This window comes from Perognathus longimembris, chromosome 4, assembly GCF_023159225.1.
Source record: "Perognathus longimembris pacificus isolate PPM17 chromosome 4, ASM2315922v1, whole genome shotgun sequence".
Classification (NCBI taxonomy): domain Eukaryota; kingdom Metazoa; phylum Chordata; class Mammalia; order Rodentia; family Heteromyidae; genus Perognathus; species Perognathus longimembris.
In genome coordinates, this window is record NC_063164.1 from 8,159,478 (window position 1) to 8,446,928 (window position 287,451).

At 40.7% G+C, this 287,451-nt stretch overlaps 3 protein-coding genes across 8 annotated transcripts; 1 reads left to right on the forward strand and 2 right to left on the reverse strand.

Annotated features, from left to right (window-relative positions):
* Positions 1 to 21,220: 21,220 nt before the first annotated feature.
* LOC125350228 (SPHK1 interactor, AKAP domain containing) lies at positions 21,221 to 140,205 on the forward strand. Of its 3 annotated transcripts, none has more exons than XM_048344601.1 (12): positions 21,221 to 21,364; positions 54,463 to 54,550; positions 73,738 to 73,845; positions 105,768 to 105,827; positions 107,181 to 107,315; positions 110,586 to 110,841; positions 112,302 to 116,067; positions 116,149 to 116,208; positions 128,318 to 128,503; positions 132,498 to 132,550; positions 132,640 to 132,824; positions 139,300 to 140,205. In XM_048344601.1, the coding sequence occupies exons 1-12, from the start codon at positions 21,330 to 21,332 to the stop codon at positions 139,441 to 139,443; spliced, it is 5,076 nt and encodes a 1,691-aa protein (XP_048200558.1). In that variant the 5' UTR covers positions 21,221 to 21,329; the 3' UTR covers positions 139,444 to 140,205. The 3 variants fall into 3 exon arrangements, with proteins under 3 accessions (XP_048200558.1, XP_048200556.1, XP_048200559.1); XM_048344599.1 differs by lacking the exon at positions 116,149 to 116,208 and adding an exon at positions 130,291 to 130,377; XM_048344602.1 differs by lacking the exon at positions 116,149 to 116,208.
* Positions 140,206 to 177,008: 36,803 nt separating this feature from the next.
* On the reverse strand, positions 177,009 to 204,315 carry Daw1 (dynein assembly factor with WD repeats 1). Of its 4 annotated transcripts, none has more exons than XM_048344149.1 (13): positions 204,276 to 204,315; positions 197,774 to 197,846; positions 196,889 to 197,033; positions 195,403 to 195,461; positions 193,756 to 193,878; positions 188,978 to 189,077; positions 186,830 to 186,937; positions 185,964 to 186,070; positions 183,397 to 183,499; positions 181,979 to 182,093; positions 180,370 to 180,446; positions 177,561 to 177,723; positions 177,009 to 177,043 (listed from the first exon to the last, which is right to left on the reverse strand). In XM_048344149.1, the coding sequence occupies exons 1-13, from the start codon at positions 204,313 to 204,315 to the stop codon at positions 177,009 to 177,011; spliced, it is 1,248 nt and encodes a 415-aa protein (XP_048200106.1). The 4 variants fall into 4 exon arrangements, with proteins under 4 accessions (XP_048200106.1, XP_048200105.1, XP_048200108.1 ...); XM_048344148.1 differs by having other exon boundaries at positions 196,889 to 197,074; positions 197,773 to 197,846; XM_048344151.1 differs by lacking the exons at positions 185,964 to 186,070; positions 186,830 to 186,937; positions 188,978 to 189,077.
* Positions 204,316 to 230,480: 26,165 nt separating this feature from the next.
* Ccl20 (C-C motif chemokine ligand 20) lies at positions 230,481 to 233,905 on the reverse strand. Its single transcript, XM_048345726.1, has 4 exons — positions 233,812 to 233,905; positions 232,251 to 232,365; positions 231,023 to 231,100; positions 230,481 to 230,502 (listed from the first exon to the last, which is right to left on the reverse strand). Exons 1-4 carry the CDS (start codon positions 233,903 to 233,905, stop codon positions 230,481 to 230,483), a joined length of 309 nt encoding a protein of 102 aa, XP_048201683.1.
* Between the last annotated feature and the right edge of the window lie 53,546 nt (positions 233,906 to 287,451).

Genomic DNA, 287,451 nt, shown 5'->3' on the forward strand with positions numbered 1-287,451 from the left:
TTTTTTTTTTTTTTTTTTTACAAGTACAAAAGTTCAATTTTCAAATTGCCTCTCCCTTCTGCTGTCTCTGGGGTATTTTCAGTACATGCCATGGTCAGTCCTTTGCTGCAGCACAATGCTTCTGCTATTTTTGGTCTTGTGATTCTCTTCCCAGTTGCTCAGTCCACAGTTTGACATATCTTTGGAAATGATCCCTTGGTGGGCTTTAATTCTCATGCTTCATGTTTGAATTTCTCACGCTGAGTGCCACTATTTCATGTGTTGGCTAGTGAATGCTCACGATGGTCAGAGTTTTCCTCATTTGCTTTTCATTAACAACCAACACTGCCAATTTCCAAGAGCACAAAAGCATAGGATTTTGGTGGTGTTTCTGGGAAATGACAAATACTACTGTTATAGAAATGCTATTTGTTCCTGGTTGACTTCCTTTGACTTTGCGGGGAGAATTTTCCTCGATGAGTCATCAGATTCAGCACACACACACTACTTTTGTTTGACAGCGCTTGCAGAGGGCTGCGATTCACATTTTTTGCAGAGGAATAATGCACAGAACAGCTCCGTAATGAGAAGTCAGCAGTTCTGCGCCCAAGCTCCTGCCTACAGGTAGACTTTCTGTGAGATCTGACAGAAATATCACCCCAATTACCTGTGCTTTCCTTTGGTAAAATGGCCTGTTATCTGTGCCTACCAACAACAACAACAACAAAAAAGATAAGAACAGGAGAACACATTCTTTTAAGAAACAAGTGTGTAAAGGTTATTCGGGTGAAAGGGATATTCTGCATCCCTAGTAATATGTTGAAAAATGAAGGTATGGAGATTCCTCAAAAAAAATTAAACATAGAATTACCCTAATGACCCAGAAACTCCACTCCTAGTCATTTATCCAAAAGATTATAAACCAGGATACAGTAAATCCATCAGCACAACCATATTCATGGTGGCTCTACTTACCATAGCCAAGGTGTGGAATCTGCCCAGATGCATAGAATGCTGTATGAGTTCAGAGGTGAATGTCGTTTACACATGTGAGAGCTAACTTTGGCCTTTGTAGTCCCAGGCAGGAACCCTGGTCTTTGTGCTCTGCTATGGGTGTGTGTGTTCATCTTCCAAACTTAACCACCTTAACAGGCTCCCCAGTCAATGTTTAGATTGACGAGATGCTATTTCAGAGAACAGGAACAACTCCAGATCTCTATGCTCGTTTCTTTTTACAGTTTCCCTGGTGGAGATTCCCTCTTGCACATTAGAAGAAATCCTGGCAGGATCGATCACAGGATGTTTTAAGGTGTCAACAATAATTTATAAGATCCATTCCTTAAGGATCCCAAGCTCCGACATCGCCTCCGCTCCTCAGAAAACAAGAAATATGATAGCCAAAATCACTGGGCCAAAGGTAATTTCCTGGGTGTTAATTTTGCTTAGGTTAAACATCCGTGAAGCTGAAATGTTTTTGCACACCAGGCTGGAGATCTTTTAAGGAAAGGGGTTTGGAAAAGGATATTCATATGTGAAAGAATGGAGTAGGTTTAGGTAGCTTCTAAGTTGAAACATCTCATGCTTTGAATAGCTTTGTAAATGCTTTGCTCCCTTTCAGGAATACAAGTAGGTTTATAGCTGACTTGCGTATTCTTTCCCATAGCTGGCTAAGAACAGTACTTTTACACAAAGTTCAAGTTTTGAAGTGTTGAAAATTTAAATTAGTAATATCTGATTAATTTTTATTTTAAGGGAAATGATGGAATTCAAGCACTCTATCTTGCTACCTTTTTTAGGGAGAGAGGGCAGCTGAAGAATCTGTTCAGATTATCCCTGATATTTGTCTCCTGGCTTTTGCTAGTCTGCTCTTCACTGTCTAAGGTAATCTTGACCCAGTTCTTTGTCTTACAGGAATAACTAAAACTCCTTCAAATCACACTTTTAGCATCAGCACTTTTCTGTACAACACGTTGTCATGGAAATAGCACTAAGCTGAGGGTAAAAGATTTATTTTCTCATCGCCACAATTTACCAGATGCCTGACACAGAGCCATCCGCCCAACTGTTCTAGTTAGTTTTCTTCTGCTTTCATTTGGTCTTTCTTCAGTACATATTTAATAAGTATCAGGCCAGGTATGATGCTCGCTTCTTTTTCTTTTCTTTTTTTTTTTTTTTTGGCCAGTCCTGGGCCTTGGACTCAGGGCCTGAGTACTGTCCCTGGCTTCCTTTTGCTCAAGGCTAGCACTCTGCCACTTGAGCCACAGCGCCACTTCTGGCCGTTTTTCTGTATATGTGGTGCTGGGGAATTGAACCCAGGGCCTCATGTATACGAGGCAAGCGCTCTTGCCACTAGGCCATATCCCCAGCTCCTGATGCTCACTTCTTAATAAGGAAATGGCAATCGGAAGCAGATTGGGACAGCCAGCCACCAGCAATGTCCTTCCCTTGCACAAGCTCAATTCTTTCCTCTGTTGCCTTTGCAGCAATTCTCCAGAACTTCATTCTTCCCCCTGGAGTCTGGGCTGGCAGTAGTATTCTGTTCACCAGTAGAATAGTCTGAACATGATGTCAGATTCCATGCCAGCCTTAGGCATGGAAATACTGTCAGCTCTCACCTTTCATTTTTAAAGAACGTTTTGTGGAATTCTGAATCTACCAAGTACAAAGTTCACACACTCTGAGGTTGCCCAAAGCTAGCCATGAGTAAAAATCCTCAAAAAGTAAGAATGAGCAAAAACAGAACAAAACAAACTAGCAAAAGAGAAAAGAAAAAGACAGGGTGAGAAGAAGAGATGGAAAGGGGAGTTTGGTCATTCCTGGAGAGTCTCAGCCCCAGTTCCAGACTGTAGGAAATCTTTAAATATTTTCAAACCTGCTTGCCTCTTAACAACGCATGAAGGACTCAAAGGAGGATTTGAGTGAAGTTCATCAGTTTCTAGATGTCAAGATTTATGAATAAGTTATTCTCTACAATCAACATTTATGCAGGAGCAGATGAAGGTAGTGCATACTCCCTAGTAACTAAAAAAAGCAACTAAGAAATTGATATCAAAATCCAATGTAAACTTACATTGTAGGGAGTTTCATCAGGAGAAGACAGGGGAAAGGACAGAACCTAGTTCAGGCCTGGAGAAAGCTGCTACGAACATGAAATGGGGGGAGCTGTTCCAAGGACAGATACTACTTCATTAAGGGAGGAGGAGAGCCTTGCTCACATTTAGATAGAATTCCAAGCAAAAAGGGCTAGATTGCACACATACAAAAGTCCTGTGGTAGGGAAGGACATGAGGCAGTGAGTGGAGAGTGAGAAGGTCCGGTGAGATTGGAGGGCTGGCTGTGTGTGGCAGGCAGGACCTATCAAGTCAGCAGGGACGATGGGCTGATCTTCCCAGGCCTTGTACAAACCTAGAAAACATTTTCATTGCAAGCCCAAGCATCTAAATCTTTTGAAGTGAGACGGTTACAAAATCCATTTGGCCATCCATCAAAAGATCTATCTCTCCAACAAGTCTGCTGCTTACTCAAGTCTCCTCACATATGTGAAAGCATTTCCTAAAGCTAAAAACACGATGGGAATGCACAACTGTATATTTAGTGATTATAAAAGCTTCTTAGTGAATTCACAGGGAAAAAGCCAAACAATAAAAACTAGGAGGAAAACTATATTCTCAAGAAGTATTCAGAATTGTCTATTTGGTAGGATACAGACAGAAGCACAGAGGAACACTGGCTAGAGATTGAAATTTGTCATGCTAATTGTGTCAATAAGAACTCATGTGGTCTTGAGTCAATCTTTTGAACTCCATGGGCCACCCCCCCCCCACCCCGCCAGATTAAGAAGATTACAGGAATTAGTTTCTTTAAAGCTTTACAATTCAATGTAATGTATTTATTGTCAATAAGATTGTTACATGTTTAAAGACATATGAACTTATAAAGAGAAAAATCACTCTCATGTTTTAGAAATTCCTACTAATCACAAGCTTAAAGCATATATTCATGACATTCTTTGTGTATGACTTACAATTTGTGTATTTTTCAAACACTAACAGACTGTTCTTGCCAAATTCACCAAGTCCTTTATTCTTTAATTTTCTATGAAATTTCTTACTAGAATAAAATGTTGATGCATTCTATAAAAGGCTGATTAGTTGTACTGAAATAAAATCACTATTGGTCCACTATTGAGTGAAATACATATGAATGACAATTGACCTGCTCTGAAAGCAGTTACTGTGCAATTCAAAGACTAAGCAATCATGTAAATGAGGACATATTAAGTATGAGAGCATTATGTCATGAGAAGAATTTTGTTGACTTCCCAGTAAGAAAGTGTGGTGACTGTCAACCTTCAAATTCTTTTCCTCATGAAGAAAATCTCCCAGAAACATGTTAAGGTTAACAAAGCCAAATTAAAGAAGCCACAGGGGCACGAAAGTATCCATCATGGAGGTGAAACACATAAGCTTTGGATTCATCTCAATCCAAACTGCCGTTGTGTGGGGGGGTATGTATGGAGGAGTGTATATGTATGTGTATATACATATATATATACAAATTATATACATTTGTATATGTTTATCTATTTTCAAATGTTAACTATTGATATATAGATAAATATGTATGGGTATATACACATGCATACATACTTATATACATTTAACTGCGTATATACATACATTGTGGATACCTTAATGCCTGTAACACAATAAGTGCTATTTAAATATGATCTGTGAAAGATAAAGATGTCTCCAAGTGTCAGTATCTCATCCCTGTAATCCTAGCTACTAAAAGACTGAGTTCTAATGAACTCAGTTCAAAGACAGTCTACGCAGGAAAGTCTGTGAGACTCATCTCCAATTAACCACCTAAAAGCTGAAAGTAGAACTGTGGCTCAAGTGGGAGTGCCAGCTATAGGAGAACAAGCTAAGAAACAGAGTCTAGGCCCTGATTTCAAGCCCCAAGGTCATCTTGGTTGAGTGCAAAACATCTTTTGATGTAGAATTCACCAATAAATAATGAAACCGATAAGACTGTATTCTAACATCACAACTATTGGTTTGGTTCTGGTTCTGTTTCAGAACTAATCCACTCTTTTCTGATGTTTGGCTTTTCCACACATTATCTTCCCTCATCTCCAAACTAAAGCCTACTCTCAGCTCCTAGATTCAGAGTATATGTAAAGAATTGGAACATATTATATAGAACAGCTTTTCCACAGATGTTCCTACTTCAGTAGCTTCAACACTCAACAAATGATGAAGAAATTTCTCAGAGGCACCAGTGTGAATAGATTTTCCAATGCAAGAGGTAGACAAGCAGGTGTGGCATCACCGTAGAGATTTCCAGGACAGCATGAGCTATATAGAATCACTCTGTCTCAAACAAACAAACAAATGATAAAGAGGCAGACATATTCTGCTCCACACATCTTAAAATAATTTCTATTCATTTATGTCTAATTAAGCCATACATGGAGACAGCTGTGTACAGCAACTAACAAAATACTGTCAAGATGATATGAAAAATGAAAAGCGCTGATGTTACTTGATTCACAATTAAGGTGTATTTAGTTAATTAATATTCATTGATAATGCATCTGTCTTCACAAGCTAAATTCTTAAAGGGAAATAATTTTGCAAGTTGTGCAGGTTTCTAGGTGCTAAAACAAATCCAAAGATAGAAATTCAGTACATCTGGGGATTTGGGCTAATTGCTCATAGTTAATATCTATTGTATAGGTGAAGGACACAAAGCCATACAATATTACACTGCATTTCACAAATTTTCTGAGTATCATAACTGTTTTCAAAAAGCCTCGCTTTGTACAAATGAAGAGCATAATCATCAAATGTTAGATAGAAGGGGGGATGTGGCTGTGTGTTGAGCTGATCTCATGGAGAATGACTCCTGAGTGCGCCTTTGCACAAATGCATGTAGAATCTTAACCTGATGGTTACAACAAAAAGAAAAATAATATCTACAACTTATTAGTTCCTCAATGACTAACATGCACATATGCTCTTCTTTCTAAATCTCCCTGACAGGCAGACATTACCTAAAAGGAAACCATGGGTCAGAGAAATGAATGGCCATCTATCCCCATAGCCACATAGATGAAAGCTTGCAGGTCTGGGTATTCCCAGGGAGGTTGTGTTATTGCACTACTATACCAGCTCTGATAATTCCCTTCTATAAACCACTTTGATTATAACTAGAATACTTATACATTGTTACTTAGAAGCATATATATTTCTCAAAGACTGCAGTATTGCATGACATTTTAATGGTAATGTTATACCTTGCTGTATTTTTCAAACGTGAAGTGTGACTTATCTTTTACTAGAGAAGCTCTTCTTATGCTATCAGTAAGGAACATCCTACACCCCCTGTTAACCGTTGTTTGTATTTTTGTCATCCGTGTTCGGCTTCAAACCCATTTCACTGAAGAAAGATGCAGAAATGCATTTCGAACTGCGTGCAGCAGTGAGGCAGGCATCCAAGGACACCCTGGGTATCATGCGAAGGGGAGGGGAAAATGTTCTTTGTTAGGATGGTGCTCCCACGGGAAGACTCAGAAGCAGAGCTGAGAGCTGCAGGATTAGTTGCTGCTTCTGAGGCCCAATGAGAAGTAAAAATTAGTTTCATTCATTTGGGCTGTTCTAAAAAAAAAAAAAAAAGCATGTCATCGACTTAGTAGCTTTTCTCATGGTTCTGCAGGCTGGAATGTCCAGCATCAACGTTTTGGCAAATTTTGAATCTGTTGAGGATAGATTTTGCCTCCTCCTCACAACCTATTCACTATCTAAAGGCCCACCTTCTAATCCCATGATATTGGAGGTTAGAAGGTGGGGAAAGCCATTTAAACTGCAGCCGCACAGGAGTTAGAAGCCAGCATGGGCGTAGTACAGCAATGGTGTTTTAGTGAGGATGAGACAGCCTCACTGGAAGCATCATTGACAGGAAGTAGTCACTGAAAAAGACCCAGAGTCTTTTTCTGTGGTCCTCGCCTATAATTCTAGCTAATCAGGAGGCCCAGATCCAGAGGATTGGTGTTCAAGGTCAATCTGGGTAGCCAAGTGGGTGAGATTCCATTTACTAAACAATCAGCACAAAGCAGGGCTGGAGATGTGACTCAAAAATGATTGAGTACCAGCTGAGCAAGCAAATGATTGAACGTGAGACCCCTAAGTTCATACTCCAGGATCACACGAAAACAAACACTCCAAGGAATCATTACAGCATTTTACATTCACAATTCCTGCATAAGAAATCAAGCTTTCTCTCTGTTGCTGCTGGCTTTACTCATGTCTGTGGTGGGGCCTGGCTCTGCTTTCTTAGTCCAAGCTGATCACACTTTACTTTAAGGACCAGCATTTACACTTTCATGACTATTCTGGTGTTTGAATAGGCTATCTCAATACTCTATACATTTTTAAAGCAATGTTTTATAATTTATAATACAAGTGCTTTTAGAATTAAAAAAAAATACAGACATTCTTTTGGACGGCAGCATTAATGAGCAGTCAGGAGTGTAAAATCAATTATCAATCAGGCATCCAGAAAAAAAAATCATATTTCTCTGTTAACAGTTATGCAAGTCTCCTGTTTAGAGCAATAAGTTTTCATTTTACACAACATGTATGGGTATGGAATGACTCATTACTTCAATCAAAACAGATGTCTAGATTGTCTTATTAGAAGAATCCAAATATTTCAAATGCCTGATATGTAATAGGAAAAGAATAGAACACATATAAGGATGAATTCTTTATTTTTTAGCTCAGAAATAATCAAATTCAAGAGTCACCATGATGCAATTTATCAATAACCCCAAAATGAAGGCCTCTACACAACACCGTAGACTATCTAAATTCATCTCCCATACTTCATATATACAACAGAACTTCCCAAATTCCAGTAGTATTTGTGGAAATTCCAAGAAGACCTGTAGTGTTCAAAGGAAATCTTTCTGCATCTGTGATGCTCAGTAGGCAACAATTGACTGTATGTTATGTTGATTGAATCATTAATTGACACTAGACTAGAGTGCCCTAAAGATTAGATGTGTCTTTGTTCTTGGAACTGAGGTTCCTGTGGGCTTTTTCTCTTCGATTGGGCTTGGTGTTTGTGGGGAATTGAATGCCATCAACTGCTCGATGCCATGAGCACCACTGCTGATTTATTGTCACAACAACTAGACAGAAGACAGAAGCCCATGTATTTTATGTGAAAGACGAAGGCAAAAATTACCCTCTTTGAGGTGTGGTACGCCATCATTTGCTTTTCTTTCCATCTCTTTTTTCATGAAACCTTTGATATGTGAGGTAAATTCTGATTGAGAGGTTTGAGGGAGTTAAATAAATTATAGGAATTTTATTTCAAAGATACCCATCTAATCTAGTTGTTGGCAGGCAGGGTCAGTTCTTCAATTCTGAGACTTAGCATGAGGAAATGAAAACATTTTACTACGTTTCTTATAAATTTCAGAGATAAGATTCAGGCTTTAAAAATAGTATGCTATATTGCTCTTTATATTTGTATGGAGACCAACATTAAAGATTTATTTAATGTGAATGCATTGGACTTTTGTAATTCACCTCAGGAGTCTTGTTTATCATTTGGATTCCAATTTCAAAACTCTTTGCCATCTCTGCTTCTATAAGTACCTGCTGTATAACCAAGCACTTCGAGGGTCTACACTGAGCTGACAATTGCTCATGCCTAGATTTCTAGCTACTGAGATCTGAGGATCAAGGTTCAAAACCAGCCTGGCAAAGAAAGTCCTGGAGATTCTTATCTCCAATTAACCATCCAAAATCACTTTTAAGTGTGCATATGAGCTGACTTCATTTGAAACACTTTGTTGAAATGCACATTTTTTTTCCTTAATAACGTGGCTGCTGTGTGCTCAAGAGTAATGTGACTGTCAATTCTTCCAAAACTTCAGTTTTCTCTCCATTCACTCCAGAATTAATTTCCTTTTCTTCAGCATCAGCGGGATGCCTGGGTACATCTTGCTGCTTCCCTAAACTCATTGCTGCTCAGCCATGCCTGCCTACTCTGCATACAGCTATGGCTGATGCTCTCCATCCCGCCAGGTTCCTCCAGGGGCCTTGCACTGCGCGGGCCGCTCCTGTGCCAAGGGTCCCCACCAGTTCCTCATGTCCCTCTGCTGAATCCCCTAGCAAATGCCTGCCTCTTACCTGAGGCCCAAATCCGATGCGACATCATCAAGGATGCCTTCTTGTCTCTTCAGATTTTTAATTGCAAAGCTCCTTGTTCATTTCCTGTTCTCTCGCCTTCTTTACAATGTTTCGGGACCAAAGGCATGGAAGGCATTGCATTGCATTATGACTATAGCCGTGGCATTTTCTACTTTGGGCCGCTATAGAAGATTGTCTGTCCATAATTACATGTAAGAGCCCTCGTTTTACACCCTTTCTTGTCTCCATATGTGATCATCAGGGTTATCAAGAGCAGAAGAGCTCTGTGTGTGTGCACATGAGAGAGAGAAACAAAGTGACAGAGAGCTAGAGAGAGAGGGAGGAGGAGGGGGAGGAGGAACAGACAGACAGAAAGAGACACACACAGAGATTCCTATTCATATTAGACCACACACACACACACACACACACACACACACACAGAGAGAGAGAGAAAGAGAGAGAGAGAGAGAGAGAGAGAGAGAGAGAGAGAGATTCATATTCATATAAGGTAACTAGCCCTAACAGATCCCAAATCTCCTGAATGTGAATACAGGATGCAGGACCACATACTGCCATTTAAGTTCACAGCAGTCTGCTGGCAGAATTTCCTTTTAATCTTTATGTGAATCAGTTTGTTTTCTCTTCGGGACTTCAACTGGTTGAGTGAGATGCATCCACATTATGGAAGGAAAACTACCTTAGTCAAAGAAATCCCATTTAAACAGAACTCATGCATAAAGTCCTCCCCAAAGCATCCAGAAGGTTGGAGCAAAACATTGAGCCATTTGTTCCAAGTAATATGATTGGAAAACACTAGCCATCTCATACCCTCTCCCCAGGTGCTTTGTAACATCTCCCCCTTCTGACCTTGAGCTTTCCCACATGCCTTAACTTAGTCAGTGGAACACTAGGAAATGTCCGGGAGTATCTGTGCCCTGCATTGTGTCCACAAGTGTCCTTGCACTATTGTCACATCTCTGGAACACACGTGAACTAGCCTGATGGAAGATGGGGACGTGAGGTCCAGTCCTCACAGGCATCAATCAGCCATCAGTGAGTCTGGCTGAGGCAGAATTTCCAAATAAGACTAGTCCAAATCACTAAATTGAACTACCATGATAAGTGGAGGATCTTGTTTAAAGGCATGAGTCTGTCACTGTCTGTTACGCAACACTTGGGGACAATAGACAACGAACACTAACAGGGTCTTATTTATCATTGTGTGTCCACTTCCTACTAAGATATACACAGGGGCTGACCCATAAAGCACAGCTATTATTAATGCACATGGTGTTAATAATAAGTGTTGATAAAATCCATTAATAAATGCATTGACAGAAAGAATGTGTTAGGAAGAGGACGATCAGAAAGGCATGAGAACCCACTGAATAGAGGCTTCAACAGTAGAATTGTCTTCTCTTCCAGCTCTGGAGCTGCAGGTCTAAAATCAAGGTGCCAGCCAGGCCAGTTTCTTCTGAAAGCTTGAAGCTGAAGTTGTTTCAAACCTGGATCAAATTGTCAAGGCTGACATCACAAAATACTTCAGACTGAGGGCCTTAAATAATACAAATTTGTTTTTTCTGGGTTCTGGAGAATGGAATCATGGGGTCAAGGTATAAGCTTGGTTGGTACTTCTGGAATCTCTCACCCTGAATTATAGACAACATCTTCTTCACCTCTTCACGAGGTCATCTTGTTATATTCCTGGTCTTTCTATGTATACAAAGTCCTGTTTGTATGAGGACAACTCTCAGATTGCATTAGGGGACATGTAATGTGCTCATTTTAATTTAATGACTTACTAAGAGGCTCTATATCCAAATTGAATCACATTCTCAACTGTGAGGATATTAAGACTTCAACATGTGGACATAGTTCAATCAGCCACATTGCCTATCACAGCCTCTGGGGATGTCCAGCGGTCCTTGGCACTTCTAGGCACAGGGCTTTGTGAGCCTTTCTGTTCTTATTTTGTCTTAAGAGGAGATCAGTTATCCCTGATCAAGAGCACATCCTATTCCATTATGGCATCAACATGGTGTAACTGGTTTACAAATATCCATGAGATCAATTATAAATGAGATGATTAATGACTATAATGCTGTAGAAATAAAGATAGAAAGTAGCTATAAAGAGAATAGCTAGAATTATGGAGGATGCAGCCAGAATGAAAAGAAAGACACAGGATGCACAAATCTGGTTTACTTTGCAGTTTCCCCTGGGTTGGTAGGAAAGTGTTTCCAACAATAATTATGATTTATGCTACACATTTCTATGGCATTATTCAACCACCACAATGTATTCCTTGAAGCTGAAAAATGGACATAGTACATTCCCCTTGTACAATCTTGATCTTCTACTTTCATTTATTGTTATGTAACACACCTTGGCCCTCAGTCAACTCATGGTTTCCCACATCAGGTACCTAAGGTGGCAAACAGAAAACAGGTAACATTGTGGAGCACTAAAAAACATCAGTGAAGCTCTAGGGAAAACTGGGGTCCTTGGTAATCAGAGGACTTAGGAAAGTGACAGCAACATGAATTTACATGTGGGCCCATGAAATAGAGGCAGATGGGGCTTCTACCTAGTGAAGGCCACTTCTAAAAACAATGGCAGCTATGGTAAGCAGAGATTAAGCTCCCAGTGTCTATTTGACATTATTATCTTGAGTTATCTTCAGAGCACTCTGATGAAGAAGCCACCAGAACATTTAATCTCACACCAAGGAGCTGGCAATAGCAAACTGAGAAGGAAGAAAGAATGAATTTGTTTCATAAAAGTTTACTGATGGGGGGGGGGTGAAGTGACAGGTGCATTAGAAGAGGCAAAAAGACTGGTTCTCTATGGAACAAGTTACAATGGTGGTTATAAAGGATCCTGTTAGCAGGCCATGGATTTATTACATAGGGTTTTGACCAAATGTGGTCAACAATAAAATAAATCAGATGAAATTTCCAAAACAAAGAAAATTGAGTGCATTCTGAGATCTATGCTGTGGAAGAGTGTCAACCAGTCCCTAGTTATCTTTGGTTGTGCTGATTTCATTGTGTGATTTGCTAAAAGTTCCCCTGCCCTACATTTTGCAACAATCCATCTCCCCCAAAATCAAATGGTGCCCAAACTGTAAAGAAAACATTCATTAAGGTATTTCTTCCAAGCCAAAAAGGCCACATTATGTTCTGAATTTAGGTGATAAAATAAATACTTCAGATTTGTTGAAAGGAAACTGGACAGGATTATGGGGAAAATGAAGCAAGCCTCTGCAGTGCAGCACTGAACTCTATGCATCCTGACCAGACCTTTCAGTTTTTCCTCCATGATGGTCTCCTTGGAACCACAAATCTGCACATATCAAGGGTCCACTATAAATTATAAACAGAGACACACTTTGTATTAACTTATTGTACTATTAATATCGATTACATTATTATCCCATGTCACATTTTATTATGTTAGGGTATGACATGTTTTATTAATGTGGTCACATGATCACAGAGGTTAAGTCCTACTACCTGCTATGTGCAAACTGAGAAATAAGGAAGCCAGTCGACACTTCAGCTCAAGTCTAAGCCTCATGTTACTAGGACTTAGGATAAGAGACAATGAATATTGATGCACAAAAAGAAAGAAAATTGCTTTTCCTTAGCCATCTTGTTCTCTTTGGGCCCTCAGCAGACTGAAGGATTCCTGATTGCACAGAGGACACTAGATATTCCTAATTGGTTCAGATACTAGTTCAAATCTCACCCAGAAACACTGTCACTGGCACACCCAGAAAACTTTAATCTTAGTCCAAAGGAAGTAAATCATATCACTCTCTGTGCGGATACAGGCAGCCATGCTTAGACTTGTCCTGAGAGATTAGCCTGTTATGACAGTCACAACACAATTACTCAAAATTCATTGGATGTTATACTAGTGTCCTTTTCATCCTCCCCCATGGTGGATTTCCTGAGTTCCCACCTGCTCAGTTATAAAAGAATCTCTTCTTTCTACTCTAGTACCTGAAGTTTAGTTCTTTGGGATTTTCTTATGATCTTACTTGTTTGGGGAGCTGGAAAGGCATATGACTGTGTGGTTCATCCTACTATTTTTGTTGTTAGAAAACAGTTCTTACCGAGAAAGATTTTAGAGTATAGAGTTATTTTTTGTTGTGCCAATTTACTAGATAAGCTCTTTCAATAATACTTTTGTCCATATTTTCAGGTTTAAAAATTGGTTGCATTACAATGGTCCATTTTCATTTTGAAACACCTGCTCTGCTTCTCCTTGGACTCCACTTTCATGTATGTTGGAATTCTGAACGTTCCTCTGGTTACCGGTTTTGCTCACCAACAGAGGAAGATACATTAAACTAACAACAGAGTAAGATTAAAATGTCCCTAGTCCTCAGGTTTGTGCTTCCATACTTGTTCTTCTTGTGCTTGCTTCTCTTGCTTCGGTAGAGTGTATTTTCCCGTCACAGTCAAATTAATCTATTCAGCTCAAGTCCCACTGGAGAAACTTGATTTCATGCAGAATACACTCAGAGATCTTCAAGTGTCACCAAGAGCCTATCATGAGGTGCTCCTTCCCACTTCCTGTCCTAGGGCTGTGACCCCTGTGTGAGCCATTTCCTTCTATTTCCTCTGCTTACAATACTCTTCCTCGTTCACTGCCATCCACTCCTCCCTCCATGTCCACCATTGCCTTGGAAGCATAGCTCATCTCTCCATGTAAGGCATGGATCATCATTCTTTAAACCAACTCATTTCCTTAGGTGTGTGTTGCTGACTGCCTTCATCCTCTTAGGAAGGAAGAAACCACACGGCTAGGATCTTCGTATGCCTTGTTCACTGATACAGCTCCAGTACCTGGAAAAGGAATCTAACATAAAGTAGGAGCCTCATAAATATATGTGAGATTCATAAATGGTTAGATCTGTGAAAACTTGCATGTCTTGCTAGGAACTCTTAAGAATGTATAAAACAATCTTTTAAAGACTGGGTAAAAGCAAATTTACTGTGTTTATTTGTTTGTTTGTTTCTCCCAATGCTGGAGATTGGACCAAAGCATTGGATGAATAAATCATGCATGGCTTATTATGCTTCTTACCTCTGTACCACTGAGCTCCATCTTCAGCCCCATTGTGGAGGCATACTTGCTGTGTATGACCTGATTTTCCTGCTTCTGTCCTATGTGACTTGTAGGACCCAGGACATTCACCGGGACAGCCATGGGCTCTTCTACATGGTGAGACTGGAGCCCTTCTATTCTGGCCTGAGTCTGCATTGTGAGATCTTGTCTTTCCCCTAGCTCTGTTTTGTGTTCCTATAGTGTTTGAAAATAAAGCTTTTTGAGATCTGCTGTAGTCTTAGAAGAGATCCATATAGACTTAGATATTAAAATCATTCCAGACACATTTTTATAACATACAGATGCCTGGATATCATTTCTAAATGCTCTAAATCAATTAGTATTTATAGTGGCTAATTGTTGCAAAGAAAAAGGGTTTGTAACCCATTAAGACAAAGAGCATGGGCCAACTGTATTCAAAATAATCTCTGGATGTATATAAGTGCTCAGGTGCAGGCTTGCTCCTGTTACATGAGCACCACATTAAGTTGATGGGATGGAGGAGTATCTAATTGACTGGTCAAGGTCATCAACACTGGTGATTGTAGGAAGCAATATTAAGAGTGTCCATAGCCTGTCTCTACAGGGAATCCTTCCCACTCTATATCTGTCTCTGATGACAGTGACTCTACTGGCATTAAGCTACTGAATAAACACCACATCGCATTACTCCCTTTCTTTGCCAGTCCTCTTAAAGCTAAGTAGGGGATTTATCCTCACACAAGTAGATCATGACCATTTTCAGGAGCTCTTAGGTAATCTATAGAGCCAGTATAATTAATCTATTCAAATTCTATATGTACATTGAGTCTTGAGACAGAAATGTCAGATTTGTCACAATCTCACTCCTCAGACTTATTCCAAACTCTACTAATTTCTGACAATGTTTTACGATCACTTGAGCCCCGGGGAGCTCACATTTTGAAGACTGGCATCCAGAACCATCTGTCTAATTGCGCTTCCCTCTCCCTGCTCTCATAATTGGCACAGCCTTTTATGGAGAGTAATGCCACAGGAACCACGGACACACACTCTCACAGAGATAGGAATGGGGACAGGAAATTTTGAGGTAAAGAGATGCTTAGATTACTTCATTATGCCATTTTCTTCACTTGTATTTCTGAAAAAAATATAAGCTTTCCAATAGTTTATTTTGGCATGTTGCAGAAAAGTTACAAATACCCCCCAATTAAATTTTTTCCAACCTCATTGCTTAGTTGCTTTGGCAGGTGTAGTGAAGACTGAAATTATATAACACAAGAATGTTCTACTTTGTTCCATAAATTAAGGTGCTGAGTTTCAGAAATCAAAAACTTCTTAGGATCTTGAATCTACATAAACATTCTCTGTGTTGCTTAGCAAGTACTAGATCCTGAAGTGTGGCATGTAAATTACAGACCAATCCATTTCACTGAACCAATCATTTCTTTCCCAATAGCTTAACCTTTTCCTCACTTTTATTTTGAAGTGACTGTTACTTCACCAGACACAGTCATAGACTCACCAGGTGTAAGGGGGAGGAGGAAGGCAAAGCAAAGGCATTATTATGAAAGTCTCAGAATTTTTATTCAAACTCGAAATGAACTAGGAACTGGAAGTTTTAACTAACCAAATCCTACAAAAGAAGAAAAAACACCACTATACAGAAACTGTGAGCCATGCTTCTCCACAGAGTATTCTTTCTCCAAGCCACCAAGTTCATTGTTCTATTAGTGGCTGGTTCAGGAACTCCTTAGTAACTGTTGCCTCTGCTTGTGGTCCATTCTTTGCCCTCAATTTTGCACATCTAGTATGAGTTTAAATGGTACATTTTGAGACATGTGCTCCCCAATCTTCCAATGTACAGTTACATAAATTTTACATAAATATAGTGAGACAAGAATGGATTCACTTCGTATAATCCTCTGGAGATTCATCCACCTTGTTGAGCCCATGGGGATTTGGGATCTTTTAAAATCATTTCTTTTTATTATTTCGAAGAGGCATTTCAAAGTATGAGTATAGCAGATTGTGGAACTCTTCCTTCATGACAGATTCTGTGCTGTTTCTAGTTCTTGTTTGCTTTGAATTTAACTCCTTACAAAGATCTGAGGCGAGGAGATTGAACAAATGAACGGCTTGTTTCCTCTGAGGTATGCATACAGAGTCCAGTGGGGTTACGTGATTCTATAATGCATGATGCTTTCAGAATCAGCCAAACTACTTCAGAGTGACTTTTAAATGTTCCATCCTCATCAGCAAAGGATGAGTGATAAGAGACTCCATTTTTACATCAACCTATTAATACATGGTTGTGTTATTATTTTTTATCTCGTCATTCTGCTAGGCAAATAGTGATATAGCAGGTGGTGTAAATTTGGACTTCTCTGATGAATAATAATGTTGCACTTCTTGCGATGGGTTTTTTTTTTTTTTTTTTGTCTATAAACTCTTTTCAGTGAAAGAGGTCCTTAGGTCTTTCACTCATTTTATAGTTGAATTGCTTGTGTGTTTGTTGTACAGTTGAGTCTTGAGAACTTTTAAGAATAGTTACTCTATCTTAGTATTTTGTGAGATGTCTGCTTGCAAACATTTTCTCCTAGTGTGTACCTTGTCTTGACAGTTTCTGTTTTTAAAATTTTATTATCTTTAAGTACTTGTGCAAAGGATGTGCCTTTTAACAAAGCAGCTTAGAAAAACAATGCATTTTCATCAGAATCAGCCTTTTCATTATTCCTCACTCCTCTTTGAACCATTCCTTCCCATGCTTTTCTTAAATTTTAATGAGGCATTTACAAGAGCTAAAGTTTTCAAATACAATTCATTTACTAAATTGAATATATTTAGTGGAAAATTTAAGAACATTTGTCTAGCTGTCTCAAAGATGTATTCTTCATTTTATACTAAAAGTGCTATTTTAATGTTTCATGTATTTAGTATCAAGTTTAAGAACATTCACCTAGCAGTAGATCACAAAGATTTTTTTCCCTTTCTTTCATGCAAAAAGTGTTAGTTTTGCATTTGATGTCTAAGTGTGAGATCATAGTGAGTTAATTTTTATATGTCAAGACTTGAGCAAAGTTTTTATTATAAAAAATCCAGTTACCTCTGCATTTTTATCTTCTCTTGAACTGTTTTGCATCTTTGTTTTAAGACAAAGTGATAAAAGTGATTGGTGTGGTTAATTTTGGTTTGATTTTCTCTTTTCTGTTTAACGCTCTTTATTCGGATCCATTATTCTGTGTACCAATCCTGTCATTAACTCTTAATTACACAAAATCTTAATTACTCCTGCTTTATTTAAAATGGCTTATTGACTATTCTTGTTCCTTTCCTTTTCCATATACATTTTACAATGGCCTTGTCAATATTTGCAAAATGAACTTTCTGGGATTTAATAAGTCTTTTGTTAAACTTCTACATGAATTGGGGGAGGTGGATTAATATAATTGACACATTGTTATCTAATTCATAAGCACAGAAGATTCTCCATTTTTAAAAGTTTGTTTGACCTCATTCTTTAGTGTTTTGTAGTTTTCTGCTACAAAGTCTGTGTATTTTATGTTAGGTTTATGCTGTATGTTCTGTATTGTGAGCATAATTGGGTCAGGGCTTAATTTCATACCTTTGAATCCTGTCTTGTTTTTCTCTCTAGATGACTTTTATTGAATGAAACCATTTCTGCAAAAGCATCTTTCCCTTTTTATCTGATTTTGTTCCCTTTATTTTGCAACTAAAATTTATTTTTAATTTTAGCTTGATTTGTCGGTACTTGTCTTGACATATCTGCACACAACTTTTTAAAGTGACTTCTCTGCATATAGCCTATATAAAAACATTATGTGAAAAAATTCAATATATAACCTAAAAATGAAGAAAAGGGAGGGAAACGGAGGGGGGAGTGTTGGGTGAGGGTGTTGAAAGGGGTCACATTGATCAAGATGCACTGTATTCATAAACCACTTAGTTGAATGGCAACTCCATTGTACAACTACTTGAAGACAATAAAAACATTCCAAAACACCCCACAATTGTATGCTCTACTGGTGTTGTCCACTTCGCAGCTTGAGCAAAGTGTCTGCAGCCCTGTCCTCTCTTCCATTTCTATGACCTCCCCACCTTTATGACATAATTGCCTTAAAGATCACCTTACACTTAGAAGCACATCAGAAAACATGATGGCTTTCTTTGGCTGCCAAATATAGTTTAGAAAATTTAAGAGAAGAAAGAAACCCTACTATGGTTTTCATATTATTTCTTATCATATTGCTCCTTGTGGATGGTCCAGTTTCTTCCTTTCTCATTTTATTCTGAGAACCTGCTTTGATTTTTCTTTTAAGAAAATGCGATCTTATATCATTTCCATCTTCAGTTCTGAGGAATACTTTCATGGAAATAGGATTCTTTCCTCAGCTCTTCATAAATGCTCTCTCTTACTAGTGGGCTTCATAGGTTCTGAAAAGAAATGGTGGCTATTTGAATTGACTTGTCTCGCCTGGGTAATATGATATTTTTCTTCCACTAATAAAACCACCCATATTTCATTTGTTTTCTGTATTCTCCACTATCAAAGACAGTCTCTGTTTGACTTTTTAATACACTTACCAATTTTTTTTAATTTTTGCTGTTTTTCTATTCTTTCATTTGTCTCAAGCGTGTTTGTAATGCTCAGTGAATTACCTTTCTCCTGGGGTACCACAAGAGATTAGTTCACACTTCCTCAAAACACAAAAATGTGAGGATGCTCAAACCCTACACATCAAACGATGTTACATTTGCATGTGACCTCCATAATCCTCTCCTACATTTTGAATCATCTCTAGATTATATATGCAAATGTTATGTAAATAGTTGGTAGACGGTATTGCTTGGGGAATAACAAGGGAAAAAGCAAACACTTCCAGTACAAACAAAATCCTTGTCAAATATTTTTTTCTCTGAGATCAATGAAATCTACAGATGTGGAAACCACAGATAGTGGAGCCCAGCTATACTTTTATCACGATTGCTTTACAAACGTGGCCAGATCATTTTAACATTCTAAACATCTCACTGTTTACATCTACTGACTGTCCTGACATTTTCCATTCCCTTTGACATCCTCCTGGCTCTCAGAGTGAAAAATGATTTTCTATGAGAGCCTGTCCATTAGGGGTGTTGGGTGTGAAGATGCAAATCTTCCCTTGCTTCTTCTGTAATAGCAGGACATCTGGGGGAGGCCTCCTTGCTGCTGGGTGGGTGTGAAAGGTAGCCACCAGAGTGAGGAGAATGAGATGCCTTTGTCTGTGATGGCTAGAAGGCCTGGTCCCTTCTTGGCATGAGCACCACGTGGTGTGAAAGTGGGAAGGGGAACCACCATGTTGTCTCTTGTCCTTTGGATATGGAAATGCATGTTCCAATGGGAGACAGAGGCACTCTAGAGTGGACAAGGAACTGTCAGTGCTCTCACTTCCTGGAGGGGATAAAGGTGCGGCTCCCAGCTCACCATCTGGCATACTAAGGAGGTGGCTTGGATCCTTGCAGCCCAGGCACGGGGAAATCATGGTGTCTTCGCAAAAGGTGATGATCTCTCGTGATCTCTTGCAGTGTTCAGCCAGGGAGACACTTAGGCTGCCCCCCTTTTCCCAGTCATGTGACTCGAGAGGGGAGGCTTGTAGAGCATTGTGAGCCATAATCCTCTTCAACCTAGGTCTCAGATAAAGGAGGCAAAAGCGGAGCCCTCGGGACTCTCCAGCACCCGCATTCTTTGAGTCTCTAGGGACCCGGCTTGTCTGCATTCTTCTGTTCCCCTTCCGCTATTTGTTATGTCTGCTGCACCATCTCTGGGAATTCAGTTACACTTTCAAGAAGCATTTTACTCCATCTTGCCATTACTAGAAGTGTCAGAGTTTTCTTTTAGTTTGCTTTCAAATAAAAAATTTTACAAATTGCAAACTCTCTCTCTCCCTTTCTCCCTCTTTCCCTCTCTCCCTCCCTCCCTCCCTCCCTATCTCTCTATTTCTCTCCCTCCCTCCCTTCCTCCCTCTCTCTCTGGCATTTGAACTCAAGGCCTCCCTCTCCCTTGGGTACTCTTACCCCAAGGCCTTGACTCCAGCCTCATTTTTTGTTGTTGTTTACTTGTGAGATAGGGTCTCCCAGTCTTGCGTCCTGCCCTGGCGCCTAGGCAGGCCTGTGTTACACTTCTCTACATAATTACTGCTTGTCCACCGAGAGTAGGTCTCAGGAACCTTTCTGCCTGGGCCGTCCTCCAACCTCAATCCTCACTTTCTCAGCCTCCCAAGAAGCTGGGATTCCGGGTGGGTATCAGCCACTACACCCAGCTTGTGCTCTCATCCTAATAGATATTTCTTGCTGCCAGCCTATTTCTCCTTAGAGAAAGGAGATGCAGAAGTTTTTGTTGTTGTTGTTTGTTTTAAGAAGACCTGGGTCATGGGTCCGTCCCTAAGTGCTCCTAAGTAACAAGTGGAAGATGGAGAGGAGGGCGAGAGAGTAGAGAGAAGAGTTGTGTGCCTTGTGCTGAGTGCCCCACCAGTCCTCACAGGTAGAAGACAAGCCACAGTACAAGCCAGAAAGCTAGGCACAGGCCCTGTGCGCGCCCTTGGGAAGGCCGGGGTTGCAGGGAGGTGCACGCTGCAAGCTAGGGAATGGAGAGCGCGAGCTGGGAGCTCACACTCGGGGAGGCGAGGCGGGGAGAGGGCGTGGTCGCTGGCAGGGGGAAGAGGAACCCAGGCCGAGTCACCTGGTCACCCCGGCGGCGGGAGGAGGAGCCGGGCTTGGGCTGGGTCCCAGCTCCGTGGAGGCGCTGAGTCCCGCTCGGAGCTGAGCGGAGCGGAGCGCGCGCGCCCAGGGCGCCACCGCGAGGTCGCCGCGCGCCGAGTCCCGCCGCCGGCCGGGGAGGAGCGGCTCTCGCAGCCTCCGCCGCCGCGCCCGGCGCGCACCGGGCCCCGCGCGCATCGCATCCCTCGCGGCTTCCTGGGACCCGGGACCCAGACCCGCTCGCTCCGCTTGCGCTCTCCGCCGCCTTTCCCCGCGCTCGCGAAAGCCATGGGTGACGACGACTCCCGCCTCTCCGCACCCAGGTACGACTCCCTTCCCCATGCAAAGTCCCTTCTGCGTTCCGGGGTCACTGGGGAACTCGCCCTGGGGTGCTGGGGTTTGCACGAGTTCCCACCGCCCCGAGACTGAAGTCCGATCCGAGCAGAGCGAGCTGCAATCCGGCAGCCGGGGTCCCCCGTCTCCCGCCCGCCCGCCTCGCGGGGCGCGAAGCTGGGTGGGGCCTGCGCGCTGGAGCCGCGCGGGGTGGGGGAGCGGCGAGGGGCGCCGCCTCTGCCGGAGCTGGGTGGGGGTTGAGGTCTCCCGGGCCCAGCGCGGGGACGCGAACCCCCGGACCCTCGCTGCACAGCCTGGAGCCGATCCTGCGCCTTCTGGTGAAAGGCTTCAAAGGTAGGGGTGCAAATGGGAGGGAAGCTGGACCTAAGGTGCGGGAAGGTGATGGTGAGGGGCGAGGGGAGGTCGCCCCAGTCCCCGCCCCCCCCCCCCCCACTGACAGAGAGCACGGGGAGGTCTCGTCCTTAGTCCCCTCTCCAGCTGCCCTACGCCCCTGCCTGGATGTTATTAAGAAGTAATTGATCATCTCCCAGCCGACTCCACCCTGGCCCAGGGGTCCCCCCAACCCAGTCAGGTTAGGGGGCCCCCCCGAGGGGCTGGGAAGCTAGGGGTCTGCTTTCCGTCCATCATGTATGACAGGGATGAACTGGGGCTGCTGCGGGGCTGGCGGGTCGGGGTTGGGGGTCCCTTCGCCCTCTTTGTGCCCAGAGGGTGGGAGCGCACACAGGAGAGCAGGGGACACTGGCATGGAGAGTGGGGGTGTTCTGATGCCTCCTGCACCCCCCCTGACCCCCCCCGCCACTTCTTGTGGCTTTGATGCTGGCCCTCTTGTCATCTCTTCCCGCCACCCCCCACACCCCCAACATTTAGGTAGCCACCAGCTGAGAATACCCAGCCTGGGAATCCATAAGGGCTGGAAGCTCAGATTCCTGGAGAGTGGGAAGGCTCAGCACCCACAGGCCTAGGGCACTCAGGGATCTGCCCCGTGTCTTGCCAAGTGGGGGGGTGGGGGGTGGTCCAGGAAACTAAGGATTGTCTTCCACCAGGTTGGAATCTGCCATTCACGGGCAGGAAGTACTTAGACCCTGTGGTGGAAAAGGCCTAGGCCAGCTCCCCAGCCCTGTCCCCCTTAGGCGCCCCTCCTGCACCGGATAAGCAGGGGCTCCTAAAGGCGCTTGGTGCTTGCAATGCATTGCCAGGAAGCAACACTTCAAGTGGAGTCTCAGGAGCTCCAGGCCCAGTATGGGTAAATGACCACCAAGTCGTTTTCCTTTGTCAGCTCATACATGACCAGGAAAGTTGGTAATATAGGAAGATTTGGAAGAGACAGAGTGAAAAAAAAAGAACTTTCTCAATGCTACTGATTTTTAAGTGAAATTTAAAAGTCAAGTAAATTTTTACTTCTACACCCATGCAGGGAAACTGGTCATTAGCAATAAAAGAGACTTGTGTGCTCTCAACATTCCCACAGAGGCATTTTTGATAACAGATTGCTTACTTTCTATTCAGTTTTGTAAAGCATTACTGCTGTGATTGAATTGTGATTTATTCTTACCCAAGTACTGGGGTATATTTTTTTTTAAACATCTGAAATACAAGGTGACAATCATTTCTTCAAATTATGTATATGCCAGTGCTTTCAAAGACCAAGTGAACGGCAATGAGTTTAGTCTGTTTTCCGTTACAGTCTTAAATTTAGACTTAATGTCAGCTGTAGATTTTTAAACCTTTAGAATATACTTACCAATGGATATCACATTCCAAAATTCAGTGTTGGGATTTCAATTATTCAGTTGATATCCTAATCCCTATAGATTGTTAATGGAGTAGTTCATACAATCATTATTTCATGGAATCCAACAATGTCCTTTCTAAGAGTTCAATTGAATGCATTACTCTTTCCTTGTGACAGATGCACAAGGGAAATTAGAATTTGAACTTGTATGTGTTAACCATGTAGATTGCATACAATACGTTGAATTTCAAAAGCTGATGACTGTATATTTTATGCAAATGTTTTCAATAAAATGGTACAGACACAGAAATATCGTAGTATTATGGGTCAGGGTTTATATTGTCCAAATCTCAAAACATATAATGAGTTAGTGATAATAAGTCATTATTTCTCTCAAATATTATTAAATAATTTGAATAGTCAGCTCAATAGTTGAACAGAGATAACAAAACTTGATGATGAGTTAGTAATAGATTACATTTTTCTGTTGATTGTTTTTCACTGTATTGACACTTTCAGTTATAAAGATAAAAATAAGACTCATCAGTGATACTCTGTGGAGATTGATTTCAAGATGACTCTTACACTTTAGACATTGGGTATTTTAAAAGAAAACGTTACGAATCCTTTGAATTATGCAATTGCCTTGCTTAGGTGAGAGTTCCAGTTTGTACTACAAATAGTTTCATTGTTAAATGTATTATATGACTTGGTCACAAATTTTTTAAAAAATCACTGGCTATCAAAAGTGGAAGCTGTGTCCAGAGAGGAAACAACTGCAGAGAGATGAAATATTTCCATATTAGTCTTATTTTAGACCCAGAATCCAAGTGTTTTCTGTGCCATAGTTCAGCTCAAAGAATACAAATAAAGGTGAAGTTTTATTTTTTTTTAATATCTAAAACATCTGATAGTCTTCAGTCGGTTTCCACAGATTACCTACTAGTTTATGAAAAGTTTACTTAATTTGCAATGTGCACAAGCTAGATATTAGGAAAATAAAAGAACTAAAGAGCTCTTCACCAGTGCATTCTGCAGCACATTTATTCCAGCACAGGAATTTCCTCATACAGAAGGAAAGTCACTATCACTTATGTGGGAAACTAGTGAGTGTAGAGTAAGATTTATAGTCTATACACTGTTATCCAATGTATTAAGTTATTTGATCCTCACATTCTTGTGGGTTAATTATATATGATATCCAGTTCCTATTAAAAACTCTGAAGCAAAAGGAAATTAAATAAAGCAAATAATTGGATTTAAAAATCCACAAGAAAAATATCTAGCAGAGCTAAGACTCTCAAAGTGCCTCTGGCTTAGAGGCCAATGTTCTTCTTTGTATTGATTGAAAAACCATGCTTTATTTCAAATGAGTGAAAAGGAGGCTCTGCTACACAGTTTGGACAAAGGCTGATATCTTCTCAACACACGGGGGCAGCCTAAATGCAAGATGGTCTGTAAGTCAGCATGTGCCAAAAATACCTTTTCTGCAAACAGAAACAATTTTTCACTTAAGGATTATCTAGGCTTGAACTAGAAGTTCCGGAGAGACAGAACTCTTTTCTTTTTTCTTAAATGTTTGCATTTTTATCCTGCATAGGTTTGTTCATCTTGTTTTCTTTGGCATACTGGATTGTATTTTAATAGTATTATTTTTATGTGGTACATCATATTGTGGTGTGTGTGTGTGTGTGTGTGTGTGTGTGTGTGTGTGTGTGTGTTAGGGCTTAAACTCAGGGCCTATGCACTGCCCCTGAGCTTTTTGCTCATGGCTAAGACTCTACCGCTTGAATCACAGAACGACTTTCAGCGTTCTAGTGATTAATTTGACATATGTCTCACTGACTTAGCTGCCCAGGCTCGCTTCAAACTTTACATCCTCAGATCTCAACCTCCCAAGTAGGTAGGATTGCGAGCCACTAAGGCCTGTCAAAAGTTCACTTTGGGAAAAAAAAGATAAGTTGATTCCATTTTTTTTTGTTTTTTTCTGTGTTAAAGTTCATACTGCAGGAGAAATGCAAGTGTACACCTACATTTCTTTGTGCTATTCATAAATAATTCTGGGAAAAGGTTACTCTTTTAAGTTATAAAGCAAAGGTAGTAGTAGGTGTGCTTGGAATATAAACTTAAGATGATTCTTTATCTTGAAAATCATTCTTTCCTCGAGGCCAGTTTATCCTTTTACCTGGCAGAGCATGGCAGAGCATCAACACCCAGAAGTTACACTTTACTATAGAGAGAGAAACTGGTAAGTGCACATGTCCAAGACTCTGGAAACCCACGAGACTACTGGGTGATAGGTGTTCTGTGAGGAAATGGGAATTCTGAAAGCAGTTTCCAGGTTGTGAAAAGTCTTCAAGTTCACTCCTAACATTGAGGGGCTTTGGTAACTTCTATGATGAGCTCTTGACCTCCATCCCCATGTAGTTCCTGTATAGAAATATGTGTCTATGAACTAGAAACAGTGAGCCTAGAAGTGAACTACTGGGACATATTCTGTTCATTAGGAGTCTCCTTGCTGGAGCATAACTTTTTATTTGAATGAGAGGGGAAGAAGAAAGCACGTATTTGGTGTCTGGAGCCTTGATGGTCTCTCCTGTGTGGCAACTAATGACAGTGTCTGGTCAGTTACTGGACTGTTGCTCTTTGGCCTCCTCCTGAACATGTGCATATGTGTTCTGCATATCCTGATCTTCTAGGAGCCTCTGCTTCTAATCTGAGACAATGTGAAGATGTTGATTATGGCAGGGACTCTCAGCATGGTGCTGTAGAGATGAATCTCTCATTCTGCTGAATGAGGTAAAGTCAAAGCATTAGGAATATCTAAGACAAGCCTCATTGCTGCAAAATAATGCTAGGCTTCAAAAATGGGTTAGTGTGTTTTGAAAATTCTCACATAGGAGGATCTCACATGATCACAGAAAGTGTCGTAAGGGTTGGGATGGAGTTCAGTGGCAAAGCGGCTGTCTAGTAAGTGTGATGTCCCGGTACGAAAAAAAAAGAGAAAAGACAAAGAAAGTGCAAGAGTAAATTAAAACAAACCAAAACAAGAAGATTGAACAGAAGGGAAGCTCATGGTTCTACCTGTGAGGTGGAGGTTTACTCCTCTGGAGCAAGATGCTTGTTCATTCTGTTTGCATCATCTGTGTCATGATAACCATCACACTACTTCAGACACTGAAAAGCATGAGAGAAGGGAGTAAGAGAGCATGCGTGAAGTGCCAGGCACTGAAACCTTTCAGCTATTTCTGCTCATCATGCTTGATCGATTGTGGTAAATGTGATTGACCTGTGATACGGTTTACAGAATTAATACTGATAAAGAGGTCACATGGCTCAGACACCAAGTCCCTTCTAGGTTTACCTTTATCTGTCATTTTGCTTTTAATCTGTTTCTGCATATTTAAAGCTACAGGGTATTTATGTAATCTTTCTCTAGTTAATAGTGCTTTCATTTGACAATATCATTATTAATGTGGTGAGATCATTCATAGTAATTATAATTTCACATAGGGCTGGGTTAAAATCTACCAGCCAGGCAGCTATTTTCTAATTTTGCCATTTCCTTCTCTCTGTCTCCATCTCTGCCCACTGCCTTCCTTGCTTTAGGTGAATTGGAGGTGTTTTGTTGTTTTTTTATAATTCTATTTTATCTCCTCCATTGGTTTATGAGTAATGTTTTATTTCAAATGTTTCAGTCACCAAGGACTTAGAATTTGTATCTTTTATTCATCTGAATCTAACTTCACACAGTACATAACCTTATATCTAGTGTAAGGCTTTATCTGGTATTCATTTCAAATTCTTTCCTCTGGCCTTTTATGTTATGTTTGTCATATATTTACATAACTATTATAAAAATACTCTACATTAGTATGTTTGCTTTAAGCCACCTGTTTTTTTTTTAAAGAATAATTAGAAAGAACAAGAGTAAACCTTATTTTGCTTATTCTATTTCTGACACCTTGTTTCTGTGGCTCTGAGCTTCTGTCTGGTGTAATGTTTCTTCTGCCAATGATGTTTCTACTTTATTTCTAAGAGAAACTCTTTCTCCTTAACTTTCTGAAACATTCTTTTCCTGCCTGCATGATTTCTTGCTTTTTTTAATTTTTGTTTGCTTTCTTTCTATAGCTCAAAGTGGTCATAGCTCCATCAACCTACATCAACCTACAGCTCTTGAATACTTTTACCTGGCTCTACCTTGGTTCCTTTTCTTTCCTTTCAGGTAGATAATTGGGATTGACTTATTATCAAGTCGATTCATCTTTCCTTCAGCTGAAATAATTTTATTCACTTGTCAGAGGGTTCCTCATCTAGTCGCAGTGCTTTGAATTTCCTGCATTTATCATGATTCTGTCTTCCAGCTTTTATACTTACATGTTAACAAGTCAAAATAATATTCATTAATCAGGCACTGCTGGCTCACACTTGTAATCCTAGCTATTCTGGAGGCTGAGATCTGAGGATTGCAGTTCAAAGCAAGCCTAGGCATGAAAGTTATGAGACTCTTATCTCTAATTAACCACCAAAGCCACAGTGAAGCTGTGACTCAAGTGGTAGAGTGCTAACCTTGAGCAAAAAAAGCTCAGGGACAGGACCCAGGCCCTGAGTGCCAGACCCAGCACCAGCACACACACACACACACACACACACACACACTATTGATATTCATGACTTATAATTTCATGCCTGATAGTTTCAGTATTTCCATTATATCTGAATCTGATTCTGTTGGTTGTTTTATTCCTTGGAAATATTGTATTTTTTGCTTTTTCATGATCTGGTAATTTCTGTTGAAATCTAGACATTTTGCATAGGATAACAGAGTTTGCCTAAGTGAAAATTGGATGTTGATGCTATTATTTTTATTTCTCTTTTGAAGATGAGGAACCATAGCTCAGTGAGGCTACACAAGACATTCAAGGTTACTTTGTGAGTGGCAGAGCCAGAATTTGAACACTGAAATTTCAAACTTGTACATCATTTGACCATATCACCCTTCCTTTGCTATTCTACTCTGAAGGTCCCCAAGACCTTCTTGTGCCATGTGAGACATTTTTGATCCCTTGTTCAGAGACAGGGCATCAAAGGACATTTAATAATGAACCAGAAATAATTCTTATCCTTGATTAGCAAAGTATGTAATGTCAACCTGACATTCTTTTTTTCTTAATGTCTTTTGAGCCAGTCTTTCTCGAAGTAAGGTCTCTGAATCACAAATAACAAGGAAGACAAATGGATACCATCAGAGATTTTTTTTTTTAATGGTCCCAGTAAAGTAGTGGAAACAGATAGTGACAGTCAGCAGAGTTCAATATACAAACTAAAAGGCAAGTGTTTGTTACCAGTTGAATGGACCTTGACCCTAAAACCTGTGCTTTTATGCCAAGCCACATTTCTGCTTGAGACAGGAGAACGGACACATTCAACCATATGACATGAGGGTTTAAAAACAACAACACATGAATCAATGTGCCTCCTAAGCCTTTCCTTTTAATATACATGAAATACTTATGTGGACTTCTCAGAGTAGCCATGCTTCCAGACATTCAAGTAAGTTCTAGAACACGAATTGTGTATTACTTTACTACTTCTGTGCTACAAAACAGCCAGTAAAAGCATTGACTTAAAACAACACACCAATTTGTTATTTTACCGTTCTATATGTCAGACATCCAACATGAATCTCTCATAAAATAAGGCTTCTGGGAATGATGCATTGCCTTCTCGAGGCTTTCCTGGGGAAACGATTTCTTGTTTTGTTTTTTTTTTTTACATCTTCCAGAGCTTGCCACATTCTTTTATTTTTAAATATTAAAAAAACTAACCTTAAGTGTCTATACAAAGGGATTTCAATTCGTAAGTACAATGCATCTTAATCAATATTACTCTTTCCATCATTCCTCCCCCAATTTGTCCCAACTCCAACCTCCCCTTAGTTACTAGATTCCATTTTTAAATATGTACAGTGAATAGTATGAATGTATGTACCCACCCTTCCTCAGTCCTCCCCCTTCTTGTTGGCCTCCTTGTGTCTAATAAAATGTATTTCAGCTTCCTAGTATTCATGTTGTTAAAGTGTAAGTTAGTTAAAGTTTAAAAACTTAAGATGTTATACATTAGTCAGTTTGTTTGTGTGTATATGCATATAGCCCTCTGTATGTTTTCACATAAAGCAACCATAGTACAGGGAAGACAGTTTGGAGACTCTTCAAAATCTAAACAAAAAATAATCACCCTATGCTTCAGTGACACCACACCAGCGTTTATCAATAAGATAAATAAGTCAGCATTCAGCAAAACACTCACGTTCATTGAAGTGACACACTATTTATCACAGCCAGGGTATAGAAACAGCTCAGATGCCCTCCAGTGGATGAGTGGGTCAAGAAAATGTGATTAGACAGACAGACAAACAGAGGGATGGATGGATGGATGGATGGATGGATACAACAGGTACCTGCAACTGAATCGGACTCATCCGTCAGGAAGAATAATATGTCATTTACAGGGAAATGAATAAATCTGGAAAAAATATTTTAAGTAAAGTAAGTCAGTTTCAGAGAGACAAAGGGTGTATGTTTTCTCTCACACGTGGATGTTAGATCTAAATTATAAACATATATGAGAACAGATAGGGTCATTGGCTTGCCCCACTCTTTGTCCCATGACCAGCTCCCTCTGTCAGCAAAGTTAGCAATGGAGAGTTAAGGCTTCTCACAGCTCATCTTTCTGCCTCCTTCTTTCACTCTTAATAATCCTTGTGGTTACGTCAGTGCCCTAGATAATTCCACATAATCTTCCTATATTAAGCTCAGTTGACTAATGCCCTTAATTCCATCTTGAACCTTGATCCTGCTTTTCTATATAATGTAACATAATCACCATGCTTAGCATGTGGCCATCTTGAATAAGAGAAAGTATTATTCTGCCTGCTACAAATATCACTTGCACTTCAAACCAATTGCGCTGGTACTCAAATGATACTTGAAATTCTGTCTGAAATTCCTTCCTTCTTTCTCACTTTTCTTATATTCTTTCCTTATTAAATAAAAAGGAAGCACAACATGACTATTGGCTCCTCCTCTGTCATACATGAATTATTCAGTGTAGCCGATAGGAAAACAACCACTCAATTCCCAAAGATTATTCAAGTCTACAAAGCCAGACCCTAGAGAACTCGCTCTTAGGCACCTGCTCTTTGTGAATGGCACCATGTTCCTAAATGTCAGGCAGGATTTTACTTGCTCTGCTCTTTGATACCATATATATCCATCTATTATCATCTAGCTGACACAAAGCAGTCTTTTTAAAAGATAAATAATAGCCTTAAACATCAAATTCCCCCTTAGATGGATCTGTTGCTCAGTGGTTGACAGAAAGCTGGGTTCAGTCACATCTCAACACAAGCAAGAGGAAGATTGCTGGGGAATCACTTTCCAGGTGACAGGTGTCTCATGCCGCCTTCAAGACTGGATGGAGAAAGACCAAATCTCTGCCCCACTTAATTGGTAAGGACCTGGGTGCCAGGGCACATGGAAGGGGTGCAGATTATAGATAGAAGAATGAAAGGGTTCCTCGAGAGTAGATAGTTTGCACTCAATTCATACTTGCTTTTCATTCCATTTCCTGAATGATCCCCTCAAAACCAATCAATCTAGTCAGTCCTGTTTGATTCTCCATAACATCTGACATGATAGACAGGTAATCCCTAAGTTTGTAAGCATGTTCCCCTAAGGGGAAGGTCAACTAAAAATAGATTTAAAAAATACCAACAGTTGCCATGCACTGGCAACTCATGCCTGTAATTCTAGCTACTCAGGAGGATGAGATCTGAGGGTTGTGGTGCAGTCAGTCCAGGCAGGAAAGTCTGTGGGACTTATCTCCAATTAATCATAGGAAAAAACTGGAAATGACGCCCTGACTCAAGAGGTAGAGCCCTAGCCTTGAGCAAAAGAGCTAAGGGACAGTACCCAGGCCCAGAGTTCAAGCCCCAGGATGAAAGAGAGAGAGAGAGAGAGAGAGAGAGAGAGAGAGAGAGAGAGAGAGAGAGAAACAGACAGACTGACAGACAGAGACAGAGAGATAGGCAGAGACACAGAGAGAGAGAGAGAGAGAGAGAGAGAGAGAGAGACCTAGACAGAGAGGGAGGGAGGGAGAAAGGAAGGAAAGAAGGAAGGAAGGAAGGAAGGAAGGAAGGAAGGAAGGAAGGAAGGAAGGAAGGAAGGAAGGAAGGAAGGAAGGAAGGAAGGGGAAGGGAAGGAAGGGGGAAGAGGGAAGGGGGAAGGAGAAGGGAGAACAGAATGGGGGAAGGGAGGGAGGGAAGGGGGAGGAAGGAAGGAAGGGAGGAAGAAAATACCAACATCTGATCTTTCTGTGCCCAAATGACAGTGATTTGTCTCACCTAATTTCCTTCCTTCATACGAAGAGAAGCTAAGGTCAAGAAAAATTACTAAAATATTCTTAGGTTAAGCCATAATTAATCTTTGATTTCCCGATTATACTTCCTACTATATTGGGCTTATTTAAAATAAAGGTAGCAACAGCAAAAAGTAATCTTCACAATGTAGCTGGAAGCTTTTAGAAAAAGCTATCTAAAACCCATGTTCAAATAACTTTTTCATTTTACTTCTGTAAGAAAACTAATGTCCACATACTTTCTCAGCTCATCATTTTACTTTAACTAATGGAATTTCTAGAAACAAATTCAGTGCTGAAGTGTGAGCACAGGGCAGAAGTTGCTTGTGACTTGAGTACGTGTGTTAATTTTAGCAAATGATAGTGACTTCTTGCAATTTTGAAGCCCTGGGTTCTAACATATACTTTATCATTTATTGTATGTATCTTAAAAATTCTTAGTGAAGCAAGGTAGAGTATCTATCTGTAACTCATTAAACAGGTAGTTTTCTCTATAAACAATAGAAAAATAGCTTTTCTGTCTCTTTGAGAGATTAAATTGGTCTGTAGAAAGTTGAATCTCATATAGTATGAATCCCCATTCATATTTAAGTATGATTTCTTTGATAATTAAAAATTTGTAAGTTAAAGTGGTTTGTACTATTAAAGTAAAAACTGTTTTAGAATGAATGCTATACTTATATGTGGTTGATTTGTGCTATTAAAGTAAAAACTGTTTTAGAATGAATGCTATACTTATATGTGGTTGATTTGTGCTATTAAAGTAAAAACTGTTTTAGAATGAATGCTATACTTATATGTGGTTGATGAATAAAGCAAAAATATGTGAATATCAATCAATTTCATTCCTACCTAAAAATACTTTTCTTTCACTTCATTCACTACATTTTTTGTGTGTGTCTATGACCAGTTCTGTGGTTTGAACTCAGAGCTTTGAATTCCCTTTTAACTTTTTCTGCTCAAGACTGGAGCTTTATCATTTGACCTACACTTCCACTTCCAAGTTTTTGCTGGTTAATTGAACATGAGAGTCTTCTGGATTTGTCATCCGGGGCTTGCTTTGAACTGCAACCCTCAGATGTCAGACATCTGAGTAGCTAGTAGGATTCTTGTGAGCCACTAGTGCTCAGCTTACACACTTTCATTTTAGTGCACTCTTTTCAAATATTAAAATCAATTAAGAACCTTCAAACGTTTACTAATTTATTCCAAAGTTATAAGGAGAGCCACTGTACTTCAGAAGTAACATATTAAACAAGACATTTGCTACTTTATTCTTTCCTAAAAATCTATAACTTGCAAATACAAATCAAAAAAAGAATTTAAGAAAATGCCTTTATATCTATGATTATATATATATGCTGTGCTATTCATTTTCAGTGTGAGTAGTCATCTTTTCTACTTAGACAATTAAAGTAAATTATCCCACTAATTTGACCCAAACTTAAAATCAGGTAAAAGTAAGAAGGAGCCAATTTTCTTCCAAGTAAAATCTTGACCCTGGTGAATTATCTTTGACTCATGCACTTAATATAGCCTGAACATTTTTAATCTTTCATATTCTCTAAATGAATCAAGAGTGTTCCAAAATGATTATCAAAGGGGTAACTAACATTCATTCCATTTGCATAGTTATCAGCAGGTCACTGATCTGGCGTAGCATCCAGTTAGAAACACTTTAGCTTTTCTTTCTCAAATAGATAGGAAGATGGGTGACTTTACCGGACTCCAGTAATGAAGAAAATGAGCTGCATCTGAACTTCATGAATCTCTATAAAAGATGCAGGCAAGGAAGAGATTCAACACTCACAGGACATTATCCAGGAAAGCTGTTATCACAAGCTTAATCACTCAACTCTTCCAGGTCATACTAATTAATCATGTTGGGGAAGGAATGGACACACAGTGCTAATGACAGCATTTTCTTCCATGTTTCTCCTGAGTCCATTTTCCATCGACACACTAAGAACATTGATGCAGAAAGAGATAGAAAAGTTGGAAATCTAACCCAAGTTTTAACTTAGAAGAGTGTCTGAGACATGTACAGATGACTAGAACTAGATAAACAAATTAGAGGTGACAGGCTCCTTGCTTATGTGAAGGAGTGAAGTCTAGGGATTCAAATGTGGGCTGCCCCATGTGAGAATAAATGAAATCTGGAAAAGGCCATTATTGAATGGCCTTCATTATTGAATGGCCTATGGTGAATTCACCATAAACAAGTCTGACATATTAACAATGAAGAGAATTCCTGTTTGATCAGAAATTTTCTTTTCATATTAATAAAATGGAAAAAGTTAATGTTATCTATATTATGAGCAAATAACAAATTAGGTACAATTGGATTGACAGACAGCAATATTACCTGCAAAATGGTACATTAATATGGCGTTTTATGTTATGAAATCAGAAACAGAATCAATTCTGTAACGATATTCTACAGCCTCATCATTTTCTTCTAACATTTCCTCTATTCCTTTGATACCCAAATGTGTCTCTTATGTGAAACATCTGTCATACTAGTCATGATTAATTTTGTCTGCTTTTGATATTGTCTGTCTCACCCTGCCAGACACCCATTTGTGATAGTTTGATGTGTGATTAAGGAGGTTTCCAACATCAGATAGTTCTCCTTGCTGAGTTCGTTCATCTTCTACACAATTTTTCATTTCAATTGACTAGCATTTCATTTAAATAAAAGTCACAAACTCTTAAACTATCCTTGTGCAACAGCCACTGAAGGTATTGATTTGATAGACAGACAGAGAAAGAGACACTCAAGGGAAACAGACAGGATCCCTAGTGGAAATGAATTGTTAAGTGCTCCATTAGTTAATAAAATGTTTGCTTTGTTATGAAAACTTGTAACTGAAGTGACTGATTTATGAATAGGAAGTACATTTGATCTTTTGGGGGACAATTTTCAGTGATTGAGTTTACCCAGTTTTCTTCAGGGAATGATACTTGAGAAAATCATTTTCATTTTGACAAACATTAACTACAGAAGAGTGAGTTATCTAATGGGGCCATGTAGATGTGATTGAATATCTTGAATAGAATGTTCCCATCCTCTGAGATGTGTTTGTACTTCTCAAATACTTCATAGTCATTTCTCTATTTTTTAATGCATGGATGAATGGATGAATGTAACAGTGGTCAGGAGGGTAGGACCCTTGATAAATGTCAATCCTGTTCTCTCTTTCAAGAGGACCAGAATGTTGCTTTGAGATAAGTAGATAAATTGGACAAAGTTCATGTGATGGGTCCCTGAGAATGTCTGTCGTGACTAGGACCTTGAGGAGAGAGAAGGCTCATGGATCCTCAAGATGAACTCTGCATGTCCTGAGGCAAGCAAGAAAAACAAGCATCTTAATGCAAAGTTGAGGTCAAATGCAAGCTAGAGACAAGCCTTATAGAAAAAGAGTTCATCTGTTCATTTACTAATTCATTACTGATGTTGACCCCTAAAGGTCTGCCAGATGATGTCAGCTGAAAAAAGTGTAATTTTGAGTCATCTCCATTGTCATGGAACTTCAGTTTCAGTGGGGGAGCTAGATATTAGTCAGACACTGACATTGGCAAATATGTAGCGAATTGCCATCTGTGTCCCAAAGGAAAAGGAACATGGTTTGGGGGAATATCGAACATTAAGCAAAACTTGAATGGAGGAGGTACCAAAGGCATTTTGTGGAAGAATGCTTTGGCAGCTAGAACAGCAGTTGGAAAATTCTTAAGACAGGACGGCAATGAGGTGCTCACAGAACTCCAAGCTAGTGCCTGGAATACAGGAAATGACAGGGAGAGGACTGAAAAAACAAAACCCGAAAGTAAGAGCTAGAACATATCAAGCCCTGAGAGCCAGAAACTGCACCCTATCAACAGTGTGATATTGCTGGAATTTCTTCAACTTAGAGAAACCTGGAAACCCTAATTGAAACAATCCATTCAAAAGACAAAACTGAGAACTGAGCATGGTGTAAATGCTCCATCAACAGGAGACATTACTGAAGCTGAAATGATTAATTATAATTACAGTTGCGCATGAGAGAGAAAATGTAGATTTTTTTTCAGGTTTCAAGATGTATGAGAACATCGAAAATAGACTGCCAATGTGTTGGTCATATGTCATGGCAGTCAGAGAAGGCAACCAGAGGCATATGTTCTGGTGGTATTCTTGAGATAATATTAAGTTCCATTGCACACAGCAAGGAAGGGGGAAATACTGCCCATACCTGTGAACACCAATTTGACCAGTTGTGCACTTTACTGATAGATATGGTGGTATGTGCAATGCCTTCTTTTCAGTATGAGGAAAGAATAAGTAGTGGATAGGTAGAAAGAGAAGGGGGGTAAGGGAGAGGGAAGGGAGAGGGAGGGAGAGAGAGATTAAGAATATATAAAGATGAACTGTGGATAGAAGGAGAGTGAGTCATTAGCTAACTCTTTGTAGCCATCATCTGATACATGATGGCCACTAAAAGCTGACATAATTCAATAAATCAAGAACATTCCCCTACCATTTGGCCAATGTTTAATAAAATTTCCTTGGTATTCTTAAAATCTCCATCTCTATCTGCATCTCTGACTCCAGCTCTCTTGGTCTCTGGGCTCTTGATCTTTTACTAAATTGGTTAATAATCTGGTGATTAATAAGAGTTGGTTTTACTCCCTAGAATTATGCATAAAGCAAAATCTCCTATGAAACATTCAGTATTGTGTGTGTGCTACCACCAGCTCATCACTGTTGCTACTGATCCCCAGTTACTCTGAGGCAGGCAACTGTTCCCTGCTCTTGTTACAGGTGGGGCAGTCAGATCCGCTTCCCCAGAGAGCCCCAGTGCCTAGAGACTCAGCTTCTCTAGATACAAAATGCCTCTCATTCCACAGTTTTGCTACCTCTCAAGGCCTTGGCTTTCAGAAAGGCTGCTTGATCTCTCCCTACGATCCTACCAACCTCAGTGCTCTTCCACTCTCCCCTTTCATTTCACCATCAAGTTATTCAAGCCACACATGATATATGGATGCCACACAATCCTTGATTAGATATTTAGATTAAGGGGAAAGGGCCCAAGGGTGACACATTTGGTTTAGATAATTTGTGTTGGTTTTAAAAATTATATTATTATTATCTTTAAGTAGTGGTACAAAGGAATTCTCATTCAACAAATCAGTTTATGAACACAGTGCCCTTGATTGATGTTATCTCCTTCATCACTCTCCTCCATCCCTCCCAACCGAACCATTCTCCTCAGTTTTCTTAATTTCCTAGGCTATGTGCATTGACTCTTAGGACTGCATTCTTTTCCCCTTTCTCTCTTTATTTATCCACCATCCCCTTGATATGCCCCCCATTCCTTTTAAGTACTATTTTCTTGGTATTCATTTTTATAGACTGTGAGTTGGTTTTTCTAAGTAATCACACCATGTGAATTCTATTTTGCAAATACTGTACTCCAGTTACTACATCTGTGTATGCTTGTATAAGACCCTGTATGTGTTCACTTGTATATTTATAAATTAGTTCTTGCTTCCACATATGAGAGAGAACATGCATCCTTAGGCCTGACTGACTTCACTTTTTTAAAAAAATTTTTTCTAGGGGCTGGGGATATAGCCTAGCGGCAAGAGTGCCTGCCTCGGATACACGAGGCCCTAGGTTCGATTCCCCAGCACCACATATACAGAAAACGGCCAGAAGCGGCGCTGTGGCTCAAGTGGCAGAGTGCTAGCCTTGAGCGGGAAGAAGCCAGGGACAGTGCTCAGGCCCTGAGTCCAAGGCCCAGGACTGGCAAAAAAAAAAAAAAAATTTCCAGGTCAATCCATTTCTTTGCAAATGATGCAATATCATTCCATCTCCAGTTAGATTGCTCGTTATCGTAAATACAAACAACAGATGCTGGCATGAATGTGAGGGGGAAGTGAACCTTAATGCACTGTTGGTGGGAATGTAAACGTGTTCAACCACTCTGCAAAGCAGTAAGGTGGTTCCTCAGAAAATTAAACGTAGAACCATCCTATGATCCAGCAATACCACTCTCAGTCATTTATCCCAAAGATTATAAACCAGGACACAGTACAGCCACTTGTACAACCATGGTCATTGCTGCACTGTTCACTATGACCAAGGCATAGAAACAGCCCAGATGCTTTTCAATAGACAAGTGGATCAAGAAAATGTGATTTCAGACATAATGCACTGACTAATAATACCAAATCTGAGCTGAAAACTACTAGAACAAAGCAGACCATAAGGAAGTAAGTTGAATTCAAGATGGGAGCAGAGTATATACATTTAGGTATCCTTCTGCCTCATTGACTCTGAAACTCAAGGGAGACATCTAGCATGAAATTTTGAACCTAGACCAATAAGACCAATTGGTATAAGACCAATTAAAAATAGCTTGGCATAAATTGACAAAACAAGTTGGGAAAGAAATGTAATCACTGCCTTACGTATAAAACTGTAACCCCTCTGTACTCTACTTTGACCATAAAGAATTTTTTTTAATTGACAAAATGAGTGTACTGATTTTCTTACTTTCAAGTCTATTCTTACTGATTTTTGAATCTTGTGGTACTTTTCTTGTTTTCCTTTGGTGCTCCTGTTCAACAGAATGGAATTGGACATAAAGTGAAGTATTCTCCTTTTTGTCAGCTATTCTGTAGCAAGCTATGATTAAGTTACAAAAGACAAAGACTAGTATTTAAAAGACTATGTCTTGGTTGTTTTTTTTTCCTGCTGCGGTGTTTAAGGGGAAACCTTCAATCTTTGACAAAATAACTATTGTCCTTTTGTGGCTGTCTACATAGCCAATGAAAAAATTTCAGTGTTGACTTCTTCACCATTATTTCTAAAGCTCTCTTTACTAGCAATAGTAGGAAAACCCAGCTTGTGAGCTGCTCCCTCGATTTCTCAAACTTCTCCCTCAACAATGATGCCTCTTTTACTCTCATACTAATCAGAGTACCAAAGAAATCTACATTGGGACAAAGAGAGTCAGGATTCCTCTTAAAGCAATTCCTGTAATTTTTTTTTAATCTAGAAAAATTTAGGGGAACGATCTAAGAAAAATCTAGAAAATAGCAGGTATTTTTTTTGGCTAATTAATTGTCCACTGATTTATTCCATTCTCACCAAGCCACTACTTTCTTTTCTTCTTTGTCCATATTTTTTTTTGTTTGTAGCTGTGATTGTAGAATTCTGAAATACTTGTAAACACATTCAATCTTAGCCAATTTACATGTTTTTCTTTCCCATGAAACTCAATGCATAGCTCTTTTAGACTGATGAATGCTCTTTTCAGCTGTATAGACAGTGCTTGGAACAGCAAAACAGGCAAGCCATAGGATTAGAAAACTTGAGGCTATGATTACATCCTATGGTTTATTGCATGATTGAACTATCTTGAATATATATCTGAATATCTTCAGACCTGATTCTCTGTGACCAATGAAAAGCAACCAACACATAGGAAAATACTTTCAAAGAAAAACATTAAATGATATTTTACTACCTCTTCCATATTTACTTTTATATATTGCTTTCTCTCCGCTTATCTAAAACTATATAAAGTCATGCAGGACAAGATTACTGTCTTCTATGTACACTATAGTATCTTGAAATCCTTGCATGATGAGTGATTCTCAGTAGCCATTTGTTGAAAGAAGAACAAATGTGCCTTCGAAAATAAGAAGCTCAGAAGTAAATCTGGACCATAATAAGAAGGTCTAGGACATTTAACCATGAATAATGACTGTCATCATTCTTTAAATTTGCAGTTGTGGTTGAGTCTCAGTTCTACAGCTCAGTTCTACCTACAATAGAGAACTGATCTATATATGCAATCAGAGTGGCCCTCAGAAACTTTATTTAAATATAGCTTCCTCCTGGTTCCAGTTAGTCATCCTTCTGTTACTATAACAGACAGACTTGAAATAATCAACTTATAAAAGGAAAAAGTTTTTTTCTGGTCATAGATTTTTTTTTTCCCCTGATTGCTTGGCCCAATTGCTTTGAGGCTGCAACAGTCCATCATGGTAGGTCATTTGTAGTGGGTCAAAACTGCTCATCTAATAGCTAGGAAATGAAGGAGATTGAAAGGAAGAGGCTAGGTTCCCACAATTCTTTTCTAGGAGACATTCCAGTGACCAAAAGACCTCCCATAAGTCCCCAATCTTAAAGGCCTTCACTATTCACAACTGCTCCACTCTGGAGCTCAAGTCTTTAAACCCACAGGTGTCGAGGGAAAATGAAAGACCCAAACTGTAACAATCCCCAAGTCTAGTGCTCACAGTTGGAGTGTAACTTCACTGGAGGTCGTTTGTCAGGTTCTTTGAAAGACCATTTTGAATACACAACAGAAGTAAACATTTTCAAATTAGGTCATGAAAGAAATAGTTTTGTTCTCTTGGCTGGTACATCTTAGCTTAAATAAGGGAAGGCTTTCTTACCACAGTGCTCTTCTGTAGAGAGCACATTCAATATGATTCTTAACTAGAGACTTGCTAATAAACTAATGACCTGCCGAGTTTGCTCCTGAGCCAACGACAACCCATAAATTCCAAAGCTGTACTTTACCCATTTTTGCCTTTGCCATGCGGAAGCTCTATTTCCTGTCTGCAATGAAAATTTCAATAAATATTAAATTCATAGTACTTCTCTGAGAGTAATGGTAACTGTACTCGAACCTCTTCTTGGCAAGAGAACAACTGGTTTTGGGGGGGGGGAATTCTTGGCACCTCATAAGTCCCTTTACATAATTGCTGTAGCAGGAGTTGCTTACTTTCAGTTCTGCTTTCATTTGTCCCAGTGGTATCTAATGAGGCAGCAGCAGAAACCTGCTGTGCCAATGGCTATCTTGTCCCAATAACGAGGAAGCATGCTCATCTGTTCAGCCTCAGTAAAATTCCATGCCCCGATTCACCTGAAAAAAAAAAAAAAGATGAAATGCAATTTCCAGGAATATGCAAGGTCTCCAATTCCTTCACTCTATGAAGTTATAAAATCGTGTGTGTGTGTGTGTGTGTGTGTGTGTGTGTGTGTGTGTGTGTTATGCATTTTAGGGTCCTTGAAGTGAGCTACTTTCTTCTCTTGTGATTCATACAGAGCATAATATTTGAGGCTCCTATTAATAGTACTTGCATGTAGGTTAAAGCCATGTAAAATTCTATGTTCCAATTATGTTATTTTCATTAGCTACATTTAGAAAGCAACAGATCAGGCTAGGTATGATGGTGTGGGCCTGTAATCCCAATTCCTTAGGAGGGGGAGGTGGAAGAATCACAGTCTGCAGCCTGTCTGGGCAAAAGTAGGAGACACTACCTGAGAAAGAAACTAAAAGCAAAGAGCTTGAGGGAAAGACAAGAAATAAAGCAATTGCCCAGCAATCCAGGAGGAGGAGAAGGAGGAGCAGGAGAAAGGGGAAGGGGAGGAGGAGGGGGAGGAGGAAGAAGAAAGGAAGGAAGAAGAATGGAAGGAAGGAGGAGGGGAGGGAAAGGAAGGGAAGGGAAAGGAAAGAAGAGGAGAACACAAAAGAAGAGGAGAGGGGGAGAGAGAAGAGAAGAGAGATGAAAAGAGAAGAGGAAAAGGAATTAAAAATTGTATCTCCACCAACTTCTAGTCCCCGAAATCGCTGCTTGTTCCTTAGAAAAAGGCGTCTGCTTTGCTAACCAACAGAAGGAGATACTAGTCCCATTCTTGGCTGAGATTTCATTTTAGCTTCTGAAAGAAAATTAATTTGTTTACAAACATAGAAAAACATGCCAATGAGCCGGCAATAATTGAGAGTTAGATATAAGGAAAAATACAATTAAATACCTGATAATATCTAGGAGTAACTGGAAAATACATTTGTAATTAGGAATGAATTTGTATAACAATGAAGATTGTTTCTATACATATTTTTTAAGTTAAGCTAAACAATAATCATAGTAAATAGGCAGTTGGCTTTAAAATAGTGTGTCCTTAACTTGTGTAAACACATAATTTAGTCATTTATATTATACAATCTCTGAATTGTGCCCCAATGATTTCTATATTTGAATTGCCTCAAATGTAGAAACTTCACCAAGAATACTATAAAATATACCCAGTATTTTTATAAGTTGTGAACATTTTTACTGCTGATATGATTCATCCTTTTTTTGGTCAGGAAACAGCAAACACATATATTTTGTTCCCTTTGGAATCTCTACATACTAAAGATTAGTATTTAAAAGGCAATTTACATTGTCGATGTTGTTTTATTGATAAATTGATACACTTATTCATTTTTAGTTGAGTGAGTTCGTGTGATGAAACAAAGAGGAGACTGGTTGTTTTCCTGCCCTCATTATAAAACTTGATCATTTGTATGGGTGTATTAACTGAACATTGTCACTTTCAAGTTGCTTTTATGAACCAAACTTGAGTCACAGAGTAATTATCCTTCTGCTCCCCTTTCTAATATATTGGTATATCCTTCTCAGCTTCCACCAGGGTGAAAAGGCTTTCTGGAAAGAGTGATTATGTTTGACACCAAGTAGTACACAGCCCATCTGAGTTCTCCATGAGGCAGGGTGCTTGTCTGAGCTTTCAGTGTGAAATAACATCCACAAGGCCAGGGACAAGGGATTATTATAGTAAATTTTAATGCAAAAATGACGATTTCATATATTATCAATATATATACATATTTTGTTTTCTCTGCCTGGGCATTTAGATGTATTGGACAGTAATAAACTGGGTTTATGTTTCTGGAATTCTACCACCAGAGTTCTTCTCTGGTATTTTTAGTCAGAGAGCAAAGGTTTATTGTATTGTGATGTTTTATGTATGACTCCTGGTCAATGAAATTCAAAGGTTATTTTACCAACTTCCTTATTTTCACTTTTTGAAATAGATAACATAGAAAGACAGAGAGAGGGAGAGAAAGAGAGAGAGATTAGAAATATATGTAGATAGATAGGTAGATAGATATCTAGAAGGATGGATGGATGCAAAATGAGCAGATTATTTTCCAGCTGTAGTAACTTTATAAAATGTGAGGTTTGAAGTAATATACTACTCTTTTGTGTTGAAAACTAGACTACAGTATGTGTTATACATATACATTACATAGTATTCTTAGCTTCAAAGCTTTGTAAAGAGCCAGACAGAACAAATGTTTGCAGAAATCTATTGGCTTCCCCCATTCTTTCTTAAGACAGAAGTTTGAGAAACACACGCTTTTCTTGCCTGTAGATGGGCATAAAACGGATTGAAAGATCCTGCAATTTCTCACCTATAAAATGCAAATTACCTTTCAATGCATACAATGTGTGAAGCTCAATTTTAAACACCCAGCCTCACAAACACAGACTCCATCTAAACCATGATGTGTGATCTTTAAACTCTTTTTTGAATTTAAAACAATTGTTTCCTCTCACTAGCTAGCTATTTTTGTTCTTTTTTTTAACAGCTTGCTCTAAATGTCTCTTTCCACTTAAATGATACTAAAGCTATTGTTTCTTTTTTTTTTTTCCTTCCCACCTTCTGTCTTGCTTCCTCTCCACATCTGCTGATGCTTGTAACTCCTTTACGGTGGGTGTGTGTCCTCTCCACCAGCTATGTGGGGAGTTGAACCAAACCCACCTCCCAGCCTCTCTGCTGCCCTGCCTGCCAGGAGCCACTCCCAGGAATCCAGGTTGGTTGTGGGGCTGGGGTCTAGGGATTCCAATGCCAGATCATGGTCAGGGTCTTCTTTTTCATTTCACTCTCCCAGGAGACCTGGGGTCACCCAACATAAGCTTTTCATTCGGACTCGTCAGGCTTCCTAGGTTAAATGTTTTAGCCCAATGACAAACCATCTCATACAACCTTAACTTTTCTTTGTCATATTTAACTCCTTCTTTGTCTCCTCTCTTCCCATCACTACAAGACATTCGCATAGATTTCAGCATCAGTATCAGCCAGGTGGCAGAAAAATTTATTTAGGCTTTGCTTTCTGTGGTCCTTAAAACTTATAAAGAATTTCTTTTGCATTCTTTTTTTATGGAAGCAGTGTGTTTGGTACTTGCCCATGACTACTCAAGTAGCCCTTTGCTCTAAACAAGATGCTATTCAACCTGGCAGTGTCATGGCGGACTGCCCTCCCTCCTGGTTTGCATTGCTTTTCTCCAGACCCCACAGTTCAAATCATGTGGGAGGATCCCCAAAAGAAGGAAGCCATAGACAGCAAGTGACAAAGCAGGTTCTGCCAGGGGACACAGCAGAGCATCCAGAACAGAGAAGTGACCAGGGGCAGCATCAGCTAGGCTTAGACCCCGAGGTGATTGTACCTGAGCCAATGCTGAGCCTTGGAGTCCCCATCTCCTGGTGAACTGGCGAATGGAACCGTTTCTGCCGAGGTGAGAAGATGTGAGATGGCCTGTGGGATGGTCCTGGCGCAAGGACTAGGGCAAAACAGGTGCTCAATAAAGCGTGTTTGTAACTGAGATTGTCTCAGTCAGTCTTGTAGAGTGATGAATATCAGCTGCGTTTGACAAACGAGGAGCTCAGAGAGACTACGTAACTTTGCCACTGTCAGATGAATGGAAATGACCTTGTTGAAAACCCAATTTACATCTTCCATGTAATCCCGTGGTTGCAGCCAGTGGCAGTGGAAATGTTTACATGTTGACGTGTTCATACTAAATGCCAATTTTCTCAAGGGGCATATTTCTACATATGTGGATATTGTTACATATTGGTCTGTTTACTCTATTAGTTTTTAATTTTTATTTTTTGCCAGTTCTGGGGCTTGGACTCAGGGCCTGAGCACTGTCCCTGGCTTCTTTATGCTCAAGGCTAGCACTCTACCTCTTGAGCCACAGCGCCACTTCTGGCTTTTTCTGTTTATATTGTGCTGAGGAATCAAACCCAGGGCTTCGTGCATGTAAGGCGAGCGCTCTACCGCTAAGACACATTCTCAGCCCCTCAATTAGTTTCTCATATTGCAATGATATTTTATTACTATAAGTGGACTAGTTCTATCTGTCCCACAGATTCACTAACACATGTACTTTAGCAATAAATACTTTCACAGATAAAAGTAGAAACTTAGAATTGAAGGCCATCTTTATTATTCTGATAAATCATAAGATTTTTAAAAATGATGTCATAATGAACACTTCCACAACTTCTGGAGCAGTGACTAATAGCAGATCTGCTGGGAAATCTTGTGTGAAGTTCCGTAGTGAATCAGAGATTCTCTTCATCTCAGAAACCAAGTAACACACTGGCAACTAAAATGGAGCAATGTCATATCCCATTTAAGTCACGAACATCTCTTTTGTCCAAGTGTGCCTTAAAATGAAGGCTGTCAAGCATTAACATTCATAGATAAAGTGATGTTTATTAAATTTTAAGCTTTATAGATAGCTTCTCCAAGAGGAAAAAAAGCTTTCAACTATTTGCTAAGTGTTTCCTAATTATTATGCTAGAAAGGTTATGAAACCCCCCATCTAAAGATCTCTCCAAGCCCCAATAAAGTTATGTTTCTATGTGTTTTATTTCAAAATTTAGAGTCAGTTAAAAATGTGACCTGAGAATGAATTTAATTCATAGTGTAGTCACATGATTCTAAAAGTTGGGCAGAGAAGAGGGTTGGCTGATTAGAACTTTTAGTCTTCTAGTATAATGAAGTATAATATAGTTTATAGTATAATGCTGTCAGTGTACATTTTTCCAAACCCATTGTATGTACAACATACATAGGAACCCATCTGTAGTCTGTGCTTTGGGGGTGATTTGGGCATGTCTGTGTAGATTTACCAGTTGTAACAATTTGCCATTCTGACAAGGGATGTTGATGGTGGGGAAGGCTGGGAAAAGAGGACAGGGGCATGGAAGAATTTTCTGCACCTTCCTCTTAAATTGGCTACAAACTTAAAACTGCTGTAAACAAACGAAAATCTTCCAAATAGAAGGTAAAACCCCCTTTTTTGTTCTAATGCAAGAAGCAGAAAGAAAATGAGAGAAAAAAACCTATGGAATAAAATCTGAGATTAAAAAAAAGAATGCCTGAGTATTGATGATATACTATGGAATGGAACATTTTCCAGGTCAGTACTTGAAGTGAAAATGAATCAACAGGCTCATAAAAATGTCTTAAAGGGACCCCCAATTCATCAGTTACTACTTGATGCAAAGCGATGTACAATGTCTTCTAGACAAGACAAAAACTCAGTCTTCTTTGAGATGCAGTCTTCTAGTTTTCAAATGTTGGCAGCTAAGTTAAAATATTTTAATACTTTTCAAGCCAGTATTAATCCTTGTTTGTAGGATTTCTTTCCACTCTCATTGCTGTTTTGGATATAATAAATATACTTTACTTGTTAATATTATATTCTTACTTACACTTTTTGGGACACTTCACAAACTGTTGTTTTTAATGTCATAAAATGAAAATGCATTCCTAAGGAATTAAGTTACTCCAGCTACATGGAAATAGTAGCAATACCAGGTACATTTTGCAAGGGAAAAAATTAAATCATAATCAGCATACCAAAACATTTGAGAGCAGAAATCAGCAATCCAAGATCATCCTCTAACCTAGTTTTCTTTCTGCTCTAGCAGTACTGGGGTTTGAACTTACGGTTTCATGCTGGCTACACAGGTGTTGTACCACTTGAACCACACTTTCAGTCATTTCTTTTCTCTGTTGTTTGTTTTTGAGACAAGGGCTATCCTGGGGCATGATGCTCTTATGTGTGCTTCCTACCAGAGCTGGGAAAATAGGCACACCACCTTACTTAGCCTTTTTTTGAATTATTTTGAGCAGGCTAGCCTGGATTCTTTAATCCTTCCAACTGGCTAGACTGAAAGGTGGACAGCACTCTGTATCCAAATATTGATTGAGATGGAATCTCTCAACTTTTATGCCTTAGCTCACCCGGTACCAAAATCCTCCCCATTTCAGCTTCCTATGTAGTTGGGATGACAGGCAGACACAAGCGCTGGCTGGGACAGTCTTATTTTCCTGAGCTGGTTTCGAACCTCTCGTCTCCCCTTTCCAGCTCCTGATTGTCTAGGATTACTGGTGCAAAACACCAGCATCCGCTCTTCCCACCAACCTTTCAATAGGACTGTTCTTCAGTTTGGCACCAATGTTCCGAATTCAGTGTTCAATGATTCCTGAAAATCTTATTACTATTGGCTTTATAAATATAGATATAGATAGCACTAATGTATTTAATAATGAGCTCCATAAAATTCTTGAGTCCATTAAAGTATATGAGAGAAAATGAAGCCATTACTACTGGCCATTCTCTTCATTAGGAACATGCCTTTATGATAGGATGCTGTTTTATGCTGTGCCCGGGATTCCATTCAGCAGCCTCAGAGAGCTTCCGTTCTTGAGCTAAGTAGAGTCTCATTATCCAGAATCAGTGACGCACTTAGTTCATTTCATTCATTAGCTACATAGACAACTACAGAATGGTTTGGAGGCCGCAGCCCTCTGAGAAAAGACGGAGGCAAGATGAAGGCTTCCACAATTACCTGGCACAATGAATTCCTCTCCTCTTGGGCAGCGCCGAGACCTTCACCATGAGAAATTGTCCTTGTTCAAGGCATCTGGCCCTGGCGTCCTCATTAGTTACTGTGTCTAGCAACCTCGTCTGTACACCTTCACTGTGGAAATTGAGTTGTCTCTTAGCTTAGGCAGAACCCCAAGATCTCATCCCTGTTAAGTGCAGATGAGTTTGGGCATTTCTAAATGGATGTCTTAAGTACTAGATTTCCAAAGATTTTCTTACCACGTATTATGAAGTATAAAATGTTCTCCCATTGCAAAATAATACATAGTACATGTGCAGAAAACATATAGAAAGGAAATACCACAAATAATCCCATTATTCAAACACGATTTCTGTTATTTTCACATTTCTGTGTTTATGACACTGTATTTTCTTATCCTTTAGTTAACTAATTGATCTAATAAATATTGACTGAGCACATACTATGTACTAGGTATTATTTTTGGATTGGGAATATTTTATGAAAAACCCAACAAATATAACAGTGTTCATGGAATTTGTAAAGAGAAGAGGTACATGAGAAACAATAAACCTAGGAAATAGGCACTCATGATAAAATGTTATAGGTATACTGAGAAAACAGACAGGGAGGCAGAATAGAGAGGCAGAAATAAAGAGGCCTGGGTAATGACTATAGACATCATGGTTAAGGAAGAAACCCCAATTAAAAGGTGGAAAAGCAGAGAAAAACTCAAGCGTGGAAATTTCCAGCAAGTGCATTCAGGCAGAGGCAACATCGAGGGAAGGTTCTAGACAGTCAGAAGTTGTTCTTTGCCTCTGGTAGGGAGAACAAAAAGAAGAGTGTGTCCAAAGTGAAGAGAGAGACAGAGGCAGGAGGTGAAGAAGCTAGAGTCACAGGGTGATAGTCTAAGCAGGCCGGGCTTTGTAGTCCTCACGGCAAAGATGTGCAATTTTGCTGTAAGTGAAACTCAGAGTGTCTTCAAGTCTTGGAGCACAGAAATGAACTGATTAGTTTTCTGTTTGACAGGATGTCATCTTTCTCCATAGTGGAGAGTGTCATATTTTGCCTTCAACTGTGTTGATTTCACCTTGGCAAGTTTTTGCATGATATTTGAAGGGAACAAAGGGTGAATCATCTTAATATATTCATACTAACTCCATCACTGTATGGATTGAGTTCTATAAGGTTAAACCTTTCCATTTTCTAATTAATAGAAATTAGAGTATCTTAGTCTGCAAGTCTTAGTTTCATTATGCACTTCTTCCTGATGAAAGGCATTGATAGGTAACTGACATGAGTGGATAAGAGTTGTGAAAAGCCAGATCAGATGGCTTCTCAGAAACAACATAGAACTGTACCCCTAGAAACAGCATGTAAAATGTAGAGTATTTCTGTCAACAAAATAACAGCACAGTTCTGCTAATGTGAGAAATCAATCATTTCTTACTGTATTTTCTCATCAGTGTGATTTCAAATCTACCATAAAATCACTAGATCCCTCCCAAAAGCACATGTCTACATTCTGCCCAAATACATTAACTTTTCCACTTTTACTCCCTGTGTGGACCAGGCCAACCCTCCCCACCACCCCCCGCTTCTCTCTAAGTGCCTTCCTCAGTTTAGCTGTGTAATGTGTGGTTGCTTGTGATAAGTATAGCAGCCTGGTAAGATGCCTAATTTCTAGAATCTCCTGAGACAAAACTAGGAATTTGTTAAGCAAATTAAGAGGGGAAAACAGCAATATGTAAAATACCTTAGAAAAATGAATCTTACATATTTGTTGAAATAATGTTATTAATGTCTTGCAAAGTACAGTATCCTCTTAGCAATACAAATCTACTTTTGTCTAGATAGACGGCCATTTCAAATTTTCACCAGTATGAAATTGGTCCTTTAAGAAAACATTAGAGCTATGTTTTATTTGTGTTCTTGGATAATATAAGACTGCTTGAACAAGCCACATATGTGCATAGTCTTAGGCTCATTGAATACATTTTCTTACCTTCTCTTGGTTTTTAATCAAAAAACTTAAGCTGGGTTCTGGGGTGGCTCTCGCCTGCAACCCTAACTACTCAGGAAGCTGAGATCTGAGGATCCAGGTTCAAAGCCACCCCAGACAGGAAAGTCTGTGAGACTCTTATCTCCAAAGAACCACCAGAAAGCCAGAAGTGGAGCTGTGGCTCAAAGTAATAGAGTGCTAGCCTTGAGCACAAAAGTTTAGGGACAGTGCCCGGACCCTGAATTCAAGCCCCACACCTGGGGGAGAGGGGGGCAGTAGTGGAAGCCTTCATGTTTCTTCTTTTTGTACTTCATGATTGTAATCAAGAGTAGAAGATTATGGAAATCTTTATTGTCTATCTTTTAGAAATCCGGATATGAGAAAGAAAAGAGAAAATTTGCCAGAGTAAGGGTTCAAGCATTTATTCAAGAAAGTCTCCGTAAATTACATTTTCTTGTCAAAAATGTGTTGGCTATTATGAAGAAGGAGAGTCTGAAGAGTAATAAGTGCACAGGACTTCCTGTGGTATTGTTTCTCAATAATAACAGGACAATGCTTCTGTTGTCATCTCATTGTGCAGATTAGTTCCTAAAGGAAGTAACAATACCATAATCACGTCTTCCCTATGTATCCTTTTGTTATAATCAAGACTGAATTGCAGCATATCTAATTTTGTTTTGGTGGTACTGGAGTAGAGGTACATGAACTAGGCAGGCACTGTACCACTGGAGTCCTACCAATGACCCTTTTTTCTTTAGTTATTTTTCATAGAAGGTCTCCTGGATTGGCTCCGTTTTGTTTTGTTCCATTTCTGGGCTGGCCTGGATGGGTTTCAGTCCTCCCATTTATACCTTCCCCATAGCTGGGATGGCAGGTGTGAATCTGTCACCTAGCTCACCATTGATTGAGATGAGGTTCCCTAACATCATCGTTATTATTCCACTGATGGAGAATCCATTCTGTAATCACTCAGACTTCTTTAAGTACTGAACCAAGATACAATGAGGAATAATTCTGGCTTTTCAGGAAGCTGAGATCTGAGGATCACCATCAGGAAAGTCCACAGGACTCTGATCTCAATTGTGACTCAAGTAATAGAAGAGTGTAATAGTATTAGTATTAGTATTAATAGAAGAGAGTTATAGTATTGAGTGGAAACATTAAGGGACTGTGCCCAGACCCTTCGTTCAAGCTCTAGTACTAGCACACACACACACACACGTGCACGCATGCATGTGTGTGTGTATATACAAGATACACAATGATTTATAAATATTTTCCAAGTTTGATTAATTCTTCCTATGACACATTTACTAAAATCCTACAGAATGAATGGGGACTTTTACAAGTCTTTCAGCCGTCAATGAATTAGAGACATCCAATTTACACAGATGACATGACACCTCCAATCTAGAAAAGAAAAGCTTGAGCATGGATATGAAAATTATGAAAAATAAATTAAAAGGTCTTTTCATACATAGACTTCTTTCTTAGGATGTGAAACCAGAAAATTACACAGTGTAGCATAAAAACATTTCTCCGGATACTAATTAAACGAGATCAGATAGGTTTTATGTGAACTATAGTAGTTGGGAAGTGATTCATCAGTAAAGCCTAGAATTTAGTTCCCAATATGACAGAGGCAGGTTGGGATGTATGGACATAAAAACATGACGTGGAGGGCCGGGGTATAAGAAATTATTAACAGAAAATTTCAAGGATTGGAGTATTATTGTTAAACTAGACCAACAATATTTTTGGTAAGGACGAGATAAGGAATAAAATATCAAGGGTAGAGGATGAAGAAATTGACCAGATACCAAGAATTGTGGGATTGTTGCTGAGAACTGTATCAGTTCATGATAAAAACTGGGGTTACAACCCAGCTGTAATGAAGAAGAGATCTGAAAGGACAACACTAAAGATTGACCAAAGATGGAGTTGTCATGAGATTTTTAACACAAATTATTTTTGGTAAGATTGACCTCAATCTCCCTGAGCTCCACATGGCAAATAATTTCCTCTGGATGAAATAACATAAGACCCTTCATTTTGAATGGTGTAAATGCATTTTTCAATCCACTAAATTCTTGTTTGTTGCATGTGGTTAAATTGGTTTAATGACAGCTTTTTATTCCTTGCTCAAGATCTCTCTCATAGATCTGAGATTTTATTTTCATCTAGCATTGATATGAGAAGATTTAATAGAAAGCTCAAGAGTACGATTCCTTGACAGGATTGAGAGAATTAAGATAACGATGATAGCTCTATTTTACCAACAACCTTAAGTGGTGGGAAGATGAGAGCAAATCTGATCCTTCAGAATCTATTAAAAATTCTGCTTCACTTTGCATGGTGTTTTCTTGACATTATAGCAACGGTCACAGAGAATCTTTTTTCATTAGGACTATCCTGGGAAATAATTTAAATTATCTTCCTAGACATGGCTTACACTACCATCTGTGGCCACTGCAGAAAATTAAACATTGAATTCCAACACATGTTTGAGCCTAATCTTCCGAGATTCAACAGAGTGCTCAGAAAGACAGGAGCAAACAACCTCAATAAATGCTTGTTTACCACAGCTTACAACCACTGTTAGGTTCTACCTGACCCTCACATTTTTTGAATGTGTAGACCAAAGGGAAGACAGAGAGAAAGCATAAGGCTATGTGCCTTTTGACATTTACTATAACAGATTATATGGCCCAGAGTGCCATTGGAACGCACAAGAAAGTATATATCTCACTGCATAGTTTGGAGTGTGGGTGTGTTTGGGTGTGAAAGGGGGATTTGAACAGATGTTGGAGGAGTGGGATAGCAGTTCCTTGTCAGGGAAAAGCAACGTTAGAGGCACCAGAAGTAATACACAAGTGGAGACCCTGGGAATAGATTAGGAATTATCCAGAAGGATTAGAACGCATGTTCCTGAAAGAAGTGACATCAGATGCCAAGACCTACGAGCCAAAGAGAATATGTACTTGCTTTAATGTCAGATAAATGATTCTCAAACCTGAAAGGGGTGTATAAAATCACCTGACTTTAATATCAAAATGCAGTTCAGACTCATTAATTCTGAAAAAGGGACCTGAAAAAGATCCTGCTCTCTAAGAGGCTCCCAAGCAAGAACTGTGGTGCTGTTTGGGCCAAAATACGCACATATCTATTTCCAGCGACTGAACTTTATCTCTCTGGGGAACTCATTGGCTGGACACCTTCACTATGATAGTGACCTCCTTCCTCCCCGTGGGAGAATTCTTGATAATGGCAGTTCAGTGACAGCTTCACACCCTAGTTACTGATATGTGACATTAGTCTTTATAGATAGCTGCTGGTAGGCTAATTTAAAGTCATTTATTTCTGGCTATGATTTTGTATCTTCGTTCTCACTTTTTCTGTCTTCTCATTGAAATGAGAGGCAGAAACAGTTTAAACATGAATCCCATCTGAAAAGATATATTTAAAGTCCTTAAAAAGGATGAACTTAATCAACATATCAAAATGAAAAAGAAATGCCACAAGGAAGAATCAACAGCCCTGCTCATTAGGAGCAAGTTAGAAGGCCATACTGAATCTTGAGACAGTTCTTGTCAATGTCCATTTGAGCTCATTTTAATAAATGAATGACTTTCATGTCTCCTCCATCTCTTCTTCAATGCCTAACCTCAAATGGTGGGCATTGGTGTTTAGAGACCAAGGACAGAATCTTAAAAATACCATGAATCTTTGCAGCTTTATCCTAAAGGTCATGGAACAAATTGAGCTAAATTGTAAAGTCAGCTATGAAAAATTCATATCCATGTCATATGATACATTTTTAAATATTAGACATAGTTAAAAAGATATCCAATGTGTTTCTGGAGATGAGCATATATATTTTGTGCTCAGTACTGATGTGGTGGAGTGGGTCGTGCCTTTTGTTAAATTAATATTCTAATTTTAGTTCCACCATGTAAACCTATTTCCTTATTCTTAGAATAAGTAAATAGATGTGAGCGCATATACATAATTATATCGATCTACGAAAGCCATACAAACTTAACATTAGAATGGTGTGAGTCCTGAAGCAAAGCAACAAAACTCAAATTCCTTTCCGCATGCTCACTTCCAGCTAGAATCTCAGAGCCACGAAACCAGAACATTCTTTAGGTAGATGGTCATGTCTCTCCCGTGCAGGAGTTCCGTGGCTCTTTAACTTTGGCACATCTAAACATACTGTATACCATAGTATGCTTATCCGGCTGTCTAAGTCCATACAAAATGTGCTTGAAGGGCAATGAAGTAATTTTCAAGTCTGTGCATTTGCTCTTCTCCACATTATCTTCTGATTTGGACCTGGCATTCTTTGTACAAGTAAGATGGGATTCTCCTCCAGAGGAGCTAGAGGCTGTGGAAATGCTGTTTTTGCTATTTTCTATCTATTTTGCTATTTTTCTATCAGGAAGTTTGCTTCTTGGTCTCCCTGCCCCCTGTCCCCAGGATTACCATCCTGTAAGACATGGGAAAGGCCCTAGCTCTGAAAAGAAGTGCAGGAAAGGCCTGGATTGGAGTAATCCACTAGCTTACCAGAAAACAGTGGCAGCAGGGCAAGGAGCTATTTTCCTGTGGTCAAAATCAATACAATTAAAATATACAATTTGGAATATCAGTATGTTTTTAATGTTTAGATTAGCATAATTTCCGAAGAAGAAAGCATTTCAGAAATGCTAACATGACTAAGCAGACATTTTGTATTTAAAAGAGGTGTAATTTATATTATGTGCCCCATAATGAGTAGCAGGCTTGGTGCTGCTTTCCATTTTTATCACTCCCCAGAGATGTAGGAATAATGATAAATCTATGGAAACATGTTTGCTTTCGTATATAGACATGGCCAAGCCCATCAACATTTGCCAGGGATATGGTTAAGAGTTGAAGTCTCCAAAGTTTGGAAACAGAAGAGCTGAGGGACTTCCTGTCTCCAGCCAGCGTTGATGAAGTGATAGCCTGCCTTTGTTGAACTTCAACCCTCTTTCCTGGAACCATAGTGGATCCCAGGCTAAAATCATACTTTTTAATCCTCACTTTTAAATATACAGTGGCTATTTGATGTGTTGCTATCAACAGAGCTGAATAAATGTGACAAGCGAAAAGTTTCACGGTTGAGTTTGCACACTGCTTGCTGAAGAAAAGTTGCAAACACGGCGAGAAGTCAGAATGGCTGCAACTGTGTCCACGTGAGCCCGGTGGGGCGCCCTGGGCGGCAGCTTTGGAGTCCCATTAGTGTAGCCAGATCGGGTCCCACCCCACCTGTTACAAAAGCAGCCAGCAAAAGCCACCCATGGGAAAAGATGATTTGTAATACATCTTCATTCTGCATTTCCAAGTGGAGAGATGACTCACTGCCCTTGTGTTCTCTTTTCTGTTTGGGGGACTGCAGCAACTTGGAGTCACCACTGATGCAGGAAGGTTTGGAGCCTCAGCAGAGCGGTGGCAGCCCTGGGACCGCCATCACAGCCTGCAAGAAGGTAACCTTGCTTCCCACACCACTTTCTTGCTACCAGTTAACCCGCGCGCTTCTTGAGGTGACCTTTCCAAAGGATAAGCAAAAAGACCGACCAAATGAGGAACATTTGGCTTTCTCACATGAGCCTTAATCGTGTGTGTGAATCATGGAAATTATTTTTTAAAAGCTCAAACAATCCACAAAGGTACAACTTGAAAATTATTGGCCTCCGTGGCTATACCATTTCAAGGTACCACCTACCTAGAACCTCCTCCAAATTGGCTCAGGATAAGTCTCTTGATCCATGGGTTTTGAATGACATGGCATATAATATAATATAATATGATATAATATACTTGACCTATTACATTAAATAATTTAAGACTATTTCATAACTATTATCTCCTTTAAGTATTTTTTAATTTAGTAAGTTAACATTTTACTGCTGGCAATGAAATGAATGCTAAGAAATGCTTTCTTAAAATATTTTGAAGTGGCTGGGAATATGGCCTAGTGGCAAGAGTGTTTGCCTGGTATACATGAAGCCCTGGGTTCGATTCCCCAGCACCACATATACAGAAAATGGTCAGAAGTGGCACTGTGGCACAAGTGGTAGAGTGCTAGCCTTGAGCAAAAGGAAGCCAGGGACAGTACTCAAGCCCTGAGTTCAAGGCCCAGGACTGGCAAAAAAAAAAAAATATATATATATATATATACACACACATATATATACACATATATATGTATGTATACATACATACATAGAAGTAAAGTACTTGTCTTGCCTTGTTAGAGAGGCAGAACTGCTTTTATAAGAATACAGGCTTTAGAGCTGATAATCTTGCCTTAAGATGCTTGTAGAAAGTAGTCAGTTTCATGACTTCAAACCATCTACTTTCCTTCATTTCTCCTGCCAATCCAACTAAAGCCCCCCCCCCTAATTAAAACAAAACACCCAAGATCCTAGTTCCCCTATCTGGGGCTGGGAATATGGCCTAGTAGTAAAGTGCTCGCCTAGTTCCCCCATCTAAAGCTTTTTATCATTATTTATGAGTTCCAGATGAGAATATGTTTCTTGGATGATTTCATTTATTACCAAAAAACATTCAATGAGAAAAATATCTCATATATGTAACAAAAAAATTCTGTGGTTAAACATATAAAACTCATATCTGTACATTATGCACACGTGTATGTATATTTATATCATGTATACAAAATGTATAAAAAACATTGTGTTCCATAATCCCGCTTACTTATTTTCTGCCTTATTTGACTTTTTGTATAACTTCCAAGATTTTAAGCTTTAAAGAAAGTAACAATTATCTGCACTTGGAAATTTTGGCTATAGAAAAGTTACATTTAATAATGATTTTACAAAATTATTTGTATAGTGTAGCACCCACCTTTCCATGGTTGCGGTAAAAATGCCTTAAGCAAACAACCTTAAAGAAAAAGAATATTCATTTTAGTTCATGGTTTCAAAGGACTGGGACAATTGTCACAAGGAGCTCTCGCTTCAGGGCCCGTGATGAGGAACAACAGGTGTAGTGCAGGATGTTAGAAGAAAAAGCTCTACTTACTCCACGGTTAGCAGGAAGTGAAGAGAGAGAAAATGAGGCCCAGGTCTCAATATCTCCTTCCAGGACATGCCCCCAACAGCCTAACTCCCTTCTATTAAGCCCCACCTCCTAAAACACCATCAGCTCCAATAAGCACCACAAGCTGATAACCAAGCTTTCAATAGTCTTTGGGGAACACTTCATATCGGTACTATGACACATGAATTCATTCATAATAAAATATACAAACAAAAGTAATTAAGGTCTTCTCATGCCTTCATTACATGACCTTTTAGATTTATCTCTCTGTAGATATACATATAGAGAAGGATAAATCTATAAGGATCTATAAAGATCTAGGTATCAATGATATACATACCTACATATAGATCTCTGTAGATCTATTTATAGAGATATAGATGCATACAGAGATATCTATATCTATCTATCTATCTCTCTCTCTCTCTCTCTCTCTCTCTCTATATATATATATATATATATATATATATATATATATATATACACAGAGAGAGAAATGGAAATGGGTAGATGTGTTTGAAAATAGGAGCTAAAATTCTATTTGTTCCAGGAAGGAGAATTGTCTCCAACTCTGATTTAGTAGATAATGTTACTCTGTCAAGTAAAAAGTCAATTGAAGTACTCTATAGCAATACCTCAACATAGCTTGCATTACCTGAAAAACAAGCACGTTGAGAATTGAAAGCTAAGATCGACTTCGGCAACCAACCTGGCAGGGGCTCCGAAGAATGATCTTGATTGTAATGGATGGGCAGAACGTACACCAAATGTAGGAATGACGGTTATGAGCTGATAAAGTTAACACTTTTTTCATGTAGTTTGTTTTCAAAATTCACAATGCATTCTTTTCGCTTCAAAAATTCTCAACTTACTTAATTATTGCACTTAAAAGTCTACTTAGTAGTGCTCAGTCACAGATCTCATACCATGAGGACTGTAATTGCTTTTCCTCCTTTGCAAAAAAGTAATTTGCCAATGTTTGATCATTCTTTGTATCTAGAAAAATAGTCCTCGATAATAAGAGATTGAGTGTTGTTATTTTATAACTTTATTCATTATTCTATTACTATATAGTATCGCAGACTAATGTCAATGATCGTTGATTAACTTTTAAAAATCTTATTAATGAGAGATGATAGCACTGAAGAAATGATCATCAGTTGGTCCACAAATGCATGTGTAGTGTATATTCTCAGATGTAGCCTGGCCATCCAACTGAATCACCACCCTTCATAAACTTCAATAAAAGGAACATGGATAATTGAAATCTACTAGTAATTCCCCAACCTTATCTAATGTAATAGCTTTATCTTCTCCATCAAGCCTTTTTATAAGAACTGACAGATTGCTAACTTAACTGGCAGATGAAATAAAACAAGGGAATAGAAGAAAATGCATTGTCTGCACAGCAACCCTCTGAAAAAAATGCAAATTGACTGAATTTCTGTCATGAGTTTCATGATGAATCTCCAAGGGCTTGTGATCCCTACCCAAGCTCAATTGTGTCAGCTTTGATTTGCTGTTGGAGAAATGTAGTCAAAAGCAGCCATAACTGTGAAAAGGCGTAGTACCATGCACAAAGTTTGTGAGGGATTTATTTGAAAGAGGAACTCCTCAACGTATAGTTTCAATATTGAGTACTCATTCACAGAAATAAGATAATTACATCACATAATAGTTTGCGTGTATTGTCATGATATTCTGCCGACAGACCCCTCTTTGCCTTCAAAAGTCGCCTTTTGCTCTCAAAAGTCACATGGTCCTCCACTCCAGATTGAAAATTATCCCCTCCCTCCCCACACCTGTCTTCTTTTAGGAGCTCAGCAGTGATCAGATAAATTCACAGTGAAGTGTTAGGATTCCATGGCTTAATGTAGCAACCTATATTTTCTTTTTTTTTTTTTGGCCAGTCCTGGGGCTTGGACTCAGGGCCTGAGCACTGCCCCTGGCTTCTTTTTGCTCAAGGCTAGCACTCTGCCACTTGAGCCACAGCACCACTTCTGGCTGTTTTCTGTATATATGTGGTGCTGAGGAATTGAACCCAGGGCCTCATGTATAAGAGGCAAACACTCTTGCCACTAGGCCATATACCCAGCCCCACAACCTATATTTTCTGTTACTGCTATGACTCCCTTCTTTGTATCCCTTGAGTCATATTGCATATAGACATTTTCTGATGTCTTTTTTATCCTGACCTTTTTTTTCTCTCATAAAACAGAGAAAACCACAATGGCCAAATTGATGCATAAAGGATTTTCCAGTAAACAAACTGAATTATTATACACTGTTGTTATGTATTTTTAAACAGCACTTGAACAATCTTCATAGTTTGTTTATTTAAAGAAATCAAGATTTGTTACTTCTAAAGAAGCAATGGGTATTTTGTAACAAATATGAACTTGGAATCTAAATACTTGAATTAGCTCTCAGACATTTTTCCCCCTGGCTGTACTGTCTCGGGCTAAGAATGTAATATCTCTAAATCAGATCCATTAGGGTTGGTATATAAGCATGACTGCTTATATACAAAAGGCTCAGAGTTGATGCTCAATAATTCCATGTAAATAGTCTTTACATAGGGTCAAATTTTATTTAAACAGAGTTAAAGAACGGTATGGACATGGCATATGATGTGCCAGCAAGATGGAGAGGATCTCTTAGGCTTTCCTTCTACTTTGAACACATTATATCCCATGCCATATTGATCCCATGGCTGGACCTTTCCAGTGCAAACTTTCCTTCCCATATTAAAGACTGGCTATTTGAGACAGAGTGGAAACAAATCTTTCAAGAGGATTGGTGTGAGGAAAGAGTTGTTGGAGAAAAATCAACATGCCAAATAGCCTTCTCTTTTCATGTCCATGACAATTAAATCTACCTTAAACTTGGGCTTATCAAAACCAGCAGACTGAAAGCACTTCAAGTTCCCAGACACTTCAAGTTCCCAGAGGCACAGTGGTATCTTAACATGACATCTCATCAGCAAATTGAAGTTTCACTGTCGTTATTTACCATGACTGACTGCTTTAAAACTGAAGTCCTTTGTTTCAGATAAGTCTGCAGATAGACAGGGTAGACAGACGCCTTGATCTGGGCTGTTACATCTCAGTCTGCAAAATATACTTCCATTTAAGTCCCTACCTTTTGGATGACATATAATTATTAAAAGTTAATTCAATTAACACATGCATGCCTGGGCATCCAAATGATGAGGCTATTTTCAGAATCCAATCCACATCTCTGAAGACATTCTTATCCTAATAGACCAAATTGTTTTGGACAAAAGTTTCTCTACTGCTACCAAGAAGCTAAGGAGGACTTTGGCTCCTTTTGATAGCCAGATAATCACATGATGTGAAATAGTTACAATATTCTGTATTTATAGAAGCTTTTTTTTTCTTTAAGAAAAGAAAGACTTAAAGAACAAATACTTGAACAGATAAGCGAGTGAATGGACATATTTTAAAATAAGTGTGACTGAACTTTATTCTGTATAAGGCTGTAGATTCTTTTTTTTCCTGTTTATGTGTTTTTTTCTGTTATGTGTTTTTTCTGTTTATCCCTCAACTCTGTTGTTGGTCTTGCAGCCTTTGGTCATTTTTAGGAGGGAATGACCTACCCGGTGTATCAAATGGTTAGATGCCCTCTTTTAGCTTCTTCTGTAGCAGTGTTGAAGAAGCTGGGGCTTTTGAAAGAAAAGAAATAGAGATTTGTCTTGCAAAAGTGATATTTAAAGAGAGCAAATCTGATCATTCTAAAGAGGATTCCTTGGGGCAAAAGGACTCCTCAACTCTGTGATGCAGGATGGATACCTTTCATTGGAGGAGAAAACAGGGAGGAGAAGTTGAACCTGTAGAGGAGCAGTGGGAAGAGAAGAAAATGGCACCCGAGTGCCATTCAGACATATTTGAAAACCTAGATCAGGACAGAACAGATGCTAGTGGATCACATCTGTAATCCTATCACCGCTGCTCAAGTAGCTGAGATCTGGAGGACCACGGTTTTAGGCCTGCTGAAGCAGAAAGTTCACTGGACTCCATCTCCAGTGATAAGTGGGACTGGAAGTATGATTCAAATGATAATGCACCAGTGGAACATGCTTGAGGCTCTGAGTTCAAACCTCAGTCCCCACCAAACAATCTTAAAAATAAAGCAATAAGACCCTCTTTCTTTGAAAGGTAGTGTTAGTTAAACAGAAGAATGAGGTGGGATTTTTTTTGAAAAAAAAATTTATTGTCAAACTGATGTACAGAGAGGTTACAGTTTCATACATTAGGTGTTGGATACATTTCTTGTACTGTTCGTTACCTCCTCCCTTATTCCCTCCCTTCCCCCTCCCCCTTTCCCTTTCCCCCCATGAGTTGTTCGGTTCATTTACACCAAATAGTTTTGCAAGTATTGCTTTTGTAGTCATTTGTCTTTTTTACCCTGTGTCTCTCGATTTTGGTATTAAGATGATGCTAAGTGAAATGAACTCCATGTTATGGAAACAATTGTTATATCACTGGAACTACTTTCAACATGCTATGTGTAACCGTAGTTTCTATTATTGATGATCTTCTTGTATCCCCTTCCTGTGGTTGTACCTGCACTATCTCTGTATCTTACCTGAGTACGTTGGAAACCGTGTATACTGATATTAGAACCAGGAAACTGAGGTGGGATTCTTTAGGCCCGGGCAACAAGGATAGGTGGTATATGGAGATCACTGGGAAGGGTGATGTGAGACAGGACTAGGAGACCGAGTCCATAATCATCTCAGTATCAGCCCAGTCCCTTGTGTCTCCAAATGCTCTCTGAGGACAATTTCACTGTCCAAAGCCTGAAGGAAACTTCCGTTGGCTCTGAGCCACGTTCTTATCTGAGAGATTCCAGTGTTTCACTGAGGCAGAATGTAAATACTGGATGCTTCCAGCAAGAATTCATTTCCTCCACAAAACAACAACAAAAGCAAATCATGACACCTTTTACTGCAGCCAAGTTCATAGGGAACCAAAATGAAGGTTCTTTACAGGAAACTTTGCTTAGCACTATTAAGTATGGCTCATTTTACATTTTGAATATGATTCAGCTTTGTATTCCAGAAGTTGGTAGATTCCAAAGCTTCTATTCTTGGCTCTGTCCCACTTCCTTTTGCTTCTTACAACTTGGGATTTGAGATTTTATACACTACATGTGAAGAAGTACTGGAACGATTTGGAAGTATCATTTTCTTTTCTGTCTTATTTTCCTTCCTTTAAATCAAAAAATAGCTCTCTGAAAACCCAAACTAGCTTAGGACAATTTGTGGTAATTATTGGCAATGATGCACCCGTGAAATTAAGTAGGTGATTGTTTTTTGTTACTATTTGTTGTAATTACACCAAGTTTTCTTTACTCGATACCTTTTACAGAGAATAGAAGAAGTCTTGAATTTTAAAATACAGTCTAGAATGTCCATTTCCTCTTTGGATATTTACAGAAAGGCCAGCCAGTGGGCCTCTTCTCTTTCCTTCCCATCAGATTCCCCCACCAATTCTGATCATTCGGATATCATCCCTCTCCCTTACTTCTTGAGAGGCTCATCATTCTGAAAAGAATAACATGCATGGGTTTCAGTTCTGTCAGCATCCACATAGGAGAAAGGACACAGCTCAGATATAGCTGAGTACCACTCAGACTTCCCTATGGCTGAGCCTGCTCCTGTGTGTCCACCATTACTAAGCTTGGTTCTGCCTTGTGTAAAGGTGATATGCTGGGAAAGACTCCTATTAGGGCATGTACTCTCCAAGATGAAAAGTGTCTCAAAGGCAGATGTCGTTGTTAAACTATACGTCTACCTCTACCAGGCATCTTAATGGACAGTTCACAATAGTTGCTTCTGTAGATGAGTCTGAGAAAAGAGAACCACCACTTTCATTTCATTTCCAAAGGCATGTGGCAGTCACATGTGGTCGTTAAAAACCCCATCCCTTCATCCAGGGGGCAAATTCTTTAAGACATATACTTTGCACAATCATGAGCATATCATGGGTCTTTTTCTTATGTTTGCTTCTCCTAGTATCTGATATAAATGAAAGCATTACTTTGACTTCAAACTGCCAAAATTGCAAGTAAATAGTGATTAATTAGCTATTTCTATTACTAACTTGATTGTGTTTAAACCCTAACTGACCGTTCATAAGTTATTCCATATTTGCACTTCCCAAGGATATCTGATTTTTGTCACTCTCTTATCTTATATGCCACACCTAAATTTGGTTACTACTTTGGTGTGGCAAAAGCTTTCATGAACTTTTGGAGCATTCTTTGTCCAGCTGACATAGGTGGTGTAAGGTACAAGCAGACAGTGGCCTGATACTCCTTTGCTTGTCTCAGTTAATTCTCAGGGTCTGAATTGTCCATATGATTGTTACATTTTTGTGACTACAGTGATACCGATACAGTGTAGCTTCCAGGATATAAGTAATCTAGTGATGCAAAAGGAGCAGAAATGTGGGGGAAAGTGGGAACCATTAGGTGTGTAAAGAGAGTAAACAGCAAACATAACCTGCAACAGGCAATATGTGGCCCATCATGAAACTTCTTGTTCCCATCATGTCTTGCTCTCCTATTCAAAATGGTACCTTCTTCCCAGAATGCTGTTGGTTGGTGTCCAATTCTTCCCATAATCCCCTGCATTTCCACCCCAAAGTCCTATGTCAGTGGTGAGGTAATGCCTCATGCACCACCAGACATGACCAATCAAACTTATTTCTGTGCTCATGCATAATGGCAGAGACCAATGAGGAATTCAAGTCAGTGCATGGCCCCTTACTGACCAATAGTGTTCTGAGGTCAGAAGAGAATTGATAAGGTTATAAAGGCCACTTTCCTGAGAGGCTTCATTGGAATTCCAGCCCCAGGGCGCCTCTTTGTGGAGACCTTGTACTCTAGTTTCCCTTTTAATAAACTAGGTGCTTTACTCTGCTTGACTACTCTTCTGCCTCTTAATTTCTACCTGGTGGAAGAATGGTCCTGTGCCCTTAGAATACAGCATTAGAAAAACCACCCAGAACCATGCTGAAGGTGCTGGTCATTCCTTACTACATGGGTATGCACTCTGTCCCCGGGTTTGCATCCAAAGGCCAAATTACAGACATAAGACCATTGGTTTCAAGAAAAGAAGCCTCTTGTATAACGAAACCTCTCTACTCAGATACTGACATGACATTTCTCAGAGTGCTTTGTAAATCAGTACCTCTCAGATATAATTCTCAGATGCAAGCTTAATAAGAACAAGAACATACTTCTAAAAGTTCCATAGATAAGTATTCTTCCACTGGAATAATATAATAACTTATCCGGAGGCCAGTCATTAGCATGTGAAGCATGTGACACCTGCAGGCATTCTTTCCCATCCCTCCACAGTGAGGGAAGTGCATTTAAAACTCACTGCTGACCTTCTCCTTCCCAGACTCCTCTGAGTCTCTCAGCTGCTATTTTTCTTTTTTTTTTGGCCAGTCCTGGGCCTTGGACTCAGGGCCTGAGCACTGTCCCTGGCTTCTTTTTGCTCAAGGCTAGCACTCTGCCACTTGAGCCACAGCGCCACTTCTGGCCGTTTTCTGTATATGTGGTGCTGGGGAATCGAACCTAGGGCCTCGTGTATCCGAGGCAGGCACTCTTGCCACTAGGCTATATCCCCAGCCCCTCAGCTGCTATTTTTCTAGGCTCTGTTTCATCCTTGATAATGAAGAATTATTTTATTCTAAATACTAAAAGAATTCATTTTCCATGACTCTTCTGATAATTAGACAATTTCAAATCTTAGTGTTAGCATGATTTTGTGATGCTAGATGTTTTACTATAAGTAAAATTCACATACAGCAAAAGAGAATTACTGGATCTATCCTATGAGAAATCATTATTGGTACTCTGAAATACATTTCTTTCTTTTTTCTTTTTGTCAAAGGAAATGAACACACAAGAACGCATACAGCCATCCAGTAAAATTACCAAGGAAAAGGTTTTCTCAGCATTTAATTAAACCTTCTGAGAAATGGAGACTAAAAACCACTGAGCTTTGAATGCCTTTTTTTCCTTCTACACAATAACTATGTCTAGTTTGTGGCATTGTTTCTTCTGAATAATACAGAGGGCTATAAATAGACATTACACAGTTTCTCTTAGAAATAATGGAAAGTGATTTATCCTAGAGAGGAAAACAAAAGACTACAAAAGGACACTTCGCCATGGCCTAGGTTAAATTAGCCTGAACTTAAATGTGTAAAATTGTACAAAATCTTCTAAATTCCAGAACTATTTAGTTGGACTGACACTAGGTTTTTAGGCTATTATAACAGCTTAATTCAACAATTAAACACTAGGTAAGCCAATGACAAATGATAATAAAACAGTCTTACATCCTCTCCTGTAGCCCAGCTTTGCTATCTTTGCTATCTTTTAAATGCACAAAGCACACTGCTGCCTCGAATGTTTCCTTCTGGTGATGACCTCTGCCCAGATCACAATGCGTTATCCACAGACAGAGGTGGGACTGACGACTCACTTCACGCAGATCTCTGCTCGGTGTTACTTTTAGAGAGGCCTGCACAGATATACTTTTCAAAATTGCATTCTTTACTTCTTTATCCATTATCCAGATTTATTTATTCTCCATGGTGGTTTCATTATCAGACTCTCTCTCTCTCTCTCTCTCACACACACACACGCACACACATTATCAATTTGATTTGTCGTCCTGCGCCAATAGAATAAAAAACGATTGATATGCTATATTGTTATTGTTGCTTCATCCACCATTCTCCAGTTAAATAAACGGTGAGTGCCTGATGAGACCACCGGGTGTTCAAAAGTACATAAATGAGAGTGAATGACAACTTAGCATGAATAGCATGATCCTGCTCTTGTAATAATTCCAAAATCAATCTCAAATAGAGTCTAATTAATACTTTCATGGACAATCCGAGTAACATGGAATCCAAGATAAAAATTCAATATTGGGCTGGGGATATGGCCTAGTGGCAAGAGTGCCTGCCTCATATACATGAGGCCCTGGGTTCGATTCCCCAGCACCACATATACAGAAAATGGCCAGAAGGGGCACTGTGGCTCAAATGGCAGAGTGCTAGCCTTGAGCAAAAAGAGGCCGGGGACAGTGCTCAGGCCCTGAGACCAAGCCCCAGGACTGGCAAAAATAAAAAATAAAAAAATTCAATATTAAACATGTCCTTAGTGCATAGAAAAGGAGAATAAAAGGGAGATAGACAGATGAGAGAGAGAGAGAGAGAGAGAGAGAGAGAGAGAGAGAGAGAGAGAGAGAGAGGAGAGAATATGTATTGTGGATAGATTGTGTGTGTGTGTGTGTGTGTGTGACCTTCCAGGCAAAACAGAGACTTAGGGGCTGGGGATATGGCCTAGTGGCAAGAGAGCTTGCCTCATATACATGAGGCCCTGGGTTCGATTCCCCAGCACCACATATACAGAAAACGGCCAGAAGTGGCGCTGAGGCGCAAGTGGCAGAGTGCTAGCCTTGAGCAAAAAGAAGCCAGGGACAGTGCTCAGGCCCTGAGTTCAAAGCCCAGAACTGGCCAAAAAAAAAAAAAAAACAGACTTAAATTCGGACATAAACCTATGGTATTTATAGCAGCTTTATTTGACAAAAACTAGAAAGAAAACAAAATGTCCATCTACTTGTGAGTAGATTAAAAACAACTAGAACTCTACAACCTATTATATGGGATACTACTTGGCAATTAAAGAAAATAAACTACTAATGCAAACAATTACATGGGGGGAATTTTACTTTTCTGTTTTTGGGTTTTGGTTGTTTTTTTTTTTTTTTTTTTTTTTTTTTTTGTCAGTCCTGGGGCTTGAACTCAGGGCCTGAGCAGGGTCTCTTTTTGCTCAAGGCTAGCACTCTACCCCTTGAGCCATAGTACCCTTCTGGCTTTTTCTGTATATGTGGTGCTGAGGAATCGAACTCAGGGTTTCATGTATATGAGGCTAACACTCTACCATTAGGCCATATTCCCAGCCCCCCATGGGGGGAATTTTAAACTCCACACCCCAAGTGATAGAAAAAAAAATCTGCTTATGACAGGCATACATACACAGATGTACTCCACACACGTTTCTGGAAAATGCAAAATTTTAGAAATAAAACAAATGTAACAGATTCCTATGAGCTCTGATTGGGGGAATGTGAGAGTTCAAAACTGGAGGACCAGCAGGTTTCAGGAAGGGGAGAAGGAAGCTGGTCTACATCTTGATGGCGCAAGTGGTTACACAGCCACGTACACTTTTGAAAATGCATAGAACTGTATGATAACCAAAAATAAGAGAGCTTTCCAGGAATGTAAAGTTCTCTCTCCAGAAAATGCTAGCTCCGGAAGTGATGCTGTGGCTCAAAGTGGGAAAGTGCTAGCTTTGAGCAATAAAGCTCAGGGACAGTTCCCAGACCCTGAATTCAAGCCCCAAAATGAACAACAACAACAACAACAACAACAACAAACAACAAAGAGAGAGAAAGAGGAAGGAAGGAAAGAAGGAAGGGAGGGAGGGAGGGAGGGGGGGAAGGAGGAACGTTAGCTGCAATACAGGTGCTGCTCTATTGCCTAGGAAGTAGGTGAACCCCCAAATCATTGCCTTCATTTCTTGGGTTCTATCCCTGCTTTCCTGATGACTCACATCAATGAACCCCTCCCATGTGTCTCCTGGTGTAATGAGATTGAATGGAGATTCCTAGAAAGAGTCTAGGAAAGCACTAGAAGCCTGTAGGTTTTCTCTGAGTGATGTCTCAATGTTCTCCTCCTTCCTTAGGTTTAGAGCTCCTCTTCCCTTTTGTCCCTTCTTCATCAATCCGTGTCCGTATCAATTTTGTGTCATATTTGAAAGGATGATTCCTCCCCAGTGGTTTCAGACTCGCCACAGATATTTTAAAGTTTGCCATCCATAAATAAGCAGAGGGCCAGCCGTACTTACTTGAAGATGGCCACCTCGAGCTCTGTCTGCTCTGCTCTGCCTCCACAGACAGCATTAATTTCTCAAAATTCTCTGCTGTTCGCACAATCTTATGGCCTACCTGCTGCCAGAAAGGGGAAGAAAGAATAAGTATCTGTTTTTTTTTTTTAAATAAAATAGTGTTCCGATGCCATGCCGAAGTTAATTCTCAGCAGCACTCCATCGTTGATCACAACCCATACGTTAAGGAAATATGGCATATTGTGTGTGAAATGTCTCTCTCTTAACAACTCTGAGACTGCTTCACGTCTTTATGCCTGTGATGGTTAGGAAATGAAATATTTTGATAGTTTAAGACTTGACAGTAGTTATCTTACTAAACTTTAAAAATCTTCATTACCTGTAGAGAAAAAAAAAAGTCCCCGCAGAAAGATAAAACATCAATATGTACACAGATACACAGATTTGAGTTTCAAACTTTCTTTCTGTTGAATAAATCACAATGATTATAATTTCCTTTCAGAAAACACAATCATTACAAAGTATATAATATATGAGAGGCTCTGATATCAAACCACAACTAGGCCTATACTAGGAGATGTGTGTTAGAAATCCAATGGGATGCTCGTGGACTCGTACAATACTCATATCTGACAGGAAGGAGACATGCATACTCCAAAACAGATAGAAATGTCTTATCTTATATATATTGATGCTGGGCTCAGTTGATGTTTGGGGAAGAAAATTGATAAGATGTTTAAGGTACAGGAGGAAAACAAATGTATGTATCAAATAAGCTACAGGTGGAAGTCTGTCATTCTTCCAGTAGGTTATAGCTCGGGGTGTATCCAGAGGAATTCTCAGAGATGAAGCTTGGGGTAAACCAATAGAGAAGAATAACAATTCAATAAATGGTCAGAAAATGAGAACTGAATTGGGATATCCTCAGTGCTAGGCCATAGTTTGGTAATAGGCTGATCAAACTTCAGGCTCACCAACAGTACTATTTCCCTTTTAGGACCTAGCTTGTTCTGCCAGAACTACAAAGTCCTCACTGATTCTTATTGGATCAATTAATCAGTTGAGGTTAATGTCCCAGAAGGGAATTACAGGACATTAAGACAATATGAATAATAGCAGATTCTTCTGTGAACATGTAAAATAATTAGACCTTATGTACAGTCATGTGTACATCTGTTATTCAAACAACCTCAAAATACCCCTCACTGTAAATAGGAATCACCCATATTTACAATGTTAGAAAACTGAGTCTCAGAGAAGTTAAATGATTTACCATCTGCTGCAGAGTTAATTAAAGAAATTGGAGTTGGGAGCTAGGTGTTTCTTTGAAGCTCACCTTCTTATCCTTTGTTCTAGTTGCAGTAACTAGATAGGGTTGGGAGGTAGAAGTGGGAGAAAACTGAGAGATAATTAACAACATGAGTGGTTAGGACCTATATGATACTCATAATTTCCTGTCCAAATACCATTCCTGTTTAGCCTATTAAAGCTTTTCTAATAAAATATCCTGGAGTTATTAGTTTATAATCAACAAAGATTAATTTTTAATCATCCTAGAGGATGAGATGTCCAAGATCAAGGTTGAGATGAGATGATTGTCTGAGGAGGCTCATTCTTCATAGATGGTACCAAGGCTTTCCTCAACCTCTCCTGTAAAGACATCAATCCTAGTGATAAGGGCGAAGTCCTCACAACCCCTATCATCTCCAAAAGGCCCTATCACTGAATGCCAACATCCTGGGAATTAAAGGTTGACCAACCAATTTCAGAAAGACAAAAATGTTCAGATCGTAGCAGTCTCTTTTATTATCTATCACAGCATTGTGTGGATTTCTTCTTAATATCTTGCATGATTTGCAGTTAAACATATGTTTAATTTATTTGTTGTCTCCCATGACTGTTTCTGTTGCAGTTCTATATTATTCAGCGTAATGTAATCCAAAGAAGTAGGCCACAGTGTGGATTTCATTGGTTGAGCAGGAGCCCAAGGCATTATGGGAAGAAGCATCATTTGGGCAGTTGATTTTTTAAAACATTTTCTATTAAGCAAATGAATGAAAAGAATTGTATTTTGCAGAGCCAACTGTAAAAATAGAAATAGACAAAGAACTGTTCCAGCTGGCAGAGAAGGTTCTAGCGAAGGTAGTTGTGAGAATGGTTCTGCTGTCAAGTCTGTAAACGTATGACTAGTTTTTCTTTTCTATTATTATTTTTAAGCAGTTGTACAAAGGAGATGACAGTCAACAAATGAATACAATGAATCTTGATCGATATTACCCCTTCCAACATTCTTATCCATCCCTCCCAACCCATTCTTTCCTCTCTCTTCTCTTAATTTTGTAGGATGTATGTTGAATCCCTTACTCTGTTCTTTCTTCCTTCTCTTCATGTACCTCTCTCACCTTGACTCTACCCTATTCCTTTTAAATACTCATTTCCTGCTGTAATTTTGTTGGGAAAAAATATGGTAAGTGATAAGGTCCAGAGAGACAAAGGTTGTGTGTTTTGTCTTGTATTTAGAAGCAGGATTTAGTTTATAAACTTGTAAGTAAATATGCTGGATGTTATCTAAGCTGAAATATGTTAGATTTGAGGAGTAGTGTAATTCCTTAGAAAAGCAAAGACAAAGCTCAACAAAACCAACACTGGGCTTTCTTTGTAGATTCAGGTGGGGAAGGAGAAAGTCTGTATTGATCCACAAAGAAGCCATGATGACAGGGGAGTTCCAAGGATTCATAGCTAATAGTTTAAAATGTAAAGCACCAAGCGCCTGAGAAAGGTCAACACGTTGAGTAGAGTGGATGGTGCTAACTAATATCCTGTGAGTCCTGGGATTTTCCAGGGAAAATGATTGAATGAAGTGGGAAGATCCATATGTTAAAAACATCACTGGAGGGGAAACTTACACACTGAGCAACACAGGATTAAAAATTAGCCAAAAGAAGACATATAGCCAGGTGCTCACTGTGTGCTGACGCCCGTAATCCTTGCTACTCAGGAGGCTGAGGTCTGAAGATGGTGGTTCGAATCTATCCCAGGTAAGAAAGTTCCATGAGACTTTTTTTTTTTTTTTTTTGCCAGTCCTGGGCCTTGGACTCAGGGCCTGAGCACTGTCCCTGGCTTCTTCCCGCTCAAGGCTAGCACTCTGCCACTTGCGCCACAGCGCCGCTTCTGGCCGTTTTCTGTATATGTGGTGCTGGGGAATCGAACCTAGGGCCTCGTGTATCCGAGGCAGGCACTCTTGCCACTAGGCTATATCCCCAGCCCCTCCATGAGACTTTTATCTCCAATAAACTACTCAGAAAAAGCCAGAAATGGCACTCTGGCTCAAGTGGTAGAGCACTAGCCTTGAGCACAAAGAAGCTCAAGGATAATGATCAGGCTCTGCGTTCAAGCCCCAGGACCAGAAAAAAAAAAAAAAAAGACCTGTGTTCTCCTCCACTTCCCAATTTTTCCTGACGATCCAAGTTTACCTTCCAAAATTTGTCAAGGGCAAAACTTTTTCCTACCTTCAGCGTCCTGGAATCCATTGTCCAAAACAGTCACTTCTTCCTAACAGTCCCCAGTTTGTTGGTATGTGTAATTTCCTTCCATTAAAATTGAATTTCCAAAAGGCAACTGTCATTTTTGCTCATCTTCATCTTTCCCAGTTCTAACCTCAGAAGAGCTCACTGAGACCTTACTGACTGAATGTTGACTTAAGAAAGAGTAGAGATGGAAGAGAAAAGTAAAAATGGCATATTGCCAGTAATAAAGAAATTGTCAATCATTATGGAAAGGTAAAGAAACCATTACAATAGAATAGGTGTTATATGAAATTAACAGTCTTCTGATATTAATAAATCATTATCATAGTTAATAAATTACATTCTCTCTTAAGAAGTTAGGCTTTTACAAATATTTTCCAATTTGACCCTTCAAGCAACCTTCTGCAGTATCTTTAGATGACATCATTTAACAGTTACTATAACTGCAATAAAAGATAAGTGACTTGACCATGTGCATTCAGTAGGTGATGATAGGGGCAAAATTGAGCTCTGACCCCAAATATCTGTGGTTCATCACAAATTACTGTCTATTCTATCTAAATTGCTTGAAAAATGTTAGACATTGTTTAGGACTGTGTTCAGTTTCCTAAATTTTCATTCTAGTTCCCCTCCCCCATCTCATAAACACATTAAATCCTTTTTTTTCCTTTCATGCATTTTTTATTGTTATTATAAAGGTGATTTACAGAGGATTACAGTTACACAAGTCAAATAAAGAGTATATTTCTTTTTGAACAATGTCACCCCTTCCTTCACTTTCTCCCAGGTTTTCTCTCTCATCTCTACCCACATGTTGTATCATTCATTTTCAAGATAGTGCCTAGTGAGTAGTAGAACTGCTGTATTTGTTCACCCTTGGTCCTACCATTTCTGTGCCTGCCCAACACAGTCCCCAAGATGGACAACTGAATGAACAAGACAAAAGGTTTCCATTCTCTGGAGTTCATTTTAATAAATATTATTGTATATGATCAGATACATACAGATAGTGAGCCTTTGTGTTCCTCTCCTAAGAATATCCTTCTTTGGTCTCACTGTGAAACACACTAAATTCTTACCTCTTGGTTCTCTTTATCAGAGTAAAGTCATGGAAGCAGAAGCTTTTTTTCCCCCTTATTCTGGCCAAAATTTAAAAGTAATTGTGCCAATATTATTTCACACTTATGACTACACAGCACTTTCATTTTTAGCTCTTCATCAGAAATAAGCAATCGTGGGAACTAAAAATAGCAGATAAATTAATGAGCCGTAGAGAACCTAGTGAGCTCCTCTCTTTTTCTCTCTTAGAAATGACTTTCCCAGCAGGGAAATTAGATTCATAAAGTTTCCAAATTCATTACATTCTCAAGCACATTTTTCTTTCCTTCAAATTCCTCTCTTCTAACCCTTTGTGCAGACCATTAAACCAAAAGCTTTCAACAGGTTATAATTGCTCAACTTGTGAGGCTAAGTGGTTTATTGAAGCCGGGTTTTTATTCTCCTTTCTTACCTGACTTTTAAATACACATGGGAAAAGGAGAGGCAGGAAACATGAAAGAGGAAGAGGAGGAGAAATACATGGTGTTTGATGTACAAGCACCCTTCAGCTCAGATAGCTTGGTTTGCTGGGTTAGAAAAAGCAAATTGTGGCCAACAGCAGGGAGGTAACTTAATTACACAGAGAGTTAACAGTGAATTGAGATGAGACTGCAAACTTCCTTATTACACAAACCAGGATGGGCTGCAGGACGGAACTGATGGGAACTGGGCAGAACCCAGAAATGAGAACCTAAAATCCCAAGGCTGGCAGCGGACCAGTGATGGTTTGGAAGCACTGAGGTCTGAAAGCTGTCCTCAGCTGCTGATTCTGCACTCACCTGACGAATTACTGAACCTAGCCAGAGGTGGTAATAATTTCTATGACAACCTTTGGGTAGTGAATTGGAAATAAAGATCTTACAAACTTTCCTACTCAGGCTGGTTTTGAAGTGCGATCCTCAGATCTCAGCCACCTGAATAGTTAGGATTACAAGCATGCACCACGAGTACCTGGCGTTTCTGTTTCTTTAAAGCCAAGATATTCGGTATCTAAGGATATAAAGATGAGAAAAATGTCATATGCAAATATGGATGGTGTTTAGACACATTAAAATTTGAAGCATTTGGTTAGTGGTGAGATTATGTCTTTGAAATACTTTGGCTTTAAGAAATGTGCTTTTTATCCTGATTTCAAATTCAAGACCCAAAACAAGACATGGTAAAATCGTGTTTGGCTTTGTTAATTCATGTATCCGACATTTTTGTTTTGTTTTGTTTTTACCACATTGATAGACAGTGGTTATTTTAATGAAACTAAATTAATCCTAATATTTTAATAATGTAATATCTTAGGGGTTTTAAAAGAATTGTATCTTGTTTCCTACCTATTCTAGCAGAGTTGAAAACCCAAATGCCTATATAGTACCAAAAGGAAGTTCATGACACTTAAAAAATACAAAACAGCCAGGTGCCCGTGACTCACACTTGCAATCCTAGCTATTCAGGAGGCTGAGATATGAGGATCACAGTTCAAAGCCAGCCCAGGAGGGAAAGTCTGTGAGACTCTTGCCTTCAATTAACCACTAGAAAACAACTGGTCCTATAGCTCACAGTAGTAAAGCACTAGCCTTGAGCTGAAGAGCTTAGGGGTAGTGCCTAGGCCCAGAGTTCAAGTCCCAAGACTGACAAAAAAGGAAAGTACAAAACATTTGTAAATTATGAAATAACAGTAACACAAATCTAACTCACCCCCTTTCTAGCCATGCCACCAAAAAAAAAAAAAATCACTTGACTGTAAATCATTTAAGCCATCCATCCAATGAACTTTCCAGATGTTGCAATTTGCAAAGGAAAGAATTAGCAGTGCTAACATCTATGTTTTCCTCCCAAGCCTCTTTCTGGAGCAGTTCACACTTTATCTGGTACTATTTATCCTGCAAGTCTTTCTCTTAATGTCCTGATACTTGGAGGAAATTTTTGAAAAAAATCCATGTAGGATTTTTTTTTTTTAGAAGAGGTCTTCTTTGTTTAAATAGAAAGACTTGCCAACTAAACACTGTTTGCGTGTGTGTTTCCCCCAGGTTCTGCGCAGCGCCAGCCTGCTGGAGTCCACCGACTACTGGCTGCAAAATCAGAGAACCCCATGCCAGATTGGATTTGTGGAAGAGAAGTCTGAGGACTGTGCGTCTGTAAGTACACAGCATTGCTGGAGACACTGTCCAACAAGCAAAGGGGAAAGGGCCACTATGTATCCACACGAACACCACAATGTCAAAGCGGACTAAAGACTAGGCTGGCAAAGGAAATGATTTGAAAATACATAACTGGTTTACACAAAATAGCAAAGATCCAGGTTTCCTGTTTTTATTTTGCTCATTTCACCTGTGTTTTTGTTTTTGTTTTTGGCCAGTCCTGGGGCTTGGACTCAGGGCCTGAGCACTGTCCCTGGCTTCCTTTTTGCTCAAGGCTAGCACTCTGCCACTTGAGCCACAGTGCCACTTCTGGCCGTTTTCTAGATATGTGGTGCTGGAGAATCGAACCCAGGGCTTTATGTACAGGAGGCGAGCTCTCTTGCCACTAGACCATATTCCCAGCCCCCTCAACTGTTTTTTTTTTTACTTTGCTCATTCTCATCTGATTCGAATCAGATGAATTGATCTGATCAGTTTTCTGACAAGCAAAAAAAAAAAAAACTTTGTACTTTTCAAATGACTGAGAAAGATTCAGAAATAGAAGTCAACAGCTGTGTTGTCAGTATAGTTTAAAACCCCAACTAGTAGATATTTTTTTCCAATGCAAAAGTCATGTGAAATTTTGCTACCATTCTTAGGAATTATAGCTACTATTTAATAACCTTTTGAACCTAAGAAATAAATGAGTATTTGGTTTAACATGCCAGAGCTATGTTTCACATATAAAGCCTTTCTTTGTGCAGAAAGGTCTATTATTATAGATAAACAATGCAATTTTATAGCTTCAGATACATATAGGGATGGCTGAATTTTTTTTAAAAATCCTTTCTATATGTTAAACAATACCGTATGCCATATGCTTCATTTGGATTGAAATCATATTATCCTAACTGGGTTGTGAGTACAGAGATTGGATAGAGTGTTTCCAAAGAGGAGAGAAATATAATGTATTCCTCTTGACTAAATTGGGAGCATGAGCTCTGAGCAATTCCTCGTGGTAAGTTTTATGCCAGAATTTCTGTGTAAAGAAAAGAAAAGGAAACTGAGCAAGGTAAAGGGAGGCTTTTGTGTATATTCTGAGCAGAACAGAATTGGCAGACAGAGAATAGACAGCACTTTACATAGAGTATCGAAGCACAGGGCATTCAGCTTTCATAAATGAATCTCTTTTTTTTTTAGAGAAATGATTGGGTTGTTGAGCATTTAGATCCTTTGTCCAAAAAACTAGTTGTTGAATATAAATTTTCTGCAGAGAAAACAAGCGGAATTAAGTAATTGGATAGTAATACCTTCTTTGCAAATTCACTTCTGAAGTGTGTTGGAAAAATGCAAGCATCTGCAATCCAGATACCTAATTACCATGATTTTTAAAAGGACAGAAACAGATAGGAAAAGTTGTCAGTGGCCACACTAGTCAGAACTGTCATCCAGAATCTTCTTTTGTTTGAATGGCTTTCTCTTGGGGGACACATGAAATTTGGGATATTAAAAAATGACATGGGGACTATTGAATATGAACTATACAACTTATGGGTAAGGACATGAGAGAAAAACTGGGAGTGAGGGAAGGGGTGACACTGTTCAAAAAGAAATGTACTCATTACCTGATGCATGTAACTGTAACCCCTCTGTTCATCACCTTTATAATTACTATATAGACATTGATATAGATATGTTAAATTATATGGTGATGGGTAAAGAGGTCTTGTCTAAATTTTCTCTGTGGAGGGATTGGATTTCAAGTAGATAATTGGAAATGCCAATCTTTATGGCAAATTTAAGAATCACCACTGTTTTTTTCCTGTGTGCAAAACATCTCTTCTCAAGATCTTTCCTCAACACCAATAGGCTCAAATTCGGGCATAAAACTGAATGACTCTCTTAATTCTCTATTGCTTTCTTGATTGAAGTGACATCAGTATGACTCATGCTACTCTTACAGTTCTTCCTACTCTCTCTGGGAGATGGGGAAGAGAAACATCAGATTATTCTCTTATTTATTCCCAATAACTTATAATCATTGAAGTTGACACAAACTTAAACACTTGTCCATGACTCAACCTAACAGAAATTCTAAAATGTATATGTAAAAATTGCCCAGTCTCTCTCAAAGTACCACGTACTGTCATCCTTCACTACATCGCAGTTCCCTTATTGTGGCTTCGCTATAGCAGGGGTTTAAAAAAAAAAAAAAATCCAGTTCTGCACTGCAGAGCTTTTGCTATATCGTGGGATTTTGCAGTATATAGGTATTTGTAAAATATTTATGATTTTAGTTATTTGTGCCTAAAATTTTAAAACAATATATAAATATGTTCATTTAAACATACTGAATGAATATTAAGTTGAAATAAATACGGTATGTATTTCATCAGTGGATGGATGGATACGGTAGTGTACACGATGGACATGCAGTACGCACTACCACGTGGGCAAGTTTGGCAATGTGAAATAGTGCGTGCGGCACACTAGTGGCTGATGGAAGGGAAGATGACCAACCACAGCTCTGTGTTCTGTATCCTGATCGCTGATTGGCTCGTTCGTCTGTCTGCTCTCCTGCACTGCACCCGTAGGTTCAGCGTCTTTCCTTGTCCCCTTCACGTCATCTGATTGCTGCGCATAGCATTGCTCTGTGGTGGTGTATTTTTGTGAAATTTTTATAAAAGTTTGGATTTATTTCAAGCCCTACAATGTCACCCAAATGTTCTAAAGATTCTGTCAGTGAATCCGAGTGCCAGAGGAAGACTCTTACTATCAAAGAAAAGCTGGAACTTCTCAACATGTTAAAAAAAAACATTTTTTTTGTTGGTCGTGGGGCCTGAACTCTGTGCCTGGGCACTGTCCCTGAGCTCTTCTGCTCAAAGCTAGTGTGCTACCCCTTGAGCCACAGGGCCACTTCCAGTTTTCTGGTGGATAACTGGAGATAAGAGTCTCATGGACTTTCCTGCCCGGGCTGGCATTGAACCACGATCCTCAGATGTCAGCTTCCTAAGTAGTGAAGATTACAGGTGTGAGCCCCCACTGCCCAGCTTCTTCTCAACATGTTAAAGGCAAGCAAAAGCTACAGCTGTTGGCTGCCATTTCAGGATCAATGAATCTACTGTTCACTACATAAAGAAAGATATGAGGAATATTACATCTGCAGCAAGGATGACTTTTAGCAAGACTGCAAAGGGTGGTCACTTCCCACGATAAGGGAGAGGATGGAGTCTTCATTGGCCTGGTGGATAAATGACTGCAAGAAGAAGAATATCTCACTGGATACCAACCCAGTCCAGATGAAGGCCAAGAAACGTGATGATAGTTTTGCAGAAAGCACAGACATTCTCGATGCTGCTGAAGATGAAGACAAGGATGACGTGCAGAAACAAGGGGTCGAGTGCGTCTCTCACAAGACCAACCCCATTCCCTGCCAGCAAGGGCTGGGTTGACAAGTTTCAAAGATGGTTTGAACTCAAAAGAGTTTCTCCATATGGAGAAGCTGCCTTTGCCGGTAAAGATGGAGCCAAGGGGTATGTGAACAACACGTTCAAATCCACCATCAAGGAGGGGGACTGTAAGCCTGAACAAGTTTTTAATATGGACTAGATGAAGTCAGCAAGTGAAGAAGAGGATAAGGAACAAGATGCGCTACAGGTTGAAGAGGAGGAGGAGGCCGTCCTAACACTATCATCTTGCAACCATGGTCAGAATGGCCAAGAAACTTCAGCGAGTGGCAGAAAAATGGGACCCCAAGATACTTTGTTCCTAGCCATAGTAACTACAATCAAGAGTGCCATGTCACTTTATAAAAACCTCCTCACTCAGAAGCAAAAGAAGCACAAGCAACTCCCAGAACTATGTTCATCACTCCATTGAAAAAAATCAGTTACGCCTATGCCTTTAACAAACAGAAGCCCAAGGCTATGACACCGCATCTGATGAAATGCCTGATGAAGTGGTACCTTCAGAAGCTTCTTGGTTGTGAATTACGTTCATCTCATCGTCATCACCATCAGCCCTGCATAGCTATGTGATTCATGATCTCCATCATTCAAGTTGTAGCTGTAGTATGCTTCACTGGTGAGGACCCATACAGAATTTTAACGTTAAAATTACGTAGGTTTAAGAGTGTAGAAGTGTTAAAGAGCATATGAAGTGTTTATAAGAGTGTGGGAAAGGCTGGGAATATGGCCTAGTGGCAAGAGTGCTTGCCTCGTATACATGAAGCCCTGGGTTCAATTCCCCAGCACCACATATGTAGAAAACGGCCAGAAGTGGCGCTGTGGCTCAAGTGGCAGAGTGCTAGCCTTGAGCAGAAAGAAGCCAGGGACAGTGCTCAGGCCCTGAGTTCAAGCTCCAGAACTGGCCAAAAAAAGAGTGTGGGAAAGGTTAATAAGAGATTGTGACAGGCTTATAGGCTTATAGGAGAGTGGGACGGGTTTATAAAGCATATTTATATATGTATATACATTAAAATAAATTGAACACTGCTGTTCATAGATTCTCACCTGTTGCTGGGGTCTTGAACATAACTTTCAAGATAGGCGAAGAATCACTTTTTAAATCCTTTCTCTTATTGCTCGGGGAAAATTTTCAACTTGGGAAGAAGAGTCTTAGGGATCTAGAGTTATAAATTCCTGAAGAGAACCTGTTATCTACAGGAGAAATGAGGGTGAACTATCAAGATGATAAACCAAGACAGGAAGCTCTTGAACAAAATAACCACACACAAGCAGCCTGACCACTGGGGAAAAATATTAAATTCCTTTTTAAACCCTTTCTGTTTTCATCATAAAAAAGAAAATGCATGCCATTTAAAGGACAATTGAAAGAAAACACTTCAACATTATAGTTTCGTTGAAGATTAATTTTAAAAATCATTTTATGAAATCACCCCAAACCTAAATCTATTTACAAGTAATTACAGTTGAAACCAAGGAACCCAGAGTAATGCTATCTTGTATTTTTATTATTTTGTCATCTGTTCATGATTCAGGGGGTTCCTGCTCTATGTTAAGCATTCCTAGTAGAAAACTCTTATGGAAGTATGCAATTTTATTCTTTCTCCATTTTAGCATTGTGAAAACACACATAGTACCCTTCAAGGTAATTATTTTTTTTTATTTGCCCCATTTTTTGCTTTGCTTTTTTTTTTGTTTTTATAACCTGATTATTTAAAAGGAAGGAAAGAAAGAGAAAGAGAATGGAATTGGAAGCCAGTCTACAAAACCTAACAGCAAGGCATTATCTTAATAGAGGTCCTTAACATTAGTAGCAGGAATGGGACTCTTCATTATTATGGACCCTTTTAAAATTAAAACTCAATTAGTCATTTTAAACCCTCTATCAGCTTTTACTAATTGCTAGAATTCAGGTTTTGATTTTTCTCCAGGAATCATCTTTTGGTTGAATGCTTCATTAACTTTACCTTGACCATTCTCATTATGCCAATTCAGAGTTACTGTTCATCTTTTTTCCCACTGATCATTAAAAGACTCACAATTATCATTCCCTAAATTTTATTCTCTTTGTAGCATGCCCTTTATTGAAGAATCTCAGTGTCTATAAATGGCATATTTGCCTTAAATAGATGAATAAGTCGACCAAGCATTAGAGCCAAACGCCAGCATTCTGCACATGATGCTGCTAAGCTGAATCAGCTCACAGATCTCCTCCAGGCCCCACAGTATAATGCCACCCACTGGGAAAGTGGGTCAGATAACCAATTTTTTATTTTGAATTTTTTCCATCGATGTTTTTATTTTTGTTTACTATTTATTTCTTACTAAGAGGACAATTGCTTTACTTGATGAGCTTTTCTATGAAAGCTTTCGACTCAGTGGCTCAAGGAAATACATAACTATAGGAGGATGTGGTGGTACACCCTGTAATTTTAGCACTAAGATTGGGAGTTTGAAAGGGGTCTGAACTAACGAGGCCTTGCTCTTCCCCAAATAAAGAAAAATTTATTTAAAAAAAGAAAATATATAACTACACAACTGTAAAGGGACATTTAAATGATTTTTATCTAGATGTGCTTACCACATTTTAAAATACATTTCATTTTTTTAAAAAGTCAGAAACTTGCTTTTCTATTTTATTAATTTTAGGCTGACAGGCAAAAAAGTTAGAAAGGTCACAAAAAATCCTTATTTCCCCACTTATTAACATATTACCATATTTCCTCTTTTCTCCTGTATGTGCTAGTGTGTGAATATATATATAAAAGACATTTTTCCTAAAATGTTGGTGAATGAGATGTAAATACGATGTCCCTTTATTTCTACCTACTTCATCATAGAGCTGAAATACCTAAAAACAGCACCAGACTCAGATCTTCTCTGTGTGTATGTGTGTGTAATCATGTGTGCATTTATATATGTATGTGTCTGTATTCATATATAGACACATACATGTGCACATGTACATATATGTTTCTGCGGTTGCAGGGAGCAATTTAAGCAGCCACCGAGGGTCAAATGAACAAGAAGTCTCCTGAGAAGGGGAGGCCATGAGAGGGCCCTCAGATGCCCTCACCCCTATTCTTCCAACTTCATACACGACTGCTCTCTAACTGCAAAGCTCTGGTAGGGTCGATGTCTTTCATTTGGACATGTTTCCAGTGGTTTTAGTACGTAATACCCTTCGATGGGTCCAGAAGGGATCTACTGGGAAGGCTTGCTTCATAATCCAGCTTGAAAACAGATAAAGCCAGACAGCTGTCACTGAGCTAGAGCAGGGCACCTCTGCGGTGTGGGTGTAGCCTCCTGCACATCCTCAGAGGGTCTGGGAGTCCCAGAGGAAACAGCCTTATGGGCAAAAGTAATTTCCACTACACGTTACTGAACCATTGAGTTAGAACAATTACTTTACTTATACAACCAGGAAGACTGATGCTTTCTACATGTGCTTTTCTCACATTTTAACCAGCTAGGCTTTTGTTATTTGCAGGACCTCCAACTTAAGTCTCTTTTTTAAAATTTAATTTAATTTTATTGCCAAGAAGACATACAGAGGGGTTACAGTTACATACATAAAGTCGTGAGTACATTTCTTATCAAACTAGTCACCTCCTCCCTCATTTTTCTCCCCAATTCCATCCCCTACAAAGTTGTACAGTTTGTTTACAACATATTGGCTTGTAAGTATTGTTGTTGCATTGGTTCTTCTTTTATCCGTTGTCTCTCCATTTTGATGTTCCCCTCCCCTTCCCTAATTCAGATAAACATATATACAATACCCAGGGTATCAAAATCAAATACAGTGACAACAGGTGCTAAACCATAGGGAAGATAAACAAAAGAAAAAAGAAGCAATTTCTTTCATAGTATATTAAAAATAACAACAATGATAAACCACTCCTTTCCATATCTTAGAGTTCGTTTCACTAAGCATCATCTTATGTGATCATTTGTACATACTCATTGAGCTCTTGTGGGTCCCTGCTCGCAAACTATCCAGAAGTGGAGCTCAAGTAGTGAAGATCAAGCCTTGCACACAAAAGCTTAGCAGCAGTAACCCAAGCCCCATGACCAGCTCTCTCTCTCTCTCTCTCTCTCTCTCTCTCTCTCTCTCTCTTTCTCTCTTTCTCTCTCTCACACACACACACACAATGTAATGTACACTATGAAGAATACGGTTACTAATTGTGCATCGTCTTCAGAACTTTTGTTAAATGAGTAGACTAAGAGCTGTTCTTATGGCAAGAGAATGTATAACTGTGAGGTGATAAGTATGCTAATTTGTCACATTATACTTGCCATTCACACACATATATCTTATAGCATGTTATATGTCATAAACATACGTAATTAAATTTACTGTTCAAAAATTACTTAAGAACTAATTGAGCAAAGTCCATATATATTAAACAGGACCAGATGCAACAAAGAGAGAAATTAGGAATAACTCCACTGATCGTTGCTTGAGCTTTTGGGTGCATGGCAGGGTCCTTACCGGGATGGGTGAGGTAGGAAGTAAAAAACAGGGTGGAGCTAGGAAAGGTGGACTGAAGTTGCTGATTCTCCAACCAAGAAGAGGTTGCTGTCAAGATCAGGGCTAGGCACAGAGATTTGAGTGACTTCAAGGTGACTCCGAAGAACAGGAATATTTCTGAGTGGTCACAGACACCCTGGCAGAAGGGCATGTAGATAGGAAAGGGTGCTTTGCACTGTGCTCAGTACACTCTTAGTGCCTGCGAGGCACAATATTCTAGAGGGAGCCAGAATGATTATTTTGGCATGTTAGCTTGAGTTTCAGGTACATAGTACAGTGTCTTACAAAACCTTGACATTTTTCTCGCTAAAAAATACGGTTAAATGAATCACTCTGAGTGTGCTTTTAAAACCTGAATGTGTATGCCAGTTCTTAACTATTTTTTAATTTATTTTGACAGGAGAATGCATTATTAAAATAGTCCAGAATAGCTTCAAGTTTCCAATGTTCAACACTTCCTCCTATTATAGCAATTTTCCTCAGATGAAAAAGCCTATCCATCAAAAAAAGCAAGAAAACCCAACAACAACAAATAATTATCCTCATTAAAATACCTTTAAACTTGAAGGGTAGGGACTACATAATTTTCTGTTTCTCTGAAGAAAAATTATTGGTTTGGTTTAGCCTGTCTTTCCCACACAGTTTTAGCTAGAAGAAATAGTTGTGTTTTAAAATTTTGTTTTGGTTTGATTTTTTTACCTTATTTTCTCAAGGTTAAAAAAATAAAAGGAGAACTAAATGTGTGAGCCAGGCTGCTAACCACCAATGGAGATCTAGGTGTTTTTTGTATTTTCTCAGTTTATACTCCCTGGAGTATTTGTTCGGTGTTTTGTAACAATGATACAATTTTTTTCTGTAGAGGTTTATTATGAAATGAGAAAATGCTAAAAGCAGAATTTCTGTCATTTCATACTGTCTTTTGTGGTTATGACAGCCTAGTTTTATATCATGGGCAATTCTTGTTACATTGCCTTCTCTGCAGTGTCTGAGTGTCTACTGTGTCTGCAGTGTCTACAGTGTCTGCAGTGTCTACTGGTGGAATGTAACTGGATTATGGGGAGACATTTAATATATTTTCTAGAATCATCTGAAGTGGTTGGGTGGGCTAAGGGAATGTTTGCCCCTTGTTAAGTTATATCTGAAGTGGTTGGGTGGACTAAGGGAATGTTTGCTCCTTGTTAAGTTATGCTTCCGGCTTAGTTTAATATAATCATCAAGAAAACAGTGTAAGTTAGAAGTAACTGGGGCAATTTTAGTAGGTAGCCACAAGTAAGGTCATATAAAACCAAATCTTTCACTTTGGGCATTATTGAATTATTGGGCTGGATGATTCCTTGCTGGTCTGTGTATTATGGGATGGATGCTGAATTGCATCTCTGGACTTTTTAGGTCAATAATAAACCCACTCTGAAATTAGATGAACAAAAATGTTCCCAGATATTGCCAGTCTCTCCTGGATGTATGTCACTCTCAGTTTGGAACTCCCAGGCTAAACTTTCTCACACTTTAACCTCTGGTCAGTCATAAGTTCACCTAACCCAAGTCATGTGTTTCAGCTCAAGCTGTACCTTAACCCTCACTGTAGCATAATCATGGAATCCAAACACAGGCTGTCCACTCCTGTCAAACAATTCCACACCACATGCTGTTCTCATCAAAGGCCATCTTATCCTGAAGAAGGACAGAAAGGAAATGTCCCATGAGAGAGTCAAGAACAGTTCAGAGTACAGACAAATCAAGGTCAATTGATTTATTATTGTTGCCTAGCTTGCCAAAACGAATCCAGCATCACTGGTACATCTCAAATGGGATATGTGCTCTGGGTTTAAAGTCTTCATTTTTACAAGAAAAGTCAAACATCCAATTTAGTAAGTTTTATTTTTTTTCTGTATTCTATCTACTGGTTTCAGAATGTTGCCCTGACCAATAATTCTCACTCAGCATTGTGCAGGCAAAACAGAGCACATTTAGTGAGTAGAAGCAACTAATGGGACTCCAGTTTCTGACATCTCTTATGCTGTGGTGTGTCTATCGAGCTTCACTTTTCTGATTTACAAACTCCACTTAGGATCTATCACAAAATTGTCCCAAGAGTGTTTTCCAACTCAAAAAATGTCTATCTAAGGCTGGGAATATGGCCTAGTGGCAAGAGAGCTTGCCTCATATACATGAAGCCCTGGGTTCAATTCCCCAGTACCACATATATGGAAAACGGCCAGAAGTGGCGCTGTGGCTCAAGTGGCAGAGTGCTAGCCTTGAGCAAAAGGAAGCCAGGGACAGTGCTCAGGCCCTGAGTCCAAGGCCCAGGACTGGCAAAAAAAAAAAGTCTATCTAAGATGAAATACATTACCAGAGCATGTCTTCTTAATGCCCAAATTGGCTTGTTCCAAATTTTGCCACTCTTCATTCAAATACCAGCCTCCCTGTACAAGCAAGCCCAGAGGATTGCTTGGAAAACAATTCTTCCTAACCTAGAAAATAAAGACCAATTAATGTTAGTTATTCCGGTCTATTTCCTTTATTTATATATAAAAGATGACAATATATATGTACACACATATTTATGTGCTTACATATATTGGGTGGTTATGTATGTTGGTGTACATGTCTGTATGTGTGTGTATGTATATGTGTGTATATATATATATATATTTGAAACTGTTATTCCCAGTAAACAGTTCTTTTTATTCAAGTTACACTCTCCAAAAAAGACTGAAGAAAAGGAACACTTAGCTACCTTTAGCCAAAAGAATGAAATTACTAACTAATGATTTATAAATCTTGCCCAAATCACAAAGTCAGACACCCCTAATGACCAGGCTGGGGTGTAATGAGCTGAAGCTACACAGATAAAAGGAAAGGATGAATTCCAGGTGTGGTACGATTTCATGATGAACTCCACAGAAACTTTTGAGTAAAACAGCTAAAAAGTAGCAAAAAAAAAAAAACATTAAAAAATTAATTTTAGTTCTCTAGAAGGAGAAGATTTGATCCAGGAGGTACATTTCTACCCAAATATCCAATTCAAGGCACTCCACATCTGGCCTGAGCAGGCCACTCCTGGTTCTCTCCCCCCCCCTCCCCATTGTCTTCTGATCATTTCATTAGAACACTTGCCGAGCCTCAAACACTGAGGTTGGTCCATAAAGTTGCCATGGCATAGACTATTCTGGTACTGTTCCAAATCCGTATTAACTATTTTAGTCCACGTATGTTCAAGGAATCACTTCCATTTCTAACCACTACTCATTTAGGCAGGGAGAAAAACATCACATTCTTTTTTGTTGTTTCAGATGAATTCCTGAAACACTTCCTGTCGTTTCCTTACTTGAAACTGACAGTTGGTTTCTCAGTTGTGTCATTCTCAACTACCTTGAAAATTGCTTTGTCTGAAATGACCACAAATGGTCGCCCTTCTTAAGGAAATTATGATTCACTGCTGCCTTCTTATAGCGTTGAATATATTTCTTTTCTATCCATATAATGTTTATGTTTCCCCAACTTCCCTTCAAAAAAAAATGGCACAATATAGCTGGGAGAAAAATGAAGTAGGAGGTAATAAGTTTGGTAAGGAATGTACTCACTGCCTTCCATATGAAACTGTAACCCCTCTGTATATCACTTTGACAATAAATAAATTTAAAAAATGGCAAAACAAATTCCTCTTTTCTATGACATTATCTCTGTGTCAAACCATCTGTCCTCTGCCTCTCTTCCTTTTGAGCATCAAACTTAAAAGTCAATAAAAAGCACACGGTCTTTATAATCTGACTCACCTTTAAAATTTGCTGCAATTCTTATTTCACCAAGTGTGCTAAACTGATTTCTCTTCTTACCCTATTTAACTGTTGCTGGGACTAGCTGAAAATACCCCTGCTTCCAACTTCTGAAAACTGACTATTTTCTCTATGGCTTCCAGAATATGGTTCTTGTTTCTAATTCTCCTTTCTCTGAACCCATTGCTTTTTATATCTTTATCCTGGACTTCTATCCCCTCCCACAAACCTGACATTTTGATGTGGCATTTCCTAAATTTCTGTCTGAAAGCCAGGACCATTGCTTCCTGATGAAGCATGAGGCCACTCCATCCCTGTCTGCTGCCTGTCACTTGGTCTCTATGAGATGACCTCCATTTACACAGTGTAGAATTACTTCCACATGCCAGTGAAGCACACTCCACAAACACTTTAAGAATATTCAAACCGAACAAAACTCAAAGGTAAATATTCAAAAATAGACTCTGCCTCCTAAATTTTCTTTCTTTAAATGACTGACAGTTATGGAATCTACTCAGTTTCCCAAGCTAGAGTTCTTAAAGTTATGTTCCTTTTGTTTTTTTCTTCTACATTTTATGTTGGTTAACAACATCATTTGGGGTTTTTTGTTGTTAATTCTATGTCCTTTCAGCCCTGGTGCCACTATTTTAGTAACTAACAACCACATATTTATCCTACAGATTTAATATGCAAAAATCAAGAGCAAACAAGAACAAAAAAGCAAAAGCAAACCAGACATCATCAACCTTGAGAAGCTAGTGATAACCATTTTCCCTGAGCTGTTCTATAGCACCTGTTCTGGTTCCTAGGCTTGTTGTATGTATCCATTTATGAATAGTTGCATCCCTACCACCACCACCCCTAATGCAGTTCCTCTAGCAGATGCAGTGTCAGCTCAGTAGCTACCTCAAGACCAAGGCTCGTTTTTAATTAAACTGGCAATTAATTCCAAACAAGCTGATTCTCCATCTTTGTCTCTATTTGGAACATTCCATGCAAAGTGCCAGGTTAACAAAAAAGACTCTCTGACAGTCACTTTGACCTTGGAAACACATTTTACTCATTCTCCCAAAGCCTCATTTAATACCAAAATAAAATGTCCATTGGTTGAGTGTATTTGCATCATATGCTAAACAGACAGAATGCGCAAGTGTTCTCTTACCCTGCCACATTAAATGACAAGTACGTTTCTCTGTGTGAAATGGCAGGACCCAGGAACTGGGAGAAACCTGGCAAGGTACAGGGTTTGTGTCATTCTTTGAGGAACTAAACAGCAAGGAGATTTCTCAAGGCTATTAAGGAAATCAATACCAAGGCCGAGTCGTTTTTGTTTTGAGTATAGCACTTTTTTTAGTATTCCTATTGGTGCCTTTCTCCTAATCTATTAAATATTTTAGTGTTATGAAAAAGTCTCAAAAATTGTATCAGTTCTCTAGGTAAGATGATTGTGGTGAGTTGAGGCTTACTAGATCTGACTTTCCAATCCATACACAAGATGCGGAAGTCATGTTTTGGAAAAGTTCCTAGATACTTAGCTTTGTGGTGATTTTCCATCAGTTTAAGATCGTGACATATTTGTAAATAAGGAAGTCCCAGATCATATCTATTTACACTCTTCCAACTTGTACATAGCATTAAGCTCTGATACATGTGTATTGACAGCCAATATAATATCCTCCCTCATCTGTAAGGACAGTGGCACACTTAGCCATCCATCTGGCAGTAAGTGACTTAGGGACATGTGAACTGTTAGGCTGGAATCTCGACAGGATCTAAAACATATGGGCAAAGTAGATATGTGCACCATAAGAAACTGACAATACATTAAGATTCTTTTAGCAGAGCATAGAATAGTCTGGTCTAGTGTGGGATGAAAAATAAGGTTAGGAGTGGAAAGGTAAAGAGAAATTGAGTATGGTTTGGTTCAAGTAAGAAAATCAGAAAAAAAGAAAAACATCATGGACACGGAATGCCCTGTGTTTGAGATGGGCTTTCCACACAGTGCAGGATTTGGAAATACGGTATAGGGAGCAGGTGAAAGCAGGCAGCAACAACACGCGGAGTAAGGAACCAAGTATAAAGAGCTCACAAAATGTGCAAGCTTCCTGGGAGTCAGGATTTACAGAGATGAGCCAACAGCATCTAGCTTCTCTCTCTCTCTCTCTCTCTCTCTCTCTCTCTCTCTCTCTCTCTCTCTCTCTCTCTCCTCTCTCTCTCTTTCCCTCTCTCACTCTCTTGCTCTCTGTCTTTTCCTTTCTCTCCTTTCTCCCCTCTATTCTCTCCTCTCTCCTTACTTTAAAGTAATTGTAGTAGAATTTCCGGGTTAAGTGTTGTTTTATTCTCTGTGTGCACTTAAGACATTGCCTAGAGAATTTAAATATTCATTTTTATATTCTTTGTTAGCTTTTCTTGTTTCATTCAGAAGTTTGCTTGGACTTATTCTTCTTTTATTCCACATCAGAACTTCCCTCCATTTTTTTAAATGGGTTTTTCTTGTTGCTGTTGGTATTGTTGTTATTGCTTGTTTGTTTGTAGCTCCAGTTCATTTCACACCAGCCTGGCCCTTGAGGCTGTCTGAGTCCAACAAGGTTTATAAGGCTAGAGTCAGCGTTTTTATTCTTTCAGCTTCAGGAGGTTTAATATACTTTCCTTCCTGACTCCCTGAGAGTGGAACTTAAAGTCTCTCTGGAAAGTTAAGGCATCTAATATCCCTGAGAGAGAACATCTCATTTTTGTATACACTCAGCTAATGTCAAAAGAGCTGTCATTTTTCTCAGAAAAAAAAAGGCTGAGGTTTCCTACAATCTATGGAGTTCAATTGAAAGGCCTCTTTTATTATATTATTCTGAAGACAGTCAATGTCCTAACTGTTACTCAATGTCTAAAGTTGCCACTATAAGTTTATTAGTATACGGCACTGCTTGCTTATTTCAAAATAAGCCCATTAAATATATTGCTAGTAAAACATCCCCTTTGATACTAAGCATATCAGTTTGCAATATAGTTTTTGGATTGAAGTCATTTAGATAATAAAAGATTGGTAAAAGGTAATGGATATTGAGTGCTTAGAACTGAGTCATTCTTTGTGCTAATAACTGCTGAGCAGACCACTTTGTCTGTTTATGCAAGTAAGGTATGTGTTTTTGAAAGAACCGGAATTTTTATATATTTTCAACCAGAAAAGGATAGATAAATACATCTTTACTACATAAATGCCAAAGTAATTTTTGTACAATAACATTGGCAAATAATGGAAGGTAGGTGCAGGTAAAAGACTGCTATTACAATTAAGAATCACATTCATTTATCACCACACATTCCCAATTGGTTTGTACTCTCTGAGCTCAAAAAGCTATTTCCAATTTTAAGACTCTTTTCCAAAGCTTATTCATTGTTCCTGATGGTGCAGTATAGGAGGGAAGGAATATTTTGCTTAATTAGTGAGGGCAGCATAATCTTGCTTCGTATCTGTGTATATATTTATACTTTCAAACTGACCTTCGGCATGGTATTCTGCTAACTCAGCACATTGCTGCTGTTCTAAAACTTTGTAAAAAAAATTCTGCTGAATTACCTAGGAGGCAAAAGACATAGATGTGTGTGTATTTTTGGTTTACCTTAGCAATGTCAAAGAGAATTCGTCAATCAATGTCACTGTCTCTGAGCTATTCTTGTGACAATTCATCTCTATTGATTGCTTTTCTGCCTGTAGTCAAGGTTTGTCTGCAAAAATACCTTTGTGTCCTCTCTCTTTGTCCATCTTGAGCCTCTCTGACTCTTATTATGGACAGAGATTCATTGATTTAAATAAAAGAACAAATACAGCAGTGGTACTCATTAGATACTATGTAGAAAACGAACCATTCAACTTGTGGTTGGGGATGGGAGGGTTAAACTGAGAGAGAGCAAGGAAAAGGGTGGCATTGTCCAAAAAGACTGACTGATGTAACTGTAGCCACCTCTATAATAACAACTAAAAATTAAATTTACAAAAGAAAGATAAAGAATTGAATTCACCCCTGTTCATGCTCCTAGAAACTGGTATGGAAACTCATTTTCTTAGAAAAAGGCCCGTTTGTTTTTTATTTTTATTAACTTTTTAATTTTTTTAGTTATCTATAAGTAGTTTCACAAGAGTGTTCAATTCAGCGTGTCATTTTGTGAGTACAGTGCATTTTGACTACTGTCACCTCTTTCATGATTCTTCCATACCTCTCCTAACCCCACCAGGCAATGTGACAAAATTAATGGTGAACATGGTAGACACTTCTAAAACAAACTTTACAGGATATTCAAGATGAGACCAATAGTAGATTCCTGGAATTTTACATCATGTTTATTTTAAATTAAAAACAAACCCATAAGACAAATTTATAATAAGAAATTAATGTACAAACATATGAAACATAATGTAATCGATGTGGCATTTTCTTTAGGGCACTAATAATGAAAGGAAAGAATTCCTAAAGCAGTTAAGCATCCTTGAAATCAGTTGGCCAATGATATAAGTTTGGTGATTTGTGTGGTTTTCGTTTTGTTTCTTTAAGTTATTATCTCTCTATACATGCCAACTGGCCTCAAACTCATGATGCTCATGCCTCAGTCTCTCAAGATTATACTGAGATTATACTAGATTACAAGATTATACTAAGATTAGAGGCCATAATACCTGGTCCTAGGAGGCAATTTCATTACCTTTCTGTTTGTAAGCATTGTCAGTTATCAGCAGCATAATGATTGTTAACTATATAAAGATCCGTAATTAATTGCCAAATGCCAGGAAATTTGTATATGACGATGAGATGGACATGGAGTGGCCAGTCCTTCCTTTGAGAAGCAGTGGCTTCCTAGCCATTGCTCCAATCTATAAGCTCTATCCAGTGGCCACCATTTATTGAGGTTACCAAGCAGTGCCCATTATGTTACTTAGACTGAAATGTGTGAGGCAATTAAAAGGAGACAGTGCAGTTCAGCTCCAGCTGTATTTGCAAAGAAAAATGGTTTGCCCATATTAGTGATGGAAACCTTGGGTGGGTTACCTATACTGAAAACGTCTTTGCAAAGTAGTGTTATTCCTATGTCACCTGTAATTGAAGAATTAATGGGAAATTAAAGTGTTGTGATTTCATAGTCATTACTTACTAGAGCAGCCGTTTGCTTAATATAGTTCTCTTATCAGATCTAGCCCATGGCCTATTTTCATGGATAAAATTTTATTGGGATACAATGACACTCGTTTAATTATATGTTGTCTATGACTACTGTATGACTATTGTATGAGAAAGAGAGAAAGAGCGAGAGGAGAGAAAGGAGAAAAAAGGAGGAGGAAGAGGAGGAGAAAAAGGAGGAGGAAGGAGAAGGGAAGAAGGAGGAAGAAAGGGAGATGAAAAGGGGATTGAATAAATGCAGGAGACCCTGCTCTAGCCTGCAGCCCAGAATATTTACAAGATGGCACTTTACAGAAAATAATTGTCATCATCTCTTCTATCTTTGAGAGATAAGTATGACACTGGATTGACAGTTTTGCATGAGTAAATCATGATATTCTTTCTGGAAGCTCCATCGGGCCTCTCATATGTCGAGTGTTTGACTTGCGTCTACACAAGACCTCCATTGGTTGATCTCTGTTTTGTATGATCAATTCACTGCCCAATGGTGCATTTACTGACATTCATAATTTGTTCTGGAATTTTTGTCAAAGTGACCTTTTTGAATAATTTCTTACATATACTCCAGTTGTAGCTTCACCTTCAAAAAGACATTCTTTGCTTTAGCTATTAGCTCTCTCAGAGTAACCAAAGTATCTCAAAAATTACACCCTTCAGAGCATTTTCCCCTGATGTAGGCCTGAGAATGAGATATATTGCCTTTCCTTGCCCTTCTGCAGAGCAATCTGGCATCTTTTGCAAGAAAGATATTGATTTCTGGGTGAAACTAGCTCTCGGTTTTTTTTCCCCAAAAGCTGTAATTACTAACAGTATTTTTAGTCCTGTAAACTCTAATTTGCCATGCAGCTTTACTGCAGCTAGTTAGTCACAACCTGCTAGAAATTACAAAACCCACAATGACAGAGAAAGATGTGAAATTCAGTTTGCAACCTTGAGACAGAATCAAGAATTTGTCACATTTTAGAAAAAAAAAAAAAAAGCAAATCTTTACTAATTCAAAGAGAGTAGACGGGAGGGTACATGTCTCTGTTGATGGGATTTAGATTAGGGGAAGTAAATTAGCGGGGCAATATCACCTATACAAATACAACATTGTTACTAAATTTAGAAAAGATACACACGTGCATACCAAAAACAATGTGCTTAAACATTACTACCTAGTCTCTACTCTCTTGGGAATCAAAGATTTTCTTGGCCTTGATATAGAGTAATCTCGTTTTCTTTTTTTTTTTTTTTTTTTTTTTTTTTTTTGGCCAGTCCTGGGGCTTGGACTCAAGGCCTGAGCACTGTCCCTGGCTTCTCTTTGCTCAAGGCTAGCACTCTGCCACTTGAGCCACAGCGCCCCTTCCGGCCATTTTCTGTATATGTGGTGCTGGGGAATCGAACCCAGGGCCTCATGTATAGGAGGCAAGTACTCTTGCCACTAGGCCATATCCCCAGCCCCCTCGTTTTCTTTGATAGCATAGATTATCTCTTGCTCAAAGGAAACTTGACTGATGTTGATGACTAATGAAAGAGATGGGGATGGAAGAAGAAGAGGAGTCACACTAAATAAAGTAAAGGCAGTCCTTACATGCCATCAGGGAAGTACTCCTGAAGGCTTCAAATAAGTCAAGATTAATTCTCCTAGGCATTAATGTAGAATTCAAATCAAAGAAATATAACGACGCCAGTTTATACCCATTGTGTCTTTTTGTGCATTAATGCACAGCTTTTAGTTTTGGTATGTACTTACAGTGTTTTTTCCATTGGTACTGTGATCAAATACATTATCAAAGACTGCACCTTGCCTTAGCCGCAGTTAAGGCTAGTATCTCCAGCTCAGTTGCTTGCTAACTTTTTAGCTTGTTGTCTTTCCCAGTTGACAAATGCCATTGGAAACCTTGCATTTGGGACACTGATTCCATCTGCACACAGTCCTTCCCAGGAACTTCGCTTTCCAGCACCCTGCAGTTAGGTGACAAAGAAATGATCAGTTTTACCATTACACTCATTTCATTAAGTTTTTATTCTGATATTAGTAGTATGTAATCTGAAAAAATAAAGACATACATTTCAAAAATAAATTAAAGCTGTTTAAGTTGGAGCTGTCTACAAGGCCCTTGGCAGAACTAAGAGAAGCTTCCCAACTGTCAAATCTGAGTATGACACCTCAGCATCAAAGTCATGAGTGAAAGGAGTGGCAGGAGAAGGAAAAGTTATTTCTAGTTGGAGAAGGCAATGAAAGAAGCTACATGCCCCAAATCTTATCTCCCCCTAAATAGATAAGTTATACAGATAGATATCTCCCCACAGATAAGACTTTTAAAAATTGTAGCTTGAAAAATAGGAATTGAACGAAAAGTAAGATTAGAGAATTCTAAGCAGATGCAGAAACATGACCTAAAATAAATGTCATACAATTTCATAATATTTACATTAAAAAGAAACCAGATTTGTCTGGACCATGAAAGCTACCTGAGTTTAGGATGGGAATTCAGCTAAGTCTGAGTCAACTAATTTGAAAGTCAAATAAAAACGTGAATGAAGCTGACATGGCTGTGATCCTAGCACTTATAAAAGTGAGGCAGGAGAATCATAAATTAGAAGTAAGCCGAGGCTACAAAGAGAGTTTAAAGCCAGCATGGGGTATAGAGCAAAACCCTATCTCCAAAAAAAAAAAAATGTAAATATAAAAATCCAAAGAAACAAAACAAAATAAGAGAACCCAAAAAACTTGCAAAGATCTTCTAAAGGTAAATGGAAAAATAGTTAAACTTCAAAAAATTTTAATCTAGTTATCATGTTGCGTTTTGTGTGTGTGTGTGTGTGTGTGTGTGTGTGTGTGTGTGTGTGTGTGTGGTAGTCCTGGACTTGAACTCATGGCCTAGGTGCAGTCCCTGAGCTTTGTGCTCAGGGCTAGTGCAATACCACTTATACCATAGCTTTACTTTTGGCTCTTTACTTTTGGCTAATTGGAGATAAGAATGTCACAGACTTTACTGCTGGGGCTAGCTTTGAACTGGGATCTTCCCATCTCAGCCTACTGAATAGCTATGATTATAGGAGGCACTGCTTTGGCACCTGAGTTAGATCCTTCCCACATGGAAATTCATATTTTCATCTCGTTATGCTGGAATTCTAGTGACTCTGGGCATATTTTTAAATAATCCACATATAGTATTAAATATTCCCTGGATCTGTGTTGGGTTTTTTTAAACAGCAGAAACCATTTTTCAAAAGAAATCTTACCTGCCTTCCAACATGAAAAGCAGAAACACACATAAAGCTCGCTTGGAGACCTTGGCCCTTGGATGGCATCATTTGCTCTCAGTTCTATCCACAACTCTTAGTTATATAACTGATGGCTGACCGAGGCCGTCTGGCTGACTGTCTGCTGGCGGGCTGACTTAGCCCCCAGGAGAGTCTACCAATTTCCAGTCCAAGATGATTTTTATTAGAGCATATACCACAAAGCACCTTGCCCTGCAGATTTCTATACAATTTTATGTTTGGTAAATGTTCACTTGCAGTTGAGATTTTATCACATTTCTTTTTCTCACAGCTCCAAAAAAAAAAAAAGTTCTATTTTTTGTTGAAAACTGAGACCACCTATCAGTTTTTCTGGTATCATTGAGCCAGTGGGACTGAAATAACAGTGACTTCCCAAGGTAGACAAAGATGCAAATATTCCTGCCTTCTAGCCTTCCTTCTTTTTACCCCTCTGCTGAAACAGGACAAGTAAAATGCCCTTAACAGGGGAAAGTTGCTGAATCTTTCAACGTAGAGTCTATAGAAAGAACGCACAATAAAACAGGAAGAGTGAGTAAAGACGAAGCTCAAAGGACAGAGTACATCAGAAACATAATTGCAATCTTTCCAAGATTATTCCTTCTGTTTACTGGCTTAGTTTAAACAAGCGGATAACAAAACAAAACAAAAAAAAAAACCTGTGGGTGATTTTATGAGATTATCTGCTCTGATAAATTTAGGCTGTAATGAGAACTCTTTGTAGAGGAACAAGCTCCTCCTTTGTTCCAAACCACTTCCTCCATGGGAGATTCACTCCTTCTATGGAAACTGGAAGGCTGTGATTTGTCACTGTCAAAGCAACCTGAGTCTGAGTGATGGGCTTATTATAGCCCCAGGCTCCAGCCCCACAGCTTCACCTACCGCTCAGGGGGTCTCAAACTGCTCTGCTCTCAATGCTCGCTGGAGAATGAAGAGGATGTAGCAGCAGCCGATTCAAACAGCCTGTCTGTGAAAAGAAAGAAACTAAGGAGAGGGTAATTGGATCACCTTCCTAAAAGAAGATAACCTTCAAAGAGCCACAAATTACCATATTATAGAAAATGAATGAGCTTGTTTCAAAGTGAGACTCAAGAGAGAAAGAAAGATAAGGAAGTGCAGGGGAGAGATAAAGGGACTTGACCTGTGACTGGAGATGGGTCAGGTGTTCATGGCACTGAGAGGGCAATCCTTTGACATTTTGGAATTAAGGCTTGTTCCAACAGTGGGGTGAGCCACATTCTGTTGGAAACCCATTGGAAGCAAAATGCAAAAGGCAAGAGAAAAATGGAAAAGGAAATCGTGCTGGTCTTCTTTTTCTCCAGTAGCAGACACATGTATACACCATACCTTAAAAACAGAACATTCAGTTGGTACCCGTGGCTCACATCTGTAATCCTAGCTGCTCCGAAGTCTGAGATCTACAGATCATGGTTCAAAGCCAGCCCAGGCAGAAAGTTTTTGAGACTCTTCACTCTGAATAGCCAGAAAAAATCTGAAAATGGAGGTGTGATTCAAATGGTAGAGCATGAGCCTGGAGCCAGAGTATGACTTTCTAAGTTCAAGACCCAATATAACAATGTTCATATTACATCATTTGATACTTCTCTCATTTGAGTTTCATTGTGTGTCTCTACTCTCTTCTTGCCTCCTCTGGCAGGAACTGACTTCCACTTGTAAGAACATGGCTTCCTGTCCATGAGAAACCTACTGAAAACTTTTATTCTAAACAATAATTCACTTTTTAATACAGATAGCCAGATAGCATTGACTCGTGAATTCTTTTTTAGCATCAAAATAGGTTCTGTCTTATGCCTGTAATCCTAATACGCAAGGGGCTGAGTTCGGAGAACCACAGTTCAAAGCCAACCTGGGTTAGCCAAATCTGACAGATAATTATCTTAAATTAATGAACAAAAGCTGAAAATGGAGGTGGGGCTCAAGCAGTAGATCACCGACCTGAAGCAAAAAAAAAAGCCAAGTGAGAGCACAAGGCCTTGAGTTCAAGCCTCAATACTGACACTGCCAAGTTGAATAAGAATAAATGCTACCACATTTTTACAGTTCACCAAATAGTGGCCATGAACCAGCAGATGGTTTTTATCTGGTTCATTTTTCACAAACAAGGGATTGTTTAGCTATTCAGAAGCATTTGGACTTTAAGGAAGTTTATACTTGTACCCTTGGTTCTGTTCACACTGCTCCTGCACTTTCCACACCCTTTTCATGGACCAGTTAGGGTGATATACTGGTTAATGGAGAACAACAGAGAGTTGTCTTTGAAACTCTAATACAGAGGGGTGAGAGGAAGAAATTCTATAGAATCTGAATGTAGAGACTAGAGCTTCACTAACTCTGAGACTGTGGGATATTAGTTAATCCCTTTGCTCCTTGACATTCTTATCTATTAATAATTACAGTGCTCTGTCAAGCTTATATGGTTGTTAGGAGGATTAAGTGAACTTGGGCACTTGGTTCATAGAAACACTTAGAACCAATCTCAGTGAATCATAAAGCTTATTCCTGCTATTGCTTTTATCGTAAACACAATGGTCAATCAAATTCACTGAAGGAAAAAAATTCCTGCTGTTTGTTCTGTATTTTTGTGTCCTTTACAACACTTAATGCAGTGCTTTCCCTGCATGTTGTGCTAAGTATTAGTCAGGATCAATAGGATAATATGTATCATGGATTCCATATAGAAGTTCCTGAATGAGTAAATTGTTTCAGAATGTTTTAAATTTTATTTCACCTTAAGACAAGTATTTGAAGATAATGTAGGAAATAAGCTTATCTCCAGTCCCTACATTAGATTCTACATAATTTTGTTTTATTCTGTCTTTCTCTTCTCACCTCTCCTTTTCTCCCATTCTCTCTCTGTGTCCCTCTCCCTCTTTCCCTCTCCATACATACATGGAAAATATAAAAGTAAATAAATAGGAACTCAAAACTCTTATGGCCACACTGATAAACAGTTTGGCAGCATTTTAAAATTTATATCACCCCCACCAGCAAGTCCATTCTAAGTTTATCCCAATGGCATGAAAGTTTATGTTCATACAATCCTGAAAACAGTGCCTAGGTGAGTAAGTAAGTGGATCAACACCCCATCACTCATCCACACAGCGAAATACTACACAGCAATAAAAGGGAAGACACTGTAGACAAATACAGTATGAATAAACTTCAAATGCATTTGGCTGAGTGGAAAAAAACCACGAGTGTTAAACAGTTACAGAACATTTGACTCCGTGCATACAACAAACTGGAAAAGAGAAACACTGGGAGCTGAGAATATCAGGGATTCTGGAACTAAGGGTGATGGGAGGGTCAGAGTGTGAGGAAAAGGAGATCAGACTTGGAGCGGAAGTGGAATTGGTTAGTATGCTGGGGCGGATAAGAAATTGTGCGTGCATACATCTGTGAGGGTAAGAGCTACTGCATGTAGATTTAAGGTTTTCTTTTTATTTCAATGCATAAGCAGTCATTTCTACTTGCAGGCTTGTAGTCTACTCAAAAGTAGGCTCCTCTGTTTGTTGCCCTGTAAATGTTACAAGGCTGACTAGCAGCTCTTAAGGAACAAATACTAAGAGGAGCACAGAGCACCAGAAACTCTGCCAGCGGAGCCATTGAAGAAGGTAGTACATTGGTTCTCATGTGCAGGGATGCTCTGAAGGAGGGAAGAGCTGTGTGCCTGGGAACAGGGCCCGCCAGCAGCGGGAAGGGTATGAGCAGAGGTGCGCGGGAAAGGAATGCTGGCCACGCTTAACCTTCATCACCATGTCATTGTTCCTCTATCCAAATCCACTCACAACCGGGATATGGGGCCACCACATGCCAACTAGAGAAGAATGCAAGTATTCAATCCATAGCAGGCAAGGAGCTACTCACTGCAACCAATTTCTCTAGAAGGAATTCTTTCATGTATTGCTTGGGAGATGGATGTAAAAAAAATTCTAGCTTCAGGAAGTGGAACTGTGTGCCAGCTTTGAGTAAAAAAGTTAAGGGATAGTGCCTAGGCTCTGCGCTCAAGCTCTAGTTCCTGAGTTCCCACCCAGTGCTGGTACGCATGTGCAGGTCTGCACTCATGTGTGGACACACACACACACACACACACACACACACGTGCAGAGCCTGGGGATCTGGCTTCAAAAATTATTTCAGTTGTCAGAGAGCTGGGTGAATATCATGCATTGTACGCACTTTTGCTTAAACTCATTTGTCAATACTATAAATGCCCCCTCCTACTCTGTAGGCTGGCTTAGTGCTACTCCACTTCCTGAGTAGCTGAATTATAGATACATGCCCCACACTTGGCCTTCTACTTCTTTTAAGGGTTCTATATAATACAGATGTTTTAAAAAAAATGTCCTGATAGGGGCTGTGAATGTGACTCAGGGACAAAACAGTTGTTTAACATACACAAACGTTTTATCCTATGTTCTATCCTGTACCGCTCAATTGAATGTCCTAATATTCCCTATAGGTATTCTATAATATCACAAGTGAGCATATTTAAACAATATACTCTAAACTATGCTTAAGATAATACTAAATACTCATTGTGAGCTGTAACTCCTATTATGAAACCAAAGCATTTTGACATATCATTGAACTTACATTTTTACCAAGAATGGTAATATCCTTAGCTGCTAAGTAAAACTCAGGTATGACTACTTCTTCTAAATTCTGTCCTTCTTTATGATTCTTCTTCATGTCTGCACACTTACAAGTTGCTTTGCTATTTCCTTGAGAAATATTTGAATGCCTATGATAGCAATAAGTGTGAAAGCCCAGCGACAAGGAGAGTTGCAGCCTCCAGGGAATGTGTGCCAGAAGAAGGCACTAGACTGGGAGGAAGGAAAGAAAAGCGAAGTTTGAGCAATGACTCAAGGATTTACAGGGGAAGCAGTGGGTGCGTGGAAGAGGGGAATAACTAGAGAAAGGAAAGCAGCATTTCTCGCAGCTTTGTGACAAGAGTGAGCCTGGTGTATTTAAGAAAAACAAAGAGTGGTCAGAGTGTTGGTGCAGAGCAGAGGAATGGTAGACACTGATGCCTGGAGATGGGAAAGTTTCACAGTTCCCCAGGCTGTAGAAGAAACTGTGAAGACTTTGTCTTCATCTGGATAGAGTGCAATGGAAAGCCAGTAGGGGTGGGGGGGGGGGGAATCTCATTTAGTTTTGGTGTTTTGTACATCTATGAGCTGCTAAAACGGGATGGTTTTTTTTCTTGTTCCTGCTCTCATTGTCTGATTCGGGATCTCATTTCTGAGCAAGTAGCTTCTCTCTGACATCTTTAACTTCTGTAGTACCTATGTATTTTGAACATTTGACTCTGCATCCAAGATGTAAGGGCTGAGATTTATTTGCCATGGCTGCTAGCATGACTAGCTAACTGAGCTGACTTAAAATGCTCTGTGCCTCAGGTAGGTCATTTTCCCAGAAGCAATTCTTTTAAATAAACAAAGGTTAAGGCAGGAAACTGAGCAAAGGTGGCAGAAAGCAGGATATTGATCACTTTCTACCAATAAAGACCAAAACTAATTAATAATACCTAGCCTTCACGTCTTTTAAGGAATTTAAAATTTTAAATAAAAGTGTAAATTTAAATTTTTAAAGTATTTAATGGACAAGAAAGAGGTCATATGCTCCAGGTGTATGCATTGATGTGTTCTGTATTTATGCTTTGTATCTGATTACTACAGTCCAATGAGCACATTCATCCCCTCCCATAATTTCTATTTATGTATGCACATGGTTTTGTGTGTTACATTGGGGCCTTTCAAACCCACTCTTCTCAAAGCTCAAGCATATTGCCATTTCCCAGTGTAGAATCACCCCAAATGTGCATTTCATAACTGCTCTTTTCTATTCGCCATACCCTTTAGCTCTGTTAGGGGGATTGCTTCAGTCCCCCACATGTACCTGAGGAAGGTAAACATTTAGAAAGGAGATATTTAGCATTATTTAGCAGTTTGGTTATTTAAAAAAAATAGAGGAGTGGCAAGTTAGACATCTAGAGAAATTTATACTTAAAAATTAGTCACTGGAGACAGGATCCAGAGAGTTAGGGTGGGGGCGGGGGGAACAGTGCTCAACTCATTACCCTGTTCCTGTAGCATTAGCAGTCACCAGCTGTACACCACTATTAAGCTACTATTTATCTCTATAACTGCAGTAGCTTCTACCATTCCAGGAGCAAGCTATATTACGTTTTTGTGATTATTTTCTTTACATTAAATTCTTTTGTGTTCAGAAGGCTTCAGCCCCTCTTTGGTTTTCCTCTCTCATCTTCCAGGAAATCAGAGTGGTTTCCATGATGCCGATTTGTCTTAACACTCTCACCTAGTCAATGGTGAGAGGCTACTCAGGTTCTAGGGAATCTGAGAAGGACGGGCCACTAGGTGTGGCTGCGGTCTCCTTTCCCCAACACAGCCCAGGGGCAGAGCACGGAGCCTACGCTATCCCAGTCCCTTGCCCAGACTCTGTCCTGGTCACCTCACTGCCATTACCACCCAGAGGTGCTTAGCGGATGACGAACTACCCAATTCGCTATGCCAAGATTATGTTTCTCTTGGGAGGCCTTCAGACTTCAACCATGTAGACCTGGCTTCTCAAATATTTGTCCAAATAAGCACAGAGTCCTTATTAAACTTTCCTGAAAGCCCTCAGGTCTAAGAAACTGATAGGTCTTTCCTAAACTCAATGAACAGACACCACCCTATCAGTCTAGTGTTGGCATACAGCAGACTCCAACCAACAACTGCTATGTGACAGAAAACAGAGAATAGTCAGCCTTTGTCAGTAGCAAGGGAAAGGCAATTCCTAAAACAACTACAGGATAAAAATTGCTAGGTATAATGTAGACCAACATTGGTAATTATTTTCTATTACCACTTCCTTTTATACAATCCCTCAGATAGTTATCAGAGCTGATAATGTGCAGAAACGTATTGATGTACTGTTTCTCTGATATTCACTGGCTCTACATAATCACTTAGAGCCATCCAAGAAAAACTGAAAAGATTTTTAAGCTAGCAATAAAGTTGGCTTAGTATATTATTAGTTAAAATGTCCCTCATATTCTAGAAATGTCTGTCCCTTTCCCTCTTCTTGCAAACTGAATAGCTACCCCCAAAGCAACATTTTCAAAATAATTATTAAACATTGGCAATGAAAAGAAGCAAAAAAGATGAGTCTCGAGTGTAAATTAGGCTTTCATGTTGTCTGACTGCTGCAGTTATTTCAAGGAAATCACTGGATACAAGCACAGCATTTTCCCCAAATGACCAAGTATGTTCCAGAATGTTGGACAGAATGACAGCATGCCAAAAGTGATGTAAAAATTGTCATCTTTAGTGTCATCCACCCAAAGCACTAATCATAGGAAATGTGACATAATCTTTGTCCACTCTGGAATCTAGGAAAAGTCTTTTGCTTGAGAGAAAAAAAGAGACTTTTTTTTCTTCAGAAGCATTGTGCACCAGCATTTTGATACCATCAATTTAAGAGATCTCATCCCACCTCCCAAGGCCAGATGTCTGTATTGTGAGAGGAACCCACTTTCTCCTAAGATAAACCATAAGTATGTAACTGATCATATTCAGCATTCAGATGCCTACATTTTGAAGGTAATTGGCATCTTGTTCTGACGAACACTTTTCCTAGAGTGATTTTCTTCATTGGTTTTGGCTAACATCAAGAGAAATTAAAAAAAAAAATTCCCAGCAGAAGTCAAAGGGTCCATTCTAGGGTAGCAGTCTTGCCACTGTTGACTTCTTGAACAGTGATTGACCCTCATAAAACATAAGACAGATAAAAGTCAAAGTGCACATAGAAAAGAGTACCATTGAAATAAAAAGGTTAAAAGCTACCGCAAAGTAGCCTTGCTAAGAAGCCAAGAAAAGCAGAGCCAAGTACATCTGCAAAAGATCGAAACCAGGCCCTGTGCAGATAAAAACTCAAACGTATTTCATGAGAAGAGAAAGGAACTTCCAATCCATGAGAAGCATTAATGCATTTTACAGCTCTCTATTACCAATTATGATTCTAAACATTTTGCCTTTTCTCTTTCATTAGTGAATCTTCATTTATGGGGCGAAGAATCTAATCTAAGCACTTTAAATCATAGCTAATAGCTGGATTCATATTAGCTTAATTAACTTTTATATAACTTATCTAAATAGCCCCTAAACACTTGCTGAGAAAAAGTTCTTTATTGGTGACAACACAACTCATTACATAAGCAAGCGACATAATTATTATATAACTAATAAGTATTCCCCTGCTGTATGCCTGTCACCTCAGGCAAGGCTTCTACCCCATTCATTTATATTCATTTACCAACAAAAATACACTGAACATCTATCAAATACTAGTCAGTGCTCTAAGCACTGAAAATACAGTGTCAAAGGGGACCTACCCTCCTGCAGTAACAACTTGTGAAGGATGAAAGAAGATAGGCTACATTTAAGAGAAAATTAAATAATTAAATTGTGCATTTTTTCAAAGTTCTTTTTTTAAAAATATTTTTGTGTTGGTTCTGGGGCTTGAACTCAGTGTCTCTTGTTCTTGCTTAGCTTGATCACACAAATCTGGGTCTATACTACTTTGAGTCAAAGCTCCACTGCCAGTTTTGTTTGTTTATTTACTGATTAATTGGAGATAAAAGTTTGAACTAGGATCCTCAGATCTCAGCCCCCTGAGTAGCTAGGATTACAGAGCTGAGCTACTGGTGCCCAGCTATCCCACATGTGACATTGAAATGCAAGACTAGCTTCTCATCGATGCCTCCTCAACCCGACATGTCTCCTGAATCGTTTATTTGGCATTGCAGCAGCAGCGTATAAATGCATCATGGGATAGAGTCACAACCAAAGAGAGTCAACACAAATTCTTAAGTTGATAGCACGTGCGTGTGCACACACGCAAGAATTATAATAATAATAATAATACAAACAGTGACTAGGTCTGTAAGAACTCTTATAAGAAAGAACTTACATAGATTCACCACTAAATTTGACATCAGGCTGAAAAATATATGATATTGCAAAAGGTGGACCTGCTTAAAAAATTTAATCAACCATATGAAATGAAAACTGAAATATCATGCTATTCTTCCTTGAAGAAAAGTTATTATAAAACTAAAGTCATACGAAGAGATGATTAAAAAAAAAAAAACAGAGGTTCGAAAGCATTGTAGCTGTAGATTGAGCTATATCAATTAGATAAAAATACCTTTTTGAAAATGTTTCTGGATGGCTTTGATATTTGTGGTGTTTGTGAATCTTGTAGAATCTTAGTTTCTGGATGCCTTCTTTTTTTCTTCTAAAACAAAATGAATATGCACTCTCATATCTAATAATAACTTCTATTATTTTTCTTAAAGAATTTCTCTCAAGGAGAGTGAGAAAATGCAGTCATTATAGCCAATGTAAATTATGTAAAAGCTAAACTAAGTAACTTGAGGGTAGGGATGGGAGGGGGGAAGTGGGTGAAAATGGTAGGAGGGGTGACATTGAGCAAGAGGCATTGTACTTAATGACCTGATTTATGGAATTGGAATCTCTTTGTACAACTACTTAATAGCAATTATAATAATAAAAAGGAATGGCCCTCAAAATTTTATGAGCATTAGGATCTTCAAATACTGTCAATCTGCTACCAAGACATAGGAAGGGACACCTGCAAGGTATCCACATGATATTGCTTTGTGTCTTAATTTTCGACTTCTGATAATTTTCCTCCACACATAGACAGAATTTCATGTTACAGTCCAGAATAAATGCAAAGAAAATTCATATTCAGACACCTACAGGTAGAATTGGAAGGCATATACACCTATTTACTGGACACCTTTCTTTGATCTCTTGTTTCCTTGTGTCCTTGGTAAATGTCATGAGCTACAGGGGCAAGGCAGTGGACTTTTTTTTTTTAACAGAGGAATGGAAATTTGTCTCATCAATTCAGTAACTGCAGTCCTGGTATATGTGAACAAAAGTCTCTGAGTATTTGTAGATGCTGGAAAGTTCTCCAGAGGTAAAGTTGCAATCGCTATGTGAATATCCTCAAAACACTCTCATTCCTGAGCTGCTTCTGAGCTCCATCTTCTCTTGGGTTTCCATTTGCACCATGTGGAAAGGGATTTGTGCCCACTCCCCATTGTCCCAGAGGAAATAGACCCAGACCTCTAAATGAGTGTATGTAGCACCCCACCTTTCCCTGGTGCCCATCAAATATCCTAACGAGTAGACCCCTGTGTGTACATGTGCTGAAAAACCTTGGCACCCAGGAAACCTGAGTTGTCTCGTTATCTGAGAGTCCACCAGCAGTAAATCTTTATACTTTAGCAACATACCAACTATTTTAGTTTCTAAGGACTTCCCCAAAGCTTTCAGTTACGCGAATTTTTTAAATTTCACAAATAAAAGGGAGAGACTGTGAAACCCTGACCCCAAGTAACTAATTAAAATCAAAAGAGGTCCATAGTTCAGCAAGAACCTAATTAAGTCCAAACGCCTAACTAAATTTTTCTGATGATTTTCCCCCTCTGCTTCACATAGTTAAATCAACTAGTTAAGAATTTAAAAAAAAAAAACTTTTCAATAATTTTTAGCAGGATATAAAACTTCATTCATCTAATCTCATTTAATGGGATCCTTTTTGTTGTTGTTGGTTGTGGGGCTTGAACTCACGGCCCGGGAACTATCCCTTAGCCTCTTTGTGCGCAAGGCTAGGTCTCTACCAATTGAGCTACAGCTCCACTTCTGGTTTTTGAGTGGTTAACTGGAGATATGACTTTCATGAGGACTATTCTGCCCTGGTCAGCCAGCCTCCTGAGTAGCTAGGATTACAGCTGTGGGCCACCAGCACTCAGCCTTTAGGATGATCCTTAAGAATTTCTGTCTAGCACTTCCTTTTCTCCAGGCCTGGCAGCCGTAAGAACTGTCCTCTGTTTCTTGACAATGTATTGGCGTCTCTCCCTTCTAAGCATTGTATCTGCAGGCATCTGGCCTATTCCTGACCTTTATCTTTCAAGGATATTTTTCACTTCCTTGGAGGCTTTCCTTCGGTTTTTGTCTTTCCAATTTCAACGTGTCATAATTTACTCTATGTGGTGTGTTTAAAATTTCAATCATGAATTATTTCCCTGTTGCCTGAAATTATTACCTAATACTGTAGCTTCTGTTCTTAAGCTAACTTATTCAAGCACTTATCTAAGATGATCAACCAAAAGAAGCAAACCTATACAATACTGAAATAAATTACACAGATTTTTTTAAGCTCCTAAGCAAACCAAAATGTATTCATCAAGCCCCATGTTAAAAGTCGCTGTAGGAAGAGGGACAGGAAGTGAGAAAGAGGACAAGGAAGTGGAGAGAGATGCTCATCATAATTGTAAACTTATAAGCTTTGAGCACTTAAGTCCTTTCTCCTGTTTCATGGGATTACAATAACACCTTTTGATCTTAAAGTCTTTATTGTGTCTGCAGGCATTTTTCTTTTTACTGTGTTGGTTCATGAAAATAAAGACGATATTTCCTGGGATCCTGGGAAAAATCCGAGTAGGAGGTTGAAGATCTGCTTAGGAGCCCAACAGTGGACTGATGATTTCTATGCTAAGCTACTAAAATATGTAGGACTTTAAAAACATTTCCCCCAACTTATTTTCTTCTAAAAGGGTTGGCAGATATTTTTTAATTTAATTGGCTACTTTTGCTCTCTTTTTCAGGTCTGCTTCGTAAACTTGGATGTAAAGAAAGATGCATGCAACACAGAGCACCTCCAGGAGGTAAACGTGGACCCCTGAGCTTTCCTGGAGCCCATTACCAGGGCCACGCACATTTCCCTGGAGCAGAGCTGTTCAAGCCCACACTTTCTCTTTAGCAGCAAGGCCCTGAAGTCGATACTCTGTTCTTCCTTCCATTTAAATTCCCAATCAGAGATGATCCTCCCCCCACCCCCTGAGTTTTTTCTAAAGCCTGATTAATGGCAGCCATCCTTCCCTCTGGCTCTGAGTTTTGCCTCTTTCTGCTTTCACTAGTTTATATCTAACTTGGCTTCCTGGTTTGGGACTCATCTGGGACTTGAACTTTTGCACCTTGTAATGGTAAATTTCTCAAGTTCATACATAGTTATAAGGACTGATATAAATTCTTGATAACATATAAGCTCTTATGAGTCTACTCAATTCTTTGACACAGCTCCTGTTGTGTTATGGGAATGAAATGATATAAGACCGTCTGTCATTTCATGCCCAAAATTGAGGGGCTTGATCAACTTATCACTTGGTAAATGCTGTTTGAGGTATAACAGTATACACTCTGTGGCTTGATTATCACACAACAGAACACAAATTGTTCCATCACTTAGCTCCAAGTACTGTTATGCAATACTCAATTGTTTAGTACTTGCAGTTAGTTATATACTCTCATGCTTTCTTCCTTGGCAATGCTGTACCAAATCTCCTTAAGCCGGTTGCCTGCTGAGGTTACTCATTATGCGATTTTACCAAGCTCTGAATACCATCACCCACATCATAGTACAGGAAGGATTTTCAAAGGGAAAATATACATACAATTTTCCTTGATGGAATCCTTGTGCAGTGTCCATCAAAGAGAAAGCAGAGGGGATGAAAGCAAGTTGGCATCCCGAGAACTCTGTCTTTGATGGATTTCTATGAGTGCTTCGAGACTGTCTTTGGCTGTGGCTTACAGCAGACACACCAGATTAAATTTAATAGGATTTAATGTGCACAGTCTTCTAGGCCTGTGCTAAAGGCATAGTCAAAATCAATGTTATCCATATTTTATTATTGTCAATTTGTTTAGAACAGAATATTATTAGTACATAATTCTCTCATGAAAAATCTTGAGGAGATTATTTCCAAAGTATTGTTTATTTCACTGGTATGGTATGAATCACCAGAAGTTTGCTTTGGGAAATTGAGAACTAGAGTTTCTAAAGCTTAAGGATTTTATTTTAATCTTAACTCTTATGCTTTAATGTTATATAACTTCTTTCAGGAATAGCCATCAGTAGTGATTTACAAGAATAAATCACCCTTTCCTATAAATCATTCTAGAGGTGATATTTTAGAAATAAATAGATATCATCTAAACTAAGGAAGATTTTTGCTTTACAGAAATTGGTCAATGTTTCTCCAGATCTTCCAAAACTTATCAGCTCTATGAATGTCCAACAGCCAAAGGAAAATGAAATTGTCCTCTTAAGTGGGTTAGCATCTGGAAATCTCCAGGCAGATTTTCAAGTTTCACAGGTAAGAAACACAAGTCTTGATAAAACATTTACATTTTCTGTAGTCTGTTGAGTACAACTTGATATAAGTTCAAATGAGACACAACAACATACAAACTCTTATAATAGCATAAGAATCATGGGGGCTGGGGATATGGCCTAGTGGCAAGAGTGCCTGCCTCATATACATGAGGCCCTGGGTTCGATTCCCCAGCACCACATATACAGAAAATAGCCAGAAGTGGCGCTGTGGCTCAAGTGGCAGAGTGCTGGCCTTGAGCAAAAAGAAGCCAGGGACAGTGCTCAGGCCCAGAGCCAAGCCCCAGGACTGGCCAAAAAAAAGAATCAACCATGTCTTTTTATCTGATAAGAGTCACTATCTGTGTTTCTGCCAGGAATCTCCAGAGTTTGACAGACCTTCCTTTGTACCAATTGAAATTTGTGTTGTCTTCTCTTGATCAAGAGCAGACAAACTGGACACTGGATGTTTAGCTTCATTTTCTACAAATCTAACAGTCAATCAAACACAGGCCTGTCTTCCCCCAGAGGAACAGTATCAGAATTCTAATTTATATCCTAGGATTTGAGAATCCCATAGCATGGTCTTTCTGGTGTCATTTACTCCTTGGAAAACACCAAAGTCAACAGCTATTAAATAAAGCTGGATATGGTGGTGTGTGCCTCTCATTCTGCCTACACCGAGAATAAATAGGAAGATCATGGTCCAGGCTAGTTCTAGGGGAAAAGAATTGAGAACCTGTCTCAAAAATAGGCAGAGGAGCAAAAAAGGCTGGAATTGTGTCTCAAGTACTATGCAACACCTGCCTAGAAAGTGCAAAATTGCTTTCAATCCCAGGACACACACACACACACACACACACACACACACACACACACACACACACACACACACCAGCCCCAAGGATGAGAAACGACTTTGCTGACTCTCAAAAGGGAATGTTATTTAAAATAAATTCCAACTAAAATTGCTATTCTTATCATTGATCACGCTGGTATTCATTTTTGTTATAAAATTGTCATAAACTACTTATTAAAGAATGTAGATAAAGTGGTTCTAAATATAAAAGAGAATGTAGACTTCATTCCTTTATGACACTAACATGTATTTTAATTAACATGCTCTGCTTTTCCTATTTTTGGCAACTGCAGGTATTACTGGAAAATTCCCACTTCTTTCCAATATCCCAATTCAGGTTCACATAATGGTCCTGACCTTGACTTGAACTTGCTAGACTCTATTTAATCTAATTTACATTCTTAATTCAAATAGAAAAGTGGATTAAGCATGAAGAGAATATATTGTCTCATACAAATAAACATCTCCAGTGTGCATGGGTGGCATACGAGGATTTGACCAGTGTTACCAGGTCTGGGTTTTCCTCCTGTAACCTCTGTCTTGCTTTTTCCCGCTGAACCCATGTCAGGCATGCTTTTCTCACAAGGAGCCAATATCACTTTGGGCTCCATCTCTGTAAAGAACCTCTTCCAGGAGCCACACAGAGTATTCTTGTGGCCCATGGGTTCTCACGTACATTTCTGAACTGATCAGTACAGTCTGGGGAATTCGTTGTTCAGATTAGGTACACTTGGGTCACATGGTCACCCTTGGTGTTGGAGATGAATTTATTCCATGTGAATTGCTCAGGCAATAGGTGGGGTAGAAACGAGTGCTGTGAATTTGTCACTGGAGAGCTATCTCTCCTAGAATGAGTCTGCTGAGGAAGTTTGAACAAAGGTTGGCGAATGATATGTATGCAAAGAAAAGGTAAAGTACTTTAGGAACTAACAAAATGAATGTGAATAGGTACATATCCCCTTGTATGGTCACATGCTTATTACTCATAGATGCATATATTGAGACTCAAAAAGTATTTAAAAATGGGAAGTTCACCAACTTTAGACCCAGTTAGCTCCAACCATGGATAAGCATAGGATTCAGGAATCAGTTTTAGAAGGTGAGCATTCAAGCATAGAATACTTTCCTCCGACATTCCAAATATATTTACTCCTTCTACCAATAAGAATGATAGGTCAGAGTCCTAACGAGAATTGAGGCTGAGGGGAAGAGGTATGCATAGTTGAGCTGTTCCAGGCAAAATGTGTCCTAATTAATCATAAAAACCTGACTAAAGCTGACAGAATACTTACTATGGACCCAAAACACTGGCAGATGTGTTACTACAGGAAATAGTGGTGTACATGAATGCCTGCAATTGCAGCTACTAAAGAAGCAGAGGTACTAGGACCAAATTCTGAGGTTGGTGGTGGCAAAAGTAGGAGACCCTACTGGGAAAACAAACTGAGGCACTGAGGTGGGTCACAAGAAAGAGATTAGTTGCCTAGCAACTGTGAGGCTCTGAATATAATCCCTACTACCACCAAAAAGAAAATAAAAAGAATACCAGCTTGAAGCTAAAGCTCAATTTTAAAAAGAGAAGTAATCAAGGCAGCCAGTACATGCCCCACCTTAACAAACTTTAGTTTCTTCCTCTTCCTGACTCTAAATCCGGGCTGACCTTTTCTCAGAGCATTTAATTTAGAAAAGGTATCAGGGTAATACTTTCTCTGTCTATTTCAGATTGAAAGCTTTCTTTTTAAAAGCCTCTTTTCAGTTTTACAACCCAAGAATGCTTTTTTCCAAGACCTGGGGCCAACTCTTTGAAAAGGATCATTAAGGAAGTAGATGTGCTATCACCTAGTCTCTGGGGAAGAATTCAAACTTAACTTTTGTAGTCTACCCACTCCAATGTGAAAGTTACTCTTGTCACAAAGATAAAAATAACATTTACTTCCCTTGGATAAAGCCAATTACAAACATAGATGGCCTAGAATCTTCTCCTTAGCCTTGCTCATAAAAACCCTATTATCTTTTATCTCATAGAGCTATGAGTCTGCATTCTGCCATTTTAGCACTGTTTCAATAAATTCTTCATTGAATTTTACCCAGTTCACTTTCTGTTTTGATGAGGGAATACTAGTACTCATACATATAAAAATATAATAAAATCTAAAGATCATGTGATACAGCTAGTCTGCTTTCTTCTGATGTCTCCTTTCTTCTAAACTCTCTCCTAGATATCACATAGGTCAGTAATACTTGACTTTTTTTTTTCAGTGCATCAACAGAAGCCTACAAGGTATTTCAAGTATTTTAAGGACCACACTCCTTTTAATAGAACCTGTTGATGGAAATGGACAGGTTAGAGGTAATAGCCTTTTCCTTTCTCTCTTGAACAACTGAACAAGTACCTTCTTTTCTCTCTGCTGTTAGTGCCCTTGGCTGCCAGATATCTGCTTGGTCCAGTGTGCCAGAGGAAGCAGAGCCAACAGTACCAACTGTATCATCTTTGAAATCAACAAATTCTTGATTGGTCTGGAACTAGTGCAGGAACGGCAGCTCCACGTGGAGACCAACATCCCAAAGCTGGAGGAGGACACAAACTGCTCCCTGTCCTCCATTGAAGAAGACTTTCTCACTGCCTCCGAGCACCTGGAGGAGGAAAACGAGGTGGAAGAAAGTAGGATCGGTAAGGGAATTTCCCAATCAAATAAACATGCATTCTGAAATTAGTTGCCCTCTAAAAAAATGTCTGTGTGAGAGTGGAAAGCAGTTCCAGGACAGGTCAGTTTGGCTGATGCATCACAATGCTCGCTTGCTATGGTTTAAAAAAGGATAGGACACCGGCATGATGGGTAGAGTGCGGTGGACTCTAGAAAGATGCCTCAGGGATGCAGAAGGAAATCTAGGTGTGTTTACAGGGAAATCTTCCTACCTGCCCAGAGAATGGGGGATATCCCTGGGAGGAACACCAGCCTCACAACAACTTCTACAAAAGCCATATATCAGTTGCACCCAAGTTTGACTGGCCTGGATTTGAATCTTTGAGATATCACTTGGAGGTTAGGACATCGTATATGCGGTCATTTCAATCCTGGCTTTCTTATCAGTAATTTAAGAGTGCCATCAGCCTATAGCTAATGATGATTGGGAGGACAGAAGTAAATAGCCCACAACAGTGCTTAGGAATTACTGATGCAGGTCTTTTTCTTGACTTCTGATGGAGCCTAATGAGTGGGCTCCTCTTCCTCACCCATGACCACAAAGGAAAAAGATATTCAGTTTTATTGCCATTGCTCCTGGATCTGACCTAAGCAAAGTCCAGAGCAAATCTTGACACAAAGGCCAAACCCTTGAAGTTGGTGTAAGTACCCTCCCTGCTCCCTTTCTATCCATCTGAAAGGTTTAAGATACAAGTACTTGTGCTGCTTCCCCTGACAGAGAGGTGAGCCCCTTTCAGCTACCACACATCTGCTCCATCAATCACTCTTACTCATTCCCCCTTCCTGTCCCAAACTACTTTCAATAAATTTCCTTGGTCTTTTTTTCCTATGTGTATGTAAAATATTTTGACCATGTTCACCTTCCTTTACCTCTCATTTGCCCTTCTCTCTCCCACTAAGATATATACCAAAACAGGTCTTGTTTTGCATTCCTCTTATCTGTTGTGTTTGCCAGTCTTGGGGTGTGAACTCAGGGCCTGAGCACTGTCCCTGGCTTCTTTATGCTCAAGGCTCTTTCTCTACCTCTTGAGCCACAGCGCCACTTCTGGCTTTTCCTGTGTGTGTGGTGCTGAGGAATCGAACCCAGTGCTTCATGCATGCAAGGCAAGCACTCTACCACGAAGCCACATCCCCAGCCCCTATCTGTTTTTAATTGTTCAAAGGGCATTTCACTGTGTGTGTAACACAGTACCCCATGCACACCAAACCCCCTCCTTTATTCTCACTTTCCTCATCCTCCCTGACCCAGGTCATTTAACAGCTTCAGTTCGATTTGCTTTTCTTAAGGAAACATTCACAATGATCTGTTTAAAGGGGAAAAATATATTTAGCATTTTATGTCAGTTTTAGAGAATAATTATTATTTTAGGCCCCCAGAAACCTACTATCCAAAAAGTAACTCTGGCTCTCATTTGTTCTTCATTAGGTTATGAAAACATAAAGGTATCAACCAATGTTTTGGAAGTCAGAAAGCCATGGGAAGCCTCCTCACGGGAATGGGGTCACAGCGAGGAAAAATGTCTTTATGACCTGGAAGACAAATACTTTAGCAAACACAATATGACGTTGATTAAATCAGAACGATCTCTGGAAAGCATAGCAGAGAACAAAGTCTTGCAGAACCTAGAACCTCCTGGCACACCATCACAGCGGAAAGATGTGCCAATGGGGAATGGGCAGCCAGCCACAAACTATTATTATCCAGAACAATGTAACGATCGAAGAGAAAAATCTCAAGCACTGTCTAGTCCAACGGATGCTTATTTCTCCATGATGGGTAAGAAAGATGTACCTTCTCCTTGTGGCTCTGCCACTGAGAAGAGCACTAACTTAGCTCCAGGGGGCCATGAACATCGAAGAAAATCACTTCCTTCTCTTCAAGATGGAGAAGCCACAACCGGCGAGTATGCGACAAATTTAGCTGAATCTGTCCTGCAAGATGCATTTATTAGACTGTCTCAGTCACAGCCTGTACCACCCCAGGAACCCTCGGTCCATAGTCCTGGAGGAAGTCCTGCACTTTCCAGTGGCTATCCTATGAAAGATAGAGCGGCCCCTCGCTCATGGAATGAGCTTCCCACAATTGTCATTGTGCAGAGCCCAGACGGAGGTGAGGCTGCTTCAGAGCCGGGTAGCACCTCCTGGCTGGAGATGGAAGACTCTGTAGACAGCGCAGGCCTCCCATCTGGAGACAAGGCCAGCAGACACCCTCAGAGTGCTCTAGAAGTCGCATTAGCATGTGCAGCCACTGTGATTGGAACCATCTCCAGTCCACAGGCCACAGAAAGACTCACGATGGAGCAAGACTCCTTGGGGTCAGTCTGTTCACTGAAAGGCAGAGAGGCACTGCAAGCTCACTCATCTCCAGGACTCCAGGAACCTTCTAGCTGTGAATACTCCTTCCCATCTGCTCTCTGTGGCATGACGCAGGTGGCCAGTGCCATTGCTGTCTGTGGCCTGGGTGAAAGAGAAGAGGTGGCATGCCCCGTGAGCCCCAGGGGCCTCTTGCCTACAGCTGCAGCTTCTGAAGCAACGGGGCAGAGTATGGAGCTGGGAAAGGAAGCCATTGCCGAGGGTCTTCTCAGGGAGGCTGCTCTGGTGTTAGCAAGGCCGGATGCCTATGGCAGCATTGCAGACGTCATGGAATCCATGAACAGGAGAATCCGAACAACTGCTTCCAAACCTCAGACTCTGTGCTCAGAAAACCTCCTCCGAAACGAACTGGCACAGACCCTGTCCAATATTATCCTGAAGTATTCCTTCGATGAAGCTCACCAGAAAAATAAAATGAGCCACCTCAGCGACGGCAGCCATCCCTCTGAAACTCTGGATGCATTAATGGAAAGTACAACTCAGCTGCTGCACCATGTAATGTGCTTCACGGTCCAGAAGATGAGCCATCTTGTACAACATGGTCCATGTCCCACTTTCCTCTCCAAGGAAAACATCAGATGTAGGGAGACAGACCCCCCAGGCTGCCAGACGCTTGAGGAAGGCACTGGTCAAGGCTGGACAAAAGCCACAGAAGGCAGCAGCGGCTACCCACTTAGCAATCCACTCAGCACGAATCTCCTCTCCCACGATCCTGCGGATGACATGAATTCAAAGCAGGACAAGAGTGGAGCAAGGCCAGGGCTGTACCCGAGCCCCACGCAGCACTCGGGATTGTTGTGCAGCCACAGAGTCCTGGATGCTTCTGGTTCCACTGCTAAAGCATCCCCCAAGGAAATGGATCCGAAAAGGCTGGTGGGAGGGGATGTTCAGAGCCTTTGTCGGAGACCCAGCCTCAGTGAAAATGAATGCAGAGCCCCTTCTGAAGCAGAATGTACCCCCGCGGAGGGCAGGAGGAGAGGCAGCTCACAGGAGACCGAAGGCAGCCTGGACCCCAACGCCATCCCTCCAGGCCACGAGGTTCAGGCTAACTTGTCCATGTTAGGAGGTGACCTGGTGTTCCCGGGTTCCCCGGCTCCGTCCACACCCCCGGCCAAGCATGGCGACATCTACTGCCTTGCAGACTTTGCGGAGGAATTAGCGGAGACCGTGGTCTCCATGGCCACGGAGATCGCAGCCATCTGCCTCGACAACTCCAGCGGGAAGCAGCCCTGGTTCTGTGCCTGGAAAAGGGGGAACGAGTTTCTGGTGACGCCCAATGTCCCCTGCCGATCCTTGAAGAGGAAGAAGGACAGCCCTGGCGGCGGGAACGCGGGGGTGAGGAAGCACAAGCCACCTCGGCTGAGCGAGATCAAGAGGAAGACGGACGAGCATCCCGAGCTGAAAGAGAAGCTGATGAACAGGGTCATGGACGAGTCCCTGAACCTCGACGACGTGCCGGACTCGGTGAGCAGCTTTGCCAACGAAGTGGCGGCCAAGATCATGAACCTCACCGAGTTCTCCGTGGTGGATGGCGTGTGGCAAGGCCAGAGCTGCTCCAGGAGCCGGCTGCTGGGCGGTGACAGGTGGAACCGGCTGAAGGCCTCCAGCTGCGAGAGCATCCCCGAAGAAGACTCGGAGGCCAGGGCCTACGTGAACAGCCTGGGGTTCACCAACACCTTAAGCCAGCCCGTGAGCCGAGCCAGCTCCGTCTCCAAACAGTCCAGCTGCGAGAGCATCACCGACGAGTTCTCCAGGTTCATGGTGAGCCAGATGGAGCACGAAGGGCGAGGGTTTGAGTTGCTGCTGGATTACTACGCGGGCAAGAACGCCAGCAGCATCCTGAGCGCGGCCCTGCACCAGGCCTGCAGGAGAAACGACCACCTGAGCGTGAGGCCCAGCTGCCCCTCCAAGCAGTCCAGCACCGAGAGCATCACCGAGGAGTTCTACCGGTACATGCTCCGGGACATCGAGAGAGAAGGCCGGGACGCGCCCTCCTCCCGACGGGGCAGCCAGGACTGGAGCTCGGGTTTGCTGTCCCCCTCCGTCCGATCCCCTCTCTGCTACAGGCAGTCGTCCGTGCCCGATAGCCGCTCCCCGGGCACCAGGTTGACGGTGAACGCGCCCATCAAAGCCAACTCCTTAGATGGCTTTAGCGCCCAGAACAGCTCGCCCGACATGCTGAGCCTCCAGCCCGTGGGCAGCGCGCCCTCATCGGGTCTCTGCAAATCGGACTCGTGCTTGTATCGCCGAGGGGGCAGCGACCAGATCACCAACATGCTCATCCACGAGACGTGGGCCAGCTCCATCGAGGCGCTCATGCGGAAGAACAAAATCATCGTGGATCCTCCCGTGGCCGCTGAGGCCGGGGGTCCCCTTTCTGGCGGCGGCGGCGGTGCGCTCTTGCGAGTGGAGAAGGGGGCTCGCAGATCAGACCCAAGCCGAGGGTGCAGCGGGCCGGCCCTACACGGTCAGGACTCTGTGGATCACCCGAGCAAGGACCCTGTGGCTGAAAGCCCACATACCCCAGGGTCCTGTCCCAGCAGAATGGCTCCTCTTCCCAAGAGGGAGGGTTTCCAGCCCCCAAGAGAAAGGCCCTCGTGCCACAATGGCAGCCCTCGTAAGCACAGCCAGCAGACACTCTGCTCCAGGGACGTGCCTTTGATTCAGATCCAAACAGACCAGAGAGAAGAGTCTGCCGGGGAACCTTTCCTATCCAAATGTGCACCACTGGAGGAAAGCAAAGGGCTTCTGGAAGAAGAAAAGGCCCCAGATGTGAACAGAGGCGAAGACACAACCACAGACACCTGCCGAGCTCATAGGTAAGGGAATCACCTCTTAAAGTGGATGGGTTGCAGGTCGCTGTAGTTTGCATCTGAATTAGCATTTGTTCTAATTCGCAGGCAGATAAGGATGCAAGAACCACATTCTACAATAAAAGACACCTCTGAGTTCACACACTGGTAAGACAAGGTTGGGAGTAAATGATGTGTTTGTGTATTTTTTTTTAAGTTCAGAACAAATTGAGCTCATTCATATAGCAGAGAAAATAAAGTAACATTCTCCTCAGTAAAACTTCACACCCCATCACTTGCTAACTTTTGAAATGCATTCATGGTGGTTTTCAAGCAAAAAACAATTATTCACTTGGAAATGCTTAGATGTACATAAATGATGGTATTGGAATTTGCAGCTAAATACTTGGGCACTCATTTGGGCATTTCTACAAATGCATATGTGTACCTTCATGAGACTCATCCCCCTCCGTCATTCTCCTTCACCCCCTAGTTCCCCTTCCCAAGCCAATTTCAACACACTTTGTTCATTTTGACTGTGTTCATCCTCTCTACCCTCTGTCTACCCTCACAGTAGCACCCTTAGTCTGTACAGAACGTGTTTTTCATATCTCTCATTCTTTTTCTGTGTGTATGCATATGCTAATAATTCAAATGGGTCTCACTTCTGTGTTTCATACAACCATATACAGAATTTTATCCATTGACAGTATCACTTACTTTTACTTTCCCCATTCTCCAGATTTTCTCTAGTCAAGAGTTTCCTTTTGGGGGTTTTTGTTTCTGATGTTGTTGTTTTTGTTTTATTCCAAAGATCTTTGAGGCAAGGTACTTATTTGCCTAAAGAAAAAAAATTTTTATTCCTACTTGGTATATTCACATGAAGTCATTATATCATTCTTAGTCTATTGGGGTTTTTTTTTGTTTTTTCTATCATAAAGGTAACATATAGAAGGGTTACAGTTATGTAAGTCAGGTAATGAGTGTATTTTTTGAACAATATTGTTTTTAATTTGTAGTTAATGTTGACCAAAACAGGAGAATGTAAACAAAAATGTAAGCTCCAGGCTTTAGACAGATAAATTTCAGAGACATGTGCCGATTGCTCATTCTTTGCAAAGAGTCTGGGACTTTTAAATACTGAACTGAAATTAACAAATTAAATTCAGCCATCCTCCAATTTCACTGACTCTCCTAAGTCCTGTATGCATTTCCACTCCCAGCAGGGAAGTAGAGGGACCAACAATCACAAGTGCTAAGGGTTGCCATTGATGGAATCTCCATAGGGATAGTCAGTGCACTGTGCAGGTAGACTTGAGAAATTCCTGCTTAGACACACACTGCTGAGAATTTTACCAGTCAGATGAAAACCATAAGAATGCACAGAGAAGAAAGCATGCAAACATAAAGGAAAAAACCAAACAAACCACAAAGCCAAACCCAATGAGATAAACTCAACTAACCCACATTGTCAGTCATTGTTGGGGTATAAACAATAGTCACCAAAGGCAAGCTAAGTGAGCATGTTTTTAAAGTGATCAAAGACTGGAAGAAATAGGAAGATGTGCAATGTGAAATTACTTATTATCCTAATAATATATAATTTAATATCTTCAGGCAGTTGCCTTAACTTGAATACAAGAATGGAAAATACTTATCACAAACTCCAGTGCCATACTTGGAATCTGCTTAAACACAGAGATCATTATCCAGATAATGTTCTTAGTCTAAAGTAGTCACTAAGCTAGGAATTATTTGTGACTCAGTAGTTTAACAAGATTCATCATTGCAGACAAAAATCAAATAGTGATTTTTTAAAGTTGAATGAAATAACTTATAGAGTTTTGAACTAAATGTCACTGATATTCTGCTTAGACTATGTGTAATGTAGATGAGCTTCAGTAATATATATATATATATATATATATATATATATATATATACACATATATATGTATCTTCTAATTGACTTAGGTTTGGTCCTGATCTTGTGCAACCCTCTAAACACATGATCTCTCAACTCAAAGACTGTAAACATTCATTTTTCCATCAATGAAATAAAATATGTGTAGAATTATTCCCCTTAGAAATCAAAGTGCTGGCTCTGTTTGCAAAATTTAAGGATTACATATAGAATGTGTTTTTCATTGTAGAGCAATAGAAAGAATCGTCACTGGTATGAACTGCATTTATGGAAGCTGACCTTGGTCACATTGAGCCAGCCTCTACCTCACCTCTATGTGGAAGTAATGATGATATCTGAGGAGAATTTTTAACTGAGTGACTCAGTCATGTTAAGAATCAACAAATGTTTATGGTTGTCTTTATGGTCTGTTGTTGTTGTTGGAGGTTGAGATATGTGGTAGCCTCAATTACAGAAGAATTTCTTTTTCCTGAGTAAAACCTGCCATGAACAATGTGAGGATTTTCATAAAGACAGGAGAATTTCCAGTATTTACAGGGAGGAGGTTAATCATACTTAGATTACATTTTCTCAGCCAGGAGTGGGATTTGTCAAAATAACTAAACACAGAACTCAATTCTCCATAGGATAGTTCCACCCACTCACACGTAATAGCAAGGGAGGTGACTTAGACATTCAGTTCTGTTGGCAGTGGGGAAGTGTTGTGCTCTGAAGGTATTTTTAAGCTACCCCTAAGGGATTCTTTCCATGATTATTTAATTTTATTAGAACCTAATACATTGAAATATAAATCACTTTCACCCTTTTATTTGATAAGAGAATAACCTTCAGGTTTATCATGGAAGTCATTCCCAAACAAACATATGTTGTCCATTTGATCATTTGGGCCATGATATTTTTCAAGAGACAAGAATTATCCACCAATTATAGAGATTTTCTGTGATTTAGGATAGCCTTCTTCTTTATTTCTGAGAAAATGGTGCTCTAAACAGCATGTCCTTAACATATGTCCCTCTCTTTGATTACTAAAGAGCACGCATTTATCTTTTCATGAGTTGAGTCTTCAAGGAGTAAACAACAAACTGGGAATCCTAAACTTTCACACATCATACTTGCTGACATATCTGATGTTTTAAGAATCACATTTCATATTGTGTATTTATAGTTTCTTCATAAAACATTTATCCAAGAAACATTTGAATGTTCCCTCTGTAATAACCACTGTTAACGAGGTTGCAAGTACAGAAAAAAGTAGAGGGACTTGGTGCCTTGTTCAAAGATGGGCTGAACAGAAAAGGCATATGGAAAGCTATTGAAAAATATTTATTAGCTTTAATATAAGTATTTATTATAAATTCATTGCTGTGAAAGAAAAAATGTTGGAATGACATTATAGAGAAATAGCTTGCAAGGCAAGTGAGTTTTTGAGATGGATGTTGGTATTTTAAAGTATAGAGAAAGAAAGAGACACCCCTCCACCTTGGGAAGAACTGTAGTTGACTTTCATTTCATCATTACAATGTCCTAACCTGAAAATTCCTCCTGTCATAAATCTTAGAAATCTAGAATCTGAAATTGAGAAGTCCCTAGCATTTTGCTGAGCTGAACTTAACAGGAATGATTATAATGATAAAAATATTCAAGGCAGAAAAACAGGGGAAAACAAAATGGTAAATTAAGTCCAACTCTATGTCTAACCTTGAGGCATTTACTGTTTCAGTGGCTAAAAGTATACCTCCTAAAGGCCAGTAGAAATCAGGAAATGAGACTGTGGGTTTACAAATGATGACGACAGGAAACTTCATTCATCCATGAGCTGAGGAACACAGTTACTAACCAGATGAGAAAGCTGCAGAAATTCTCTCTCCTTGACTTAAAGTGAATCACAGACCTACATGCAAAACTGTAAGACTCCTGCAAGACAGTACAAAATTCAGATGAATTTAGAAATGATGACAGCTTCTTAGCTACATGGCCAAAGGCATAATTTATGGAAGATGTATTGACAAGTTACATATTTGAAGCAAATATCTTCTGCTCTACAAAAGTCACCTTAAGAAAGAGGAGAAGCAGGCCAAAAACTGAAGCAGAACATGTTTCTTTAAAAAATACACAATAAGGGACAGTTATACAAAATGAGAAAAGAACTGTTAAATCCCAACACAAAGAAAATGAATAGCTTGTCCTTAAATATCAACAAAAGAACTAAACAGGCCCTTTATGAAAGACACTTAAATGAACAAATAATCAGTATAAAAAGAAGCTTACATTGTGTCACTAGTAAATTGCAGATTTAAGGAGATGCTACCAAATTTCTGTTGGAGAAACCAAAACTCAAGACAAAGACAACACCAAATGTTAGTTTCATTCTTTTTCTTTGAATTTTTGTCAGTCATGGGACTTAAACTCAAGGCCTGGGTTCTGTCTTTGAGCTCTTTTGCTCAAGTTTAGTACTCTACCACTTTGAGTTATGCCTCCACTTCTGGTTTTTGAGGAGTTAATTGTAGATAAGAGTCTCACGGGAACTTTTCTGCCCAGGCTGGCTTTGAACTGCGACCTCGGATCTCAGCCTCCTGAGTAGCTAAGATTACAGCCATGAGCCACCAGCGCCCAGCTTACTTTCATTCATTATTGGTGGGAATGGGAAATGGTGCAGCCATTTTGGAAGGCAGTTTGGCAATTTCAAGTAAAATTAAGCATACTCATCATGTTACTCAACAATCACGATCCTTAATATTTGCCCAAATGAAAAAAAAAAACACATTATGTCCACATACAAAATTGTACTTAAATATTTACACAGTTTTATTTACAAAAACATGGAGCAAGCAAGCTGTTTTTCAGGAAGAGAGAAGAAAACATATTGTGGTACATCCAAACAATGGAATATTGCTCAGTACTGAAAAGAAAAAGAGATATCAAACCATGAAAAGAACTGGAGGAAGTTTGAACTGTTTGTATTGAGAATAGCCCATCATAAAAGGCAATAAACTGAATTATCTCGACTCTATGACATTCAGGACAAAGGTAAAACAATACAGACTACAAAAAGATGAATTGTACCCAAGGGTTATAAAGACGGGATGAAGAGGCAGCGCTCAGAGGATTTGAAGGACAATGAAACTATATAATCCTTGGCAATGATAATGAGTATGTGTCATTGCTGAGGTTTAAATGTGTCCCCTAAAAACCAGATTGAAAGTTTACTCCCCAGTGTAACAGCATTAGGAAGCAAGGAGTTCTACTGAGAAATTTCAGGTCCTGAGATCTCCACTCTCATATACAGATTAATACATTAATACCAATTATTAAAGAGCTCAAGATACAAGTTTGATCTCATCCTCTCTTGCCCTTCACTTTCCACCACTTAATGATATTGCAAGAAGATCCTCCAAGATGCAAGCCCTTGACCTAGAATTCTTGACTCAGAACTACGTGCCAAACTTCTATTATATACAAATTACTTAGCTATTTGTCAAAACACATGTACACCTAGCTCCAAAGCTATTTGCAATGTGTTCTGCTGGCAATGGATGACAAAGCTGTGTCAATATAGGTTCATTGAAAGTAGCACTATATCAGTCTACTGTAAGATGCTAACTAAGCTAAAGGGGAGAGAAAGATGGATAAAAGGTAACTATATGTTTTTCGATCTACTTTCCTATAAACCTAAAGCTAAAGCTTAACATTTAAAAAAAAAAGGCTAAAAACTTTAAATACAAGAGAATTCACAGAAAAATCCTGATGCATCTTCCATAAAGATAAAACAAAACTAAGTGTTCATATAAGGCTACACATTAAGAGAAAAGAATAGTGATGGAAACTTTAACCTACAGAGAAAAGAAATGCCACAAGTTGCAAGTAGTATAAGCTAATATAAAACACCTGCTTCATTTGTTCATTTGTTTCTTCATTGCTAGGTCACATTTTTTACATTTCCACACACCCCAGTCGTTTAAAAGACATTGCCTATTTAAAATAGAAAAAAAGGTGTTTTATGACATATGGGGGAGTGTATATATACACATATATATACACACATATGCACAAAAAGAAGGATATTTTTATAAAGGTTTCACATTATAGTTGAATCTGCAAAATAGGTAGGCTTATTAAGTTAAGAGACAGTGGGTTTTTAAAGTTAAAGATGAATTTCATAGATCCTGATTAAACTTTTCAAAGATAAAACAAAAAGTTGTGAAGTAAACTTTTGACATAAAATGCTAAAAATTGCTTAATTGATTAGGAGAAATGCAGAAGTAGAAAAAGGAACGAAGAACAGATTAGACATATAGAAAGCAATTATCAAAATAATATGTTTAAGTAAAACTTCATTAACAATTATTTATTTCAGTTAAAAGACAGAAATTGTCAGATTGGAGAAATATGGAAAATCTTAATATAACAACTTATAAGAAATGTACTTCAGATATAAAAATGCAAGTAGGTCAAAAGCAAAAGCATGGAAAATAACCCTGAAAAACAGCTGTGCTAGTGTCAGTCTAAGTAGTCTTCAGGACAAAAAAGTGCTATCAAGATAAATAAGGATATTTATTATAAAACGTTGTTATTTAGGTCAATTCATCAAGAGAACATAGCAATTTTAAATGTGAAGCCATCCGATTAATATAGCCCCAAACAATGTAAAAAGAAAAGTAGAAAGGAAAACATACAAACACAAAATTACACCTGGATAGTTAAGCTTCTCTCAGTAACTGATAGAGTCACAGGAAGTGAATAAGCCATTCAAGACATAAGCAACCTTCAAAATGAACCTGACCTAATTAACACTTGTAGCTACTTCATCCACAAGAGCAAAATATTGTTTTTCAAGTGGACTTGAAACATTTACCAAGATGCCCTTATGGTCACAAACAAATCCAAATGCATCAAGCATAATTGTAATCATATAGAATATGTTCTTCGGGAATAATGAAATTAAAGTAAATAATAAAAGCTAAATAATAAAATGAGGTCTGGAAAATTTTCCAAATCATTTAGAAACCATCTCTAAATTATCTACTACTGGTCAAGAATTGTCACAAGGGAAATTAAAACAAATATTGAATGAAAATGTAAACATTTGTGAGCTAAAATTTTGCAGTAAGGCAATGCACAGAAACACATACATATTTTTAAATGTTTAAATGTTTTTCTGTAAACAACATATTCCACCTACAGAAGCTCTAAAAGAATAATTGAACTCAACCCAAAGTAATATAAAGAAGGAAATAATAGCAGTGAGAGCACAGGTCAATAATTATAAAAGACAGAATACAGAAGCCAAGTATTTTAGTCCAAAATGAATGGGTATGTACATACTTATGCATCACAAATTGAAGCAAAATGTGTAAGATAGGAAATTCCATTTATTGTTCTTTCTCATTTCAAAGAACTGAGAAAGAAACTAAGTACCCGTGTGAGTCATTAGAAAGTGGACTTTGACTTTAGCTGTATATTTACTTTTATTCTTACCTACCCCTGCCAAGTGAATTTGGTCTCCCACAGAGTAATGATTTAAAATTACTTCTTAAAGTAAATGTAGTTAGGCTTAGGCTATATAAAGTAAATCACCTTACGGAGATATTGGTGCTATTATGGTTCAGGTGGAGTGTGGGCATGTAAGAGTTAGGAAAGGAGTTTAGTCCTGTATGGAATTAGGGCTTAGTAATCTCCTAGATTCCTGCCAGCTCAGGTTCTTTAAGTGGATTTCCATGACATGAAGCTCTCTAAAGCCCAGAACAGGAATCATGTGATCAGAAACCATCTGCATGCCTCTGTAGCACACATCTGGGTATTATTCCCAAATATATGGGCAGAGCTAAACATTTCTCTCAAAAGAAAATGAACATTAGTATTTTGGAATTTCCAATTATATGCCATGGGACATGAGCTTTACTGTAAGCAGAGCATGAAATTGAAATAAAATAAAGTTTACTAGCAGACTCATTTTTTTTAATCCTGGACCTTGTTACATGTCAATCACTGGGATGTACCTCCTTTCATAGCAAGAAATGCTCGGAAATGGATTTTGCGGATAAGAGGAAGCTGGAGATAAGCTGGAAAAGGAATTAACCCAGGAAATTATTCTTAACTAGGCAAACGAGTTGTGTCAAAGCCTTCTCCTTTACCCCTGCACTTGGTTCATTTACGTGTTTTGTGCAGTATGTCATTTGTCATTGGTGAAGCACAACTTCATTTGAATTTAAGTAAATACAGTCTCCTGGGCTGCACCTAGTCTTCCTCTTACTCCCTTCTCCATTTGTCAAATTCTCATCATTTTAGGAAGGGGAATCTAGTTGATTATCGCTCTGAAGCCAGCCACATATCTACCTCAAGGCTATCCTTTTCTGAAGGAATGTTGGAGGCAAGAATCCCATTTTTAAAAAATCCTTAAGAATCAAAATTTGCCTTCCAATAAGGGGGCTTAATTTTTAATCAAATCCCAAAGAGCACATAGTTGGAACTCTACTTTCCATGCTGTAACTCTTTTAATCTTTAAAGTATAACAGAACTAATTGTAATGTTAAGAAAAATCTCATCAACCTTTCCACGAGCCAATATGCTATTTTAAATGAAAGAAGCTAAGCATCTCCAGTTATGTTTACTGGCAACTCTCTGAGATGGAGAATTATGGGAACATAAGTTGTAAGGGACTGCTCTCCTGAAATAACTATATTATATACACTGGAGTAAGGAGGTGGGAGGGGCCAAATTGGGTGGAGCATGAAGATTGGGCTCATGTATTTGCAGCTAAGATCACAGCATGTCCTTCCGGAACCCCTCCAGCTGGGATAGACTGTCAAGTTGGTACAAATGGAGGCAAGTAGGCTTTATAGGTCTTCATTAGTCAGTCATTAGAACACTCACTAGGAATGGGTACATCCTTGGCGGGGCAGTTCCTTGCCCAAGGGTTATTCCCATTGCGCCTGGCTGGCAGTCAGGCTTTTCCACAGTGGGTGTAAAATGGCCTGGAGAAAAAGCTTTGCAGTATCCACTGCCCTTAAGTGACTCCATTGCCAGTTAAGGAATTCCCTTTTGCTTCTTGCTTTTGATCTTTGATGTCATTGTCCTCAGCACTGCTGGTATGTGATGATCCCCTAGGTGGTTTCAAGAGAGGAAGTCCACATTATTTATGTGCATTCAGGGATACTGAGCCCTGAGCACTGGTAATTGGATTAAAGAGAGATTGAACATTAGCCCTGCAAGTAAAGACTTCTAGAAAGAGGGAGAGACTGGGGCCACTGGCTTTACAGTCAAGGAAGGTGAAGTGGAGACCATCCAGTTCTCGCTGTGGATTTGGATTTGCTTATAATCTAGTGCAAACTTTCTTTCCTCACTTTCTCTCTCTCTCCCTCTCCCTTTCTGTCTCCCTCTTCCCTAACCTACATCTCTCTTCCTGCCTCTTATACCTTTCTTTTCTTCTTTCTGTCTGCTCTTCCTTCCCCTCCTCTTTTCTATATCTCCTTGTTGAACTATTTGAACTCTGGCTTTGTAATTTTGAGGCCCATCTCTAATGTTTACAAACTTCACAGCCAATAAAGTAGCATACTTTCCAGGGACTAGAACATGGGCCCTAGAATGCCCGTGTGTGTGTGTGTGTGTGTGTGTGTGTGTGTGTGTGTGTGTGTGTACTGAAATAGGCAAGCAAATTAGAAATCAAGTTAATGAAGGACTGGCTTCAGCAAGTGGTGGCAGTAGAGAATGCTAGAAACTGCCACACATTTGTACCACAGATATTTAATACACTTGTACACAAGAAACCACCACACTTCCAATACCACAGATATTTAAACTTGCCTATAGTGCAAGATCTCAGAGCTCTCACAGTTTCTTACCGAACAAGCAGAGTTATTTAAGTTGAAAATACAGGTCCAACTCTAAAATTAACCACTTTTAGCAGCCACTTGTTCTTCTAAATAATATTTGACATTCCTGTAACTCTACCCCTAATATATAAATAGGGTGAACAGTTTAATACTATATGTTATGAACACATAGCTATGTACACTTATTCTCAAGTCAGGAAGCATAAATAAAGAAAATCAGATAAAGTTCTTTGACATTGAGAGAGAGAGACAGACAGACAGACAGATAGACAGAGAGTGTGTGTGTGCACCTCTCCTGGTGGGATTAAAGAAGGATTCAGTGAGGTGGGAGTCTGCTAGCTGAGCCTTGAATGGTGATAAGAACCAAGAAGTGCTATTTTATTTAGGGTTCTTAATGAGCTATTTAATCCACATAAGTAATGGCAATTGACAGGTACTGGATACTTACATTCCTGGCACTAAGCTAAATATATTAAAAAAAAATTGTATTTTCTTGTTTACTTCTTCCACACATCCATGTGAGGTAAGACTTTTTCTTTTCCTTGCTGGATAATAAACCCAGGACTTCACATATGGTCAGCACATATGTGTTCTATTGCTGACCTTCATTCCCACCTAAAAGGTATTAGTTTTTAGAGAAGGGCCTTAATTTCTACAAGTTCAACAGGGGATAGATGATAGAACTGCAATCTTGAGCAATTGTATGGCAACTTTAAAAACTCATTTTCTTTCCACATTTGGTTAGAAAAACCACCAGCTAGACAACATCCAGGAGACACAGGTGTGTTGGAGAACAAATAGATTTTGTGGGGGGAGAGGGTTGTTAAGGAGTGAACAGGAAGAGACAGAGGAAGCTGGCTAGGCAGGAGAAGTTCGTGAAGGATTTAGCTTTAGGAAGTTCCTGGAGGGTCTTGGCCAGATTGGCCAACAATATATTTTGGAACACTAATAAATCAGCAATGTAATGAAGGTTTTGAAAGAAGAGGAGATGTCCCTGATTCAAGCAAGAACGACTGTGTAATGCCTCAAGTGTCAAAACTCAGAGTCTAAAGTTTGATACCAACTCTCATTGAAGCTGTAACTAAATCCTTTTACCTCACATCTATAGAAAGTCTATGAAGTTCCTTCCAAATCTAAACTTCTAACAATTTAGAAGGACTGAATCTAAGAAAATTTTAATCATCTTAATTTTCTTAAGATAAGATATGCTTGCGTAAATAATAAAACTAAAAAAAAATTCATAGCAATTGAATGGAAGAGACAAGGAGAAATCAAAAGACTGATTTTAAAGATACTTAGGTCAACGTAATTAAGAAACACAAGAAGAACATAGGAAGGCAATCAGAATTAATTCCACATGTATTGATTCAAAAGTGTGGCCCGGATAGGTTGTAGAAATTAAGAAGACTCGCTGAAAAAGGAATTCCAGGATCCAAAGCAAGGATCTTGACAAAGATCCAGATCCAGATGCTATTTATGTAGATAAGATGTGCTGCCGTGGGGATAGACGGTAAAAATGAGAACAGCGCGTCTTTGGGTACTGGCCTGGTGTATGTGGCTCAAGCCTGTAGTCTCAGCTACTCAGGAGGCTGAGATCTGAGGAACCCAGTTCACAGCCATCCCTGGCAAGAAAGACCATGACTTCCAATTAACTACCAAAGAAGTCAGAAGTGGAGCTGTGGCTCAACTGGTAGAGCACTAGCCTTGCGCAAAATAGCTCAGGGACAGCACTCAGACCCCAAGTTCAAGCCCCAGGACCAGTACACACATACACACACACACACACACACGCACGCACACACACACACACACACACACACACACACGTCCGCAATGATACTGAAAGGAGATGCAGGCAAGCACTGGCTAGAGAGACGGAAAGTCATAGATGGCACAGGAGGAGACATTTCAAAGACAAATGCCTGTCACAATTAAGGGTGAGAGCTACTTGACCAAACAAGGCATAAAGTCACACACATGGTGCTGACATAGTTTCAGAGGGAGAGTACATGACAGAAGATGACAAGAAGTGCCAACACACTCCGAGGAATTTGTAGGAAAGTGACTTGAGAATGCACAAGAACCTAAGTGTGTACGTGTGCATATTTCCCCTAGTATAGTGCACATCCCACTTACATAAGAATCATGCAGCTTTCTGAGCGCCGCTCCAGATCCAAGGAATCATTACTCACCAGACAGAATGCTTTGTGTATCTTTATTTTAAACACCACTGTCCCTCAACCATTCTTGTGTATTTTGGCCAAAGGGTTGCAACTTTGGGTTGGAGGAGTAGGGGGGAGAAGGGATAGAGGAAGTGAATGGGAAGAGATCCGTTGAAGAGATAGAGGGTCATTTTCGAAAGGAAGAGCACGGAAGAGAACAACAACCTACAGAGAGACATCACATGTGTCCCACAATATCCTTCACACTATGGCAGAGTCCCAGCCCCAACAGTCCCCAGGATAGTCTCTCAAACGTCTGTGTGGTGCTGCCTCTCTTGGTGACAATATCTTATTATCTACAGTGACAGCCTTGAAGACAGAGCTGTACAGGAAGCTGAAGTCTCAACAGAAGCAAGGGGCCCGGATGAGTTCCCCAGCCCTCCCAGCAGCAGTGAGGAGAGCACAGGCAGCTGGTCTCAGCTAGCCAATGAGGAGGAGAACCAAGAAGACACCAGTAGCTTTCTGCAGCTCAGCGAGAGATCCATGAGGTATCTACGTTTCCTTTGTTAGTCTTCCCAAAGCAATTGTTCACAAGAAATCTTCTGAAAATGCATTGGATGTTCCTAATAGAAAGAGAAGAAGGAACACTTCCAAGGTCTTTCCTTGGTCATAAATTGTGCTAAAAGTATCCAAGTATACAGCTGCAACTTTGATTACTTACCTTGGCCAGAGTTAAGAGTTAGCGCCTCCCTTCCCTGAAAACCCCTACTAGTGCATTCAGTGATAACAACTGTGATTTCTTTTTAGTGGAAGTTGCTGCTGCACATGGTGTGTTTGAACTTTCTTTCTGGTTCATTTGTATTTCAGATGCAACACAGGCTGGGTTTACACGAGGCAAGTGTTTCCACACTTGTTGTGTTGTGTTGTTTGGCTTGACTGTTTTTTTCTCCTTATCTCCCCTGCCCTCTGTATTGTTTCTGGGGAAAAAAGGAGCTAGAGAGGAATTTAGGAAAAGATAAGACTTAGAAGCACTTGAGAAAAATCAGGAGACTTGAATGAACTAAAGATTACCCCTCTGTAAGCAAGAGTTCTCTTTGTTTCTGCCCAGGTCCTACCTGACACTTGACTAAAACCCAAAGACTTTCAGGAGAGGCTGTTTGGAAAGTGGGTTTCTCAAGGTGTATGTTCAGCTCTTTGAAAGTTTTATTCCTGGCAATTCAGACTGGTTAGACTTGGGAACACTTCATCATGTTAAATCACTTCCCTAAAATTTCAAAAATCACAGGGAAGAGACAAAAAAACAAAGAGAACTTGAATCTTTGGAACCGCAGATGTTTGTTGTTTAATCATTTCCAATGGAATCTGAGTCATCCAGTTTCCATCTGTGACTATACTGGGTTTCCCACCTGAAAGTTCAGATGAGAATTTCAAGTAGAGGGACTTGGTTATTCCTGGTATTCATGAATGAATATTGTCCCTTCACATGACAAACTAAGGAGTGACACTTTCAAAACCTTGCTTGGAAGAGATTTGGTTAAGTATAGAGGAGATGTGAGTTTGGGAAAAAAATATTGGATACATTCAATTTCACAAGTACAGGCAGAGCCTAAAAATTGTCTCAACTTTAGTATATTACAGGGAGTAAAGTTCCAGGCTTACAACCAGACCATATGTTTAATCGCACAGCCTACAGAAATGGTGCAATATGCACCTTCTCTGTGATACAAAAGGCATTGAGTATTACTTCTTCTCAAAGGTTGTTAGATAGAGGAGCCATTAAACTTTGACATTACCCATGTTTACTGTTGTCTGGTGAGAAAACAGCAAGTCAAGGTTATATCGTGTGAAATCCTTTGTAAGGTCCTTGAGAAAAATCAAGTCCAGCAAGCGGAGAGATGAACATTCTGGAATCTTCCCGAGTCAACCTTTCTGGAACACCTTCCTCTTGATTGCCCTATCCAGTAGGAGGAAGTCTCTCAATAAAGAAGGAATAGTTCCTCTCTAAGTAGATTGAGGAATAGAAGAAAAATGTTCATCATTACCCACTTGGTGTGATCCACATGATTTGACATCACTTCAGAAGTTGTGAACTTCTGTTATTATCAAACTTATTATTATTATTGACATGGGAATAATAATAATTACTGCAACTGTTAGTATTAGCTTGAGCCTGTTAGGCCTGTGTTTTCTCTTAATTTGGTCCAATACCAATTCAGAAATCCTAGATATGATGCAATATTCTCCCCAGGAACAAAGAAAGGATCTCTTAAAATGATACCACCATACATACCAGGGGTGGAGATGGGCATTAATATGTAAATTTTTGCTTTATCAGCAATGGCAACAGTAGTGCCACTAGCAGTCTTGGCATTATGGACCTGGACATTTATCAGGAAAGCATGCCAGCTTCTCCCATGATTAAGTAAGTAGCCATCAGATGCAGTGGTTGTGAGACCACTACTCAACTTCATCCAGCAATCCATTGTAATCACTCAGATTGTGCCCAACCACTGATCCATCGTGTCTGTGCAGCTGTGGTTCCATATCACTGGAGCAAGGATTCAGACCTAGAATGGGCCCTGCCTAACACCACTGACTTTCTTAGATTTGAATCCATTGTCCTGAAATAATTACTTTGGCTAAAGCTCATCAGTATAATCAGAAGTGTTCTGACCTTTTACCTACTTGGACATATAGAAACCAAAAATGCATTTCAATTGTGCCCTGCCACCTAACATGGACTGTTGGACAGTCTTCACTCTAAACCACTGTCACTTCAGTAGAATCAAATGTGTGTGGGTGTCTTTTCCTTTGCTTGTGGACCCTTGGGCTTATCACTACTAAGTGTGTCTCGTACTAAAGGAGAACAACAATGGAACTCATTCCCACTAGGTGACTCTGCTCCCCACAACATGGAGACTTCAGATATCAATAGGAAGAAAGTACATAGAGAAACACAATATGCATGGCATACAATGTACCATAGAAAATTGGAAGAGTTACATGAAATCAAGACTACATCTGGGATCTGTGATTACTCTGGAAATCTAAGTGAACTGAAACCTAATTTTGACCCAAAAGGACTTAGTTTATTATTTGGAAATTTCTAAAACTTTTGGGGAAAAAAGCAACAAAAATTGCCATTTCTTTTCCATATATTTCTACAAAAGCACTCTTATTTTGCTATTTAATTCAATGTATTCCTCAGTGATCAGGGATTCTAACTAACCTCTTAGTTGTTTCCCCAATCATTGTTCAGCCATAGAGATGAATAGACACCTTGCCTTTTTAAAAAATGGAAGAACAAAATAAAAAACAATGTTAGGGTATATTCTTCTCCTTCCGATAACATTAGTTAAGCTACTTTTCCATCTTTCCTTAGGACAAAGCCAAGATCAGTACTCCCACACCCAGCGTTGCAGAGTTCTAGAATAACAGGAAGTATATCAAATGTCATGTCACTTATATCAGGTGCCTAGAGATCAGCAGAAATCTAGATCCTTAAGAAATCATCATTTATCCAAGTCTAATAACTGAGAATGAACAATAGAATGGCTATATTCGTTCTCTCAACATCAGTTAAATTCATCATCCGTGGCATCCATTGATTCAGAAGAACTTATCAGCCACTAGGAGTAGCAACAGAGACTATGTGGTAAATTCTCTCATGTCATCAAAAGACACATTTTAGGAGCCTAATTCTAAATTTCTAGATGTTATAAATGCATAGGAGTTTCGTGGGCTTACCATATGGTCACTTCCTGCCGTCTTTTGTATTATCTGCCCTCGTTTTTAAAGCATCACTGAGTCTTCTGACTATGTATCGGGCCCGATGATAAGTAAAGATCTTTGGAAAAAAACCTCCAGTGTTAAACACTATTATTGCTAATGAGATAGTCACAGCCTAGTTTTAAAACACTTCCAGCCTACTATTCTCCTCCCTGAAGAAAGAATGGAAAAGAAAAATTTCAGTTTATTGAAATATTTTGCTATAAAGCTTAATTTCTGCAGTTCCTCGCTTGTGTCTTACCTCATCTCAGTCTAAAGGCTGATATTTTCCTATACTGGAATGAATACATATTGTTATCACAGCACAGAAAAATAATTCCATTGTGACACTATGGAAACATATGACTCATTAAATGACGAGTAGAATGCATGAGAAGAATCTAAACACCCAAACGATCTCATTATTCCCAAGTCAGATCTGATTATCCAAAATCTTGCCTTGAAAGTACAACCTGGTGAGTTTAATGGAAGGAAGGTAGAAAAGAAGAGAAAGATGCATCTGAGTTTCCTGCACCAATTATCCTACAAATCAAAGTTATCTGCAACTTCTCTTTAGTGAACAGGCATATTTACTCATTGCAGACCCAGTAGTGATATGTAATATCCACATTATTCTTTCCCAGCTGTATTTTGCTCCACGACACTCGAATCTAGAATGAACTCCAACAGCTTTTAGACCTACCATCTCATCGTCCATTTGCAGTGTATTCTTCCTAACCATTCCCAACCATATTCTGTTGTTTTCTCCCAAAGTGAATTAGTAGAAGAAAAGGAGATTCATAAAGGCCAGTCAGAAAGCATAAAGGGTAAGCCACATTCCCATATAATTTTAACACACAATTGCTTGAGGTCACCCTTTGGAAAGCAGAGTAAGGCTGTGGTTGTGTCTGTTCAGAACACGCCTCTGGACTGCCAGGGAGAACAGCCAGCCACCAGAGGAACCTGCTGGTGATCAACTTTGACCTGGAGCCAGAGTGCCCTGATGCTGAGCTTCGAGCCACTCTGCAGTGGATAGCTGCCTCCGAACTGGGGATCCCCACAATCTACTTTAAGAAATCTCAGGAGAGCAGAATTGAAAAGGTACCACGTCCTGTGTTTAAAAAGGATATCCTTAAAGCTTGGTTGTTCTACCCATGTGGGGGATATTCAATAACTGCCCATTTAATCCATATAAATGTAAAGTGTTTGACCTTGACCTTTCTTCCATTATTATCATTTCTTAAATTATGCAGTTGTACAAAACAGTTCAATTCCACAAATTAGGTTATGAGTACAATGTATCTTTATCGGTCACCCCTCAAGTGATGTAGTTCAATTGGCCTTTTACTTCAATTCTTCTTGACATATCTTGACCTAAAAATAGGGTCCAGACCTCAAAATCTTCTGCTGTATGATCCTCAGTTAGTTTCATCCAGTTGGTAGTGATGAGTAATGTAAATTGAGGAGATGGTAACCTTTCCAAGGTTATTTTGAAAGCTAACTTGTTATTTTTTTTATAACCTTGCTCTAAGACAAGCCTCCTGGTAACAAACATTTGAAACAAACATAGGCAGAAATGACCTGATAGGAACGTAAAGGAAGTTGAGGTCACATTGACATGTAATATAAGCAGTATCTTTCTCATTACCATTCTCTACCTTACAGATACACAATACTAAATAACAAATCTTTACCCAACATTAGAATTAATTCCCATGATCAACCTACTTTTATATCTCTAACACCTTCCATTAACAGTGATAGAATCTCAACCATTATAATTAATGACTGAAACTACTGGACAATGTCTTCAGGTTCAAGTTCCCATAATTTGAAATTATTCTACTCTTAAAGAGGTATTGAACTAACTATAATGTTTTGTCTTAGTTTCCAATTGCTGCGTAGTAAACTGCCACATATTTGTAGCTTGAAACAACACTTAGCTCTGCAGGTCAGATGTTAGAATGAGTTTGACTATAATTTCTGCTCCTGTCTTAGTAGACAGAAATCAAGAAATTTGTCTTGTCAGACTCTTCTCTGGAAAGTTCCAGACAAGAATAAGTGTTCAAACTCATTTAGGATTGTTGTCCTCACACAGCAATTAGTGAGGGCTGAGAATATGTCCTAGCAGTAGAGTGCTTGCCTTGTATACATGAAGCCCTGGGTTCGATTCCTCAGCACCACATATATAGAGAAAGCCAGAAGTGGCACTGTGGCTCAAGTGGCAGAGTGCTAGTCTTGAGCAAAAAGAAGCCAGGGACAGTGCTCAGCCCCTGAGTTCAAGCCCCAGGACTGGCAAAAACAAAACAAAACAAAAAGCAATTGGTGGTTGTGGGACTGAGGCTCCCATTTTCTGTTCTCTGTTAGCAGAGTCCTGCTTAGCTCCTGGGAGCTTCCCGGACTCCAGGTCACATGACTCCTTCATGTTCTTAGGCTGTCATTTTTGGCCAGGCTGTCTACTACAACTGGGCTGAGAAAATTCTCTGCTTTTGAAGGGCTTGGGTAATTAGATCGTGCTGCCCTGACAATGTTCCTCTTGATTATCTGAAATTGAATGCTGGAATCTCTTTTGCTCTATAAGATGGCATCTTAAGGACTTGGTGTCTCTCAGGATTCATGCCTGGAGGGAAGCGAGCAGGTGTTAAGAGCTATTTGAAAAGCCTCTCTATTGCAGCCACAATGCATTTTCTTATGTCTTATTGACACCAGAGGCCTCTAGTTACCTCTCATACTAGTTTTCTAACAGCCCCCTGAAAAGGACAAAATGGATACAATTTTCCCTTTCCTCCTGATGAGTAAATCAGACCTCAGAGTGGTTGTTGGTACATGAGAGATTGCTCTGGTAGTCACAGCTTGAGAGCCTAGTCCCCAGGTCCTGCCAAACACTTCTCATTGGTCCTACATATTAAAAAGTACCTCTCTCTATCATATGGCCTTAGGGTTAAAAATGGAGATATTTGAAATGTGAAATGACATCCTAATTTTCAGCACCAAATCTAGCCATGTGAAATAAAATGATTATTAGTATTTTTCCCGTGTACATGACACTCACAATAGCTTTCCATTTGGAAGGATTCGTGGATCTCATTCAATTTCCTGTGTTCTCTCCTGCTTTAACCCCTCTTTAAACAATGGTTTATACTTACTTTCCTGCCCAGATCTATCTATTCTCCTTCCCAGTGAAATCTCACTCACCCTGAATTTGTATAGAAGCTGATGTGTGAATCCATGTCTATCTCCAATCTGCCACCCAGAGTCCCAGGGCGAAAGTTAGAATGGGAGAACATAATCATATTTGATCCTTTCTCCTAATGTACTCTGAGCCATGGGGAAGATAACAGAAGCATGCTCAGGAGAATGTTTTGGGTCAATAGGAAAACGAAAATGAAAATTCAGTTAATTTCCAACTCTAGTCTTTCCATGAATAAGAGGATCATGTAGTGTATTTTTTAATTGGCATACTTATTTATGGAACAGATTTTAATTTAATGCACCTCTTTGAGTAAAGCGTCATTTCATGGTCATATACATCTAGTAAGATCCAGCCCAGTTGGTACAAGCATAAAGGGATGTTTCACTAACGCCAGGATTATGCAAATCATAGCCTGCCACGATACTTGCTTATCTCTACCAGGATTTCAGTTCTAAAAGACATGAGAAATTAAATGTTATTACTATTATCAAGAAAAATATTAAGTGATCTAAAAACTGCTTTTTTGGTCCATCAGGGGGGTTGAACTCAGGGCCTGGGGGCTTTCCCTGAGATTTTTTGCTCAAATGCTTTGCCACTTAGAGCCACAGCGTCACCTCCTGTTTTCTGGGGGTTCTTGTCACGAACTTTCCTGCCTGGGCTGGCTTCCAACCATGATCCTCAGGCTTCAGCCTCCTGAGCCATGAGCCTCTGGCACCCAGTCATTTTGTTGTTGTTGTTGTTATATTCATTTAAATCAACATGATTCACTCTATAGTGTTCTCAATTTATTAACCTTCTTACTGTAAAGTCTGCCCAGGAAGGCCATGCAGATGCCTCCCCGCTCCTGGTTAAGTCTCTGCCCAGTACCTGTGTTACCTAGGTAGCTCGCACACCTGGAGACAGTCACCTCCCTGTTCTCTGAGGTCACATCCCCGACTGGCCCAGGTCACGCCTCCCATGGGACCAGGAGGAGGGTCCCAGGCTCTGAGGTCACATCTGCACCCGGCGAGGTCACCCACATCCGTCATGGCCACAGTTTCCCTTTGCTCCTTCCCTAGATAAACCCTGTCCAGACAGTGGCTCACCCCTTTTTGGCCATGTGCAATGTCCAATTTGGGCTGAGGCCAGCAGTTTAAAAATGCCCAAATACCGTGTGGTGTTCTCTTTCATTAGTTACCTAATTAAACCTACCTCCTTTTCTCCTGTGTAAATTCAGTGAGGTTATCTGGTGACGGACATCCTCACTAATCTGGTGCCTGGGTGATCCTTAAGCTTGTAATGAGAATTATTTCCTTCTCTCAGAAGCAGGACGTAGATAGAAATGTGCAGAGGAAAAGAAGGCCCATATACTTACCTTCCTCAGGAAATGGGGGTCAGAAGAGGGTTAGTCTCTAATTTCTTCCACTCAACTTGCAAAGCAGTAGGAAAAAAAGTGAGAGAAGATATTGATGATATTGACTGTTGACTGCTCCCCTCCCCCAACAGAACTACAATGAAGGAAGAACTACAATCAGAAGGCGCATAACACACAGAAAGGGGAAAATAAGGAAAAGTTAGATACCAAGGCTTTTCTTTTGTAGACATAGACGTTGTCTTGAATGAATGGAGACTGTAAGAACTCTGATGACAGGGTGTGAGAATCCCCTGGGCAGCTTTCACAAGCACAATGCCCTGAGCAATTAGTTCTGCTTCTCTCATGGAGGTAACGCCATGCCACAGAATCTTGTGCAGACAAGGCTAAGAATTATGGATCCATAGATCATCATTTCAGAAGCAATACAGAAACCAATTCACCTGTGCTGAGGGAAATACCATTTCTTCTTTGCAGCAAATGATGGTAGCTGCTTTCAGAAGTCTAGGCTAAATGTTCCAAAAATCATTCCATGGCTGTACAAACTCCTATAGATCCAACCATAGGATTTATTATCATCATCATGATTATTGTTATTGGTCTTATTTCTGTCTTTAAGTAGTTGTACAAAGGGGTTTCTATTTAACCTGTAAATTTATGAGTAGGACGTCTTTTGATAATTGCCACCCATTCCATCATTCCCCCCACCTCTCCCAAGCTTACCCATCCCCATAGGCTACCTGGCTTTCATTTTCACATAGGTACATTGAATATCATGATTTTATAAGCCACCTAATCTAGGAAATGCATCTAAGAATGCAAAAGTCATCAACTATGTAATATTTTGCTTCAAATGAGTTTGCCAATGATTAACTGTCATAAGACAACAGTTTCTTAATATTTGCCTAAGAAATACCAAGTGTTGTCTACAGAAATAGGAACCTAATTATTATTGATTGTAAAGTGGCAAGTGGGTGAACTTTCATAGTTACTTTTGAATACAGTAGAAAGAAAGCAAAGCCCATACCCAAATGGTAAACCCAATTATAAAAATATTAGGGAAAAGGCAGGGACTGACATGGAAAGCTCTGATCCGAATGTGGTTATCATAAGGCTGTACTCCTGAGTTGGAAGTATCCTTTTCTGACTTCTTCACAACCTTATTTCATTCTTACCTGATTTTTTAATGAAGAGAGAATGCAACCTTCCTGTATATCAGCTCTATAGATATTTTCAAGGTCTTCATGCCTGAGTTTAAGGCCTCTCAGGTTCAGAGCATGCTATATTTAGTAGTGCCAGGTCATTTTCAAAGCTGCTCTGGGATGTTAGTCTAGACTTAGATCATGAGACATTCTAGCCCGTGGCCATTCTACAAACTCCTGGCAGAGTGGTCTTGCTGCCAGACTGCTTCAGTCTTGTTGGATCTGTCATTGACATCTGTCATCATTACCACTTAAGAGACTGCCTTCACAAACACATGGCAAAGGAGCTACAGTTTGACTTCTAGAACTGTCCCAGTCAATGAGTCTTTGGGGGAAAGTCAAGCAGCAAATATTGGCATATGCACCAAGGCCTTGATCTTCCCTCCCCTCAGCAATGACTTGAGGGTAAGCAGTGTAACGTGATGGTCCAGTGAGCCAGAGTGTACAGAAACTCTGTATCAGCTTCACCTTCATAGGACACGTGGGAGAGGACACACGCTCCAGGGATGACTTGTGACCAAACGTCCTAGGGGACCTTTCATCTTGAGAAAACTCAATGGTCCACAAGTGCCTCTCAGAGACACCTCAGGCATGAGACCAGGCAATCTCCACCAGTGACCTTGCTTGCCTCCCTGGGTCTCCATCAGGAGCTGAAAGAGATGGATTAATACATTTATACAGAGACACCCTAACCTCCCTCCCTTTCACTTGCCTTGGGACTGATATGTTGAAGCCTCACATTTTCACTCCCTTGATCTTGATCTGCCTTTCATACACATTGAGATAGAGGAGTTATGTCTCTGTATGTCCATAAACCAGCCACCTGGAATGCTCCTTCCATGAGAGTGTTGGCATTACAATCAAAGCTGGCACCAAAAGGGCATCTGTTTGCTCCTAAAATGCCAAGAATCAGGCAGGTAGGAAACTAGGCAAGAAGGTGAGGGGTCCTGGGAAATGGGTGGTTTGTCTGAAATTCTAACACAGGCTGGAAGAGCCAAATGGACTCTTCTCCAGTTACTGTTGCAGTGAGCAGTATAACAAGATCTTGTTTATCTAACCTCTGTGCTACGCATGCCCATTCTCAGTCACCATGCATTAGGAGAGAAGCTCCATAGCTAGCTTCTATTGTTCTCCTTGCACAGTATTCATCAGTTCTGCTCAGCTTTTTCACATCTGTCAAAACATTTTCCTGGAGGTTCCCTATCAACAGAAAATTATTGAATCCCATGGGTTTATAAGTTGACTTTCAAATTCTACACCTATAAATTCAATACCTACAGCTGAAGAATAAATACTTAGTTACTCATTGATACAAGATTTCCAACAATCTTCTTGAGTACTTGGAGTGTGTTTGATTTATATGTAGGCATCCATCCCTTCCATCCTTGAGCAATATTCTTTGAGCACTTCCTAAATTATTTGTAATAAATAAAGAAAAAAAGACTTCAGGGAACATTAAATACCTAAAAAACTGACTTAAAAGAAAAAGAAAAATTAACCTCATTCCATGTAGTTCTCAGCTATTAATGGGATTTCCAAGCAGTGAATTCTCATTCTTTTGAAGGAACTTTCCTAAAAAGACATAGTAGACTGTTCTGGGAAAGCATGTTCTAAGAGGAAGATATTCAAACATAGACCAGAAAACCACAGACTTTGGACTTTGGAAGGGTGCTAAATCACATGTTGTTGAAGATCCTGAGAAATGTGAGTCCTAACTCTCCCTCTCTCTCTCTCTTTCTTTCTTTCTTTCTTTCTTTCTTTCTTTCTTTCTTTCTTTCTTTCTTTCTTTCTTTCTTTCTTTCTTCTTTCTTTCTGTCTGTCTTACCTAAGTTTCTAGATGTCGTCAGACTGGTTCACCAGAAGTCCTGGAAAGTGGGAGACATCTTTCACGCAGTGGTCCAGTACTGCAAAATGCATGAGGAGCAGAAGGAAGGAATCCCAAGTCTGTTTGATTGGCTCCTAGAACTGGGATAAGCCAGCACTGCCTGTGTACCGTTTCCTTCCTTTATCCCAGCTTAGATCACAGTGGTTTGCTCTAAATGCTCTGAATTTTCTCAAAACATCGCATCACATTAGCCATACTGTAAGAAAAATCTATATTCCAATTCCATGCACACTGAGCAATTCTGAAGGAAATTAAAATATAGATCTGTGCACATCAATAAAACCCATGAGTATGTCCAAAAGAGCTTGTGTAGGAATGGCTACAAAGAAAGGAATGCATTCTGTGGAGGCCCAAAGTAGACATCTTTTAACTCCAGACAGACTAGACTCGCATATGTATCAAAGGACATGTCATGTTTCCAATTATGTGAATTGACTGAAAACTCACTCATTGGTCAAATTAACTTTATAAACTGTGTGGTAATCTTCATTGTACCTTGCTAAGCAGATGAAAGGGCTTTCAGCCCAGGGAAAACTTTAAGATATTGGTGAAAAACTTCTCAAACTTCATGTAAAAGTTTCCACCTTGAGGTCCACATCAGTGAATATTTACAGGCTTGCAACTAAATATGAGTTTCCTTTATTGAGGTGTTTCATGTACTCGCTGAAATCCATTCATAAATCTCCCTCTTCTTCCCAAACCATCTCTGGGCTCCTTGCTTACCAGAGAATGAATGGCATAAGACCACAAGAAAGGAAGGTGGAAAGTCCTTGTTTCTATGACAACATGACTTGGGTGAAATTATTACAGAATCTTTACCCTAAGGAAAAGCTTTCTTAACTGGGAAAAAATAAATTAGCTCTGGGGGGGGGGAATAAAATCTGCTTATATATTAAATTATATGAAATATAAACTTTCATTTTATTTTATTATAAATTATGGAGAGATTATTATCTTAATATATTGAGTCACAAAATAACTTAGATGTTCACAAACCTCAAAGAGATCATTGTCTAATCTTGGCTTCTGACACTGAGCTTGGCGGTTTGTTGTGTTGTGAATGTATGGTTATTATGGATAGCTGACATGCCATTCTAATGACATGGACAGTGATGAATGAGGAGTATGTTCCTGTGTTGGATATGACCAAGTAGGACTACAGACCTTCTGTCTCAAAAATAGTGTCACTGAGTTGGGGACAAAGAAGACTTTGATCATCACATCTTAAATATTTTAACACCAGATATGCTCTTTTGAAAAATAAAAGATATCTAACGTGATTGGTAACTTCTTTCCTCCCATCTAAATGAGTTGCACTATTGTTTCCTTGCCCAGTGAAGTAGTCATTAAAGATCTTCTGAAAAACTTTACTTTTAAAGATTTTCAAAGTAATTTTAAGTGTGAATAAGGCCCCCACACCATCCACGCTGGCCTAACTGAATCTATCTGGCATCCACATCTTGAAATTCCAAGAAAACTTCCCTGTGAGCCATCGTTTCCTCCCCACCCACACATGCTAGGAGTCTTTCCCAGTGCTGAGTGGGTGTTCACTATACAAATGGCCCAAGTGTGGATTGTATATTTCATCTGATACATTGACCAGGTTTTTAAATCTATTCATCAACTCCATTGGAAATGTACTTCTCTGTGTGCCTGGTGGGAAAAGGACATTTATTTTTGAAACAGTCCCAAATATTAAGTGTAGACTTTTGTTGTGCCCAAGTAAATGTTTATTATCCTTCAAAGCACAAATACTGGATTGTAAACATGTGGTGAAGTTATATTGTATTGTACCTGATGTTGCAAATAAATTTCTGTTGCCAAATTGCTGTTTTCTTTTCTCTCTAATTATTTTATGAGAAAAAAATAGTGTGATTAGATGGACATTAGAGGTACTCTTTAGCTAGGTTTTGCTGCTCTGCCTTCAATTTTTGAGTAAGTGTATGTTCTTTGATGAAATCTGCTAAATTAATCATGGCTGTGTACCTCATTGCTTCTCAGCCTTGGTCCTGTTCACATCTAGGGCCGGATGACTTCTATGAAGTAGGGTGCGTGGCTGTTTCCCTGGCTGGAGCCTTCTCAATGTCAAGCCTGCTTCAGCCAACAGTGGAAAGTATTGCATATTACATAATGGCACCAAATGACCACTAGGGCCTGATGCTCCAATGTTGAGGGTTAACTCAAAACCCTGATGATTGCACTGGGGGTACATAGCCTGCCACTCTCTCCATGAGGTGTTACAGGAAAGTAGGAACAAAATGTAGTCCCTAGTGCAGAGAGTCTCAGTAGGAGCCAGAAAACTGGTCATCCACCATTCAAGGTCCATGGGGGTGTGGCCTTTGCATTTCATCTGGCAGACAAGAGAGACACAAGACCCACAAGGCATCTACAGGACTGACCCTAGACTGGAGCAAACTAGAGGTAAACTTACCAAAACTAGAGGCAAATGCACAAATCATCTTTGAAACTAATTACTAGACTGTTCATAAAACATTTGCAATCACTGAGAGTTGTGGATGCTCCCATGTGATCAATGCTTTTCTAGTCAGCCAGAGGTATGATCAAATTAAGAACACTCTGGACATTTGCAAGAAGACATTTTATTGGAAAGGCTTAGGGAACCGGGAGAGCACTATTTAAGTGGAGCTGGCAACTAGTGATAATGCTCCAACCATGAAATGAGTTGATATTGTAGTGGTTGGGCCAAAGGGAGTTTTCTTTCATAAAGGAGAAAGTAAAACACCAGGAAATATGAAGTGTGAGGAAATTGGATAGACAGGGTGAATCACTGAAGCAAAAAATGGAAATTTAGAGGGCAATATCCAGCCTTGTCAGAGGAAAAAGAAAAGGTAATGGTGAAGTATAATTTCTTTCAATAAGTTGTTCAGAACCCAAAGGTATCTGGGAAGACTTCTGTATTCCTGGATGCTTATCCATATCACAAGACTCTGGTAAAGTTGGCTCTGTCAGTGCCAAGATTTACCAAATGAAAACAGTATTCTTGACATCCCCATGGGTCCAGTGTCTTTCTTTATTAAAAAAAACAAACAAACATATATATGGTCACATTTAATACATTAGTGCTCTCTTAGCACGGACAGAATGTCAGGCACCATGCTAGATAGTAGAAATAAAGATGTGAATCACACCCAGAGTTCAAAGACTATAGGGAAACAGAGAAAAGAAAAGAAGGCATCTCTGAAGAAGAGAAACTCCCCCCCACCCCTTTCATAGGAAGAACCTGTGAAAAGTAAAATAGGAAGAATGGGAGACAGAACACGGGACTTTATTGAGGAGCTTTTTGCTGGTATATTGTTTTCTATAAATAATTTCCCTGTTTTCATTTCATTAAAATCTGTCTGCACTCAACTGGCCTCCTGATGCTAATGAGCTGACTGTCCCTTAAAGTCATCCCCAAACTGTTAAAAATGCTCTCAGATTGTGCTCTCTGGAGTGTTTTAGGCCCAACATTCATATGCAATTACAATTAAAAGTAAATGATTAAAGTTTGAACTGCCTGAAGCCAAAAGTCATTTTATTAAAAAAAAAAAATCACCAGTGTCTTTATATGCCATGAAGCAACCTGTGGTAAGGTAAGAACAATATCAAAATAAAATTGGATTTCTAGAGTTAATTGTTAAAGGATATTAAATATAAATGGAGACATGCCTTGCCTGAGGCCCATTTGCTTTTCCAGTCCAATGGAGATGGCCTTGTGCAAAGGACAATGGCAGAAGAAGAAAATGTGTCTCCATCTTGGAAGAACTTAGGATCGGTGATGGGGACATGCATGCCACTTACCATGCTGGAATACAGACCAGGCAGAAATCACTCAAGGGGCCTGGCTAGGCTCCAACCCCACACTTTCACCAGGAGTCTGATTTCCAGATGTGACTCTTGGCTACCTTCTCAAGTAAGTTCTAGGGCTTCAGAATGTTCTGTGTGACTGTGAGAGTGTTTTGACATGTGCCTGACATTACAGCCAGATAATCTATGCTACTCACGTGATTTATCATAAACCTTTTTCTTTTGTCAAGGGATACAGTACATTTACATGACTGACCTCCAATTTGTGGCTCACATGTGTAATTCTAGCTACTCAGGAGGCTGAGATCTGAGGATCACACTTGAAAGCTAGCCTGGACAGAAAAGCCTTCTTTTCTTTTCTCTCTCTCTCTCTCTCTCTCTCTCTCTCTCTCTCTCTCTCTCTCTCTCTCTCTTCTCTTTCTCTCTCTCTTTCTTCCTTTCTCTCTCTTTCTTCCTTTCTCTCTCTTTCTTTCTCTCTCTCTCTTTCTCTCTCTTTGTCTGTTATAGGGCTTGAACTCAGGGCCTGGGTATTCTTCCTGAGCCTCTTTGTGCTCAAGGCTAGCGTTCTACCACTTGAGCCACAAGTGGTACTTCTGATTTGCTGGTGGTTAATTGGAAATCAGAGTCTCACAGACATTCCTGCCCAGGCTTGCTTCCAATTTCAGTCTTCAGTAGATCTCAGCCTCCTGAGGAGCTCAGACTATAGGCATGATCCACCAGCACCCAGGTAGAGATCACTTAGTAACATTATTATTTGCATTCGAAAGATTCTCATCATTTTGCCTGAGCTATTTGATTTATCACTGCATCTATCACTCTATTGCTAGCTACAAATGTGCCTAGGACTCTTAATTCTACTGTGATGCTCCGAGTGCATGCAACGAATGTGCAAGGATGATTATTCTTAGCTTCCATAGCCCAAATCTGTTTTTAATTATATATTTTCTATTGTTATTATAAAGGTGATGTACAGATGGGTTACCAATCCATAAGTCAGGTAAGGAGTGCATCCCATTTTGGACATGTCACCTCTTCCCTTGATCTCTCCCATTTTTCCCTCCTGTTGCTACAAGTCATATAGCTCATGTTCAACACAATGTCTAGTGAATACCATGGCTGCATTTGTCCCTCCATTCCATGCCGTTCTTACCCTCCCAATGATATATAAATGAACAAATAAGACAAAAAAGGGGGAAAACTAATTTCCATTTCTGGAATTCATTTAGACAAATATTTTATATGAACAGTTGTGCATAAACATTGTGCCTGTGTTCTTCCCCTAAGAGCATCCTTCTTTGTGTGAATGCCTGGAGTCCTATGTAATTTATCATGTCCTGGTGTATTTTAGTATTTAGTATTTGTCTCTCTGAGTTTGGTAACATAATTTGTTCTAGATCCATTCGTTTGTGCACAAATGACATAATATTATTCTTTCTAATGACTATGTAAAATTCTGTTGTGTCTAGGTATCACATTGTAAGTATATCCACATTTTTATGCTCGAAACACATCTCTGTCTGGGTATGTTACAATATCCTGGAAGGGGGGGCGGGGAAGATACTTATATAGGAATGAGTTTTCTTAGAGAGAAAAACCATCATTTGTTGAGATAGAGTGAAGATGAATGAGACCAGAAGGGTCTTAAGTTTAAACACCTTGAATTCATCCCCATCCCTGTGTATGGCAGTTATCAAGGCTATGCTTGCCTTCTACTTCAAGTAACAGGACTATTATTTTCAACCTAGCAATATTTTTAGTAATAAAGGCAGTAGATCCCATGTTGACCTTTGGTGAAAGGCATATAAATGTTAGAAAATGTTTACTAAATTAGATCAGCTATTTCCTTGCTCCTCCATTTTTTGACAGGAGTTATTTTCAAGTTCAGGGACATAATAGAAAACTTAGTCGTTTGTAATCCCAGCTGTGTGGGCCCTCCAGCAAATGATTAAATGTTGCTGAAAATTAGTTGACTAAAATAGAGTGCATGTACAAAATGATGAATGAGACTGCTTCTAACTAAATATTTTACAAATTGACTATTGGGAAAGAAGAGAGAACAAAGAGATTGTATTAGATTTGTTGTCTCCAAAGAGTAAAAGAATGGCAATGTTTTCCTGTGGAGTATGGGGCAGTAGTCTGTTTCTTTGTATCTGGGAAAATTATTTTTGAACAATTCTGACTGACTAAAATATCAAGACTATGCTATGAGTAAAAGTGAAATATAACTATCATCATCAATGTTTGTGTGTTGCAGACTCTTTGTGAAACCCCAAGAAAGCTGTCAGCTCACCGTATTCAAGGGTAATCTGTTTTGTTACAGCATTTTCAACCCAGCTCTAGTTTCAAGAAAGTAGACTGTGTCCTTTCCATCCTCTGTAGCCTACTAAACCCTCCTTTAGTAGCTCCCCTGTCACTTACAAGATCTTCCATATCCATTTGATTTTTAAAAGCCCAACCTTCTTAGAACTTAGGTATTATGAGCACTTAAGTACTTATGGTACTCAGAAGGAATGTTATGTTCAAGTTATTTTTGTATAGGGGATGTTGAAAGAAAAACAAGGAAAGAAAGAAGAAAAAGAAAGGAAGAAAGAGAGAGAGGAGGGAGGGAGGGAGGGAAAGTAAGGAAAAGAAAGAAAGAAAAAGAAAGAAGGGAGGAAGGAAGGCAGACAAGAAGGCCGACAAATAGGCAGGCAGATAAGAAACAGGAGAAAAGAGGAAATGGGAAAAATGAAAGAAAAGGACAGGGGAGAGGAAAGGAGGGGAGGGGAGAGGAAGGGAAGGGAGGGGAGGGGAGGGGAGGAGAGAGGAGAGGAGAGGAGAGGAGAGGAGAGGAGGGAGAGGAGAGGAGAGAAGGGAAGGTACTCTTGGAGAAATACACTGCTGTGAAAGAAGATTCTACATGGAGGAAAAATTCAGGGACTTTGTAGTTCTGAGCTTCCAAGGGACGAGGTCCTAATGTTGATCACCTGCAAGCCACATGAACTTGTTCCTCCGTTGACAAGTGCTGAAAACAGAGGCACCTTTCTCCCTAGTCTAAGTGGATGAAAAATATTGCTTTTACTTTTGAATTGCATCAGTTAAAACAGAACTTCTTCTGGAAAACATTTTCTTCAGAAGAAAATAGCCCTAAACAGACTGTCAACATCTAGCTAAGCATATTTTTACACCGGCTTTGGTGGGCCCAGTACCCAACTTAAAGAGAGAGAGCCAAGGAAAGGAACTGGGCACAGGCCTGGCATCTTTGAGAGCACTTCATACTAAGCCACTCATTATGTGGATGTGAATTCAACACCCAGCGCGCCAGTGTTCCAAATAGCACAAGAGGTGCAAAAAGGTTCAGTGCAGAGAGATGATTATCTGTAAAATATAATATGTAAAGTAGACTCAGCAAAGCACATTGGCATATGTGAAAAGTGCTAGGAAAATAATTTAAAAACAGGCGATTGGTTTAAAAGCAATAGAAAAGGGAAATTTGGATCATGCCTGAATTCCTTCATTTTCAGTGCATCTTTAAGCAAATCTGAATGTTCTTAAAGAAATCCAAATGTATCACTTGAAATGGTCCCTGAACACTTAGCGCATTAGTCAAACTAAACGGGATGTGGAGTGGAGAGGCTGGGGCTAAAGGCAGCTACTGTCCGCATATCCTCCTACAGCCCCAACAGTGAGGACAAAGCTATGCAGCAAGCCACTAAGCCTCTAGTCTTTGGGCAATTTCTTCCCCACCCTCACACCTCTTGGATGGTATATGCATTCTCCCAAATCCAAATGTATTTCCTTGTACGATTTTGCACAGTTCTTGCTATTTATGTATTGTGGTGCATTTACATTTATTTCATGCATGAGCACACAAGGAAATTACACATGAGCACACTGCTACCTAAGGCACTGACTCCCAGAATGTCAAGGTTGTCAGTGCTGCCATCAATGGAACTCACCTGACTGAGGGAGAGAGAACATTCAAACATAAGGGATTGATTTCTGGGAGGGAATAGTGTTTTCTGATTCAGGAAAAAAGACTGGCAGCCCTGTAGTTGGCTAAGAGTGACATGTACTAACAAGCATCCCACAGAAGCTCACTGGATCAACTTCTAAACATTCTAGAAATACAGAGCAGTCTTGACAAGAAGCTCCCCAAGGCTGGTTAGTCAACATTTTATTGAGGAATGCTTCCACAGTTCTTGTTTGAGTCCATGCATTACCCTTGAATGAGGGAAGAGAATATGAACTGAATTTTGCAGGTGAGGAAATTGAGATGCCAAAGTATAAGGAGGAATTCAGCAATGCAAAGATGCCAACCACAATGAACATGAATTTGAGTACTTACTCTAGTGCAGGACATGATGATCAATGTTTTGCATATATTCATTGATTTCATCAATATGACGGAAAGAAGGAAGAAGGGAGGGAGGGAGGGAGGGAAGGAGGGAGGGAGGAAGGAAGGAAGGAAGGAAGGAAGGAAGGAAGGAAGGAAGGAAGGAAGGGAGGGAGGGAGGGAGGGAGGGAAGAAAGAAAAGGAATGAGGGAAGGAAGGAAGAAGGAAGGAGAGGGGAGGGAGGAAAAGGAGAAAGACAGAAAGAAGAAAGGAATGAAAGAAGGGAGGGAGGGAAGGAGGCATGATTAGAACTTATTCTAGACATGAATGCTAAACCCACCCCCTTAACTCATGGCAAAAGGCTTTTAATTAGGGTAGATAGAGTCATAAAAAGCAAGAAGTTCAAAGGACAGATAACAGAGTGAAAAGAAGCAGAGTTTCTCACCACAATCATACTGCATCTGTTGTCCTAGCTACCATGTTTGTCCTAACCGAGGCTAGAGAATAATAAACGAAAACTCTGAGTTCTTTGAGACCAGTGAAGGCTAAGAAAGTAGGGTTGGTGACTACTTCTGAGGCAGGAAAATGGAGAGGAAGAACCCCAGGTGAGGAGACGATCCCTTAGAGGAGCCCCAGAAGCTCCCCCCAGGTAAATACTACACGGAACTGCAAGAGGTAAACATTCCCTCAGTCTGGGAGAACGCTAAGTTATTTCCCAAAACTTTCATCCCCCTGTGAAATTTTCTCCTTATAGCAAGTGCAAAAAAAGAAAATGAACTTAGCTTCTCTGGTAATGCTTTTAAAGGTGTTTTTTTTTTTTTTACAAATGTCATAGGGTACCTAGCTTTTAAAAGGCGACATTAACCATCCTGCACCAATTACACTGTGCTGTTCATCTCTGCACAATGAGATGTTCAGCAACAACCGGAGAAGCCGCATTGTTCTGTGGCCCACACAGGAAGTGTGTCACTGCCAAAGATTCATCATGGGGAGAGTGAGCAAATAATAAACACACCGGGGGAATGGATTCTAAATTCTGTTTCTAGATCGTTTCTCCCAGAGGAAACAAAATAGAAAGAACCCAACAGGGGGATATTTGCGTGCCTGCCTTGACTCAGCATGGGTCTTGGAGTTCCAGCAATGTTCCCTTGTGGTGTGGAGGGCTAGGAAGAGCCCACCGGAAGTTGGTGCACACTACCCAGGACCCCACAGACCATGGCCTTCCTGGATGGAAGCAGATGACCATCACCTATGGTGGCGCCCCTGCCGAGAAGCCTCAGTGACCCAGTCAGCTGCGTCCCTTTTTTCTCTCCTCTTTCCTTGGCTGTTGAATGGAAATCCACACAAGCCACGTGTGCCAGACAAGCTGCTTCCACACTAGAATCTACCTTCACCTAGGCACGCACGGGGGTGCATGCAGACTGGACCTAGTCCATTCGAGCTCAGCTGGCATTTATCAGGGCATTTCATTTGGGGGTAACCTGGGACACAAATTTGCCTAACTGAGAAGAAGGAGTTATATAGAGGGTTCTCTTTCCTCCCTCTCCCTCTCCCTCCCTCCCTCCTCTAGTCAGCTTCTCCCTCTCTTATAACTCCTCTTTTCTTCTCATTTCCTCCTCCTCCTCCTCCTCTTCTTCCTCCTCCTCCTCCTCCCCTTCCTCCTCCTCCTCCTCCTCCCTCCCTCCCTCCCTCTTTCCTCCCGGCCTCCCTCTAGTCCTTCCTTCCTTCCTTCCTTCCTTCCTTCCTTCCTTCCTTCCTTCCTTCCTTCCTTCCTTCCTCCCTCCCTCCCTCCCTCCCTCCCTCCCTCCCTCCCTTCCTTCCTTCCTTCCTTTCTTTCCTTATCTTCTTTCCACAAAAGATGAATAAGTACATAGCTCTTTGATAGCCAACTGGCAATTCATTTGATAATATAAATTATCCCTTAAATGATTTGCATTATTTGAGCCAAACAAAAGCATCGTGTGTTTTGAGACTTTTTAACTACTAGGCCCAGTATGTGTTGCCAGATCCTGTCATCCCATTGCAAATGTAGGGCAGATGGGCTAGGAATATGGCCTAGTGGCAAGAGTGTTTGCCTCATATACATGAAGCCCTGGGTTCGATTCCTCAGCACCACATATATAGAAAAGGGCCAGAAGTGGCGCTGTGGCTCAAGTGGTAGAGTGCTAGCCTTGAGCGGGAAGAAGCCAGGGACAGTGCTCAGGCCCTGAGTCCAAGGCCCAGGACTGGCCAAAAAACAAAGCAAAACAAAATAGAGGGCAGATCCCATAGATTCTGGTCACTTCCTTTAGTAAGATCTCTGGCCACCCTTATCTTAATTCAGAGCCTTGGCTTTTGTGGCACCTTAAAGCTCTTGTTTCCTTCCAGCCACGGCCCAGCCTTGGCCCTGGTTGCTGCAGATGCACAGTGTCTGCTACCTTGTTCTTCCTCTCCTGCCTTTTCTCTCTTTCCTCCACCCCGGCTGGGCACTGACAGGTGTAAGGGAATCAAGGAGGGAAAACCTTTCCTTGTTATCTAGAAGTGCAGTTACAATCTTCTTTTAGCCATGATCACCACCTCAGGGGCAATGGACCCCTTGGGCAGGAACCCAGGCCTGGGCTCTCTTGGGATATGTCTGGGTGTTTCACAGAACACTGTGTGGTCACGTTCTTAATGTTTCTCTTTAGCGTAAAACTACCTCTGCCCCTGAGAGTGCCTCTCCTCTTCCCTCTCCTTCCTGTCTCCTACCCTGGTCCTGGGTTATAATATCCAATAATTAGTGCTCTTGTGTAAGTCGAAACATCTCAAGCCAGTACAGAGGTTAATTTAACCGCTCAACTGGACTAGGTTAAGAGATACTCTTATGATAAATAATAAATTATTTTTGAGTGTTTCAATGAAGGTATTTCTGGAAGACATTAGCATTTGAACCAGGGCACTAAATAAAGACAGCCTCTGTCTCAACCATGAGGAAGAAACTTAACCCGTTCACTGAAGGTTTGAATAGAAAGAAAAGATGTGGAAGAAGGACAAAGGCCATCTTTCTTCTTGGGCAGCCACATCCATCTTCTTCCATTTGATGAATGACTCCAGCCTTCAGGTTCCTGTGCTTATATCCTCTGATTCCCTGGTCCTTAGCTTTGGGACCCAGACTGAATTAAATTTGATGCTTTCTTGGATCTTCAGCTGCAGCTGATAGTATTTCACGAACTTCTTGACCTCCTTAACTTCCCAAGTTGATTCATATAATGAATTTGTTTCTCCCTCACTACCTTCCTTCCTCTGTCTCCCTCTCCCTCTTCCTCTCTCTATATCGCTCTCCCTCCCTCTTTATGTCTCTCTCTTCTCTTCTCCTTCCATTTCCCCTCCCCCCATATACACGTGTAGTCTAATGGTTTTATTTGTCTAGAGAATATTGATTTTAAAAAGCACATAGTCATGTAACGCAGTGTCCATATACACTTAGGCAGACTGGTGGCAAAAAGTCTGGATCTTAGGTGTTTGGCTACTGTCTGACTCTCCTCTCTTCCCCAATCTGAATCTTCTCTCTGGAATTTTCTTTTCCAACTAATTGTGTGTAGGAAAAATCAATCCAATCTGCTCTCCAAACAAAAAGTAGTTAACTTTGCCTTATGAGGAGACCACCTCCTTTGATTGGCACAAAGCAAGGAAGGGAAAAAAATAAAGACTGATGACCTGACACGCAGCCAAGAGCAAAGGGCCATGGCTGAACTGATTTAGCGAGATCAGATCCAAAGCCATGTTCTTACCATTGCTACAGGTCAGTACTAGTCAGAAAAGGGGGCAGCTTAGATTAAGGGTTTTAAAATTGCCTAGGAAAATGGGATTTCTTTTTTCTCCTCCTTTTATTTCAGCCTTTGGAGAAAATGAAACTTAGAAAGATCAGCAACCTAATCGGTAGACATCAGTGCAAAACTTAAAACAACAACAACAACAACTCATAGCTGGTATCTGAAGGCTCACACCTTTAATCCAGCTACTTGGAAGGCTGAGATCTAGGAGACTCTTTTCTCCAATTAACCATCAGCAAACTAGAAGTGGTACTGAGGCTCAGAGTAGTAGAATGCTAGCCTTGAGCAAAAGACCTTCAGCAAAAGAGCTTAGGGGCAACGGTCCATAACTAACCAAAGTAAAAAGAAAAAAAAGTCTTGGTTCAATAGCTATTAAGAATTTTAAGATGGCAACAAAGATTAAATCAAGTGTGTAATCTCTCTAACTCTGCGCTCCCGGGTGACTGGACACAGTATACACCGAGAAGCCAATCATGAGGGCAAAGAAGCAGAAGAGAAGGAATAAGCTGCTTGTCCTTCAAATTTCTCCTAAGAGCAGTTAAGCCTGAGCAGCAAGGAGATGGGATAAGACAGTTATTTCCTTGGAAAAGCATGTGCATATCTGTAGCCTACGGGGCTCATATAGCTTAATTGACTAATTATCAATGAGATAAAATTCCCTTTTTAAAAAAAGCAGCAACTCTTGCGGCTTATTTTTTAAGCAGATTTTCCTATCTGCTTTTTGACTGCCAGACATGCACTTTAGACAAAAACAGAGTGACAGCCATTTCACTGAAGGCATCAGCTGGGAACTAACAACTCAGTTCAGACATAGGCAATTGGAAATATTCTAAGCAAATGGAAGAATGTCAGATATGGTATTGTTGGGGTCAGCTGCACCTTTAAGGGGCCACAGCTGACCTCAGCCTGTCCCTCCCCTTCCTGTCTTTAACAGGAAGAGAAGGAAGTCTGACATCACTTGAGGGACAGCCCCTTGGGACCAATCAGGGGCCCCTCTCTTGTGCCCGCCTTTGGGGTATATCTGGGAGGCTCCTCATTTGAATAAACAGAAGCCCTAGAGGTTTTCTCCAGGGGCCCGCGCATCTGTGTCTTCCTTGACGGTTTTGGGGCACCCTGCGACCACACGCCACCGAGGCTACCTGTGGCCATCGCTCCTGCGTGAGCGATAATGGACCACCCAGGAAGGGGCGGACAAGCCCCTTCCCCCCCCCCCAAGCGAGGGGAAGTAGAGAGAGAGAGAGAGATGAGGCTACCTGTGGCCATCGCTCCCACTTGAGAGCGATAAAGGGCCACCCAGGAAGGGGCGGACAAGCCCCTTCCCCCCCCAAGCGAGGGGAAGTAGAGAGAGAGAGAGAGAGAGAGAGAGCCCACAAATTGGCCCCCACATGGTATGAGTCCTCACTTGAGGTTTGGAAGTCATGGGCATCAAAACAGGGAAGGCCCTGAGTGTACAACCAAGATGGAGGCGACCATTCAAGCACAATATGTTTTACACACATTTATGAGTTGTGTGTGTGTGTGTGTGTGTGTGTGTGTGTTTAGTTCTTTCAGGGGAAGGAGGATAGATTATACTATTCAACCAAAAAGAACCATGAAAGTAGGTCATTTTGTATGTTTCTATTATTTTAGGAGAACTAACTAGTTCTAATGATATGAAGTGGCTTAAAGTATTGCATGGCACCTGGGATATGAGTCAGACTTAAGACAAGTGAGAAACTCCCGTTGACTTTATTGGTGATAGGAAAGGAGGTAGGAAATTTTCTGGAGGATCTATGAACTCGGAGAAGAGCATAGCACAGCCTTGAGTCTCTATCTCCACTGACCATCTACATATCTTTTGGAAAATGACTGATTTGTTTGAGCCTCAGTTTGTCTTGTAAAAAGTGCATCCATATGCCTTTATTACAAGAGGGAATTGTAAGAATGGATGGTTCTCATTCACAAGCAAGCTGTGTGAGCACTAGGGGCTCTCAAAGGCAGAATGGCACTGTGACACCTGAGTCCTTCACTCCACTTTGGAAAGGTCATGCTAGATGCCTACTTCAAAAATGGCATGTAATGCCATGTGAAACTGTAGCTTCTCTTGTTGATGATCCTCTTGTATCCCCTTCCTGGGGTTGTACCTGCACTATCACTGTATCTTATCTAAGTACATTGGAAACCGTGTATACTGGTATTAGAACTAGGAAAGTGAAAGGGAATACCAACATTGAGAGACACAGGATAAAAAGACAAATGACTACAAAAGCAATACTTGCAAAACTGGTGTAAACCAACTGAACAACGCATGGGGGGAGAGGGAAAGGGGGAGGGGGAGGGGGAGTGAGGGAGGAGATAACAAACCGTACAAGAAATTTATCCAATGCCTAACATATGAAACTGTATCCTCTCTGTACATCACTTTGACAATAAATAAGAAAAAAATTTAAAAATGGCACGTAAGTGTAGAGAGGCAGAGTTAAAAACTCACTGACATATTAATAAGCCTAGTTTCCATCTGGGTAAAGCATATTTTTGACGGGTGCTTCTCATGGGAAACATTCAAGTGTCAGGTTCACAGACTCTGTGAATACGGCTTATGATTGAGAGCAGTAAACTTTAGCTTGTGCAGAGATGCTAAGACCCTGGAAGAACAGTAAGATTCCAAAAATAAAACCTTAATGCTTTTAGACTTGTAGCTCTGATTCTCTATAATTTTCTTGCTTACAGACTATACTGCTGTAAGAGTACCAGTTTGCATTATTTTGAGGGTTGATAGTGAAACAATTCATATTAGCTACATATGGCACCTTTAATTGTGACATAAGGATGGCTTTGATTTAGCGAGTATTTATTCCAGCTGTTACAGATTAGATCATTTCCTCACAAATGAACCTTGGTTCTACAGAACCTTATATAGGCTGTTTTCTCTTGCGGGAATACATTCTCCCAAGACAGACACTTGAACACTTCTCTCACAGCATCTATTTCCTTGATCCAATGACTCCAGGCTGACACATTTGATCTGTACCCAATGCCATTCAAGGCTTCAGGACTGGCTCGGGATTGAGCCTAAACCGGTTACTACAGCCCACATCCACGGTCACAAAAGTGGACACATGCTTGAGCCTAGATAGTGAACAATACCTGGTTGACTATTGCAGTCTGATCAGAATAGAACAAATGTTATTGTTGGCATTTATCTTTCATTTTTTTCTCATTTTTCCAATCATTTGTAGTATTCCATGTGGTTCTATTGAATTAAAGTTTCCTGAACCTAAAATTTATTCTTTTCTCAAGCCAGGTGTCCGTGGCTCACACCTGTCACCCTAGCTACTCAGGAGGCTGTGATCTGAGGCTTGCAGCTCAAAACCAACCAGGGCAGGAGAGTCTGTGAGACTCTTAGCTCCAATTGACCACCAGAAGAGTGAAAGTGGTGTTGTGGCTCAAGTGGTAGAGTGCTAGCTTTCAGCTAAGGAGCTCAGGGACAGTGCTCAGAGTTCAAGCCCCACAACCAACAACAACAACAAAAATATTCCTTTCTCTTTGCATTAGCATTGTTTATCCCACATACTTTAATACATTTCCCCTTTTTAAAGTTAATGTATTATTTGCAATATGAGGGGGTTTCATTGAGGTACATGCACTTTGAACAAACTCATCCCTTTCACTATATCCACATTTTTAAACTTTTTATTAGAATATACTTGTGATGCAAAAACTGTGACATTCCCATAGATACCCCAGTAAAAAGTGAAATGATAGCTATGGCAAAAATAACTTTGCCATCATCCTGATCTACATCCCACACATACTGTTTACACCTTTTAAAACATTTACCTTTGTAAATAACTTAGCTACTGTTGGAATCAACAGTTAAGAAATCTATTTGCTATCTCTCCTAGAACTTTCTTGATATCGTTCTGTGGAGTGAAGCGTACATAAGCCTGGCATCTGTCTCCTTCACAATGGATAACCCATAAATCTGTTAAAATAGAAGCCCAATAAACCACCATCCGTATCATCTCAGATGAACTTGATTAATTAGTGTGATGATCTAAAGAAGGCTTGTCCATAGCAAGTATTCAGCTTTTCCTAGTTTTCAGAGGCCACTTTTTTTTTTTAATAGTCACAGGTTTATTTTGACACCCCTCCAGTGAAGCTATCTCCTCTAGGTTTCCTTACTTACAGGGCTCTGACTTAGCATGAAAGTGCTTGGCAGTATTCCTGACATATCATGTCTATGGCTAAATCCCCATGTCTTCTTCCTAGGGTATGCGCTATGAGAGAATGGAGCATCTACACAAAAAGCACAAGTTATAAAAAGCAGACGTGCCTAAAATTACCATACTAGAGAGACCAAGTTAAAAGCATTCATAATCCCAGTGCTCTTGGCCTTCAATTCACACATTCCAGGGCCCCACCATTGGGCAGAGACTAAAACCATCCTTTCTTGATCATAAATTTCTAACCTACAGAATTTCTTTTTTTTTTTTTTTTTTTTTTTTTTTTTTTTGCCAGTCCTGGGCCTTGGACTCAGGGCCTGAGCACTGTCCCTGGCTTCTTTGCGCTCAAGGCTAGCACTCTGCCACTTGAGCCACAGCGCCACTTCTGGCCATTTTCTGTATATGTGGTGCTGGGGAATCGAACCCAGGGCCTCATGTATATGAGGCAGGCACTCTTGCCACTAGGCCATATCCCCAGCCCATGATCAGTGTTTTAAGCCAGTCTAGAAAGTTCTCTCCCATTATTTTTGTACAATGCCCCTTTCTTTTGGGTCTCCAACTATATGCGTCAAGTTTTGGCACTGTATCCCTAAGATTCTCCTTACAATATATATAATTCTAAATTAGGGCTCATTATTAGCTGACAGAAGTGGTATGGTCTATTAGAGAGAGCACAATACTTTTAAGCAATCATTTTCAAGTTAAAAATCCATGCTGTAGATCATTTCATGTCAATTACTTGGCTTCTTATGTTCCAAAGAATTTACAAAGTTTTAAAGTACTAGCCTTTAAAATTTGCATGGCACCTATAGGCATTTAATATTTAAATAAAGTCTTTTTCTTCTTCTCCTTTCCTTCAGTATCAACAACTTAATTTTTAAATTCAATGTTATAATTTTATTCAGATAGGCTCATGATAATAGAAAACCTATTTAGGAAACCTATTTAGGAGATATATTAAAAAACAGCAGGGCAGGTCACAGCAGTAGAAAGATGTTTCCTTACTTCTCCTTCCATTCCTAGGAAACTGGCCTCGAGCCCTGATTGGTTTGATCACACCGCTTTCTAGTTGAGGTAAACAGACTTGTGAGAATTAGAAAATCAATTTAGTTGATATGTAATCACCAAAGGAAAGAAGTGATTCTTCTATTTCCTCCAAGCATGTCATTCTCAGATACCAATGTAGAAAGCATAAAGTCCTTGGTGAAGAATCCTCATTCTTTACAGGAGACATACATGATAAAATACTATTTTAATTTCCCCTGGATTTTTACTCTGCCCAGTTTAGATGTATTGATTCAAGAATAACTTGCAGAAAAGTCTTACCATCAGATCTTCCTCAAACAGCAGCACATTTATTTCTCTCAGTAACACCACGTGGTGGAAATTGACCAAGATCACTGGAGGTAATTGTTCAGAATCACTGTGGTGAGCTTAAAATCAGAATATGCTTTAAATAATGAAAGGTACACTTCAGAATTAGCCTTTCTAAAGACATTCAGTTGAACTCTGAGCTCAAAGAATTTTTTTTTAATTTTGGAAATTAATACAAGCTTAAAAAAAAACCATACATTTAACAAATACTCAGTCCATCATACAAGTATTGCCTGCTCCAGAATTCTCATGCAATAGGGGCAGCTAAATAGGAAAAGAGCTTATCCTGATATTTAGCCCACTTTATAAATTTTCTGTGTTTATTCAAAAGTAATTTAAATGATCAGTGGGGGAGGAATTGATCTCCTCGGATCCCACAGGCCCTTGGCAAAACACAGTCTGCAAGTATATTCTTTTTATGGAAAACAGTGGTCCCTAAGAAGTTCTCTGTCTCCTGTTAACTCAACTCTCATCAATTGTTCCAGTAAAGGAGAAATTATGTTAAAGTTAAAGCCTGTCATTTCATGGTTATTATTTCTAAAATAAAAGAAAAAATGTAAGTGATTTGTACTTGCTTCTTCTCCAGATCTCAATATAATAAACAAAGAGAAAATGTTCTAAAGATAGGCCTAGGCAGAAGGAATATAGAACTATTTACTTTCTTTAAGATATTGTCTAAAGCAAATTAGGTGCTAGTGGCTCATGCCTGTAATCCTAGCTACTCAGGAGGCTGAGATCTAAGAATCAAAGTCTGAAGCCAGCCAGGGCAGGGAAGTTCATAAGACTCTTATCTCTAGTTAACCACCAGAAAACCAGAAGTAGTACTGTGGATCAAAGTGGTAGAGTACTAGCCTTGAGCAAAAGAGCTCAGGGACAGCGCCCAGGCTCTGCAATCATGCCCAACAACCAACAATAACAACAAAAAAGATACTGTATAGATAGAAATGATCTCTTTTTCACTTGTCAGTGGTGATGTTTTCTATTTTGGTGCCAGTCACAGGGCTTGATCTCAAAGTCCCTGGCACTGTCCCTACATTTCCTTGCTCAAGTCTAGAACTTAGATAGAATGTTTAGAAGATGTACTTGTGCCTGGCTTAGACAAAAATATTTAGAAGATGTACTTGGCTGTCTGAAAGAGAATTAGCTTGAACATGGTTTCAATCATTCAGCAAATGCTTATAAAGTACTATGGTACCTAAAACTCATAGGAACACCAAAACTACTGATAAGCTCACTGCTTCCTAGAAAAGCATTCTTATAATAATTACAATACACAGATACCTGTGTGGCCAAATGGCCTAATACATTAAATACATTTTACCTTCTCTCCTATCGTCTTTAATTTTAATTAGATGGTGTGTGCGCACATATGTGTGTGTGTGGCCAACATATTCCCTTGATAGAAAAAGGGACTATAGGCCTGGGAATGTGGCTTAGTTTTAGAGTGCTTACCTAGCATGTATGAAGCTCTGGGTTCAGTTCCTCAGCACCACATAAACAGAGAAAGGGCTCAAGAGGTAGGGTGCTAGCCTTAAGCAAAAAGAAGCAAGGGACAGTTCTCAGGCCCTGAGTCTCAAGCCCCATGACTGGCAAAAATAAAAGAAAAAGGGACCATATAGAATTTTTTCAGTGTGATGATACTTACATCCATTGTTCAAACTGATACTTTTATCAGAAGATCCCAGCACATTCCAGTGTGGCTCTATGAATGTTCATTGGCTCGAAGAGGTTGTAACTGAAAATTTTAGTCATCTGTCTTCTTTATTTTAGACCTTAAGACTTCAACCCAGACAAAATTGTCCTTATTCTACTTGTTGATATTTTAATAATGCACAAAATGTCTAAAGAGTCATTAGAAGAGATTGATATGATTTAGGCCAGTTTCCTTTGAGAAATAAATTTCACATAGTATTTTGCCTTTGTGCTTTTGGTAGAGCAAAACATTTAAGTTTTATTTCAATTCAAAGTTACATTTATCAATCTAAGAGATGGAAAAAGGGCATCTCAATTTTTAAATGTCTTTGAATTTACAGTGAACCTCTCTTTGACCTATTTTCTGATATCATTAAGTCATAGAACTTTATTGTTTTATTATTTTATTTCTATCTTTAAGTAGTTATAGAAAAGAGTTTCCATTTAACAAAGTGTTGTGCCATGTTGCAAGACCACCCCCAAGAAGACCACCGAGATTCAGACACTCCGAAATGCAAAAGCAAGGCAAGGCTTTATTTAACGAGCTGCCAACTCGGGCCTCGTCCTACCCACCAACACAGCGGAGGTTAGGAGGAAGCCTCAAGCTGTGATTACACAGGGCTTATAAAGGCAAAGAACAAGGTTACAACAATCAGCTGTGCAAGCAAGATTAGAACACAGGTACAAATCTGATTGGCTCAGGGTTCGATTCTAAAATGGGGTTCACGTGGTGGGGCCTGACTTCAAAGTCTGGCACCTCATTTCCCCCTTTTTCTTTTTGGTACCTTGGGAGCCAATCATGGCTCCATTCTGTCCATTTCAATGGCTTGCATGTCTAGGGGATGATATAGAGGTAAGGCATGGGCCAGTAGGGCCAGAAGTAGTATCCGAAAATAACTCTGGTCCCTCGGTTTTAAAGGGGGGCTGATGGGTGAAGATCATCCATCTTCTGTAATTTCTTCAGGCTGACTCAGGGGTGTAGACCTTACCTAGCCAGGAACCTATAACCTTAGTCTCAGTCTTGAGGCAAAGGCAAAGCGGCTGAGTTGGGTGCTTGGAGACCTCCCATGTTCCATCACGGTAGTTGTCATCCAGGGCAAAGGGGTCAGCTGGCCTGGCGTGGAAGCAATGAACCCAAGTGGCGATGCTGTCTAGGGTTCCTTCCACCGTGGTTCTTAGGATTTCATTCCCCTGGTCTGAATAAATGGGGGGTAGGGACAGAAGCAGAATCACATCTTTTAGAGTCCAATTCATTTTCTCTACCTGTCCTGCACTCTGGGGTCTATAAGCACAATGCAATTTCCAATCCGTCCCCAGTGCTGCAGCTATTCCCTGACTTACTTTTGAGACGAAAGCCTGTCCGTTGTCTGACCCAATGGTGGATGGGAAGCCATACCTGGGTAGGATTTCTTCCAGGATCTTCTTAGCCACTACATTCGCAGTCTCATGCTTTGTTGGATAGGCTTCAACCCATCCTGAAAAGGTGTCTACAAAAACTAGCAAATATTTGTAATTTCTGTGAAATCTACTTCCCAATACACACCTGGCCTATTCCCACAGAGGCGAGCTCCTTTAGTAATCTGTTGATTGGGGGCATTGGCAAGCTGACAGGCCTTTAACAGATCTCAATAAGAACACAATCTCAGGTCTACAAGCTTTCTTTACTAAACAGATGTATGAGCTTAAAATTCTCACTGCCAGTCAGGGCTTTGAGTAAATGTGGGGGGTGAGATTTTAATCTATCCTCTCATTTGACAAACTTACCCTTACTAACCACTATCACAGATGACTGGTAAATTCCTGCCCAGTAGACAGACATGGGCATTGGAAAGGCATGCTTATGAACTATTCTTCTAGGACTTCCCGGCTTTAACTTTTGAAAGGCCAACAGGAGTGACTCTAGGATCTGACACCATCTCTGCCATCCAAGCAGTGGCTTACTGCCTCTGGATGCTCCATCACTTTTGTCCCAGGAGGAGTGACTTTCCACTGGACTTGGACTCAGGGCCTGAGCGCTGTCCCTCAGCTCTCCAGCTCAAGACTAGCACCGTACCACTTTTGAGCTCCACACCACTCCGTTCCCAGCACTCTGCTGGCTGATTACAGACAAGTCTCTCACAGGGACCTTTCTTTGCCCGGGCTGGCTTCGAACCGCAGATTCAGATCAATGAGTCTTATAAGGGGCCACTTTACTCCAATTATAAGCAACAAGGTGGTCCACACAGAAGTAGTTTTTAAGCATGCTCTCTTACCTGGAACTTATTAAGGGTCAGTATTAGATCTTGACAAACTTGTAGGAATCACCTGTGCTTCTCTGTGGGCCTGCTGGAAACTGTTACAAAAAAACCTACAAAGAAGCTGGAATGGCAATTAAACATTTTGGTAGCCATAATTCTCCTTTTCTCACTTTGCAATAATTATTTAGGACAATTTTACTTCCAAATTTCTTCCAAAAGGCTACAAAAACAAAACAATTAATACAAAAGGAGGAAAACACACAGGCCTAAGAAAAGTTACGAGTTGGAGATCTCCGAAGCTGGCCCACAACCTCCTACAAGGGTGCAGAAGGAATGGACCCGAGTTGGCCCACAACCTCCTGTAAGAAGGAGTGGACCCGAGTTGGCCCACAACCGCCTGCAAGGGTGCAGAAGGAGTGGACCCGAGTTACGAGTTGGAGATCTCCCAAGTTGGCCCACAACCTCCTGCCAGGGTACGGGAGGAGTGGACCCAAGTTGGCCCACAACCTCCTGCCAGATAAGCAGAAGGAGCAGACCCAAGTACAAGGTGGGCGGGTTGAGTCTCGTTTAGGAGGTCCTCCTGGTCAGTTCCGGCCAAAAACCAAACTGACTCGCGCCCTACAAGCAAAAGCAAAACAGACAAATTACAGGACAAGACAAATGAGCAGTGCTGTTTTCTTACCTTCGGAGTCTGGGATCTCGGGGTCTCTGGGGCTATCCCGGACGAGCCCCCAAATGTTGTGCCATGTTGCAAGACCACCCCCAAGAAGACCACCGAGATTCAGACACTCCGAAATGCAAAAGCAAGGCAAGGCTTTATTTAACGAGCTGCCAACTCGGGCCTCGTCCTACCCACCAACACAGCGGAGGTTAGGAGGAAGCCTCAAGCTGTGATTACACAGGGCTTATAAAGGCAAAGAACAAGGTTACAACAATCAGCTGTGCAAGCAAGATTAGAACACAGGTACAAATCTGATTGGCTCAGGGTTCGATTCTAAAATGGGGTTCACGTGGTGGGGCCTGACTTCAAAGTCTGGCACCTCAAAAGTAGTATATTAATTCAATGATTGGGTCAATATTATCCTGTAATATGGAGGTCGGATCTGGCCAGCGCCTTATTGGCCACATGGCAAGCTTGACCATGTGGTCTTTCTAGCATCTTGTCTTGATGGGTGTGCCTGGATTCCTTCAGGAAGGGAAGTCCCATCCCCAGGTAATGGGAGTTCCTAAATCCCAAGGTGGGGGGGCGGGGCGGGCACATGGCCTATAGGTTACTGAACCTGTCCCTCAAATGCTTGGAACTAGGAGCTACCTGTGATCCAACCCCCTGACCTGACCCTATTTAAGGGCAGGCCAGCTCAGGAGCCATTATGCCATGCCACATGTTCGAATCTGGTGTGTCTAATCCCCATGGCATCCCAATTCAGCTCTCCATTGGAGCTGAATTGGTTTGTTGGTACTTAGAAATCTTCCGGAACTAAGCCTCTGTGCTGCTCTCCTGTTTGGTGTTATAAGTTTTTCTGAAACCTGGGACCGGTCCATCTGGAACTTCCCCAGTAAAGCCATCTTTTTACTTGAGACTTTCTCTGAGTGTTGGACTCTTGGAGGGATGGGGGAATCCCCTCCCCCTCTCGGACCCCATTACAACTCCTTTCATCATTCTCACCCATCTTTCCCCTCTCCACTCCTTCCCTCAATTTTCTTAATTTTATAGAATAGGCATTCTCATCCTCTTCTAGTAATTTAGAACTCGATGAGACACGCGTTGAGTCACGAATAAAAGTAAGCCTTGGGTCAAAATTTGACCAAAATGCTTCGTTGTCTTGGTTTAAGTTGCTTTAAAGTGCTATCAGTTTTGCTTTGGTTTTTTTTCATGGTCAACAAGATTTATTGCTCTGAAAATTCAAGTCAAACTGTAAGCTTAAAATGTTATACTGAAGTTCATAGCCCTATTAGCGCCCTCTGTTACTGCCCCACGGCTTCAAATCCCATTTTCCAGAATCTTTTAGGAAAGAGAGATACTTGCAGGGACAATCTTACTTGATTTATCATCTTTTTTTAAAGATATGCATTACACATATCTCAGATTTACCTGTTGTTTTACAAATTAGCCATTTGCATATTGCTCAAATATGCATGCCCTATGGGTTGATCTTAGTGCTTGCTTTGACCTTTGTGAACCCATGAAAATGTCATTTTCAACAAAGATTTCCCTTTAAATAAATGTACATTTTTTTTCTATTACAATCGGGTAATACCAATTTCTCAGAATGACAAGGGAAAAACAACCCATAATTCATCCATTAAAGGCAAAGTGCTATCAGCTTTAAAACAGCAAATCTGAATTTATGTAAAATGGACTGTGCTAGCCAGAATTTCATTACAATAATAACTACCTGACTTAATCAACTTTACTTAAAAAAAAACAAAAAAAACGTACTTTGGGCTCTTGGTTTAAGAGGTAACCTGGTCATTGTGCTCATTGTGCTCATTGTTTTGGGTGAAGAATGAATCTTGGTGGAAAAGCCTGGCAGAAAGGAAACTGCTCCCCTAAGGTATAGGAAGTAGAAAAGAAAGAGGCAAAAGAACTGAGTCTGACAATCCCTCCAAGGGTGGTGCTTCTCTGAGACCTTCCCTTCTAAAGGCACCACCCTCTCCCCATAGCTGCAGTTACCCTCAACCGGAAGCCCTCTCTAGTAGGCCTGTGGGGAAACCCTTACCAAGTTCATGTCATCTGGAGGCATTAATGAAGACTCTTGATCTTTACTTCTTTAAGTATTTTTCAAAATCTCTCAAGGTGAAACAAAAGTTCAAACATTATTTTGGAGTGACAATTGCCCAGGAGGTGGAATTAGCAACCTGAACAAATATATGAGTGTCTCACATAGAAAGGCATTGGGCTGCCATGTCAGGACTCACAACTAGCAAAGAACATAACAGATCTTCTCACATAACAAAAGCATAAGATTACAAATCAAGGCAAAGGACACCAGCCCTAACCTTAGGCATTGTCTTAATTTGGTTATGAGGTAAGTTCTGTAAATACACTTGGTTACTTTATTTTACAGATATTCCTAGGGTATCCAAAATGGTAGCCATTAGTCACATAGCATTTAGGTACTTGAAATGTAGCTGATATGAAAAGTTTTAATATTATTAACTGGATGTGAATAATGGAGAGTTAAGAATTAATGACTATATTTAATTTAAATGAATAGAATTTCAAACAGATACTTCTGCTTCAAGATCAAATGAATTCTCCAGACACTTCAATGTGATGGCAATTCACAGGAAAAATGATTACTATTACAAGGATATGATGTCTCTCCGTACTCAATTTAACTGCTAGGTAAGTTTGAAATATCAGCTGAAAAATTTACAAAATCTATAAACATATCCAATATCTCCAGTGCAACTATACCTTCTGCATAAAGATGGGTCTGCCCTCTTTAGACAGTCTGCTGCAAAAACGTCCTTATGTTCATATGTCCCTGGACACAGGTTCATGGAGAGTTGATGCTTCAGAAGTCTCTATCAGATGACCCTTTCTTACTGAGGTAGCAATGTATCTTCCCAGAGCAGCAATTTGGAAAGTAGATCCCAGGAACATTCTTGAAAGACCTTGACCTGAAGACAGCCTGCCTTCCCTTTACCAGCCAGCCCACCATTATTCAGAGCTGTGCAGATCTAGGACAGTCTGGAAACAACTCTCACCAGGCGTATTTACGTGATCAGGGAAGTGATCCAGAAATATTGCTGACTCTTGATAGAACTTAGCCAAGTTTACTGCAAATTGGTTTGAACAAAATATAGAAAACAGAAATGTTTATCTCCTTTCTGAAACATCAGAATATTTTGAATGAATTGTTTAATGTTCTTCACATTGGTCAGTTTTCTGTCTCTCACTTGGCTAGCATGCAATGACTCCAAACTCTCTACAAGGTTGTTTTGAGTATCTGCTGAGTCTAAATGCAAGAAGTCTAGAGAGGTGACAGTCGGGAGGAGTATTGGTGTCTAGGAACCTTCTCTGTCCTGGCCCTGTCATTGTGAATAGGATCACCCACTTCTCTTGATGGTAGACATGTGTGTCCATGCACTGCTCAGTATCCCTCAGGAGTTACAAATCAGCACTACAGACTGGCAGAGCCAATGGTCCAAGACAACGCTCTCTTGAGAGGACAATAACACTCACTACACACACAAAAATGCACACAGAGACACAGACACACAAATTATCACACACACACACACACATCTAAAGGCAAAATAAATGCAGAATATGGATTTTCTAGATATTTAGTAAGTCTTTACTATGTGACAGTTATTGGACTGATTGTCCAGATACATAACACTAAATAAATTAGATATTGTTAATGTTCATTGCTACCTATTTCTCTCCAATTCCCACAAGAGAAAGTCAGATTACTCAAAGATCATAGTTCTTTTTATTCTGATGTATCATCACTGACAAAGGTGAAAGGACTGGTATGTATCTGTCCATTTCTTGTTTATTCATGCAACATAGGCTGACTTATCATAACTGCAAACTAACTCAGTAACACCTCGTCCCTGTCTTCTATGTGATTACAAGTCAAGATAAGTTATGGTATCTCATTAGCTTTGCTAACACCCACATTATAAATAAAATCATTATTGATAATTTATAACATCATTTATTTCCAAAAAGGGTTAAAATATCATGCTAACATCAAGGCCTATATAAAACAGAACTGAAAAATCCAGATCTGTTTAGTGTACTTGATCATAGTCTTGGCTTCTTGTTAGAAATCAAATGGAGAATCTTTTCATAATGCCAGTTTCAGACTCTACCCCTGCTCTAGATTTTAATTGACACAGATTTTTTTTCAAATTTTTATTATCAAACTGATGTACAGAGAGGTTACAGTTTCATACGTTAGGCATTGAATACATTTCTTGTACTGTTTGTTACCTTGTCCCTCATACCCCCCTCCCCCCTCCCCTTACCCTTTCCTCCCCTGAGGTGTTCAGTTCACTTACACCAAACAGTTTTGCAAGTATTGCTTTTGTAGTTGTTTGTCTTTTTTTAACCCTGTTTGACACAGATTTTAACTGGCCACTTATTACAGGATTCAGACATCCATACTTTCAGACTTTGTGAATTTCATAGTTGTGTAGCTACATGTAAGCTGCTCTAGACAAGTCTTCAAGTTAGCCCCATGATCACATACAGCATTTCCTTCCAATAAATCTCCTTGTATTACCAACTTATTTTCTCTAATGAGACCTTGACTGACATACTCTTTTATCCCCATTAAACTGTAAAGTGTACAGCAGGACTGTCCATCATATATATTACAAATTCTAGTGCCTAACCACATACATAGCCCATAATAGGCAGTCAATGAATTCATGTTGAATGAAAAAATGGATGGATGAAACAACTGAGCTGGTCAAAGAGCTATAAAGCTTGTAACATAAAGGATAAGTCACAAAAAAGAAAGTCAACCAATCCATTGCTTGTTGACCATTAGTCAGTGAATAATTCTTCTTAGAGTGATCTCGTCCTCCTGAAGTTTGCAGTGACAGCGAAGTGTCTTGCAGTAGGGGACCAGAGTGAAAGGTGATGATTAATCTCCAGTGTGTGCAGGTCATCTGGGATGTGACCAGGGGCCTTAGGTGTCTCCTAAGGGCTTCAAGGCCTATTCCAAACCCAAGGAGTCCCTGATGGAGCAGGACTTATGTAAAAGTTGTAAAGGTATTTTTAACACACATTTATATGACCTCATCTCTCCTCTATGAACTTGTGCCAGTGCCCTAGGGGGAAGAGGAAAAAATAAAAGAGAGCCATCATCATAAAAAAAAAAAAATCCCTGAAACCTGAGAGTAACAGGAAAACTGCCTCATAGCCATATGGCAGCACAAAGGAAGTGCCAAAAGGCACTTGAGATGGGTCAGATTCTAAAACTGGAGTATGACAGCATTAGCTATCAGAAGAGGAAAGGGAAAGCGCCATCTGTATCATAAGGGACAGTAGCTGTCCTATCTCCTGCATCTTGTCTTAGAAGAGATGGACTATCTGACAAATGTAATGTGGCCCAAGGAACACTCAAATTCTACTTTCTCAGTGCATCTTGCAATAGAAGCCCCCCAATACTTCCCTCTTCTGTCTTATGCTCTGGATTCTTTCCCGAAAAATTATCTCATTACCCAGAAGGACTTCTAATTAGAAAATCCTCTAAAAGACTCAGTCTCTGCTTCTCTTCATGATTAGTCCCTTTATAATCTATCTTTATTTGCATTCTCCATTCTTAATAGGAAAGCAATAAAGCTCTGTTCACTGTCATACTCAGATCTGAACTCCTGTCCTTTTGTCTTATGTCTCTGTACACCCTTCAGGATAGGCAAAAGTTAGGCTATGTGCTCTAGAGTAAGCACCATGGGAGAGAACCACACAATCACAACGTGTGTGGCCACAAGAAATCTCTAGTCTCCAACCTCAGCAGGACCTGCAACATTTCCTGCCCATACTTTGGCATTCTCATCTCTGATGATGAGGATGGAGACTATCAGTGTTTAATGTCCTTCTCAGTCTTTAAGTATCACATTCTCAGGATATGGACTCACAGCAAACAAGGTAGTCAGGCAGTCGTGAGCTAGGTCTTGTGGCTACTGGCCTAGTAATCAGAGCTAGACTTCCATGCTTTTCAAGAGTTGCACTCACAGCTTCAGACTTGCTTTAGCCTGTTTTCTCCACGGATTAAAAGTATGAAGATTCACAACCATATAATTACCTTCATATCCTGACAATAGCCAATCTAGAGCAAAAATCAAAGCCCTTAGGTTCCTCCTCAAATAGCCAAAAGTAACCTCAAATCCATAACATATTTTTTTCACAAATTCTCTTTTGGAGTTGTTCCATGGGTCTCTGTGGGGGGGGGGGGGTCCATCTCTCTCCAAGGGGGAAATCAACCTGATTTGTTCAACCCCAGGCATCTTCTTGGTATTCCGTGATTGACAGCAGTAATAAGAACTATTGAACTGATCAGTTTCGTTAGATTCCATGCTAAGTACTTTACAAATTTAACCCTTTGTTGACAGCAAATATTTTTACCCATCAATGACAAAGAAACATTAGCTGTCCAAATCCAGAATAATGAGTGGAGAAATCCACATGAAGCTCATGAAGTAAATAATTTTAGACATAACAAACTAATATAGCAAGACCATTCTATTTCTCACATCTTCCTTCACCAGTCTTGATAACTGAGTAATTTTTCCTTTCATGTCACCCTCCCTGGAGTCTGATAACTTGCTCTGTCTTCCTTAGCACCTGGTTCCAACGAATAGCAAATTTCTCCTAATTTTTCAACATTTCTTTTCCCACGAGGCCACCTCCTCACTCTACAATCAAGCGTAAGCCTCTCTCATTGTAAAACCAGTGCTACCTCTAATGTTTCCATGGCTCCTTCATATTGTCCATCTCCAGGCCACATTCTGAAAACCCCAGTCTATATATGATTACTAAGCATGAATGAATAGTATTTGTGAGGACTGTCTTACTCACTTCAGAGGTGTGGACATGGTTAGGACAAACAAAAACATATTCCAGGAGAGTATGATATCTAGGTAAATTGTAAAGTGTGGGGCGAGGGGAGAATAACTGAATTATAAATGTAGGAAAGTAATGCTAGGTTTGGTGGGTAAAAGGGAAAATACGCAAAAATAAAATGCGACACATCTGGAGACTCAATCAATGAGTGAGTCGCAGTAAGAGAGATCCAGTGAGAACTTCTGTGCTGTTTATTAGGTTGCTCTGGCTGCCATAACCAACTTACCTTTTAACCATTCTGGAAAGAGGAAGTCCGCAATCCAGTGCCCACACATGTGGTTTCTCCTGAGGTCTTTCTCCTTACCTTGCAGATGGATTCATTCTAAATAATGTCTTCCCATAATCTATTTTCTGTGCATAAAAGTCATCCTGGATTACAATCATTCTAATGACCTAATGTTCATTTTATCATGTTCCAGATCCTGTCTTACAACATGTAACATTTTGAGGTTCTATGAAGTAGAAGGACTTTATCACATGGCCCTTCAGATGGGCATCATTTAACTCATAACACCTAAAATTCAGGGGAGCAGGGAAGACAAGGCAAGAAATGCAGATTAAAATCAGATGTGCTGGGCTGGGGGTATAGCCTAGTGGCAAGAGTGCCTGCCTCGGATACACGAGGCCCTAGGTTCGATTCCCCAGCACCACATATACAGAAAACGGCCAGAAGCGGCGCTGTGGCTCAAGTGGCGGAGTGCTAGCCTTGAGCGGGAAGAAGCCAGGGGCCCTGAGTCCAAGGCCCAGGACTGGCAAAAAAAAAAAAAAAAAAAAAAAAAAATCAGATGTGCTGGAAGTTTAGAATGGGAAATCTTTGAACGGAATTTATCTTTGAACGGAAAATGATACGAACACCTGACGTATCACATTCACTATCCAAAACTGAAGCTTAGATCTGTTAACATAAATCTATTCACAAATAAGTCACCTGTGTATATTACAGCTTGGATTTGTAGCTACTAAGACTTCCTTCTAAAGATATTTAAGTTTACACATATAAATATATGCATATGTCTGTAGAATTATTTTAATCTACTTCCTTGGGATTGAATCTAACAGGAATATTACAAATTTGTTTAAATGCTCTTTAAGAACGGAGGACGCAACAAGAAGAGAATGGGAAAATAGTGTTGGAGGTGAATTGGTTCAAACTGTGTTGTTGTGTACATGTGCAGAAATATCACAAAGGAATTCTCTAATGTTACAAACATATACTAATTCAAAAATAAAATAAGTAAAAGATTGTCCTAAATAACGTTATTTTGTATTCATACTTTTATTCATTTATTTTCTTTAAGTAGTTGTACAAAGGAGTTTCTATTTAACAAAGTAGTTTATGAACACAATATATCCTGATCGATGTAAAGATTTGATTGGTGCCTGTAAACATTAGCTGAAATACTTCCAAAAGTAGTTGACTCTGTTCTAAACATAGACTACCTGCTGTTTCCACGGGAGTCAGGAAATCCTGATAGACTCAGAAGAGGGAAGAAGGGAGCATTGTGCTTTGATATCAGCAAATGAACTTCAGGGAAGCAAAGGAGCTGCCCTGGTGCCGTGTAAGAAAGGCAGGCAGTTCATATACTCATGGTTCCCCAAACTCAGGTCAGGCCTGATTCCAACCATGAAATAAATGCCTTCTTTATGGAGAAAGGAGAAGTCTTTCTCCTTGCCTTGCAGTTGGACTCATCCTTATCAATGTCGTTCCACAGTTCATAGGCTTTAAACTATGTGTTGGTAAATGTACTGCCTTGTGTCATTCTGTTTCCATTTTATAGATGAGAAAACAAACTCAGAACAATGAACTCGCTTGCTCATAAAGAAGAGAATGATGAGTTGAAGACTGCCTATTCCAGAGTCTATGCTCTCGGCCATATATCAGCTTACATGTGTTTTCTCTCCATGGTCAGTTATGTTACTGTATCTTTGGTCTCTGCATGGGTTCTGCCATCGGATGTCGACACCTGGGAATCTCTCAATCTGCACAGGTTGATCCATATAAAATTATTTTGTGTAGGTAAAAATGGGCAGTTTCATATGATTTCACATAATTGCTTGTTCATAGTAACAATCCAAGAGCACTGTGTTCATCTACTTCTCATTTGAGAGTTTTGGCCTAGGAAAGAATTCCACCTGCCCTTTTGCCTGGGGCAGACCTGCAGAACAAGTCTTTTATTGACTGGGGGAAAAAATATCCAGCTTCATCCTCCAGTCCAAGAATAAGCAGGAAAAAAAATGTATTTGAGGGCTGGGGATATGGCCTAGTGGCAAGAGTGCCTGCCTCATATACATGAGGCCCTGGGTTCGATTCCCCAGCACCACATACACAGAAAATGGCCAGAAGTGGCACTGTGGCTCAAGTGGCAGAGTGCTAGCCTTGAGCAAAAAAAAGAAGCCAGGTACAGTGCTCAGGCCCAGAGTCCAAGCCCCAGGACTGGCCACAAAAAAAAAATATATATATATATTTGAATTAAGGAGAAATTCAGCTATCTCCCCAGGAAATGTTCTTTCCATAATCAAGAAAAGCAAGTGTATCCTAGAAATACCTGAAATAACAAAGTATATAGGAAAAATTCCTAACCCAGGAGCTACACCTTGCAAGGTTCCTGCCCAAAGGAACATTTGAAATGGTGGTGGTCACCAGAGAAGAGGCTGTGGGCACCTGAGAACCCCATGCAAAGAACCTCAGTAGCTGTGTACTCTCAACAAGCACTGGATTTTTGGGGCAGTGAAGTTAAATATCATTCCAATCTCTTACTGTCTCTAGAATGTGTGAAACACTGAAACTTGAATAATCACATCAGAACATCCTGGAGTATGGAGGTTTGATATAGACAGACATTAAATATAAATATAAACATTTGATCTTCATTTGTTCCAGGAAACGGACACACACAAAAATCGGTTTGCTACGATACAAAGCAATCCTTCCTCTTTCAAAATCCTCACTTTCCCTGTTATAGCCAATGATGACTGCATGACTTAAAACCAATTAGATTGTCTTCTTGCTTCACAAGCTCTTGCCTTAATAGACAATCTATCAATAGGAGACCATCTTCCTTCTTCCATGAAATAGACTCTCCTTTGACTCTCTGATCCCTTGCTGAAATGAAAGTGACAATGGGTGGCCTTCTTTGATGCAAGAGTACAAGCAAGCAACACCGAAATTCTTAATTTGGTTTCAGACTTTCTTTTATCTTTCACAACCAAACCTAAATTTGGTTAACCCTTTAAATTTTATTTTTCCATAATTACAAACTTAAAGTACACACAATCCTTTGAGTAATAGTCCACTGCAATTATACTTAACTATTGAAATATCAAGTTAATCCACATGTACTCTAGTCATTAAAAGAAAACATCTAGTGTAAGATTCCTTAAGAGGCTGGGTAAGATACATGATTGTAACATGATTCCCAAAATGGAGACCTCTGAAGAAGAATTGTATCTCCTTCTCAGCTCCATGGTCCATCCTACAAACTAGATGGGGAGATGTCTCTGTGATTCATCAAGATTAATGAGATATACCATTTGTTCCAGATCTGCCAAAAGACTGGCCTAAGTTAATTCCACCACAATCTGAGCATTGTTATATAACCCTGAATCCTAAGAGACATCAAATAAGAAATTCACTCTTTACCATGTGTAGCTCTAAGCCAAGCCAAAACTCATCTGCCAAAAGGCAAACACTGCCACCTGCTGAGATGACAGTGCAAGCTTACACCCTGAAAACACATGGCCTTCCAGCCTTCATTAGTGGGAGTTGCGTATTACTCACTGTCCCATAAAACACATGGACATCTGACATATTGTAACTATTTCCTTTTAAAATCCCACAGTCCCAAGAAAGGAGCAGCAAAAGCAACTGTGCTACCAGTAATGCATCCAGAACTTTCTCAAAAGCAAAACAAATGTCAATACTCACCTTCCCTGGGCTGTGTGTGTGTGTGTGTGTGTGTGTGTGTGTGTGTGAACTAGACGTGGACCTTTCACTTGCCTTTTATACCACTCCACATCTGGAAGCTTTTGCTGGTAAGTTAAAGATAAGTTTTCATAATTTTCTCTGCCCAGGATAGCATTGAACTGTGATTCTCAGAGCTCAGCTTTCTGAGTAGCTAGCGAGAGAGCCACCAGTGCCTGGCTTTGGCCTCCACTATATTTACAGCTTCCATACATCTTTCCTAGAATTCCTCCCTTTTAACTTGACAAATTAGATATAAACTCATTTTTAAGCTTTCAGGTAATACAACCTGACCACCACCACCACCACCACCCCCCCAAAAAAAGAGGATAGTTAGGACTAGAAGAAAACAGGACGTTTTTCCCTGATGTAAAATTCAGAAACTTCCTCCAAATATGAGCCTGGCCCCTCAGTATTCATCGAGGTATTTGAAAGGGGAGGAAAGGAGAAGGTAGAAGAGAATGGTGAAGAAGGGTAAGAGTCTCGAAGTTATACTAACTTCTAAACATGTGTTCTCATGCCTAAAGGAGATCGTCATTCCTGCTCCATCTTTCTGGTTAAATGTACTCATTTATGCAAATATCCTACAAACTATAAAATGTGAAAATATTAGAGTTTTTACTCTTTTATTTTAGGAAGAAGTAATATGGCATAGCAGAAACAAGTCTGGTTAGATTGTTTCTGCTTCGTCATGTAGTTAATAAGTTGTAGATTATAAAACAACAAAATTTACAGATTAAAGATTAAAATAGTAGTAGCCAGGTACTGGTGGCTCACACCTATATTCTTAGCTACTCAGAAGGCTTAGTTCTGAGGATTGTGGTTTGAACCCAGCCAAGTAGGAAAATCCAAGAGACTCTTATCTCCAGTTAGCCACTGCAAATTCAGAAGGGGAGGCGTGGTTCAAGTGGTAGAGCGTCAGCTTTGAGTGAAAATGCCAAGCAAGAGCATGAAGCACTGAGTTCGAGCCCCAGTATTGGCACACACACACATGCACACACACACACACACACACACACACACGATTAGCTGTTTAATTTTAAAATACCAGTAAAATTTGATATCTAAGATTAGTTTTTATTGAGGAAAGTGTTTGTGATGGAAGACCGTGAGTGAGGGCTTCCTGTAGCAGGAATAGCGGCGTCACGGTGCTGGACTGCATGGAAGGAAGACGGAAGCTAATAAAAACAGTCTTCCTCTGGGTTGATGGCATTCCTCAAACATGAAATCAACTACAGGTCAAACTTATTATTGTAGTCCTTGCTACTCAGGAGGCTGAGGCCTGAGGATCCCAGTTCATAACAAGCTCAGGCAGAAAGTCTGGTAAACTTCTGTTTCCAATTAACCACCCACCTTCAGCAAAAAAACCTACGGGCTAACAACCAGGTCCCAAGTTCAAGCCCCAATATCAGCATGAGCATGTGCATGCACACACACACACACACACACACACACACAAATTTTAAAAACTGGTGAACATGAACAATTTTTTTCTTCTTGTTATTATTCCCAAAACAGTTTGGTGCAAAAACGACTTTTGTAGCATTGACATTTTGTTAGGTATTGTAATAACTTAATGATGATTTAATGCATACAGGACAATGTGCATAAATTATAAGCCAAAACTGTGCCATTTCATTATATGGGGTTTGAGAATCTGGATTTTGCTGTCTAAGTTTGGGTGCTGAGACCCAAATCCCCACTAATACTGCAAGATAACTGAGGTTCCCTATGAGACATGATTAGATTAAAAGAAAGCCGTGTCCCCAGTCTTGCGGCCAGGAAGGACATGTACAGGAGGGCAGAAAGCTAGTAAGTCGAGGGTAATCCTGGGTCCTTAATTCATGCCATTGGATAACCACATTTGGGATGGTTGGAATTTAACCATATTTTTCTTTTACTTTTTCAATTAGCATATATGTGTTTGTACAAAATGAGTTTTGTTGGAATATTTGTACACGTGTGCAGTCAGTTTTGATCACATTTGCCCATATTGTCCTCTCTTACCCTCTCTACCCCTTTGCACTGATCTGATACCCTCCATCCCAAATCATTCCCTTTTATTTTCATGTCTTTCAACAGCTGGATTCCACAAATGATTGAAAACATAACGTTTGTCTTTCTTAGTCTGGCCAATTTGCTGAACATAATAATCTCCGGTTCTATCCGTTTTCCTGAATATGATAGGGTTGTTTTTTTTTCCAAATTTTTATCATCAAACTGATGTACAGAGAGGTTACAGTTTCATAGGTTAGGCATTGGATACATTTCTTGTACTGTTTGTTACCTTGTCCCTCATACCCCCTATGGTTGAATATACTGCACGTTCTTTTCTATTCATCTGCTGATGGACACATCATTTCCATACACTGGCTTGCAAATAATCCTGGGATGAATGTGTATGCTTATATCTTTTATATGCTCCCTTTGATTGATATACCAGGATTATAAGCTAAAACTATTTTTGTTTTGCTTTATTATCATCTTTAAGTTGTTGTAAAAAGGAGTTGCTATTTAACAAAGCAGTTTATGGGTACAGTATTTCTTGATCAATGTCACCTCTTTCAACGAGTTACCTTTCCTTCCCTTACCCACTGGTACTCTCAATTTTCAGTTGTTTGAAAAGGTCACACTGATTTCCACAGAGGTTGTCCTAATTCGCATTCCCACCACCAGTCCACAGTGATTGCTATTCTCCTGTATTTTTCTGGGAAACTGCTCTCATTTGTTTTCTCACTAATAGTCCTTCTGACTTGGTGAAGTAGAATTGCAATGTAGTTTTGATTTGCTGTGGATAAATCAAACAAAGTAACTAAAAAATGTCTAGAGGTATGACTCAAGTGGTAGACTGACTAGCAAAGGAAAAGCTCTGAGTTCAAACTCAAGTATCAAAAAGAAAGAGAGAGGGGGAAAAAGAGAAAAAAGAAAGGGAAAGAAAGAGTGAGCGAGCAAGAGAGAGATAGAGAGATTCAGTAGTATATAACAACTACTGGAAGAAGCCATTTTCTTGCCAAAATCTTCCTACACCTTAACTGGTCAAGGATGTAGGAACTCCACTACTATACATTGGCTGACTCTTGAATGCTAGGATAAAATAGTATGGTTACTTTTGCTACAGCCATCTAACAGATCAAACAGTAGTCTTCATCTCTTTCTTTAGTTTTAAAATAAGAAGCCAGTGGAGAAAGGATGGTCACTTCAACAAATGGTACTCAAAAAAGCTGAATATCTACATGCAAAAAAGTAAGACTGGATCCTTACCAACTGTAGTTTGTATCAAGAACTTCCCTTCAAGGCTAAAGCACTGAGAAGTTGGATCCGGCTTGGCACCATTGAGCGGTGGTGGGCATTTGGAGAAGGACGGGTCAAGTAGAGGTTTTAGGTCATTGAGAAATAACTTCAGAAGAATTTGTGGAACTTTGAAAACCTTCTCTTATTTCTTCCTTGCGCTCTCTCTCCCTCTCTCTCTCTCTCTCTTTCTCTCTCTCTCATCTCTTGATCTATAGATCTATCTATATCTATACATCTATCTAGATCTATAAATGTATATCTCTATAGCTCTGGATAGATAGGTATCCCCTCCCTCCCTTCCTCCCCATCTTAACATCTTAGCATGCTCCTGCCATGTGGTACTCCATCAGCACAGACTCAAAAGCAATGGGCTCAACCGATCTTAAACTAAAACTTCTAAAGCCATGAGAAAATAAAAGGTTTACTGTTACAAGTTGGTTGTTGCAGATATTTAATAGTGATGGAAAGATAACTAGCACACATATCTTATGAGATACACAAAAATCTATTCAAATTACATTGAAAATGTAAATGTGAAGATTAAAAACCATAAAAGCCCTAGAAGAAACCTAGAGGGAAAGCTTCGTGGCACTTCTCTGGTCTTGGTGGTGACTTTTTTGTTATAACCTTAAAGCAGAGCAAAAGGAAAATACATACATCAAGCTAAAAAATTTCTACATGGTAAAGTAACTGATATGTAAAAGTAAAACTGATCTGTAAAGTAACTGATAGATATGGAACCTCAGATATGGAGATAAATAGACCACTGAGTGTTACTCCACTTTGAAAAACATTATTGCGAGCATGGAAGAACCCAGAAGGCATTATGCTATGAAGTAAATCAAACAAAGAACTGAAAATACTGCATGATGTCATCTATGTGTAGGAGTTATAACTGTCAAACTCAATGGAAACAGTTATGCCAATCCATAATACATCTGGTTGTAATTAAGAACCAATTTCTTTTCTTTAAATCATCCTCCGAACATATAATAGATGTATAATTCAGAAGGAGCTTTCTCTATCAACTTTACCCCCACACAGATTATATCTAGAGGAGATATGCTGTTAAATAACTTTGGTTTCATTTATCCACATCAAGATGGTGTTAAACGTAAGGCATAAAGGAAGGAATCAATGGCTGTTCTCCACAAGTACTGTTTTCTGTCATCACCGTCAAATGACATCCAGAAATGGCCTAACTTCATCAGTCTTAACAATCATGTATGTGAATTTATGGACATACTGCTTAAGGGTTGAGTTGTAGTGAAAAAAAGAAAAAAACAACAGAGAAAAGGTATGAAATATAGAAATCGCTTGCTTGGCTCCTGAGAGGCTCAAGTTCTTGATGGCGGCTCAAGCGACCTTGCTCACCAGCAGGTCCTCTCAGTCAGCGCCATATCCTGCAGGTGTTATCCTTGCTACCTAATGAAACAAAGTAAACCAGAGAGATCAAATCTCATTATCATACTGTACCTTACTCTCTCTCCTGACAAGTGGACATTTTCTGGATCACCGCTACTAGCAAAGTGCTAAGTACACTAGATCCTCAGTGTCTATACTAGGGGCAGAGTCTATGAGAAGCCCCCTCCCACTTCCTTTTTTTTAACCCCCAATAGCAGCTAGTCATAGCAGCAGGTTCATAGCATTCAAGTCAGGACACCTGGAATCAACCTCACCCAACCCCTCTTAGTGCTGCCACCTAGTGGAAATGTGAATATCTCCAGGTTTGGCTGGCAAGCTTGAGGAGGGGGATGAAACCTTCCATGTGGGATCCTTCTATATATATCAAGACTGATCTCAAAGAAACAAATAACAGCAATCAGTGATATGCCAGGGATGCTAGAAAATGGAGTTGAGATCCTTCAACTATATCACCTGGAAATTCTCGCCGCTAATTTAGAAGGGAAATCAAGTCCATCGTGGACATTTTCTCTCATACCTGTAATGACTAGGTTGCCTTTATAGTTGAAAGCACATGAGAAGATCTCATCCGTGTGCCCCTTCAAGACCTGGAGGCACTGGCCAGTCTGCACGTCCCAGATCCTGGCTGTCTTGTCAGAGCTGCCCGTCAGGAGCCGGGTGCCTTGGGGGTTGAAAGAAATCTGCAAGGGAAGAAAGCCAAAACAAGAAAGAAAAATGCTCAAAGGTTTGTGAAATGGCCTCGAAAGGTTTTTGTCCGAAGATGGAGCTATAACTAAGCACCAGTTCCCTACACAAGCTGGTATAATTGCTTCCTGGTGGGAAAAATACTGTAGGAACCAAACTATGAAAAGTCAAACCCACGTGGGAATCGCCTACCCTTCATAGTTCTAAGGATAAAACCAAAACACCCTGGCCATTTGTGCGTCTCACACAACTCTTCTTCAAGGATAGGCAGTAGCCTTCTCCCCCCTAGTAAAGAAGGATCTTTCTGTGAATGAACACACAAAGCAGATTGTCATACACAATCCTCAAGGTCACCTCCACAAGGCGACTCTATAACAGAGAACACACAGATGCCTTTCATCCAGGGACCCAGAATGAGTGAAAGGCCTTTCTGGTTTATTACTACACCCAGAACAGCACTTCCCATCAATATGTTTGTGCAAGGCATTGTCAGTTGCGATCTGAGTGGCAATGAGGGGAATCACACTTCCAGCCCCAGGCCCCTCCTCCGGAGGAAGGCTTGAGGAGGCTTGAGCATGGTCCTGTTTCATGCACCATCCCTGTTCACCAGAACCAGCACAATGTGCCTAGCAGAATGGAGCCTCTCGACAAGTGTTTGCTGAATGAATAAATACTTTAGCTTTGGACACCATAAGAATGTCATAACCAGATAGCAAGAATCCTATAAGCAATATGTTCAGTTAACATGCATAACAATCTAGTAATATAGAGTTTGACTCCTGTAGTCACACATTCACAGGAACTCATGTGCATCTGTTGAGGAATAATGCCAGACAGGTCAGTAATCACCTAACCAGACTCAGCAGCAGGGCCTGGCCTCCCTTTCCATCCTTCCTTCCACCTTGGTCTTTCCCACCCCAATTCCACCCACTGCCTCCCAGCCTATGCAGCGGGTAATTTCATTCCTATAGAAACCAGCATGGACATGGTAGCAGCCCACAGTGCCAAAGCCACAGAGGAAGGAGGAGCAAGACTAGACATTGGAGTTCCAGAACTGCCCAGAGCCTTCTGAAGAACCATCAAGCTCCTTTTTATGGACAGGACAGATGACACAACGTCAAGTATGAGAGCAAAGAGGTGGGCTGGGCTGGGAAATGAGCGGCCCCACAGCCCAGCGCATTCTAGTGTCTTCTGGTGACACAAGGAAAGCGCAGGTCCCAGAGTGAGGGGCTCTGCACTGTGGGTAGGCTTTGGGGAAATAGTTCATGCAAAACCTTAAGGCAGTTTGGGAGTTTCAGCATAGATATCTGTATACTGCTACTTCTATATTGACAGAAACCATTTCCTCAGTTGCACCTAATTGAGAGAACACATGGTATTGAATGCCCAGCACGAGGGTGAGGAGGCATAATAAAAACCCAAGTGTTTACTAGAAGCAGAAAAGGTACATCATAAGCTCTGTATTAAATATCTTCAACTAACTGAAATCTATGTCACTGATCGAACAAAACCCTTTCTTACAGTTTCTTATGTCTGTTAGAAGGTATTTACTGTGGGAAGTTAAAAAGAGAACACATTGACAGATAAAATCTTTTAGCAGGGTGCTGGTGGCTCGTGCCTGTAATCCTAGCTACTCAAGAGGCTGAGATCTGAGTTAGCAGAGTCGTGGCTCAAGTAATAGAGCACTAGCCTCAAGACAAAAAATAACTAGGACATTAACCAGGCTCTGAATTCAAAGCCCCAGGCCTGCACATATAAACAAACTGATTAATTAAGCCTTTAGATAACTGATTTTTAAAGGAAAGGTGAGACAATTGAACAAATTCATACCTTGATATAAATATACCTATTTTTAAGATACTACATTTTATGCATCAACATGGGCCAATTGAACAAAAATATTTCAAATATTTTTAAAGGAAAATTAGCTGAAATTCTTATATTCCTATCAAGTCAATTATGTACAAGTGAAGCTTTTCTACTCTAACCAATTTTTAACTGTCTATTGTCCAGAGACCAGAAGGAAAGTTCACTGCCATAAATGGATATATCTAGGAAATACAGGCAGCAGGAGAGAGTACTTTCATGGTACATTTTTTGTAAGAGGTCTAATGAATTGTATTAAATGGATACAATGACCAGATAGATACAATGACCAGGTTGGGTATGGTGGCTTACATCTGGAACCCAGTACTTGGGTGACTGAGAAAGGAGAATTTTGAGTTTAAGGTCAACATAACCAACATATAGAAACTATGTCTCAGAAAATAAAGAGAGAGAGAGAGAGATCAGATAGATAGATAGATAGATAGATAGATAGATAGATAGATAGATAATCAAATGCAGATATGACATAGATTAAGTGAACAGTATACTTTCTCACCTACGTGTCTCTATTAGTTCTAGCAACAATAAATGATAACATTTGGACTCAATATCTTACTTTCATCTGTGTCTTCTCTAGATCTTCCTACATTTTCTCTGCTTGTTCCACATGAAGAGATGTGCTCGGTATTTTAAGAGGCAGACAGCTAAATATTAAAGTCAAAGGAATACTTCCTAACCTATTTTTCCTATTTCCACTAAGTGGACTATTTACTTTCGAAAGTTAATAAACTGTTCAAAACAATTGAGCAACTCACCTTTGAAATTTCACCTTCATGGCCTTCCAATTTGATAATGCATTTTCTTGTGGCTGTACAATAAATTCTTGCTGTCCCTTTTTGAGAGGGGTGGGATATGTGTCAATTCATCTGAAATGTAGAATTTTGGACCAAAGATCTTGAATTACCTAAATATCTATCCTTTGACACATAAACTCTGCGCTGTCTTCTTGCCTGTAGTGCGAGTCACACTTAATCTTCTAAATGCAAGCTGTCCCACTGCAGAAGAGGGTGAGAAGGAGTCCCTGGCCTTATTAGAGAAGGCCATGAGTTCCATGGTAGAAAAATGGGTGGTAGAAAAATGGGTGTGGTGCTATGTCTCAAGTGGTAGAGCTCTAGCCTTGAGCTGAAGAGCTGAGGGACAGCACTCAGGCGTAAAGTTTAAGCCCCACAATCGACAAAAAAAAAAAAAAAACAATGAGTGATGTGCAGAAAGGAAAAAAATAGATTGTAAAGGAAAAGAAAATGGACCAAAGTAAGTTTCAGGAGACAGGTAATAACGAAAACATAGGCAGCCTCACTCAAGGTGATGCACAGTGTTGTGTCCAGTTGGTCATCAGGGAAATGGTGCATATGTAATGACATCATATACTTGGAGGTTGTGTATAGTAGTATGCTATGCTGTCATTTTTTAAAAAGCATAGATATTGCTACCTTAAATACATCAGGTACATGATGTAGATACAATCTAGCATCAAACATGGACTTCAAGGAGATAAAACATGATCACAAGGACATGATACAAACACAGTGCAGAAAAACTCATGGTTGTTGGGCAATAAGAAATACAGTATCGTGGGGCTGGGAATATGGCCTAGTGGCAAGAGTGCTTGCCTCGTATACATGAGGACCTGGGTTCGATTCCTCAGCACCACATATACAGAAAATGGCCAGAAGTGGCGCTGTGGCTCTATTGATAGAGTACTAGCCTAGAGCAAAAGAAGCTCAGGGACAGTGTTCTGAGTTCAGGCCCCAGGAATGGCAAAGTTAATAAATAAATAATAAAAATAAAAAATTACAGCTTAAAAAACAAAAAAAAAAAGAAATACAGTATCGTGTCACACTTGACCCACATGGAGATAAGTCGATAGATACAGCATCGTAGGCAGCCTGCATGGAATTAATACAGCACCAACTACGTAGTTATCAATAGAATGACATAGGCACTGTACACGATCATAAACGATCAACAAAGATTGTGCAAAGCATCAGACACATGCGTTTATCACAAAGACTTGACAGAGGAACAGGTTAATTGTAAAGAGATCATACAGATTTATCATAGTACCAGCTGTGGTGGTCAGGTTGATGAAGCTGACATAGTGTGGCATCCATCAAACAAGGTCACCATGGAGACTACCCAGAGCATGCCATCACATGTTTTCTGGGAGGTGACACACAGACGACATACGGTAGCATTGCAATGTCAAGAACGTGACATGACCACACTGTAGTGACACAAGTCATTATGGAAATAAGCTACATGGCATTTCCACCATTGAAGGATCTCAGAAAGATTTCCTCTGCACGTGCATCTAAGCAAAGCCTACATCCCTAAGTCACAGATGCACAGAAACAGGTTTCCTACCATCCGCCGAAGCTGTGGCAATGAGCTTTCCAGTGTAGTCAAAGCAGCTGTCCAGCACTTCATCGTCATGGTCTGTCAATGTCGTCACACATTTCCCATTTGTAGCGTCCCACAACTACAATTAGGCAAAGAAAAACAGACGTCCTGTCTGAAACGTGAGGTTGGCCTTTATGACGTGCTTGTGGCTATTAAGTAACTGTGTCCAAACTATGAAGAGGAGCTCCACTGTTCAAATAATTTTACCTTGATTTATGACAAGAGACTACCACAAAAATCAACTAGCTAGGTGCATTTCTTTGTCACAGCAGAAAAGACCAAGGCGAAGTACTCTGAATCCATCACCACATTAAGAAAAGAAAAAAATTTCCAAGTTGTAAGCTTGAATGATTGGAGAGAAAGGCTCCTCTTTACATAGGAAACACATTAAATGGTAAAGGGATTAATCCCAAACTACAATGCCAGAAAATGGAAAACATATACTACCATTAATATGTAAGTAAATGAAAATTCAAGAATATAAAGTTTTAGTTAGCTGTGTGGAGCAGGCACTTGTGAATGGGGAGGCAGGGTCACACACCCCAGTCCTTTTGTTGGTTTTGTTTGTTTTTCAAAAAAGGCCCCATCACTTTCCCTGAGCAAGTCTTAAACCATGATTCTCTGTCTCCACCTTCTGAGTTTCTGTTGGTGGTCGCCACCATCCCTAACTTAGGAACCATTTTTTAAAATTCAGAGGCCAGGAGGACCTGCTGATCAAAATTTAAGCCATGAATGGCAAAACATTAACCAAAAATGATGTGACTTTTAAACTGGCACCAGTAGCTCATGCATGTAATCCTCGCTACTCAGATGGCTGAGATCTGAGGATGATGGTTCAATGCCAGCTTGAGGGGGAAGTCCATGAGGCTCTTCTCTCCAGTTAACCACCAAAAAGCCAGAAGTGGAGTTGTGGCTCAGTGGTGGAGCACAGCCTTGAGCGCAAAAGAGCTCAGGGATGATGCACAGGCCCTAAGTTCAAGCCCCAGGATGGGCACCAAGGAAAAAAACGCTAGCAAAACACCAGAAGTGGAGATGTGGCTCGGTTGCTAGGATTCTTGCCAAGAGCAAGAAAAAAAAATTAATCAAGATCAGGAAGCTCTGAGTTCTAGCTTTAAAACCAGCATGCGTGTGTACACGTGCACAACACTCATACACACACACACACACACACACACACGTCCTTTACAGTGAGATCTTCACTATACTGGATATGATTAAAGTTGTTTTAGCACTTTATAGTTTAACGTGGGAAACCTGACACTTGAAATAGGCAATCATTACATATATAAATTAATGTATTAACTGAATACTATCTTTGAAATCTGTTGGTGTTTTTGTGACACTCTAACGTACTATGCAGCAAAGCTCTTTCTTAAACTCACCATACAGGTCTTGTCCACAGAGCCTGTTAATATGAGCGAGCTATCCCAGTTGAACATAGCACTGCTGATCTCTGCGGAGTGACCAATTAGGGTGTACATCTTCCTGCAAGATGGAAAAAATTCAAACTAGTGAAAGGCTCCTATTATGGCATATGCCCATGAAAGATTTAAGCTGAAGTAAATGCTGTTTTTAACAAAGTATCTTTGATGTTGAAACATCAAGTGGTTCTGCTACACTCAAAAGAAAGCTAATAATTTTAATGGAAATATACTTAAATTTTAATCAGAGGTAACATTCTTCTATCTGACTTATTTCACTTTGCATATTGCCTTTCAGTTCCATCTACTTTATTACCTGATTAGTGAACATTATATGTGTGTGCTGAAATATTGCACTGTATCTTATGAAAATGTGCATAATTATTATACATTATTAAGTATACAGAGATTTGGGGAAATAAAAATGCTAAGTACCCTTCTTGATCATTACATCACACTGCGTGCCATAAATATGTATAATTAAAATACCAATATTACTTCAGAATAAATTAATAGTAAGTTAATAAATTAATAAATATTGTGTCAGCTAAAACTTCAGAAAAGAATGGATAGAAACAATTGGTTATACACATGCAGAAAACTAAAACTGGATCTCTATAAATCACCTTGAGCCAGCATCAAATCAAAATGGATAAAAGATCTCAGTGTAAGGCCTGAAATCATGAAACTATTACAGGAAGGAGTAGGAAAAACATTAGGATTCTTTGGTACAAACAGAAACTTCGAGAGCAAAGATGCAGAAGCACAATAAATCAAAGAAAAGATGGATAAATTGGATTGCATCCGGCTGAAAAGTTTCCACATGGCAAAAAAACATATAGCTAACAAACTGAAAAGACAGTCTACAGATTGGGAGAAGATTTTTGTTGGCCTAATACCCAGAATGTACTGATACTAAAAACAACAACAACAACTAAACCCTCAAAGAATCAACAACCCAATTAATAAATGGGCTAATGAGCTAAATAGAGACTTCTCACAAGAAGTAATAATGTGTGATAGACACATGAAGAAATGCTCAACATCTGTGACCCTGAAGAAAATGCAAATCAAAACCCTGAGATTCCATCTCACCTTGGTCAGAATGGCCACTATGAAGAAAACAAACAAGATGCTTAAGAGGAGGTGGCCAAAAGGGAACCATAATACACCGTTGGTGGGAATATAAACATATTCAACCACTCAGGAAAGCAGTATGGGGGGGTCCCCAAAAATTAACTATAGAACTACTTTGTGACCCAGAAATTCCCCTCTCAGACATTTATCTCAAAGATTGTAAGCCCCTATACAATAAAGCCATTAATAGAACCATGTTGAATACAGCACTATGCACCATAGCCAAGGTATGGAATCAGCCCGATTGTCCCTCAATGGATGAGTGAAGAAGATGTGAAGTGTGTATGTGTGTGTGTGTGTGTGTGTATACAATGTAATTTTACTCATCTAATAGAAAAAAAATGTATCATTTGCAAAGAAATGGAAGGATCTAGAAAAAAAATTATGCTGAGTGAAGAAAGTCAGGTCCAGAGAGGCAAAGGTTGTTTTCCCTCATATGGAAGCTAGAATTCGTTTACTAATACATAAGTTAACACAATGGGTGGTAGGCAAGTGTATATAAATGTATTAAGTGAGATATGGTAGATTCAGAACTCAGGTAGTGTCATTCGCTAGAAAGGTGGACAGAATAAACACCAGAAAATTGGTACTTGCAAGGAGTGGGTTGGGATCAAACAGAGGGAGATCGGTGCATGAAGAGGATCGGGGGAAACGCAGTCTGAAATTCAACTCATATCCTACAAAATTAAGGAGCGTGAGAGAAAAGTAGCGGGGATGAGTGAGAACGGTAAAAGAGGTGACACTGGTCAAGGAACACTGTAGTCATAAAACTGCTTTGTTGCACTGCAACTCTTTCATGTAGCTACTTAAAGATAATAAACACTTTCCGATAAATTTTTAAAAAACAGTAAAGATGGTCTGAACCCCTAAGGATGTTCTCACAGCAAAAACAAACAAACAAACAAAAAAACTGTATTAGAAACAATGTACCGTATGACTAAAAAAACTACCTTTCCTCTCCCTTCTCTTTGAGCATGTCTTGGTTGGTTCCCCTGAGAATGAGCTACTGTATCAAAATGCAGAAAAGTCCAAGAGTGAACTTTTCTCATACAAGTGGGCTAATTTCATTGACTTTTTTTTTAATAACTAGGGCTAAAATTCATTAGGAAGAAAACTGAAGTTCTCAGACAAAAATTTAACTTGGAAAATGAACTGAGTTTCATTTATTGATGATGCTCATGCTTCTCCCATCACGAGAAGTCCTGGAGATTTGAGGAGCTAACGCACGGGGATGCCACAGTTATCCAACCAGGCTCTCCCTCAATCTCCTCTCACGGTGCTGTCTGTCATTACTGCGACGACACTGACCAAGAGGCATTGTACACATAAACTGCCACGTTCAGTTGAAACTCCTTCCTACTGTTTAAAGACAATGACAAAACATTAATGACCTTCCCGTCGCCGTGTCCCACGCCGCAACTGTGTGATCGAAGGACCCCGTGATGATTCTGTTTCCTGAGGTATCAAAGGACAAGGAAATAACCTCTGCCAGGTGTCCCTAAAAGAAGCATTTGTCATGTTTACTAAGTGATAGAACAAATCGTATATAGAACACCACAATCTAGGGAAATGCTAGGGAAGGAAAAGTTCTGGAGAGAGAAATGCATGGTTGACTACAAATGGGCACGGATTGCTTTCTGGGATGATAAAAATGATCTAAAAACTAGATTAGGTGACAGTTTCACAGCAAGTTTCACTTGCACCTAACGCACGTTCATTTTGTTGCAATGACCATGTTTTGGGAGCCTAGGAGCCAGTGGCTTCTGTAATGCTATCTACTTGAGTCTGTGATCTGGAGGATAACAGTTCAATGCCACATCAGACCCTCTCCAAAAAGAAAAAAAAAATCCATCAGACCCCAAAATAGCTGGCAAAAATCTAGGCTGGTGGCATGAATCAAGTAACCCCATGAAACAGAAGGGTTTTAAGACGGGCAGGAGAGGGTATTCTGTGGTCCCTTACATAATCCCCTGGGATGCTGCCCTACTTCTGCTTTACAAAAACGGCCCCCTCTCCTTTTAGCCCAATAGACAACTACAGGGTCCAAGTTACAGTTTCTGTGTTTTAAAGAATCAAGTTCCTCAAAATAAAAGATGGTCTGACTTTTCAATCATCCTTACCAAGTCTCTAGGGACAGTGAGCAGACCGATCTTCACCAGACCAAAAGCTAGGAGTTCAAAACCACCTTCTACTGTCATACCAAAAATGCAACTAGAACCGGGCACAAATGGCAAGTGTGCTGGCATCATAGACGTACCGTTAGAGTGAACACTTCATCTCCATTCTCAATGTCCCACAATTTGGCTGTTCTATCCATACTTCCAGTGGCCACCACCGTACTTTGAGGGTTAAATGACAAACACACCTACATTCCATGAAATGGAAAAAAAAAAAAAGCACTTGAGAAGAACAGAGTTTAAAATCTATAACCGGCAACAGCAAGCAAAAGTCAAAGGCTCCACGATTCCCTTAGTCTCCTCCCCATTCACACCCTTTGCTTTAGGCAACTGCAGTTGCTCAGTGGTTCCTAGGGCCTCAGGAGGCTAGGGCTTCCTCACCCAACCTCATTCTCATGCCAGGACCAAAGAGCCAACTGCCAAGTGGATTCCTATTTGGTTGTACACGAGTCCATCTGCACAAACGGACTCGTGTGACGTGATCTGCAAGGTAGAGCTGAATTTTCTTGCCATGTTACAGAGTGCTCTGCCAACCTACAGTGTGGCCTTCGCCAGCCCTTCCCATTCCAGCTACTCCTGTCCTTCAGTTGGCTTTGCCAGCCCTGCTTCCAGGACCCAGAGCCCCAGGAGTTTGCGAGGACACATCACAGGAGTTGCTCCTCTCTGGCCACTGGCCAGTGCTGTGCCTTCCGTCTTGAGTATGTGCGCCATCTCTCTGTAAACCTGCCCGAGGACACCTGATGGCTATTCCCTCCCATGTCCTCTGATGCCTGGGCTGCGTCTGCTAGACTCACAACCCAGCTTTGAAGCTACTCATTGATGCCTCCAGGACTCAATCAAAAAAAAAAAAATCTCTAGGGGACAAGATTGTGTCCTGTTCTAGTATCTACTCCATGCTTGTTAGAAGCTTCACACATAGTTAACCTTTAGAAACCATGTCTTGGTTAGAGGAAGTGGGTTGTCAAACCATAACTGTCTTGCTGGATACTGTACCAAGGGAAAAATCTTTTCAAAATTCCAAGGAAGTATGATGACGCAACCAAAGATGAGGAATAGGTCTTTCTTTGGCCTTGAAAAAAGTACTTGCTAGGCATCAGCATCCTCAACTGAGCCCTCCAATGGGAAATTATCACTTAGGACTATTATCGGGCAAAACTAATCTAGCATGTGCCCAGGGCTTTGGACCGGAAGTCTCTCTCAGGGGCGCCCTGTGTCTGCAGACTTCCTTGGGTACAGCATGTGTTCTTGATGGATGAATACACCACGAATCTGAATGGACAACGGAAGCAGTTTGCTCCTAAAATCAGCAGGCTGTTTACTTTCCAGACCCGTGGCTTGTTCTGCAGAGTGCCAATTCTCTCACTAATTGGTGGAGGGCAAGGGCCTCCCAGGAGTGCAAGCTATTCAGAGCCTCCGACTGTCTGTACAAATGCAAATTCTAATGATGCCCATAAAATAATGGCCCTGTTTCATAGGACACACAAAAATTAATTTTTAAAGCTATTTTTAAATACATACACACACACACACTCTACCCTGTCAGAAGCAGTTCTTTGAAGATGAACAAATGGAAAGCAAGAAGTGAGGATGGATATTATATATTTATCATATCAGAGTGTCTTTAGTCCAAGAGACTGCTCTTTTTAAATTATAGCAACACCATCAGCTATGATCCCCATAGACTAAGAGTGCTGGGTTCAAATCTGAAAATGAAATATACCACTCTACTTCCACAATGGACTCCTAAAAAGGAGCTGCAGTATAAAATTCCTTAATTTTCTTCTCCTTTTATATTATCATTAAGTAGTTGTCCAAAGGGGTTGCCGTTTAACAAAGTAGCTCATAAATATAATTCATCTTGATCAATGTCACCCCTTCCAACAGTCTCACCCATCTGTCCCAATCCAGGCCTTCCTTTACTTTTCTTAATTCTGTAGTATATAAATTATGTGCTTTATTGATTGATTGTTGTTGCAGAAGTAGAAGAGTATTGTAGTGTAGAAGAGGAGTTACATAAGTCAGGCAGAGCGTACATTGCTTTTTAAACAAGGTTACCCCTTTCCTCACTGGCTCCCATCCCCTCCCATGAGTTGTACAGTTTATTTTCCACATCGTGTCTAGTGAGTTCCACTGCTGCATTCGTTCACCTTTGTCCCACCCTTCCTGTTCTCCCCCTTCCCCTCCCAAAGGGCAGTTAAGCTAACATACAAGCTGTTAAATATACGCACGATCTCTTTCGTGTGGCCCCGAAAGGTATGGTAGCATTTTCCCGTCTCTGCACTCCACAGTTTGCAAGTCTTGTCGAAGGATCCAGTGGCAATTTTGTCACTGCAATTTTGAAAAGTGTGAACATTAACACATACTCAACCACATCACACGAGGCATTGAATTAAGACGAGAGGTGCTCCGGTCCGGACATACCTAGCAGATGATCGCCTCACTTTCAAGACAAACAATCGCGTATTCGTTTCAGTGAATAGCAAGATAATGCCTCATCTTTATGGTATCGACTCATGTCAATGTTTAACTAAAATCATGAAATATGGCAAAAAAAAAACCTAGGGAGATTCTGTAAATAGCTATAAAAGACAAGTAACACGAATATAAAAAGAGAAAAGAGACAAGATGAAAAAAAGCTCTAGCCTCTGAGTATTGTGGTTCTGAAAAGTTAGGCAGTGAGAAACTCCTTGAGGAACTTGTATTATTTTTGTTGTAAGAGGATTTAGAGATCAGATAGATACAGATGAGAGACACCCCATGCTGAATCTGTGGCTGAGCTACGCTCCCCACACAAGAGAACGACGTAGGCTGGCATGGTTAGCCTTGGAAGTAGGTGTTATTTTACCCCTACGCTACATTTGTCATTTATAGCAAGTCACCAAAATGTCCACACAGTTGAGTTATCTTTGGGTATTTTTAACTTTTTTAATTAATTAACTTAATAATGCATTGATTTTTATCTTTTGAGACAGAGTCTCACTATGTAGCCCAGGCTGGCCCCAAACTCATGATCCCCCTGCCTCAAATGGTGGGATTATAGATGAGTAACCATTTGTGACTTTTTTTTTAAATGAATCAGCAATGTTTTTGCAATGCTGAGATCAAACTTAGGGCCTCATTCGTGCTCAGAAAGTGTTCTGCCTTCTGGCTGCCTCCCAGCCCCTGGGTTGTCATTTATGCAGGAGGTTGGTTGTTCGAAATGTAAGGGATCTTAAACCCAAACTACACATCTGGAAGCAAATTATATAGGATCAAGAAAGCTGCAGAACTTATTTGTCCATATCAACATTGATATCTTGCTTTATTCTCTGGCCGCAGACCATAACATTTGGTAAAAATCCTTTCTGCCAGGGCTCCAGGGCAGCTTTTCCTAGGAAACACCCCCAAATCCTCTGCATCCTTCTGACCATTAAGGCTGGCTGGCCACTCGGAATCTCCGAAATGGCCTCTCCTTTTTCATGCAACCCAAGGCACCTGGGCCTTTTCCACCTATTGCTGGCACCTTTGACTTCTGCTCAAGATAAGATCAAGGCCCTGTGAGTCACCTCAGCCCATCTGTTCAACCTTCTTCCCCTGAGGCTCCTCAGAATCATTGTCATTGTCATTGTTTTCTGCCAAGGTTTACTATACCAAACTATTCTCTATGTCCTCATGACACCATAGCATAGAAGATGCTACAAATAGCAAAATTTTTTATTAAGAATTGCTTTACCAAATCAAAACTTGCTTAGTACCATACACAGCAGTACTTGGCTATAATCCCAGCATTTGGGAGTCTGCGTCAGGAAGAGTGAAAATTGAAGACCAGACTGGACTACATACTGAGTTTCAGGGCAAACAGTATTTAAGAAAATAAACAAAACTCACTTCTTACCTAATGTATAAAACACATAAAAACACTAAGCACTCTATCTCTCACTCTCTGTCTCTTTCTCTCCACACACTTTCTGTTACACACACACACACACACACACACACACACGCACATATATAAACACACATGAACACACAGGTCAATGTACATGACCTGATACACACACATAGATACACACACACACACACATGAACACAATACAAGCGCCATCTTATTCTTTGCTAGCTCTCTTAAACTCACTCTGTGGAAATGTTCATGCGACAGGGAACCATGAAAGCCACTATTTTTGCATACAACTAAATCATCTGCCAGCTACCAGTGGCTGAAGCCTGTAATCCTAGCTACTCAGGAGTCTGAGATATGAAGATCGTGGCTCAAAGCCAGGCTGGGCAGGAAAGTCCGTGAGACTCTCACCTCCAGTTAACCACCCGAACACCAGAAGTGGTGCTGCGGCTCAAGTAGTAGAGTGGCTAGTCTTGAGCTGAAGAGCTCAGAGACAGCGCCCAGGCCCAGAGTTCGAGCCCAAAAACTAAAAAAAAAAACAAAACCCTAAATCATCACGATTTAGCACAATTGTACAATGGACATTTTCATCAGGGGCATTTAACAGAATCTACCAGAATGCCAGAACATACGTCCCTCCCCTGTACTTGCCAGAGAATTTTATTCCCCAAGAGATACCAAATAAAAAGATCATATCTGTTAAGTAGACTATTAAAAGATATGGTATTATGTTATGGAGACTGCACTGCAATAAAATGAAATAGGAATTACACCAGCCATAACAATATCACTTATAATTCCAATTACATTTCTCCCATTCACAAGGTGTTAGCATATGCTATTATGAATATTGTCATTCTCTAGGATGTAAAAATCAAAGTTCAATTTCCTGGCTGTTGACTATAACCTTAACTGTTTTAATGTTCCAATTAGGGTGGATTGTACCACCACAAGTAAAGTGCTCTGAAAGTGTAGCATCTAAGCCTAGATATCACTTCCATAAACTATAGTGCAGAACTCTAGTTACACACATCCAATCTTTTCCTTTTTTGGGGTCATAGGACTTGAACTCGGGGCCTGGGCACTGTCCCTGAGCTCTTTCACTGAAGGCTAGCACTCTACCAGTTTGAGCCACAACACCACTTCCAGTTTTCTGGTTTATTGGAAATAAAAGTCTCATGGACTTTTCTGCCAAGGCTGGCTTTTAACTGCAATCCTCAGATCTCAGCCTCCCGAGAAGCCAGTCTTGAGGCAAAAGTGCCAGGCTGCACATCTCATCTTTATAACCTGTCTGCTCCCTCTGCCACTCTGCCTGAGAAATGTCTCCCTCCTTGCTAAGCGCTCTGCCTCCTGCTACTTCCCACCGCCAACCCACCGGTCCCCTTCTCTCTGCCAAGAAGACCTCCTAAAGAGCACGCTTACCACTCCTGCTCTTTGTGCATAAGCTCCACGGCAACCGGCCCTGCAGGAAGAAGGGCGTTCAGACCCCACACAATGGCGTGACCTCACCCCCCTATGGTTTCTCCATCAGAAGTGCTCATGAGAGAGATGGGTTGCTGGCCTGTCTGAGGACCACCGTGCTGCCTCAAATCCCCAACCAGCCAAAGTCCATCCTCCAAGGTCCTGGGCACCCATCTCGTACAGCCCCTCAGGCTGAGGCTCTGAGCTCGCGTCTCCTGGAAGGGCATCTGGAAGAACCTTTCCTGCTTCTCTTAACTTGTAAAGCATTCTCTGCTTTGTGCTGCTCATTTACCCTAGAAAACGCACCAAATGACTAGGCCAGTTTCACCCATGTAAAACTTCATCTCTCTCTCTCTCTCTTTTTTCTCTTTCTATGTCTCTCTTTCTCTTTCTTTCTCTCTCTCTCTCTCTGTGTGTGTGTGTGTGTGTGTGTGTGTGTGTGTGTGTAGAAACACAATCTTTAAAGCACTAGTTTTTTTTAAAAAAAGAGAGAAAAAATGTTGCCTCAAGGTCTTGGAATGTCATTCTGCAGTCCTCAATAATCCCAATATAATATGCTTTACAAAGAATACAAATTGACATGGATGGAAAAAAAAAAAACCCAAAACCTCATTTCTTGATGGACAATCGCTTTTTAAAAAATAAGTTATGTTTAACTTTCTATTCAATCGTACCAAATTGTACCTTTATTTCCCAATCTTGTGACAGAGGCCTTTGAATTGCCTGAGCTAAAGAGTGGACGTGGTATGCGTTAACTGACCTTCTTCCTATCAGACATCTATAAATCCTGCTTTTTTTCCCCCCTTTAAATGAGAAACAATTGTGCAAAGGTCTGAGTGCATAATATTCCCAGGATTTTGTAATATGCTCTCTAGACGAACCATACTCTTTCCAAAAATCTCATTTAGGAACACTATTTTTTTCAAGGATTTACCTTTGAGAACTACAAGCACGCTTTGTTAAGGGATACCTCCTTTGTACAACTACTTAAAGATAATAAAAATTGATGGGAAAAAAACCAGCCTTCTTTCCACACTTTCTCATTCAGCTGGTATATGGAACGTTTTAACACCACAGTTTCTGTAATGCCGTCTCCTATCAAGTTCTGTAATTGAATTGAGGGCACAGCTTGGTCAACAAATGTTGCTGTCTCTCGGCTTAGGATCCCACCCTGGGAAGAGAGTCTATCCCTGCCCATGGGCAACCTCACTGGTACCAATACCCCCAGAGGGCCATGGGCACATGCGGTATGCACCCCATGTCGTGAGGACAGAAAACATTGCCCGCCCCAGGCTCGTTGAGCCAGAAGGTGTTTGAAACATAACCTCTTGTTGCACTTGTACAGTTAGGTAGTGTGTAGCCAGGAGCTGAGTGGACGCTGCTTCTGGATGGAGTATACACTACATCATGGCGCCCAGAGTCACCTACCCAGTGCCGCCAGCCTCCCTAACAACCACTGCTTTCTGGGGAGGCAGCCTGGCCTTGAGCTCCACACTCCCTAAGCATTGAGGAAGGTGCTGGAAGGCTTTCAGGGACTCCACAGATATCCAAGATATTTTAACTATCTTTCCTTTATCCATCCACTCCCCCAACCTCCCCACCGCCACCCCCAAGCTGGAGGCCGGAATGCATGACTTAAGGAAGGGTCAAGTGAACGGACACACGAACCCGTAGGGATTGTTGAAGGCGATGGTGTATACCACGTTGCCGTGGCCTTCCAGCGTGTGCAGCTCTTCCCCCGACGTGGTGTCCCACACCTTGCACGTCCGGTCGTAGCTCCCTGTGATAAAGCTAAAGCAAGGAAGAAGTATGTTGTCGGTGAAGACTTCACCACAAGCCGGGTGACGGTGGCCCAAGCCTGTAATCCTAGCTACTCTGGGTTAAGATCGGAAAGGTTGAAGTTCAAGGTCAGCCCAGGCAGGAAAGTCTGAAAGACTTGTATCTCCAAACTAGCCAATAAAAAGTAGGCAAACCAGGTCCTGAGTTCAAACCCCAGTACTGCAAAAGCTAAAAATTCAGGATGACTTCATATTTTATCCGTAGGTTGACAACTCTTTCATTTGGTGTTTCTTTGTTTGTTTTGGTAGCTCTGAGGCTTGAACGCACTGCCTCAGGCTTACCAGGCAAAGGTTGTTACTGCTGAGCCATGCCTCCAGCCCTCACTGCTTTTTTTTGTCAGTCCTGGGGCTTGAACTCAGGACCCAAGTGCTGTCCCTGAGCTTTTTCACTCGAGGCTAGCACTCTACCCCTTTGAGCCACAGTGCCACTTCTGGTTTTTTTCTGAGTAGTTTATTGGAAGATGAGTCTCATGGCCTTCCCTGCTCAGGCTGGTTTTGAACTGAAGTCCTCGGATCTCAGCCTCCTGAGTAGCTAGGATTACAGGTGTAGGCACTGGCATCCATCCTCAATGCTTCATTTTTGAGGCAGGGTCTTGCATATTGCCCACACTATGCCTGGAGAGTTTCCCTTTATACCTAGGATAGTAGGCACGACTACTCTACGCAGCTCCCAGCCGAGTATGGAGTCTCACAAACTCTTCTATCCTGGCTGACCTCAAAATCACAAACTTCCCAATCTCAGCCTCCCTCGCTGCTAGGATTAAAGATGTCAGCCACCAGTACCTGGCTCATTTTAGTGGAACTCATATGTGCAGTGCCAACAAATTGAGAACAGTATCTAAATCCTTTGACTCAACCCAATAAGACAAAGAGTAATTCTGTTACATTCCTTTAAGGTAAATTCTTACCGAATTAAGTGATGTGTCAATTTGGTGAATCTAAATATATCTCTATAAATGATATTAGTCCCCCAGTTGCTTGGCATCAGTGTTGATCTCCCTCCGCCCCCTCTGCCCCCCCCCCCACCTCCCAGCTTCCACCTCAACTCTCCACTTTGTCTTTCCAGCTTCAGAATCCGAGTTCATCGAATGACGACTCTAGACACAAGCTTGAAGGCTCATCCTGCCGCCCCTCAGACCCTGGGCTAGACAGAGCATGAACTGAGCGCTCACGGCTCCCAAGGCTAAGGAGCACACAACTTTACCCCCCCCCCCACCAAGAGCCATTTCCCTGAATTAAATAACCCGCAGCTGCAGATGCCTGAGCTCGCAGCATGCCTCCTACCCAAGGTCCACAGGAAAACGACAGAAAACTCCGAGCGGTGAGAACAAGTGCTTATATGTCTCCTCTGTACTAAGTAGGACACTAGACCCAGAGGAACGAACACAGGAGATGCATACTTAATTGCACTATTTGGCAACGACAGCAATGGCTTTACAGTTTGAGTGCTACACAATCGAAATAAAAAGAGCCTTACCACGAGCCAGATTTGTTAAGAGCGACGTTTGTCAGCGGCAGGATGTGTGCCCGGAGAACCTTCAATGCAAGAAGATGCCATTTATTTTGGAGTCACACCAAATTCAACTGGATTCATTAATTTTTTAACTTCCAATGAATGGAGGTGCTCAATGGTGTTGAGTTTACACGTGACAAATGGACAGTCTACTAAGACAAACCAAACATTTGGTTGATATGGATCACTGCAGAGCATAATTGGTTCTGTGTTTTCTATCCACGCCAATTGCGCTTAGGATAAAATTGTGGCCATTCAGTGAGATACTAAGCAGCACTAATTTTTCTACATTGCATTTGCTTTTGCATGTATTTATGAACACTGTATGCGTGAAACACACTCTGTTTCGTATGTACTTTATGATGTGTTGTTGTTTTCTGAATCCTAAAGCTTCCTTGACAGTCAGAATATATGTCATCAGTTTTCAATCTCCACGTGGTAGATCGTTAATAAATCATCTATTAGGAGCGTGATGGGTAGGCTGGGGCAGTCCCAGTTATGTCAGCTGCCAGAGTGTAACAGTAATGGCTTCCCATTCCTATATCAAAAGGGTTCCTTTTTGGAGACGGGAGTGGTGGCTCACTCCTGTAATCACAGACACTCAGGAGGTGGAGATCAGAACAATCAAAATGTGAGGGCGTCTCAGGCATAAAGGTCACACAACCCCTTCTTCTTACTGGGTGTAATGGCATGACCCTGTCCTCTATGTGGGAAGCATAAGTAATCAAGATCCAGGCGAGCCCAGGCCAAAGCATGACACACTATGCCCAACTTAATTAAAGCAAAAAAAAATGCTGGAGGCATGGATCAAGTCATAGAGCAGCTTTCTGGCAAGCACAAGGCGGTGGGTACAAAGCCCCAATACCAACAAAATACATCTGGCTTTCCCTGACAGGGTGCACTCTGGCGATGGAGCTTGTATTTGAAGCTGAACAGTGCCACCTGCTGGAAAGAACGGTAAGACAGCCATCACCTCATCTTCACCCCAGAGCTACAGCAGACACCTCCTGAAGAGCTGGAGATTTGATATCAGATGGAACGGATGAAAAGCACATAGGGATAACGTCAGCACACTATGAATAAGATAATAATGGAGCCCACCATTTGGTATAACTGAGATAACACAGGGAGTGAACTTGCTCATCCTGCCTTGGCAGAATCATTTCAATAATTTAGTAACTAAAACCTCACCTAATGGCAATGACCCCTCACATTTACTATTACAAAAAGGGAGCAAACTTGCTACAAATCTTTACTTAGTATCTGAAGAATGCTTCCGAATCTTAGCAAATACACATGAGACACGGAAATAAACAACAAGCATTTTTCTTTTTCCTTCAAGAAAGGGTTGTAAAGCAAGAAAAGCCCTACTTGGGGTGGGGGAGAGAAATTCATAAAGCATTGATGATTTCACCTTCTCCTCCCCAGTCCTTTGAGAAGCATGCCCCACCTTGAAGAGGTAGAAACTGTGGTCGCTGTGCTGGGCGAGTTTCTCCTGCAGCCTCTGGACCAGCAGTGTGACCTGCTGCGTTCGCGAGGTTGTGATCAGGGGCTCGACTTTCTGTATCTCTTCTACCAAGGCCCCAACGTCGGTGCTGAAAATCACGCAGAACACATTTTGCATGTCAGAAATTATATATAAGTTCACTACATCAAGAATTACATTGCTTCACACAGGCATGAGATTTAGAAAACGTTAAAAAGCACCATTTTGTTCTTCCAGAAATTCCTCGGAGAGGTGAAAAAAAAAAATCATACAAGTCAGTAAATGGCATGGGGAGCTAAGAAGCTAGAATTTTCTAGAATGACTGGCTTTTTACCACCATCTCCTCAGGAAAACCCCCCAGTATACATCCCACTGAAACAAACAGGAAGTCATTTGCAGCTCACCCACCTATCTGGCTGTATCAGAGTTTTCAAAAAGAAAGAAATTGAGACAATGTCTCATTCAGCCTCAACTGGCCTTGAACTCTCCATCAGCCTGCCTCAGCCTGCCTAGTAGGAGAATTACAGGAATAAGTAACCACACTCATCCTCCAATGTTTCTTTTATGTGTCACTGTGGCTAGGGCTTAAACACAGGCCCTTGAGGTCTCATTCAACTTTCTTCTGCAGGGCTCCTATTCTACCTCTTGAGCCACACCTCCAGTCTGCATTTTGCTAGCTAAATGGAGATGAAGTCTCACAAACTTTCCTTCTCTGTCTAGCTTTGAACCTTGATCCTCAAGATCTCAACGTTGTAAGTAGCTAGCATTATGTGAGCCACAAACACCCAGTTAACATGTTTGACACATATTTTGATACAAAATTCATATTGTATCATATAGCTGACTTACCTAGAACTGAGCTCAAGTAAGTCTATGGATTTGGTCCTCAGTTCTCCACTTTTTTCATATTCCAGCAGGATTCCTGTAAGTAAACATAATATAGAACATGAAAGGTAATGGTCTATGCCAAAAATTAATAGCCTTTGACTTGGTTTGATCATCTCTATTTTTCAGATTTTCAGTTATATCAGGTTCTGAGTAAAGGCAACTTTCTCTTGGTCTTTTCCTCTAAATAGCCTCGGAATTATTGAATGATATTATTCAATAAAATTATGCGGTGATAAAATGCAGTTGAAGGTAGAAAGCGGTGGGAAGAGAGCTTGGCTTGGGGTTGACAGTGGTGGGGTCCTGGGTTTGCTGGACCAAGAGGCCTGCAGCTAGAGATCACAAACACTGAAATGGAAAGACTTGGAAAAAATGATGTGAAGTCAGTCAAGCCCAGGGAGACAAAGGATGTGTGTTTTCCCATATATGAGGAAGCTAGATTTAGCTTGACTACTCATAAGTAAGTGTGCCGTATATATTGTATGCAACCATGTGTTAGCTGAAATACGCTAGATTCAAGGGAAAGCTCAAATGGTGTAATCTCTTAGAAAGCCAAAATCAATTAATGTTCCACACAATGAAACACCAGGAAGCAGGTACCTGAAAGGGGTTGGGTAGGGGGAGTCAAGGGGAACAAGGTAGAAGAATGAAGAGATGAGGAAATTACACACAAGAGTCCAATCAGTGTATATCCTACAAAAATGAAGAATGAGGAAGGGGTGTGTAGAGGTGTCCAGGACACCATCAAGAAGTTTCACATCACAGGGAGGGTCATCTAACCAGGACATCAAAGGAGAAAGAGCCAAGTCTCAATAGTTAGCACATGCACTTGAATCCATTTTGTTAAATGGGTTACTAGGAACCATTGAACTGAAATCTACAATAACTTACTATTTAAAGCTTGCTGAATGGGCTGGACCGGAGAATAGAGAGGACAATGATAGAATTTATGACTTGGAAGGCCAAGAAGTAGAAAACAGTCCATGTGAACAACACAGAGTAAACACAGGCTGGGAGACAGGATGAAGAGCTGCAAGGCTGACCTCTGAATGCCCCGGATGGAAGATGGACAGCAGTTTGTACTCCAACTGCCTGCCTGAAGATCACCTCACATTTTAAAAAATTATTGGGGATACTTGCCAAAAAGCGTTCATTTGATCATGTTTTTCCATAATGAAATTGAGAATTTTTAAATAGCTCTTAAATCGGTTTATGATTTCAACATGGCAATATAAAATAGCATACTTCGGTAAAAAATGGTCTTGTGCCTCCCGCAAATAGAGGACGAATAGAATAGTAGTGCTGTGTTACACTTCTGCAATTATCGTCAATATCTGACTGAGTAAAGGCCAACAAGAACTTTCATTTTCAGTTCTGCACATAAGCTGGTACCGTATGTTGTTTTGACTGAATCACAAGGAATAAAAATTCTGTTCATACGTAGATGAGTAACAGACAAACAAAGGAGTACGTTAATAGCCCTTTCGGAAAATTGTGGTTCATATTTGACTCCGTGTCAACAAATGGCTGTAAGGTAGAATGTAAGACGTGTTGGTAAATGCTTTTGTGTAACATTCACATCTGTGTAAGGTCAACTGGTCTTGTATGTAAAACATGATTAAAAATCATTGTCTCTCCACTGAGTAATGTGAATCCTCTACACGGTGCTGTATTTCGGCATACAATATCTAACACTTGTTCCTATGAATCGCTATCGTCAGCAAACTCCTCTACTTGGGCAAGCTGGCAGGCATCTATAGAAGATGCAAGTTTTCTACAATTCTTGTTTCTTTTTATTCAGAAGACCAAGTTTTAGCCCTGGCACGAAATACTGGCAGTTTTACTGGAAACTTTCAAGCTTACTGGGCTCTTTTTCAAGAAATTATCTGCCAAATTGCCCAGATCTGGGGAGGAAAAAAAAAGAGGTGTTTATCTGATTGTCTTTCAAGTGAAAATGTACTTCCATGGGAAAATAAAATGGTTAGTTCACACAAGAGCTAACACCCCTGGGGACCACAGTGGCGCTTCCCTGCCCATCAAAGGTGCTTCTGTGGCATTCCACCTGCTCACCCTACACATCCCAAAGGGCAGGCAAGGGATCACGAGATCACAAATCCACATTCTGCTGCCTCCATAAGTCTGCAACTCCATCAAAGACATTTGTTAGTGACTGGAGTTTTCTCTTCCTAGTTTGAGAAAATTAATGAAGAATGCAATGACCATCCTGTGATTCGGTTGATACTGCCTTGATGTGTAACAGGATCCAAGCACTCTCCCCTCATCCAATGACACTTTGTGATTATGTATGGTGGTTATTTATGGGGAGTATCCTTGAGTCGCAGCTGAAATGGTTCAAAGCCTCAGGACTTCACTACACTTAAAGAGCCAATGCTGTCAACCTCAGATAGGAACATTTCCAGCAGCAGATCAGAGGAAAGCAACCAAGGCTGTCATAACCCTGTGTTTGCTTCTCAAAAGCACAGAATCCTTGATACTGAATGTGGCAAAGATGAAAAGGCATGCACTGGCATCAAAGAGATACACATTTTTGAGTTGCAGGTCAAACCTTCAGTTACTGTTGTCATGATTCTAGCAGAAATAATCTTTTGTGGCTCAATGTTCTCATCTGTAGATAATTTGAAGGTTATAGTTAAATAACACATATATACATATTTCCATATACATGTATATATATATATGTATATATACACACACATATATATATATATTCCTCATATGGGAAGTCTAAACAGCCATAGCTTTCTACCTACTTATTCATCACATCCTGCCTGAAATAACCTACATGGGGTATCACAAGTCACTTTGTACCAGTTGAGTTGAATTGGTACCGTCTCTTTCCTGTGAGACTGTAACATCTATCAAGAGAAACAAACTTACTGCGTCTTTCCTTATATTTCCTAGAGGAACAAACAAGTCTTGGTGATGTACATACAGCAGGCACACGTGATTTGGCCAGGCTCAAATGGAAGTAGCACTGTTTAACAGATGAAAATTGTACCTTCCCTTCCCTGGCTTCCATCTCTCCCTCATGGTGCCTGTCACTCCCTATTATCTTCCTGATTTCCCCAACTATGCATCTAGTCCTTGCTCAATGTACCAACTAGGACAAGACCAAATGGATATCCCCAGGCTGACTAATTCAATTTGCATTCCTTGCCTTTATACCACATGGCCCTTTGGAAATAACACCATGGCACACTCAAATATTTTCTTCTCCAGGCTTTATGAAATGTCTATTTCTGTAATAACTTTGGTATTCTCATTCTCCTTTGTTGTTCATACTGGAGATGTTTGAGGCTTAGATCCAAGGATTCTTTTCTTCTCTCTGCATTCTTCCTGTCCTTAAATTCATCAAGATCCATGGTCTCAATTTCCATCAAAAGGCAAATTATGAATCTCCATAATTAAGAACCTAGAACTTTCTACAGTTCTGGATATAAAGGGATAAAGAAGTTCGGGATCTTCCTCTTTTGTGTTTCAATTCCTGTTCAGTGTCAGACCTCACCATTACTTAGAGGCATGACTACCATCTTGGAGGAAATTCACCTCAGTAGGACCTCACTGTTCTACTTTAGCAAAGCCCGCACAGGGAAGCCAAGCAGCTGTTACGTAATGAAATTTACCATCTTAGCACAGCAAAATCAATCAAAATATTTTTAATGGCTTCGGAAACTGCCTGATACCACTTTGCAGCTAGGAAACAACTGGAGCCGAGCCTCATTTGACATAGCTTTGCCTTGCCAACTCTGTCATGAAGTAGTTCTTTTGAATTAAAGACCTGAAGCCACACTCTCGTTTTCTAGTCTGAAAAACAAACAGAAAGAATAAGCAGAATGTTCTGCTGACAGCCAACCACAAAAAATTCTAATTTCCTTAAAAGCACAAAGGACAGCTTGTACCACATCAAACTTTTCAGCAAAATATGCATATTACAACACATTAAAAGTCCTGAAAACCTACTGACACGCCAATACCATGTGTTCTAGAAACAAACGAAGTGTGTTTACAAGAGCTCATAGAATACAAAAGGCCCTGACTGCAAGCCTGAAAGGAATCCATACATGAGCAAGCAGAGCTGGAGGTAACAGACCCATCTTGTTCACAGGTGCAGAAGAAACAACTGAAGAGCTAAGTATAAAATAAATGAAGACAGACAAGGTCTAGCAGAGCTCCCAGCTACAAATGAGAATTGAGACTCAATGTTGTAAAATGCCAAATTAATCTATGCCACTGCTAGAGTTAATATTTTAATTTGGGGAACCTGAAATTCTACTCTATGAGGCACTACAATAAACTATAAAAAATATATTCTTTGGTGCAAAATTAGGTAAATGTAGTACAGTTGTTTAGACATGGAAATGTGAAAGAAATCTGATAGGAATGTCAAATTTACAAGGAAAGAACGGATTGTGAAATAACAATGTAATGATTGGTTGCATTTCTTTTTCTTCTAAATGCTATACTTCCTACCTTGGAAGGAGACAGAAAAATACACATGATGAAGTAGCAGGATTTATAGCAACATTACACAGTATGTGGAAGCCTATCTTCTGACCAATAGAACTTAAATCCTTGGGTTTTTTTGTGTTTGTTTTTGTTTGTTATCCTTAAGAGGTTGATCAAAAGAGTTTACGAGTACAGTGTAACAAAGTAGTTTATAATCAGTGTGATCCCTTTCAACATTCTCTCCCATTCATCCTAGCCCAGCCCTTTCCTCATTTTTATTATTTTTACATGATATGCATTGGATTTTTTTTCACTAATTTCCCCTAGGGTTAGAGAGATGAAGGGAATTTTTAAAACCAATAAAACAGACTTTTTACTGCACAGAATCTACACAAAACAATTTCTGGTTGGTTGGCTATTTTAATGTTAAAATTTGGGTATAAGAGATTGGAGGAGGGGGCTGGGGATATGGCCTAGTGGCAAGAGAGCCTGCCTCGTATACATGAGGCCCTGGGTTCGATTCCTCAGCACCACATATACAGAAAACGGCCAGTAGTGGCGCTGTGGCTCAAGTGGCAGAGTGCTAGCCTTGAGCAAAAGGAAGCCAGGGACAGTGCTCAGGCCCTGAGTCCAAGGCCCAGGACTGGCCAAAAAAAAAAAAAAAAAAAAAAAATCTAAATAAAAAAAAAAGAGATTGGAGGAGTACTTGACAGACCACAGAATGTCATCTAGTATTCTGAGGAACTGCATTAAAAAAATCAGCAAACAAATTAACAAAAGTTTGATTGTTCGATTCACAATTTCCTTATTTCTAGGGAAAAATGATTAATGCTCCCAAGTCTTACTCTAGCTAAGTTGCTAAACTTAAATGGCTGAACAATAAAGTGCAAAATCTGAAATACCTGCATTTGACTGCTTCAACTCTAATCATACACCAAGTCAGTCATATATTCATTGTTCCTATAAATACTAAGCCTCCAACATGAGCAAAAGTCTGTGACGTGTCCTAGGAAGAAAGTAAGCAAGGTATAGACAATGGTGCTGATACACGCTCGTCTTTCTTTGGTGACTTGTTTTGCAGAACATTCCATGCTCTTCACCTTCTCCTAGTCATAAGGTAGTAAGAAGCTACTATCTCATTTCTTTATGGTGTACAAAAGGTTTTATTCAATAGTTATCTGTACTCTCTAATCGGATCAACAGATACCTTGAATGCATTCAGAATATTAACCAGTCCAATTAATGGTGTGTAGTTCTTTCTTGTAGCTAAACAACTAGTGCTCTCTTACAAAAAAATAAATGGAGACTGATGTGACTGAGTCATTTAAAGAGCACAGTCAGCATCTGCTCTTCACAAAGCCCAGAGTTTTGGGATTCATGAACAGGATCAAATTCCAAAGGAAATGCCCCGGGTCTGGTGAGGTAAAGAGAGGCAAGTTCCATGGAGGCTAACCAGAGAATGTTCCAGACCTGTACATCATTCAGAAGGAAGTAGGAGGCAATGTGTTGCTTGGGTGACATGCCCAGGAAAGGCTGCAGTCACTAGTGTAGTAAGCTTTGTGTAGTGTCCATTTTCCTTCTCACCCTCCATGAACGCTGGTTTGATCCTTCTGGTGGTGCGTTTAACATTAAGAAAGCAATGGTAGCCTTCCCTTGTCTTCCCTTCCAGAAACCAACATCCCAGGAGGCCAATTATTTTCTCTCTCTCTCTCTCTCTCTCTCAGGCCCCAACCAGCCTCATTCCAGAAGAACCAGGAAGCATGGTATTTAAAACTTTTTGACACTTTCTATAAGTCACTGTAAATATGTGGAGGGGCAGCGTCCAGCATCTGAAAGCCTAAGCCGCCCATGTGAGGGAGGCTTTCCCTTCCTTTGTCCCACTGAAGTCGCTCACTTGGGACCCCACCGCCCTGGGGGGGGGACCCCAACCCCTCCTTCACCCCAGACCCTCACAGCCTTGGGGAGGGGGGCCTGGGACCCGCCATGTGGGGCGCGTTACCTGGCGGGTAATATCTGAGCAGGAGGCTCTTGAGCTTCATTTTCTTCCCTTCGGATACCACGCTGATGGGCTTCGTAGCCATGGAAACGGCCAAACAGCAACTGGCTGCAGCAGCGCGCATGCGCAAGAGCCCCTGCCCGTTCCTCTAGCGCTGGGTGAGGTGAGTCCAGCTTGCTTGGTGCTGGCAGCCGGCCTGGAGTCCCCCAAAGTCTCCTTGCGGGGAGCGGTGGGGGAGGGTGGAGGGGGGGGGAAGGGGGAGGGGAGGTAAGAGTTCTCCTCAAGTTCTCAAATTGATTCACTTATTGTGCTTCCCTTTTTAAAAGGTACTTTGAAAGGAGGGAAAAAAAACATCTTATTCGTGGGATGTATTATGTGCTTTCATATAATTTTCGAAAAAAGTTAAAGCATCTGGAAATTTTTAAACTGTTAAATTACGATACCATTACCTGCCAAATATCCCAAACCTTCCCCTTTCTTTGTTTAAAAAAGTAGGCAAGAAAAAAAAAAAAGAGCAAATGTTTCAGATTTTCCAAGCATCCAACTGAGCCTTTTTGGGTTGATGTACTTAGGAGATGAGAAAGACCATTGAACCAGGAAAACCTTTGCTGCTAAGTAAGCGACACGAGCAAGCCTGACAGAAAGGTGCAACGCATAAAAAAAAACCCACCTTATCCCAAAGCTGGGAGCCACCCCACTCCTGCCAAGCAGGCACCAAAACGAAATTCAAGATAACGTCTCCACCTTTCTCCTCCTGGGAGAGAGAAGCAGAAAATTACTTTTACAGAAATGAGGAGATCCCTGGCACGTTTTATGGAAACACCTTATTGTTTAGGTCACGGCATTTTAAAATGTGGTTTTTCACACAAAAATAATCAGCTATAGTGGAGAAACGTGCGCATCGTCTGAACCACGTGATCGATGTTGACATCACCAATATCAGGATGCACTGATGTCTTGTCAATAGATAAATCCAAAGAGAACACAGCAGGTTTCAGAAGGCTTTCCCCAAATGCATCATTTGACCTTAACCATGAGGAAATACTGTGCAAACCAAATCAAGGAAATGATAACAAAATAACACTCAAGGTCAACAAAAAAACAACCCTAAAGAATCAAGCCAGATTGAAGAAAGTAAATATCTAAAACAACTAAAAAAGTACTAAATGATTTTGTACCCCAGGCCAAGTAAGTAAGTAATTATAAATGTTATTATTATAAAGTTTATTAATTATAAAGGTAATTATCTCAGTGACACCTGAGATAATGAGTGAAATCTGAATAGAGTGTGTTTGAAGCAGTAGTATTATTTTGATTTTAATGGCTATATTGTAATGAGTTAGGAGAATGCCTTCGTTATTGGAAAAGACATGCTGATTTATTTTGAGATAAAAGGAGCATGACATTTGTAATCAACTCTCAATTTTTTAGGTTCCCAGTAGGTATACATTTATGTGTGTATTTGCATGGAAAGCCAATAAAAAAAGATAAAGACAAAGAGAAAAACCTTGAAGCCAGCTAAGAGGCTCTCTGTGTGGAGTTCCATGTATGAATCTCACAGCATCTCTATTAAGCTTGAAATTATTAAATAAAAAGGACTGTTGTTTCTTACAGGGCAAACCAGGCTTCAGAATATTCTAAGACAGAGATGGAACTGAAAAAGATATTTGTCTCTACTCTTATCTTTAAGAAAGCCTTGATTTTACTTCTTGCTTCACTTCTGATCTCATCTCCACTCTCCTCTTGCTATGAAATGAGAAGCCCCCAGGGTTTCAGTTCCTAGTTGGCTGAGTGTCTTTGGGGCCTTTGATGAGACAGACCAGTGTAAGGGTGACAGAAGGTGGTGGAGGAGGCTGTTTGTGGCAGCTGGGAGGGAAAGACAGACAGACAACAGAGAGACAGATGGACAAAAAGACAACAGAGAGAGAAAGAGACAGACAGACAGACTGACTGACTGACTCAGGGGCAGACAGGACAAATCACACCCTTCAGAGCATGACCCCGGTGATCTACCTCTTGCAAGTCAGATCTACCTCTTGAAGTTTCCATCAATTCCCCACAGATCATTTAAGCTATGACATTGCCAATGTTTTCATCTATTGACCCATTGAGGAGGTTAGAACTTTTGTGACCAAACAACCTCCAAGAGGCCCTAACCTCTGGACACAAATATCATCATGTGAATTTGGAAGAAGTGCTTCACATCCAACCCATGACACCTGCTTTGCCAACTCTGGGGCCAAAAGAGATGGCACGGATTCCTGGAGGTGAGAGCCATTCTCCCAAGGGATCGTCAGTTCTCACCTTTGTCTTGGTTGAGAGCTGCTTGTCAGGGATATCCAAACCCACTGATTTCCGTTGCTTCCAAATTCATTAACAGTTTCTTCCGGAAGGCCCCCAGCCTTACCTATGAATCCAAGGATTCTAAATTGATAACCTAGAGCCTTTGTCAAGTACTCAAAGATTTCCTACCCCCTTTCCCGAAAAAATAATAAAATGATATGTAAACAAAATGATGAGCCGAATAGGAGCTAGTGAATTTGTTGAGTGCAAGCAAATTTCTTTGGGCATTGGCTTCAATCAAGGCTAAAGTGGTGCTTAGTTGATGTATTACCTACTCATTGCCAGAAATTCCCACACCATTCTGATTACCTAGGTAGTGGATTTTTCCCTGGACCACACCTATGGTGCAGAGCCATTAGTAATGAATGATGTGCAGAAATCCACAGGTGTGAACCCTACATACCCAGGAGCCTGCCCTTGGTGTGACTCCTCTTGAAGCATCTTCACTAACACTCCTAACCAAACATTGGCATCCTATATAGCTCTGACCATCAACTCCCTAGATCAACAAGTAACATTCACAAGGATTTATGCATACAGATATAAATATTTGACTCTGCATTTATTTCCTGCAATGGAATAATTTCCATATATTAAGATTCTAACCTTAAATGTGATTGTACAGGCACTAGAGTCTTTGGGGTTATTAAATAGTGAAAATGGGGATTTCATACCAAGGACCCCAGAGAGCTCTTCAGCCATGTGAGGGCGTAATAAAAGGCTGACAATCCATACCCAGACCTGACTGACGATGCTATCACCTTGATCTTAAATTTCCAACCTCCTGAACCATGAGAAATAAATTTCTGTTGTCTAGGAGTCACCTAATTCATAGTACTTTATTAAAGCAGCTTGGACTAGGACATTTCCATGGGATCTACCTTGAACAACTAGAAATTAAATACTTAGCAGCCAGAAATCCCCTTTGCCAAACCAGTCCGGTCTAATGGAGTGAAGTCAGCCTATTGGTTCTCAAACTGTGTTCCTTGAAACAACGGCAACAGAAACACTGGGGGATTTGTGAGCATGCATAGACCTCGAAGACACGGCGGCCAGTGGGAAATCTTACTTAGGTCATTAGGAGTGAGCTTGGGAAGAAAATAGTAGGAACCCAGGCTCATCTTCTCCATCTCCCTTCAGGGCCATGAGCAGCTGAATTCCATCACACAACCATCAGGGGTAAAGACTCCAAACCTTCATGAGCCAATGTAAAACTTGCCTCTCTGAAGTTTGACTTATCTTGGGTATTTATTACAGCCATGGAAAGCTGGCCGTGGGGGCTGTCTCCAAAACTCCTGAAGAGTTTCCCAGAATTGGAAAAGGTCTAAGCCAAGAGTGTGTGAACTCGCTGCCAGGATTTGTGGAGAACCCCACACTCAGTTGGCTGAGGGACAGGACAATGTCAGATTTCCCTCACGCTTCTCTAATCCAACTATGTCTTGCTTTCTCTGGGTGTGTGGATGTGTTTTGACTAAAGAGTGACTAATGTGGGAAGGCTGACGTTCCAACCTTGGGCCCTAGGGTTTATTCTCGTCAGGCCTCCACCTGATAGGCGGCCCACGTCAGCTGTCGAATCTCACCAGGCTAGAATCATCTTGTCCACATGCTCGACTTGATTTCATTCCACAGTGGGTGTGGGAGGAGAGGCCTATTTTATGTCACAGAATCCAGATTGCCTCTGCCAAGCCTTGCCTGCTTCCCGTCTTCATGCAGAGGAACACATCTGCCAATTCCAGGTAAGCCCTCGGGACCCAAGAGTTCACGCAAACACTCCCTGTTGAAAACTCCATTATATGAACAGTTTTTTTTCTTCCTCAACAAGGCTTACTTTTCTCTCTTCTTTCTGTGTGTACATGTGTAAATCCCCATGCCCGTAGGTGTGTTGTGTATGTTACATGTATGTGCTATGTGTGTGCTGTCATGATTCCTGCTCTTTGGACTGAGTTCCAGCATCTTCCTCATCTAATCAGCTCATATCAAATATTCACCTATACTACCCTGCTTCCGTTCTTATCCTGATCATTCTACCACCTCTGAGTTAAGTTTCCTGGATACCAGGATTCAAAAAGGTCTATGTAAGTGTATTATGGAAAACACCTTAGGCACAACATCTTAGTCCTAGAAGGAGACCATGGCCTCTCACCATGAAACCAGGAAACTTTGTGAGGCTGAACAATTAGGAGAAAATAGGAGAGTTAGCTATTTCAGACGCTTGCGTATGGGCAAGGTTTGCCAAGAGCTGTCCTTGAATAGGCCACTTAAGATGCAACAAAACACAAAAGAGATGTTTGCCAACACTCCCATATACTCTAGGAATAACCTTACTCAATCCTCCAGTGTTATTTCCAGGAAACTTTGGGAACTATCACAAACCACCCTCTAATTGGCACATTCCTGGCTGTGTCCCCTGCTTTATAATGGAACATTTGTGCAGTGGTCAGAGGCAACTGCAGGGTCTCTAAACTGTGTATGATGATATCTGTGCCATCACCAAAAATGTTCAAATGCCAAGTAGGAACTTTGCATTGGACTTAGTGGTAAGATCTTCCAGAATTATCTTATTCAATAGCCACTTCTTGTAGATGGATAGAGAAGACACCTTACGCTCTCAGTGATGGACATCCTGAGTTCCAGGCTCCTACTCACACATACAGTGCTCCCTTGGCTCTCTAGACCTTCGGCTCCATACAGCCATCTGCAGAGATCTGACTATGCCTGATTTCTGTCCCCAGCTGGCAGTCTACTGAGACCTTTTAAAAGTCTCTAATCTCTTACTAGGAAGCTGAAATGTAGTTCTGTGTGAGGGAGGACAATCGGGGGGGGGGGGGACGCAAATGGAGGGAGGACAGATAAGAAAATACGGCCATTACGTTCAATATATGTTGAGCAAAGAAATTGAACTACACAACTTGAGGGTAGACATGAAGTGGGAAAGATGGAGAACAATGGAAAGAGCAACACTGATGCAGACACATTGTACTGGTCACCAGACTGCTGCCATTAAAACTCCTTGGTTCAGCTGCTTAATAAATACATACATGAATAAATTTTTAAGTCTCTCTTTTAACTCTCATGCTCCACTCTGGAATCCAAGTTTCATTTAAGTTGCTGGTTTGACCAAATAAATTTAGGCCTTCTCTCCAGCCATTTCTACTCAGTTTCTTCCCACTTGCATGTACATGTAAGCTCCTTTGTGAGGCTTTGGGGATTCCAGTATCGTACCCTCCGGGAGCCTGCCAGCATCCTTCTTTTTTTTTTCTTTTTTTCTTTTTTTTTGGCCAGTCCTGGGCCTTGAACTCAGGGCCTGAGCACTGTCCCTGGCTTCTTTTTGCTCAAGGCTAGCATTCTGCCACTTGAGCCACAGCACCACTTCTGGCCATTTTCTGTATATGTGGTGCTGGGGAATCGAACCCAGGGCCTCATGTATACGAGGCAAGCTCTCTCACCACTAGGCCATATCCCCAGCCCAGCATCCTTCTTAAGAAGTTCTCTTTTACCTTTGTACATCTAACGGAAAGATAGCTTCCTTCTTTCCTTCTAGCCAGATAAACGAGTCATTTTCGAAATCGGCTACTGGTGGTGTTAGCACCATAAGTCGAGGAGTGGTCAGATTCTCTTCTTCGGTGCCCTCTGTCTGGACTGAAGAAAAGGCGGATGATGTGCGTCTTGATAAGTGGACACACATCGCCACACTCCATACGCAAGGCGTGCACACTGTGTTCGTTACAGAGAAGTGTCACTTCTGGATTAAAGCGTGTCCCTTCATCAGGGCCAGACCTGAAGAGGACTTTCCCACAGGTGTAGACTCAAGATGAGCAAGATAGGCCTTCACCCCACTTACCCTCCCTGACAGGGGTTTATAAAATGACCTGACTGTCCAGACTCCAACAAATGCTCTGGGAGGATGAGGTGCTTAGAGGCCTTCCCCAGAATAACACCGTGAATACAGAATCCTTCTCTCACCACCCCCTCCACCACACACACATTTCTGATTTGCGCATGCCCTTCAGAATCATCACAAAGTACCACTTATTTGTCCCACATTTGTCACACAAGGTGACCTCATCCTCTGAAAGTGTTTGCCTCTTCTTCTTTTTCAAAATACAAGTATAGCTAGATCACTCTCTTGGTATGCTGAATGACACAAACAAAAAGGAGTGTTACACCTCTTACTCTAGCAACTCCAAGGCTAACACTGCGCTTTCCATACAAAATGACTTTGAAGGGGCATCAACATAATGAGAACTCACTCCTGAAGAGCACTTCATAGTGTATATGCCTCTCTCTCTCTCTCTCTCTCTCTCACACACACACACACACACACACACCACTTTTCTGTCCCTTCTGGGAAGTTATTGAAATCAGGCAGGAAATTTGCCTTGGCTCAAACAAACTTCATTCCCCAACTCTCCTTTCCGACTAGGAATGCTCCCAAGAGCATCTCTTCCTTCAGCCTCTGCATTTAGCAGTCCCTGGACTGTTATCTATCAACATGACACAAGCCTGGACATTAATTTCCTTCTCTAACAATCCCCCTCCAAACCCTTTCCCAGCCACACTCTTCCTCCTGCCCAAAAGTTTGATTAAGAGGCAAATACTGAGTCAGGTCACATCCTATCAGATGTAGATCCAGATGACAGATTTCATGTCCATTCCTTCTTCTGCCAAATGTGGAGAATAATAATGATGATCCTCCCAGGAGACATGGCAATATGGGAACAGCAAGTACATATCAGGAAGCATTTGTTAACACAGGAAGCATGAGTTACTATGGTGCCACTTATTCTAGCTGTTTCAGCAGACTAAGGAGTGGTTGATGATTGGTTCAGGAGTGTCATGCGCAGGATTCTTGCTCTAATTTTGGACACTAGAATGATATGCACAATTTTATAGGCACAAGTATTTCCCCCTCAATTTCTTCACCTTAATTGTTCAATAGAATCACAGACTTTAAAACTTCTGATAATCAAACTCCTCCCTAACTAGTGTTTGAATGAACACCAGTTCATTCAACTGGGGAGGGCCCAGGCACTTCTCTCCAGAAGACAATAACAGACAGCCAGGAATGAGAACCACAGCAGCACAATAAGGTTCTTCAAGAGGCTGGGTGTCCAACTGCTTAGACCAACAACAGCTACAAAAATCCACAGGCCCCCGGTGTCTCTGACCCCACAGATCTGAACTGGGACTGAATAACTGTTTCTAAGTGTATATAGGTGATCTGGTGTGCTTTGGAGAACCAATGGTTGGCAAATTTTTATCATCTTTTCAAACATGGTAGAGAGATGTTGGAACACAAACAGAAGTCTGTGGAGTGGCATCTGCTCAGAACGTGGCCGCCTTAGCCAGACTTGTCTCATCTCTACCAAGATGCTTAGTTAAAAGCTCCCCCGAGGGTCAGGCCCATGTAGGAGGGGTTCTCAGGAAAAGGGGGTCCTGGAGATTCTGGGTATTCTCCTTCACAATAGTCATTGTATCAAGTGTGCTGCTACTTCACGGAGAGTGACAATGTACAGAGGAGATGACTGAAGCTCTGGGGCCCCATTTATCTCTTATCTTTATCCCAACGTGTTTTTAGATGGAGTAGTAATGGCCTTAAGAAAGTGATTCCCATTTCTTTCCATATATGCATGTGAGAACAGATTTTTCCACAGTAACCTGACAAAAATGAAATCCAGGAAGAAGTAGGATATTGTCACTTCATTTCACACTGCACCAAATATAGCCGTGCCAATTGACAAATTGGTGTAAAGAAAAAAGCATACTCAAATCTAATGTGCTGTTGCATTTTCATTTATTTATTTTTTCTAACTCAATTTTCTACTATACTGTTTTGAGGTCCTAGAGATGGAACCCAGGACCTTACACAGGGTAGACAAGGGATTTGCTACTGAACTACCTTGCCAGTCACTCTTTCTTAAAGCTATAGTTTGAGATAGGGTCTCACTATTGAGCCCAAGCTAACTTCTCTCTGCCTCAATGTCCTAAGTAGCTAGGATACAGGCATGTAGGAACATACCCAGCTATTAATTGATCTTTTAAGTACTTATGCATCAATGCAGGTTTACCTTAGAGCACTGTCTCAAAATGTGGTTTTTATTATTCTGAAATTGTTCTTCACATATTTATGGCATTGAAATATCCTTAATAAAATGATGACAATATTTGCTGGTTCATTTAATAACTTTGCTTTGAATTAAAGAACCAGCAACTCTGTGTTAGTAAAACAAAAAACACATTTGCTATTCATGCCTACAAATTTAAAATTTTACCTATAAATTTCTAGAGTCTTGAAAACAGGTAGTCTCCATGATGTACAAATAAACACCTGAGCCCCACCCCTATCAAGCGAATTACTGGCATTTAATAAGTATCCAAGATACCTAACAAAATCTGACAACTAAATCAGAGGTATCATGTTTTTAAAGGTGAGTTTCTGTACTCAAATATGCCAGATATCTTTAGTGACATGCCAGGACAGGAATGGTAAAAACACCACAAGTATTGGGGGGAAGCAGTATATTTGAAAATTTCTCTTTTGGAGAATTAAAATCAAAGTGGAGGACAGGATATTGGATGGATGGATAAGTATTTGAATGCATGGTGGATGGACATATGAGTACATTAATGCACGGATGGTTGGACATCTGATAAAGAAAGGGATGGATGATGGCAACTGGAAGACTAGAATGAATGGGGAGGAGAGAAACAATTACAGGAAGAAAAGGAAGTAAAAGATAAATATGAATGTGTGGACAGCATCAAGAAAAGAAGGCACTGTGCTGGTGAAATACATGGTAATTATCGTGTCTCCTTTTCTGACAGTGAGCACAAGGATTCTCCAGTGTCCATTCCAACATCAGTATTCTCTGTGTCTCTAGCACAGACAAAGAAAGAGGAAAAGGAAAGGGGAAATGTCAGGGAATGTACTAGTTACATTACCACTACCAATCAATGGCACATTGTTTCTCTTAGGTTTCTGAAGCTTAAAGCCCTCACCTTAAGATGCCCTCCGGCACAGTTGTCCTGGAGTTCTGATTCAGGCACCTTTCCTTTATCAGTCTTTCAGCACTGCCTTCTACTGTGCAATGACCAGAAAAATGCTCAATTGTAAGTGGGGCTCCAGTGGTAGAGAGACAGCCATGAGTGAAAAAGCTGAGCAAGAGTGACAGGCCTTGAGCTCAAGGGTCTTGTGCCAGCACTCATGCACGCATGTATACGTGCCTGCTCGTGCACACAGGCGTGCCCACATAGAGCAGGTGGTCAGAATGAGCAACTAAAGAATACTAAAACCAAAGTGTCAGCCAGCACAGGTGTCTCATGTCTGTAAATCTAGCTATTTCGATGGCTGAGACCTGGAGGCTCATGGTTCAAAGCCAGCCCAAAGCAGACAAGTCTGTGAGACTGCATCTCCAATTAACCAGCCCAAAACTCATGCTACAGTTGTGTGTGGCTCAAGTGCTAGAATGTCATGTGTGAGCAAGGAAGCCAAGCACACAACACGCCCTGAAATCAAGGCTTAATACTAGAAAAAAAAAAGTACAAAGTGTCTTGTTAACTTTGAATTTCAGATGAATAATACTTTTCTTTTTAGTATAAGCAGGTCCAGAATATTGCATGGGATATAATTTTGCTTAAAAAACAAACAAACAAACAAACCCCATTGTTCATCTGAAATTCAAATTAACTGCATATCTTCTGTTACTTGGTCCAGTAAACTTTGTTGGGGATCATCCGATACCCTAGCCAACCAGCCAGTGGAGAAAGATTTTCTTCCGGCAAGTCAGAATGAATTGGCTCATCAACCAGCTTTCCCCCTCACTAGCTTCACACTCTGCCCAGTTTTTCCTATATCACTCTGCCATCTACCGCCTCTGCCTCATCTCCCTCCCCACCCCCCCACCCGGGGTCCCCTTGAGATCCTTCTGAAACACTTCAGAATTCAAGTCTGATCATATTACGTGAGGGGCTGGAACTCAGGGCCTGGGTGCCCTCTCAAGGATGGTGCTCTACCACTGGAACCACAACTCTACTTCTGGCTTTTTGGTGCTTCATTGAAGACAACAGTCTCTCAGATTTTCCTTTGGGGGCTGGCTTAGAACTGCGATCCTCAGATCACGGCCTCCTGAGTAGCTAGGATGATGACAGGCATCCGCCTTCATTCTCCCAAACTTTTGAAGAGGCCTGGATGTGCCCCCAAATCTAGCTCATTCCTATTCCTCCCCTCTTCACTTCTGCCACACTGCCTTCCAGCTATCCCTCCTGGAAGTCTCTGAACTCAAATGCAACTCATCACACCTCAGTAATTGCCCAGAGAACATGACACATCATAGGAAATGAGCTAGTGTCCTTTCAGTTAACACTGAGGGCGGACCAGGCACAGAAGGAGTCAATCAACAAGTCCTTTTCCCTCCCCACTAAATCCATGACTCTCTTTTCTCTGTTTTATAAGGATTCTCAGTCTAGTGTTTTCAGTTGGCTTTCATAGCTTTTCTTAGCATCTCCAAAAAGGTAGAATATAAAACTGAATGTAGACAACGGGGCAAATCGTGAAATTGTTTAAGGGAGGGTCATTTTTAGGCTTCCATGTGAAAATAATAATAATCATGGCCTGACCTGGTTTGCAAGTAGGTGAAAACGTGGTAGACTGAGTGAAATCAGGAAAGACACAAACTACGCAAGAGCAGGGGAGGAGCTGTGTGGAGTCACTTCCTGGCTGTTGCATTTGGCAGGAGTGGAACTTGCCTTTCCAGTGGAGTGAGTGGGGCATTCCAGGGGGACCAGAAAGGATGAACTCATCCCTTAGCCAGCCAGGCCGAACCAGGCGTTTCCTGTCCTCCTCCAGCCTTTACCAGGCCCGCCATTCCTTTCCACCATGGCTGGTTTGCCCTGCGTTGATGACTTGGGATAACCCAAAATGAGAGAGCGTGACAGCTTCCCTTTCTTCTACCTTCTTAGACTTTATTTTGATCAAACTAAAATTCAAGAAGCATTGAAAATTGGAACAACAAAGTTTCTAACCCATTTTTCAAGGTGTTATTTCTCAAGCCTCTTTCAGTAACCCAACCATTAGGACTTTTAGGTCTCAAAGCTTTTTTCCATTGCTTGTGTTTGTTGATCTTTGGAATTTGAGTTCTTCTGATTTCCTATAAAACATATATTCCTTCAAAGTAAGAAATAAAGGTATGCCTCACTGTATTCTTTCTATTAAGGAATTTCTCTTTCTGATAAAACTCCCCTTTTATTCATCTTTCTTCCACTGACAGGAGAATGGGCCTTACAACCCAGTTTCCAAAGATGTTCTTGGCTTCCTGCCTTCCTTTCTCACTAAAGTCCCTCTCTGTCTCCCTCTTTCATCCATTCTCTTTCTTCCCATAGGCCTATGCCTCAACTTCCTAAGTTTCCCTTCATCTCCTTCTTTAGGTCTTCCCAGTGCGTTGTATTTGTTTTATTTGTTTTAAGGGGGAAGGAATAGTTTTAGAGCTTCTTCTTCATAACAAAAATATCCCTGTTTCAAGAAAACTTCTTGCAAGTTTTTCCCAGCACAAGAATATATATGTATGGCCTCAGATCAACCTGACCAGCCCCATTTCTCTGATCCGCGATCCGCGTACACAGACTTGCAGTTCTGGCCATCAAATCCATTGACTTGCTCTCCTCAGCTGACTTTGCTTCTGCTTGGAATGCTTTTCTTTTTATCTGTGTGTCTCCTAATTTTCCCCTAAGATCTGACCTTCCAACTGACTCTTCTAGCCTGGTCAGTCAAATCTCATCTATGCCTCCATGATCCGATGTATTTAACCTCCTTATCAACCTAAATTCTAGGTGGGCTTGGTGGAGAGAGGAATGGTGGATGGATGCAGTCAACATTCAATGTATGTATGTGAAAAATTGAACCAGATAACCTAAGGGGATGAAGGAGGCAAGGAGAGATGTGAGAAAATGATGGACAGGGTGACATTATCGACTATTTATGCTCACACTCTGACATGTTGAGTTGAAACCCCCTTGTACTTAAAGATTAATCAATAAGTAAGTAAATGTAATTTTAAGGACACAGACAAAGGAAGATGCTGCAGGCTCTCCATTGTGAAGGCACAGACTTCTAATAGATTCATCTGTGTATTTCATTTTGTTCACTCAGTTATTCAACAAGTTGCATATGTATTGACCTAAATAAAAATTTTCAATATTACAGTTTTAAAAGTCCTCCAACTATAACAACTTATTATTATATTAATAGTATTATTGTTATTTTGTCTAATAACAGTATAGGAGTAATTATTTTTTAATTCATGTTGCCTTCATGAAAGTTGGCACTTTCTGAAACTCTATCTGCTTCAGTCATACTCTGCTCATAATTTTGGTCCTCAAAAATCACATTTGCCTTTCCCTTTGTAGTAACTACCACTTCCCTGTTTACCTTTGCATGCACATCGAAGCAACTGAGTTTAGGACTGTCTGCTTTTGAATTATGAGATCATCTTTTAGGTGCCTTCCGTGTCATCCTTTCATTCAATGCTGCACATAAGATTCCAGAATGCTATAGGATGTAGCTACCATTCATTTCTTATCTCTTCTACCTAGATTTCTACTGCGTGTCAGATTCCACCATTTCTTTAGCCATTCTAAAGTGGATATACCCATTATGAGTTACTGTAAGGAATACCACATTCTTGGAGAAGAATCCTGGCACGCGTGCATTCATGTCTCTGCGAGCACAGAAGAGAAAGAAATGCTGAGTCACAGAGGCTACATCTGTTCAGCCCTAGTAGAAACAACAAACTCATTTCTCCAAAGGGGTTGCAACCACGTGCATTCCCACCAGCAGAGAATGGGAAATCCTTTTGTTTCACAACCTGGCCAAAGCTTCTGCTCATCCTTCCTACCTGAAGGAAGTGGGAACAAGATCTCCATGGCAGTCAATTTGGCAGCTGTAAGCATTCAGAGATGAAACTATCATCCCTGCCCATAGGGATGTCTGTGAATATGTTTCCTAATTCTTCCCTTCTGGAAGGCATTATGAGAACCATCACCTGCTAATGGGGAGCACTTTACACACACACCTGATCTTAGCGAAAAGGCCGAGAAGCGATAGGGGGAGCACTTTAGAATTGGGGGCTTGGTTTTCCCACCTCATCATCCCTCTTCCCCCCACATGACTATGGCTTCTTGGAGAACTGGTTAATTCCAGGTCGGAAGCACAGGGAGTACAGGATAAGCCTGGGACATCTTGTTTCAGAAAACAAGGAATGGAGTCAGTGAAGGGTCACATCCATTTGCTGTCTGCCACCGGCAATTATCTGTCATAGCAAATCCTTACTCTGAAAAAATGGTGACTTCTCGAGACTGACAGATTGCCCCAGAAGCTGAAGAAAAATTCCTTACAAATTTCAGGGAATAAAAGCAGAAATAAGAGGTTTCTTTTTCACCACTAAATAAATGCTTGAAGCTGGGCAATGGTGGCTAACATCTGCAACCCTAACTGCACAAGTGGCTGAGATCTGAGGAGCCAAGATCAAAGTCCGCCTACTGGGGGAAAGTCCTTGAGACTCTCATCTCCAATTAGCTGCCAAAACCCAAAAGCGGAGCTGTGGTTCAAGTGGTAAAGTGCTAGCCTTGAGCAGAAAAGGTCAAGGATAGTGGCCAAGCCCTGAGTTCAAAACAAATTTTACCTGAAACGGCTCAACGTTTATACCTAACTTTCAGTTTGAAGGAAATAGAAGATAGAGAAGAGTTAAGTCAAAAAGAAAAACAAAAACTACCACATACACAATGCAAAATTCAGAAAAATAAGAAAAACTACTTTATAAAGTCAATACAATATTTCAGAGATAATTAAGGAAATCCAGTGCAGCTTTTAAATTTAGCCAACAAGTACAATTTGTAAATCTTTGTGGGAATCTAACTTGAGTAAAAGAAATGGCCAAAAAGCCAGGATGAACACAGTTTGAGGAAGTGAAAAAAAAGATTAGAACTAGCTATGACTGAAAGGGATTATGAATTGTATTGGGTACAATATTGACTTGCTGATTAAGGAGATTTGTGCTAAATCCTTATAAGTGAGTATCATGACAGCAGTTATATGAATAATTCAAATTAATAAATCAGGAGGCCAAGAGAGGGAGGGAGGGAGGAAGAGAGAGAGAGAGAGACAGAGAGAGAGACAGAGAGAGAGAGAGAGACAGAGAGAGAGAGAGAACAATGTCTCAGTAGTGGTTCAAGTGATTGCTCGAGTCCAGCATAGAGTTCGTGGCATGTATATTTTACATGATGCTAATAGGCATCATAGGCTCAAATTTGAACCCATTCCTTCAGTTTTTGCAATAGTTCTCCAAGACCTAATTTCCTATATTAAGCCCCTTTCTTGGTTAAAATAACTACAATGTTTTTCACTTGTCAACACTAAAGTTTGACTGCTAAGATTTCTATGAGCCAGAGAAATAAGTATGTAAAAGGTAACAAGATACTTTGCAATAACAGGAACTTTTATATAGGCAGAGATCCCAAAATCTGGAACCAAAAACTAGACTACTTGACTCTGCCCCAGAGCTATTGTGTAAGGTCTTTCCAGGTGGAGATCAAGAGATAATTTGCTCCATCTCTAGGCATTGGTGATGCAACTTGCTTAGCATGGGAGTCCTAAGGCTGATATGTTAAATGGAAGAGTTTGTAGACGTCATGAAACCCAACGTGCTGCTGATGCAAGAGTCTCAGTGCAGACATTATCTTATTTCCCAATCATCCTCTCCTACAGATTTCGTACTGTGTCTGCAGCAATTTATGAGCTCAGCAGAAACTCTTTACCAAGGGAAATCCCCTTCAGAGAAGGAAGTAGATCAGTTCTTACAAAACCACACAATAAAGTAAAGGCCCACTTTATACTGTGACTTAAATTTGGACACATTAATTTCCAATATACAGTAAGCTTGTGATTGTCTGTGATACACAACTAAGCTATTTTTAAAATATATTTGTTAACTCAAAACACATTCTAGTTTCCTGTCATATACTAAAACAAGATCCCAGTGAACTCAAGGAAACACAGAAGCATAAAATTAGATGCAACTTTAAGAATAATTATTTTATAACTCAGTCCTTTAGTGGAAGGTATAATAATTCAGCAGCCTTTACCCTTGTGTTCTACTGTCTTACTGGCCAAAAAATAATGTATTTAACTGGACATTCAGGCACCATTTAAAATAAATATCAGTATATATTTATTCTCTACTTAATCATTCTTTAGTTTTCATGTAATTAAATGTCAACATATGTTTATCCCCTATTTAATTTTTCTTTAATTTTTCACTAAAATTGTTCCTTTGAATATCTAGTAACCTATTCCCCTCTGTGAATGCTCCTTGGGCATAAATAGTTCAATGAGAAAACAAACAAAAACAAAATAATTGCTGGGTGCTGGTAGCTCATGCCTGTGATCCTAGCAACTCAGATGGCTGAGATCTGAGGAATGACTTCAAAGCCAGCCCGGGCAGGAAAGTGAGACTCTCCTCTCCAATTAGCCACCAAAATGCCAGAAGCAGAGCCATGTTCAAACTCCGGTAGCAGCGCACGCGTGCGCACACACGCGCATACACACACACACACACACACACACACACACACACACACACACACACTGAACATAGCCAAAATTTGTAAGTTTTCAAAGAGTCAAAATAATTATAGAACTATGTACAATACCTACGCTGCCAGGAGGAAAGTTTCTTCCAAGCTTACTTTTGTATTTGTTTTATGTATTTGTATTTCATATCGATTGAGAGTCTTTTTACGTTTTTATTAGCAGACAGCAGGTACATGGTTGGGGCAGTGATTTCATTGTCACATTTCCATGCATGTGTACAATATATTCCAATCAATCTAGCCACTCGATCATTCTTCCGCCCCCCGCCCCTTTACCTCTCCCTAGAACAATTTTGGTAGGTTTCCTTTTTCATTTCCATGCATAGAAGCTATTGACTTGGTCCATAGCCATCTTCACTCATCCCAACTTGTGATCCCAACTCCTCTAGTACCCACTCTTCCCCATAAAGCTCCTTTCTCCTTCTCAGTCCCCAATCCTCTACTGAACAACAACTGTCATTGAGATTTTTTTAATGCTGATTTCATACACAGTTGCATTGTGGCTCAAAACTATTCACCCACTGTCTCTTGTTTACTTTCCCCTTCCCCTTCTCCTCCTAAGCAGTCACTCCTTCTACTTGCAGTAGAATAGAAGCTCTCAATATGCTGACTCTGACAGCAACATTGTAGATGTTGCTTTATGTCATTTATAAAGGGGCACCACAGATTAAAAATGTACATTAGGCCAGACACCGATGAGTCACACTTGTAATCCTTGCTACTTAGGAGGCTGAGATCTGAGGATCATAGATGAAAGCCAGTCCAAGCAAGAAAAGCCGTGAGACTTTTATTTCCAATTAACCGCAAAAAAAAAAAAAAAAAAAAAAAAAAAGCTCTGATTTGAGTAGCAGAATGCTATTTATTCTTGAGCAAAACAGCTCAAGGACAGTACCCGGGCCCCAAGTCCAAGTTCTAGGACCAGCAAGCATATGCAAAGTTTACAACAGTAAATAAGTAAACAGGATACACATTTTATTAAAAACCCACCCGGACCCATTCAGAGGAAAATTAATGGTTAATGGCTTCAGGTAGATTTTACATCTAATGAATTACGATTTCAGGATCTCAGGGTTTATGGTAGAGATTACCTACTGCTTTCTAGAACACTAGTGGTTAAAGATTTTTTCCCCCATCTTGGACATATCCACCAACATGGCACCACCTTGGAAAAAGAAATGACCTGATGTCATGATACAGTGAGAAAGAGCATTCACCTGTGTCCTTCAGATGACAAAGAGTGATCCTTGGGCAGACAAAATTCCCTTGCAAACACTTGGTTGAAATCCACTTTCCCCCTTCAATGTCTCATCCAGATTGGCTCTTTGCCGGCTGACCCCACCCTCCCACAGAAAGGGCAAGCCTGGTGCTTTGCCTATGGACTTTGCTCTGAAATCAAAGTCACCGACTGCACTTGGACAGTGCAAATGCTTGGCTCCACTCCACGCCTAATCTAGGAGCGCCTCCAAGGATTTCTATGTTTGACAAGCATGGTGGAAGAATGCTATTTCAGGATGCCACAACATGACAAAACCTAAGTAAGAGGTGAGACCAAACGCTTTTGCTAAACCACGGAAGGAATTTTTCTCACAAGGTATTAACAGAAAAGGTACTCATCTAATGTCTCTAAACACCAGCAGGATTCACCTGAAAAAAAGTTTATAGCGGGAAAAAAGGCTGTGAATTATATCTGTTAAAACTGTTCCTGGTCTGTGTTTTCTGTGTGAGAGAAGAATTTTTTTTTCAAATTTTTATTATCAAACTGATGTACAGAGAGGTTACTGTTTCATACGTTAGGCATTGGATACATTTCTTGTACTGTTTGTTACCTTGTCCCTCATGCCCCCCTCCCTCCCTGTGAGAGAAGAATTTTTGTGCACAATTTTTCTCTAGACACCTTCCAATTTTGCCACATCTACATTTCTCACGAAAAATTTTGATACTATTCTTTTAGAAGAACCTTTTCTGATTATAAAAATTAATATATGTACATGCTACATAATTTCATTAAAATAAAAATATGATAATAATAAATATAATTACTCAAGTAAGTATATTACTCAAGAGTCTACAATTTTTAAAAATTACCTGAATATTTCTTCCATTTGATTTCCTCTTCCTATACATATATTCTTTCCATAATATGTAAGACCAAATTATAAGCACTTAATTTTTTCTTCTAGATTTAATGTTATACATACATTTTTTTCTGAACATATATCTGACTGAGAGTACACAAATAATTTTACTCGTCCATTAGACTTCATTAGGTATAGAGGATACAATGTTGAAAGAGTAGAAAGAAAATTGTCTCACTGAACTTCCATAGTGGGAAACAGTCAAGAGATTAGCTATTCAATATATAAATTAATAAAATAATTACAATCAACTAAAGTGTCAGTAATCATAACATTTGGGTGTCTGCAAGGTGACCAGAACTGTTTTTAGTATAAGCTCATTTCATTCACATAACTCTACCAGATAAGAGCTAGGATGGCCCCAGTTTTTAAGCACAAAGACAGGGAAACTATTTGCTTACTAGTATGTCTAACTATTAATAATGTACAATGGGATATATAAGTGGGAAGAATAAGTATGGGCAAGTGACCAGAAAAGTCCTCTCCATGTCTTTAAGGGCTACAATTTAGAGGACAGTGTGAAATATGAGTGCTATAAAACTATGGATCTGAGACATATTCCCTATCACTACGCACGAAATCCTGTGCTCCAGGCAATGCCCCCTTTAGTTTATGTGCACTCTGGGAAAGGCACCACTTGAAGATTGGAGGTTCAAAAGAAAGATTACAGAGCAGTATAGAAGCATTCTACTAATGTGAATACCCACAGGTGATATCAGCTGCATAAAATTCATAGATATACAGAATGTTCGCCACACGTGTTCATTGTAAATGTCTTAAAATGAGCCTTCCCGGTTGAGTACTTTGACTTTTCTTACTTAAAAACTCTGTTACAAACAAACAACACCGTCCTGAGCATTCACACATTTTGTACTCTTACGTAATTATTTCCTTAGAATAAAATCATACAAAATAAAATACCATATAGTGTATGCACATATTTAAGGCTTTTATGCCTCAGAAATGTTTGCCTTAGAAAACTTCAGTTACATGTCTGTTAATAACATATGAAAACTCTGGTTTCCACTGGTAATTACCAAATAGTTTTTGTAACCACTTACAATTACCTGAAAAGTGCCTTCAATGGTAGAGACACTTTTCTGTCGATTGGCTATTATGACTTCATTCGCAGGCCAACCAAATTATCAGCACAGGCAGATATCTATGGACAACCAATACAAGAAGCATCCGGAAGAGTACGTGGCTGTCCTGTCAAAGATCAAACAATCTTATAAACCTTACATGGCCTCGGGCCATAGGCTCCCAACTCCCATGAGGCCCAAAGATTGACAGTAATAAGAAATAGCAAGAGGAGGCTGGGTGCCTATAAACTTAGCTACGCAGGACGCTGAGATCTGAGGATCATGGTTCAAAGCCAGCCCAGGTAGGAAAATCCCTAAGACTCTTATCTCCAATCAACTTTGCAAAAACTGGAAGTGGCACTGTGGCTCAAAGTGGTAGAATGCTAGCTTTGAACTGCAGAGCTCGGGGACAGCCCACAACCTGGGGGGGAGGGGGAAGTGAAGAGGAAGAGGCAATCCAATCCTCTCTACATGAAGGAGAGCCCAAGGGTCTGAGAGCCAGCCTCTTGAAATAGGGGCATCATAACAATAAAATGGTTGTCTAACTTCAATGGGCAGATACTTTGCTCCAAGTTGTAAAACTCTTCCCATCTTGAAGATAGGAAAACGTTTGCTTTCCTGTAGTACAGCCCATTACCAAACCCAAGTAGCTAACATACCCAACCCTAGCTCTTTAAAACTCCTCTGCCATTGGTTGTAGTACAGCTGAACCTGTATTTAGTACCGGCCCCTTCTCCTACTGTGATAACCTTGCCCGTTTAAGTTACTCCAAGGCATTTTTGCTTTGACTGGCCTATCAAGGGCCCAACCAACTTAGAAGACCATTTGTTTGCAACAGCACAAGCCCCATCTGTCTTTTCTCCCTTGAAATAAATGAGCTATGACATGCAAGATGATCCCCCCTCCAAGAGTTGTGAGAAGTTAGAATTCAAAAGCTCAGTCACAGATATTTTTGTGTTTGACAAGAAACACAATGAAAAACAGATTAAACAAAAATCTTGAGAGAGAGAGAGAAAGAGAGAGAGAATGAAAACAGATTGTTACATTTCACAATGTGCACTTCACTTGGCTCTATGATCTATTTTCAGAAAGAACAGCAAAGTTCTATGGGGGCATTGCTTTACTCATCCTCCATCTATGTTTCTTAGGAGACTTCTGCAAGGCCAGGTAACTTCTCTAACATGTCTATTAAAGACAGTTCTTGTTCAAGTCAAAAGAATGCCTCTCCTCATCTTTCTCAATGGATATAGGTTACAATGTGGGACTTCAGGTTTTTGGTGGCAGTATTTTATTTTGTTTAGGACATATTTTGTTTTTACTCCCTTTACTGAAAATGAAAAAGTCCTCTTCACTCAAACTGTCATTTCTGCCCAGATTGAGCCATGTTCAGGCAACATGATTCACCAGCTAGCAAAAGTCCAACTGACTTTTATAGCAGGCCATGGAGGAAGGCAAGCAGGTCAGACCTAGGCAAGGTCAGAGCAAGGCTGCGCAAGATGGTGGAGCAGGAGGAGGTGGGTGGGGAGGGCAGAGCCTGGCCCAGGAGCCCTGAGGGTGGAAACTGAGTGAGTGGAATCATCCCATTGAGTGAAATGCAACATCTGGATTAGATAAGATTGCATCTCGATGACAGCAGAGTATGGGTGATGGAAGACAGGAGAGTCAACTGTGGCAGTTAGCCTAGACTTCATCTTATTAGAAGAGATAGACATCGTGTGACCTCCCTGTCAGGACCTTGGACCAAGTGCCAAAGACAAGGAGGTAGCACAAAGCAGAAGACAAAGTCTCCCATCTTCCCCACTCAGAAGACAGGATGGGAGGCACAGCGACATTCTTTGTATGTTTTTAGAAACAACCAAGCACGCCATCCTTTGTCTTGAGATCTGAACAAATATAGCTGCTAATTAACTTGGATGGTGTAAGACATTCCATTTGCTAACGAAGAAGCTTTGCCAGGATGACTTCCACTTTACAAGCATAGTTCTGCCCGCAAAGCAGCAAGAAAAAGAATATTCTAACACCAAAGAATTCACGCAAGGAATTGAAAACTCTGTTGAAGAGACACGCTCAGTGGACATATCAGTGAATTTATGAGCAGATGTGAGCTAAACCCCAAAGGATTGGTCTCCTTTTGCTGTCCTGGGCCAATAGTCTTGAACCCCATCCCACCTGCAAAGTAGCTCTAGATTTCACCACTCAGGAATGAACAGTTCTATTCTACCATGGGTTGGATGCTCGAAAGTACTGCGCTCATTATTGCCTGAGTCAAAAATAGTTCTCAATCCAAGTTTACCCTGTCAATTTAAATTTAATGTATTTCTCTTAAAATGGTTTCTATTAAACTAGTAGGAGAAAATAATTAGCATCAGGAAAAATGTCTTTATGTTTTCCTTTTATAAATGTACAAGTAATCTCTGCTTTTAAAAAAAATACCTTGTTTTTAACTATTAAAGAATGGAGACAGGCACCGATGGCTCATGCCTGTAATCCTAGCTGCTCTAGAGATTGAGATCTGAGGATTAAGGATTGAAGCCAGCCTGGAGACACAAATCTGAGTGACTCGAGTCCAATGAACTAACAAAATATCAGAAGTGGACATGTAGCTCAAGCAATGGAGCAAAAAGCTAAGCAAGAGTATGAGTCCCTGGGTTCCAGCCCCAGTTCTGGCACAAAGCAAAAGGCAATTTCTCCTGAACAGTGTGTTGTACTTTTATGGATTCTGATTTATGGCCTATCAAGGTAAAGCCACACCAAATACTAGCGTCCTCGAAGAACTTCGGTTCTTTCTGAGATGCATGTAATCTGTGACCAACTTGCCTAATCTATCAAACCAAAACAAAAAAAGAAAAAACAAATGGGCACTATTTCCAGGAGGAGCAAAATAAATTGTGACAGGTTTATATTGGCTAACCTTGACTGTCACTGTGAGTGGATTGAGAGAGGCTCATGAGATTAGTACAAAAGAAATCTCTGAAAGCACTTCCAGAATTAGCGAAGGGAGAAAGACCTGCTTTGAATGTGGCTTTCACCATCCAATAAAATGTGGCCCATAAGGAACACAAGGGGAAGAAAGAAAAAGTCCCCCAAGGCGAGCATCTTCTCCCCTCCTTCCTGACCACCACAAGGTAAGCGACTCTGCTCCACGTCCATGTCCTCACTACGATGGAGTGAAACTGGGAAACAGAGCCTTCCTCCCTTCAATTACTTTCCCAAGCCTTCTGTCTTGGTGAAAGCTGACTCATACAAGGCTCTAGGCAGATTGGGGGAAGTTTTCTGTCCAACCTCGTTCCCACTCTATCTGGCTATTTTCCTTTCACATGATACAACATTTTTCCCCTCAGGTTTTGGTTTTGGTGTTTGAACTCAGCATCTCAAGCTCTGATCCAATGCTTCCTCTCTACTACTTGAGCCATATCTCTATTTCTGGATCTTTACTGGTTATTTGGAAATAAGAGTCTCTGGTATTTGTCTGTTGACAAAATTCCTATCTGACCACCTCTAAGTTTTTGAGATCTCCAGTTACATGCTTCCCCAAAGTCTCTTGTAAGCTCAACAATGTCTGGCTATAGTAGTGTTCCCTATGTGTGATTTCACTTGCTCTTTTCTTTCCTTCCTTCCCTTTTTTTTTGTTTTGCCAGTTCTGGGGATTGAACTCAGGGACTGGGTGCTGTCCCTGAGCTTCTTTTGCTCAAAGTGAGCGCTCTACCATTTGAGCCACAGTGCCACTTCCTGCTTTGAGTAGGTTTATTGGAGATAAGAATCTCACAGAATTTCCTGCCTGCACTGGCATTGAACTGTGATCATCAGATCTTAGCCACCTGAGTAGCTAGGATTACTGATAGGAGCCACTGGTGCCTGGGGAAACATAAAACTGGCTTTCGCAAAAACTTAAGGCAGTCAAATTGCAATTTGGGGAGCTGTCGATGAACTCTGATCATAAATTTGGGATTGGCTGAATTTTCAAGAACACTGTACAGATTGAAAAGGACTGAAAGGGGCCTGATGGGGCTTCATCGCTCTCGCTCACTGTAGTACTACTGCTGGAATCAAAGCATCAAAATGAGCTCATAAATAGTACACATAATTAAAAACAAATTAAGAAGACAGTAGACTCTATTAAAATAACCCAAATACCACGGAGTATATTTTCTGCACTTCCATATACATAAAATCAATATGAAACAAGCTAACTGGCTACCACCCGGAGGGCAGGAAGACGTTTTCTGGTGTACAGAAAGCATTTAATGTCTTTAAGGGGGCAGAATTGCTACACTGGTTCATATATAAATATGAACCAAGCTGTATCCATAAAATATGCTTCTGTGCATGTAAAGCACGCCTTCGTTAAAAGCCAGATAGATTCAACTCATGTCACAGAGAAGAATGACATGCATCACATCAACATCCTTAGAGAAACTTTGTTCCGGGTTACTGTCTATTCTCTGGGCCTGGTTCTCTCACCTAAAAACCATTTCCTACTCCTCTGAAACAACTTCCATTACACTTGCCTGCCTCTGCAATAAAGAGGATATTTAAGTTTAAAAATACTAAATAGAGAGATACACAGTTTCCAAACTGAAAGCAGAAGAGTGATTGAAATTAAAGGCATCATTCCCAATGGAACACATGTTTAGTCCAGTGAAACAGATGTATTATGGACTCCAATGACGAACCCAGGCTTAACAAACCAGCATTGTTGTTCCAATAGGGCTTCTTAAGTGGCTTACCCTTTGATCTACCTTCATGATTCTGCCATGCCCTTAGCCTTTTGGGAACTCTCCTTGCTGACGAATACAATGTCATTCTGGAATGGAGTTTTCAGTCTGCAGAAACTTGCCTAACAGTTAGAGGTCTCCTTTACCCCCAAGGATTCTACCACAAAAATGTGTTCTTTGTCTGACTGTGTAAAACTTACTCCAGTGAAGGCTCTCACACTCAGCCAAATTTTCTGTATTCGGATATCAGTTTTGTTTGGCTTCTGTACCTTTCCTTCAGCCTTGGAGTTCAATGAGATTTCTCCAACTCTGTCTGTTACCTCTGTTTCCCCTTTGCCTCACTTCCCTTTCTTGTGTGATGCAAAGTCACTCTTACATTGACCTTTTCAATGGTTCTTCAGTATTCCATGTTCAAGTTCAAACCACTATACTTAAAGTACCATTTTCACATAATCTGCAGCTACTCCTCCGCCACCTCCATTAGCCACATACATCCCGGTGTACCTGGTATTGCTCAGGGATGGCATGATTGCTATTTGGGGCAGGACAAGTCTCCACTGTACAGAACTGCCCTATGCATTCGAGTAGATCTAACACCCCTGAATTCTGCCTACTGGATACCTATAGTGCCTCAGCTTACAATGCTGTGACAAGTAAAACATGCCTCTGGATATTTCCAGACACTCCCTGTTGCCCCTTCTCCAATTGACTCCTTCAGACCTCAGTTCAGACAATGGGCTGAACCATGGGAAACCCTCTTCTCTCTAGTTCAAGAACACGGAACGCTGGCTATTTAAGATTGGTAAACCGAGTATTTGAGTCCTCCCAAAGCCCTTCCTAGTGATGTCTAGGACTTAACTTCATTCAAGAGCTGGCCACAGTGTGATGCAATCGCTGGGTACTTGCCAGTCAGTCATTCCTCCTCCTCCTCACCCAACCCTAATTATCTGTGAGCAAGTTACCAGGCCTTAATCTTTCCAGCATCTGGCACAGTGCCTGGCATATAACAAAATTAAACCTTGTCTACTGAATACACAAACAGGATGTTGAGCATACTTTCCCTGATGACTCAAGGTTCCTATTCCTGGGTGCAGAGATGACTCTACAGAACACGGTACCATTACTCTCTCCTGGATATTGATCCAATGGCCAACTTCTACCCTACTTATGTGGATGAATAGGTTTGGACCTTGTTTTTCTTTGTCAGCAGGCCCGTACCAGTGATCTTTCATTTTCTACAGAAACTGAGGCAGACCAAGCCCAAGTTTCTATTGAAGCACTCTGTGACCCTGGGGAATAAACATCCTGAATACTGTACTACTTCAAGGTCCTTTATCTTATTTCTGGGTCTTCCCTCTGAGTAGTGAGCCAATCCATTTCTCCATTTCTCCTATGTAGTTATTTTCCTTTTGGAAATGGCTTAAAGATTCAGGAGGACTTAAAAGCAGAGAAACATTCCTATGGTAATATGACCTTCCCTAGCATTAAGTCTGGTGATAGAATGAATGAACAAGTGATTTCTCCAAGTATTTTATAAATGGTTGCTTATTCCTATAGTCACAAAGTCTATGAATACACTTTTTAATTTTTTTTTATATCACTGAATGCTGGGCTAGAGTATCTTTCTCATTCAGGATTGGATGACTTTGCATTTATAAAAGACACTGTAATTCAAGAACCAAGTTTGAAAAGATCAGGAACAGCGATAAAGAGAATAGTCAGGCAGAACTAAATGAGGAATAATATTTTTCAGAAAATGTTCAGATTGTGCCTTTAACTTCAACATATATCAAAATAAAAGGCGTAAGACTCAGGAAGTAATTTTTTTACTTCTTTTATTTCCAATATTTACCTTTAGGATACTTTTTCATCTCATAAGCTTATCACAACACTTTAGGAAGCAAAAATCCTGTACACATAAGCAAGTTAAATCGTTTTGAAAATTAGCTTATTACTTTGAAGAATTCCATAGAATTTATTCACCCAAATGTAACAGTATACTTTACTAGGCCACAAAACTTAATAGGAAATCAGTGTTAAATAGCTATTCATAGAAAGCCTTCAGCTATAAATAACTTATATAAAATAGAGCTTGACTAAAACACGATGCTTCAACAAAGCAATCTATGATGCAATATGAATCAACTTTGTCAACTGGACAAGCCCATCAAGGCACAGGTAAGCACAGAAAGATCTCAAAGTGAAACCACCACGCTCTGCTGTGGCCTCGCTGTCCTTGGGCTCTGTCCAATTCCATCTCAGAAGAGCAGCAGGTGTTTATTTGTTTTTTTCTCACATCTTCTTGACTCTTTGGCTGAAAAGAGAAAGAGATGAAGAGGCTAAGTGAAGACTCTGTGATAGGAATGACTTTGATACCTTAATCTCGACCTTTCCCAACATAACTGCTGACAGAAAGATGATATGAACATTTATCTTGTGTTTCCAGGTTCAGTGTCTATGGCAGCCCCCCCCCCCGGGGTTAAGTGCCATCTAGTGATAAAAATCAATCAGAACCCTTAAGCTCTACTTAACTAGTGATTATTGATCAATTTTTAACCCACAACCAAGTGGAAGGTCATCTGTAAATTACACAAAGGGGTGCATCTTTGTACAAAGAATTAAGCATCTGTCACTACCAACTTGCCAGAATGAAAATACAACACTAATCAACAATGGTGATAATGATGGTGATGTACTCTCTAAGGGCAAAGCACAAAGTTTAAACTATCAGGATAGTTAGGCTGAAGCAATCCCGCCACTCTTTGATCCCCTCTCCTTACACTCATCATTCCCGGCCTTTCTGAGAAAAGCAGTTGATGCCCAGTGATACATACCTGAGGGTATGGACCACCCTCTTCACCCAAGGCTGCTTTGGATCTGCACACACCAATAATCTCCTTTTTGTATGAAAGCTGAAAAGTATGAAAAAAGAAGTTGATGTGTGTTACACTTTAACTTTTGTTTGTGCAGAGTATTCCATAGAATTGTCCTGCTCCTGTTGATTGTGCTGCCCACTAAACAATTATGCTACAAAGATGCGTTGATATAGCAAATAATACTAATGGTAAATCTTGATTTGACAAGAAAAAAGAAAAAAAAAGGTTCCCTGCCACTCCCATGATGGGTGATAACTGGACAGTGGAAGGGAGATGAAGTCCTAGGATTGTTAGTTAATTTCACTGCTGGCTTTTGCATAAAATTAGTATGGATCTGATCGGTAACCTACATAATTCCAAAATAGAGTGCCTTATACAAACCAAGAATATTATACGTGACAATACAATTAACCTCAGATTTTTACTTTATAGCCAGAACTATTTTTCAGTAGGTGCTCAAGACAGATGCCTTCTATAATATTCCATAATAGAAGCTTGTAAATTTTTCTGCCCTATACCATGTTCTTAATAAAAACTAAGCTTTCAGGGCTGGGAATGTGGCTTAGCAGTATAATGCCTGCCTTGCATGCACGAAGCCCTAGGTTCGATTCCTCAGCACTACATAAACAAAAAGCCAGAAGTCATGCTGTAGCCCAAGAGGTAGTGTTAGAGTGCTAGCCTTGAGCAAAAAGAAGCCAGGGATAGGGCTGGGAATATGGCCTAGTGGCAAGAGCACTTGCCTCCTACACTTCATGAAGCTCTTGGTTCGATTCCCCAGCACCACATATATGGAAAACGGCCAGAAGGGGCGCTGTGGCTCAGGTGGCAGAGTGCTAGCCTTGAGCCGGAAGAAGCCAGGGACAGTGCTCAGGCCCTGAGTCCAAGGCCCAGGACTGGCCAAAAAAAAAAAAAGAAGCCAGAGATAGTGCTCAGGCCCTGAGTCCAAAGCCTAGGACTGGCAAAAAATAAAAAAATAAAAAAAACCTAAGCTTTTGACTTATTTCAATCTTATCTAAAGTAAAGTTTGAACTAGGAATGAAATAAAGCCAATAAATTTTCAAGTAGGAATTAGATGAAACTATTTTTGATAGTGCAGTTTTATTTTCTCTTAAATTTCCCCTGAAAGCAAAGCGTTTGATATCTTAAATTCTTGACAGAATTGGATTAAAATTGATAAATAACTTACATGATGGCATTGATGTCACAAGCTTCATCGGCTAGCTGCTGTGTGAAGCCCACAATAGCCTTAGGAGGCAGGGGAAACTTTGTATACTGTAGACAGCAGTCAAAGTAACTTGCTGCTGAAAAAATGAAATAAAAAACACGTATGAATGAATGAAATTCTCCTGTGGAAAACAAACAAACAAAAAAATCTAAGCCAAGTGCCAGTGGCTCACACTTATAATCCAGCTATTAAGGAGGCTGAGATCTAAGGATCATGGTTCAAAGCCAACCTGGGCAGGAGAGTCAGTTAGAGTCTTATCTCCAATGTTAAAAGCAGAAAGTGGAGCTTTGGCTCAAGTGGGCAAAGTGCTAACCTTAAGCATAAAAGCTGAGGCACAGGGCCCAGGCCCTGAGTTCAAGCCCTAGGACTTGGCACATATATATGAAGACATGTACATACAGACACACAGACACACACACACACACACACACACACACACACACACACACTAATGAATCTGATGTATATGGTATATAATCTATTTAATGGAAGAATTTTAATGTCTTTGAAACTTGTTTTGGATCTTAGAGATCCAATTTCACATTGCTTTTTATTGTGTCCTTTATGGTGAGATGTTTTGGTTCAATTATATGGTTTAGAAATCAATGACTTCTGGTGAGCGGAGCATTTTTAGTATAAAATGAACTATGTTCTTTGAGTTCACCAGAGTCACTCAAGAATCATAGAAACAACCCTCAACCCCTCATATTTAAAACAATACAAAATAAAACCTTTCTAAGTAAAATTTCCAGGTGCAGGAAAAAAAAAAAGAAATCAGCATAGTTTAATTTCTGCCCTGGCTACAAGAGTAATGAGAAGTGAGATGATGAAAGAAAATGTAATTTATAGAAACCACAAAGAAGTTACAAAGAAAATATATTCCCTTTTTTTGAGCTATGAGCACTTGGAAATTCTAATATCAGTTGATGGGAGCTTTAAATTTTGTTCTAAAAAGTTCAACATGCATTTTCAGCCATGCACCTGTCATTAGAAGTAATGAAGCAATATTTGGACACTCACCTGAGTTAAACTACAACCTGCTTGTATGGTATGGAATAAATGTTATCTCAGAGTTAGAGAGCAGTGTTCCCAGGGCCTCGGGAAGATAACAGCAATCAAGCACCATAATCTCTATCAGAAGGACAAGTTTCAAACTTGGCCGACATAATTTAGTTGTTGAGGAAAGTGGAAGAGTCCTCTACGCTTCGCAAAGATTTCCTATCCTAGTCATGTTATACAAGGCTATCCCACTCCCAGACATGCAGGAATATTCAAGATGAGGGGCCCATTGCTGAGCCAGTGTACCAGAATGGACAGCAGAGATGATGGAGGATTGAATGGAGAAACCCCTCTGTACTCCATTCACCAGTGACCCACTGTCCAGTGAGCTGACAGCCACCACCACTCTCTCACGCACACTCCCTGAGGATTCCAGCATTGGGGGACTGTCCGATGAGGTCAAGGTTTGGAGAAGAAGGAAAATGATTGCCCCTCTTGTGCTAGCATGAAGGGCAATACTTACCTTCTGCCCTGCTGCAAAGATGGAATAGCAGCACAGAGGAGAAGACAGCCAGGAGTAGACTCTTGCTACAGCACCTCACCATGTTCAGCTCCATGTTAGACTTGCTCAGTGCTGGTACCCAGGGCTCTGAGACTGCTATCCTGTTCTTCTAGCAGTCATACTTATAGCAAAATACTGGGAATGCACAGGAGAAGGCGTGTCTCACATGGGGTTTTCCCCATAGATTAATCTGCCCCAGCAGGTCATGTCATCATAAAGAAAACCCACGGGGAGAACTTCCTGCCTTTCCCCAACATTACGAAGGTGTAAAGGTTGGAGTGGGGGCTGGAAGCATTGACAAGAGGAGTGGATTGAGAAATGTTTCACATGTGCCAAGAGGAAAAGCAGCTCAGCCCCGTGGCACAGAAATGGCTTCTGTCCAGTTTTTACTTAATCTCTTCTGATTTCTGAAAAGAGACAGTGACACAAAGATCCCCTGATTAGGAACATTCCAGCACTCCTATTGTTATGCCCTGTTTCCCTTCCAGAGGCTCAGGGGAGGAGGAAGATGAGGGGAAATGTCAGACACTCTGGGGCTCAAATGGTTGCATGATTCATGCTCACTAGTCAGAATAAAGACCCTGGATTTGTAAAACTACCTGCAGGACATGTCATCGAACAATGCAGTCGTTGTGTCAAAATTTGTGGAAAAAACAGAACTCGAGGAAGACTCAAACCTCAGATCTGATGAGTTACACACCATGTTTATAGGGCCCTAGTCAATACTGCAGCCCGGAAAATAATTTCCACATGCTTTCCATTCTTCACTATAGTGTAATGACCATGATGATTATATATTTGCAATTCCCAATCTCACCAACCAGACACAAATAGGTCAAAAAGTAAAAGAACCAAAGCGGGATATTATACAAATGGGAAATAGAAGAGAAATTGAATTGACTTTAAAGCAAAACTGTTAGTGGCGATAAAGACTTTGGGAATGATCAAGGATCAATTCACAAAAAGAGATCAAAATTATGACCATATATGTATATAGATAGAGATAGGTATATGAAGCAGCACCCTAAAATACATGAAACAAAAAACTGACAGAGCTGAAAGAAGAAATAGACAATTGAACAAGACAAGTTGGCGGCTTCTAAACTAACCTTTCAACTCTTTGTAGAAAATCTACAAGATCCATAAGAAAATGAGGAACTTGAACATTACTAGCCACCTTGCCCTAAGAGACATCTGTAGAATATACTACCCAACAATCATAGAAGAGGCATGATTCGCAAGTGCATATGCAACATTCGCCAATTAAAAACTACATGACATGCCTTATAATAAACTTAAAGGGACAGAAATAATATAGAATACTTTTTTAAAGCACAATGGAATTAAATCAGAAATTATTAACAGAAGGAAATTGATGAAGGATTCACCGATATGTAAAAATCAAGACACTCCAAAAGAAGCACTTTATCAGGAAAGAAATCACATAGGAAAGTAGAAAATATCTTGAAGTGAGTAAAAGCAAAAGTTTAACACACTGAAACCTCTAGGGTAAGTAAAAGCAGGGCTCAGCAGGAAATAAATAGCTATAAACACCTCCAGCAGAGGGAAAAAGTCTCAAACCAATAACCAATAACCTAGCTATCTACTTAAAAAAAAAAAAACACCTAGGAAAAAATAGTAGAGTGAGCTAATCTCATGAAAAAGAAGGAAATAATAACAAATCAAGCAGCATTAAATAAAATAAAGAAAACAGGAAATCAGTGGAGCCAAAAACTACTTTGAAATGATCAACAGAATTAACAAGTCTAAATTGTAATAATCAAGACACAACAACTCCTTGAGGAATGACTGCATCACTGGGCTTAACAAAAAAAAAAAAGGGGGGGTGGCTGTAAGGGAAGGCTATGAAAAACAAAGAAAATAAAAAATTTGAATTCATTTTTATGACAAGAGATTAGTTTCCATCTACCAATAATTAAAGCATAGGATTAGATTCTTTCACTGGCAAAAATTCTACCGAACATTCAAAGAATGAATGTCAATCCAGAAAAACAGACAAGAATATTTCATAACTGGGCCTGTGGATGAGGTATTAAAGATACCAAAACCAGAAAAGAAAAATCAAAAGCAAGCAGGACCGTAGGTCAATATTCCTTAGGAATGCAGACATGAAAATATTCAATAGAATACTGTCAAAGTGAGTCTAACAATGTATAACATGTCATACATAAGCAAGTAGAATTTCCTCCAGGAAATACAATGCGACATGTTAAAAAATAGAAGAAACAAAAAACCATATGAAAAACATTTTTAAATCCAATATTTTCACATGATAAAAGCAATCAACACACTAGGAATAGTAGAGTGATTCCTCAGTCTAATAAAAACAAAAGTGACCTATAAAAAAAAAAGTCCCTCAGTGACTAGCATGCATAAAACTGAAGGACTTTGTGCTTTTCCTCTGAGATCAAAAACAAGACAGGATGTCTGCTTTCGTCATTTCTGCTTAACATTGTCCTGGAGGATCTAACAAGGGCAATTAGGTAACAAGCACAGGAATCAAAGAACAGCGAGATGGCAAAGTAGCAGGTATATTAATTTGTAGGTAATGTAATCTTGCATGTAGAAATCTTAAAGAAAAGAAAACTAAAAGAAAAACATTTAAATTACTAATGAATTAGTAAGCTAACGCTGGCTTCCACGTATAAGGATGAATGTGGATCCTTTGTCTCTCTGGGCAGGACTTCCGTCACTTAACATAATTTTTCCCAAGACTTTCCATTTCTTTACCAATGGTAAAATACCATTGTTTCTAAGAGATGAGTAAAATTCCATTGTGGACATATACCACCATTCGTCCTTTGAGGGGCATCTTGTATCCAGAAAACCTCAAGAAAATGATAGAATGCTTACATTTCAATGGTAAATAAAACCCAATTTTAAATTCAACAACACAGCTGAGTAAACGTTTCTTAAAAAAATAGTAAATAAAACATTTTAAGATGGCATAAATGTTCCATGAGCACATGCGTATGCACAAGATGTTCAGTGTGCTTAGTTGTTAGATGCAAGCGCGCACCTCCAGAACTTACCACCTCACACCTGCTAAGATGGCTATCACCAAAGGACAAGTCTTCCAAAGACGCAGAGAAGTAGGAATCCTCATACATTGTGGCTGGAAATGAAAAACGGTACAGATATTTTGGAAAACAGGTTGAAAATTCCTTAAATATTTAATCCCATCGTTTTACCCAGAAATCCTATTCCTAGGAGTACACCCAAGAAAATGAAAATACATATCCACACTCACCAAAGATAAATACGTGTACATGTATGGGTGATTATCACAACTCTATTCATAATTGCGAAATAAAAGTCAAAAGTACTCAATGTCACTCATGGATGAATACAATGGAAAATATAAATATAATTAAAATGAGTTTGTACAATAAAATATCATGTGCAGCAACAAAAACTAATGCAGGAACAATAAAAACTACCAAAAAGAGATGAACTTTGGGCAACACTACAATAGGTAAAAAGTAAAAATTAAAAGCAGATCACACGGGCTGGGGATATAGCCTAGTGGCAAGAGTGCCTGCCTCGGATACACGAGGCCCTAGGTTTGATTCCCCAGCACCACATATACAGAAAACGGCCAGAAGTGGCGCTGTGGCTCAAGTGGCAGAGTGCTAGCCTTGAGCGGGAAGAAGCCAGGGACAGTGCTCAGGCCCTGAGTCCAAGGCCCAGGACTGGCCAAAAAAAAAAAAAAAAAAAAAAAAAAAGCAGATCACACGTGGCAACACGCGTATGGATATGATGTTCAGATCTAGAAATCCATAGAGGTAAGAAGTCGAATGCTCATGGCAACCCAGGGTAGGGCTGCGGCGGTGGGCAAGGGGAAAAAGGACTGGGAATGTTTGCTAATGGTTATGGATTTTCTTTTTTTCGTCTTTATCTAAACTTAGATATTGATAATGGTTTCACAACCTAGGAATCATAAAAAATACATTAAACTGCACTCCTTAGGAGACTGAAGTTTATGGCACGTCAATTTACCTCAAGAACTGATAACAACAACAACAAAAGGAATTTTCCACTTACCTTTGTGGAGCACCAAAGCCGGGCCCCAATAGCCTCTCTTTCTTCATTAGGACTCACCCTTGCTCTCCACCAGTCATTGCCTCTGTAGCTCCCATTCCTGTCATCTCTCTCCTCTCCCTCCCACTCACCTGAATCACATCTTGGCTCCCTCCCTCTCATAGCAATAAAAAAAAGAAATGGCTTGAAGCTTTTGATATTGATGGAAATTGTCATTCTCTATGCCTTATGTAATAGATATTTCCTGTTTTTCACTTAAAAACTTCTTCTTATATAAGTTTGGCTTGGTTGATCGATTAGCTTTCCTTTTTTTGGGGGGGGTAAGGTTGGGCATGGAAGGTCAGCTAATGAATGAGCTAATAAGAGTGTTAACATAGGAAGATAGTTTTCAATGCAATTTATTTAAAATTCTATTATTTTTTTCATTTTAATCTCATTTAACTCTTTATATTTAATGTTAGCTGTATAAAACAGCATCATCAAGTGACACCCAACAACACTCGTCCAATGGTGGTCACGTAAGTTTAAATTGGGCTAGATATTTCCTATTGCCCTATGACCTTGTGACTACCACAGTATCTTAGCACCACCCACTGCCTGCGTACTTGTGGTAAAGCTGGGATTGACAAACCCAGTTTACAATTATGTACCACACATGACACTTGATAAGGATGATGCATGACTCTGTTGCTGGTTTGTGTTTGAACTATATTATATAATACTTCTCTGATTATCAATTTACAGTGTATACTTCCTACTTACAAAAGCTACCTGTAAGGCCACCTTGCGCATGTCCCATCCCACATTGAGAAAGCTTGGTTTCCACAGAGAATGGCAGCTCTCCACATTGCTATAACCCTATGAGATCCATGTAATATGGCTTCTAAGGTGTGCTTCCTGCCCATTTTGACGATAGGTTGTTGTCACTTTCAATCACCCCCTACATGTGCATTGTCAGGGGTCCACTAAGTGTGTCCAATTTACAGGCCAAATTAAGCCTACTTCCTGTTTCACGAAGAAAAGTTTTATTGGAGTACAAGAACACTCACTTATTCATGTCTTGTCTACTGCTTTAGCACAACCCTCATAAAGCTGTGTAAGTGTAACAGAAGTGTGGTAGAAAAACTCTGAAATAGTTACTGTCTGGCTTTTTTACCAAAACAGGCTCCTAAGGTCTGCTCTAGAATGTGATTTTTAATGATTACATGGTATTCTAGTTGTGTTGAAAAGCTAGATTTTATTCAATCAAATTGCAAATTTAAATTCTTTCCAGTTTTGGGTATCTTGAGACAGGTTTCAATAAGCACTGATCCTCCAAAGTAGCTAATAATACAGAAATATGTCAATGGTACTCAGCTCCAATGTTAGTTATTCTTCTTACTCCTCAACTCATTTTATGACTGCCTTGTCAATTACACCACGAGTGAGATTATATTGTTCTTCCCACATTTTGAATGGTGCCCAACTATTCAACTCTTCAGATAGAAAAGCTTGAAGGCCTCAATACCTTCATTGTGAAGGGGAGGGTGTGGAAGGCAGAGAGGCGATTAGAGCATCATGAGGACCTGAACTGAGGGCTGACACCTGACCTGCCATCTTGCTCCCCAAGGATTTATTACCCGACTATCAAATGGATCATGTTACGTGCAGTTAATCTGCACTTTAGTTGGCTTTTTTTCAGGTAGTAAAACAAGGGGCAATTCCCATCCAAGCTTAATTACAAGCTAGGGATCATAAAGATCACTAAAATAAAAATAGCCCAACCACTTGCTTAGAAGTCTCAAATGCTCAGGAAGCTGGGGCAGGAGGATCTCTTGAGCTCTGGTATTGGAAGACAGCCTAGGCAAGAGAGTAAGGTCCTATCTCAAAATAAGTAAGTTAAGAAAAACACAAGAATCCACATTTTAATAAAGGATAACAGCAATATAAAGGACCGCAATAGCTACTTCAAACAAATCAAGCCTCTTCTCTCTAGGCCTTGCCGAAAGCAGAGCCCAAGATACAGATCATTTATGTGTAAGGCTGTCTCAGGAAGCAAGAAGAAACCAAAGAAGTGGTGGGGGAGAGGGGAGGAATCACCACTAAGCTCATCCCATGGCCCCTGGGGAACTGAAATCAACAGGACCTCTAGAGAAATAGACAGCTGTTTCCAGCACTGTCTCCCCAAAGGGTGAGCAGGACACAGAGCACTTGATCTGCCATCTCCTGTCCCTCATTTAGTTGAAGTTTGTTCCCAGGGCATTAGTGACTCCTTCTAGGTTTGTGTGGTACTTGGGAAAAGAGAGGAGCCCAAACTTCTACCTCAAAATAGGTCCCAGGGTTTCAAGTGTGTTTAAAGCAAGCTGTTGTCAGGGTGGGGCTGGATGAACCCACTTGGTGCTTTCACAGTAGCTAGGGCTGAAGTGAAAGGGGGCCAGAAGCCTGCAGCCCCTAAGTCCAGATGTGGACCTGTTGCACACACTCACCTGCTACACGCACCTCAAGAAACTTTCCTTAGAGGTAGTTGTTTGGGAGACAGTTGTTCCCCAAAAAAGGAAAAGAAGGAAGGAAGGAAGGAAGGAAGGAAGGAAGGAAGGAAGGAAGGAAGGAAGGAAGGAAGGAGCCACTCTTCATGATAAGTAAGACGACACCCCCTCAGCCAGTGTTCCTAGGAAGACAGCTCAGCTCTTTGTCTTGAACACCTTGCCTATCCGTACACTGTGGCAGTCTCAGCAATCACTTGAGAGAATAGTATGACTTAAAAAGTCTCCACCGTAGACACCAGTGCTGCACTAGGTAAGATGCACTTGTCAATGTGATACTTTAAAAAAAAAATGTACCAAGAGCAGACAGAATATTTGCTTTCTAAGGAAGCATAATAATTCTCTATAATAACCACTGGTGGACACATACATTAGCTGCTTTTGTCAAGAATCTAAGAATAGGGGCTGGGGATATGGCCTAGTGGCAAGAGTGCCTGCCTCGGATACACGAGGCCCTAGGTTCGATTCCCCAGCACCACATATACAGAAAAAAAACGGCCAGAAGCGGCGCTGTGGCTCAAGTGGCCGAGTGCTAGCCTTGAGCGGGAAGAAGCCAGGGACAGTGCTCAGGCCCTGAGTCCAAGGCCCAGGACTGGCCAAAAAAAAAAAAAAAGAATCTAAGAATAGGGCTGGGGATATGGCCTAGTGGCAAGAGTGCTTGCCTTGTATACATGAGGCCCTGGGTTCGATTCCCCAGCACCACATATACAGAAAATGGCCAGAAGTGGCGCTGTGGCTCAAGTGGCAGAGTGCTAGCCTTGAGCAGGAAGAAGCCAGGGACAGTGCTCAGGCCCTGAGTCCAAGGCCCAGGACTGGCCAAAAAAAAAAAAAAAATAGCAAAAAAAAAAGAATATTGCTGGGGATATGGCCTAGTGGCAAGAGTGCTTGCCTTGTATACATGAGGCCCTGGGTTCGATTCCCCAGCACCACATATACAGAAAATGGCCAGAAGTGGCACTGTAGCTCAAGTGGCAGAGTGCTAGCCTTGAGCAAGAAGAAGCTAGGGACAGTGCTCAGGCCCTGAGTCCAAGCCCCAGGATTGGCAAAAAAACAAAAAAAAAACTCATAAGAATCTAAGAATACATCACTGAAAGATTTTTAAGACATGACCTGCAGTTAAGTAGAAAAGGAAACTAGATTTCCTATGAATTCCTGGAAAGCTATAACTTTAACCAAAGAGCTCCTATTGCCAGTCAAATAATAACTATTCTCATCTCAGGAATAGAGCTTTGAGGCTCACCAAATAAACTTTTTAATAAGTATTTGGACACCTACCTGAGTTGATGCCCAAAGAAAATATTTTTAAACCTACTAAACATTTATCTAGTTCATATTTAACTTCTTTATAAAAAGAGAAAGCAACATAAAATGAAGCTCATGCCTCTGTAGATAGTTTATGCTGAGGAAGGCTCCTAATTTCTTCAAGTTTCCCATCAACCTTCTGCTAGGGTCGCAGCAGAACCATCTCCTTCAGTAGCCATCTGGAGAAATCAGTTAAACTCTTATAAGCTCATGCTCATACCCAGCAGGTACCAACATTTCCTTTACAAGACCATGGGATACCACCCCACTGGATATCAGCAAGGTAAGGCTATTGATCAATGTGGAGGAGGCATTACAGGGATGAGGGGTGAAGAGGGGGAGAGCTTGACCTCTTTATTAGGAAAAGAACTGTGTTTGATTTGGTGGCATCAAAACCATTGCTGGGCTCATGCAGAAACAGGGCTGTAAGAGCTTCCATCTGTTGTGGAGCTGCCCTTCTTTCTCAAGTCTCCAGACATACCCAGGAGAGCTGCCTCCCATCTTAGAATGCAACACTTTGCACAAGCCCAACTCTTAAATGATGCTGTCCATGTGCACAGGGAGTTGGTTCTTTATAGCCAAAGTTTCATTACTATATCTTCTTGGATCTTATAGACCAAGGTAGTTTTGAAATGGAGTGATTTCATTTAGCAAACATCCCTTATCATTTAACCCATCCCTTCCTGACATCCTGATGTCAGAACATTCCAGGATGAAATTAAGTTCTAGATTAGTCCTTCAGTTTCTCCTCAGCTATTTTTTTTTCAAACAACTAGGAAGCCACTCTTCATCATTTGATAGTGAATAATATAAAAAATTTCCTCTTCTAATTCTGCAAAAGGCACTGGAGGTGGGCCATTCGTGCTTGGTTTTGGCCCTGGAAAATATAAACATTCTTGGCATAGATATAGAAAACATTCTTTTTTCACCATGGAATGAAATTAATCTTTCCCATAGAATTCAAAATGGAACACTAAGGCCACCTCTTTTCTTCTGTGGTAAATAAGCTTTGCTGAGTCTTGATTTTTTATATAGGCACAATCAAACACATACCCAGAGAGAAAGAGAGAAAATTAGGTAGGCAAGAAGGAGGACGTGAGCTGCTGTCAACCATAGAATGGTTCTTTCATACAGAGGACACTCTTCACTGAAGAGGAGAGGTAAATATTCACACGTTCATTCAATCTGAATTTATCATACATCTCATTTATACCAAAGAATGTTTATGGCACTGAAAGTTAGTGTGGGGAACAAGCCAAAACCACTAGCTTCATGCCATTTAGGCTATAGAAAATGAAACTGATGAAGCAAATTAATGTATAAATAGTGTATTCATGAAACTGATGGGGAAACACAAAGAAAGATGGTTGGAGGAAAGTAAGATTTTATGAAAGATTTTAAGCAAAACATCCTCTAAGGAAAGGCCTTGAGAAAAGATTTGGCCAGGAACCAATGGCTTAGGTTCTGCCTATTCAAGAAGCTGAGATCTGAGGATCAAGTTTCAAAGACCGACTAGGCAGCAAAGTCCATGAGGCATTTATCTCGAAATAACCACCAAAAAGCCAGATGTGGACCTGTGGCTTAAATGATAGAGTAGTAGCCTTGAGCAAAAAAAAAAACTAAAGGACAACTTTCAGGCCCTGAGTTCAAGACCCAGTGCAGGCACAAAAGAAAAAAAGACCCAAATGAAGTAAAGGTTTGAGCCATGCAGACATCTGAAGACAGAGTGCCCAAAGTGGAGGGAGGACCTCATATAGTGTTTTTGAAAGAGTAGCAGGAAGCTGGTTTAGACTATAATACACACAGCTTAATACGACCCCTCAGTGCATGAATGGGTCAAAAAATATGCTATCTATACACAATAGGATTTTGCTCATCCCTTAGAAAGAATGATCATCATACCGTTCATAAGGAAATTGAAAGACTTGGAAAAATTATGACAAGTGAAGTAAGTCAGACCCAGAGAAACCAAAGTTGCATGGTTTCCCTCCCTTGTGGTAGCTAGAATTCACACCTGTAAGTATGCAAGTGGCTACAAATTTATTAACTGAAATATGGTAGACTCTAAAGAGAACTTAAATCATGTAGTCTCTTGGAAAGACAAAGTCAAACCCCAACAAAATAAGCACTGGGATATGGATACATGCAAGGGGGGATGGAACCAAAGGGTAAAGAAATGAAGGGGAGACAGCGGGGAGAATGCAGTCAGGAAATGACTGCATAGACGGCGAAAGTGAGCAGGTGTTGGGGGGCGGGGGGGGAAGTGTTGAAAGGGTGACACTGCGCACGCTGCCTGGTATTCATAAACTGCTTTGTGAAAGAGCCCCTCCTTTGCACAACTATTTTAAAAGAATTCAGAACCTTGCAATTTATACGAATTGGATATTGAATACGAAGGAAAAAGAAGCGCTGGGAACCCCAAAGTTGTTGGCTTTAAAAATGGAAGGAGTGTTGGTAGCATGATCAGATACGACGTGTGGAGGGAAGCATATTAGTTGGTGGGTGGCATGTCATAACCGTGAAGGCTGAGGGGCCCCCAGATGAAGAGCTTCCTTCCTTTCTCCACAGACGCCACCCTAACCTGGACCATCCTGCTCATCAAAGCTCAGCTACAGCTAAATCTAGTATCAGTCTTGAGGGACCCATCATGTTATTTGGAGCCCAATGTTAGGGTCTACTTAGCCATTCTTCATAAGGCAATGCATTTAATTCAGCTAAAATCCAAGCACAGCAACAGAAGCCTGAGTTTCGATGTAAGCAAGGGGGTTGACTTTGGGTGAGTTTCATACCTTCTCACGTATAACAGATTCTTCCCGTTGCCATAACACTGGTAGGTATACAGGAAGAAAATATAAACGAAAAGGATGTTGAGCCATCATGGGGAAATTATTCTTACATAAGTCAGAACTGTCCATTGAAACCCCATCTTTCCCAAGATATGAAAGTCAATGCTAAATCCTTCTCTACCTCAGAAATAAAGCATGAACTAACCATGAGAAATAGAAATCTCAATTCTCATATAGGAGAGGATACAGTACCCTGAAAGAAACATACGTGTGATGATAAATTTCTCTTATACATGAGCAATGGGTCACATTACTTAAAAAAAACTTTCACTGCCTCATCTTTCTTTTATTGTGATGTTCAGAGCCAAAGTTTTGTGATCAAAATTGTGTGATTAACTATGTATTTTAAAAATAGAACCAAATTTGGTTGCTCATACCTGTAATCCTAGCTACTCGGTGAATGCCAACAGGGAGGATCACAGTTCAAAGCCAACCCCAGCGTAATGGTTGTAAGTCTCCACCTCAACCAATAAGAGCTGCAAGCAGTGGTATGTGTGGGTCAGAGCAGCTACACAGAAGCAAAAATGGGAAGATCGCAGAACAGGGTGGCCCAGGCATGAAAGCTAGGTCCTGTTCAAAAATAACTAAAGCAAAAAGGGGTTAGGGGCATAGCCCAAACGGTGAGGTGCCTATCTAGCAAACATGAGGCCTTGAGTTCAAACTCCAGTACAATAAAGAAAGAAAGACAGAGAGAAAGAGAGAGAGAGAGAGAGAGAGAGAGAGAGAGAGAGAGAGAAGCAAAATAAGAAACAAAGAAGAGGGAGAGTGAAAGAGAAAGGGAGGGAGGAAGGGAAGAAAAGAAAAGAGAAGAGAAAATCACTTGTTCCTAATCATTTCAGATTGTTGCTTATTTTGCATACGGAAGTTGGAGACTTGGCTACTTTCCAAAGAACCTTTCTTATCGGGAACAACCGCTCTGATTGTCCCTGAAACAAGAGCTCAAAGGTTTTCATAGGAATTCCCCACTGTGAATTTTGAAGCCAAAGAGCCAAGGGTGACACTGGAATGTAATTTGCATAAGCCTAGCCAGCTCATTTCACAGGGCTAGTTTTTCCTCCCAGTGAAGAGCCCAGTGTCCCCAGACAAATGTGCTCCTTTGCCATACTGATGAAGTCTTTGTGGCTTTTAGGAAAAAAAACAAACAAACAACAAAAAAAAAAAACCTTCTTCAATTGTACTATTCTCAGAGTCAGTCTGCATTTCTTTGCTCAGTCACTGTTAGATGAAGCCTGTCAAACAAGACCTGTGCCTTAAATCCATACCATAGGAATAAAATTCTCCAAGAAACAAGGCAAATACCAGATTGCACACCAGTGTTGATTCTGGCTGTCCCTACACATATGGGATGCAGCTATGAGAAGACATCTAAATTTTTTAAATGACTACTGTAAGTCAACACAGGTAGGTTAATTTTTTGTACCTCAAAAATATTCCTTATTGCCCATATTTGCAACAATTAAAATGTATCACATTAGCTTAGCATTGATGGTTCAGACCCAGCATCCCAGTTATCAGGATGACTGCATTTCAAAACCAAACCAGGCAAAGAGTTCCAAGGACCCCCATCTCAACCAGTAGCTGGGCTTGATGCTCACACTCATTACCCCAGCAGTAGCATAAGCATAAATAGGAGGATTACTGTCCAGCCTAGCCTTGGCAGAAGGAGAGACCCTATCTCACATAGAACTGAAGCAAAAAGGACAGGAGATGTGGATGAATTCAAACATCATCATCTCCCTCAAAAAAAAAAATTAGCACACTAAAATTAGGATTGACTTCTTACTGAAATAATATGAGGCATTCATCCTATTTTATTGACTTACTTATGTTTGTTGTAAAGGAGATGTACAGAGGGGTTATAGTTACGTAAGTCAGGTAATGAGGACGTTTCCTTTCGCCCAATGTCATCTCTTCCTCTCCTCCTGACCCCTTCCTCCACAACCCGTGTAGTTCATTTTCCACATAGTGTCCAGTGAGTGTCACTGCTACATTGGTTCACCCTTCGTCCCACTATTTCCTTCAAATAACAAATAAACTTTCATACAAGACAAAAGGAATATGAATCAAAAACAGCAACAAAGGAGAGAAGGAAAAAAAAGGCAAAATCACAAAAACTCCTCATTTCCCTTTCTTGGAGTTCATTTCCATAGACATCATTTTCTGTGTTCATATGCACACAGCTATGGAGCTTTTGTGATCCTCTCCTAAGAATATACTCCTTCGGTTTCATTGTATGACCATGTAGAGTCCTGTGTACTTTATCATGTTTAAGTATAAATTTTTTTTGTCTTCTACCACCCAGTGTATTTACTTGTAGATTTATAGGCCCAATCTAGTTAAAACAACTGAGGGAAACCATACAACCCATGTTTCTTAGAGTCTGGCTTACTTCGTTTAATATAATTTCTTTCCAAATCTTTCCATTTCCTTACGAAGGGTGCAATCTTGCTGATGAAAGCACAAAATTCCATTGTGTACATATATCACATTTTCTTGGTGCATTCGTCCACTGAAGGGCATCTGGATTGATGCCATATCTTGGCTATGGTAAACAGTGCAGCAATGAACATAGAGCTTCCCTATGACCCAACAATTTATCTAATTGACCACAAACAAGGCCACACTAAAGCTCCCAACACAAACATATTTTTGAAAGGATCTTCACTGATAAAGTGCGGGGTTCTTGTTTCAATTGTGTTTCCTAATTTAACATTCATTGGAGAAATACAATGAAGTTCTTCCTCAGTATTATTACTGAGGTATTATGGTAATTCCCTGTGGTGCCAACCTTTAATAAAATGTATAGAAAAAGGACTCTGGGTGCAGAACAAGGAGGAAAGGATTTCATAATGTAGGAATGGCTGCTTGCTTGGAGAGGAGATTCGGAGGCATGGAACAAGATCAGCATACTTACAGGCCTTAGAAGCACAGCTGCGCCTGAATTTTTCTTTTTTTTTTTTTTTTTTTTTTTTTTTTTTTTGCCAGTCCTGGGCCTTGGACTCAGGGCCTGAGCACTGTCCCTGGCTTCTTCCCGCTCAAGGCTAGCACTCTGCCACTTGAGCCACAGCGCCGCTTCTGGCCGTTTTCTGTATATGTGGTGCTGGGGAATCGAACCTAGGGCCTCATGTATCCGAGGCAAGCACTCTTGCCACTAGGCTATATCCCCAGCCCCGCGCCTGAATTTTTCAATGGTCCTAATGTAATGGTTGAATATTCGGTCTTTTCCTTGCAAGGCGATTTTTGTCACAAATTATGTATGATAGGCTGAATACAAAGCATCTAGACCTTTTCTTCTTTGGAAAGTCGGCACGACTCAACAAAGCACAATGCAGAACAATAGCACAGAGTTCTGTTAAAATCACAAAAATACATAAGTCAAAATAAGAACTACAAATTCACCATCTGAAAAACTGCTAAACCACAAACTCAACATCTAGAAAACTGTAGCATTAAGTGTAAGCTAACTTCAAGACTGATTTCTGATGTTTCACATAAAATGGACCACATTATAAATTTGTTTATTGTTATCATTAAATAGTTGTGCAAAGGGGCTACAATTCTATAGATCTGGTTATGAGTATGATGTTTCTTGGTTAATGAAGGAAGGGGGATGCATATTAATTTTTAACTTATTCTTTCGGTTTAAGAGTATGAAGTCCTTATCCGCTTATTTCAAAAAGTAAACAATCTATGCCATCATTTTAAACAACTCTGAAGTTTTCTACTGCATGGTTCACCCTGACTGAATTCCCTAGGCTGTTTCGAAATTTTCAACAATTACAAATAATACTGTGGAGAACATTCTGCAGGAAGATATTCCGAAATACTTTCAGAAAATGGATTCAGAATACAGAAGCTGAGGGTCAAAATGTATATGTATATAGCTTTGAGCTATCAAGGTTATCTTCCAGAAATTCCGGATTGAGAAGACCCCTGCCTAGCTCCCAATATCGAGAAATAAATGAAGTTGCTAAGGGCTTTATGAAATTAGTGACAACTCAATAACCTGCGTGTGTAAGGTCACAGGTGGGCAAGCACTAGCCCCTATTTTGTGTCCCCGCCTCCATCTCCCTGGGGAGGCTGGGGACTTTTGTTTTTCCTGGCACAAAAAGAACATGCTTTGTAACGTGCCGCACCCAAACTCTTAAAGTAAATATTTTGCCAGGGAAATAGAAGAACCGGAAGGAGAGAACTGAAGGACAGAGGGAGGGCAGGCAGTCAGTCCGTATCAATCCCGTACTTTCCAGAGGAGCCTCCAGCTTCTGTTTATTTAAGAGACCCAAAGCTTTTGAAATGCAATTGAGCTATTGCTCTGATGAGGAAATCTTGGTAGCTCCCTATGGTAAGCTGGAAAATTCCCCTACACACTTTCTCAAAATGCCCATAAAGGTGCCAGCCCTAAGAGTCATGACGAGCTAGGAGTCATTTGCAAAGGAATGCTGAAGGCACATATTTCTTCAGCGCACGAATGCTGGGCTTACAGCTGGGCCTTCCCTTTCAGTCCTTACAAAGGCCATCACCAGCAGCAAGGGTGGCGCCTTTCATGTGCAGTGCTTCAATACTTGGATTTTATATGGGCCTAAGGTGGCTCTATTTCTGCAGAGCGGAGTTCAGATAGCTATTTGTTCTATAACTCTAGAGTTTCTCCAAGAAAGTCTAAGCCTAATTACTTAATAAAGCAATGGGCATCTATTAATAACATAAGCAGAAATATGCACACAAAAGTTACATTCAGCACTGTCTGTTGAAGTACAACAGGCAACTACTGAATAATAGTAAATGATAAAAAAATATAGGTTATCAATGCGATTAAATGACAAGTTGCTGCTTAATCTTTGAAGCATTCTATGCAAGTTGGATTGAGGATGGTAATGACATGAGTAGATCACAAGTTTAATTATTAGGAAATTATGTATATACATATTCATGCATTCCTGGGACAATACAGGGCCTTTAACTAGTGACCAAGGCACTGTCTCTGAGATTTTTTGCTCAAGACAGAGACTCTATCATTTGAGCCATAGTTCCATGTCTAGATTTTGGTGGTTAATTGGAGATAAAAGTACCATGGACTTTCCTGCCTAGACTGGCTTTGAACCAGAGTCCTTTGAGCTCAACTACATGAGTAGCTAGAATTACTGGTATGAGCTATCAGGGCACAGCTTTGTGTATGTTTTTATTCATGTGTTTTTTAATGTAATTTTATTTTTTTATTTATGTGGTACTGAGGAACCCATATCTTCATGCATGTACTCTGCCACCAACCACATTCCCAGCTCCCTCTTATTTCCATACTGTTTCTGTAGTTACCAATTTGAACAATAAATACTTATTGCTTTTATAACCAGAAAAGGGAAAACTATTCCCAAGCCACATAAGAAAAGAATCCTGGTTTCTGGTATAGGAAGTAAAGTGAACTTAAAAACAGGATCACAAAGAGCTACATTTTATTCATTGTTTCAGTAATTTTTGGTAAAAATTGTCATTGGAAGAAAACTGTATTTCTTGGAATTCCTCATACCAGGATTTATGAAAATATTCCAGAAAGCCTTGCAAATTTTTCACCACCTTTTCTACTTTTTTATTGGCCTCAGAGGAGAAATAATTCATTCTGCCAGGAAATAACACATCTCATCCTGGGACTTACGGGATAAAACAAGTCAACGCTTACTGAGTTTCCCTGGCTAGTAAGTTTTCTGAGAACCCAAGTATAAAGTGATTGGTTCGGGGGGAAAAAATGTGTCCATTAACTGGGTTTAAAGAACAGATGACTTTGTTTAGTGGGTGATGAAGAATAACTAATTAAAATGTCACCCACAACCATGACCTTCTCTGTGTCTTCAGATTTCTGTTAGGGCAGCAATCCTTGCCTTCCAAATCCAGAAGGGAGAACTCAAAAACATGAATGAATTCTCTTACCAATCTTATTAACTAGCAGCTCCATTTCCACTCAATAAAAAGAAATGACAGTAGGATTGTCTTACAATTTTCAACCTATTCAACACATATATTCGTTCTTGCCTTTTAGCATAGGCCATCCCTACAGCATCAATTCTGAACCACGCTGTTTTTCACGACTGTGTTACATCATACCCTCTTACTCATCCTTTGCTCTCGCAACAGAAGTTAGGCAGATCTCGGGATGCCTAGGTGCTTCCTACCATGTACATTGCGTGCCTTCTGTGCTCACAGGTGCCTTTGGGAGTCAATCCAATCAGAGAGCCAGATAAGCAACTGGAATGTCCCTCTGTCCCCTGTGACTCCAGGCAAGAGCCTGCTTGGAGTCAAATTGTTAGTTCAAGAAGAGCAAATGAATCACTGGTTCCTTACAAGAGGTACTGGATTGCTACGAGAGCAAAGCAGGGTGATATGATCTAGCTGGCCAGGAAATGCCACGAGTGGATCCAAAGCTTTGGGAACGTGGTTAGATGGGTCATTGACTTGCCTCTGTTCCCTGGACATCCACCCAAGTCTGTCGTATGGAAGAGGAATGAGTGGATGGATCAGAACAAAATGTGGTTTCCATTAACATAAAAATCAGCACAGCCTCTCCAAAACAGATGTGAAGCCTTTCATGCCATCACATGAAGGATCTCCCCTGCAGGCTGCACGAGTTCGTGCATCCTCTGCAATGTGTACATCCTGTCTGAGGACCACTGAGTCTCCATGGTGGACCCGTGAAGTACATAGGTCAGCCAGGGTTAGCTCAAAAAGAAACCCGCCCAGGGAGATGAGACTATATCACTGATGGCTTCGACACAGCTGGAGGGTGAGCAGGACCTGGGGAAGAAATAATGTTAAGAAAAGTTCTAAAATGATCATAAGAGATTATATGTCTTACCTCCTGCAAGTCACTGGAGAGTTCTCCTCTCTAAAACTACTTGTTACTAGCAGATGACCTTTTGTAATCTCTTGTAAAACTACTTCTAGTAACAAGTAACTCAAAATAGCATTGAGTAGCTTTGTATGCTGCCTGTATTCATTTTATTCACTCCATGTTATCAATTCTACTTTCTTTGGGAAATTATGTTTGTTTTTCCTTTTGTTTTTCTGTTCCTTTCCTCTTTTTTCTCACCTCATTCTCTTTCTTATCCCTTTTCAGCACACCATGTGTTTGTACATATGAAATGTGATGTTGTACTCTTTCTTTTTATTTCATTTTTCCCCTCCTTGTTTTCTGTAATAAATGGTAGTATACAGGGATAGAATTTTGCTTAGCCAGCTTTATAAAATGTGTTGGTCCCTTTGACTATTGATTAAAATATATTTCTTTCATTCCAATCTCTACCACAAAGAACAGATATTATCAAAGCCTTCCATGTAACCAAGAGTTTGGAATGCAATGGTGACATGGACATATAAGTAACCAAATGCATATGCTTTTGTTTCAAAGTGGACACCATGGAGAAAGTCATTTGGGCTCCATCTCCAAAGTATTCTGACCCTCACCGAATATCACAAGAAATTAGCAGGACTCTAAGCACAGAAATGCAAAGAGATGTTTTATCCAGGTAAAGAGCTGAACATAATAGAGCTTTCATTGAAGGAGGAGGGCAAGGAAGAGACTAAATACGATGCTTCATGTAACTTATAGCCAGAAAATTCTAGAGTCACTCATGTCACATAGAAGCCAGTTGACTTCAGCAAGGGCTGGCTTCAGTTTCTACCTCGGAAGAGTGATGGGAAAATCCGAATCGCAAGACTGTTGAGAGCATTAGTAAAGGAATCTGATGAAAGCACTGTGTGATGTACAATATGAGTGGATCAAATGCTAACGATCACAACCAATACCACTTCCACCACACTAAGCCATGCAGTCATGAAAGAAAAGCCAGAGACATGAAAGAAATAGTCTTGTGGTTGAGATGCTTACACTTTGCCCAGAAAAACAAAACACAAACCTGTGAAAAACTGAATGAATACTTATGCATGTAGATGTGTTGATAGGTTAGGATTATAGATTAGGCCTCCTTTAATACTTTCCCTATTTGTTATATCTTTACAATCCTCCTTATAATTCCTATTTTTAAAAATAAAGAAACAGTAATAAAGAACTATGAAATAATCTGCCCAGAGTCACAGGTAATAAGTAATGGAAATGAGTTCTGAACTCTATAGTAGAGAAGAAAACTAGGAGAAGGTTGAGGGGGGAAGGGAAGAAAAAGGAAGTAGGAGAAATAATGAATCAAAGGAAAAAAGCTTTTAAATTTTGTTTCGTATCTTATGCTGCTAAAGGAAATGTATTATTAACAAACTATTGAAAATTCACGCTAATAAATGCTCTCAGGAAAACGAAGATTTTAAGTAATCTTTCTCTACAAATGGGTAGTTCAATCAATTATGAAGCTATTAAAAAATAAAGTGGTAGAGTATGGGAATATAACTGACACAAGACATTTTATACCCAAGAAGAAAAGTAGTTATTTGCTGATTTTCCTCCAAACCTGTTGATGCATGTATAAGCGTTGGAAGTTCCTTGGCTAAGTTAGAAATTTAGATTTTGGAAAGATGAGATGTTGTAAATAAATATGTCAATAATATTTCAAATGCTCAATGCTGGCACAAAAAGAAAAAATTTTAAAACCTCCTGAGGGCTTTAAAATGGGGTAATACTAACTCTTGGCACCCTAGACATTTCAGTGTTGAAGTTTTTCTTTTTTAAGCCCACACCTCACTCTTTTCTTGACATTCCATAAAAGTTTGCCATCCTCCCACAATGAGCATGATACCATACTACATAATTTTCCCAGCCACGTGTGCCATTTGGCCAGGAGAGCTAATGTGGTATCCGCCAGCTTCCTCCTTCACTGAAACTCTGGCAACTTAACGAGTATTAATATTCATCTTGCCTTTCTTCTGACCTACTTACCATTTCCTGTGTACCAAGAAGAGACTTGACTGTGGAAAGTAATCTGTCAGCATCTACTCTCACTAAGTGCTTTTGAACCAAATCCAGTTCCCAGGAGTGACTCACAACAACTCAGCATGAGCACACTTGAACCATCTGATCCCCCTGTCTCAGACCCTAAGAAAGATAATCACAGCTTGCCTTAAACAGGGATTCGAGATGGGTATCAATAAACCAACAATGTGTCAGTGCCATGACCTCATGACCAAGATGGGTAAGGAAAAGTTAGCACGATTCAAAAGGAGGGTTTTGAGATGAGAAGCGTGGAAAGACATGGCCTGGGAAGCTGAATGCAAAACATGTCCAGAATAGGTCAAGAGAATATAAGATTATCTATCTATGTGAGTGTCATATTTATATGTCATATATATCACATTTTCATATATATGTATATGGATGTGTATATATGCGTATATATATATATATGAATTTTACTCCAGAAGAATATTATGTCATTTGCAGGAAAATGGGTAGATCTGGAAAAAAATTATGGTAAATGATATAAATCAGGATCAAAGGGAAAAGAAGCACGTATGTCCTCTCACATGTGGAAGTTAGATCCAAATGATAAATGTGTATAAAGTTGCACAGGATCATGACCCTACACATATATACACAAACATCTCTAGAGTATGGTGTATGCTGCGAAGGAGTCCCATAGTGTAATTATATTAACAACTTAGAATTTAACAAAATGAATACCAGGAAGATGGAACATGTGTTGTTGGGAGGGGTTGAAATCAAAGGCAACAGAGAGTAGATGAAGAAAAGGTGGACAAGCACAGTCATAATATTCAGTATACATATGGAGAAATGGAGCTAGATAATTCAGCGGGTGGAGATGGGAGAAAACGATGAAAAGGTTGACCTTGATCAAGATGTATTTATTGTACCCACAAATTGACAGGTTGGACTGAAGCCCCTTTGGGCAACTACTTGAAAACAGAAGAAGGAGGAGGAGCAGGAGGTGGTAGAGGAGGAGCAGGAGGTGGTGGAGGAGGAGGAGGAGGTGGTGGAGGAGGAGGAGGAGGTGATGGAGGAGGAGGAGGAGTTGGAGGAGGAGGAGGAGGAGGAGGAGGAGGAGGAGGAGGAGGAGGAGGAGGAGGAGGAGGAGGAGGAGGAGGAGGAGGCAGCAAAGACAAAGCCAGAGACTGGCTGAGTTTCTCTTCCTCAAATTCCTGGATGTAGAACCAGGCCTTCAATCTCGTCCACCTAGGAAGGTAACCGGAGTGAGCAAATTCATCACACCCACCTGCAAGCTTGAGGAGGAGCCTCAGAAAGTGGGAAAGACCTCTGTTTCTAAGGCTCTGGTTCATGCCCCATGATTCATTTCCATTGTCCGAAGAAGTTTTCCTTGGAAAACCTAAGAAACTTCTAGACTTAGCTCTCTGCCAGTGTGATGGACTTAGTGTTCTAAGGGTTTTCCCGCGTATGTCTCCCCACCTCCCTAGAGTAACCCAAAACCATCACCACTGTTAGATGTTTATATCTTACTGTATCGTACTGATCCATCAAAATCTAATTCAATGGTTATTTGTTTCAGGACAATTCCTATAATTGGATGCCACAGTTTTGTTTTTGTTTTCTAATTTGAACTCCAAGGGGACTTCATTTTTCAACTTCATTTTATACAATCCTGACCGTGTCTATTCAGAACTTTGCAAAGGACTTACAGGGGCTAACTGATATCTTGTGAGTGGATGAAGCATGTAAGATCCCTGGGATTATGGTCACCCTTACTTCTCATACCCATCAGTCACTGATTCCCTTTCCATGCCTCACCTAAAACTCCTTTATTTCTCTTCCATCTCAGCCATCATGGTCTCCAGTGTAGAATTCCTTGTTCACATTAATACAGTAAATGGCCTCCTCACCAAGGCTGCAAAAGCCATTTTTCTCCATAGTCGACCAATGTCCCCCCTGTTGAGAGACCAGGGAAATCTTCCCCGGGGGACTGGTTTTGACCTCTGTGAGATCATTTTGGAGGAGCTAGATCCTAAGAGAAGAAATAAAGGGGAAAGAATAACAGTGATAGGACACTTACCTGAGGAGCAGGAAGTAAAGAAATGAAGGGATTGGGGGAGTAACAGGGTGACATTTTGGAGACAGGAAAAAGATGTTTAAAGGGAATAGCTTGAACTCTTTTCTGTTAAATAACACATTCTTGCGGGGGGGGATTATTACATTTGACTCTATAAGAAATGCTTGTAGCATTTTATTCGATCGGTTTATTCTTAAGAATTGTGTGTTTAAACTCAAGAATTCTTTTCAATGTCATCAGAACAAAGGCAGGTCATCAAATATCTTTACCTTATATTGGCCACAATAGAACCTCAAGATAGAGGACCTTAAAATTCAAGAAATGATCTCCTATACTCCTTCACATATGGATCAGAGAACGGAAGCCTACAGTGATTACATGAGCCACGAAAAGCCTGTGTAACCCTATGTAACAAAAGATATTCTAGTATCTGAAGCAGAAAGTCACAGAATAGGACATGCAAAAAAATTTACTTAATTAAGCTGATTACAAGAATAGACAGAGCTTACTAGCTGTCTGATTTCTATAATTTGGCTTTACAAAAGTGATTCATCCTCTCAAAATATAACCCCCATTGAGGGTGAACCGGCCTCTTTTGTCAGAATAAAAGCTACCAAGTAAGCAGTATTCTTTATGTGATATTTTACATACATATGAAGAATTCTCTGGGTACACATTTTTTGTGCTTCTCTTAATGTTGAGACATGGAAAAATGGAGTGACTTGACCAAGATCAGCGCACTGATAATGTCAGAGCATTGATTTGAATCCAGGCCAACACAGATCCAAAGTGCACATGTATGCCATCATCTGCTCTTCCAGTGAGTCCATGGGAAGAAGATGAGGGAGTACCACTGGAATCACCACTGCTTAAGCAACATGACCAGCACTCTCCCGTTGTTAGATGGGAATTCAATTGTGAGATAGAGAGAAGCGATATTTTGAGAGGTCGAATAGGGAGCCTTTATTAGAAAGCCAGCAACTGCAGACATAAACATGTCCCCAGAAAACTTGCAGCCTTAAATACCCTTAACACTCTTAGAAAACTAAGCCATGACAGTAGAACAGTAAAGAAAGAGCAGAAAAACCATCCCAACAAAGCAGATCAACTCCGAGGGAAAGCCCAAGTGGGATGCCATGATGACCTGAGCAGAGCCAGAAAACAGGAGACTTGACACAAATGGCACCTGAGCTGCTCAGGGCCTAAGTAGCATCCTGGTCAGGGGGAAGGGTCACAGGGAGTCTCATGAGTTCATGGCACAGGACTGGCAGGTCCATTAACCTACTGTCCAAGTCACCACTCCTGCCTCTAGGAACTCAGGCACGCCCATCACCTGGGGGTGGGACTTCACCTTCCTCCACAAAGAAGACAAGGTCGCGCCAATTATACCCAATCCCCTAAGATACCACCACATTGCTGAGATGGCAGCAGTTAGACCTAGTATCCTTATTTTACACATAGCAAGTCTATAGCAGAATAAGATATTCAATACTGAGCTTCCTTCTTCCAAATCTCATGTTTCTTCTACTACATTGCTTGCCTTTTAGCCTCCTGGCCTTGCTTTTGTCTGTGGCCCTATAAATTTTCCCTACCTCCTGTGACACCACTGGAGGTAACTCTAGTGTCTATGAGCTCTTGTGTCACTTCCACAAGTCTACTGCTCTGTTTCCAAGCTGAAGGGCTAACAATCTACTTTCTATTTAGATCCCTGGAGAGGTTTGGTTTCAAGAAGGTTACCAAGTCCCAGAAACTGTAAGTAAAGTGTTAGATCTATGTGTAGAGACACAGTTTTCTTGAGCAACTACCCACAGTTTTCATGAAAGCCTTTGAGGAATCCATAACTCTACAAAAAAGTCTCACTATCTTGGACTACATCTACAAAGCCTTGGGTTTGCTCTGGGAAAAAAAAGTAAGGAAGGAAGAAAAAGGGAAAGTTTTGTGCTAATTTACACATACATATATGTATATACATACCTACACAAAATTGTGTGTGTGTGTGTGTGTGTTGTGTGTTTATCTCCAAGCCCACTACAGGGATTAAAACTGTGCAGGGTCTTTTCTGTAACACAAGATGTGCCCAAATTACCCTTAGTTGCTTCCTGTTTTTTCAGATGGTAGTTTCCCAGCACTCCCCTCTTTTATATAATCCATGTTCAAATAATCCCCCCCACCCCAGTGTGCATGTGTAGCTGCCTAATCCTTCCCCCTTAGGAAATGTAAGTGATAAAGTTTCCCAGGCCTCTTATCTCCAGCCTTCCTTACTCTGCCTGACTGAGCAGGTAGTTTCCTGATGCTGGGACCAAAGCCAATCAGTTCTACTTACTTTAAAATTGCATGAAAGGAAAACCCAGAAGCATATTGAGAAAAGTAAAGAATGTAGATTCATGTTAATCCTATTGCCTCATTTGATCAATTCATAATTTCAAGTGAGAACTATAACATTAGTGTGACATGTTTGACTTCACAGTAAGATTTCAGTGCAGTGTGTGACTTCCAAATCCACTCCCCCAACTCAGCAAGCACATCAACCAAACACCAAATCTTAGCAGAGTCAGAATATAAACTCATTGCAGAATCAAGGAATGTTTTTCCTCCCAACTATTCTGAATCAGGCTCCACAACACATGCATGTTCTTTTCATACTTGAATCAGCATTCTTCCAATGCTACGCACCAAAGCTTCTTAGCCATCCAAACAGAAACATGCAAACACATCCCACAGAAGAAGAATTTTCCTGGCCCAAAGCCTAAGCTGAATAAGACAAAGCAGATAGACAGAAGAACACTAATCCTCCACACAAACAAAAAGCCAATAATGACCAAAGGTTGTGGTCACATCTAACCAAACCCCAAACCTGAGTTTAACCATATCATTTCTGGTATAGTCTTGTAACCGACTGCTTTCTGTTTTCTAAGAAGAATCCTAGGCCCTATGTGATCCCAAAACATCAAATCTGCAAAGACGGCTGCATTACACAAAGCTGGCAGCAGCTTCTGCTGTTTAAGGGGCTCAGCAGCCCTCCAAACGCAGGAAGTAACCCACCTCAAAGGCCCATCAACCCAGACACACTTCTGCCTCTTGCCTACCCTCCTTTAGGAGACATGGAAAGGAGAAACTGTCAGGGACTCTAGCAGCCAATGTGGAGTCCATATTCAGGAAGATGCAGCTACAGCCAGCACACACTTTTCCTCAGGGGTGGGAAGTTCTTTCTTACTGGTATGACATGGATCTGGAGAAGGGAAACAAGTGAGGGGTGGCAGCATGAGAAAAAGGGTGGGTGGGAGCTGGCAGATGAAGGACAAATGTGTGGTTCTTGGTAGGAAGCTAGAGGATGAGGGACAGAGGTGGTCATACTGGAGTAGAAGTTGGTAGTAATGAAGCCATACCACTGGCATCTACTCTAAACATCATAAGCCAGGCTATGAAAAAAGACACCGACACATCCATGTTCATTGCTGCACTATTCACAATAGCCAAGATACAGAAACAGCCCAGATGCCCCACAATAGGTGAGCTGATCCAAAAAAATGTGCTGCGTATACACAATGGAATTTAACACCACCATTCGAAAGAACAAAATAACGTCATTTGCTGGGAAATGGATGGAGCTAGAACAAATCATGGCAAGTGAGGTAAGGCAAGCTCAGAGAGACAAATAGCCCATGTTCTCTCTGATATACTGAAACTAGATCTAAAATGCACTGGGATATGACAAATTATACAAGATTCTAGATACTTACACACAGTGAGACCCGAAGAGGATACACTTAGGAAGAAACACAAAGGCCCAATGCCTAATGCCTCTCCCTATTTATATAAAATAACGTAGATATTGAAACAAACTCCAAGATTTTTTTGATGATTCTCTCTTCTTTTCTTTATGTACAGTGTATTCAAGTGTGTATCTTCAGAAGGGTGGAGGGAGGTACAGTACTCAGGGTGGAAAGAGTGAAAAAATGCAGCAGTGGAACTCCCTGGACATTGATGAAAGTGAATGGCACAGCTCTTGGGTGGAGACGGGAGGGAAGAAGGACTGGGATAAAATGAAGGAACAGAAGATACTGTGCAAAAGGAAATGTACTTAGTACCTAACTCTTGTAAATTCCTCTGTATATCACCTTTATAATAGCAATAAAGTTGGGCTGGGAATATGGCCTAGTGGCAAGAGCGCTTGCCTCTTACACATGAAGCTCTCGGTTCAATTCCCCAGCACCACATATATGGAAAACGGCCAGAAGGGGCGCTGTGGCTCAGGTGGCAGAGTGCTAGCCTTGAGCGGGAAGAAGCCAGGGATGGTGCTCAGGCCCTGAGTCCAAGGCCCAGGACTGGCCAAAAAAAAAAAAAAAAAAATAGCAATAAAGTACATTAAGGTGTTTTTTTTTAAAGGAGGTGATAATGCTGGGGTTGAAGCTGGTGGGTAAAGCTCTGTCTGATACTGGGACTCTGGGGATAAGGCCTGAATTGAAGCTAGTAGATGAAGGACAAGGAGGAATTCTTGTGGTGTGTCCATTTTTATATACAACGTATCTAGATCTTAGTTATCACCTCCATCACTCTCCATCCTCTTCCCTCGCTCCTTCCTAAATCAGACTCTTCCAAGTTTTGGTATTCCATTTTCACACATGTATTTCTCTATTGGAACTCCCTCCCTCTCTTCTACTAATACCTGTGCACCAGACAAAACATGTTCCAACTTCCTAGTACTGTATTCTCTTCTGTTAAACTGCAAGTTAATTGTTCAAAGAAGTTTTACCGCAGTATCTCATACACGCATATCCTATGATATATATATATATAATATGTAATTTATGTGTGTGTATATAGGTGTGTGTGTGTATATATATATATATATATATATTCTTTGATTCATTTTGTATCAGTATTAGTATGGAGTGAAAGATTGGAGTCCAGTTTCAATCTTCCACATATGGTTTTTCCAGTACCACATATATTTTCATATCCATTGTCAAAAGTAAGTTGGCTGTAGGTGTATGGATTTGTTTCTGTGTTTTCTAATATGTTCAATTGGGTTTGGGGTCTGCTTTTGTGCCAGCATCATACTCTTGGTTAATTTGACTTTGTAGTATAATTTGAAGTCTGGAATTGTGATCCTTGTGGGAGGGTTGATTTCTCTATCTCTGTGAAGAATGACACTAGGATTTTGATGGGCATAGCACTGAATTTGTGAATCACCCTTGGCAGTATGACCATTTTGATTATGTTGTTTTAACAATCCATGAACATTGGAAGTCTTCCCACCTTTCGGTTCATTAGTTTCTTTCTTCAATGATTTGTAGTTTTCATTACAGAAGTTTAACACCTCCTTCGGTTTATTTATTTATTTGGTATTTTCTTTTTTGAGGCTATTGTGAATATAATTGGTCTCCTAATTTTCCTCTCATTCTGCTCATTGTTAGAATGAAGAAAAGTTACTCAATTTTTGTACTAATTTTGTATCCAACTATACTGCGAAGGGTGTTCACTAGCTCTAGGAATTTTGAGGTGGATTGATTATAAAGAGGAATAGTTGACTTCTTTCTTTCCTACATGGATCTTTTTTATTTCTTTCTTTTGTCTTATTGCTGTGGCTAGGAGCTTGAGAGCATTGTATTAACTAAGAGTAGATAGGGCATTGTTGTTTTGTTCCTGACTTTTCAGAGGAAATGGTTTCAGTTCCTCTGCATTAGCATGATGTTGACTGTAGGTTACTTATACCTAGTCTTTATTATGTTAAAGTACATTCCTCCTATTTCAAGTTTCTTTGGAGCTTTTATCATAAAACATGTTGAATTTTCAAAGGCTATTTCTACATCAGTTGAAATAAACATATCATTTCTTTTTATTGTTATTATAAAGGTGATATACAGAGAAGTTACAGTTTTTCCTTTTGGACAATCTCATCCCTTTTCTCACTCTCTCCCAGTTTTTTCCTACCATCCCCACCCACAATAATATCATTTTTAACATTGATTCTTTTTATGTGCTTGTATGAATTAATTTCCTGTACGTTGAACTAAACTTGCATACTGAGCCATGATATACAATCTTTTTGATTAGCTGTTGAACTTGAATACCTAGGCTTTTCACATCCATGTTCATCAAAGAGATTGATCTCTAGTTCTCTTTTTTGGGTGTTCATGCCCAGTTTGGGAATGAGTGTAATACTAGGTCCATAGAATGAATTTGGTAGTGATTGTTTCCTTCTATTAATGGAAGAGTTTGAGGACTATCAGTGTTGGCTCTTCTTATAGAATTCAGCTGTGAATCTATTGTGTCGTGGGGCACCAGAATTGGAATATCTTTGATACTGAGGCTTGAATTCAGGGCCTCGTGTTAGCTTGGCTAATTCACTTAGCGGATGTGCTACTACTGACCCAAGGCTCCAGACAAGATTTTTGCTGGTTGTTTTGGAGATGGGGTCTTATGGACTTTTGTTCCTGTGCTGACTTCAAACCACATATCTTCACTTCCTGAGTAGCTAAGATTATATGCATGAGCCACTGGTACCAAACCTCCTTTTTTTTTTTTTTTTTTTTTGGTTAAATTTTTATTACCAAACTGAGGTACAGAGAGGTTACACTTTCATACGTTAGGCATTGGATACATTTCTTGTACTGTTTGTTACCGCCTCCCTCATCCCCCCTCCCCCGTCCCCCTTTCCCTTTCCCCCCATGAGTTGTTCAGTTTATTTATACCAAACAGTTTTTCAAGTATTGCTTTTATAGTCGTTTGTCTTTTTTTACCCTGTGTCTCTCAATTTTGGTATTCCCTTTCTATTTCCTAGTTCTAATACCAGTATACACGGTTTTCAATGTACTCAGACAAGATACACAGATAGTGCAGGTACAACCATAGGAAGGGGATACAAGAGGATCATCAATAATAGAAGCTACGGTTTCGCATCGCATGTTGAAAGTAATTACAACAGTGATATGACAGTCGTTTCCATAACCTGGAGTTCATTTCACTTACCATCATCTTATGTGTTCATAAGGGCTATTGGGCTGTTGTGATCCTCTGCTGTGACTTGCCTAAAACTGTGCTAATTATTCCCTATGAGGGAGACCATAGAGTCCATGTTTCTTTGGGTCTGGCTCACTTCACTTAGTATAATTTTTTCCACATCCTTCCATTTCCTTACAAATGGGGCAAGGTCATTCTTTCTGATAGAGGCATAAAATTCCATTGTGTATATGTACCACATTTTCCTGATCCATTCGTCTACTGAGGGGCATCTGGGTTAGTTCCATATTTTAGCTATGACAAATTGTGCTGCAATGAACATTGTTGTGCTGGTGGCTTTAGAGTGTTCTTGTTTGTGGTCTTTTGGGTAGATGCCCAAAAGTGGGGCTGCTGGGTCATAGGGTAGCTCTATGTTTAGCCTTCTGAGGTATCTCCATACCTCTTTCCAGAGTGCCTGAACCAGTTTACATTCCCACCAACACCAACAATGAAGTAGGGTTCCCTTTTGGCCGTATCCCCTCCAACAGTTGTTATTGTTAGTTTTCTTGATATAGGACATTCTTACTGGGATGAGGTAGAATCTCAATGTTGTTTTGATTTGCATTTCTTTTATGGCCAGTGATGTAGAGCACTTTTTCATATGTCTCTTGGCCATTCTCTTTTCCGCATCAAAGAAGACTATTTTTAAGTCTTTAGCCCACTTTTTGAGAGGGCTATTGGTTCTTTGCAGTTTTGTTTTGGAGGAATGTAATTTTTTTAGTTCTGCATATATTTTAGATATGAGGCCTTTGTCCGTTGTATGGCCGGTAAAGATCTTTTCCCAATCTGTGGGTTTTCTATTTATCTTGCGAGCTATGTCCTTTGCCTTGCAGAAGCTCTGCAGTTTGATGCAATCCCATTTGTCCATCCTTTCTTTGATTTGCCAAACCTCCTTTTTTATTCTTTAAGACGTTATTATCTTCTAAAACCTGAAAATATCATTTAGCAAGGAATGAGTCATTATTTCTTACATCTACTCCATACCTCCAACATTGAAAATAATTCTTTAATGTGGAGCAGTAAGTGTCATCAGGCAGTGACCCAAATGTCAAGCGGTGCATGGAGGCTGTGAGGCTAAGCTCCAGACAGAACCAGACGGCCACAGGAGGAAGAAGAGGCCGACATGGTACTCCTGCTGTAAGTACATGCTCTACACCAATCCAACTAATGAGGAGGCTAAAGCATCTCTTCCACAAGCACCATTTCTGCTGCTGTTCTACTTCCTTGCTCCTCCCTCTCCATCGAGGCATTCGTTAAGAATAAAATGGTTGAAGAATGTGGACAAAGGAGTATTCTAGTGATACAAGCAGGAGTGTTGATAATAGCACTTGAGAGAGTGGTTATTGGGTGAAACAACTTTGTGGCTTGAGAATGAGAGCTATGCTTGATAACCTCTTAGATATTCTCTCATTTAGGTGAAAGAATTTCCATAAGTTTTTTGTACATTTTACTGCTGGCATGGGAACTAGTTTTTCCTTCCTGGTTGGAGTTCTGTTTGCCTTTTGTGCTTCAGAGTGACTACGGAGGAGCTCAACCTGGTTGAGCCTTGCCTCCAACTCCTGATAAGCGCATTCATCAACATCCATATAACGGAATATTGATTGGCTAGGAAAAAAGTGTTGGTATATGCTACAACCTCAAAACATTAATACATTCCAAAAGGCCAAATGCCATGTAATTGAGAATGCTATTACCTTCTACAGATACTGAGGGTGGCAGCCCTGAAAATTCAGACCTACTCTATAGTTTTCTTTGGCTAGAATAATGTTCACTTCTGGTCTGTGGGGTATGATTTCAGATGAGAGCAGGATGACTGCTGTATTCAATGTGAAATATCCAGAGGAGTCATACCCCTAGAGGGAGAAGTTGCAATGCTGGCTGCCAAGACTGAAGATGAAGACAGAAGGAATATAATTGCTAAAGAGTATGAGGGGGTAGCATGCGTGCGAGTGTTCCAAAATTAGATTGTGGTAGTGTGACACTGAGCTATGAATAATGGGTTTAACGCGTGCCAGCTTGTCATCTTGGTAGATGAGGGACTTTCCAAAAACCCTTAGAGGTAAAGTCCCACTCCAGCTGATGGGCGTGTCTGAATTCCGAGAGACAGGAGCTGGACTTGGACAATAGGTTCTCAGACCTGCCGGACCTGTACCATGAACCCATGAGACTCTTTGAACTCTTGAGCACCTTGTGATCCTGTCCCCTGACCATGACCCTATTTAGGCCCCAGTACCTCAGCTGCCATTGGCACCATTGGCCTTGCGTCTCCTGACTCTCCTCTGGTCACCACCTCTTCACCTGTCCATTAGAGTTGATCTCGGTGAGACTGTTTGACACCTTTGTTGAGATTGTTTTTCTGCTCTTTCTTTACTACCTACGTGGCTCAGTTTCCTCACAGTATTAAGTGTATTCCAGGATGCAAGTCTTTTGGGGACATGCGTCAGTCTGCAGTCCCTGGCTTTCTAATAGACTCCAAATTTGACCTTTCCAAATGTGGCTTCTGTGTATCTTCTGATCAAATTCCCCTGTAACATCCCAACATTCTGGTATAATACACACACACACACACACACACACACACACACACACGCACGCACGCACACACACACACAAATAATGTGTGAATTCTATCTTCATAAAACCATTTTGTTGTTTTAAGTGCTACTGAGCTGATCCTGCATGTGTAACTTACCTCCTACAGGACGGCACCTGGTTTCCATTCCTGGGGAGAAGGGAGCCTTTCTTTCCCCTCCTTCCTGCCACTCATCTTCCCTTTTCCTCCTGGTGGCCTACCTCCCTTGTAGAAAGCAAGCCTTTTCTGTCACTGGCTTGTGTCCATCTCTCCTTCATGCTGCATAGCACCCTGGCAAGTTGCAAGTAGGAAAGAGCTTTCTCAGAACACAACCTCTACAATCTCTCCAGCCCGCGTGTGAAAGGAATGACACCTCCTTTTTTTAATTTGCTACCAAAAACTCCAAATTGGGGTAAAAAACAAACAGCCCTGTTCCAGCTCTACCCCAATAATCCTTAATAAAAAGGAGCAAACAAATAACTGCTCAATCTTATCTTTAGAAGGCAGCTGCTTTTGCCTAGGTGCACTGCCATCCATATATATCCTGTTTTCTAGGTATTTGCTAGGCTTTCTTGTTGTTGTTGCTGTTGTTGTTGTTGTTTTAAATAACATTTTTTAGGGCTGGGAATATGGCCTAGTGACAAGAGTGCTTGCCTCGTATACATGAAGCCCTGAGTTCGATTCCCCAGGACCACATATACAGAAAACACCCAGAAGTGGTGCTGTGGCTCACGTGGCAGAGTGCTAGCCTTGAGCAAAAAGAAGCCAGGGACATTGCTCAGGCCCTGAGTCCAAGCCCAGGACTGGCAAAAATAAATAAATAACATTTTTAAGTGTCTTTACAAAATAAAATAATACAAAAACAAACTGCTCAAACCAATGGAGATCATACAAGACAAGGAAAGGACTACCACAGACTAGAGAGAGAAAGGGTGTGGAATGACGATGTGCCCTGTAGACTCCGGGAGTATTTCTTGAGCAGAGAAAAGACATAGGCAGGACAGCAGCAATGCCCAGAGAAAAGCTGGAATTTGGTTTACAGCCTAGTGCCAGAATGATCCCCTCCGCTACGGGGAATGTTCAGGGCTGAGGAAATTGCCCGGGTAGAGGCTGCTGGGTGAGCTGTGCACAGGGGCTGTCCAGATCAGCTCCATAGCTTTCCTATCAGCCTACAATTACCCCACGCCTCAAAGCAAGTCACATCTCTGTGCACACACACGAGCGGAATCAAGGCAGGCAGTTACAATGATCGTGATAGCTTAATCTGATCATTTTGCCTCTTTTTCAGGCAATAATTGAATCCTTCTAACCAGAGTCTATTTCCAGGGCCAGTTCTAGGAGCATCTGTCTCCAGGTGTCCCACGAGAGCCCTGCACACAGGCCTGCCCTCCATGTCCTCCCACCACACACATACACCCCAAAAAAGATCTCATGTGCCCCCGTCTTGCACAAAGATGTTTCTGACCCTCAGCACCCAGGGAAAGCTGAGACACCATGGCTTTCAGTTGCTCTTTGAGCTAAGACCTGGTTCCCGAGCTGACTTCCATTCACTTCTGACACTAACACTCCTACACACACACACACACACACACACACACTCCTTTGAACAAAAGCTGTCTAACACCACAAATGTTGTACAGTCCCATCTGCCTTGTACCATCCTTTTCTAAAGGTCAGTTACCCACTAGCAACCCACAGTTTGGGGACAGAACCCAGGAACACAGAGTGGCATATTCTTGTACTTTCTTTTTAACAAAATGGGTTGTTTGTAGTGGAAAGTGAGTCATGTGAAACGAGAGTGCACCTCTAAGCACGTTGGCAGGAACAAAAGTTGAATATGAAAATGCCAGCATTGGTCTTTTCACTCTAAGAAAGACTTTTCGGATTAGCATTCCCCCCCCCTCCACCAACACCATAGTTCTCAAGGTATGCAGGCGGGGGGGGGGGGAGGGGGGAATTTTCAACTTCCATCAAAGCAGACAAACACACTACAATATCAAGAATAAAACTTCCTGGAAATCTTCAGTGATGGTCTCCTACTCCTGCTAGAGAACATCCAAAAGGTTTAAAACACAAGGAACCTCTCTAATTCCAGGTGACCTAGAAATGAAAGGCGGCAAATGAATAAGAGACACAGACAAGGAGTCTTTTTCAGGATTAACAGGAATTCCTCTGCACAATACTAGGACTTTATTTTTTTTATTAAGAAATGGGAGGAAAATAGCCGACTGAGCATTTCCTGTCTTACTTTCGTTGTCTCATTTTTACAACTGATCTGTGAAGAGTCTGAGAACAATTTAAATGTGGGAAAAGCTACTATGAAAAGTGACCTACTTATAATTCAGTGATATTTTCCCATGCACTTCCCAGAAGTTGTGTAGCACAAGCACTCATGTTTTAACTAACCATATGAGAACCTACATTGGCTAAGTGACTTTTTCAGATCAGTTTTCCAGAGTAGAGAGCCAGAAATCCAATTCAGGTATTCTCATGCTATAGTTGATTTTCATACAACCCACAACTGCTTCCTGATTATTTTACTTAGGCCAAAAATAAGCCATAATGTTAGAATATGGAAAAGGGACAAAATATTTCATCATTGTTTTCAAAGCAATGCCATTTACAATTAAAAAAAAAGAACAAAAGCAAAACTGAACATAATAATGGCATTACTGAAAGGCAATTGATCAATTACTATGTTATTTATGGAATGTAAGTATTTATTTTACACTTTGTGGTTCATAGCAAAACCATGGCTTTCATGTTAGAGGCCAAGTTCTTCACTCGGTATCTCTACTCCTCCTGTCTCTTTAGTACTATGGGATAAGTAAGAGTGCACTGAATTCATGCCATGATTTTAACACCTGGCACCAGTGTTCTGTGAGCAAGATGGCATGGTAGGTGGGTAACCTCCCCAGCTATAAGGAGAAGCAAAAGAGAATGCTGTACACTTCACACAGCACAGAAACACAACCACCAGGCCGATGAGAAAATGGGGAGAGAAAAGCGACCATGTGCACACACCCCAGCAGGGGGTGCCCTGAACACTGTCAAAGACTTGGGGAAGAAAGGGAGAAGGCCTAGCACAATGGACAGCTGAAGCTGGAGACTGAGGAACAGAGGAATCCATACCAGCACCAAATCCATCTGCAGTGAATGAAAAACAGCCCAGTGTCTGGCCAGGGGGGATGGCTGTATGATTTTAGGACTTGACCACGCAACTGAGAAGTATGAAATTCATTTATACCATTGTAGACCATACGACCTAGTCACAGGGCCCAGGAACATATAAATAGGACTCTGTAGGACAAACATGTCTTGCTCATTCTCACCCACTTCTCTTCTCTTCTCCTCTCTCTCTCTCCCTCTTCCCCCCTCTCTCTCTCACATACACACACACCTCTGTTTCTTTCTCTCTCAATGTATCCCTTCCCATCATTTCTCCTTACCCTCTCACTTATTTTGTTTTCTCCCTCTCCTTCTCCTCCTTTTCCTCCTCCTCTTCCTTATTTTTCTCCTTTTGCTTCTTTTCCTTCCTCCTCCTCTTCATTTCCTCCTCCTCCTCCTCCTCTTCCTCCTCCTCCTCCTCCTCCTCCTCCTCCTCCTCCTCCTCTCTTCCTCCTCCTCCTCCTCCTCCTCCTCCCCCTCCTCCTCCTCCTCCTCCTCCCCCTCCTCCTCCTCCTCCCCCTCCTCCTCCTCCTCCCCCTCCTCCTCCTCCCTTTTGTCTCCTAGTATTCTTACTTCATATTTTGAACATTTCCCCCATTCCTCTGGAAATAGCACCAGGAATACTTTAATAGTGACCCAAAGATCCACAAAGGCTCCATCACACCTAGTAAAGAAACTCCTCTACAAGCAAATGTACAAGGATTTGAATGGAGGAAGCTTACTGATTACCTTTTTTAAAAAAAAAATCCTTCTCTGACTAATTAGAAAGTAAAATCCAAAGAAAGCAAGTGGCTGTTCCCCCAAACAAGTCAGCCTCTTAGTGAAGGAGCCAAATCTCAGGTCAGGGCTAGAGAAAATTAAACTCACCAACATGTGATTTCCTTCCCGCCTCAGAATAGAGTCGTAGGAAGTCTAAATTCAGGTCCTCACCACTTGTCCCCTTACTCTCTTGCATAACCCACTTTCCCAACACACAAGGAGCAGTGATGGCTGCCTTTGATGTCGGAGCATGCCGCCACTTCTTCTAGTCTGCCAGAACAATCGTCTTAATTCCTCGTTCAAGTACAATTCATCCAGGCAGCCATGTCCTGGAGAATAATCCCCACTGGTTTGGGCACACCACCATCACCATGATTGCATTTACCATGATCGACCTCCAGGTGGCAGCACAGAGCTGTTTAAGAACTGTTCAAGAGCGTGATAGGTTTTGCCAATCACTAAATAACCCCATTATCTCTGTGGGCGTGCCTGGCCCTCCTTATCGGTACAACAGCGATAAGAATCTACTTCCTGAGATTGCGGTGTGACTTATATGAGTCAATATAAAAGTGTTTTGAAAGGGCCACGGCCAAAGCTCCCTCAGTACAGACATCTGTTGTCATAAACCTGTCTAGGTGTCTGTCTCTTCCAGCAGACAGATTCACCTTTCATGTTTGACTATAAATAACAAAAGGCTCACGTCACAAGCTGTCCGTGGGGGGTGATATTTTCCAAGTTATTTGTGAAGTTTCCTGGCCTTTTGCAATAAACACCCAGCCTGAGCATTGTTGAATGAAACCCTTTGAACCTCCTTCAGTGGGGGGGGGGGGGGGATGGAGGGGGGGGTCATGCCACACCCTCTTTCAAAGTCCAGCCTGGAGGTAAAGTCTAGAAGCCTTGCCCAGCTTGCCAAAAGGCCCACTGGGCTTTCAAACAGTCACCCTGGGCCTCACCCACTGTCCATCCTGCCCACCTGTACCCTCTCGTCCTCTCCCGTGGCCGGGGTTCCTACACTCAATGCCACTTCCTCCCACTCTGACTGGCAAACTCCTACCCATTCCTCAAGACCCGGCTGGTGAATTGCTGCTGTCTGATGGAGACTTTCTCCCTCCTCACATCTTTCCCAGCCGTGGAAAAATGTTCTCTCCTCTCCTCTGTTTCCACTACCACGGGGTGACTTCAGTTGCTAACAATGTATATTGCCTTCCTGGGAGAAAAGAAGAAATCTTCAATCTCACCATTATTTGGTGTTGGTATCTAACTGACACAGCTACTATAAGATTTTTTTTTCCCCAATAACCTTTGGTCTTGTGTAAATGTGTTGATTCAAATGACTACATGGACAGTCAAGATTTTTTTTTTAAAGATTGGAAAAGAAAGGGAGAAAAGAAAAGAAAGAGGCTAAACTCTAAGAGCTCAGGAATCATGCTAACAGATAAGAAAAAAAAAATGACTCAGTGTTGCCTGACGTGGTGGAATAAAGACAGATGTCAGTGCTTTTCTGCTCTGCTTTCAAGAGCAGAAGTCACATGAAGAGTGAGGAGAGGGCACGGCCAGCCCTCCTGCCCCCTGAGGAAACTCGAGGCTCTCCATCCTGTGGGCTTCCGTGACCGGGAGGGAAGTAGAAATGGTCACCAGCAGGAGGCGCTGTCAGCCACACAACTGCCAGGACCATACCGGCAAGTGTGGGGGACTTTGTGTCGCCATGATAATATAGTGGAAACACTTGCTATTCCGAGCACGGCTGTTAATTCATTCCACTGGCTGCTTTCTAACTCTACTAATGAATTCTTAACTCTTTCCATTAACTACTACTAGTGAGGGGTTTTGTTTTTGTTTTTGTTTTTGGAGAATTCCTTCTTTGCCTCATGGGATTTCTCTGAATTTTCACTGAGGTCAGCACTGGACCCAACTAGACTTGTTAACTGAACTTCCTGTGTCTAAACACAATGAAAAGGACTGAGAGGCTTTATGACAAGGAACACTGAAGGTTGCCCTTTGGTGCACAGAGCCCATTAAATACATCACACATTAACCTGGGTGAACATTACTCCCTTGTGACCTGATTCTAGATCCAGCTCTTCTATTTTGTGTGGGGATGGAGAAAAATTCAAAACAAGGTCTCTCAGGAGTCTCTTCACATCAGTACCTGACAGAAGTTTCCCTCTCTCCATACGCTCCACAATTCTCCAAATAAATTCCTCATAAACTCAGTCTAGGTTTTCTCTTAGGCCCCTTACCACCGCCTTGCTTGATCTAATTCTGCCTGTCATTTAATAAATAGATTTTCTCTTTCTGGATTTCTTTTAGTTTTCCATGAAGAAATCTAGCAGGACAAATTCAAAAACTATGGAGTAAGCCTAGCACACTGGCTCAGATCTTTCATCCTAGCTGCTCAGAAAAGCTGGGTGTAGTAAGGTGAGCCTCTCCCCCCAATGTATAGCCATGTCAATAGAAGGAGGCTCCCAGAGCAAGCTGGCCCAGTGTAGGGTAGTGGGGGGGGGGGGTAGGGATTCCACCACCCTAGTTGAAAACTAAAGCAAAAAGAGCTAGAGTAGCTCAAGTGATAGAGTACTTGGCATCATGGAGGTCCCGAGTTCAAAGTCCAACACTGCACAAAAATCCGGTGGAGTAGAAAGAGGACATTTACACATGAATAGCATATGTGATATGTTAGAGTAGCTATCAGACCTCCAAATATGCATGCCATGAGAAGATTTCCTCTTCCACAGAGGAGCAATGATACAGTAATGGCTCAACACAAGAAAAGGAAAGGAGGGGTCTTCATGCTATTCGTTACTGCTCGATTTAGATAAAGGCACAAACCCAGATAGATATTCACCTATTCCACCGAACACCACAAGACAAGAGCAGCAAGCAGCAGCTGGGTTGGTCATTTAAGAAGCTATTCCACTCAGTGTGAAAATCAGAGTGGGGGTTAGCAACTATGCAGGCCTATCCCTAACATTCACTCTTTCCTAGAGCTGCTGCACTTGACTCGCTTGCACGCAGTGTCACAAGTCAGCATGGAAGCACTGGATAATGACCACCACCCTTATTAACCATGCTCATGCCATCGGAGCCCCTCAGCACCAGACGTCAGCACGGAAGCGCTCGACAATGTGCACCTCGTGTTCTCTTCCCCACCACTTGGGCTGCACACCACCGAAACACTCCAGCTCTACCCGTAAGGATGCTGTGGTCTCTCAAAGGGCAACGGTCCCCAGCTATGAGGAAATCATGAAATGAATTTGCCTAGGATATCACCTTCAGTGTCTCCGTAGCTCTTACTAAGGGACTTCTGCTGCCAACTATTTCCCAGAAGTAGGAAACAAGGACGAAGTAGCAAGAACAGTTGAATCACAGATCTCAGGCAAAGACATGAGCTCCATCCCCACCATCCTGAGTCTCAGAACGGGAGGTGGCAGCAGCACCCACAGCCAGGCCCACCTTCGGTCTTCCCCAGGGGCTTCAGGCTGATGTTCCCTCAAGACCTTGTTCCTGGACTCTGTCACTCACTGAGCAGCAAGCGCTGCAGAGAGTCTGCTGTCTGTCTGTGGTCTCAGTGTCTTCGCCTGGGAAGCGCACGTTTAAGAAGAGGCTCATGTTCACTGATAGCTGAACATGTCAGGAATTTCTGTTGCCATGGGAGTCTTAGCCAAGAAAAGCCCAAACACACAAACAAAACTTGCCTTTTTGAATGGTGACCGTGCACCCTTGATGGGGTGATGAAAATAGCCTAAAGTATTTATAACATAAGGTAAATCACCCAAGAAGCCACATTTTGAAGGATCGAAACCCGGAGTCTTCCTTAGAGCATTAGCAGTCTGCAGGCAGCCAATTGTTACAGAGGCCTCCAGCCCACAAATACCCATAACACTGTTAGGAAACAGGCCAGGAAGGAAAGATAGAACAAAAACCATGCCAACAAACCAATTCAGCTCCAATGGGGAGCTGACTTGGGACGCCATGGTGACCGGAGATGAGCCAGGAGACAGGACACAGGACATGAACACAGAGACATGTGGCACAGTGTAATGGCACCTGAGCTAGTCTGACCCTAAATAGGGGGAGGTCAGAGGGCAGGGTCACAGGAAGCTCCCAGACCCAAGCACTGGACTGACAGGTTCAGTCACCTATGGGCCAATAGCCAACCCTGTCTCCAGAGATTCAGACACACCTATTACCTGGGGGTGGAACTTCCCTTCCTCTAGGAGTTCAAGCACACCCATGAAGACAAGATGCCAGACCCTACAATTCATGTGGCCAAGATGGCACTGTCCAGACCTGATCTCCTTACTTTATTTACAAAAAGTATTTTTCCTTACCAAAAATAACCCCCACCACAAAAGTTATTTCTAGCTGGTATGAAAATAAAGGAGGAAAAATTCCACAGCATTCATCACCAATTGCCACTTTACTCCATGAATGAATATACAAGATGTTTCTCAAGGGCAAGAAAAAGAAAGAAAGAACAACTAGGGGAGAAAAAAAATACAGGGGAGTCAGAGGGGGTTTCACCCAGAGGAAGAGCGGCTCTGAGATACTGAGAAGGGATCTCCAATTGGTCTCTGCTGTTTCCAACTGCAGAACTTGCACAAACAAACACAGTCATGGGCCAAGTAACATTTTCACCAGCATCCCACCACAGGAAGCATGGTGGCTCTGGAAGTATGTGACCCAGCGAGGTCACAAACAATGTAGCTCACACAAGGATATTCTATGATGGTGGCCAACGGCAAACCACAGTGGCACATGGCTCCCATTGTGTTCATATTGTTAGTGACATGTGACAACACAATACAAATCTACAGTTCTGATTTGAAGCTTGGAGACAGACCCTGGCAGGAAAGCAAGAAGCCCATGATGGAGTTAGTGATGCGACCACAGAAGGAAGTGACATGGTGGGTGTCAGGGGAATTCGTCTTTATTGGGACAGAGAAAGTCTTCATTAGCAAGTATGACCTCAAGGAGTAAAAGAAGGTGAGAAGAAAATACACTCAACACATCCCTATACAGGAGAAGAATTTATACCGAATTGACCTCTAAAACATGGCAGTTCTGACTTTCCGTAAAATCTGACAGCAATGAACCAACTTTCTAGATGAAAGGAAAGTTGGTGCAGGCCACTTTATGGTCTGTAATCCTCCACCTTCCTCTCCTCAGTGCCATACACAGCTGAGGAATCGTTAACTATTTTGTACCCCCGAATCAAAATAAAGGAGATGGAAGTTCGGGGAGATGGTGGTACAGAAGAGGACTTTTCCTAAAGGCAGCCACAAGCACTTTTCCAGAAAATGGTTTAGGGATCAATAGGAACCCAAAATGCTAAATTCTGGGAAGCTCCAGCAAAGAAAAGAAACGAGCCAATGTTTTGCTTGGCTGAAATATAGATGGCCTTTGTTTATTTGCTTGCTTGCTTGCTTATTTACATTATGTCTCATTTCACAAAGGATTCAAAGTAGCTTCCAAAGAACATACACAATGGTACAGCTTTGAAAAATCAAAGCGAAGAGGAAAAGGTAATACACACAATGATATTCTGGGTGTGCCTACTCAGCACCCGAGTAGGCAGAAAATAGACTCTAAGTTTCTTCTAAAAGACAATTTTTAATTGTGGCTGTTTCATAGATTTTGGATACTGTAGCTTTGTTTTATAACTCACAAATGTTTTGTCACCTGTTTTGCAATTTCATATAGCTCTTCCTTGTAGAAGTTATCAATTGTTGTGAAATCAACTGATTATTCCCCCTTCAATCATTGTTTTTTTATGTCTACTTTAAGAAATCTTCTAGGGAATAGACATGGTGATGAATGCCTGTAATTGCAGCCACCCTGGAGGGGCAGAGAATGGGAGAATCAAGCTTCAAGGTGCTAGGGCAAATACGTGAGACTTTATCTGAGAGAAAGTAACTGAAGTAAAAATGGCTGGCTGGCGGTGTGGCTTAAATCGTAGAGAACTACCCAAACAAACATATGGCTCTGAGTTTAAACCCCAGTATCAGCAAAAAAAATGAATTATTTGAAAAGAGGATGTCATAAAGATACCCTATACTCTGTATTGTGCAAAGAGCAACTAAACTAGCATGGTGGTGCAGGCCTGTAATCCCAGTGCAAGGAAAACTGTGGCAAGAGGAATGAGGGTCCAAGGTCAGCCTGGGCTACATAGAAACAAATAAATAAAAGTAAAACTTAAAATTAAGAACAAGGGCTGGGAATATGGCCTGGTGGCAAGAGTGTTTGCCTCTTATACATGAAGCCCTGGGTTCAATTCCCTAGCACCACATATATAGAAAATGGCCAGAAGTGATGCTGTGGCTCAAGTGGTAGAGTGCTAGCCTTAAGCAAAAAGGAAGCCAGGAACAGTGCTCAGGCCCTGAGTTCAAGCTCCAGGACTGGCAAATAAATAAATAAAAATAAAATTAAGAATAATTAAAGATTTTCTATTTACAATTAAATATTTAACTCTCTGGCAGTCGTGAGGGATCTTTTTCTTTTAATGGTATGGTGTAGGGGTATAAATTTGTTCAATTTTTTCCCATATGATCAATTTCTCCAACATCATTAACTGAATAATTCATTTCCTCCAATAAATTATAACACTCACCCAAAGGTACACCAAGTTTTTAAAAATGTTTAGATTTGTTCTTGGAAGCTCTCACCTGTTCTGTTCCTCTTCTTCTACTCATATATCCTACAGAGACAGTAAATGAGTAAGTTCCATTCATAAGTAACAGCGCGCAGCTCTCTGGAAATACCAACATACATCCTGACTCTTCTACTCTTCTACTCTGGCTGTTTCTTGGTGTTCTTATGTCCACTATATATATATGTATATTTTTCTAGGCTTCACATCAAATCCACCCCCCCCAAAAAAAAATACTTGCTGTTTTGTTTTAGAATTACATTAAATGTTTATTTGAGGGATAACAGATATCTCCAGAAAACTTGAGTCTTTCCATCCATGAATATTGTATACGTCTTCATTTGCTACAGGTTGTATGTCCTTGGTCCACATCCTGGGACACAATTCATATTTTCCCAGTGATAGACTTCCACATTTTCCCCAAACCTATTTTCAGATGCAGATATCTTTTTTTTTAAGTTGTATCTTTTGTTTCTCTTACAATTTTGTTCAGTATTATTGGTGTGTAAAATACTGTTAATTTTTACATTGCTGTTTTTCTTTCTAGTAGCATTTCTATCTTGTTCAGGCAAACCTTGAACTTGAGATCTTCCTGCTTCAACTTCCCAAGTGCTGGGACTACCAAACATACAGTTTAATTACTATCTCCAGTAGTGTAAATTGTGTGTGTGTGTGTGAGAGAGAGAGAGAGAGAGAGAGAGAGAGAGAAGGGGAGAAGGGGAAGAGGGGAGGGAGGGAGGGAGGGAGGGAGAGAAGGAGGGAGAGAGAGAGGGAGCGAGGGAAGAAAATCCACAGAGAAAAGGCTATGTGAAAACAAAACAATATAATAGCCATCTGTAAACCAAGGTGAGTCATTTCAGGAAGAAAACAAAACCGACTGGTACCTTGAATTTGAACTCCCAGTCTCCACAATGATGAGGAAATTTTATTTCCTCAACCAAGCTGTGGTATTTGGTTATAACAGCCTTGAAAGACTGACGGGCTATGCTACCATTGGTGGGTGATGGATGTACTTATAAAATGTTAGTAAAGAACTAGTTTATTGTATTGTGCTCTGCTTCTTAATAAATCACCTTTATAAATCATCTAATACAAAACCCAAGTAGTAAAATACTATCTTCTTTATCACAGAAAGTTAAGTTCAATATTATTCAACTTGGGCTGGGAATATGGCCTAGTGGCAAGAGTGCTTGTGTCGTATACATGAGGCCCTGGGTTCAATTCCTCAGCACCACATATACAGAAAATGGCCAGAAGTGGCGCTGTGGCTCAAGTGGCAGAGTGCTAGCCTTGAGCAAAAAAGAAGCCAGGGACAGTGCTCAGGCCCTGAGTTCATGGCCTAGGACTGGCCAAAAAAAAAAAACAGAACAAAACAATATTATTCAACTTGTTCAATCAATCGAACAAATATATAAGCAGCCATCATTACAAGGATTGATTAAAAATGCCTTGTCAAGGACCAAAGACTCCCTTCTATCAAAAGAACCTTAATCACGCAGTAAGGTAGAAATCCAGTGAGGCTCAGTGTTAACTTTGGGCATCTTCACGAAAATGGGTCACTTTTTCAGGTAAGAGACTCGGGTGTCATGTCCAAAGAAAAACTAATACAAGCCGAATCTGAGCTTACAGGCTCGAAGGGCAAGCCATTTATCATTGCCCCTGTCTTCCTTCCCATAGTCCAGTCCTCCCCACTCGCCGTCACTACCACCCAGCCACAAATACCCTCTTCCTCCTCCGAGTCAGCCCACACAAATGTACAGGGCAAGGACATTCTCTACGTGTGCCATTGCCATTAATGGCTGGCTGCACATGCAATGGTGGTTTCCTAAGGTCATAATGGAGCTGAAGACTTCCCAGTAGCCCTTACATGGCTGTAGCTCAGTTCTTCATTCAAGTTGCAGTGAGGCTGCCATCAATAAAACTACCATGCTACCACGTTGTCAGTCATGTAAAAGCATAGCACATACATACAATTATGTATGGCTAATGATAGCAAACAACTATGCTACTAGTTTAGGTACTGGCTACATTGTATTTTTTATTGACTGTGTCAACCATACTCCTTCTACTTCTAACCAAGTTTATGGCAAACGAGTATGCCATGTGAACACTGGCAGCAGCTGGGTTTGTCTTGTGCTTCCTGAGTCTCTCACTTCCTCCTTGTGTTCCTTTGAATCTCATGTCATTTTTTCATTGTGGTCACACAAGCCTCATACTACATGGACCACACACACACACGCACGTGCATGCGCGCGTGCACAAGCACACAGAATGTAACCTAGTTATGTGTAGGTACACCATCTAGATGTGTGTGCATTTGTTCTATGGCATTTGCAATGAAGAATTTCCCTAATGTGGCAGAATCTATCCCTGCCACGGATGACTTAAGTGTCCGTGCCTTTTTGCTTTATCTGAATGGAAATGCCTAGTATACTGTAGCCTGACTGTAGAAGCCACAGAATTCAATAAGTTCACAAATGACCCAAAGATGGGAAAGGAACAGTTAGAATATACACAGGCCAACCTTTCCAACAGAAAGAACTGGATTTTGGAACATGTGTGCTTTATAAAGTACTAGATTTTACTAAATTATGTGTTGAGTCATAAAATTTCAGTCTCTGGGAACCTGTATATATATATATATATGTATGTATGTATATACATATATATACATACATATGCATGTTATATATACATACATATACATTTTATATATATCACATATATAATCATATAATCACATACATATGTGATTGTACAGATGTACAAGTATTATTTGTAAGATAGAGAACACATATATAACCTGATGTGGGTACATATTAATAGATATGAATAGTCTATGTATGAATATATAACATTTATACTGAAATATATTATGAATAGCCTATGTAACTATGTGACCTGTATGACATATATATTAGGATATGTACATAATTTATATTCTACATCTAATCCAAACAGCATCTACCTATTCTAAACAATATTAGCCAGCTACAATATGTGCCAAACTACATAATCAATACATAGTGTTTTAGGCCTACAATTTGCATCCAAATGTTCTTAAAATGAATGCAAGAACAGGAAAAAAAAAAGAGCTGGATGTGAGATTAGATAAGTAGGACAGAAAATCAATTTTCTTCAAGACTTGGTCCTTTTAGTTCAGGCTAATATAGTAAATCAAGGAGGTTTTTCTCTTTCTCAAAATAACTTTATGAAGCTGCATGTAAATTTTTTAAAATGCCAAGGACCAGAGTGATTTATGAGGGAATTACCATGTGCATATATTAGCTTTTTAAGGCTACCGATTTCCTTTCCCTGTACAAACAACATCAGAAGCTGATCAGCTATTCATCTAGTCATCAACTCTGTCTCTACCTATCTCTATATAGGTAAAGATACAGATATAATTTAGTATAGACGTTTAAATGGGTTACATTGCAGATACTCCCAAACTCTCTCAGAAGTGAGGGCATTGCTGTAAGTCATGGTTATTTTATATTTTGCATTTGCAGACTTTTTCCTCATTTAGTTAGCTTTGTACTACATCTCTAACTCCCTTAATACACTCAGCATTTCCACGGTGCTGTTGTTTTAGGTCTTCATTGCTTTTTCCAGGATTGCTGAGGTAGGTACCTATCCAATTCTGCTGTGCATTAGATTTCCCTTCTCCAACATCCCCTTGGCCCATTGCATGGTTGTTTGTTCCAGTTCCACCTCCAGCCTTGAGGACATTATTTGCTAACATTCTGGGTTGTTTTCCTGACACTATTATTCCAAGGAGCCCAATCATCATGCTTCCGTCTCAACATGATCTCAGATACATGTAGGTTCTTTGAAGGATGCCTGGCTTTACTTTGAGGCTCATTTGGGGGTCCGTTGTTGCTGATACCACCATTATGAAACTCTTTGACTTTCAAATCATCCACTCAATCGCTTTTCCTTACTCCTGTTTCTAACTATTGATATTGATGGTCTAAATACCAAACTCATAGTTTGCTAGCTTGTGCATATGCCTCAAACTTCCCTATTTCTCACTTTCTTGACCTTTCTTCCTGGAACATCTGCCCTCCGTCACTCCTTCCCAAAAGCCCTATTAGTGCTTCACACTAATACCCAAAGTATTACCTCTTTCTCTGAGCTATTCCTGATCTTTTAAATTATAACCAACCCCATCAATCATGTGGGATTCCTCCTACCCGTGACATGTCACGTCCATGTGGCCCTCTTCCCATCACTATTATTCTACACCTTGGGTGTGGCAGTCGTGTATGACTGACTGGATTACACATGACCTGGGACACAGTGTTTGTGTAACCTCAACAGACATAACACATGAAAGAATAGAATCAGTGGTAGTGCGATGACAGCGACTATACAAATGACACAAAGGAAGACCGTTCCGATTTAATTTACTTTTTAATTGTATTAAGAGAATGTTAAGACATTGTCTATAAAGATGGGGAAGAGGATAGAGCATGTTTGGGATGCAAAGAAAACCCCCTGTACAGAGAGAAAAGAGTTCAGGGAAGAAAACCCAGGGGAAATGACTCTACCGCTTTGGTGACCTCCACAATCAAGAAATCCTCCATCTTTGCCCTTGGCTGGCATTGAAGGAGGACACCTGACGACAGGAGACGACCACTAAAATTCCAGACTATAAGGAGCCAGGAGGAACGCGCCAGAGAGTCCATCTGATGGGGGAGAGGGCAGCAAGCAGGCAGGATGAGGTAGAGAGAAGGCTCCAGAAGGAAAGCACACTGTTGCCAGCGCTGCACTGGACTTACCCACGGCACGGCCACGAGCAGCGCCTGCCCAGGGGCTGGGCAGCCTCCTAGCAGCAGCATTGCTTCTGGCAGCAGCATTTCTGCTGGCAACAGCAGCACTTGCCACAACCACAGCACTTGCCACAGCCACAGCCACAAGAGCCACAGCCACAAGAGCCACAGCCACAGCCACAAGAGCGGCAGCAGGTGCGGCAGCAGCGGATGGTGGGGGAGCAGCAGGCGCAGCAGCGACGACAGCAGCCACAACAGCCACAGCAGCGGCCACCACAACCACAGCCACCACAGCCACAACCGCAGCCGCCACAACCGCAGCCGCCACAACCTCCACAGCCACAGCAACCCATGGTGTCAGTCGAGAGAGAGGACCTGGGTGAGTGAGGTGAGAAGAGAGGAGTCAGGAGAGGGAGTGAGATGGGCTGCCTCCCTCTGCTGGGCGGCCCTTATATACTGACTGCAAGGAGCACCCATTTCCTCCTTGCTGTTTACCCCAGGTCCCACGCAGGCCTTCACGCGGTGCCCTGCGCCTTCCTTGTTGATGCCTTGAGGCGTCACTTAGATCCATATTTAGATCTGAATGGACTTCTAAGAGGCTTGCTTCTATAGGAACGGACTTGCTCACCTATCTTTGGCTCTCCAGTCCAGCACAATAGCATGGGACACACGGGGATTCTTCAGTGCACACTAAATTAGAAGAAGGCCTAAGATATGTCAGAGTCATCTTGTTATCGATTCTGAATCCACGGGAGTCCCGACGCAGTGTGAGATACAGGTCTCCATTTACACCCCGTATCATCCCAGATGGAAGGATTCATCACACATCCAAAAGTTAGGAAAAGGCCCTCGCTAGAATTAGTGGAAAACCAATATCAACACAGACAGTAGTGTATTTCACTTCTGTCTTACCTTAAGACACAGATGTTCCTTTTAACTAGCTCCTGTGGTTTGTATTTTAATCACTAGAAGAACTAGTTGATCACTAGCATGTATAAAAACATAATTGTGTGTTGTCAGATGCTAAAATCAGAATGGGGGGGTAATTACTCCTAAGTTATCTGCAGAAAGTGCAGCTCTTATTTGTCTGATAAATAAATACAAAAGTAAGGACGGGGGGCTGGGAATATGACCTAGTGGCTAGAGTGCTTGCCTCACATTCATGAAGCCCTGGGTTCCATTCCTCAGCACCACGTATATAGAAAATGGCCAGAAGTGGCTCAAGTGGCAGAGTGCTAGCCTTGAGCAAAAAGAAGCCAGGGACAGTGCTCAGGCCCTGAGTTCAAGCCCCAGGACTGGCCAAAAAAGGAAGGAAGGCTTCACCTCATGGCTGGCCTCCAGCATCTCTCTTACAGTTACAAGAATCAGGGCCCAAATCTCCAGCTGTCTTCTCCCAGTGGACTGCTGGATTTCAGTGCACACCAGACTCTGCATCAGGCTTCCATTGCTGCCCTAGGGACCTGAAGGGTGGTAACTTGTGTGTAGGGCTGTGATCTTGCCTGGCTGTCTTCAGCACACAGGTTTGCCCCCTAATTCAGGTACCACAGTCAACAGCCCTTGCTGTAGTAACCACTCTACAGTGTCTTTGGAGGATACAAAGCATGCAGGGAGGTTTCCAGATCTGTGGTGACCTGGCTTCACCGAGAATTCAGAGCCCCCAAATGCTAGTGTCTCTGGGTTCACGATTGGATCTCTTTAATAAGCCGACGTTTTGGAAGCAGGGAAAGGAAACCTCACCACGCCCTCTCCCTGACCTGCTCCTCGTCCCTCCCGAGGCTGGGGTGCTGCAGGTACCCCGTGCCCTGGGATCGCTGGATGCGTGAGTGGGACACGCAGGGAATGTCTCCTGCAGCTCCTGCCTGAGGCCCCGCGGCGTGGTTCTGGGCGCTGGGGCCACTTCTTCCACACAAGGCATCGTTTTTCTACTTTTGGACTAGATGTACAGCATGTAATTATTTCACTCAGATCAGAAAGCTCGAAAGCATTCCAGGGAGCCAGTGGGGCCAGAAATAGCAAGGCTACCATGCCAAGCGAGTTTGAGAAGGAAGTAAACAGATGGTCTTGTGAGATCCGCCCAGGGGACACGAGACTGGAACGCGGGAGGGATGGGCACGGTACATAAGGGGTGCTCCCAGAGGAGAGGGAGCACCGCACCTCCTCTTCACTCCCGAGTCCTCCTTCCTCACCTCACCTGAGTCCTCTCTGCTGACACCATGGGTTGCTGTGGCTGTGGTGGTTGTGGCGGCTGCGGTTGTGGCGGCTGCGGTTGTGGCTGTGGTGGCTGTGGTTGTGGTGGCAGCTGCGGTGGCTGTTGTGGCTGCTGTCGTCGCTGCTGCGCCTGCTGCTCCCCCACCATCCGCTGCTGCCGCACCTGCTGCCGCTCTTGTGGCTGTGGCTGCGGCTGTGGCTCTTGTGGCTGCGGCTGTGGCAAGTGCTGTGGTTGTGGCAAGTGCTGCTGTTGCCAGCAGAAATGCTGCTGCCAGAAGCAATGCTGCTGCTAGGCAGGCAGGGCCGCCAGGGCTCCCGCCCGTGGAGAAGGGATGCTCCCATCCTGCCCTGCCTGCTCCCAGCTGTCTCTGTCGCGTGGACTCCATGGCTTCTTCCTCCTTGATTCTACACCCGGTCACTTCAATGCTGACTTGGGTTTTTTTTGGTAATGATGTCTTTGTCATGGGCAAAGGCGTCTCCATTGAACAGATTGGTTTCTAAGTCCGGCACAGCTCGATGGAGGACCCCGTCTTTCATCATTCTCTCCCAGCCCCACCCTCAGTTTTCTTAATTTCCTAGGCTATGCATTGGACGTTATGACTGCGTTCTCTTCCCTTCTTCTCTTCGTTCACACCTCCCCCTCCTACCCTCCCCTCGCTACCTTTTCAAGGGCTAGTTCTCTGGTGATGATTTCGTCGGGCTGTGAGTTAAGGTAAGCGCATGGGTATCTCAAATAATGTGATCCAAAGAGAAAGATGGAAAACGATTGGATTCTTCGGCTGCAAAGCTGTGCTGCAGCCTTGGCTGTTCCTGGCATAGCAGGCCAGGTGGCTGCCTCTGGGTGGAAGGGACGGTCCCCTTCCTCTCTTCCTGTCTTTGGCTTCTTGATCTACTTGCCAGGCTGTGCGCCAGGGATCTGTGCTCTGTGGTACAGCCTCGTATTGTGCAATCTTCTCTTTCTGTTTTGCATAGCCAAAGCTTTCCAACCACCTGCTCGTGGCTTCTATATACCAATATCTGCTTCTCCTATCTGGGAACACAATGGATTCCTAATTTTCTAAGGCCATTTTGTATTCCAGTGATTGCTTACAATATCATCAATGTCTAATAAACTCTACTAAATTGTATTCAAAATGTTGGCTTAAAAGTTTCTTATTTGCTGGTTACTTCCTGGGGAGGTCGGGTGAGGAGCATTAGCAGAGAGGATCAGAGACCTCTAGATGTTGCTAGAATTTATTGCAAGCTTGGCCTACAGTATTAGAAGATCTCCATTGAGCAACATTAAAGTTATTACAGTGTTATCTGTTCTCAATCTATACTGTGATCTAAAACATTTCATTTATTTTCAAGAAGGTCAAAATAAGTGAACAATAATAGCCAAGTGTATGCACACACACACACACACACACACACATACACACACATCCTTGAAAAACTATATGAAAATCTTGATTTTTCTGTACAATTTAGCTCAAGTTTTGAATGGCAAGTATTTCCCTATTTAGGCAGTACTAGGATTTGAACTCAGGCCCTCACTCAGACAGGTACTTTACAGCCTGATCCACAACCCCAGTCTATTTGACAAGCGTATTTCCTCAATGGAAAATTTTTAAAATCTTTATTACAAATGATGAATTTCAAGATTTTTAGCCAAGTCCACTCCTACCTTTAAATACTCTCTGTAACAGAACACATTATTGTCGCTCTGATGTATTTGGGCATTAGGCATAAGCAAACTAGCCTTGGTAACTACATAGCTTTTAGGTAAACTCTAGTATTCCTTTTGCAAAAAATGAATTTTTCATAGAGGATGCTCTCTCTCTCTTTCTCTCTGTCTCTCTCTCTCTCTCACACACACACACACACACAGTCACACATGCATCACCAACATCAGGTTGCATTAAATGGAAATAGCTGGGAAGTACATCCTTTTTTTCTCCACTAGTTATTTTTTGGAAATAGATAACTGCTGGCTTGGGCATGGGGGGGGGGAGGGGGGGACGGGGGAAAGCCACTCCTTTATAACACTGGAAAATGTACTAATGACTTTAGACCCTAGGAAAACAGCTAGACAATCTACACATTGAAAAAGGAAGGAACAGGGGCTGGGAATATGGCCTAGTGGTAAAGTGCTTGCCTCGCATACATGAAGCCCTAGGTTTGATTCCTCAGCACCACATATATAGAAAAAAGCCAGAAGTGACACTGTGGCTCAAGTGGTAGAGTGCTAGTCTTGAGCAAAAACAAGCCAGGCACAGTGCTCAGGCCCTAAGTTCAAGCCCCAGGACTGGCCAAAAAAAAAGGAAGGAACATAACTCTCAATTCCAAAATCCCATATCTTGGGCAAAGGCGTCTTATTCACTATACACTGCAATGTATGGAGTAAAAGGTTAAGAAATATCTGTTGTTACAGAACAATGTAGTTACGTAAGAGAAGACCAAATAGCTATGAGGAAATGAAACCCAGCTATTTATAAGCCAGATCTTGGACATGTTTTAAAATCAAGATAGAGAGTAAATAACATTGTGTGTGTGTGTGCCAACAGGAATTTACATTAAAATTCTAGCACACTTTCAAAGGAAGAATGCTGTCAATGGAGCACACATGTGATTTTGTGTGGGTGTCTATGATGGTTAAAAAATGGTGTCAAAGAGGGAGAAGACCTGACCTGACATATATCCTACAGGCCTTCAGATGAATGAACATGACCATTGTACATTGTCCTGCTCTTGTATTTAGTAGCTTGGGAACTCTACTCTAACTCCACTGAATACAAATCCACAATTGTATCTAATCCCAATCACTCCCAGTGACACCACTTCGCAACATCATACTCAAATTTACTTCCCACGTCTTAATACTTCATAATGGGGATTAAATTTCAGCATGAGCTGGGAGAGACAGATCACGTTTGATCCCTAGTAACACATAATAGGTAGTTAGGGGTATACTGTTGATGATTTTTCATTTTCACTGGCAAATTTCCAAACCAATTAAATATTTAAGCAACCACTTAGAAACATAAACTTGCACACAACCAATAAAAGTGGCAACAAAAAAAAATATTTCCTTCTTTTGAAATTACCATAGGTTTCTGCTTGCAAAAATAGTATGAAGATTGGAAAGCAAAAGAGAGTAGAAGGGAGGATGGTCATGATTAATGGACAGTATAAGCCTACATGGAAACACGGAAGTGAATCATTGGCTCATACAACTAATGCATGCTAATAAAAATAAATAAAATTAAGCCAAGCACCAGTGGCTCACGCCTGTAATCCTAGCTATTCAGGAGGCTGAGATCTGAGGATTGCGTTTCTAAGCCAGCCCCAGGCAGGAAAGACTGTGAGACTCTTATCTCCAATTAACCACCAGAAAACTAGATGCAGTTGCTGTGGCTCAAGTGGTAGAGTGCTAGCCTTGAGCTGAAGAGCTCAGGGATGGAGCCCAGGCCCAGAGTTCAAGCCCCATGACCCACAAAATATTAATAATCGTAGCCATGAGAATGGATAGAAGAAGGCCCTCGTATCCTTAATGCAACGGTAACAATGTACACAACATTAGTACAATATAAAAGAGCTTGCTCATCCCTCATTTGGACTAAGCTCCCCTTTGCATCCTCTAATCTAAGGAGGGAGGACTGCCGCCCTCCTCCCCCAAGAGGGACCTGGGGTAGTTTCGCTCCCATGGGAGTCCAGCCATCATTAAAGTGCAAAGACAGAGGAATCCTCCTCCCATCCCATCCCAAGCAGGGCCTCACGCGGCCTCCTGCTCTGAGCTCAGCCTCTGCCTCAGGTGAAGGGCACTGTGGATGTCATCTTGCCATTGGAGAGGTACACTAGATGGGGACATCTTTCGCTCCTTGAGGTCTATGCTCCACACCCCTGGTGAGCATGGGTTTGAAGGACAGCACCTGCCCGGCTTCCCCAGCCCCACCCTAGGCCCAGGGCCTGGGACCCCGGGTCTCCCTCTGCAAGTCAGAGGGCCTACCGCAAAGGATCGGAACCGGAAGTGTGGCTGAAGCCTCCACACCCCTGGCACACGTTGTTGGGGAACCGCTCCCCTTTCACCGAAGCTTAACCTAGAACACGATCTTGGGAGGTTAGAAACAAGTCTCCATGGGCCCCTCCTCGCCTTGCTTTACCCACATGCACTTCCAGGTAACAGCAGGGTCACCCTTCCAGTTGTCCACCCCAAAGACATGGGTCCTAGCTTGACCCCTTTGCTCTCACACCCTGTGCTCAATATATTGGGGAACCCCATTGCTTACAACCCCCACCCCCGGGCACAGCCCCTGTTCTCTTCTTTCCTCGGGATGGGTCCTGGTTTATCTCCACACCCTGTGCAGAGCTGTCCATTTTTCATGGAAGGCCGGTGACCTCCTTCCTCTATGCCACCCCTTGCCATGAAAGGGGGGAGCCCTTGTCCCCCCACTCAAGTGAAATCAAAGCTGGGGGTTACAGTAACATAACGTGACCCCTGTGGAAGACAGCTACCTCCCCTTGACCCAAGCTGCATTCCTTCAGTTAACTCCAACTGAACTGCCTTCCCACGATTCCCTTCCCTTTCTAGAATGATCTTGCCCCAGAGAACTGGACAGTTCATTCTGCAGTGTCGGCCAAAATATCCTTTTCTACTGGATTCTTACAGGGTCCACTCAATTTTAGCATCTCCTCCACCTTCCCTACAAGCCCAATACCCCTTATTCAGCTTTCCTTTGTCCTTCATGCTCGCCATCTTTTGTGTTTGTTTCTTTGGTTTTTATACCCATTCCCTGGATGCTTGTCATTTT

Coding starts and splice junctions, on each gene's coding strand:
- LOC125350228 (XM_048344599.1), top strand. CDS start 21,330: ATGGGTGACGACGACTCCCGCCTCTCCGCACCCAG. Junction 54,551..73,737: donor CCATCACAGCCTGCAAGAAG/GTAACCTTGCTT, acceptor TGTTTCCCCCAG/GTTCTGCGCAGCGCCAGCCT. Junction 73,846..105,767: donor AGTCTGAGGACTGTGCGTCT/GTAAGTACACAG, acceptor TCTCTTTTTCAG/GTCTGCTTCGTAAACTTGGA.
- Daw1 (XM_048344148.1), bottom strand. CDS start 204,315: ATGAAGCTCAAGAGCCTCCTGCTCAGATATTACCCGCCAG. Junction 197,847..204,275: donor GCTCAGATATTACCCGCCAG/GTAACGCGCCCC, acceptor GTTTACTTACAG/GAATCCTGCTGGAATATGAA. Junction 189,078..193,755: donor GCCTTCAACAATCCCTACGG/GTTCGTGTGTCC, acceptor TCAAAATTGCAG/TGACAAAATTGCCACTGGAT.
- Ccl20 (XM_048345726.1), bottom strand. CDS start 233,905: ATGGAGCTGAACATGGTGAGGTGCTGTAGCAAGAGTCTACTCCTGGCT. Junction 232,366..233,811: donor TCTTTGCAGCAGGGCAGAAG/GTAAGTATTGCC, acceptor TCATTTTTTCAG/CAGCAAGTTACTTTGACTGC. Junction 231,101..232,250: donor TGTGACATCAATGCCATCAT/GTAAGTTATTTA, acceptor CATACTTTTCAG/CTTTCATACAAAAAGGAGAT.